The sequence below is a fragment of the Actinia tenebrosa genome, unplaced genomic scaffold (assembly GCF_029948245.1).
Source record: "Actinia tenebrosa isolate PJP-AT-01 unplaced genomic scaffold, QUT_ActTen_1.0 PGA_scaffold15__27_contigs__length_11533743, whole genome shotgun sequence".
Lineage (NCBI taxonomy): Eukaryota > Metazoa > Cnidaria > Anthozoa > Actiniaria > Actiniidae > Actinia > Actinia tenebrosa.
Genome location: NW_028292575.1, coordinates 3,407,647 through 3,694,512, shown reverse-complemented (window position 1 = coordinate 3,694,512; position 286,866 = coordinate 3,407,647). Strand labels below are relative to the sequence as shown.

General features: G+C 37.5%; 23 protein-coding genes, 4 long non-coding RNA genes and 1 pseudogene across 35 annotated transcripts in view; 18 read left to right on the top strand and 10 right to left on the bottom strand.

Moving 5' to 3' along the window:
* The first annotated feature begins 4,641 nt into the window (after positions 1-4,641).
* Positions 4,642-6,642, top strand: LOC116307071 (melanocortin receptor 5-like). The gene has a single exon (XM_031717216.2). It carries the CDS (start codon positions 4,938-4,940, stop codon positions 6,033-6,035), a length of 1,098 nt encoding a protein of 365 aa, XP_031573076.2. The 5' UTR covers positions 4,642-4,937; the 3' UTR covers positions 6,036-6,642.
* A 13,349-nt stretch (positions 6,643-19,991) lies between these two features.
* Positions 19,992-23,047, top strand: LOC116307061 (adenosine receptor A2b-like). Its single transcript, XM_031717205.2, has one exon. The coding sequence runs from the start codon at positions 20,678-20,680 to the stop codon at positions 21,713-21,715; it is 1,038 nt and encodes a 345-aa protein (XP_031573065.1). The 5' UTR covers positions 19,992-20,677; the 3' UTR covers positions 21,716-23,047.
* Positions 23,048-24,279: 1,232 nt separating this feature from the next.
* LOC116307080 (protein Hook homolog 3) lies at positions 24,280-50,974 on the top strand. 4 transcript variants are annotated; one of them, XM_089030827.1, is made up of 30 exons: positions 24,280-24,435; positions 24,557-24,645; positions 25,345-25,417; positions 28,834-28,884; positions 30,159-30,210; positions 30,597-30,677; positions 31,086-31,153; positions 31,276-31,338; positions 31,926-32,009; positions 32,579-32,682; positions 33,649-33,725; positions 34,257-34,321; positions 34,930-35,013; positions 35,355-35,397; positions 35,859-35,944; positions 36,723-36,776; positions 37,373-37,423; positions 37,820-37,879; positions 38,304-38,370; positions 38,872-38,956; positions 40,257-40,329; positions 41,372-41,439; positions 42,031-42,147; positions 42,658-42,740; positions 44,001-44,113; positions 45,925-45,972; positions 46,693-46,749; positions 47,726-47,797; positions 48,366-48,508; positions 49,583-50,974. In XM_089030827.1, exons 1-30 carry the CDS (start codon positions 24,394-24,396, stop codon positions 49,590-49,592), a joined length of 2,163 nt encoding a protein of 720 aa, XP_088886953.1. In that variant the 5' UTR covers positions 24,280-24,393; the 3' UTR covers positions 49,593-50,974. The 4 variants fall into 4 exon arrangements, with proteins under 4 accessions (XP_088886953.1, XP_088886955.1, XP_088886954.1 ...); XM_089030828.1 differs by having other exon boundaries at positions 24,281-24,435; positions 44,001-44,101; XM_089030829.1 differs by lacking the exon at positions 46,693-46,749.
* Positions 50,975-54,131: 3,157 nt separating this feature from the next.
* LOC148910862 (uncharacterized) lies at positions 54,132-66,901 on the top strand. Its single transcript, XR_016119898.1, has 3 exons — positions 54,132-54,328; positions 65,066-65,102; positions 65,554-66,901. It is a non-coding gene; the product is annotated as an uncharacterized LOC148910862 (long non-coding RNA).
* On the bottom strand, positions 54,464-58,419 carry LOC148910863 (E3 ubiquitin-protein ligase TRIM71-like). Its single transcript, XM_089030831.1, has one exon. It carries the CDS (start codon positions 58,297-58,299, stop codon positions 56,146-56,148), a length of 2,154 nt encoding a protein of 717 aa, XP_088886957.1. The 5' UTR covers positions 58,300-58,419; the 3' UTR covers positions 54,464-56,145.
* Positions 59,794-64,300, bottom strand: LOC116303874 (E3 ubiquitin-protein ligase TRIM71-like; annotated as a pseudogene).
* Positions 66,902-86,263: 19,362 nt separating the features above from the next.
* LOC116294601 (E3 ubiquitin-protein ligase TRIM71-like) lies at positions 86,264-88,870 on the bottom strand. The gene has a single exon (XM_031702233.2). The coding sequence runs from the start codon at positions 88,868-88,870 to the stop codon at positions 86,699-86,701; it is 2,172 nt and encodes a 723-aa protein (XP_031558093.2). The 3' UTR covers positions 86,264-86,698.
* A 2,398-nt stretch (positions 88,871-91,268) lies between these two features.
* On the bottom strand, positions 91,269-94,827 carry LOC116291743 (E3 ubiquitin-protein ligase TRIM71-like). Its single transcript, XM_031698949.2, has one exon. The coding sequence runs from the start codon at positions 94,502-94,504 to the stop codon at positions 92,237-92,239; it is 2,268 nt and encodes a 755-aa protein (XP_031554809.2). The 5' UTR covers positions 94,505-94,827; the 3' UTR covers positions 91,269-92,236.
* Positions 94,828-97,160: 2,333 nt separating this feature from the next.
* LOC116291751 (uncharacterized) lies at positions 97,161-99,673 on the top strand. 2 transcript variants are annotated; one of them, XR_016119895.1, is made up of 5 exons: positions 97,161-97,206; positions 97,735-97,836; positions 98,348-98,383; positions 98,972-99,115; positions 99,513-99,673. It is a non-coding gene; the product is annotated as an uncharacterized LOC116291751 (long non-coding RNA). The 2 variants fall into 2 exon arrangements; XR_016119896.1 differs by having other exon boundaries at positions 97,167-97,206; positions 97,745-97,836.
* LOC116291750 (uncharacterized) lies at positions 99,544-102,497 on the bottom strand. The gene is made up of 3 exons (XM_031698956.2): positions 102,110-102,497; positions 100,469-101,323; positions 99,544-99,889 (listed from the first exon to the last, which is right to left on the bottom strand). Exons 1-3 carry the CDS (start codon positions 102,495-102,497, stop codon positions 99,777-99,779), a joined length of 1,356 nt encoding a protein of 451 aa, XP_031554816.2. The 3' UTR covers positions 99,544-99,776.
* A 540-nt stretch (positions 102,498-103,037) lies between these two features.
* Positions 103,038-106,356, bottom strand: LOC116291749 (E3 ubiquitin-protein ligase TRIM45). Its single transcript, XM_031698955.2, has 2 exons — positions 106,106-106,356; positions 103,038-104,479 (listed from the first exon to the last, which is right to left on the bottom strand). Exon 2 carries the CDS (start codon positions 104,448-104,450, stop codon positions 103,038-103,040), a length of 1,413 nt encoding a protein of 470 aa, XP_031554815.2. The 5' UTR covers positions 104,451-104,479; positions 106,106-106,356.
* Positions 106,357-110,783: 4,427 nt separating this feature from the next.
* Positions 110,784-125,199, top strand: LOC116291747 (5'-AMP-activated protein kinase catalytic subunit alpha-2). Of its 2 annotated transcripts, none has more exons than XM_031698954.2 (16): positions 110,784-110,906; positions 112,550-112,691; positions 113,423-113,516; positions 114,346-114,428; positions 114,763-114,912; positions 115,572-115,641; positions 115,848-115,896; positions 116,213-116,318; positions 116,717-116,819; positions 117,633-117,747; positions 119,336-119,385; positions 120,524-120,572; positions 121,059-121,136; positions 121,867-121,937; positions 122,559-122,624; positions 122,978-125,199. In XM_031698954.2, exons 1-16 carry the CDS (start codon positions 110,810-110,812, stop codon positions 123,242-123,244), a joined length of 1,590 nt encoding a protein of 529 aa, XP_031554814.2. In that variant the 5' UTR covers positions 110,784-110,809; the 3' UTR covers positions 123,245-125,199. The 2 variants fall into 2 exon arrangements, with proteins under 2 accessions (XP_031554814.2, XP_031554813.2); XM_031698953.2 differs by having other exon boundaries at positions 119,297-119,385.
* A 1,068-nt stretch (positions 125,200-126,267) lies between these two features.
* On the top strand, positions 126,268-129,406 carry LOC116291742 (coiled-coil domain-containing protein 152-like). Its single transcript, XM_089030648.1, has 8 exons — positions 126,268-126,336; positions 126,637-126,742; positions 126,823-126,891; positions 127,178-127,242; positions 128,222-128,324; positions 128,445-128,572; positions 128,919-129,011; positions 129,254-129,406. Exons 1-8 carry the CDS (start codon positions 126,268-126,270, stop codon positions 129,404-129,406), a joined length of 786 nt encoding a protein of 261 aa, XP_088886774.1.
* Positions 129,407-129,713: 307 nt separating this feature from the next.
* On the top strand, positions 129,714-131,776 carry LOC116291746 (protein FAM32A-like). Its single transcript, XM_031698952.2, has 4 exons — positions 129,714-129,797; positions 129,878-130,043; positions 130,198-130,251; positions 131,234-131,776. The coding sequence occupies exons 1-4, from the start codon at positions 129,724-129,726 to the stop codon at positions 131,300-131,302; spliced, it is 363 nt and encodes a 120-aa protein (XP_031554812.2). The 5' UTR covers positions 129,714-129,723; the 3' UTR covers positions 131,303-131,776.
* Positions 131,777-134,183: 2,407 nt separating this feature from the next.
* On the top strand, positions 134,184-135,645 carry LOC116291745 (uncharacterized). The gene has a single exon (XM_031698951.2). It carries the CDS (start codon positions 134,328-134,330, stop codon positions 135,261-135,263), a length of 936 nt encoding a protein of 311 aa, XP_031554811.2. The 5' UTR covers positions 134,184-134,327; the 3' UTR covers positions 135,264-135,645.
* Positions 135,646-137,240: 1,595 nt separating this feature from the next.
* On the bottom strand, positions 137,241-149,998 carry LOC116291744 (WD repeat-containing and planar cell polarity effector protein fritz homolog). Its single transcript, XM_089030834.1, has 22 exons — positions 149,841-149,998; positions 149,481-149,522; positions 148,797-148,918; positions 148,617-148,676; positions 147,955-148,072; positions 147,351-147,478; positions 146,554-146,631; positions 145,894-145,991; positions 144,784-144,846; positions 143,688-143,787; positions 143,539-143,572; positions 143,354-143,427; positions 142,662-142,709; positions 142,099-142,170; positions 141,343-141,434; positions 140,464-140,571; positions 139,834-139,939; positions 139,427-139,665; positions 139,146-139,209; positions 138,969-139,068; positions 138,384-138,563; positions 137,241-137,911 (listed from the first exon to the last, which is right to left on the bottom strand). The coding sequence occupies exons 1-22, from the start codon at positions 149,899-149,901 to the stop codon at positions 137,793-137,795; spliced, it is 2,106 nt and encodes a 701-aa protein (XP_088886960.1). The 5' UTR covers positions 149,902-149,998; the 3' UTR covers positions 137,241-137,792.
* Positions 149,999-150,094: 96 nt separating this feature from the next.
* LOC116291764 (neurochondrin) lies at positions 150,095-154,516 on the top strand. The gene is made up of 2 exons (XM_031698972.2): positions 150,095-151,522; positions 152,935-154,516. Exons 1-2 carry the CDS (start codon positions 150,163-150,165, stop codon positions 153,639-153,641), a joined length of 2,067 nt encoding a protein of 688 aa, XP_031554832.2. The 5' UTR covers positions 150,095-150,162; the 3' UTR covers positions 153,642-154,516.
* Positions 154,517-154,959: 443 nt separating this feature from the next.
* On the bottom strand, positions 154,960-160,657 carry LOC116291762 (uncharacterized). The gene is made up of 2 exons (XR_004196611.2): positions 160,308-160,657; positions 154,960-157,067 (listed from the first exon to the last, which is right to left on the bottom strand). It is a non-coding gene; the product is annotated as an uncharacterized LOC116291762 (long non-coding RNA).
* A 12,624-nt stretch (positions 160,658-173,281) lies between these two features.
* Positions 173,282-181,821, top strand: LOC116291763 (putative very-long-chain enoyl-CoA reductase art-1). The gene is made up of 15 exons (XM_031698971.2): positions 173,282-173,396; positions 173,594-173,644; positions 174,261-174,312; positions 175,159-175,203; positions 175,453-175,536; positions 175,651-175,673; positions 176,366-176,478; positions 177,159-177,264; positions 177,999-178,015; positions 178,589-178,644; positions 179,179-179,222; positions 179,564-179,621; positions 180,337-180,425; positions 181,214-181,259; positions 181,673-181,821. Exons 1-15 carry the CDS (start codon positions 173,313-173,315, stop codon positions 181,798-181,800), a joined length of 996 nt encoding a protein of 331 aa, XP_031554831.1. The 5' UTR covers positions 173,282-173,312; the 3' UTR covers positions 181,801-181,821.
* Positions 181,822-182,574: 753 nt separating this feature from the next.
* On the top strand, positions 182,575-189,177 carry LOC148910861 (uncharacterized). Its single transcript, XR_016119897.1, has 3 exons — positions 182,575-183,402; positions 183,783-188,619; positions 188,819-189,177. It is a non-coding gene; the product is annotated as an uncharacterized LOC148910861 (long non-coding RNA).
* Positions 183,453-189,517, bottom strand: LOC116295925 (uncharacterized). The gene is made up of 11 exons (XM_089030825.1): positions 189,090-189,517; positions 188,758-188,971; positions 188,247-188,653; positions 187,652-187,846; positions 187,281-187,454; positions 187,061-187,199; positions 186,707-186,886; positions 185,982-186,090; positions 185,661-185,768; positions 185,137-185,426; positions 183,453-184,712 (listed from the first exon to the last, which is right to left on the bottom strand). The coding sequence occupies exons 1-11, from the start codon at positions 189,327-189,329 to the stop codon at positions 183,667-183,669; spliced, it is 3,102 nt and encodes a 1,033-aa protein (XP_088886951.1). The 5' UTR covers positions 189,330-189,517; the 3' UTR covers positions 183,453-183,666.
* A 298-nt stretch (positions 189,518-189,815) lies between these two features.
* LOC116291760 (phosphoethanolamine N-methyltransferase) lies at positions 189,816-198,058 on the top strand. Its single transcript, XM_031698968.2, has 7 exons — positions 189,816-189,965; positions 190,780-190,817; positions 192,053-192,165; positions 192,430-192,626; positions 194,129-194,237; positions 194,780-194,921; positions 197,832-198,058. The coding sequence occupies exons 1-7, from the start codon at positions 189,929-189,931 to the stop codon at positions 198,024-198,026; spliced, it is 831 nt and encodes a 276-aa protein (XP_031554828.2). The 5' UTR covers positions 189,816-189,928; the 3' UTR covers positions 198,027-198,058.
* Positions 195,468-196,848, bottom strand: LOC148910860 (uncharacterized). Its single transcript, XM_089030419.1, has one exon. The coding sequence runs from the start codon at positions 196,831-196,833 to the stop codon at positions 195,670-195,672; it is 1,164 nt and encodes a 387-aa protein (XP_088886545.1). The 5' UTR covers positions 196,834-196,848; the 3' UTR covers positions 195,468-195,669.
* Positions 198,059-200,595: 2,537 nt separating the features above from the next.
* LOC116291758 (pancreatic lipase-related protein 2) lies at positions 200,596-208,495 on the top strand. Of its 2 annotated transcripts, none has more exons than XM_031698966.2 (10): positions 200,596-200,755; positions 201,956-202,026; positions 202,456-202,686; positions 203,657-203,802; positions 204,384-204,534; positions 205,133-205,324; positions 206,280-206,528; positions 206,651-206,768; positions 207,459-207,617; positions 208,359-208,495. In XM_031698966.2, exons 1-10 carry the CDS (start codon positions 200,733-200,735, stop codon positions 208,435-208,437), a joined length of 1,419 nt encoding a protein of 472 aa, XP_031554826.2. In that variant the 5' UTR covers positions 200,596-200,732; the 3' UTR covers positions 208,438-208,495. The 2 variants fall into 2 exon arrangements, with proteins under 2 accessions (XP_031554826.2, XP_031554827.2); XM_031698967.2 differs by having other exon boundaries at positions 200,608-200,751.
* Positions 208,496-211,044: 2,549 nt separating this feature from the next.
* Positions 211,045-237,288, top strand: LOC116291752 (uncharacterized). Of its 2 annotated transcripts, XM_089030414.1 has the most exons (27): positions 211,045-211,147; positions 213,635-213,948; positions 214,422-214,563; positions 216,100-216,416; positions 216,802-216,952; positions 217,693-218,009; positions 222,777-222,918; positions 223,341-223,648; positions 223,745-223,886; positions 224,091-224,325; positions 224,998-225,191; positions 225,519-225,809; positions 225,925-225,995; positions 226,407-226,629; positions 227,103-227,402; positions 228,037-228,321; positions 228,802-229,119; positions 229,422-229,528; positions 230,338-230,530; positions 231,082-231,178; positions 231,910-232,177; positions 233,932-233,989; positions 234,095-234,142; positions 234,646-234,744; positions 235,201-235,222; positions 235,297-235,336; positions 235,678-237,288. In XM_089030414.1, the coding sequence occupies exons 1-27, from the start codon at positions 211,066-211,068 to the stop codon at positions 236,629-236,631; spliced, it is 5,718 nt and encodes a 1,905-aa protein (XP_088886540.1). In that variant the 5' UTR covers positions 211,045-211,065; the 3' UTR covers positions 236,632-237,288. The 2 variants fall into 2 exon arrangements, with proteins under 2 accessions (XP_088886540.1, XP_031554817.2); XM_031698957.2 differs by lacking the exons at positions 211,045-211,147; positions 213,635-213,948 and having other exon boundaries at positions 214,431-214,563; positions 216,113-216,416.
* Positions 237,289-240,135: 2,847 nt separating this feature from the next.
* Positions 240,136-261,182, top strand: LOC116291740 (protein sidekick-1). Its single transcript, XM_089030415.1, has 27 exons — positions 240,136-240,292; positions 243,179-243,498; positions 244,026-244,167; positions 244,404-244,694; positions 246,095-246,165; positions 246,516-246,738; positions 247,070-247,363; positions 247,568-247,887; positions 248,552-248,693; positions 248,822-249,115; positions 249,982-250,052; positions 250,456-250,678; positions 250,896-251,189; positions 251,387-251,706; positions 252,660-252,801; positions 253,052-253,345; positions 254,246-254,316; positions 254,685-254,907; positions 255,628-255,918; positions 256,116-256,435; positions 256,952-257,093; positions 257,221-257,517; positions 257,763-257,840; positions 257,943-258,041; positions 258,199-258,223; positions 258,748-258,781; positions 259,107-261,182. The coding sequence occupies exons 1-27, from the start codon at positions 240,208-240,210 to the stop codon at positions 259,221-259,223; spliced, it is 5,223 nt and encodes a 1,740-aa protein (XP_088886541.1). The 5' UTR covers positions 240,136-240,207; the 3' UTR covers positions 259,224-261,182.
* A 2,727-nt stretch (positions 261,183-263,909) lies between these two features.
* LOC116291754 (uncharacterized) lies at positions 263,910-271,752 on the top strand. Its single transcript, XM_089030647.1, has 12 exons — positions 263,910-264,034; positions 265,647-265,963; positions 266,113-266,254; positions 266,901-267,217; positions 267,439-267,589; positions 268,027-268,340; positions 268,621-268,762; positions 268,973-269,280; positions 269,657-269,798; positions 270,043-270,277; positions 270,526-271,222; positions 271,301-271,752. The coding sequence occupies exons 1-11, from the start codon at positions 263,947-263,949 to the stop codon at positions 270,674-270,676; spliced, it is 2,307 nt and encodes a 768-aa protein (XP_088886773.1). The 5' UTR covers positions 263,910-263,946; the 3' UTR covers positions 270,677-271,222; positions 271,301-271,752.
* A 6-nt stretch (positions 271,753-271,758) lies between these two features.
* LOC148910859 (uncharacterized) overlaps positions 271,759-286,866 on the top strand; it is a 19,300-nt gene continuing 4,192 nt past the window's right edge. Inside the window, exons 1-16 of one of the 2 annotated variants that reach the window (XM_089030416.1) lie at positions 271,759-272,109; positions 278,101-278,417; positions 278,505-278,646; positions 279,134-279,450; positions 279,763-279,913; positions 280,334-280,647; positions 280,938-281,079; positions 281,297-281,604; positions 281,979-282,120; positions 283,552-283,786; positions 284,056-284,174; positions 284,307-284,597; positions 284,708-284,778; positions 284,865-285,081; positions 285,406-285,693; positions 286,518-286,571. In XM_089030416.1, the coding sequence (XP_088886542.1) occupies positions 271,830-272,109; positions 278,101-278,417; positions 278,505-278,646; positions 279,134-279,450; positions 279,763-279,913; positions 280,334-280,647; positions 280,938-281,079; positions 281,297-281,604; positions 281,979-282,120; positions 283,552-283,786; positions 284,056-284,174; positions 284,307-284,597; positions 284,708-284,778; positions 284,865-285,081; positions 285,406-285,693; positions 286,518-286,571 (3,388 nt within the window). In that variant the 5' untranslated portion in view covers positions 271,759-271,829. Of the gene's footprint in view, positions 272,110-275,201; positions 275,366-278,100; positions 278,418-278,504; positions 278,647-279,133; positions 279,451-279,762; positions 279,914-280,333; positions 280,648-280,937; positions 281,080-281,296; positions 281,605-281,978; positions 282,121-283,551; positions 283,787-284,055; positions 284,175-284,306; positions 284,598-284,707; positions 284,779-284,864; positions 285,082-285,405; positions 285,694-286,517; positions 286,572-286,866 lie in introns of those variants that run through there. The other variant, XM_089030417.1, reaches the window with a different exon arrangement.

Genomic DNA, 286,866 nt, shown 5'->3' with positions numbered 1-286,866 from the left:
TAAACTAAACTAAACTAAACTAAACTAAACTAAACTAAACTAAACTAAACTAAATTAAACTAAGCTAAACTAAACTAAACTAAACTAAACTAAACTAAACTAAACTAAACTAAACTAAACTAAACTAAATTAAACTAAGCTAAACTAAACTAAACTAAACTAAACTAAACTAAACTAAACTAAGCTAAGCTAAGCTAAGCTAAACTAAACTAAACTAAACTAAACTAAACTAAACTAAACTAAACTAAACTAAACTAAACTAAACTAAACTAAACTAAACTAAACTTATTTGAGAGTTTGTTGTATAAGAAGAGTTTTTTTGCTGAATCTATGAAATATACAGCAGTCGGATAATACAGAATTAACACCTTATATTGCATTGTGTAGGTTTGCTATTGCAATTTTGTCTTATTATCATACGAAAGAGATGTGTAAAACAAGAAAAATAAGTTATTGAATATGTATTTCGCGATTCATGGCCAGAATTGATGATTTTTATCCTATACAGATCGCAGACAATCTTGGACAAAAAGAGTTGAGAATTTTTTATCCAATCATGAAATAGTAGAATTTCCCTTATTTAAAAAAATATTGTCCGTACCCCCTCTCCCCCAGGACAATGTTGGTCCCAGTAGGTAAAGCAGCCCTGTATCCATCGAAACAACACTGTTTAGGGGGGGGGGGGGGGGGGGGGGGGGTCGTTTTTAGGGGAATTTCCGTTATGTTTTTAATGAAAATACCATCAAAACCAAAACTTTCTCAACATTTTTGACCAAGATTGTAGCTTTCTAGTAATAATAGGCAAAGAAGAGAAGGGCTTTGCTATGTACGCTATAATTAAAGGTAAACCCATGAAAGTACCATATTGAACAAAGATGATAACAAATGACACTTGGTGACTCACCTCATTGAGGGTATTGTGATCCGAGTAAGGTGATATATTTTGTGCAAACAAACCGTTGTCTTTATCAATTAAATTATTGGTTTCTGATTGGCTGCAAGGGCGGATCCAGGGGGGGGGGGGGGTCGGGGGGTCGCGACCCCCCTGTCATTCCTGAGGTCAAATGGGCTTCCTATGGTAAAAATGCGACTGGGATTCCTTTGCCCACAAAATTTACCCCTGAGACCCCCCCCCCCTCCCCCCTTCAAAAAACCCTGGATCCGCCCTTCGGCTGCAATCCTTTCTTTTCCGATTTCTGGTTACGAAATTATTCTACGATTGAGATTATCTGGACCGAGTTAGCATCGATCCAATACATGACAAACCAGGCTGTTTTCGGATTCTTCTTCCAACGTAATGATAAATACGACAATCTCATATCTCAAGGTCCAATAAAAAGAGAATAAAGTAAACTAAGAATACTCAAAATATGCTGCTGATTACGAAGTGATCGAAAATCCAACATGGCTTCCTCTATAAACAACGTGCGTAGATTCTTCCAGTGACGTCACTTGGCGAATACAATGGATTCCATGGTTACGGGAATTACCCAAAACGATTGGCTGAGAAGCGTTATCCGAAAAATGCGAAATCTAGCAACTCCAATAGCTCTTCACGAGCTAAAAAGGAATTGCTCATTGATTGACGTACTTCCATCGATCGAGTTTTGGGTACACTTTCGGTTAGTTGCTCTGAAGCGCTCTAGAAGCTATAATTGTACTCGGCTATCAATAGTGCGACTCAAGATTTTACACACTTCTTCTTGCGCTTGGCATTCTCCCACGCGCAACCAAAACTCGATGAATGCTCGCCGAATGAATAACCAATTTCTAGTTCATAGTGTTTGCTTGAGTTGGTTGTAAATTGGTCTCTCGTACGGGAGGTCTAGCAGACAAACACCAAGGGTTTTCGTATAGCGGTGGTTAATTAAATATGTTAGAGGCAATTGTTTGGCTTCTTCAGAACTTTTAAAGTTCCGACCAATTAACCAAAGCAAGAGCTGCACACTCTACGAAGTCTCTTATGTCCATTAATCATGATTATTCTTTTGTTTATGTCTAATGAAGACCGACTACATGGGTTTTTCATTAAACTCCTAATTTTGGCCACTATCGCTCTTGGACACTACCATGGCCACTACATTCAATATTTGAAACTAACAGGTGTATATATTCCTTTTTTCTCTTCCCTTCCCTTCCCTTTTCTTCTCTTCTCTTCTCTTCTCTTCTCTTCTCTTCTCTTCTCTTCTCTTCTCTTCTCTTCTCTTCTCTTTTCTTTCTCATTCGACATTGGAAGATGTTCTTTTAAAATTAAAAATAATTTACTGAAAATTCAAAACAATCTACATTATGTATTTCTTAATCAAAGGTGAATAAACATATTCAGAAACGGCCGCCCAATTTACAATGAAATCTTGTTTTGATCTAAAACAGTCGAGCCACATTGTTATTTCAATTCTGTCCCTTTCTCATTTTGATTGCTTAGATTAAAAAGTTTTTCAATTATTCTCTTAGAGCTAATTAAAACTTTAGCCGACTCTTTTCTCGATTTTTTACATGTCTTTATTTAGAAACATTGACAATTATAGTCGTGTATAATGCGGTAAACTATTTTGCTTAATTTAACCATCGTCAAACTTTTTTTCATTTAAGGAGAAAAACCAAATAAATGCTAAAACAGATGCAACATTGCTATTTACCTAAATCCTGATATTTTCATTTCTTTTCTTTTCTTCTTTCATGCATTCTCTTTTAAAATATTTTATACTCGATTTATATTTCTAAAATATTATTAAAAATTTATATAAATAAAAAGTATATTCCACTAAAGATAGAAGTTTCAAAAGATCGATGGAGTAAATAATGTTCTCTTAGCTTTATGCCTAAAATAATTAGTCCTTAAAAAAATTGACTATAAAACGAGAAAAACCAAATAAATACTAAAATATAAGCAAAGTTTTTCTTGCTTTCTTCTCTTCAGTGGAATGTCGGAAAGGACGGCACGGTCGGCATGCAGTGACGCGCGGCAGGCCTGGACTTAAGCAATGGATAGGGAGTGGGCTTCCGTGCTTTCGGTTGCTGGGGGGTTTCTTTAGGGAGTGTTTGTCTCGCTTGTGATGTCGTCCTATCTTTGTCTCTGGCTTTCTTCCGTCTTTCGTTCTTCTTTCTTTCGTTTCTTTCTTTCTTTCTTTCTCTCTCTCTTTCTTCTTTCTTTCTTTCTTTCTTTCTTTCTTTCTTCCTTTCTTCCTTTCTTCCTACCTTCCTTCCTTCCTTTCTTTCCTTTTCGTTTTTTTTGTATTAATTAAGTTATATTTCTAAAATATTAATTTCAAAAATGTTATGAATGAAATGTAGATTCACTGAAGAAAAATGTTTTTAAAGGTGGAGTGAAAATCTGTTCTTAGCTTGCAACTGAAATAATTGTTTTAAAAAATATAAGAACAATATATCCACAAAAACGCTGTGAAAAGGAAAAAAAAGGACAGAAAACTATAGCGGAGAAAAAGTTATAAACAAAAAAACATGTGCAGGTGTTATCCTTCTGGTCAGGATTTAAAAAATTGAAATTAAAATTCAAAGTTAAAGTCCTTGAAGCTCTATAGGGAGTGAATTGATCAAATCAAATGAAATTTTTCCGCTTTACAAGTCTGATCGCCAATGGTTTTTTGTTTAATTTTATTATACATTTTTTGAACTATTGTTTTTTTATTTTTATTTTTTCAAATATAAAGACAATGGTTTATAAAGATTATGCATGTTTTATAACGATTACGGTTTATAAAGATTATGGTCCGCGTATAAATGTTCTCTGACTTCTCCCTGCTGAATGCATTTAATTCGATTCAAAATATTTTTCGGGTTTTTTAATTTAGCTATTAATTCCTGGTCCATTTTAGGCAGATCAACGTCACCGGTTTGAATTTGAAACATGCTTCCTTCTTAGCCATTAATGTTTATGCATTATAAGCTAAGTAAATAACTAGCTTCATCCACTTTTAAACAAATAGCAAGTGCCAACTTAAGTCGTACAAATATCCCGTAGTTTGAACTTGGTATCACATATGATGCTTCAAAAACAAGTTGGATGCCAGCTTCGAAATTTTATGCTTTTAAACAAGTAAATTGTCATGACAGCCGGTGCTTTTTGAAGGACTAAATGAACGTTCCATCTCGTTTCTCTTTTTGGCGCTCTTTTTTTTCCGACAACTTTTTTAATAAGTCTGGGTTGTCAGCTGAATTATTGCAGGCGTCTACGAGCACACTGTCTTGAATCAACACCTCAAAAGAGTCTGCCGTGACTAGTGCCCTACTTTTCGAGGTATTGACTGACTGATGCAATCAAATCGTTGCTGAAATTTCACAAGTCTTTCGCTGCTTGGTTATTTTTGGATTAAGACAAACATTCGTTATCTTTATAGCTTATTCTTTGTGTTTGACCACAATAAAAGCCTAACGAATTCAATACAAACGGACCAGGTTCATCTCAAGAACTCTCGAAATAAATAGAAAATTGGAAAAAATAAACTTAACCACTGTGCCATTAATTTTTCACAACATGTCAATTTACGTTCGCCCACAGCAAAAGACAAAATGATCACTTTGAATAACTCCGTATTCAGCCTATTTAATAAATTGCGTTGACTGGTTTTTGATTAGTTCATCTATAGCTTCTTCAGTGGGCACTCTCAGTGATGACCAAACACAGAGTTCACATCCTAGAGAATATCGGCTTGGAAAGCCTCGTCCACTAAATTCGAGATTCTGTAATTCATATTGACTTACAAGACATTTTTTAGAAATGAAAAACAAATAATATCATTCGTTATCAAACTAAAAGCAATATTCGTAACACCTTTCATTTCTATATTGGTGTGACTTGCAAATGGAAAAACAAATTTGAGGTTTACAAGTGAGATTCTTTATCCGGAACTATCGCGATATCGGGAGCCCCAGTCTTCAAACACCGTAACTCTTTGGTATGAGAGAAATTGCATCTCATGAATACAACCGCAAACTCTAGTTATCTAAGTCGTAACTTTTCTGGCAGCGACGAGGAGTGCTTTTTCCTTCCAGATGCAGAGTTCGAGAAGATATATTTGCGATACAAGAGTAATCTTATTACTGCCATAATAAACGCTGTCTTTGCTCCGGTTGCCGTTGCAGCTAACTTTGTAGTGGCCTTTGTGATTTTTAGATCGCCACATTTGCGACGTCCATCGACTTTTCTTCTGGGATGCCTTGCTATCTGCGATTTGTTAGTTGGTCTTCTGGAACAGCCATCTTATGTAGCGTTCAGGTTGCTAGAAAATCACATCAATTATGTTCCATGTAGCATCAGAATGCTCTATTCCACTGGGTTTTACATCTGTTATGGGGTATCTTTTATGACTCTAAGTGCTATTAGTTGTGAGAGATTCGTAGCTTTGGCCTTGCATCTTCGTTATCAGGAGCTAGTGACCACTAGACGAGTGTTTCGCATTGTTATTCTGATATGGTCAACAGACATCGTTCTAACGGCGCTTCAGTGGGCTGGTATCAATACTGTAATAAGAGCAATACACTTGGTTTTATGGTGTACTTGTCTCGTATCGTCAGGCTTCATACACTACAGAATTGCGAGGATCGTAAGGCGTCATCAGAAACTCATCAAAATGCAGCAACAAACTACATCAAGTCGGTACAAACGACAAACCAAACTAGCAATGAATATCGCCTACATCGTTGGAATATACTTTTTCTTCAACATTCCCGTCTTGTTTGTGACAATATACCATCAGATAGCAAGTGGTAGCTTAAGTACTTATGACTTCTATAGCTGGACAGAAACTATAGCTTTTTGCAACTCTGCCATCAACCCTTTCGTATGCATTTGGCGTAGTCGAGAAATACGTAAAGCAGTTGGGGTATTCTTAAAGAAAGGATTCTGCTCAGATGATTTACGTTTGGAAGATCATGACTCTACATCAGTAAACAAGGGAAAGGGGACAGGGATTGCAGTGAAATATAACTGTGACAAAAAGAAAAATGAGGAAACGCCAAATGTGCAGTGTCGGGATAATCCGGTCTGCATAGCAGAATCGACCGAACGCATCTAATACTCCAGCTTCGAGTTCTCTTTGCTCAGCCTTAGTCTTGGTTGTGCGTTATAACATTCATCTATTCAACCAAAACCTGTAGTACTTCAGTTTATAATAATCAACTCTTATTGTTCCTTAGTTTTTGCATTCCTTACTATACGATAGAACGCATTTGTACACAATCGAGGCTAAGTCGACACTGAGCAAAGGCAAACTCGAAATGGAAGCAATATACCATCAGATAGCAAGTGGTAGCTTAAGTACTTATGACTTCTATAGCAGGACAGAAACTATAGCTTTTTGCACATCTGCAACGAAAGCCAAAATTTGGTTTCTCAGGCGCCTTCCACACTATGCCGGATAAATTTGAATCCGAATTTTCACATAGAAACCGAAAAAAAAGTTTTCCGTCCACACTAATACGGCTAGCCGGCGTTTTCAAATTGTTCCACTCCAGAGACCGTATTCGAAAAAAATCGTTAAACGAATAAATAGAAATTCGGATTGAAATTTATCCGGCATAGTGTGGACGTAGCTTCAAATCCGCTTAAGCCTTGTGCTAGCTAGAAAATCTTATTTAAGGTTTCAATATTTAATTTATAGCTAAACAAAACTTTTATTTACTTTCTAACCCTAACATGTTAGTTCTTGAATCTTTTTAGTTTTTATCTTTATTTTGTGAGTATGTTTATTTGTTTCATATATCTGGTTTCTCATAATTTATTTATCTTGTATCGAAAAACTAGCCAAAAAAAAAAAAAAAAAAAAAAAAAAACCTCACTAGTTGAGATAAAATCTTTCTAAATTTATCCCATACATCAGTTATTTACTTATGTTTGTTTTAAATACATAAAAACGTGTTTCCTGTTTATTAATATAGCCCAAGTTTATTCTAATTGAATATTGTAATTGAATCCATAATGAGAAACTGAAGAAATAGGAAATTGGATTTAAGTTGAAAAACTTCATGATAAAAGATTTTTAGTTATCACACAAACATTAGTTAATATTTATTGTTATTTTTTAGCCCAATTATATTGCACTTGATTAAATCGGAGGAGCTGAAGACAATGCCATAGAAAAAATTTAGTTAACTTCATCTTTAAGGAAGAGAGTTTTTTGACACGTAGAAAGACAGCAAGACTAGCAGAGAGTTGGATACTTAGGAAGAAGTGGAAAAGAAGGAGCTAGAGCAGGAAGCTAGGAAGAAGGAGGAGGAGCTCGAGGATCGGAAAATGAATGAAAAAGGAACAAATTGTCACTCACATATAATAAAATTCTGCTAGTCATATAGCGGCTAGATGAAATCGCACAAATAATGTCCAATTTTCAAAGATAACCCATTTATATTTTCTCCTTCTGTCTGAGTAGCACTCACCTCGATATGTGGGAAAGCCATTTATCACGAATAATCAAATAGAGCGAATGATAGGCGAATGGGAAGCATGGATAAAAGCTATGTAAATATAGGTTACTTTGTATCTAAGCAGCATACTTTCATTGCATGGCCATGACTCGAGTGATTAATGTCTTGTTAAACATTGATTTTTTTAGTTAAAACTTGGGTAAAACAGCCGGCGTTGCTAGACTATCATGAGTTTCAAAACGAATAATTTCGCGATACAACCCTCATTTTTCTCTCGCAAAGCTGTGGCACACACGTTCCAACGTGTAATAAGGCATTTAACAGAGTCAATCAAAAATTTCAAAACAAGATAAGGGTGAAAGAAAGAATGTTTTCGCTATTTCGGAACAGATAGAACCAGCTAGTTTTAATTTCGTGAATATTAATCCCTTGAGTCAAGCATTTGTTCAAGTACCTATTGTATACTGCCATACAACATCTGTCGTTTAATCAACAGAGAATATTTATTGAACCTTTTATTTTTTTCTCTTTCTTTTTCTCTATTCTTATTTTCATTCTTATTTTATTATTTTAGTTTAGTTTTAATGCCTCCAAAAATAAAATTTTTGCAGTCGATATATCCATATAGAATGTTGAATATAATTGGAATTATGGTATATAAGTAGCTTTACACATTTGAAATTAATATATTTTCTTTCTGAATTTGTTTATTTTGTAACGAAATAAAAATTAAAGCAATGGATTAATTTAATATTTCTGAATTTTTATTTTAAAATATTTTTTTACATTAATATTTGCTAATACAAATTGTTTCAAGACGTGTTCGTGTTGGTGGGGAAATAGTTATGCGTCTTTAATCAAACAATCACTTCTCTAAGTATCTAATTACAACTGCGTAAGCTAATATTGTAACATCTCCCCTTTTATAATGTTTGAAATACATGGCTGGGATGATATAGAAAGATTTTAAAGATTTAAAAAATAAATGACCAAACAAAATGGCTGACTAAACTACGAAATGATTATATGGATATTAAAGTTCAACTGTAACAAAATCAATGTCCTATAAATGTTCGGTAGTCAAGTAAACCGATCAGGTTTCTTAACCACTCTCTGACTTCTTCGCAGTACAGGTGGATTGACCGTGGGTTCTGACGCAGGTAGAACTTGAGGTGTCCTTGCACTGTCTGCCTCTGGTGATGCTTGTGTGTCACTAGCTGGTTCCTTCGGTGCTTCGTCGACGGGCTTTAAAAGCTGTCTGTTTCGGCGAAGTAACTCTCCGTTCGACTCAACTAGGTATGACCTGTCTGAGAGTTTCTCTTTACAGTTCCCTACTTCCCAGGGCTTGCCTCTCTGGTTTGGCGCTACTCTTACCTCTTGGCCTATTTCTAGGTCTGGTAGGACCTTTACATGTCTGTCGTAGTGACTTTTGGCTTTCTGGCGCTTAAGGTGGATTTTGGTTGTCACACCTTCCGCTACTTTGGGATACAGAAGGTTAGTTGCTATGGGGACTAGTGTCTTTGTTCTCCTAGACATCAAGCGCTGTACTGGGCTGCTCTGCATTCCTTGAGTGGGGGTATTCCGATAATCTAGCAAGGCTAACCACGGATCTTTACGGTCTTGCATGGCTTTCTTGAGCAGGCTCTTGGCTACTTTCACTGCTGATTCCGCCTTTCCATTTGACTTTGGGTGGTATGGCGATGAGGTGACATGTTTGAACTCCCAGTCTCTTGCGAATTCAGCAAACTCGTTGCTGACGTATTGAGGCCCGTTGTCGGATACCAGCACATCGGGTATCCCATGTCGACTGAACTGTTCCTTCAGAAACTTGGTAATGGATGCTGAGGTTGTATCTTTCAGAGGACTTATTTCTATGTAGTCTGAGTAGTAATCTACCAAGACTATATAGTCTCTGTTCTGCAGCGTGAAAAGATCTGTGCCTAGTCTGCTCCAAGGTCTGTCGGGTATTTCGTGCGACTGCATTGGCATGCTGGGGTTACTTGGTTGATATTCTGAGCACACATGACAAGCCTTTACTGCATTTTCGATGTCGTGGTTCATTGCTGGCCAGTAAACGCGATCTCGTGCTTTCCTTGCACACGCCTCGATTCCTTGATGACTTGAGTGTAACCTTGCGACTACTTCAGATCTGAGGGCTCGAGGTATGATGATGCGTTGATTCTTGAATAAGATGCCGTTGTGGAGTGTCAGTTCCTCTCGGAAATGCCAGTAGTCTCTGATAGCTACTGGTACTTTGTCACGTACGTCAGGCCATCCTATTAGTATAGTATTCTTAAGTGACTGCATTGTAGGGTCTTGCTCTGTGGCTTTTTGTAGTTGCGCTAACCTTTCACTTGTGACCTTTACATTGTCGAGGGGGTTGATTCCTTCTAGTTCTAGCGCAAACACTTGGAACTCGTCTCCAGGTTCTCCTTGGTCTGCGAGGAAGGCTCGTGAGAGGTGATCTGCCACGTACATTTGTTGTCCTGGCTTGTAAGTTACGTTCAGGTTGTATCGCTGTAGGCGTAATATCATCCTCTGTAACCTGCTGGGTGCTGCTAACAAGGATTTCTTGAAGATCGCTTGCAAAGGTTTGTGGTCTGATTCTACTGTTATCAGCTCTCTCCGTGTGATGTACTGGCTGAACTTTGCACAAGCGAAGACGATTGCAAGACATTCTTTTTCGATTTGTGCGTAGCGTTGCTCAACTGGTGTGAGAGTTCGGGATGCAAACGCTACTGGTTGGCCGTTTTGAAGCAAGGTTGCTCCGAGGCCTTTCTCACTAGCATCACATTGGATAGTGACTTCTTCGCTCATGTCATAGTACTTGAGTACTGGATGCGCAATCACGAGTTGTTTAACTTCTGAGAAGGCTTTGTCGTGCTGGCGTGACCACACAAATCTTGCATTCTTTGTGGTTAGTTCACGAAGAGGCAGTGCGACTTCTGATAGTCGAGGGAGAAACTTGGAGAGATAATTTACAAAGCCTAGTAGGCTGAGTGTCTCTTGCTTGTTGGTAGGCTTTGGCATTTCGGTCACTGCTTTGACCTTATCTGGATCTGGCTTGAGTCCGGTGGATGACAAGATGTGTCCCATGAACTTCACTTCTTTTCTCCGCATGATGAGCTTCTTGCTGTTCAGCTTTAAGTTGATCTGTCTTGCTCTCTTGAGCAGACGTAGCAGATTTTCGTCATGGTTTTTGTTGGCTTCTGCTAATGTGTCACCGTAACCGACCACTAACATATCGTCGCGGAGCACTTCCACGCCTTCTAGGTCTCCCAGTCGCTCGTGTAGGGTGCTTTCGAATTCCTCTGGGGCTGAGCTGACGCCAAAAGGCATGCGTAGATATCTGTAACGGCCAAATGGGGTCCAAAAGGTTGTAAGCTTACTGCTAGCTTCGTCCAAACCGATTTGGTAGAACCCATCCTTTGCGTCTAACGTTGTGAAGACTTTGGCCTTGCCGAGTCTGGGTAGCATCTCGTCCATCGTAGGCATTTGGTATTTGGGTCGTTTGATCGCTTTGTTTAGATCTTTGGGATCCAAACAGATTCGTATCTTTCCAGGTTTGGCTACAACGACCATGCTGCTGATCCATTCGGTGGGTTCTGTCTCTTTGACGATGATTTTCCTTTTCTCGAGTTCAGCTAACTTTGTTTTGACTTCCTGGCGAAGCGTAACTGCGATTCTTCTAGGCGCGTGTTGAACTGGCGTGACATCTGGGTCAACTGCGATTGTAGCGTTACCAATGTTTCCCAATCCTTCGAAGACGTCTCGAAAATCTTTTAAGATACTTTCTTTAGTTAGGGGCAGAGTTCCGGTTTCTTGAACCGCGTGGACTTGATGATCGATGTTTAACTTGATTAGATCTAATTGTTGGCATGTCTCGGCTGATAAAATTGGTTTGTGGTTTCCGTTGACAACCTGAAATTTGAAGCAATGTTTTTCGTTGACCTTAAGTGTCACTTCACCTAATGTTTCCATGACTGATCCATCAAACAATCGTAGTTTGACATTGCTTTGCTTGAGCGTCGGATTACCGTCTTGGTTGATGATTGCTACATCCTTGTGGCTGATTACGTTACAGGTCGCTCCTGTGTCTAGTTGGCAGTCCAAATCCGTTTTATAACTGGAATTGGTGTTCATAAACTCAAGCTTTGCAAAAAGCTGCTTGCCCTTCGTTTTCACCGAACCAACTTCTTCAATCTTCAACGTGAATTCGTCGGATGAGTATTCTCCTTCTTCTGATTCTCCTGATTCAGCTGTCATCGCTTTGACATTGCTTGACCTCGATTTACACACAGACGCAAAATGGTTTTGTTTCTTGCACGTTTTGCATTCACGGCCATAGGCGGGGCAGTCTTCTAACTTGTGTTTCTGAGAACCACCACAGCGGTAGCACTTATAACTGCTCGTTCGTCGACTTGTAGTTCGTTTACTGTCCTCGCTTGGCGTTCTGTGGGAACGTCTGTTGTTGTACTTGTCACTTGGCTTGCTTGGAGATTTAGGCTTCCGTTCTCGTATTTCATTGATTTCTTCGTTATTTGTCTTATCCACTAGACTCATGGCTTTTAACTGACTGCTAGCTAATTCACTTGAGCGGCAAATGTTGAGGGCTTTGTTGAGATCTAGACTGTCCTCTTTTAAAAGACGTAGTTTTGTTGCGTGTTCTCGTATACCAAGAACGAGTCGATCCCTGATAAGCTCTTCCGTTAACGGACCAAACTGACATGATGAAGCGCATTTTCTAAGGCGATTTACGTAGCCATCTACGGTTTCTTCTGGGCCTTGAGTACAGCTGTTGAACAGATATCGTTCGTACACCACGTTGCGCTTTGGTTTGAAGTAGGCTTCTAGCGCGTTTAAGCATGTGTTTACGTCGTTCTTTTCTTCGTCACTTAACTTGAGATTAAGGAATATTTGCAGACATTCCTTCCCCATTACAGAGCGAAACGTTGGTAGTCGTATCTTTGGGTCTTGCTGGTACAGTCCGGTTGCGACTTCGTAGTCCTCCCACTGTTGTGTAAAGAAGTCCCAATTGTTTACTTGATCTCCTTTGGTATTCATCGGCGTTGGTACCGGAAAATGCGACGTGAATATTGGTCCTCGTGGACCGCTGCTGGTCGAAGCTTCCTCCTTACTTGACATATTACTTCTTCAATGCCTCGGCAGTAGGAACTTGACGGTTTTTTCAGCTACTTTGGAAGCGTTATTTCCAATTTATTTCTGACACCATGTTTCAAGACGTGTTCGTGTTGGTGGGGAAATAGTTATGCGTCTTTAATCAAACAATCACTTCTCTAAGTATCTAATTACAACTGCGTAAGCTAATATTGTAACACAAATATCAATAGAATAAATTTAGTATATATGAAATCGCACGATCTCGAGTACAAATTCGGAATTTATAGGTGACGCAAGGGCCGATCCAGACAAACTTTTGGGGGGGCTAATTGAGTTTAGAGGGGGGCTAGTTGAGTTTCTTCCGTCAACACAACGAAAAACAATATAAAAAAGCATGGTTTTTTCTGCTGAAGGGAGGGCTTCAGCCCCCCTTTGCCCCCACCCCCCCCCCCCCCCCCCCAAAGGCGGATCCAGGGTTTTTTGAAGGGGGGTCTCAGGGGTAAATTTAGTGGGCAAAGAAATCCCAGTCGCATTTTTACCACAGGAAGCCCATTTGACCTCAGGAATGACAGGGGGGTCGCGACCCCCCCGACCCTCCCCCTGGATCCGCCCTTGCCCCCCCCCCTGGATCCGCCCTTGTGACGTGTGATGTTTTGAAAGTTTTCAAAATTGGACGAGCCTTTAGGCTGGAGAACTTTCAAAACATCAGGAGTATCAATCAATTCTGAATTGTACTCGAGGCCAGCATTTTTTTGTTTATGATACACTCAACAAAGGTTGAGCAACTTAATTGGGAGTCTTTGTCCAATCAGAATCGAGTAATTTCGTGATAGTAATATTTTTAATTTCTTAATCGGTGGTAGACTAGACTGGTGTAGTCAGTGACATGAAAAGAAACTCTAATTTTTTGAATTCACCTTCTCAAAGGAGTATTCTACAGGGACGTAGCCATCGGTACGGTTGGTCCGGTTTCAAACGAACCAACTTTCGGAGGAAAAACATTATTTTTTTAATTCAAGAAAAGTAAAAAAAATAGAAAATAAAACAATGAGAAAAATCATTGAAAAAAGATTTTAAAAAATGATTAGAACGAGAACGAGTCAAGAAAAAGTACTTTCGCAACATTCAAAATCTGAGTACTTTAGGATGGGTTTGAAAAGATATTAAGTGTAGGAGGTTTTCCCTATACTTTTCCTTGCTCCTCTTCACCTCTCCCCTACCCCTCCCCCCTCCCTTGAAAACCGAACCAATCAAAAGTTGGTGGCTACGGCCCTGTTCTATGCACCAAGAGTTTAAGATTAATGCACGCTAACTTAAACTAGAAAAATAAGGCTTCAAATATTTCTGTGAGTGAACAAATGCCATGTTCGATTGATAAAGATGGCGACCTTTAATTCCCGTGGTAGATCGCCTTCACCTTGTGTTAAGTCATTTTTACTTGTCAAATTTTTACTTGAGATTTAAAATTGCTAGCGCTATAAATGATTTATTGAAAGCATAAAAAGGTTTGCTTGAGTTTTAAAGTGCTACTCTGACGAAAATCGCTCAAACTTGGATTCAGCTGAAACTTCCTAAGAATACTCTTTAAAGGTCCAATAATCACTGTATGAAGTGTTTTCTCGATATTCAGGACGAAAGTATGATATTTTTACGATTATTTTTGGAGTCTGTGACATCATACACTCAACATCAAACATTCCTATATATATTTCTTTGTATATAAACCCTTAATTTATTTTATTCCTATGAATCCCAAGGGTAGCTAATGTTCTTATTTCATTACTTGTGGCTATAATTTATATTTTGGGGTGTTTGGGTATTTCTTTCTCCCTTTACTACTGATATTTTGATCATAAACTACAAAGAAATGTTTGGTTTGTGTTATCGTGAGGATTGAGCTGGATTTTTTAAATTAAATTGAACTTCTGTCCATTAAGTGTTTTGAAATTCTTAACCGGCTGCCGGTCATTTAGACAGTCCTATATGAAAATATTAATATCTTTGTTTAATTTTTTTTTTTCCTGTGCTAGATTTCAATTTGACAGGAATAGGTTACTCAAAAATAGAAAAGTTTCACTATTCTATATTTTAATATTATTCTAAAAAACAAAAAAGGAAAAACGGGAAAAAGGAGCAAAAGCGTGAGTAGGTATAATGTTTAGGTCACCCATCCAAGTGCTAACCCTCCTCAGACGAGCTTGACTCAGTATCTTGAACGACAACGATTTATCCACTGGACCACGATTCCAGGTCAATCAGCATAACAATAGCCGTGAAAACAATGCACCGAATAGACCAGACTTTTTAACATTATTTTATCAACCGATTCCGTGCGTGGCAGAGATGCAAGGGATTAGCCGATATGGTCTGGGGGCCGGCTGGTCTCTCCCCTGATGCTTCGGCTAGAACATTTTCTTGCGTAATTCGTACACCCAAGGGCAGAATGATTTAATCGCCGTCAGGTCCGAAGTCCATACGACGCCCCAGCTCTGCGGATGTCTCGGGGGTATGGCACATTTGAATCGATTTTTTTGAATTTCTTTTGGTGAGTTCGAATCCCGGCCCATCTTATCCACATAGGATCTTTTCTTCTTCTTTTTTTTTTTTTTTTTTTTTTTGTATTATCATTAGATTTAAATGTTCAACAATAAGGCAATCTTTTTAGTGAAAAAAAAAGATTTTTTCCTAGTCGGTTGCTTATAAGCCTGTAAAAGTTCGCCAGACATTATCAGTCATATAAGCAATATCGATCCGCGAAAAGTACTTTCCTTTCCTATCTTTCCTGGCAAAGTTTGCTGACAAGAACATTTCTTGCACTAGTGGATGGTGCCGTGAAGACTTCTGGGTACTATATTGCGCAATTTCTGCATTTTATAAAAAGGAAAATAAACAGCCATCCCAGTAAATGAAATATTTACAGAAGATAGTAAAAAGATAAGAAAATTAATTCGTGATTCTGACTTATTTTGGGATATTTCATCTTGCGCCATGGTGCAAGATTACGTTTAGGTTTTTTTCCATGTCTTTTTGATTTGGAGCCGCTTCTTCTACGGTCTTTCTGTTGGTAGCTCATTTACCGATTCTTAAACGAAAAACGCAGACGCGTTTTCGGAAAGCGCGCGAAAACTACATCAACTTCGATTAGTTGAAGGAAATTAATGATTCCTAAGATTTGGAAAATTTCCCCACGCCTCCCACGAACGATAAATTAAAGTAAAAATACTGTGAAAGACGGTATTTTCTGATTGAAAATAAGCCCGCTGTCTGGAATAAAGCACTTTAACGACATAATCAGACATTCTTTTAGGCTGAAATGCCACATTAAATATAAAAAACCTGCAAATATATAAAGATAATGACAACTCGAGAGTAATACCTTCCTTAAGCCGCAGGTATACTCATGCTCTTTGTGCTCATGTGACATTTTCTTCCTAATTTTCTCTAATTTTTCTTTTCTTTCATAATACTTGTGTTAGTTTATTATCGATTAATCATTGATTTGTCAGTTTATTAATAAATGATTCATTCAGCCGTTCGTTCATTTGTCATCCTATAGAGGCTTTGCATCATCACGTGATGGCAGCCATGACAGGAGGCAGGAACAATGGAACCTGGTCTAATATGATTCACATGAGAAAGAATTCAGTCGCCCATGGGAAAAGACGCTATTGCTGTGCCTTCTGTCATGGCTGCCATCACGTAATGGTTCAAAGCCTCTATATTCAATGAATTAAGTTGGATCTCGCGATCGTTCTTTCGTTCGAATTCGCTCGTTTATTTATGTGTCGATTAATGTAATGCTTTTCTCATTTGGTCTTTGGCTCCTACGATCGATTATTCGTTCGTGTATATTTATTCTGATCTCTTTTCTCTGTCACTCTCGTTGTTTTCCCCTTCTCTGTCGAAGAAAGTCCTAGGAATCGATACTGGGAAAACAGTTATACTACTAAATATCTGCTTCAGCGAGAATTCATTCTATAGACGAAACACTGCACAATTTACGCATTCACTCCAGTTTCAAGTTCCTTTTTTTCTCAGCCTTAGTCTTGCTGGTGTGTTAAAATACTCAGCCGTTCAACCGAAACCCGTGGCATTTTAATCGTCTCGTATTGTTCAGTAGTACGAACATTTCTTATACAACGAACCTTAATAAAAGAAAAGAACGCATCTTTTTTATACAATTGCTGGCTTTCACTGAAGCTGAATCGCAAGTTTTCAATATCAATTGTTTCTGGTTGACAGCACATGGTGGTCAGTGTTTGACCACCATTTGGAGCAGATTATGAGATTCAAAAACGTTTATCAGCTGAGTGAAAGCCAGTAATCCAAGCTATAATGGCGAACTTGAAATTGGAGTATGATGTTGGAGTTACCTTCAACACTGACCCATCCATTGAATTTAAAGCTACCTGCTGGAACCAGAGTGCGCATGCTCGTAGGTCTGTATTCAAATGAGTCAAAATCGTTTCTTGTATTATCTTAAAACATACTACGAAAGTTGAAAAAATATAGGAACTAAAAACTTCAAACTTCACAAATATCAAATCGAGCAAAGCCCGTGATTATCGAAGCTATAAATTATTATTTCATTACTGAGTTTCTTGATCATTCAAAATGCTGCCGTCGTGTATGTATGATAAGCTTTGAAATTTATAGAAAGGCAAGTACGTATGCATTTTTTTTTTCTCTAATGTCACATGCGCTATAAAAGCAGGTGTAAAGGAAGCTTCAACCAACCAATCAAAGTCACACTACACTCGTTAAATCCAGGTTAGGATGGAGGCTCGTTCGCAGTGAATCATGGGTAGAAACCTAAATTTATTCAGTCGAAGTCCAAACGTCGAGAAGAGCAGAGCTCCGCTTCAGCTCATAATATATGCATTTGTGCGATGATAAGTCGGGATTTAAGAAATATGAGTGTATGAATTTATTACGTGACGAGTGTCCATCCTCTGCGTTATAATTTTAACGTCCATCCACCTTACATTTGTTATGAGCTATCTACGTGATCACTATCTAAAGCCTCCTTTGCCCCCAACAATGGCGTTACGTATTAAATCCAATAAGAGTACGGAGAAATTGCCTCATATATTTTGCTTTAAGCCAATGCTACGCTCTCACCAGAATTATCCATGCATAACTGACATCGGTCATGAGTTGTCCACGTGATCAATACCCAAAGTCCCTGTCCCGTCCAGCAATGCCACACGTGATTGAACCCAAGAAATGTTCATACAAATCGCCTGATTTCGTTTTTAGCCAATGCCAACAAAATACAAGTAATGAATAACGATAGAACAGCTAATCGAAAAGAGTGAACTTTGACTTAAATCTGAGATAAGACTAAGGGATACGTGATACTGGAAATCAGTATAAAATTGCTCGACGCGACAAGTACATGCGCTCAGAACATTGCTACTGTGGCTGACCATGCATTATATCACCCTGTAACAACACAGTTCAAGTCAAAATTTTATTGTCTAATAGAAAAATCTTGAGTTAAGCGGAAAAGATTTTTAAAACTTCAAATGCTAGACAACTTATAACTTGCTCTAAATATTGTACGTTTAACGTATTTTTTTGGCATTTCCATTTTCCTTCGTAAAAGCTCTCCGAAATTCACATGCAAGTGGAAGAGGGCAAAAGAAAGCCAAAGACGTCAACGTCGATACAAAAGAATGGAGTAACAAAACGGAAACTTTGCAATTTGAACGTATACAAAACTCAGAACATCTTCATGAAAGTTTTTCTTTTTAAGCACACAACGCACAAGATTTGTGCTGCTTGGAATCTCCGAACTGCCCAAGATTGCTTCAAGTATAACAATATTCTTAAAGTGCGAAGAGATATACCACGTGCTGTAAGATCTTCATATTTTGGACGACATAGCACTTGACGCGAATTCAAACTTTAATTACTCTTGCGGTGATTGGAGGACTATTTCTCAAGAATGGTAATGTGTATATATTTTATAATTCTATACGAAAAATTTAGCAACTTGAGTGAACCCTCAGTCTTCAAAGATTTTCGTTCCGTTGCATTCAGATGCTATCGCAGGGACACTCTTGGACACATTCAAGTTGCATTGAGATCAGTAATAATATCCGAGTGAAAACTTCAGTTTTCTATGATGAGTTTATGAGATAAACTCTATATTGTTAGAGCAAGAAGCACTATGAAGCTAGCTTTGGGAAGAAAATAAATATTTTACAATCTTACTAGGACCTTTTATTTCAAAAGACGAGTGACTTTTATTTCAAAAGAAGCCTTAATTTCTAGTATTTTAGTGCCTTAAATAGATCTATTTAGCGACTTTTCGATCAACTTCAATCTACATTTGGTTACCGACCGTATGCTGCATTACTAGGAATTGGAGTCTACAAAACTTATTGGCGCACACTGAATTTTCTTTCATTTGAGTTCTTGCTAAAGTATTTGGATGTGACCTATTTAATAACTTCTCCGAGAAAGAAATAATACTCAAGGGAAAGGCAGGCGGAATCAAACAGAAAAATGCAGTTAAAAAGTTTGAGTCTATTTTGAGGATGTCTCTAGATGCAGTTTCCTGATCACGTGTCTGCAACGTGTTTGTCACAAGCTCATCAGATGGAACAGCTTGATTGACTGACTTTTTCTCATCCTGATTATCACATAAATTAATCTTCCGTTCATGAAGCGACTTCCATTTAATATGTGACATTAATAAAGCTTCCCCTTAAAAGCAAACAATGCCGTCAGCAAGGAGCACTTTATCTTATGTCACTTCGCGACACTTTCTCTCCAACTTCCTCAATGATAACCTATTATTTGTATTATTTGTCATAAACTTCTTACCTTTTTGAATTAAACATTCTGACCTCGGAAATAAACTCGATGTTATACTGACTAAGATACATTTACATTTCAAATGTTGGATTCTTTTTCTTATTTACTTAGCGTTTCTTTATAGGAAAGTTCGGATTATTTTCAACTTTAAATTTTGTCGTCCCGAATCCAAGGGCTTGGAACAGGTGTTTCAGCTGTTGAAAAGAGCGGGAAAAACAAGTCACGTGATGACGGTGTCTTCACAACTTTTTTGATTACTTTTAGATTGTATTAATCATATTTTTCAACTGTATTTGTCTTTTAAAACTGGAAAACAAATGTTATCGAGCTTATGAATATTAAGAGATAAACCTACCAGTCGTTTAGCTACTAAATTCATTTCTATCACAATACTTTTAATTTGCTTTTTTATGATTTTTTTGAAACCGTTAATTAATTTTTCCATGTACAAAACTATTACGACTGCAAGTACAGGTAGCATTAAGCGCTATATTTAAAAGCGTAAAGAGCTACGTACCAAAGTAAAATAAAACTCACTCAAAGATATTCGGAAGTTCATTTTTTATTTTGACAAGAAAACAAATATCAATTAAAACGGTTCTTGTAATCTAAGAATGAGTGCGTTGTTTACTATATCTAGAATTCGCACTCTGAACAGCACTTTTATGCCTAGCTAATAGAAAACCCTCGTCACTTGGTAGTTTGATGTGGCCTGCAAGTCAGGATTCCATTTTAGATTTTTAAATTTCAAGAATTTAAAATTTAAAAATAAACAAGTATCAATAGGATGTATTTATTGCGAATCAAAATAGTAGTAGTCGGTTAACCAACTTAGATAGATCAAATGTTTAACGATAATTTCAGTTAACGAAATAAAATGTCGTATCTATTTAAAGTTTAAAAAAAAATCACGCCAGTTATCAGATCGCACATTTCGTTTAGCTTGAAGTATACGGTTGAAAAAAGATCGGATCTTTTCGAACTTAGTTCCTAGTGCAGCCAAGATATATTGACCCAGTTAGCAAACCGCCTAAAGGTGTCAGAAGTAAATGCTTTCTTGACATGCTAAATGACACGGTTCTAATCCTGTATTCATAATGAGAAGCTGTTATATTGACATTGCTACCCGCTTTATATGCCAACGTTTGACCGACTAAATGAAAAAAGTGGTTTACTAAAGACATTTGATCCATTCAAGGATGACGCTTTCACAAAACAGGTGCTAAAATGCTATTTTTAAGCCGTTTTTAATGGTAGAGGAGGACTTGCTCTGATCAGGTCACATTGAAAGCGCATCCAAACATCATAAAACACATTTCAGAATCAGGGCAGGACTGTCCAATTTTGGATGATGTCGACTTTAACTGAAAGTAAAAACGAAACAGGGATTCCCGACTGTTACTTTTTACCTCAACCAGAGTTTTTCCTTGTAGAAAAAGAGCGCCATACGACAAATTTGGCCACAGCCGGTATCAATCTTATTTTTGTGCCCATCGCCATCATCACCAATCTCTTGATCATTCTCGCTGTCTCTAAGAACTACCTTCTTCAAAGTCCATCCAACGTCTTGATCTCTTGCCTGGCGTTTTCTGATCTTCTGGTTGGACTGATAGTCCAGCCTTGTTTCATAACATTTAGGATAATGGAAAATATAAGTCTTTTTGTGCCGTGCAGTTTTCGGGTTGTTTACTCTGAAAGTTTCTGGGTTTGCTATGGCGTATCTTTCATGATGTTAAGTGCTATCAGCTTCGAGAGGTACATTGCTTTGAGACTTCACTTAAGGTACAAAAACGTCGTAACAACTCGCTGTATTCTCAGAGCAACTACCATTGTCTGGGCTATGGATATTGCTCTCACAGCTTTCCAGTGGCTTTGGATGGATTACAAATACGTTCGCGTCATACAAATTACATTGTTTCTGCTCTGTATTGTTGTAACTCTCTTCGCACACTTTAAGATCTTTCGCATAATGATGCGACACCAAAAACAAATCCAAGCACACGAGACGAAAGAAAGCCGTAGCTACCAGAAACAAACGAAGCTTGCTATCAACGTCACTTACATCGTTGGGTTTTATCTCCTTTGTAACATGCCCGTTTTGATCGTGCAGTTGTGTCAATACGCAATGGAAGTAGAGTTGGCCTCCTTGAACGTGTATAGCTGGGTGGAAACGATTGCTTTTTATAATTCTTCGTTGAACCCCCTGGTTTGTTGCTGGAGAAATCGCGATATCCGAAGAGGAATTATTAGAATGATCAGGCGGATGGATTGTAAGCAGGACACGCGAAAAAGATCGAAGTCAAGTGCCTATTCAATTCCCAATGGTTCAGTCAATTCGCGAGGTGATGAGCCCAGAAATGCTGCAGGAACAGAAGAGAACACTTGAAAAAGGTTCAAAAAAGATGCAGCGCTGTCAAGCGGGAAAGAAAATTAAGAAGGGCGCCGGATAGCTCCCTGAGTCGAGGAAAAGGGAAGATAGCAATGGAAGAAGTTAAAATAGAGAAGAAGAAAGGTTCTGAATGCGATCCATAAATTGAATATAGACTTTTGGACTTACTTTTGAATCCGTGAATATAATATCCAGGAAATTCGAAATCTTGAATTCAGAAACTTTTCTATGTATCTTTCATATTCGGGTAAATGTAGATACATTTTCCGTGTCGTACGCAAACAAATTCCAAACAAATTCATTAAGCCAAATGATTTAATTACTGAATTTGTGGCACTTCGGGCCAAGATGATCAAGTTTGGATAGTCTTTCGGGATGCATAGTAGGATAATTCTGCCGTAGAATGATGTAAAAAATATATAATGAATCCAAATGTATGATTGAAGGCTGGTATAATATAATATTTTTTAATTTCCTACATATCTAAAAAAAGTAACACGCAAAAAATACAAATCTTATATGATATAGGAAGCTGTTTTCCAGTGTTCTACAAAATTAAGTAAGCACGACTGAGTACAAAAAAAAAATCCACTTTAAAAAAGTGGTTTCCCGGCTTTTTTTATTTACTTATGTAATCAGTAAATATTTCTTCTGCCCATAAAGAGGGAAAAGTGGTTCTGGCGTTTTAAAAAAAAAACAAACAAAAAACTCATACTGGTAGCTTCTGCCGTAGAATAATCATGTAAAATATATATAAAGGCTGGTTTAGACGGTACGATTTTCGTCTGTCGTAGGCGAGTTGTAGGCTTGATTTACACGCTACGACTCGAGTTGTAGGATATGGCGCTAGCGTGTTGTACACGATAGTTGTAGGCGAAAATCGTACCGTCTAAACCGGCCTTAATGAATCCAAATTTATGATTGAATGCTGGTATGATATAATATTTTTTGACTGATTTCCTACATATCTAAAAAAAGATAACACGCAAAAAATATAAATCTAATATAACATAGGAAGCTGTTTTTAGTGTTCTAAAAAATTAAACAAGCAAACTGAGTACAAAAAAATAAAATCGAATTTGAAAAACTCATCCAATATGGTGGCCATGACGACGTCACACGCAAAACCATTTCCTTCATTACCATGAGATTTAATTTGTTTCTTTGCTTTGGAAAACAACGTTTTTGATCGTAAACGTTGATTCTGAAGAATCCTGCATTGCATTTACAAAGGCAAAGTGTAAACATATTATGAACCTTCATTGATAGAGTCAAAAAATACTCTCGTTTGTCGTTTCAGATTTATTGATTTTACATGTTCTAGTTATACAGCTGTTTAAGAATAAATAAAAACTTGAATCCAAAGAAAGTTATATCTTTATCTTTGTCAATAGTAGAGTTAGTTCTCGTAAGACTGAATTTCATTTGAAAAGTGCGGGTTAAAGCTGGGTGCGGGGAACGCTCTTCCAGGTGAAGTCAACATCCATTAATATTTTTTTGTTTAGTTCTTTTTTTTTTCTGGGGCAACTCCCGAAGAACCAATTCCAGCTACGTACCGACCTTAGTGCAAGTAATTTCCCTCGGCGATAAATCAAATAACTGGCCGTCAGTGACTATATGAGCGCGAAGCCTTGAAATCAGGTTCAGGAACATGAGATACCCAGGCGCTTCTTTGAAATCATGGTGAAATTAACGAGATTGCGGTTTGCGCAATACTAAAACGAAGCGAAACGAAACGAACAAACATTGATTAAATCAAGCAAGACTGACCATGCTCTTGACCCCAGAGCCTGGCTTTAGTATACACACTGGCAATAGACTACGGAGCTTTGTGGTAGAGAGTGCCCGCGCTATTTTGGACTGCGGAAGTTCAGGGGCAAGACATGCATACGCATCATATGTCAGGGACGGCGGAACCGGGGGAGGGGGGGCTGGGGGGACTTTAGCCCCCCACGTTTTGTGAAATTTTAACACATTTTCACTAAACTCGCCCCCCCCCCCCTCCAATCAAAAAACTGCTCCGCCGTCCCTGTGTGTTTGTGTCAATTTAAAACTTTACTTCTCCAATTTTTTTGAACAAAGAAATCTCTCAAGTATCGTGGGCCGCTAAAAGTGGGCGTGTTTGTGTGTCATGAATATTTCTTCCTTTACGCGGTCTGAGAAAATTTCAAAGTTTTAAAATGAAACTGGATGAAAAAAATCTGTTTTCGCGTGAATCACAGTGACGTTTGGAAGGGAAATTATATACAATAAACTAATTAACAATAATCTTGCAAAGACAAAATTGTTTCCTTCTCTTGAAGATTGAAAAATTTTTTTTTTCACAGACGAAATTTATTGCAAGAGCCGGCCAACATAGTCTTGCATAAAAGACTTGCATGAAGAATGCGAGGGAAAACGATCAAGAGTTCGAGAAATCGATTAAGAATTTTCCGAAAATTTGCCGACCTATCAACGACTTCCACGCTGCTCGCGCCCGAGACCGTTCGGGATGACCGATGACGTCAGGTCGTAACCCGGACTGGTTCCGACACTGGTTCCTAGTCCTAGACCGACAGCCAACCGTTTCAGTCCAGTCAGTTCAGTAGCCATTGTTTTAATATTGTAAATATATTTTATCGAAGCCTTTCTGCACCATTTAAAATAGTTTCCTCTATCTTACCTTATTATCAATAATGGAAGAAGACGTAACTACCTATGAATGCCTTCTAAAATGGGTAAGCTTGAAGAATTTGGATATTTTAGAGCCAAAATTGAAGTCGAACTCGAAGTGGACCGTCGAGAATTCTGAGAGTTTGAATTTTCAACGATGTTTTTTTAATGTTATTTTGTCGTTAGCTTAAAACTTTTGAGGGAATCAAGGCTCCTCATTCTAATGCAGAAGAACTGATGGATGGTGTAGCGCTGTGTGAATGCTTAGCTGAAATGTGAGTAGAGTTTTTACGTGGCTTAATCCAAATATGAAATCATTGGTTGAAACTATTTTGGGGTCTCCAACGACAGTATCAATCTCCACAAAAATTTTTCATATTTAAAAATCTTTTAATTAAGACTTAAGCTGTCTTCCTTCAAGGGAAAAAGCTTTTAAAACTCAAGAATACTTTAAATTATCTCTAACATGCTTGCACACTGTATATATTTTCGTTCTAAAATTCCAATTGATGTGTAAAGTCAATAAGCTTAACACTGAGGTGAAAATTCCAATATTGATAGAAATAATATATTGAATTACAATTTTATACATTTTGAGCTTTTTTGTTCTCAAAATGTATATATAAGTATTAGCTTTCCTAAAGCCTTTTTCCTATAGCCCAGTTAGTTTTAAAGATAACGAATTTTTTTTTGTTTCCTTAGAAAAATTAACGAAGATTTTTAGACTTATTGGTTCCATAAATGTATTTAATTGGTAATCAAATTTGAAAGATTGTATTATCAAAATCCTATAAATTCATATAGATGTCCTATAAATCGATTCCAACTATGGTAGTGTCTGAAAATATATATTACAACATTTTCACCAGTAATATTGAGAATATTCTAGGTTAGACTTAAATATAATTGCTGGAATTATATAAGTTTTGTTTTGCTTATTAGTGCATTACTAATGTGCCCTTATATTGCTTTAGTGCTCCGGACTGGTTTGATGATGAATGGATGTCAAAGATACGCAGGGACATTGGGGATAACAAGAGATTAAGGGTTTGTTATACTTTTTTAATCAAAAAAGTACACAAAATTTCTTTTTTTTTTGTTATGGGTGTTATGTTGTGCTCTGCTGTTTTCTTGTGTTGCAAGTGTGTTAGCTGATGCATTATATTTTTTGCCTTGGGGGTTTTTCCCAGGATCTAAGTACTGTTTATTCCTGCATGAGAGGACTTTCAAGAATAATATGCTGTACAGTACAGTATTTTGCGATTAAACTTAAAAAGATGAAATTTTATCTCAGTCTGTTAATTTTTCTTATAGAACTTATTTATTGCCATTCTTAAGAGTTAACTGTGCTTTGACTTTGATCAGCCTAGAAGTTGTTTCAGGGTTTGATCTGTGAGTTAACTGTGCTTTGACTTTGATCAACCTAGAAGTTGTTTCAGGGTTTGATCTGTGAGTTAGCTGTGCCCTGACTTAGATCAGCACAGAGGTTGTTTCAGGGTTTGATCTGTGAGTTAACTGTGCTTTGACTTTGATCAACCTAGAAGTTGTTTCAGGGTTTGATCTGTGAGTTAGCTGGGCCCTTACTTACAGTAGGTCAGCTCAGAGGTTGTTTTAGGGTTTGATCTGCAAGTTAGCTGGACCTTTACTACTCTTCTCAGTAGACTGAGGCAGCTGGAACTTTTTAATCACATTCATAGCGTCTGTTATATTATCCAGAAGTACATTTCAAATCGGCCACGTGGTACAACATTGGCATCACGTGGCCGATTTGAAATGTACTTCTGGATCACATAAAAGACACTACAAACGCGATAAAAAAAGCACAACTGCCTCGGTCTACTGGGAAGAGTAGTATCTTGAACAGCTCAGAGGTTATTTCAAGGTATCAACAAGATTAGGAATATGAAAAAAAATATTTACTAAGACACTTTTCAACCAATGCATTCACTGAATTCATTAAACTTTCCAAGAAATTAAGGAACACAGCTGGTTTAAATTAGTTCCTTCAATCTTCAAAAATATTCTAAGAAGGAAAAAAAATTGCTTAAAAAGTATTTATGATTTAAGTTTTCCGGGAATTGAATGATCATTGTACATAATTAATTCATAAATCTTTTTTCTAATTTAAAGCTAATGCCTCCATGTACTATATTTTGAAGTTTTGAAAACTTTTTTGAGGCTATACAATGTTTTGGAAGTCATAGTGTTTTTTTTTTTAAATTATATTTTTGATCTTGTTTATATACAAATGGAAAATACTTTGATCTGCATTAGCATTGATCTTGGACCATCATTTTAAAAAAGTTTTGAATGGTTCTGATCAAATTAGCAAGAACCTGATTTAATGTTAATTCCAATCAATAGACCACCGTCCTGTATTAGCATCATGGGGTTTGTTTTGACTTAACATTGTTTACTTTAAACAAAAGCTTAATTAACTGTATGTAGTCTACCTACCTACAGACTATAATACCATGTCTGCATTGTGGGATCATTAACAGCAATAAGATACTATACCTACAATGTACAGTAAAAACAATATCTTAAATGCGAAATTGAAGTAACCTAATAGTCGACCTGTGTTTCGAATTCCAAATAACCGCTGTGTTCCTTGATTACAGACTCATTTGCACAGGGTTAGCCTTGTATCAGTGTTTAAATATTCACAAATACCAACAGTAAAGTAAAGAATGCACAACTTCAACAATACAAACATTTTGAAACTTGGCGGATCTTGACTGGAACATGTGAATATTCTGCACAAACTCGAGGCTAATCCTGTGCAAATGAGTCTGTACTGTAATCAAGAAACACAGCGGTAATTTGGAATTCAAAACGGGTCTATTTAGAATTTTAATAAAAGGTCATCACTAATTGTCAAACATTTGAAAAACTTAATTTATCTTCATTGAATACGTTCATTGTGTACTGTATTTACATGTGTACAGGTATGTTCCTTGCTTGGACCCCTAGGGGCATATCCAGCAATGGTCAGCAAGAGTATACATTCTCTGCATTCTCAAGATACTGGGAATGCCATATTCTTAGCAACAGTAATTGTATCATCACTCTATAATCCCATAATTTAAGCAACTATTGTATTATTTTCAAATTCTCTTTCCTGTCCAAATTTAAGATTAATTTGGATTGTTTGCATTCGCATTCTTTCGATAAAAAACTATGACTTATGGAATCAATCTAGTGTAGTTTGGGATATGATATAATTAATCTCCAATAGGACTACATGTCTGTCAAATTTGGGAACAATTGAATTCAAAAATTCCTCTGACTGCCAAAGTGGACTCGGCTTATCGGCCTCTTCCAATTTTGTCAGTCCTCGGAATATTTTTCATCCAATTATTTTCAAATTGGACAGCATGTAGTCCTATATTACCTATACTAATATGTTACGTATTAATTATTATTTTATAAAACTATTGAAGTGCAAATCGATATGACAGTCTACTCTATCTGAAAATGGATGCTTAGTCTAAGAGCTTGACTTATTAACAATTTATTTACGACTCGATTTACTGTTCGGCTACTCCAACCAAAGCCACCTCGACAAATTTTCTACAAATTAGCCAATCAAAAGTAGGAATATGAACCATAGAATTGCTACGAATTGGACAAATATCCATGGTTTACACGGCTTAGAAGACTGCCAGCACCTTTGCTGTCAAATATAAACGTGCTGTCGCATAGCAACATAGTGATAAGATCTAGCAGTGTCAGCCTGATAATATCTTTGTCTGGAAGAAACAAACTGTAATCATAGACTGTGTTTTATACAGTCTCTAATTTGCTTTCCTGTCGTATAAATGAAGTCGTTTACACATTACTATTTTTCTATATCTTTGGTGACACAAATCACTAATTTGCGAAGAAAATATATTACAAGCTCTTCATCATTTAATTTTACCAACCGGAACAACAGAAGGATATTTAAATTCAAAATTTGCCGCTAATCTATTGTCTAAATACTCAAACACTATTGGATAATTTGTGGAAAATTTGTCGAGGCGGCTTTGGTCGGAGTAGTCGCACTGTACTAAGACATTCATTTACTGCAATTTTCTTAAACATGCGAACTCTATGTCTCTGAGTTGCACGCTTAAATGTCTCTTTTTGCTGCCGCCAGTCAAAAACATGAAAGGTACCAGCTGATTAGGTTTGATTGACGCCACCGTAAGACTAAATTTCAAGAGGAAGGAAAAAACAGAAAACCCAGAGGAAAAACCCTAAAATCACATGAGAAAACCAACAAACAACTCAATTTACATACGACACTGAGCCCGCCAGTGCTCAAACCTAGGTTGCATTGGTGAGAGCCAATACATCAGCAGTGCACACCACCAATACTTCCCAGTAGTATCCGCTTTACTTCCCCACACTAATCTTATGCCTGCCTGCAGTCTTGTACATTGCTTTTGACTGATTTTGATTCCTGTCTTATTCAACAGCTGAGTAACTTGAAGAAGTTGACAAAGGGCATCAAAGATTACTATTCAGAGGTAATATCATCAAATACATTGTTGTCTCAATTGTGGGAAAATGCAAATTAAAATACTTGACATGGAATAAAGAAACGTGCAAATAAATAAAAAATTATATTTATACATATATAGAATAGAAAACAATAGATTTTTAAAAATCCTTACCTGTCAAAATGGCTGGCTGGCTGCACAAGTTTCTAAGATCTCAACAATTCTGGCTGGTAATCGCACGTACTTCATGACCAGCCAACACGTATCGGTCAACAGTCACCCAACTGTTGGTCAACACATACCTGACTATCGGCCAACACACGGCCGATAGTCGGGCGACTGTTGACCAACAGTCAGGCGATAGTCGACCGACACGTGTCAGCTGGTCATGAAGTATACGATTACCATTCGGACTAATGGACAATGTCAGATAACTGGCCATTTATTTTTAGCCCGGCCTGTATTTACCAAACTTACCAACTGTAGATGAGAAGATTGTAAGACCTACATTGTACAGTGTATTTATCACTGGAAGCCTTAGTGGCCTCTTGCATTTTCAAAACTTCAAATACTCATATCTTATGGATTTATTAAAGTGTATATGACACGAAAAAATTTTAATGTTAGGAATGTGTAGCTTATTGGCATTAATAAGAATATCACGGTTAAATTTGTTCCAAAAACGCATTTCTCTAGAAATTCAAAAATTTTTAGCACAAGTTGTGACGTCATTTTGTTTACAAGTCTCCAGATTTAGTTCCAAATACATGAAATATGTTTGAATATACAATCTTAATTTCAAGTAGTACACTTTTCAATTTCCCAACATTGGAAGAGTACTACGTAAGCTATCAAATGAAGCTGACTAAAATATGTCTTTTGTTGTTAATTTATATGAATTACAATTTATATTTAGTACATTACTACTGAATCTAGAGTACGTGTCAACAAAATGACGTCACAAATTGGGATTAACTTTCTCAAATATCTCAAGAAATAAGCTTTTGAAACAAATTTCATTACGATATATTTATTATTACTAACAAACTATACATTTTAAATGATGGAATGTTTTCGTGTCATATACACTTTAAGGATTTATTAAGGATTTATTACCTTCATTAGAAACTCACAAATATTAACTAAATGAACAAGCTTGTTGATTTAAAAGGGTTTTCACTCCAAAAAACGTTGGTTTTCAATGTTTATGCAAATTAGCAGCTGCCAGTTATGAGCCGTGTACAGTGTATGTACAATCTGACAGCTTGTTGTTAACATTGTGATATCTTTTGTTATTTTAGGTTCTGAGCATGGATATAGGAGCTTTTCCTATGCCTGATATCAATATTCTATGTAAGTTGAACACTTGATAGTCCAATACATGTACATGCATGTATGTCTCAGGGGCAGATACCACATTTTACCAGGAAGGGAGGGAGGGATATTCTAATTAAAAGTTTTTTCAAGTTTTTTAAAATTTTCCATCAGAGTCAAAATTGTAATTCTTTCAGATTCTTTCTTTTATTTGATTTAAAATATTCACATAAATTATTATTATTATTATTATTATTATTATTATTATTATTATTATATTGTATGGTGGATGAATGTATTAATCATTTCTTGCTGATAAATACAAAAAGACAAAACATATGGCACATTCTAACATGCATCCATTTGCATCCCTTTCAAATGTTTATTAATATATATATATACACACATATATATTTTTTTTGTAGCTGAAACACCCAGTAAATCTGAGCTTGGCAGATTACTCCAACTAGTGCTTGGCTGTGCTGTTAATTGTGAAGATAAACAAGGTAAAATATTACTCTTCAACATGCATTTAAAATTATGCATGTTCTCTTTACACACAGATGCAGTCCATACTCAACTACAGTTCTATAATTAATAGTACATGTATGACTTTATTGTTGCTTAAAAAGATTTTAAAGATGCAAATTGTGTTTCATCAAGCAAATTTATCTCAGAAAAAAATACTCTGAGCTGACCAGGCAGGGTTCGAATATGAGTTCCATTAGCTCAGTGGGTTAGTGCTTCTGTCCAGCAGACAGAAGGTCACAGGTTTGAATTTTGCCTGGAGCTCAGATTTTTTTCCCTTCAAGAAATTATTAGTTCAAAGACAATTTCGATATTTTTATGCACATTCCCCTATTGCATGGTCATATCATTTATTTATTTTTATTTATTATTTTTTCATACTACAGAGTATATTCAAGTTATAATGTCTATGGAAGAGAGTGTTCAACATGCTGTCATGAATGCTATACAAGAGGTGAGTACCTGATTGTCTGAGAACATTTAAAATCAATAACTAGTAATAATAAGCACCACAGTCTCGCCTTTGAACTTTACAAGGATTCATTGCTAATTGTAGAATCATTAATTTTTTTCCAGTTAATATCAGCTAGAGAAATGTCTGGAATTAGTGCTGAAATTTTCAAAGAACTTGAAGCTCAGGTAAAAAACTGTCTGTCTGTCCACCCACCCTCCTTTCCATCCGTTACATTTCACCCACTTATATCCACTCATTCATCCATTCATTAATTTCAAACATCCATCCATCCATCCATTCTTCACAACCATCCATCCATCCTTCACAACCATACATTTATATACCTATTCAAATGGTCATCCATCTATTCTTACCTCTCATTTATGAATCCAGGCATCTGTCTAGATGCAGATTATCCACCCATCCATATACATCCATATATCTCAAGACTGTCGTTTTCTATCCATCCATCCATTCATTTACCCATCCATCCATCCATCCATCCATGGACACATCCACCCACCCATCCATCCATCCACCCATCCATCCAACCACATACCCACATACCCACCCACCCATCCAACCATCCATCTATCCATCCATCCATGGACACACACACCCATCCATCCATCCACACACCCATCCATCCATCCACACACCCATCCATTCATCCATTCATCCATCCATCCAATTACGTGCATCTATTCACTCACATTTCTTTCATTTGTTTTTTCATCCCTGCATAATTCTTCCATTCTTTCATTCATTCCAGCATAAAAGAACCTTAGAACAGTTAACAACAGCAATGGTAGAGAAAGAGGAGCTGTCCCAAAGATGTCATGAATTAGATGAACAGGTATTATACACCTACTAGCAACAATAGCGAACCTCACTAGATTTCCTCAATGGCATATTTTTGCTTGAAAAAAAAACTGCTTTTGTTTTACAAGGAGAAAAATTGACAATTCTTAAATAAAAATTTGAAATTTCTATTTAAGAAAAATCATGTTTTGCCTAAAAATCTTTTTGGCAGGATGCAGATATTTATTTTTCAAATTTGTAGTTTTATTTTGAATTACAGTTAACAATCATTTGCGTTCATCCATTTATCATGTACCTTTTCAATCAGTAATGAGAACTAAATACAACATACTCCAGGGCCGTAGCCACGAATTTCTGATTGGTCTGATTTTTCTTATATTTTTCCCCCCAAAAGTTGGTCTGGTTGAAACCAGACCAACCATACTGGTGGCTACAAACCTGTACTCAAGGGATTCAAGAATGTGGATTCCTCTCTCTTGACAGAGTCGGTTAAAGTGGCATTTCTCTAGTTTTGTTCAAAATTTGATGATACAAGACATGCGAGTCCGAGTGTAACTTGTTTGCACAATATTTCCATTATGAGTAATTTGGTTTTGTCTCTAGATTGCATTCCTCAGGGAATCAGAATCCAGTTTACAAGCTGAAAATGAGAGATTGAAAGATCAAGTCAGCAACACTGATGTAAGAATAGACAGAGAAGAAGAAGGGTATGTATTACATTAAGAGTCAAAGGATTAGAGCGCATGCAGTAAAACCATGAAATAAAAACAAAGTTGCTACTGACAAATAGTAGCTATTTAGTGACTAATAATTGCTATCACTCCACCAGAACATTCATCATACAAAGACAAATACACAAGAGACCATTTGTGTCTTTTGTTTAATAAATGTTCTGGTTGAGTGCTAGCAACTATTAGTCACTAAATAGCTACTATTTCAAGGGAGGATCCAGGGGGGCAAAGGGGGGCTGCAGCCCCCACCCCCTTCAGCAGAAAAAAAAATTCCTTTTTTTATATTGTTTTCCGTTGTGTTGAAGGAAGAAAATCAATTAGCCCCCCCCCCCATAAAATTTTGGCTGGATCCGTTCTTGTATTTGTCAGTATCAACTTTGTTTTTGTTTCATGGTTTTACTGTATGCGCTCTAAAATATTCTTGAAATATTTAAATATTGAAGAAAACATTATTTATTATTCCTTGTCCTCAGTATAATTTCTAGGTATGACAGTGTAAAAATGTTGCATGTTGTGACTATGATAGGACTGCAGTTGCCATAAATAACATCTACATTTTATTTTGTCAGCAAAAACTTTAAAAAGTTATCGTGCTAACCACAGTATAGTTGCTATACAATCTTGGACAAAATAGTTGAGAATTTCGGAGTTTGTAAGAATATTTTTTCTTTAAACACATTTGAATGAACTTTATTTCAAGAGGGTAACACACGACAGTATGATTTTTTTTAAAATATCATAAACTGATAATACAGTGGCCCTCAAGTCCAATTACTGTATACAACTATTCCCCAAAACAATGTTGGTTCTGGTGAGAGGGAACTGAGAATATATTTTTTAAATGTAGGATATGTGTTAAAAATTCTTTACTCTTTTTGTCCAAAATAATTAGATTGTAGAAAATGCTAGGTACATTCTATTAATAAACTTATTATTTTTCAGATATCCAACCCAGAAACTTAAGCAGCTCAAGCAAGAGATAGATGACTTGAAGGAGGAAAACTTTATGTTAGAATCTGGTAAGTGCTGGAGATTTACGAAGTTAAAAAAAAAATAGAAAAAATAGAAAAATTAGAAAATTAGACATATTTTAATATGCAGTCAATCAAGATGGTTATTATTGAAAATAATTTTAAAATCTTTGCATAATATTGCCTTGCACAGCATCAGTGTTATTAGGTTTATCATTCTGAAACCTTAATTTTCTGTTTAATGAAGTTAATATTGAATGATTGTCGTTGTTGCTATTACAAGTTAGGACGATAGGCAATATTAAATGTCATATTTTGTAGTTCCAGAAATTATCCATACCCAGTATCCGAGGAATTTTTTTAAAGACCCCCCAACCGCCCTACTCCCAGAAATTCCAATTTTCTTCCATACAGACTCTGTAATTTTTGCTATTTCTCTGAACCCTCACCCTTCGGAAATTCCAAATTCCTCTGTGGGTTTGGATAATTTCTAGAACTAAACATAATATTATTAATAAGTTTTGTGGTAATAAGAACTCTTGAAACCTTAATAATTGTGGTTGTTGTTTACCTTTACAGCAAGAGATGAGTATAAAATAAAATGTGAACAACTGGAAAGAGATATGGAAATCGTCAATGATAGGGTAAGTTAGTTATAAAGTCCATTAGACAGATCTATAAGATATCCATGTGCAACCAGCATGAGTCTTATTCAGGAAAATATTCCAAAAAGGAAATTTCTAAACACTGAAACAAAATGTCCTCACACCATCCCTTACCAGCTGAGCGGTGAATTTTGCAGTTGGGGAGTTATGATATTTTGCAGCCAATTCTCATTCACAGACTACTGTAACCCAACTTACATTGCATATTTTTTGTTTTCTTTTGACTAAAATATAGTATACATGCCTACAAGGAGCAGAAATATGGAAAGAAGGAATAAAAAAAATTCACGTTACCGCCACATTTGCTTCGTTCTTTGAAGCTCCAAAAATGCTTAAAGGGCCGGTCATTTTATCTACCCATGCTTTGCGCGCCGCGTTCACTGCTCGCCTCCATTTCCTTTGGAAATTCCAATCCCATTTTTAGGATGTTGGAAGAAATTTTCCAACATAGCTGTCTTGTTTCTTGGTATTCGCTTCAATAGAGAATGATTGCAAGTCAAGAATTATAAAAGTAACCTTCTTCATTGAGTACCATAGCATTTCTTGATTAATTTATTATTTTTATTCAACTTATCTTTCATTTTCAGAATGAGCAACTTCAAGGTTTAGCAGAGGAATCACAGCAGTTGAAGGATGAAATGGATGTGCTGCGGCACATGCAGGAGAAAGTAGTAAGTACCGTCATTTAACATGTATGTCATATGTTAGGAATAGATGTTGCTAATTATGCTAGTATAGAGTTTGTGCAACGATGTAACTCAAAATTCCTCGAGATATGAATTAGGAACATAAAACGGCGCGCGTGTCTATATACTGTGATATAAACACGATGGGAGCTGTGTAGAGCAAGACAGAAGTCGTAGAGAAACACGAGGCGTAGCTGAAACTTTGCACGAATTGGTACAATTTTGTTGTTTTACTTTTTCACGGATATATGGTATGCACTCTCCTACAGGAAAGATTACCTAAGCTGATATTGATTCCCTGATAATCTTTCCTATTTCTTTTTCAGTCTAAATATGAGTCTACTATCGATATGTACAAGAAGAAATTAGGTAAATAATAGATAACATATACAAATAGTTTTCCCATGCTCTATACTCTTAAAGACCACAGGCTGTATGATAATACCAGCAACTGATCCAAACTGGAGTGGTATGTCAAGACTGAGGGGGGAGGGGGAATAGGGAGACTGATGGGGGGGGGGGGGGGGAGACTGATGGGGGGGAGAGTGAAAGGGAGGAGTGAGAGGGAGGAGTGAGACTTGACAAAATCGCGGATATTAGAAAAAAGTTCCCATAGAAAAAGGCTTAAGCACTAATGAAATTTAGGAGTTTGCACTTGTTTCTTGTTTCAGGATCTAGCATCACTTCGCGGGCGCAGCAATGTGCTCCGTTCACTAAATGAAGCACAGTTTTCGACCAATAAGCGCGCGCGTACTATCCTAACTATAAAATCCTCCTCTCCATGGTCTATGGACTTTCTAATTTCTTCAGCATTTTCTTTCATGTTACAGAGGAATTATCAGATATGAGGAAACAAATGAAAGCATTAGAGGAAAAGAATATGACTTACATGCAGGAGACTATGAATCTAGAGGAGGTACACTATATAATATAGCCTCCCCCACAGCCGCTTTCAATGTCGTCACGCAACGCTTTCTCCCCTGAGTAGCGGCTGCTTACCCGAGCACAACATTCCTTTCCTATGAATTAACCAATCGCGGCTTAGTTCTCGAAATCCAGGAGAGAAAGCGTTGCGTGACGACACTGAAAAGGGCTGTGGGGGAGACTATATATAATATGGATACAGAACGTTACAGTGCGAATCGAAAAACCGTAGGCACCTAGAAATATTTCAAGAATGTTCAATAGCCAATCAGAAGCGTTATTATTATCTTTCCGTTATCTTGTGGCTAGAAAGTCAATTCTAATTGGCCAAAGAAGAATAGAACATTCCTAGAATATTTCTAGGTGCCACGGTTTTTCGATTCGCACTGTAAACTTTACAATATATTATAGGGAGAAGATTTTAAAATAATGGTTTAAGATTCCAGGAACTAATCGTGAGAACCTAAAATTGAGATGCGAGGCACCACTACTGAAGAATCTACGAAGGATTTAGATTAGTTTATTCATAATCATAATTATTAAGTAGTTTTCCACTGAAGAAATAGAAAACGCGCGCTCGTGTTGTGTGTAGTTATAAAGCACGTGGGGGTTGGCAGAACACGAGACAAGTGTTAGGAGGAGCACGACGCGTGGGAGAGTGCTTCTCGACACTTCTCAATTATCTGGAAAGTATCTGGAATTATATAGTTATTGAGAGGTTTTTGGTTATCATTGTATGTATGTTTCTGAACATTATTACTCTTCATCAGGATCTACGTAAAGCTAATCTACTGAAGACGCAGCTAGATACTTACAAGAAACAGGTAAGTCAGCTGTCGTGTTCACATGGGAGTATCTTACTGTGTCGCGATGTTCAATCCACTTATCCACTGTTTTCCAATTTCAGACCCTGTGTCATTCCCTAGAGTATTATTTCTCTGTTTAACGGTTGTACATGAGAAGACACATGAATATGGATACAACTCAAAAAAGAATCTTATTCTTAAGAGAATGACGCGTGGTCTGACATGGACAATGCATGACTGACTGCTATGTTACTAACACTAGAAAACTTTTACGTATGCGTGCCTTTCAGCACGTTTTCTAAGAATTTTGAAGAGTTCGAGTGAGAAAATAAATGTTTGTTTTCTCTAAGTATACAAAAAGGTTCGAGAGTATACTTTTGTCAGACCAAGATACTGTATTAATAAGCACTATTCAAAAAAATTAGCCTTAAGTTTCAAGCATGGACACTAAGTTTTGGCATTTTGTGAAGTCCAATTTACCAGACATGTTTGAAAGTCAAATTTACATATGTTTTGACTGATTTGCATACGGATTCAGAGCATGCGCAGACGTTTTTGACTCGTGTCTATGTTACTATGTTGACTTACAATATGTTACTTTTTCTTCACCTTAGGTTCATCAGTTGCAAGTACAAGTTACAGAACTACAGAGAAGAACAGACAGGGTAAAAAAGACCTTTATTCTTGGTGTGACAATGTTTCCCCAATAGACTGTTTTCTCATAGATGCGTGCGCATTCAACTTAACGGGCCACAAAACTGAAAAACGCAAATTCAGTAAAATTGAGAAGACAGTTTTTTATTTGAAGAAGAGAATAATCAATTTTATGAATTCTTATCGAAAAAAATTCGTAGCAATGCTTGATAATACTCGTGTTCTGATATCGTAGCCTGTCAAGTTATTTAAATTTGAGCCCAACCTAATGACATCAAAGAAGACCACCTCGCTATCAATTGTTTCAATTAGGTTCGGCTCATGTACAGTTCGACGCTTGACCTCAGCCTAACAACTTTTATAAACAGAGTAGAATAATATATTAACATTAATGCTGTTCTTAACAGGCTGAATTCGAAGCAAAGAAGGCAAAAGAGAAGTTAACAACCATTGAAGGGGAAAACGAGGTATGGTTCCTTGTAAATCCTCTGACTTTGTTTCTTTAAATTTTATGCCGAGTTGGTTAAAGTATTGTTCCATGCCGACAATTATTCGCTCCATGTTCACTCCACACCCGCTACACGCTCTGACTTTGTGTTTTTGAATTTTATGCCGTAATTATACGAATATTTTTAAAAACAGTTTGGTTAAAGTCTTGGAACAGACCGACAATTATTCGCTCCAGGTTCGCTACACGCGCACTACCACTACATTCACTGTTTACAACACACAGCAACCAACTAACATGTTGATGGTTTGACGGAGAGAGGAAAACCAGAAAATGGCCGGAAAAAGACCCTGTCATACATTGCAAGCTTGCGCATGCACCAAAACGTCAACCAACTATTTATGAAATAAAAATAATGGTTTTTACATTATGTTTTACCATAGCGATTTAAACACGAAAAAGTCAACTTAAAGGAGCAAATCGAAGAGCTGGAACTCTCGCAAGCAAAAGGTAGTTTATGGTATTATATTTGATAATATAGCTACATCTCTTTAGATAATACACAACTTTGTGTTTACATAAAGACATTACACATTATTCAAACATCCCTCGTGCATTCTAAGGTATTTCATGTCAGTCTTTTTCTCAATACACCGTTTTCTCAAGGTTGCGTGAGCATCCAACTTGACGGGCCACAAAACTGAAAAACGCAAATTCAGTAAATTGAAAAAACAGTTTTATATTTAAAGAGGAGAATAATCGATTTTAGGAATTCTTATCGAAAGTAATTTCATAGCAATGCATGATAATGCTCGTGTTCTGGTAGCGTGGCCCGTCAAGTCTCTTAAATTTGGATGCGCACGCAACCTTGAGAAAACGGTCTATTGTGCATTCTTTTTGTGTTTGTTTTGTTTTTGTTTTTAGTTATTTCAAATCTGGTTCATATTTTTCTAACAATAGTTTGGTTCGTTTGTTGGTCTTTATTTATCCTTGTATCAATTTCTACTACAGGTTTATTTCCCATTGCCCCGGGTTCTCCACCAGCCAACGATTCATTTACGACAATTTCGGATTTATCACTGCCTCCAGAAGCCAAGTAAGTGTTCAAGGCCGCGTCTCTACGAATGCGTTTTGAAAACGCTCCCTTTCCATCTCACTGAAAACGCATCGAAACTTTCGCGTCCACACTAGCGTTTCCATAGCGTTTTTGTCCGTCTACATAAGGCCCCGCCCACACGTATCCGGAAATTTTTGTGTCCGCAATTTTTTTTGCGGATACGAAAATGTTCGCGTCCACACGCAGCGTATTCGAATCGTTTTCCTAGTCCCTTTGACGGATAGTTTTTCTTATTGAGCATGCGCAAAATCATGTTTAAGTCATCGTATTCGAAAATTTGCGGATACGACCGTCCACACGTATCCGTATTCGGAGCGTATTCGAAAATTTTCACTCTGGAGACGGTTTTCGAAAATTTCCGGATACGGGATACAAAAATTCCCGTACACGTGTGGACGCAACCCGTATCCGAAAAAAAAATTGCGGATACAAAAATTTCCGGATACGTGTGTACAGGGCCTAAGCGTCGGCTTTTTCAAAAGCCTAAGGTTTCGTTTTTACTCATAGTAAAACGATCAAAAACCTAGATATTGTATGACCCAAAAAGATGCATTATCATCATCTGCTCCTTTGAAGAAAAGACGTGCCAGTAGTTTATTGAATGGCCATTATTTTCGCCTGTCAATACTAATACTAATACCTCTTCGGCTTGGGGTAATGTTTTCCCATTTCAGACCACGTTTCATTCCCTTGAGAATAAGATTCTTTGTTTGAGCTGTATCCATATTCATGTGTCTTCTCATGCGCAAACGAGCGCAAATCTTAAACAAAGAAATGATACTCTAGGGAATGACATGTGGTCTGCAATGGGAAAACATTACGTCAGAGCCGAAGAGGTCTATAGGCCTCCGTTTGTTTCAAATGCGTTTTTGATCGAGATGTGAACAAAAGGCTAAAACTCATACTTCAAACGACAACGCATTAATATGGAACAGAGCTTGAAAATACAGTTGTATTCTAGTAATCGGTACACACATTGTTATATGCTATATATACAAAAGGCTAAAACTCATACTTCAAACTATAAGGCGTGAATATGGAACAGAGCTTAAAACTACAGTTGTATTCTAGTAATCGGTACACACATTGTTACATCCTATATATACAAAAGGCTAAAACTCATACTTCAAACGACAACGCATTAATATGGAACAGAGCTTGAAAATACAGTTGTATTCTAGTAATCGGTACACACATTGTTATATGCAATATGGTGATAGGATTTGCGTCAACGCATATGGCAATATCTTAATCTTCAATATTTTGTTTAAAACTCTAGGGAAAGAATAATGAGATTAGAACTCGAAAACAAGAAACTGAAAGAACATAAAAAAGATGAACAGAACGAGCAGGTTTGTGTCATTCAAAACAATCAATTTTACTAGTCTCTACTTTCACATCGCCATAATCCTTTGCGTGTTTGAGGGGTAACCAGAGGGTAAAAACCCACTTATTTTGCTGAAGGCTGATCAGACAATGTTGACAATACCTTGTTTGGTATCCAAAAATAAAACGAAGAAGTAAAAAAAACAGAAACAGATAGAAGCTTGAAGACGTTTAAGGTAAATTTTAAACATTTTTTCGTAAGTCAATACATTTTCTGTAAGACCAAAACTCTTGATGATCTGTACGTGCAAAAATAACTTGGAATAAACTGATAATCAGTATTGTACAGATAAAAGCAGGTATAGTATAAATTCAATTAAGAAACCTTTCAATTTGAGACAGTATTTTGATTGGTTATCCCCCAAAGACGCAAGGCATTATGGGGATGTGAAAGTAGAGAATTACAGTTGAGCCTGTGGTAGCTGCCAAGTTGTTCAGCCTATAATTTGCTGATGTCCATTAGTCCGAGGTCAGGAATCCAAAGACATGTAAACACGTTCATATCAAAGTAAACGCTTGGAGGGTTCTTATAAATATGTACAATATTCTTTCTTATCTTTATTTTTCAATTTTTCATTTTTTCATAATTTTTCTCTAATATTATTACATTACATTATTAATATTATTAAAATCTGCGTGTATATGTATACAGAACTTTACAGTGCGAATCGAAAAACCGTGGGCATCAAGAAATATTTCAAAAATGTTCAACAGCCAATCAGAAGCGTTATATTATTATCTTTCCGTTATCTTGTGGCTAGAAAGTCAATTCTAATTGGCCAAAGAATAGAACATTCCTATAATATTTCTAGGTGCCCACAGTTTTTCGATTCACATTGTAAATTTTTTGTCGCTCGCTAAATACAAAATTTCACTCTCATTTTGCGAGTTTGCTAGCGTTTATTTCGTGCCCTGGCCGCTTCTACCAGTAATAAGATAGAGATAGGATTGTAAATTTGCTGTTTAAGTACTCACCTTTCTAAACGAATGTTTTTTTGTACGCTGAAGGTTCAATTGCTTCAAAGCCTTCTGGATGATACGAATGAAAGAAAAGATCAACTGGAGAAAGAAAATAGGTTAGTGGTAATCGATTCCAGAATCAATGATTTTTACCATGCATCATCACCATTATTAATATCATGCATTATCATCATCAATGTCTGCAACAGCACCATCCCATGCTTTATCATCGCTATCGACTTCCTCTTCAATCAATCAATCAATCTTTATTTAGTACCACATTTGCAAAATTACATATACTAAACCTTCAAAATCCATCGTCATCATCTCCAGCATCCTCAACATTGTTAGAGTAAGTTGTGCACACCTTTCAATAAACATGGCACAGAATTCATTAATGACATCGCTTGCACCAATCACAGCACGCGAAATTGGCATCCAATTAAAATGCTTGGGTAATAGGGAACCAGTGCATGTCATAGTACATCCGAACCAATCACAGCACACGAATTACTTGGCATCCAATCAAAATGCTAGGATAGTAGGGTACCACCAAGTGCATGGCATAGTACATTCGAACCAATCACAGCACGCGAGTTGCTTGGCATCCAATCAAAATTCTTGGGCACGATACCACCATGTGAATGGCACGGCACATCCGAACCAATCACAGCACACGAATTTCATCATACGTTTTCTTTTGTTAGGTCTCTGAATCAACGCATCATGGAGATGGAGAGCGAGGTGGATGATCTTCGTAATCAACAGAAAGCCAGTGCTAGCGATCAAGACTCTGAATTAGATAAGAAATACAAAGAACATTTGTAAGTAGAAAAGAACTTGTGACACAATTATTGAAGTGTGTGCCTTCTAGTTTAGCAAGAGGTCCATGAATACACCCATCCCGGCTATATTTGAGTGTCCAGCCAAACAATGGGTAGTTTCCCAATAGAATACAGAATTTCTGACCAACAAACTCGAATTCATAAGATTTTTTTTAGAAGTTATCGATAGTAGTATTGTAGAGCGGATTACTGTGCGGATACTCAAACCGGGACCATTTCGATAAAATAGTATAATTAACCAATCATGTTGCGACATTTAGTTCAATATTTTTAACCAGCCAATCAGATAGCGCATCAATATAATAAGAGTGTTAGAATCTGATTGGCCGATACTGTTATCAGTTCACACTCTGTCTAGTTTACTGTTATCTGATTGGTCAGTTTTATTCAAGTGGTCCCTGTCCGCAGAGTATTGAGTAATTACTATAGTCATCTCATAGTTGAAGGAACGGCTGCCGGACAAAGTTTAACAACATTTCCACATTTCAGGGAAAAGCTTAAGGAAGCCAATGAGCAGCTCCAGTTGAAAAAGGCGTACATCGATAGTTTAGAGCCTAAAGTATCGAGCAGTGGTAAGTGGTCTGTGGTTCGGTAATTATGAACTTCCTCTAGACCTTTCTTTCTCACGGGGTAAACAACTTCGCTGGAAAAGATATAGATTTACGTTTTTAACGTTTTTGAGAATCACTACTCAAGCAATCTCGTACCAAGAGCCTGCCTTTCTTATGGGCTGCGGCTAAGAACGAGCGCTCTGGCATAATCCATTTTTGGCGCATGCGCAAATATACGCCGGCCAGAAACAACCCTCAGGCTCTGGGTACGAGATTGCTACTAAAGAGAATCATTGAATCAATATATTGATTCAATAGAGGCTTTGCACCAACACGTGATGGCAGCCATGACAGGAGGCAGGAACAATTGAATCTGGTTTAATCTGATTTACATGAGAAAGAATTCAGTTTCCCAGGGGAGAAAGACTCTATTGATGTGCCTACTGTCATGGCTGCCAACACGTGATGGTGCAAAGCCTCTATATTGGTGGTATAGTGGCAGTGAACTCTGAGGTCACCTCTGGACTCTGGATCAATTCCTGGACGCGGCTTAACATGTGTGTAGAGATTGTTATAGGTCTCTCCCCTGATTAGAGGGTTTTCTCCAGTTATCCTTCCTCGGGCAAAAACCAAACAAGCCAAATAGTCCCCTTCACAGTTCCCTGTGCCATATTGAAAGGTAGTTGTGCCTTTGCATCGAAGCAAGAAGAACGGCGAGCTTGTAATGATAGAGACATGTGAATAACACACCAGCTTCACATTCAATGAATACCGCTGTTTTTGAAGACCACAGACTCATTTGCACAGGCGTAGCCTCGTTTATAAGTCAGCTGTTCACAGATACTATTAAAAGTCCGTGGGATTTCAAAACAGTATTGTTCAAGCTGCACATTCTTTACATTAAAATTGACATTTGCAAATGATTTGCTCTTAAGCGAGACCAAGCGTGCAGAGATGAGTCTTCAGTCTTAAAACAGCGGTATTTACGGAAAGAGACTGGGACTATTGTTCTTACATTGCACAGGGTTCCCAGGGGTCAGGGAAAGGTCAGGGAAAGTCAGGGAATTTTTATTTTCAAAATGGCTGGGAACCCTGTTGCAGGCTTACCGTTCGTCTCGCTTCGATGCAAAGCCACGGCTTCCTTTCAAGATGGCGCAGGGAACTGTGAAAGGGACTATTCCAATTCGTTGTGTGAGTTATCCGTGCCTTGACTGTGGTCAGCCTAGAGGTTGCTTTAAGATTTTGATGGATTCTGTTTGTTTTCCCCTACGATACTTTCAGCTGAGAAGGTCAAAGAAATGGAAGAGATGTTATCCCAGAAAGAACACGAGATGAAGGCGATGGAAGAGCGTTATAAACGATATCTAGAGAAAGCCAAGAGTGTGAGTAAAACGGTATATATCAACCAATGCATGACCATAAGTAACAGTTACAGAAGAGAAGATAAGCCTGGAGTAAAGCTAAGATAAGGACGACGTCCTCTATATTAAAAAACCTGGTCTCTATCACAAGCATAGGCTTATGCAACATGCATCTTAGAGCAGTTTTCGTATGACTGTGAAAAAGTCGCTGCCGAATGCGTGTCTTGAATTTTGATTGGAGGATATTTTTCTCGCGCAATTTGATTGGTCTAGCAGTGCCGTGGCATTGGCGTGACCGTGGTGTTTTCTTGAATTTTGATTGGAGAATATTTTTAACGCGCAGTGTGATTGGTCTAGCAGTACCGTGACATTGGCGTGACAGTGTCCACGTTATGTTCATGCCGTGTTTCGGGTATTTGATCGGATAAAGAATAAATTCTCGTGCAATATGATTTTATTTATTTATTTTCTCCACTATTTCAATGTTACAAATTATTTTTATATGTAGGAAACAATTCAAAGGAGAACGGGCAAAATATATAGACTAATCAAATGCGCTTATGAAATATAATTAAGATATTAGATAAATGTTGAAGGTCTAGTCATGTTGCCTATGCTAATGCTTGTGTTGCAAATTAGAACCAGGAAGTAAATCAGCGGTAAGCTAATAATACAAAAATAATCATTGAATCTTGTTGTTTTTCTAATCTAATCTAATGTATTTACCACTCCTGGGTGGACGACGTAATGCCTAACAGGTAGACAACCGCTTGACCCTATAGACATATTGAATGAATGATAATAGTCCCCTTCACAGTTCCCTGCGCCATCTTGAAAGGTAACCGTGTTTTTGCATCGATGTGAGACGAACGGTGAGCTTGCAATGATAGAGAGCTGTGAATAATTGTCCAAGGTGTTAAAAAAAGGTCTCTATCATTGCAAGCTCACCGTTCGTCTCGTTTCGATGCAAAGGCACGGCTACCTTTCAAAATGGCGCAGGGAACTGTGAAGGGTACTATTGGTAATGGACACACCGTCTACAGTTGCTTAAAGACATAAGATAAAATGTAAAGGGCTACCTTGGGTTGCAGATATTCTCTCGCTTCAATGCCTCACGCTCCAAGATTTCGTTCTCATGATAGCAAAACCGACTGCCGGGAAGCACTGGAGCAAGAGAGACCCTGGAACTCAATATAGGGGTCTCGCAGAACATCCGCCTTTAGGCTAATATGCTTTATATGCTATAGTTCTGCATTGAAAGAAGGTAGTCCATGGGTGCTTACCATTTACGCCACTCCATCCGGTTGGCAAATTCGTTCACTAATGGTAAAAAAAAAGAGGAGGGGATGCTTAGATTTCCGACAAAAATGGTACGTGCGTCTACCGAAAGAACCGAAAAGAGCGGGAAAAATGGACTACTTCAATCGGAAGACCTTTGTGCGTGACAAGCGAAGCTTATCTCGGAAGTGGGTTATTGGAATGACACCTTCCATTTGTTTTCCAACCTGAATTTCCGGTCTTTGCGGGTGGTTGATAAGCAGCCAAAAAAAAACAATTTTCAGCTTGCAGGTCGTAGACACAGTTCGCATGTTAATGAAAATTGCAGTTAAATTATTTCATATTATCTTTATTAATAGTTAGTATAAATACGCAATATCTTTTATATTAATAAATGTTCTTGGTCTCATAAAAGTATGCTGTCTAAATTCTTTGTATAATCGGATAAAAGGAATATTTATTTTCTCTTTAAAACTCTTTTAAATTTTTAGGAAAATGTTTTTCTCTTCTGCCTCAAATGATTTCTTGAAATCATTCGGTTTTAATTCAGCATTATTTTTGTTTAGGTCATCAAGACATTGGACCCCAAGCAAACTCCTTCTGCTAATGCTGAGGTAAGGACCAAAACATACATCTCTAATCAAAGCGAGCATGTAACGAGGGCCATAGACACAGTATATAAGCTATAAAGTGGTTCCTACTAAGAGGTAGGATGGAAACCTTATATCCTTGAAATAGTAATGATAAAAGGGTAAATTTTACACCGTGAAAAGATAAAAAAACTCTCTGACGTTTCGGACGCTAGTCCTTCGTCGTCCTCTTTTACTCCGACGACGCACTAGCGTCCGAAACGTCAGTAAGTTTTTTCATCTTTTCACTGTGTAAAATTTACCCTTTTATCATTACTGTTTCATTAGAAACACCGACGCAGCTCACACTAGTTTTTAGCTAGTTATCTCTTCTTATCCTTGAAATAGTACTAACTAATTAGTAAAAAAAATAGCACCAATGAAGCAATAGCACCTTTGCACGATGGCGTCATTTGACTCCCACTACCAAGATGCTTCGCGAATTTTCTTTCTTATTCAAATTTGTATTTCGTCATGAGAAAAGTAAGACAATTGGTGATAGATCCAGGAATTTTAGGAAAGGAAGGGGGGGGGGGGGGGGGTGACTATTACAAAGGTTTTACCAGGAATTCGAGAAAAAAGGGGATGATTGTTGATTGTTACTAACGATAAAATGGGAAATTCGATCAAAAGGGAATAGACCAGTCACTCCTTTTACCACCCTTGGACCCGCCCCTGGTAAGACTTGTTTTTGTTGCACTGTAGATCAGCACTCTTAGAAGCCAGGTCCAGGAAAAAGACAAGCTTATTGATTATTTAGAAGTAAGTACACCACATTAACTGAATTAAACTAGGCACAGACACTTGTGAAATATCACCCACATAAAGAAGAGACAGACATTAAATACCTGGACCTTATTTGCACTAACTGATAATTGTATTTGAAGTAGACACACAGACACTTGTGAACTATCACCCACATGAAGAAGAGACAGACATTAAATACCTGGACCTTATGTGCACTAACTGATAATTGTATGAAGAAGACACACATACACTTGTACACCAACGCCCACATGCATATGGACCTCACTTGTGAACCACTTCCCCTTTTAAGCACACAGAGACTACTGTACTTGGACCCACTCGTGTAAAATGAACACACAGACACTTGTCTACCAGGACCCTGTTGCACACACAGCCACCTAAGTGAAATTGGTCCATACACTGGTGTGACTTACCCTCACATTCGACAGACACACAGACACTGTGAACTAGACACTCACGTCTGATGCTAAAGCACGTAGACACCCTTTTGCACGTATGCACCACCTGTGTGACCTAATATTTTGTTTCTGCACACAGCTCAAAATAAATGCCAATCCATTTAACCGGTCGCATTGTCTAGTCACATTTTGATCAGTGTGATGTGACGGGTCATCATGACTGGCCATTTAGTAGCTTATATTTTTACGGTCTTGCAGCATCTATGGGTCCTCCTGAACGTACCAAAAATCTTTTTTTTTTCTTCTTTTTTTTTTTTTCCTTTTTTTTTTTTTTTTGTTTTTGTTGTTGTTGTTGTTGTTGTTGTTGTTGTTGTTGTTAGCTTTGTTCTCTCGTATATCTTGGGGTCTTTTGTTGTTTTTATTGAATTACGTAAACTGTGTCCGGTACCTAAAGAAGGAGCTACACCTATCTAATGTGCGTTAACTGTAAATACCCGCAAAAGGCACTATGGGGGGAGGTGGGGTCTCTGGGGACAATGACTTAAATAAAAATTTTGTACGATCCTCCACAGCGGGACCACGAGAAAATGAGAATAACACGAGAAAGAGAAGAAAAACTGATAGTCAGCGCCTGGTATGAAATGGTAAGTCATGTGGTGTAGAATTCAGGGTTTGTGCAATTTCAATTTTAAATTTCAAGGGCGCTTCATATTTGGATTCCTCATAGTACTGTTTCTGATACTGATCCGAAATTCCAGAAAAAATTCAACACTCTTAAAATAAAAAGCCTGCATTACTAGACTGCCAAATTCGGCCCTTCAGAATCTAGTTCTTTTCCATACCAAGAAGAAATACGCCCGAGATCCCTTAAAAACTATGTAGAGTGATCAGTGGACTGTCACGATTCCCTCTCGCTTTGGAAATGATGCTGGTCACCCAACCTACTGCAACAGGATGGAGAATTTTGACGATGTTGATGGTGGGGATGATGATGATGACGATGATGATGGTGGTGGTGTTGATCATGACGACGGTGATGGTGATGTTGATAGTGATGATGATGATGATGATGATGAAGGTGATAATAGTGACAATGCTACCTAGAATGTTAGTTTAATATCTTAGCACGAATCCCGAGAATTGCTGTATACCTGTAAGCGCATGTTTGTGATTGGCGGCCAGTGGGTTAATAGATATGTTCTTATTGTCTAGGGTATGCAGCTCCATCGTAAAGCGTCTGAAGACAGACTACTGGGAGGTTCTGCAGGAATGTCCTTCCTAGCAAGACAACGACAGGCATCAAGTAAAAGGACTTCGACCCCTGCTAGAACACAATCTAACGCTGTTACAGCAAGGTAGGCAATATAATATGCAATCCGATTTTAAGAGGGAACACCGCCACCCGGTTAGCTCAGTTGGTCAGAGCGTCGGTCTGTTGTGCGGGAGGTCGTGGTTCAAGCCTCGGCCGGACCAATACTCAGGGTCTTAAAATAACTGAGGAGAAGGTGCTGTCTTTGTAATTACATCTGCTAATGGTTAGACCTTCAAGTCTTCTCGGACAAGGACTTAAAACCGTAGGCCCTGTCTCCCAACCCTTCCTAACCTACAGTAAATGAGGGACATGAAAGAACCTTTTGAATTATTCGTGTAAAAGTAGGGGATTGTCTCCCGGTTCAACAGCCTATCCCAATTTGGAGGCAACACTAATGTACTAACAAATTACTCATGATTGTAAGCTACACGGCTGCTACTAGCGTCTAAGTACGCAGCCAGTAGAGTCCTCCACTGGTCATAAATGTAAAGCGCATTGAGACATTGTGAAATGCGCTATAGAAGAACCCCATTATTGTTATTATTATTATCAGCAGTAAACACGTTTGAATGCTAATTAGGTAAGCTAGATAGGGCGTAATTTCGTAACCTACCAGCATGACAGGATTAATAATATATACAATCACTTAAAACCAATTATTAATGTTCTTAAGATGCAGTTTAAATACTTGGAATGTTTGAAATGTCCTTAAGATGTGATTAATTTAAATGTTCTTGCAATGTTCACTGTGCAGCTTAATACCGCTTTCTGCATTCTAAGTAATACATCTTTGTATCTTGCTCCAAAGATATTCTTCATCTCAGGCTCCATCTCTTTAGACCATCCTCCAAGAGCGTCCAAAATGAGGTTCACTTGCAAGATCGTGTATCCTGGGTGTTGTTTTGTGAGCTCAAGTCTAAGTGCTCCATACTTCTTCGTCTTCTCTTTGTCTTTCTTTTCTCGGTTGTTAACCCACGGACAGGATTATTATTATTATTATTATTATTATTATTATTAATAATAATAATAATAAAACCTTCCAGCCAGAACTTCACGATGTTTCACACTCTTAGCTATTTATGCAGGTTTTCTTTATTTTACTCATTATTTTCTACAGGGACACCTAGCAGCAGCACCTAGACATGAGAAATAAATGATGACATATAACTACGTCCAATTTCAATACGTAACGCCAGAAGAAATAAAACTACAGACATTCCTTAATTCAAGTAACGCAATACCAAGAAAGGTAACGCAATACGTCGTGGACGAGAAACAAAGGTAACGGTATAGAATTCGATGAAGACCAAGGATGAAATTGGAAAAGTTAAAGCAAGCCTATTTTTCCGCCATTTTTGGTAGTCATAGACGCTCGAATACCATTTCTACACGCGTAACACTGTCCGGGAAATTCAACTATTTCTTAACTTTTATCAGGTAGAGCCGTACTAAATCAGATGGACTAAATTAAAGTAGCGCATTTTTTGTCTTGAGCTACCTGTGGTAAAAAAAGTCGAGAGGAATTGGGTTCCTAAGGTCTGGAGACGAAGTAGCTTTCTTTGTAAGATAAGAATCCTTTATTTTAAAATTTCCTTTTGTTAAATATGATATATTGAATTTCTACTTGCTTTTCTTCTTAATTTAAATAGAGTGAAGATTTGTTAAGAGTGATACTGCATTTAATCTCACACCAAAGCACAGCCAATCAGAATGCAGGAAGGCTAGTATATATTTTACGGTCTTCCCCGCCCCTTTTTTCCCATCTGCCAGTGCCGCCTAGATATTTTCAATCGTGTAGGACAAAATAGTTATACAATGGTTTCTCGTCACACCATGGAATATCCTACTTGTCACTCGTTTAAAAGATTGTGTGTAAGCTAGAAAAGTCTATAGTTTCACTATAATTTACATTGTGGGACATTCAGTGGTGTAGCATTCGAAACTATTGTAGTATAATAAGTTTATGTACGGGTAGAATGCATAATGGTCACGGCCATAGTCAGAAAAATTATGGGTAGAGTGCGTGACGGTCACGGCCAAAGTCAGTAGTACCTATTGATGAGCAGAGAAAACCATCTCTTAGCATTTTCTTAGCCCTTTTCTAACGGGCTTGTTACACTCGTACAAAATCTGCTTCATTGGTGACTGTTGTAAGTGAAGTATAAGTAAGCAAAGTATTATAAGGGGTAGTCTTTCTTTGCACAGCTGACTTTATCTTTTCTCTTCGAATTAAGAAAGCGCTGGGGAGGGAGTAGTTAAGGCATATGCATACCAAAGTAGTTAGGATCGTGTGTGGATATTAGCCTGTGAACGCTCTCTCTTTTCCCTCGTAACTCAATCGAGTCAGGTTTTTTCCCTGTTTTAGAAGCGTTGTTTTTTACAACCTCTGCGCATTCACAAGAATCCTAAAAAAGTCGAGGCTAGGAGGAAAAGCTAGCAGTCTAGTCACAATAAGCTGTTTGCATTGTGAACCTTTATGTTAGTGAGAATAAAAAGCCTTGTTCAACTACGCGTAACCTCATTCTGAAGTTCTTCAATGCGAGGCTATGCGGTGAAAAAAAATATATTTCCAGTCAATCAATCATTCAATTAACTTTATTTAAAGGGGGTGATGTATTAACCCAGTGAGTTATCTAACTTACGGCCCTCAGTCATATGGCTGCCGTAGGAAAAAGGTCCATATCGTCATACTAACACTACCACCGTGTGTCCGTAGCGGTCCGTAGCGGTCACGTGTCTGTACTGGAACGCAATTTTTTTTGTTTTTATTTTAAAGTGCTTATAATCCTTTACACAATATTTTCAGAATTGAGTCTTTAAATAGTGAATAGTTGATTGTGAAAATAATTCGTCATTTGAATGTCGGGTCTTTAAGATACGAAGGTTTATATTTCCAATATGTTAATGACTATGACGTAACATAAGGGATTTGAGTTATTTTGTGGCAACTTTTAATATTGAACGCTGGACAATTTTTGAAAACAAATTTGTAAGAATCTTTACGTGAGTCACGAGTAAAATGGTGATGCTTTTAAAATACTGTATTCCAGAACGAGTGCAGTGTTGTATATTAAATGACCCCAATATTTTCACAATCGACTTCTGAAAATATTGTACAAAGGCTTATAAGCACTTTAAATTGGTCATTCCTTTTAGCTTCTTGTAAAGAACTGAATGAAACGATGTGTAACGAGTGTGTCACAAAATGCAGTTTTATTACGATCTCTTGAAACAGGTTGTAGAAATTTTGTTTGCTCACCAGTATATTAGTTCCATATTTGTGAAACGGAATAAATTTATCTTTAAAGTAAAAAATGGGCTCGTGCATGGGTTGGAAAAATCGTATATTTTGGTTTATCATTTAATTATCCACAAAATACCTATATTTCTCCTCTTCGAAAAACTAATATTTTCACGTGAAAATATTACCATGTGTATTTAAGCTATTAGTTTATAAATAAAAACTTTTTATGATAATAAAAAGCTTGTTAAGTTGGTTTTATGGATAATTATATAATAAACAATATTACATGGGCGCTTGGAGATACGAATTTTATCTTCTCGTGTTGAAAATCTCTCACTCGTTCGCTGCGCTCACTCATGAGAGATTTTTTCAACACTCGAAGATAAATTTCGTATCTCCGCGCGCCCATGTAATATCCTCTATATATTTGATTATTGAATATTAAATGAAAATTGTGCTTGATAAGAAAACTGCGATTAAGGACGGTGCATGCTATTGTCAACGCGCACATGTACTGCGCATCTATATTCGAGGAATTTCAAAATCCATTACTCGAATTGCACGAAAGAAAGCGTTTATTTTCAATAAAAGTTAAAGCAGAAAACAAGGTTCAAGTAATATTGACAAAGAATCAAGTTTTTTGGGCACATGTTTTGAAAAAAATGGCAGACTCATAGTCCTATAAAACCAAATCCTTTCAATAATAAAGCTTAGCCAAAATATAGGTACACAGGGCGAAAGAGGTACTACTTATTGAAGGTCAGCTAAGATTTCTTTACCTTATTGTACATTTTGACGATTTTATTGAGGTTATTAATTGTCAACAGTATCAAATAAGACTTCGAAAAATAAACTGAATCTTTGAACCTTGTTTGGAACGTGTGAGCTGGTTTGACTGTAATGGTGAAAATACTATCTGGGTGATACAAATAACATACAAACTACATTCACATTTACAACGTTCGTTTAATGCAAGCTTCAAAGCAAGATGGAAATCAACTCTGTCGATGTAGGACGTTATACTTGTCGCGGCCGCGTGGCGTAACTTAGCAACGCTGTCATGGTTATGACAGCCGCTCTCGTCAAACAACGTTTGGCGCTATACTATGTGTTACGTTTGCTCATGTGCACTACATGTACTCGGTTAAAAACCGGTTTTAAGACTGGTTTCGTTCGTCCACTATCGTGGACGGCGGCGTCGTATCAAAGGAAAAGCTCTACATCGGCAGAGTCTCCCTCCTCCCCGCCTGAAAGAAGAGAGAGAAAGGGGAGAGACTCTGCTAACAGGGAAGAGCTTGTTTGACTGTAAAAGAAACGAGTAAGCGTGGAATTTTTTGTGTATTACCAAGATTAGAAGCACTTTGAATACACTAGTACCTAGGCTGGTATTTATACACTTATTTCAATAAAGTTAGTCACCTGAAAAGCTACAAACCTGAGACCTGCAAGGATTATGGGTAGATACATTTTACATGTTTCAACTGCTTTAATAACGATTGAGGGATTTTAGATCTTTTAGCAGTTACAGTCTCACCTCTTCTGAGCATCCTAAAGCTGCAAATCGTATGAAAAGCTTTACTTGTTTGATATTAAAAAATTCCCATGATCCTCAGTGATCTCGGCTTTCTAGGTTTTTTGGTGACTAACTTTATTGAAATAAGTGTATCAAGCGAGAAATTAATAGGTTTCGGCTTCATTTTAGCCTCAGCAAACTGAAATGCGTGATTCAAAACTTAACAGCGCTTTAGAGGTGAATGGTTGTTTTGGTAGCGTAAATGATATGCTATAGAGATTTTAATTAAGACCGGCTTATTTTTAAAGTGAAAGTTAGCAATACACTTCCGTCAATCAGGGAATAGTAAAGATACCGACCAATTTATTTGATTGACAGAAGTGTATCACCCAATTTCCCAGTGGTAAAAGATGCCATGCAGTTACTACGGTAGCTCTTTTGTTTCAATCATATTATACGACAGCACAAAGGAAGCCAACAAAAAAAATTTCTTCCCCGCCAATCAGCTCAGAAAAAATTTTGGCGCCAACTTTTTACTTCTGAACTTCTTTCAATGAGGTCAGCCATTTGGAAGTATGGCATTTTAATTTCTTTGAAGCGTTTTATATATATATATATATATATATATATGTTTTGCTTTTGAGTTAGAACAGTCTGGTGCTGAAACAGCTGTAAAAAATGTCGTTATCATGAATATCACTTTGAGTATTAATTTTGATTTAACCATATGTTTATGTTAGTAATGCTGTTTGTGCTGTATGCTTTTCTCAGGGAAAAAAACTAGAAATAAACGTAAAATAATTCTTCATTCTTAATGAATCCATATTTTTCGCTTTTCTCTTTGTGGGCTTTCTTTGTGCTGTCATATATTATGATTGGGGTCCCTGTGCATTCAAAATGGCGCCACAACAACACGAGTTGAACTGAGTTGAACGTAAACGTATAGTTTATAAATTTGTGGCTTTTGGTACATGGAAAGTTTACACTGCCGGTTCTTCCCACTGACATTCAAAGTAATCTCGAATTTTCTAAGACATAGAACACGAGTTTTCATTCAATTTCGTGAGTAGGCTTACAGTCAAACTCATGGGATCGCAAAGCCTCAGGTATTAATACACAATTTTTAATTTTTATCCAATTTCTTTTTCATCTATTTATATATTTTAAACTAAATTTCGCATTTTACACATCTGTGAAATGCGAAATGGCGGTTTTGCATTTTAAAGATCTGTCAGGCGAAATCCTCGTTTCGCATTTTATTGTATCGTTTCGTTTCGTGGCTTGCTTTAAGCCGCGCACACATTACATCAACTGGTAATATTTTTATTCACTAAACTAAATATTCGTTATTTACAAACCAATTACTTTTCCCTTTGCTAATAAATATTTACAACAAGATTGGCATTACTTCATCAAGTCTACAATATCAGGTATCAAAACGCATCTGATCAGTAAATCACTGAAGATAAAATAGTTTAAAGTGCCTATCACCCTTCTGACAATATTCACAGTATTGATTCTACATGGGGTAAAATGTGGAAAAGCCCGAAAAAATTTCACAGTTTGAGTGCGGCTTCTTGAAGTTATAAAGGATTTTCCATGCCATATACTAATATTGTGACGTATGAGGAGTAATCATTTAATATACAAAACCTTACTGGCACAGATAAATTAAATTTGAAATACGTCATTGTTTTGCCCATTGCTCTTATAAAAATTATTGCAAGCTATTTTTCACATAGAAGCCGGTTTTTCGAATTACAAGGAACAACAAATAACCATAAATGCCTCCTCATACGTCACCGCATTAGCATATGGCATGGAAAAACCTTCATAACTACAAGAAGCTGCACTCAAACTATGAATTTTATTCAGGTTTTTCGACATCTTACCCCATGTAGAATCAATAGCGTAAATATTGTCAGAAGGGTGATAGGCACTTTAATCTAAACTAGACCTTTTAGATGCCAATCCAAATGCTGTTACACTGTACTGTATGGGAGGGATAGAAGTGTAAAAGTGTTGAATGATTGATATCTAATATTATCAAACTCATGAATAATTCATGAGAAAAACACAACAGAAATCACGACCGTGAAGAGTGTCGTAAATCTGATACAAAACTGATTTCATTTGCATAAACTTTAAGTTGGATTTTCTTGGCCAAATTCACTTTAATTTTGAAAATTTTAGTGAAACACAAAGGAACTAACCTAGACGTTTGATAAGTAATATACAGTATTCGTGTCCGTGTTGTATCAGATATACAATGACTCGGCTACGCCTCGTGGTTGTATATCTGATACAACACGGCCACTCATACTGTATATATTACATAATAAACTCTTTATTTACTGAGGATAGCACTAAATAGCAATATGCTAACAAACCTGTGACCCTCTAGTATATAAACTATGAAGATATGTGTGTAAAAAGCTATACTGAGAATTATGACAAGATAAAAACCCCTACACTAAAAAATAAATTATAACTAGTAGTTAATAATTATCATTGAATGAAAAAAAAAAAAAGTAAATATGAAATAATATCTAAAAATAGCTTTAAAAAACAAAAATAGAATGAACTAGATTACACTATGAAATGATTGAAAGTTTTTTGCTTAATTTTTTAAAGAGCTTTTAAAGGTAGTCCAAGAATCGTTTTGACGTAAGGCTAAAGGCAAGCTATTCCAAAGCTGACATGTAGTTACACTAAAACATCTTCCTCCCTCTAACTTACACTTAAAAGAAGGACATACTAAATTATATTGGGAATATCTTGTTGTGCGAGAATGTAAGAGGGTACAATGCCCTCTAACCTCTTTAATACTAAGATTAATTTATTCATCTTTGCTTCGGCATAAAAAGGTAACCAACCTAGCGTATTGAATAAAGCTACTGAGGAAGGTTGCTGGTCAGCATTATTAACACCAAACAGAAACTCTTTTACCCCTAAATTCTACCACAAACACTCGACCATCAGCTGTAACTACTACATCAATAGGACCATTCATCTGACCAACACTTGAACCACGGCTACCAAATGACCTTATAAACTGACCTTCTTGTGTGAAAAGTTGAACACGGTGATTATAACCATCGCAGACAAGAATCATGTCTGTACCATAAACAGCCAGTCCGCCATGTACGACATTAAACTGACCGTCTCTCTCTCCCTTTCCCCCAAACTTGTATAAGAAAACTCCATTCACATCAAAAACGCTACCATAGTTTATGCTAAAATAAGATACAAAGTATTTGCCGTTACCGTAGGTGATGTACCTAGGCTGTTCATTATTATCAGGCATATCAAACTCATGAACTAAATGTCCTTGTTTACTGAACACCTTGATACTTGGTTTGATACCCAGTTCTTGTTTTCCCACACAGCACACTGCGATGTTTTTATCATCGTTAACACACATTCCACGTGGTGCAAACCATTGGTCAGGTCTGTAGATAGTTCTTACATAAGTACCGTTCAAGTCAAACTCTTGTATCCTGCCTTTACCATCTGGACCATCACTGACAATTATCCTGTCTTCATTAAACACCACTCCACATGGATAATACAGCTGGCCTTCTCCTGTTTCTTTTCTGCCAAACTCTCTTAAATAGTTTCCGTCAAGACTGAATATTTGAATACCGTGGCTTTTACGATCAGCAATGGCTATCTCTCCATTATCACCGATTGCTATTGAATATGTTTCATTCAACAGTCCTCTAAAACTTACCCATCCTCCAAATGTTTTCACGGGTTTGAACAACTCCTTCACCTCGAGTATCTCTACATTCTGAGGGGAGTTCTTGACCCTTTTTTCTCCAATATTCACCTGAATTTCGTACCTTCCCGCTTTCTCTGCTTTATAACTCACACGGTATTTTCCAGTTTGGTCTTTAGACACTTTCTTTTCCACCTCGTTGCCCTCCACATCTTTGATTCTAACATCAATAGACTCGATTCTTGTGGGACACACTTCTCCTTCTGTATTCCTGGTGATTATCTTGCACTCGTTTATATAACCACCAATAAACCCTTTCTTGACTGATTCAATTGTGGATCGAGCAGGGTCCGTCACGTTCTTCACAATCCTGCCGACGTCTAGCAGTGATTGCATGACTTGCTCTGTCACGGAGTAACGTATTGTCATGTCACGCTGGATTGGCTGACCGCACAAGATCGAAGGAGCTTCTGATAACATTTGACTTCTTTCTAGAATCATTTGCTTACTTTCTATTTCTTCATATGCTACATCTCTCTCCAACAGTGCTTGGCAGTATTGTACAAATTCATCTGAATCTTTTAATCTTGTTTGAATAGACGTTTGTTCTTCATGATTTGTAGCTGTTAGTTCTTGGAGCGTCTGCTGCAGTTCCTCCTTCATCGCTATTCCGTGTTCTTTAGCCATGTTGCAAATCATTTCAACTACTTCATCGACATCCCTCTCTGCCACGGCTATCTCTCTTTCTATTCTCTCTGTGTTTCCTTTATATTGTTGTAATTCTTGTCCGTCGATTTGTTTCCGTTGCTCGACTTGATTCATCGCTCCTATGATCAATTTCCTTGAGTCCTGTCCAGCTTCTTCTAAGCTCTGCAGTTGGTGGTTTTGATGATTCAAAATAGCGCATTTTTGGCAAACGCTAAGTTTACATGTTCTCTCTTGACAATAGTATTCAAGCTTCTTTTTCTCGTGGAACTTGCACAGCATCTGGTTTTTGATGAAACTGTTTACATTTTCCTCCTTAAATTGATCGAGCTTTATTGGTTGGTGTTCATATTGTATTTCTTTGAATAACCGGTGGGCGTTGAAGCAATGCTCGCATATTAAGCCATTACAATGCGCACAAAACCCCACCAAGACTCGCGGTTGTTCACAGCTCACACAATGAGGCAAGACTGGTTCATTAGCCTTGCTTTTCATCCCATGAAGCAAGTCCAGAAGAGAATCCAAGTAGAACGACGAAGGTAGATTTGAAGGATCGCCGTCTGGCACAACTATGGTCGTCTTGCACATCGGACATTCCATTCGATATTCGCCTTGATTCTCGCGCTTGCCTGATACCATTGAGCGATACATCTGGTACAATAACTATGAAGACAGGAGAGAGTTTTGGGCTGAGTAAATACATCTAGACAAAGGGAGCAGGTCAGTTGTTCTTCGAAGGTGTCTGTGATGTCTTTGAGCGATTTGACTACAGCCATTTTCGCAGGGATGCAGAAAAGGAATCATAAGTTGATTCAGATTTCTTGTAAGTGGAATGTGATATTCAAAGGAGTCATGTGAAGACCTTGTGGAGAATGCGTCTAGGCATGCTGCATGTGATGACAAAAATCTTGACCTCGTGGTCGTAATCGAGATTAGTAGATTAGTTAGACTCAATGTTAAAATAACCCAGTTAGCATTTCGATCGATCGTAATCAGTAAACGCTAAGCTGAGATTTTGAATATTCCACAGTTTCGTCGAGTGAATATTAATGCCTTGGATTTTAGTATTTTGATGACGTCACGTGAGGTCAGAGATTTTCCAAGATGGTGTTTATTTCGTCCTCTAAAAGGGCCACAAAATGCAATGCAATACCAACAACTCAGCCTAGTTTTTGACTCAACCTCGGAATAGCTATTACATTTTGATTGACATTTGTTTCAGGCTCCGGCATTGTTTCAAATTAAAAAATCGCTTTCAAATAATATTATCTACTAAATCTTTATTATATGACCTTCAAAACGATATATAGTTTTATGTGGTTTTGTTTAAAGTGTTGCGTAGAGACTAAGAGAGAGTCTTAAACGAAACATACCCCTGGAGGTCTCCAGTGACCTTAACAGAGCTTTACCACTTTTCACTGCAGTCGCAAAAGGAAAATAGGGCAATACAATGCCTCTAAAAAAGTACCGACCAATTTATTTGATTGATAGAAAAGTATCGCCCAATTTCCCAATGTCTATCAAGCCGGCAACAAATTGGGTAGAATATCTCAGAATTGAAAACTCTGATTGTGGAAGATTGATCATAAACTCACGTTTTCGGTGCTAGCTTGGATTGTGTTAGGTCACCAAAAAGTTCGGACATCGTTCTCGGATTTCCATATAAATTCACTGACTTTAAAGGGAAAATTTAGGTAGATTTCTTTAGTTAGCTATCTTAACAGCAGTAAGAAAAGCTTCAATCAATATAGAAAAATGATTATTTACTTGTATTTAGAAGACTAACTAAACTTTAACCATGTAAATAGTTCATTTAGAGTCAGTACATTTGTACGGAAATTCGAGAACAATGTCCGAACTTTTCTGGTGACCGTAACACAATCTAAAAAACAATTCATACCCCGTGACGGCTAGCGCCGAATCACTGAATTACTTCGATCGTTTATTGTCCTATGAAAATAAAAGACAAATGCTTTCTTAATCCTCGTAGTACTCTTTAAAGCAGATAGTTGTAGTTGTATGTGGGACAAAATTTTAATGCCGCTTGGAAAACTGCTGCAATGGTGATTGGCTCGGTATTGTATGAGTCACAACCATCAATAGACTATTTACATCAGATAATAAGAAAACACATCACACATTACATCAACTGATAATATCTTTAATCATTAAACTAAATATGGGTTATTTACAAACCAATTACTTTTCACTTTGCTAATAAATATTTACAACAAGATTGGTATTACTTCGTCAAGTCTACAATATTGAGTCTTGCTACAAATAACATGTCATTCAAAGTTATAATATATATGTAGAGATAATTCGCTGATACACAGCAGAAACACATTTAATTCATTACATTTTAACTAATCATAAGAAAAAAAAGAAATAATATTTTATATCTATTTGGGAAAAGTGCCTGCTACAAATAATATTCAAACTTCTACGTGGAGAGAATCAGCTGAAACAGAATTAAGAGACTGTCTCTGTAAGAACCTCATAACCATTTTGGGTGAAAAAACAGATTTCTTTCAACATTTGTGTGTGAGTGTGCCCTTCTAAGGTTATTTCCAAAACACATTTTGTTTTGTGTCTGACTGATTTCACAATATGCGTTAACTGTAAGTTAAAATGTTGTATACTGTCATAATTATTTGTCACATGTGGACCACAGGAAGTCCATTCTTTGTTTATTTATTTTTATCTCGAAGCCAGAACCGCACAATACTATGTCTATGTTTTGGATAAATCTACCAACCAGAGACATTATTGTAATTAACTTAAAATTTTCCTGGCCTGGCCAAGATAAGTTGATACTATGTCAAGTCTTCTCGTGAAAGATGGTACTTTAGAAGATGACCTTGAATACCATCTGTACATTGCAGTAGTTTTACAAGACTTACCTTCCCTCTAGACTCTCCAAATTTTTTATCCGCATAAAAACAAACACTCAACATATTCAAACTTTTACTCTTCCGTACTGGTTTGACAGCTGAATCTAATTTGCTGGTCAGCGGCTTTCACTACTAGATTACTAGAAAAGAGTAACTACAAGATGGACTCAGGAAAATAACGAGGCAGTTTTTTTAAACTAATATCCTCGATAAAGTTACAAGAATAATGTTTTAGTATGTTACTATATTCAAAGACTTCATTGGGGACGAAATTGAAGACTAAAAGTGGATACTTCTGGGCCTAAATGTATCAACATGACAGTTGTATCGAACTGCAGATGACTCGTTTTCAAAGGCATGTTTTATCTAGATTATTTGGATTTCTTTGTGGTTGTAATCTCGTGATTTGTTCATCGATTGATATTTGTGCATCGTGCAAATAATTTACAGTTATTTATTTCGAGTGAACTTATCGTTGTATTTTATGACAGTATACAGCAATTTACCTATCAGTCTTTCGATTCCAATACTGTTTTCTAAAACCATTTTTTACAATTTGTGTGGTTAAAATATGTTTTTAAAATATATTAGATCAGTTTAAACAGTGAATTTATATACATTTAAAGATAAATCGCATTCAAAACTATTTGCACCTTTTTGACGTACTATATTAAATCTCAAAAATACTGAAAGTTTGTCGACCTGTCCACTTCTCAAAACCTGCTGGCCGCAAAATATTATTTTAATTTCTGTAAGAACTACTTTTTATCTCTGCAGTACTCAAATACTATAGTCCTACTAAGTCTAACTTTAGAGTTTTGATTTTTTTTTCCTAAGCCATATTTTAGCCAACTGGCCAAAGTCGATTGTCGATGGTCGGTAAAATTGAAATATCTAGATATAAATAAGTTTATATTTAACCTTAGGCTACTCATCTTTGCATAAGATATGATGTCTACTATAATATGGAAGGATTTAGTGTTGTGATGATTTGTTATGGATTTACGAATTTTTAAACATCACCCAAATTTCATGAATGAGAAGTAGTCAAAATCACTAATTTGGCCCCCTAGGGGACCCTCCCCCTTAAACTTTGCAAAAAAGCGCCGAGACACAAAACAAAATGTGTTTTGGAAATAACCTTGGAAGGGCACACTCACACACAAAGTTTGAAAGAAATCTGTTTTTTCACCTAAAATGGTTATGAGGTTCTTACAGAGACAGCCTCTTAAGCCGCTTAGTTTTTTTTTTTTTTAACTCATGAAAAATAAATGATAAAAGAAACAAATTACTAAATATTTATTTGGAAAAACAAAGACAATCTACAAAACTAAGAAATACTCATTTCGAGTTTACTCATCAATAATGACGATAAAATCAATGTTTTTCTCAAAGTTTTCATGGAAATAATAATAAAAGACTTATTAGGGTTATACCGTACTGTATGAGAGGGATAGAAGTGTAGAAGTGTTAAATGGTTGATATCTATTAACACCAAACAGAAACTCTATTACCCCAAAATTCTACCACAAACACTCGACCATCAGCTGTAACTACTACATCCACAGGACCATCCATCTGACCAACACCTGAACCACGGCTACCAAATGACCTTATAAACTGACCTTCTTGTGTGAAAAGTTGAACACGGTGATTATAACTATCACAGACAAGAATCATGTCTGGACCATAAACAGCTAGTCCACGTACACCATTAAACTGACCGTCTCTTTCTCGCTCTTCTCCAAACTTGTACAAGAAAACTCCATTCACATCAAAAACACGAACATAGTTTATGTCATAATAAGATACAAAGTATTTGCCGTTACCATAGGTGATGCACTCAGGCTGTTCATTATTATCAGGCATATCAAACTCATGAACTAAATGTCCTTGTTTACTGAACACCTTGATACTTGGTTTGATACCCAGTTCTTGTTTTCCCCAACAACACACTGCGATGTTTTTATCATCGTTAACACACATTCCACGCGGTACAAACCATTGGTCAGGTCTGTAGATGGTTCTTACATAAGTACCCTTCAAGTTAAACTCTTGTATACTGCCTTCACCATCCGGAGCATCGCTGACAATTATTCTGTCTTCATTAAACACCACTCCAAATGCATAATACAGTCGACCTTGTCCTGTTCCTTCCCTGCCAAACTTTCTTAAACAGTTTCCATCAAGACTGAATATTTGAATACGGTGGTTACCCCATTCAGCAATGGCTATCTCTCCATTATCACTGACTGCTATCGAATTTGGATTATTCAACTGTCCTCTACCACTTCCCTTTTCTCCAAAGGTTTTTACAGGTTTGAACAACTCCTTCACATCGAGTATCTCTACATTCTGAGGCGAGTTCTTGATCCTTTCTCCTCCAATATTCACCTGAATTTCATGCCGTCCATATTTTTTTGGCTTAAAACTCACACGGTATTTTCCAGTTTGCTCTTCAGACACTTTCTTTTCCACCTCGTTGCCCTCCACATCTTTGATTCTAACATCAATAGACTCGATTCTTGTGGGACACACTTCTCCTTCTGTATTCCTGGTGATTATCTTGCACTCGTTTATAAAACCACGAGGAGTTTTCAATAATTCAATTGTGGATCGAGCATGGTCCATTACATTCTTCACAATCCTGCCGATGTCTTGCAGTGATTGCATGACTTGCTCTGTCACGGAGTAACGTATTGTCACGTTACGCTGGATTGGTTGACGGCACAAGATCGAAGGAGCTTCTGATAACATTTGACTTCTTTCTAGAATCATTTGCTTACTTTCTATTTCTTCATATGCTACATCTCTCTCCAACAGTGCTCGGCAGTGTTGCACAAATTCATCTGAATCTTTTAATCTTGTTTTAATAGCCGTTTGTTCTTCATGATTTGCTGTTGTTAGTTCCTGGAGCGTCTGCTGCAGTTCCTCCTTCATCGCTCTTCCGTGTTCTTTGGCCATGTTGCAAATCATTTCAACCACATTATCAACGTCCCTCTCTGCCACGGCAATCTCTCTTTCAATTCTCTCTATGTTTTCTCTAGATTGTTCTAATTTTTGTTCGTTGTTTTGTTTCCGTTGTTCGACTTGATTCATCGCTCCTATGATCAATCTCCTTGAGTCCTGTCCAGCGTCTTCTAAGCTCTGCAGTCGGTGATTTAGATGATTCAAAGTAGCGCATTTTTGGCAAACGCTGAGTTCTCTCCTGACAATAGTATTCAAGCTTCTTTTTCTTGTGGAACTTGCACAGCATCTGGTTTTTGATGAAACTGTTTACATTTTCTTCGTTAAATTGATCGAGCTTTATTGGTTGGTGTTCATCTTGTATTTCTTTGAATAACCGATGGGCGTTGAAGCAATCCTCGCATATCAAGCCATTACACTGCGCACAAAACCCCACCAAGACTCGCGGTTGTTCACAACTCACACAATGGGGCAAAACTGGTTGATTAGCTTGGCTTTTCATCCCATGAAGCAAGTCCAGGAGAGAATCCAAGTAGAACGACGAAGGTAGCTTCGAAGGATCGCCGTCTGGCACAACTACTGTCGTCTTGCACATCGGACAATCCATTCGATATTCGCCTTGATTCCCGCTTGTGTGATACCACTGTCCGATACATCTTGTACAATAATTATGAATACAAGAAAGAGTTTTGGGCTGGGTAAATACATCTAGACAAAGGGAGCAGGTCAGTTGTTCTTCGAAGATGTCTGTGATGTCTTTGAGCGATTTTAGTGCAGCCATTTTCACAGGGATGCGGAAAAGGAATGCGGTGAGTCAGATTTCTTGGAACTGGAATGTGATATTCAAAGGAGTCACGTGAAGACCCTGTGGAGAATGCGTCTAGGCACGCCGCCTGTGATGACATCAATCTTGCAGATTCTTGACCTGACCTTCACTAGAGTGAATCAAATGGCTCGACTGGGCTTTCTTCGATGTACCGAATTAGATCAACTAATCGGAATTTTTTGGCAGCCAAAATGTAAACAATCCAAAGCAATTAGTTCATGTCATCGAAACCTTTTTTTCTTTCTTGACTCGGGAAAAGATTATTTTTGGGATCATAGTTTTTGTGTCTCCATTCTACTTTACGTTTTGAGAAATGGAAGAAATATAATGAAGGAAATTGAAAAATGCGAGGATACCTGTTCATACTGTCACACTGCTGTCTATAAATGGGCACCAGGGCACCGAGAGTTCGAGTTGATATTCTACCTGTCTAAACAACAAGTGTGAATGGGGAAGAGGTAAAGGAAGGGACCTATACTACCACTCCCTGACTCATAGACCCCCCCCCCCCCCCCCTCCCTTACGTGCTATGCAGGCTAACACTCACAACACCTACAAGCTGTCAGCTTGTCAGTAATTGGATCATCATTTGTTCAATGGATCTTTTGATATGTGGAGAATGCTCATCAAAACAAAATTGGTGTTTGGTAATTTATTGATGGTCCTTGAATGGTTATTCTGAGATCAGGAATCAAAATCAACAATGACTGCAGCTCTTTTTTCTCAATAGCACCGAGGGAAATCAAACCAATTGTCGTAGTGACGAGGTAGGTCTTGGTGGATGTCAATCAGTGTTGTCATAGTGACGAGGTAGGTCTTGGTGGATGTCAATCAGTGTTGTCATGGCATTTTGTTAAAACACAAAGTTTTCAAAGTAGTGTCTTTGGTACGTACTGCAAAAGTTGTTTGATATCCATCAAAACCTACTTCGTCCTGATGATTCCATGAATGCTAGTGAGACTGTCATGTTGTACAACATATACTCGATGCGTTAACCATAACACAACTCTTGAACAATCAAAACACGCTTCAAGAGTGTCAATATTGTCCAACATTCCCCAAATGCCTTCTACATTACAAAAAAATACACTATTAAGCAATGATAATTGTTAAATTTATGCGCTGTAGTCATTGCTAATTAAATGTTACTACACAGGGCGATGGCTCTGAGGTCGTTACAAAATGTTCTTGCTAACAGTTTGTCTTTTATTGCAGCAGACAAGGAAAGAGTGGATTTTTTGCTGCCATGGAAATGAGAAAATTTTTTGTTGCCATGGAAACCAGACCAGCCGCTCTAGAGCTTAGCTTATGATGCCTCGTCAAAGCATTGTACAAGCACTGAAAATAATTCCCCCCACTGTCCAATCTTTATCTTTAGAGTAGATATGTAAAATATATATGCCTCCAAACACATATATTCTGGGGGAATCTTTGGGCAGCGGTAGGCATCACTTAATTTTCCCGGTTTTCCAACAATAGAAATCTTTGGTTTGCCAAGCCATGGGTTAACACAAGGCAAATTGGACTTAGTTGAATCCGGTTCATATCAGTTACGCGGGTTATAGTTGAGTTCATTGTAAAGGGTTATCCTTTATGCTGATTTGGAACTTTAGAGTTGTATTTTTTGAGGACAACCATGTGAGTACAATGTACCAACTTCCGGTGAATTCCGACGCAGCTCACACTAGTTTCTAGCTAGTTATATCTTTCGGTGAATTTTAATGTAGAGATGTCACAAAACTCATTTGTCAATCATGACGATCATGAATCACGTTGCAAGGTACAGGGAGTTTACAAACTTTATTCATTCTTCCCGTAAGGGCTTTTCCGAAAGGAGAGAAAAATTACGTAAGGGAGACGTGTTTCATTGATGTAGTATAAATAAGTGTAAATGTTGTAAGGCGTCTAAACCTCTAAGAAGTAAAATTTCGTTGAGAGTCTTTGTCTTAGGTCATGAAAGGTCAAACAATAATAGAAAGCTGTATTACAGTCAAAACACCTCAAGCGTGAACACGTAGAGATCATTAATGGCTTTACTTGTATTTTTGGATTCTTGATTTCATTATTCGATTTTAATTTCTGACACACGCTACTTATGTTTATTCTTTCTACACATAACACACACACACAGGCCAACGTGGTGTGTCCCAGTCGTCTCGTTACACGTAGGGTTAAGCTTCTGGCGCTAGAAGTTTTGAAACGTGTAGGTCGAATACTGACCTCTACCTTGTGTCTTAACCCCTGACGATAAATACTTGGTAGATCGAACGACTATCCCCGAGCTTTCATAGTTTTATATTGATTCCCTACCACACCGCCGCGACGCATGAGCTCATGTTTCGTAACGTTGCCTTCACTCGAAACAATTTTATTCTTAACTCAATATACATTGTACGATGTACTTTATCGTTTACTGTACCATTGCTACCTATAGCTATCTACGATACATATCAATAATACTCTCATATACCTCTCGTACGCTCAACTGTTCCAATCACCCAGTGCCTTAATATTTATTTATTTTATGCTATTTATTTATATCTTTTTCATCATTTTTCTTCAATCATTTTTCACATACGTCCCCCCCCCCCCCCCCCCCTCCCCACCACTTCCCCCTTTGCTTGAGTCCGAATACCTGTGTCGAACATAGTGTTTGTCGGGTTTTTAATACCTGATGAATCTATGTTTTTAAATTTATCATAATTTAACACGAATAGCTACAATTTGCTTGTCTTTGTATAAAGCCTACATGGTGTTCAATAACACAAGGATCAATAAAATTCAGACATTTAATAAAACTTCAGAATATTTTTATTCAGTTTTCGCGCAGGATGTGGATAACCTCTAGTGCTCAGGGTCAGTCTACTGACTCGTGTTTTGAGTTGTATAAAGCTTATGTGACAAAAAAGCGCTATTACATTTGAAACGCGGATCGAATGTAAAATATGGTTGATGACTGAAGCTGTCAATAAATCCCCCCCCCCCCCCCCCCCCCCCACACACACACGTGACCTTCGCCACCGAACCAGAGAAGAAATATTAAGAAAATTCTGTGAAATAGACTGGTGTATGGAGGTGGTGGGTACCGGCATATACCCCCACCCCCATCCATGAAAAGGTAGGTGGTGGCGGGCAATACCCCACCCCCCTAAATCGGGTCCCTACTGCGGACAATTGTTTTGACCTCTTCCCTAATTAATTATATCTGAATTGAAAATATAGTGTAATATAGAAGCAACAGAGTATTTTATGAAGTGGCTTTGATGGTTTGAACTTCTCAGTTTGTACAGGTTCGCTGTTTACTTAGGAGACTCCAATCTTTGTTAAAACTGAACAGTCTGTATCAGGAACTGTGTTATTAGTCTCTAATGCAAGGTGATACAATCACTCATTCTACCATTTTCTCTCCAGCCATCCATCTCATTCAGTTTGTCATCAGTCCATCCATATTATATGCTCTCGGTCCATCCATCGCAGTTATTTCATTATTCATGTATCAATCCCATCACTCCGTCCCATTTATTTATTCATCCATCTCATCCATCCAACCAAGTGCTCCATCTTTCTCATATGCATCCTTTCCATTTATTTATTTATCCATCTACCCCCCCCCCCCCCCTATCACCCCTCCTATTCATTTATTCATCATTACATCCCATCTGTCACCCAATCTTTCAACACTATAGATTTCCTTCACCATATGAGCTTATTTTAACATCATATCTTAAAACAATGTTGTAACTTGGTATTTCATAATATCTTTATCTTCAGGCAAAGCTATGATGTAGACTTTGAAATAGGTTTAGATGGGACAACCATCCGTTCTTCAGATACATGGGTTCAACTCCCCAGCCTCCAGCGGGTTACAACAATGAGTCACCTACTGAAGTATACTGGTCTCTAGCTAGCAACGGGGATAGTAGTCATACTGCTAATGCTGTGAATAGTAATGCAGCAGCAGTAAGGGGGACTCGCGGTCAATGTCAAAGATTTACGGGTTTTACAGGCGGTTTAAGGAAGGCGCCGGCAGCGGGAATAAGCCGCGCGATAAGTCCTTACTGCTGCTAGTTGTCGAACCGCAAACGGAGGTTAAAATATCCTTTACATATAGATGGACACCATCACAAGCATTCGAAATAAAACTGTGCGCCGACTGCGAACTCAGGTGTTGGATCGCCTGGATGCTGACTTTGCCTTCACAACATTTATGGAGGGAGATACGGACGAGACGATGACAGAAGAAAGGGCTGAAAGAATAATTAACTTAATACCCGAAGGTAACTACCGGTTGGAGCTAACGTTCATAAAGTATTTAGACGGCGAGTGGATGATAGAAAAGGGGCGCAATCCTATCAGGGCGTCTGGTAAGAAGGACCTGTTTGTCTTAAACGAAAACACACGCCCGGGAGCATTGGTAGGAATAGACATGCTGTTCTACGAGGTTGCTTACCCTGTTACCGTAGTCATTTACGGTGCGTACAAGATAAAGACGCCAGACGTTAAGAAGTTGAAACCGATGCGACATCCCGGTAATTGCGTAGGGAAGTTAGTAAGAGAGTTCTTTGAAGACTCCTCTCGGGGCGGTAAACTGACTTTAAAGAGAAGAGAAGCCATCAGGAAATGGGAAAAAAATACTAATAGGACCGGAGGGTCGATAGACAACATCAAGAAGTTAGAAACGGCGCTGGAGAGGCGAATCCATGTGAAAGATATCACCGACGGCTTTATTTACTCCGGAACACACAAATATGGGGGCCGTAGGTGCGCCTATAGTCATCTACCAGCACAATGGGCACGCCTGGCGCGAACTGCGATTCCCAAGAAAGAAGGAAACGAAGGTCTATAAGAATTCTCCATTGGCAGAGTTAATCCATGAGAATTCCATTTGGTTGATGGATTCAGAAGGAAGTCAGTTTATGACGCAAGACGGCACTTTGTATCGACCCGAAATTGAACAACAGCGCATTCAAAGCGCCTGTGAGACCTTAGGGGAAGACTTCTCTGACGAGGTCCTTAGCAGTCGCAGCTTGGACTTCTTAGCCGCAAAGAAAAGAAATGGATGGAAACCTGCCCCAAAAGAGTTCGGAGACATAGCCAAAGCCTGTGTAGAACACGGTCACGGTGGTCTGTGGAACATGGAGTACGACAAAGATGAGTATGTGTCGCTGGATATGAAACACTGTTACCCTGCAAGTTTTAAAGGTCTAGGGGATTGTAAGGAATATTACGACCGTTACGGACATCCAGACTCCCAATTCTTCCGCGTTTCGTTAGACGGTCACTACGACGCCCCAGCAACTGGATTCGTACGATTAACGTCTTGGAAGTTGGCTAAAGACTTACATCCCATAATTTACGCGTGGTACGGGAAGCATCTACAAGAGAAAGAATGGATACCCGTACCTCTATTGAAGTTCTTTGAAGAGCGCAAGCTTTTAAAATACACGGCGCATGAAGCCATACTTTGTCATGGCGCCTTTACGCAATGGCTCCCAGAACACAACCCCACAGCACGCGTTGTCATAGGAAAATTCACGCAGGGCGCTAAGGAGGGCGAGAAACACATGCAGCGACGCCTGATAACAGACGAAGGAGAGTTAAGCTTCCTTATTAAGCGCGCCCACGAACAAGGAACAATGGTGTCTGTGGAGAAATGGGACTAGCTTCATAGAAGGTCAGAAAGAACAGAAATGGAATGCACTTTGTTACTACCAAGACCACAGGCCGCAATATTACCACCTGCGTGCGAGTATGTTAGCAAATGCGCATATTAACCTACTTGCGATGCTCCTACGGTTTGACAAAGAGGACGTTCCGCGCGTAGCCACGGATTCCTTGTACGTAAAGCCTGAAGTGTTAGAGAAGATGAAAGAATTCTACACCGAAGATGAGTTGGCGGAAAGTGGTCAATGGCGCGTTAAAGATGAGGAGATAAAAGCATGGAGAGAACGTGTAGAATATCACGGAGAACATCTTTGCGGTAGCGTGGAACCAACCGGGGAGCCACTGCCTTCGGTTGCCGACCCCATTTCCTACCAACGCTTCTCTTACCTCTACGGTACAGGAGGCAGCGGTAAGACTACGCGTGTGTTAGAACTCTTTCCTAAGATAAAGGTGCTAACGCCAACGCATCGTTTGGAAAGAGAAATCTGCGAAATGGGTTACGACGCGCAGACCTACCACAGCTCTTCCGTTGGAATGGCCAAAAGTGGGTACCAGAAGCCATCCACGACATACCTCCGGTGATACTTTGGGATGAGATTTGCACCGTTCCTTTAGAAATCCTCAAAGAATTCGTAGAATTCCTCCGTGGAAAGTGTCAAGTAATATTCGCCGGAGATCCCTGCCAGCCTCCTCCAATAGCCGGAGAGATGCCCCACGAATGGCTAAAGGGGTTCGTAGACTACTCTGAAGAAATTAACGCCGACTACCGCAGCAAGGATCAAGTAAGGAACCTGAAAGCGGAATTAAGGGGCCTTAGTGACGCCGACCAATGCAAAACACTGCGCAAACGCGTACGAGCGAAGAAATACGAGGACTTCCTTTACGCATGGCATCCAAAGGATCTGGTGCTGAGCAGCAAACGCGCAGCACAGTCTCGCATACAGAAAGACTTACTCAATATACACCGAGAGCGCTTCCCTACGCATCCCGTACCTGTTTGTTATAAACCCCACGACACCCGCATGCAAAAAAGAGACGTCTGGGTACCTGGTACCGACATCCAACTGCAGAACGCGGTAACGCATGACAAAGCCTGGGTACCCATAGAAAAGGTGGAAAAAATAACCTCCCATCCAGATTGGCGCTTAGGCTATTGCATGACAGTCCACAGCGCGCAAGGGCTTACCATAAAAGAAACCTTATGGATCATAGACCAGCGGCTGTGTTGGAGCAACCTTATCTACACTGCCGTAAGCCGCGTAGAATATGCCAAGCAGTTAAAAAGAGCCTGGGGTCCGCAACTGCGCTACGACCGCACCCCAGAGGACGTAGCCAAAGAGAACATTGCTAAGAAACTCCTTCGCTACGAAAGACACGACGAAGAAAAAAATATGACGTTCGACCTATGCGCGGACGACGTCTATAAGAAAGGGGCAAGGTGTGCCAAATGTAACATACCTCTACTATGGAGGTTTGACCCAAATGACGATCAGCAGTTCTCCGTGGATCGCATAAATAATAAACGCGGCCATTGTAGAGGCAATGTAAGACTGACATGCCTAGAGTGCAATCGGGCGCGTGGTGCTGCGCTACTTTGAAGGGCAGCTAGCACTACTCTGAGTCTTTGGGGACTATGAGCAGCTCTTCCATGACAAATCCGCGACTTGGGCCATTTAGGTAATACAACACGGGTTGCCCTTCCTTGGTGACGGACTTCGAAATCTCATACGTTTCCAAAGGCCAGTTAGGATCCGTGGCTCTCTTACTGCCACCTTCGAGTTCCCCCGGCTGATAGAGGTATCTGACCACTATGTTGCGGGGGAGCTTTTTTTCTTTTAGTCCGACCGCCCTTGAACTTCTGACGTAGGACTTGTGTTCCACGTGTTTCTCTTTTATGGCATCCTTGGGTTTTATTCCCGTAGCCCTGGCCGCCTCGTTGTTCAAAGCCGCGACGACCTGGGGGAGCCTCTGAGTCCATTCCCTGTTGCGCTTGGAGGGATCTTCCAGCTCTTTCCAATACTGGTATCCAAAGAGACGCTCAGCCAGGGTTTTATTGAATCTTTCGACGATGCTCTGACCCCTGTGGTACTCAGCTTTGGCTCTTCTAATCTTGGTGTCGTGGTCTTTCAGGGTCTTGGTAACCACGCCCATGAACTCTGTCCCCGCATCCACTTGCAGCAGCTTAGGCCATTTCAAGACGCGCTTATAAATCCTACCTAGGGCTTCTGCGACTTCCCCAGAATCCTTGCTGGTTATGGGTTCGGCGTCCTTGTATCTGCTTGCGATATCAACTACGGTCAAAGCGTATCTATAGGTCTTCTTTCTCACCTTGTCATGTGGTAAGAAGAGCAAATCCGCCTGATGAACTTCATTGGGGACATTTACGGTAAAGCTGGGCCTGGGAATGTACTTAGGCACGGGAAGATAAACCTGCCAGAGGGTTTGTTTTCTTAGCCAGTTTTTAGCCGTTTCATCTGATACCCTGGCCGCGGTCGCGAGTTTCTTGATGGCCGACGCTCCTTTCCAATAGCCTTCAGGCCCATAGTAAATCCTCTTGAGTTTGTCCTCTACGCGGCCCATTATATGAATTCCAGGACGAGATTGATCTTTCGCCCGTTGAAATCCACCGTCTTTCCGTCCACTTTAATGGTGATGTTTATGCTTTCTACCAAATTAGACAAGTCATAGCTCAAAGAAATGGGGGTGTATTCTACTGGGTCAAATGGATTACCTTTGGGCAGAAACTTGGACATAAGAGAAGACTTTTCTCCATTGTTGTAACTATGGACCAAGTCGCAATAGACTTCGTAAGAGGATGCGACTTTCCATTTCACGGGTATGGCTGTGTCGGTAATTGTCTTGCCCGAGGCACATAATAAAGATCCCAATGGGTCAGACTTTCCAAAAGTTACTGAATAGTTTGGCATATTATGTTTGAAGGTCATTTCGTGCGGCAATCCTGTGGTGAGCGTATAACCGTGTTTTGCTAATTCCTTAGCAAGGGTGATTGGTGTGTAATGTCCATCGGGCAGCAATACGCCTTGATAATTGCCGCCGCCTTTATGCTCAGTGACCAAGGCATTGACTAAATTATACCAAGAATTGTACAAAGAGCAACTAACCAACCGAACTTTATGGGCTTTAATGGGGGGATTCAGATAAGTGGTAAAGTCATTCTTGTCGCTTTCCAAAAAGACGATCATATATTTCAGGAAACACAGTTCCCTTCGTTAGAGCAGATACGCCAAAGCTACGCCTCCGGCCAGCCCTGCGACTCCTACGAAGACCAACTCATTGTCTTTTTGTTTCTTAGAAGGCTGATAGTAATTCTTAAACTGAGGCCTTTTTAACCCCGTTAATGCCGCGGGGTGTGCTTGCGCATAGAGCTTAAAGGCGTAGTCCGTGTTTTCGAAGTTCTTATCCGCCTGCATCTTGTCTTGGTAGTTCTTATCCAACCAATCCCTGTAAGCTTGTCTTTTTTCATTCCAAGCTGCCACGTCTCGCTGATATTTCTCCAGCGCTAAGTCGTGTCTCTTCCTTTCGGCGGCTAAATCTCCGCTTTTGTCGCCTCTGACTAATCTATCCAAATACTGACCACCATAATTAGCTCCAGTGAATGCTAAAGCTGCAATAACTCCACCTGCGACCACGCTAGCCATTTATACATTAGGAATGTACTTTTCCTTCTGTAGGTAATTCTTTGCCATGATAGCCCCGCCTACGGCAGCGGTCATTTTAGCAAAATTAGCGAAGCTCTTGCTTGGGTCTTCAGTAAAGTCTTCTTTGAGCACTTTCTTACCTACCCAACCAATACCCGCAACGATGGAAGTAATGATAGCTGCTTCTTCAACAGTTTTCAATAACGCGGTTGACATTATATTACAGAGCGAGAAGGTTATTACTCCATTTCAGGGATCTTACTTTTTCTAACAGCCGGCTCCACAGGTGCGTGCACGGGCGCGTGATATGTTGGTGGTTCTACCTTTTTCGTAGCCCGCCATTGTAAGTAAAGGCTGCCTGCTGCTATAGCAACTCCTAACGCGCCAATGACGTACCCAGGATTAATGAAGGATTCCTCTTCTTTTTCCTCCACCTTTTCTTCTTTTTTGGCTTTGTTCTTTTTATTCATCTCCGCGAGCTTCTTCCCCGCGGCAACTCTGCCTGGAGATTTAGCCTTGGTAATCTTTTGCTCCTCTTGGGGCTGCTCTACCTTCGACTCTGGTTCACTCATTTATATCTAAGGACTTGAAGGACTTGATAAGTACTTGAGAATGACTTAAGTAAGTACTTAAGGACGACTTGACTAAGTACTTGAGGCGACTTGATCAGGTACCTCAGCAAGTGCTGCCTGGAAGACCTTTTCGACTTCTCTGTCCTTTTTGAAGTCCTTCCAAGACATCGTAAGTTCCTTCAAGTCAACGTGCTGAGCTACGTGAAGTGCCGCAGAGGCGACTGCCATTAACTTACCGCACTTCAAAGACAACCACCCGCAAGTTATCTTAAGTTCTTGGGCGATGACATAGTCATCACTAATGTCCTTCTGCAGTTGCTCCACGTCGTCTATAGGCAGCGCAAGTCCAAGCAATTTAGTCGCAAGTCGGATAGCGGAGTCTGCTACGGCGTCCGTGGTCTTGCTTGCAAGGGCAGCCTCGTACCTCTTATGGAACTTCTTGACTTCCTCTTCTGACAACTTATTAACCTGCTCATGGGTAAGTTCCTTGCCTATCATTTCTTTACACTTCCCAGAAGACACAAGAATGTTAAGTTGTTCCTTGAGGTTACTTTCATCTAACTGCGTGGGGACTTCATCTAAGAGCTGCTCAATGTCCATATACATTAGGAATCATAGATTCCAACCGTGTAGGGAAACCTCAAAGAGAAGATCATCTTGGAATGTTGGTGCGTCTTTAAATGCCGCATGTATTCATGCAACTGTTCCTTGGATATCTCACCGCCGTAGTCGCTTAAGATGGTTTCCAGGTCAGACTTGCTCGGAGTATAAAATACGACAAGTGAACCTATGTTTTCCCTAAAAGGCTTGGAGACGCTGGTAAGCTGCTGCGAGAGCAACCAAACGCTAATATTGTCGTGTCTGCCGCTAAAGGCGAGCTTCACTAATTCGGAGGTGCGTCTTTTTACGTCGTCCCCGCAGGCGATGTCATCCAGTATGAGCAAGGTTTGCGTATCTTTAGGGAATTGCTTATGCCAGAACTTAAGATGGCTGGATAACTCGTTAGGGTCTAAGATATCCACAAAGAAGTCGTCATCTTTCACTCCTATGCCCGTCCAGGTGCGGTTGTTCACGTAGGTGGGGCAAAGCAGCACGATGTAGTCGAAGCGGTATCTAAAGGGTCCTAATAGCTGCTCCACGACGAACTGGGTCTTTCCGCAGCCGGTGGGTCCTACTATCAGAGCATTGCAGGGAATATGGTTCGGATCCATTATATATACGATGGACCCAGTGGACGCAGTAAGAAGGATTGCCGGCGACGCAAAAGATAAAAGAGACACCATAGAAATGCAAAGGGAGGAGATCGATCGGTTAAAAGAGCGCGTGCAGGAATTGTACGATGAAATGTGCGGCCTGAAGCGCGCGGAAAGGTTTGGTGCGCTTTTGACGATGGCCGGTTGGGCTAAGGAGTCCGTTAAGGACTTCATGCGATATCCCCCGTAGAATGTTAACAATAACGTTAAATCTTTGTTAAGGATACCTGGAAACTATTTCAAAGAGTGTCTCAGAATGTTGACAATAAGGTTAAATCTTTGTTAAGGATGCCTGGAAACTATTCCAAAGAGTGTCTTAGCTTTACTATTTTGAATCCTGCAAGCGCCCTTAAAAGGGGGTCCTTATTTTTATTTATTATTATCGAATATCCTTAATTATTCTTAATAATAATAAATAAAAATAAGAATGGGATTTGAGACTCTTTGCGCAAACCCTACTTTACTATCTTAGGTCCTTTCTAACTTCTACGGGCTTTCCTTGCCGCCTCATTGCCGGCATGCCAGGCCTCAAAGCGATCTAAGTACTCCTTAAAGCCGCCTTGACCGTCGTAGAGGCACTGCCAAATATGCTGGTCACTTCTTTGACAGCCGCAACGCTCGCAGGTTGCCTCCCAATATTCCCTATCTTCCCACCTTACGCCTTCGACGCAGTCAAACTCCGCAAAGCGCTGGTCAATTTCCTTCTTCCGGCGCGTTAACTTCCTTTGGGTTTCCTTTGGGCAACATCGTGCAGCAACGTCGCCGTGCTCCTCGCAAGCCACGCTCAGCAGGTCGTAATTGCCGCGGCACCGATGTCGATGCCATTCGTCGTTCTTGTCCTCCTCGCAGCGCTCACATACGTTCTTTAGGCAAACGCGGTTATCCACGTGGTAATCCAACATTTGCGCGCTGCTAAAGAGTCGATTACACTCCTTACAACGCCTTTCGCGTGCCTTCTTAGCGCACACCGTCTTTTCCAGGTGGTATTTTAACATTTGCTTGCTGCTGAACTCCTTGTTACACCGCTCACACTCCATATATAATAAGGATTTAATAACCCTTATATGGGATACCGCATAAAGTCCTTAATGGACTCTTTTGCCCCGGATACTATTTCAAAGAGTGTCTCAGAATGTTGACGTTTAGGTTAAATCTTTGTTAAGGATGCCTGGAAAGCCCGTAATGGTTAGTAGGCGGCTTAAAATAGTAAAGTAGGGATTTGCGCAAAGAGTCTCAAATCCCATTCTTATTTTTATTTATTATTATTAAGAATAATTAAGGATATTTAATAATAATAAATAAAAATAAGGACCCCCTTTTAAGGGCGCTTGCAGGATTCAAAATAGTAAAGCTAAGACACTCTTTGGAATAGTTTCCAGGCATCCTTAACAAAGATTTAACCTTATTGTCAACATTCTGAGACACTCTTTGAAATAGTTTCCAGGTATCCTTAACAAAGATTTAACGTTATTGTTAACATTCTACGGGGGATATCGCATGAAGTCCTTAACGGACTCCTTAGCCCAACCGGCCATCGTCAAAAGCGCACCAAACCTTTCCGCGCGCTTCAGGCCGCACATTTCATCGTACAATTCCTGCACGCGCTCTTTTAACCGATCGATCTCCTCCCTTTGCATTTCTATGGTGTCTCTTTTATCTTTTGCGTCGCCGGCAATCCTTCTTACTGCGTCCACTGGGTCCATCGTATATATAATGGATCCGAACCATATTCCCTGCAATGCTCTGATAGTAGGACCCACCGGCTGCGGAAAGACCCAGTTCGTCGTGGAGCAGCTATTAGGACCCTTTAGATACCGCTTCGACTACATCGTGCTGCTTTGCCCCACCTACGTGAACAACCGCACCTGGACGGGCATAGGAGTGAAAGATGACGACTTCTTTGTGGATATCTTAGACCCTAACGAGTTATCCAGCCATCTTAAGTTCTGGCATAAGCAATTCCCTAAAGATACGCAAACCTTGCTCATACTGGATGACATCGCCTGCGGGGACGACGTAAAAAGACGCACCTCCGAATTAGTGAAGCTCGCCTTTAGCGGCAGACACGACAATATTAGCGTTTGGTTGCTCTCGCAGCAGCTTACCAGCGTCTCCAAGCCTTTTAGGGAAAACATAGGTTCACTTGTCGTATTTTATACTCCGAGCAAGTCTGACCTGGAAACCATCTTAAGCGACTACGGCGGTGAGATATCCAAGGAACAGTTGCATGAATACATGCGGCATTTAAAGACGCACCAACATTCCAAGATGATCTTCTCTTTGAGGTTTCCCTACACGGTTGGAATCTATGATTCCTAATGTATATGGACATTGAGCAGCTCTTAGATGAAGTCCCCACGCAGTTAGATGAAAGTAACCTCAAGGAACAACTTAACATTCTTGTGTCTTCTGGGAAGTGTAAAGAAATGATAGGCAAGGAACTTACCCATGAGCAGGTTAATAAGTTGTCAGAAGAGGAAGTCAAGAAGTTCCATAAGAGGTACGAGGCTGCCCTTGCAAGCAAGACCACGGACGCCGTAGCAGACTCCGCTATCCGACTTGCGACTAAATTGCTTGGACTTGCGCTGCCTATAGACGACGTGGAGCAACTGCAGAAGGACATTAGTGATGACTATGTCATCGCCCAAGAACTTAAGATAACTTGCGGGTGGTTGTCTTTGAAGTGCGGTAAGTTAATGGCAGTCGCCTCTGCGGCACTTCACGTAGCTCAGCACGTTGACTTGAAGGAACTTACGATGTCTTGGAAGGACTTCAAAAAGGACAGAGAAGTCGAAAAGGTCTTCCAGGCAGCACTTGCTGAGGTACCTGATCAAGTCGCCTCAAGTACTTAGTCAAGTCGTCCTTAAGTACTTACTTAAGTCATTCTCAAGTACTTATCAAGTCCTTCAAGTCCTTAGATATAAATGAGTGAACCAGAGTCGAAGGTAGAGCAGCCCCAAGAGGAGCAAAAGATTACCAAGGCTAAATCTCCAGGCAGAGTTGCCGCGGGGAAGAAGCTCGCGGAGATGAATAAAAAGAACAAAGCCAAAAAAGAAGAAAAGGTGGAGGAAAAAGAAGAGGAATCCTTCATTAATCCTGGGTACGTCATTGGCGCGTTAGGAGTTGCTATAGCAGCAGGCAGCCTTTACTTACAATGGCGGGCTACGAAAAAGGTAGAACCACCAACATATCACGCGCCCGTGCACGCACCTGTGGAGCCGGCTGTTAGAAAAAGTAAGATCCCTGAAATGGAGTAATAACCTTCTCGCTCTGTAATATAATGTCAACCGCGTTATTGAAAACTGTTGAAGAAGCAGCTATCATTACTTCCATCGTTGCGGGTATTGGTTGGGTAGGTAAGAAAGTGCTCAAAGAAGACTTTACTGAAGACCCAAGCAAGAGCTTCGCTAATTTTGCTAAAATGACCGCTGCCGTAGGCGGGGCTATCATGGCAAAGAATTACCTACAGAAGGAAAAGTACATTCCTAATGTATAAATGGCTAGCGTGGTCGCAGGTGGAGTTATTGCAGCTTTAGCATTCACTGGAGCTAATTATGGTGGTCAGTATTTGGATAGATTAGTCAGAGGCGACAAAAGCGGAGATTTAGCCGCCGAAAGGAAGAGACACGACTTAGCGCTGGAGAAATATCAGCGAGACGTGGCAGCTTGGAATGAAAAAAGACAAGCTTACAGGGATTGGTTGGATAAGAACTACCAAGACAAGATGCAGGCGGATAAGAACTTCGAAAACACGGACTACGCCTTTAAGCTCTATGCGCAAGCACACCCCGCGGCATTAACGGGGTTAAAAAGGCCTCAGTTTAAGAATTACTATCAGCCTTCTAAGAAACAAAAAGACAATGAGTTGGTCTTCGTAGGAGTCGCAGGGCTGGCCGGAGGCGTAGCTTTGGCGTATCTGCTCTAACGAAGGGAACTGTGTTTCCTGAAATATATGATCGTCTTTTTGGAAAGCGACAAGAATGACTTTACCACTTATCTGAATCCCCCCATTAAAGCCCATAAAGTTCGGTTGGTTAGTTGCTCTTTGTACAATTCTTGGTATAATTTAGTCAATGCCTTGGTCACTGAGCATAAAGGCGGCGGCAATTATCAAGGCGTATTGCTGCCCGATGGACATTACACACCAATCACCCTTGCTAAGGAATTAGCAAAACACGGTTATACGCTCACCACAGGATTGCCGCACGAAATGACCTTCAAACATAATATGCCAAACTATTCAGTAACTTTTGGAAAGTCTGACCCATTGGGATCTTTATTATGTGCCTCGGGCAAGACAATTACCGACACAGCCATACCCGTGAAATGGAAAGTCGCATCCTCTTACGAAGTCTATTGCGACTTGGTCCATAGTTACAACAATGGAGAAAAGTCTTCTCTTATGTCCAAGTTTCTGCCCAAAGGTAATCCATTTGACCCAGTAGAATACACCCCCATTTCTTTGAGCTATGACTTGTCTAATTTGGTAGAAAGCATAAACATCACCATTAAAGTGGACGGAAAGACGGTGGATTTCAACGGGCGAAAGATCAATCTCGTCCTGGAATTCATATAATGGGCCGCGTAGAGGACAAACTCAAGAGGATTTACTATGGGCCTGAAGGCTATTGGAAAGGAGCGTCGGCCATCAAGAAACTCGCGACCGCGGCCAGGGTATCAGATGAAACGGCTAAAAACTGGCTAAGAAAACAAACCCTCTGGCAGGTTTATCTTCCCGTGCCTAAGTACATTCCCAGGCCCAGCTTTACCGTAAATGTCCCCAATGAAGTTCATCAGGCGGATTTGCTCTTCTTACCACATGACAAGGTGAGAAAGAAGACCTATAGATACGCTTTGACCGTAGTTGATATCGCAAGCAGATACAAGGACGCCGAACCCATAACCAGCAAGGATTCTGGGGAAGTCGCAGAAGCCCTAGGTAGGATTTATAAGCGCGTCTTGAAATGGCCTAAGCTGCTGCAAGTGGATGCGGGGACAGAGTTCATGGGCGTGGTTACCAAGACCCTGAAAGACCACGACACCAAGATTAGAAGAGCCAAAGCTGAGTACCACAGGGGTCAGAGCATCGTCGAAAGATTCAATAAAACCCTGGCTGAGCGTCTCTTTGGATACCAGTATTGGAAAGAGCTGGAAGATCCCTCCAAGCGCAACAGGGAATGGACTCAGAGGCTCCCCCAGGTCGTCGCGGCTTTGAACAACGAGGCGGCCAGGGCTACGGGAATAAAACCCAAGGATGCCATAAAAGAGAAACACGTGGAACACAAGTCCTACGTCAGAAGTTCAAGGGCGGTCGGACTAAAAGAAAAAAAGCTCCCCCGCAACATAGTGGTCAGATACCTCTATCAGCCGGGGGAACTCGAAGGTGGCAGTAAGAGAGCCACGGATCCTAACTGGCCTTTGGAAACGTATGAGATTTCGAAGTCCGTCACCAAGGAAGGGCAACCCGTGTTGTATTACCTAAATGGCCCAAGTCGCGGATTTGTCATGGAAGAGCTGCTCATAGTCCCCAAAGACTCAGAGTAGTGCTAGCTGCCCTTCAAAGTAGCGCAGCACCACGCGCCCGATTGCACTCTAGGCATGTCAGTCTTACATTGCCTCTACAATGGCCGCGTTTATTATTTATGCGATCCACGGAGAACTGCTGATCGTCATTTGGGTCAAACCTCCATAGTAGAGGTATGTTACATTTGGCACACCTTGCCCCTTTCTTATAGACGTCGTCCGCGCATAGGTCGAACGTCATATTTTTTTCTTCGTCGTGTCTTTCGTAGCGAAGGAGTTTCTTAGCAATGTTCTCTTTGGCTACGTCCTCTGGGGTGCGGTCGTAGCGCAGTTGCGGACCCCAGGCTCTTTTTAACTGCTTGGCATATTCTACGCGGCTTACGGCAGTGTAGATAAGGTTGCTCCAACACAGCCGCTGGTCTATGATCCATAAGGTTTCTTTTATGGTAAGCCCTTGCGCGCTGTGGACTGTCATGCAATAGCCTAAGCGCCAATCTGGATGGGAGGTTATTTTTTCCACCTTTTCTATGGGTACCCAGGCTTTGTCATGCGTTACCGCGTTCTGCAGTTGGATGTCGGTACCAGGTACCCAGACGTCTCTTTTTTGCATGCGGGTGTCGTGGGGTTTATAACAAACAGGTACGGGATGCGTAGGGAAGCGCTCTCGGTGTATATTGAGTAAGTCTTTCTGTATGCGAGACTGTGCTGCGCGTTTGCTGCTCAGCACCAGATCCTTTGGATGCCATGCGTAAAGGAAGTCCTCGTATTTCTTCGCTCGTACGCGTTTGCGCAGTGTTTTGCATTGGTCGGCGTCACTAAGGCCCCTTAATTCCGCTTTCAGGTTCCTTACTTGATCCTTGCTGCGGTAGTCGGCGTTAATTTCTTCAGAGTAGTCTACGAACCCCTTTAGCCATTCGTGGGGCATCTCTCCGGCTATTGGAGGAGGCTGGCAGGGATCTCCGGCGAATATTACTTGACACTTTCCACGGAGGAATTCTACGAATTCTTTGAGGATTTCTAAAGGAACGGTGCAAATCTCATCCCAAAGTATCACCGGAGGTATGTCGTGGATGGCTTCTGGTACCCACTTTTGGCCATTCCAACGGAAGAAGCTGTGGTAGGTCTGCGCGTCGTAACCCATTTCGCAGATTTCTCTTTCCAAACGATGCGTTGGCGTTAGCACCTTTATCTTAGGAAAGAGTTCTAACACACGCGTAGTCTTACCGCTGCCTCCTGTACCGTAGAGGTAAGAGAAGCGTTGGTAGGAAATGGGGTCGGCAACCGAAGGCAGTGGCTCCCCGGTTGGTTCCACGCTACCGCAAAGATGTTCTCCGTGATATTCTACACGTTCTCTCCATGCTTTTATCTCCTCATCTTTAACGCGCCATTGACCACTTTCCGCCAACTCATCTTCGGTGTAGAATTCTTTCATCTTCTCTAACACTTCAGGCTTTACGTACAAGGAATCCGTGGCTACGCGCGGAACGTCCTCTTTGTCAAACCGTAGGAGCATCGCAAGTAGGTTAATATGCGCATTTGCTAACATACTCGCACGCAGGTGGTAATATTGCGGCCTGTGGTCTTGGTAGTAACAAAGTGCATTCCATTTCTGTTCTTTCTGACCTTCTATGAACTAGTCCCATTTCTCCACAGACACCATTGTTCCTTGTTCGTGGGCGCGCTTAATAAGGAAGCTTAACTCTCCTTCGTCTGTTATCAGGCGTCGCTGCATGTGTTTCTCGCCCTCCTTAGCGCCCTGCGTGAATTTTCCTATGACAACGCGTGCTGTGGGGTTGTGTTCTGGGAGCCATTGCGTAAAGGCGCCATGACAAAGTATGGCTTCATGCGCCGTGTATTTTAAAAGCTTGCGCTCTTCAAAGAACTTCAATAGAGGTACGGGTATCCATTCTTTCTCTTGTAGATGCTTCCCGTACCACGCGTAAATTATGGGATGTAAGTCTTTAGCCAACTTCCAAGACGTTAATCGTACGAATCCAGTTGCTGGGGCGTCGTAGTGACCGTCTAACGAAACGCGGAAGAATTGGGAGTCTGGATGTCCGTAACGGTCGTAATATTCCTTACAATCCCCTAGACCTTTAAAACTTGCAGGGTAACAGTGTTTCATATCCAGCGACACATACTCATCTTTGTCGTACTCCATGTTCCACAGACCACCGTGACCGTGTTCTACACAGGCTTTGGCTATGTCTCCGAACTCTTTTGGGGCAGGTTTCCATCCATTTCTTTTCTTTGCGGCTAAGAAGTCCAAGCTGCGACTGCTAAGGACCTCGTCAGAGAAGTCTTCCCCTAAGGTCTCACAGGCGCTTTGAATGCGCTGTTGTTCAATTTCGGGTCGATACAAAGTGCCGTCTTGCGTCATAAACTGACTTCCTTCTGAATCCATCAACCAAATGGAATTCTCATGGATTAACTCTGCCAATGGAGAATTCTTATAGACCTTCGTTTCCTTCTTTCTTGGGAATCGCAGTTCGCGCCAGGCGTGCCCATTGTGCTGGTAGATGACTATAGGCGCACTACGGCCCCCATATTTGTGTGTTCCGGAGTAAATAAAGCCGTCGGTGATATCTTTCACATGGATTCGCCTCTCCAGCGCCGTTTCTAACTTCTTGATGTTGTCTATCGACCCTCCGGTCCTATTAGTATTTTTTTCCCATTTCCTGATGGCTTCTCTTCTCTTTAAAGTCAGTTTACCGCCCCGAGAGGAGTCTTCAAAGAACTCTCTTACTAACTTCCCTACGCAATTACCGGGATGTCGCATCGGTTTCAACTTCTTAACGTCTGGCGTCTTTATCTTGTACGCACCGTAAATGACTACGGTAACAGGGTAAGCAACCTCGTAGAACAGCATGTCTATTCCTACCAATGCTCCCGGGCGTGTGTTTTCGTTTAAGACAAACAGGTCCTTCTTACCAGACGCCCTGATAGGATTGCGCCCCTTTTCTATCATCCACTCGCCGTCTAAATACTTTATGAACGTTAGCTCCAACCGGTAGTTACCTTCGGGTATTAAGTTAATTATTCTTTCAGCCCTTTCTTCTGTCATCGTCTCGTCCGTATCTCCCTCCATAAATGTTGTGAAGGCAAAGTCAGCATCCAGGCGATCCAACACCTGAGTTCGCAGTCGGCGCACAGTTTTATTTCGAATGCTTGTGATGGTGTCCATCTATATGTAAAGGATATTTTAACCTCCGTTTGCGGTTCGACAACTAGCAGCAGTAAGGACTTATCGCGCGGCTTATTCCCGCTGCCGGCGCCTTCCTTAAACCGCCTGTAAAACCCGTAAATCTTTGACATTGACCGCGAGTCCCCCTTACTGCTGCTAATGCAGTTGGTGGTAATGGTGGTGGTGGGTGTAGTCCTAGTGTTATGATGGGAGAATCAATGACCAACACTACAGGAATGCATTCAAATTCTTTGTACAATAATACAGGTATGTTAACCAGTACTTTTGCTCGTTAGAGTGCAAACAATTAATCCGTGAAACACTAATTACTAAATAGTACAAAATAGTGCTAATTAAACAATAGAAAACAATGGACCTTGCATGAAATTGTTCTATTTAGTATTACTAAAGTTTCACGGTTATATTGTTTGCACTCTATACTCATTCATTGATTTTAACTGTAAAACTTTCCTTTCTGCAGTATCAAATGTTATAAAAAAATCGTTGAAATGGATAATTCTGAAAGCACACATAATATTCTAGGAGCTGAATCAATGTCAGATTCAATGTCAATTTACGATTTTGGGCTACTTAGAAAATTTCGAGTATAATTAAAACATTGCCAAACATTTCTCACAAATACGAGGTCGAAATAAATGATATAATCAAATTTCTTGATGCATGAATCTTACTCATTATTTGCATATCGCAGCGACAGTTGCACTACTGAGGCGAATGCAACTGAATCACGCAGATCAAAAGCTTATAAAACGAAAACTAGAAAAACACTATGAAATTTCTCTTTGTATGAAGAGCCCCCAAAATAAAAAATGAGATCGTCCTTATCATCTATGACGTGATCTGTCAATCTAAACATAGAGTATTATCTCAATTATTTCAACATTTCATAAGGTGGTCACCTCGCATGGGTCTCGTGTCCCGTTCGTGACTTTCCTTTCTGGGTAACTATTAGTTTTTTCTATTCAACACATTGTAATATTAGTTTCCCAATAAAGCTGTTAAAAGAATAAAAAAATAAGAATTAAAAATGAATTAAAATAAATTTAAAAAACGCCTATGAGTCCGAAATCCAAGATCGGAAGGCAACGTATCGGAATTTCCGAAACGACCGCTGATTGGTTCTCAGTCTGATGATGACATAATATAGGCTGTGCTATAAATAGATATGACCTATCTGTAGAGAGCCGCTGATTGGCTGTCAGAAGCTATGACGTCACGATAAAGAGTGTGACATTTTATAGAAGGGGACGTCATTTCAAGGGTTGATCCAGGATCACCCTGATCCACCCGACGCAGAACCCCTATTATCCCCCTAAGGAATTCATGGTTCCGACTTCCCTAGTTACCGTTGTCTCACAAGCTCTACAAATTGGGTAGAATATCTCAGAATTGAAAACCCTGATTGTGGAAGATTGATTATAAATTGCCTCAATTGTTTACTGTCCCTTGAAAATAAAAGACAAATGCTTTCTTAATCCTCGTAGTACTCTTTAAAGCAGATAGTTGTAGTTGTATGTGGGACAAAATGTTAATGCCGCTTGGAAAACTGCTGCAATGATGATTGTCTCGCTATTGTATGAGTCACAACCATCAATAGACTATTTACATCAGATGTCCTCGTCAAATTACTCACTTCCTTTCATAATAATAAAACACATATCACACATTACATCAACTGATAATATTTTTAATCATTAAACTAAATATGGGTTATTTACAAACCAATTACTTTTCCCTTTGCTAATAAATATTTACAACAACATTGGCATTACTTCATCAAGTCTACTATATTGAGTCTTGCTACAAATAACATGTCATTCAAAGTTATGATAAGATAATGTAGAGATAAAAAGATATAACTAGCTAAAAACTAGTGTGAGCTGCGTCGGTGTTTCTAATGAAACAGTAATGATGAAAAGGTAAATTATACACCGTGAAAAGATGAAAAAACTTACTGACGTTTCGGACGCTAGTCCTTCGTCGGAGGGCAACGAGGAAGGACTAGCGTCCGAAACGTCAGTAAGTTTTTTCATCTTTTCACGGTGTATAATTTACCTTTTCATCATTAATGTAGAGATAATTCGCTGATACAAAGTTGAAACACATTTAATTCATTAAATTTTAACTCATCACTAGAAAAAAAAAAAGAATTAATATTTTATATCTATTTGGGAAAAGTGCCTGCTACAAATAATATTCAAACTTCCACGTGGAGAGAATCAGCTGATACAGAATTAAGCTTAGTTAATTTTTTATAACTCATGAAAATGATAAAAGAAACAAATTACTAAATATTTATTTGGAAAAACAAAGACAATCTACAAAACTAAGAAATACTAATTTCGAGTTTACTCATCAATAATGACGATAAAATCAATGTTTTTTGTCAAAGTTTTCATGGAAATAATAATGGAAGAGTTATTAGGGTTATACTGTACTGTATGTGAGGTACAGAAGTGTAAAGAAGTGTTGAATGGTTGATATCTATTAACACCAAACAGAAACTCTATTACCCCTAAATTCTACCACAAACACTCGACCATCAGCTGTAACTACTACATCAATAGGACCATTTATCTGACCAACACCTGAACTACGGCTACCAAATGACCTTATAAACTGACCTTCTTGTGTGAAAAGTTGAACGCGGTGATTATAACCATCACAGACAAGAATCATGTCTGCACCATAAACAGCCAGTCCACATACACTATTAAACTGACCGTCTCTTTCTCCCTTTTCACCAAACTTGTACAAGAAAACTCCATTCACATCAAAAACACGAACATAGTTTATGTTCCAATAAGATACAAAGTATTTGCCGTTACCAAAGGTGATGTAGGAAGGCTGTTCATTATTATCAGGCATATCAAACTCATGAACTAAATGTCCTTGTTTACTGAACACCTTGACACTTGGTTTGATACCCAGTTCTTGTTCTCCCCAACAGCACACTGCGATGTTTTTATCATCGTTAACACACATTCCACGCGGTACAAACCATTGGTCAGCTCTGTAGATGGTTCTTACATAAGTACCGTTCAAGTCAAACTCTTGTATCCTGCCTTTACCATCTGGACGATCACTGACAGTTATTCTGTCTTCATTAAACACCACTCCAAATGGACAATACAGTTGACCTTCTCCTGTTTCTTTTCTGCCAAACTCTCTTAAATAGTTTCCATCAAGACTGAATATTTGAATACGGTGGTTACCCCATTCAGCAATGGCTATCTCTCCATTATCACTGACTGCTATCGAATGTGGACTATTCAACTGTCCTCTACCACTTCCCTCTTCTCCAAAGGTTTTCACAGGTTTGAACAACTCCTTCACCTCAAGTATCTCTACATTCTGGGGCGAGTTCTTGATCCTTTCTCCTCCAATATTCACCTGAATTTCGTACCTTCCCGCTTTCTCTGCTTTATAACTCACACGGTATTTTCCAGTTTCGTCTTCAGCCACTTTCTTTTCCACCTCGTTGCCCTCCACATCTTTGATTCTAACATCAATAGACTCGATTCTTGTGGGACACACTTCTCCTTCTGTATTCCTGGTGATTATCTTGCACTCGTTTATAAAACCACGAGGACCTTTCTTCACTGATTCAATTGTAGATCGAGCAGGGTCCGTCACGTTCTTCACAATCCTGCCGATGTCTTGCAGTGATTGCATGACTTGCTCTGTCACGGAGTAACGTATTGTCACGTTACGCTGGATTGGTTGATGGCACAAGATCGAAGGAGCTTCTGATAACATTTGACTTCTTTCTAGAATCATTTGCTTACTTTCTATTTCCTCATATGCTTCATCTCTCTCCAACAGTGCTCGGCAGTGTTGCACAAATTCATCTGAATCTTTTAATCTTGTTTGAATAGCCGTTTGTTCTTCATGATTTGCTGTCGTTAGTTCTTGGAGCGTTAGCTGCAGTTCCTCTTTCTTTGCTCTTCCGTGTTCTTTAGCCATCTTGCAAATCATTTCAACCACTTTCTCGACATCCCTCTCTGCCACGGCTATCTCTCTTTCTATTCTCTCTATGCTTTCTTTAGATCGTTGCAATTCTTGTCCATCGATTTGTTTCCGTTGCTCTACTTCATTCATCGCTCCTATGATCAATTTCCTTGAGTCCTGTACGGACTTCATTTTCTCGTGGAACTTGCACAGCATCTGGTTTTTGATGAAACTGTTTACATTTTCCTCCTTAAATTGATCGAGCTTTATTGGTTGGTGTGTACCTTGTATTTCTTTGAATAACCGGTGGGCGTTGAAGCAATCCTCGCATATCAAGCCATCACACTGCTGACAAATCCCCACCAAGACTCGTGGTTGTTCACAGCTCACACAATGGGGCAAGACTGGTTGATTAGCTATGCTTTTCATCCCATGAAGCAAGTCCAGAAGAGAATCCAAGTAGAACGACGAAGGTAGCTTTGAAGGATCTCCGTCTGGCACAACTATGGTCGTCTTGCACATCGGACATTCCATTCGATATTCGCCTTGATTCCCGCTTGTCTGATACCATTGAGCGATGCATTTGGTACAAAAACTGTGAAGACAGGAGAGAGTTTTGGGCTGAGTGAATACATCTAGACAAAGGGAGCAGGTCAGTTGTTCTTCGAAGGTGTCTGTGATGTCTTTGAGCGATTTGAGTGCAGCCATCTTCGCAGGGACGCAGAGCGAAATGAATCTGATTTCTTGGAAGTTAAAGAGTTATATTCAAAGTAGTCACGTGACCACCCTATGAAGAGAGCGTCACTGGCTAACAGACAATGAGACTCATAGCAACGTCATCTCGCAAAAGTTTTGTTTTAAATATTCATATCGAAAAGCATCTGTAGCGCGAATCTTTATGCTATATTCTGATCAATTGTTTTTTTAATGTAAAGATTACCAGTTTTGAAATAATCAATAAAGACACAAAACTGAAAAAAATGTCAATTTACTGACTGACGTTTAAAGTAAGGGTATCGCAGGCTGGTTCAATTCAGTATATAAACCTCAACGGGGGACGCAGGGACGCAGAAAAGGAATGCAGTGAATCACAGTAGATTTCTTGGAATTAGAGAGTTATATTCAAAGGAGTCACGTGACTACTCTATGGAGAGAGAGTCATGCTAACAGACAATGAGACTCATAGCAACGCCATCTCTCGCAATGGTTTTGTTTTAAATATTCTTATTGAAAAGCATCTGTAGCGCGAATCTTTATGCTATATTCTGATCAATTGTTTTTTTAAAGTAAAGATTACCAGTTTTGAAATAATCAATAAAGACACAAAACTGAAAAAATGTCAATTTACTGACTAACGTTTAAAGTAAGGGTATCGCAGGCTGGTTCAATTCAGTATATAAACTTCAAACGGGGGACACAAAGACGCAGAAAAGGAATGCAGTGAATTACAGTAGATTTCTTGGAAGTGGAGAGTCATATTCAAGGGAGTCACGTGACCACCCTACCTATGGAGAGAGAGTTATGCTAAGAGACTACGAGACTCATAGCGACGCCATCTCTTGCTATGGTTTTGTTTTAAATATTCCTATTGAAAAGCATCTGTAGCGCGAATATTAGTGCTATATTCTGACTAATTTTTAAAAAATAGCGGTTTTGAAATAATCAATAAAGACACAAGACTGTAACTATTGTGAATTTACTGACTAAAGTTTAAAGTAAGGGTATCGCAGGCTGGTTGCATCAAGTATGTAAATCCCAAACTGTCTTGGGGGATGGATTTTTGCTTCTTACCTACCACTGAAAAATGAATCTATAGTTTGTTTGCTAAGATTACTTGTATGAGGTGGATTTTTATGGCGCAGCCAATTTTAACTGCCACGCGTCAATATAGCCTTAGTGAACTATGGCGTTGATAATAAACTTTTCAACTTCTAGATGTATATTTGAATACGAAATGAGAAGTCATTTATGGAACACAGTCGGGGTCCAAATTATTCATGGTTCAAACTCGGCTGCAGGTGTTTTCCAATAGAATTATAATTTTGTCCCACCAAAGAGTCAGCATACATTACTTTCAAGGGAACTAGTTTCAGTTTTTACAGGAAAAGTAAAATCTAAAAATTCGACAAATATCATTCCTGTGATACAAATTTCTAATTTTGATTTGAGTTAAATCTATAAGCTTGAGCTACACTGAAACTTATAGAATCTAAAGAGAAAACTCTTTCGTTCTTATTTAAGCTAAAATATGATGTGGCCCAAATTGTTTAGTTATATTCTGAATCCTTTTTTGTGGCTACTGCCCTTGCGCAGAAGTCACTATGCACTCACACTAGATCTCGCGAACACTTCGTATGAACGACAAGTCGCCGATAGCTCCCGATAATAACCGATAAGGGCATCAAGGGACATCTTGCAGCACCTCGTATATCGGTCCATATGGTGTCCAATGTCCGCAAAAATGCTAACTTGGTCAAAATACAAGAATTGTCGAGTGAGCCCACGATATCGATCGTCTATTGGATTGCGGTAGAATGTGAAATACGAAAACGCGCATGTCAAATCGTAGTATATCCAAACTGTGAAGCGGACTATTGGGAATGATTAAGATGTATTGCCCCAGTGGCAGAACAATGGAAATACATCCAGAGAGACGATGGCATAGCAACTGAGACTTTGGAGGGAAGAAAGGGTGGGGGGGCTCAGGGGGAGGTGGGAGGGAAAAGAAAAATTCGGCTGTTTATCGAAACTCCTGTCTATGGTTTCTTCCTCGATACATATTCCGATTAATAGCTGGATTGAAGTTCGCTACGCCCGCCCCACCATACCAGTTAGTTACCAGGCTCGATATTCTTCATCACGTCGGTTTGCGCAACAAACAATGGGTTAATAGCAGGTTAATTGTTGCATATACGCTTGCATATCATAAAATCATCTTCCGGATTTATGGCCAGTTCGAATAGAGATGATATCCGAAAACTGAGGGTCTGGAAGCGGGGGTCCGGATCCCGAATCAGGCGCTAATTTTTTCCACTAATCCCGCGTCCCGCGACATTTTGTAATCTTTGAATTTATTCCCGTCTTCGCTCGTATCAATGGGCGTATCTTAGACGTTTAAATTTTCATTTTATTTCATAATGATTTAATGAGAGAAACTTATCCCACATTTTATGGAGAGCTTTTTCCACTAACTGGATCTTCATGCATTTTTCGTATTCTTAGTTTGCAATCAACCCCAAGAGACCACAATAATAAAATGGATGTCCGACATGTTGGAAGATATAACAAAAAAATTCATTGAAAAATCTTTTGTCAAATTCTTCCAACATGCCGGCTATGACGTCTATTGCAAACGAAGAATATGTATTTTTGGCTCTTCTTTTGAATTCATTCACAATAAGACAAAAATCTCGATTTATTTGGTTGTTTTTTCAGAAGACATTTTGACTCTGGTCATGCATCGATGTAATCCGGTTTATAAATCCTTTATCCCATGCCTAAAAACTAGATTGTCTTTAGAAAATCTTTTCAAAGTCTCGACAAAATAAGAATGGCATCACAATAAGTAGTTTGCACTTATTTGGCTTATGACATCAAAATGAGTGATGACGTCAGTAAACAAGAAAATTCTAGTTACTACACAGGAAGCCCAATCTCATATAACAGGACGGTTCATAAGGCAATGTATGGGAAATTACTCTCTAGCTTATAACTCTGTGAAAAATAAAGAAAATAAATCCAAACCTTCATGTGGTGTTCCTTATGTTTTTATTGTTGTTTGGTGGCGATTTCAGGACGATTTGGTAGTGAGGGGAGAACTCAGCTAAAATCCACCAAATCGTCCTGAAATCGCCACCAAACAACAATAAAAACATAAGGAACACCACATGAAGGTTTGGATTTATTTTCTTTATTTTTCACAGAGTTATAAGCTAGAGAGTAATTTCCCATACATTGCCTTATGAACCGTCCTGTTATATGAGATTGGGCTTCCTGTGGTGTGATGTCAGCTTCCCTCAGGGGGGAGGGGGGCACACCCCCTGCACCCCATAGTTGGATCCTCCACTGTATCTATTAACACCAAACAGAAACTCTTTTACCCCAATATTCTAGGACAAACACTCGACCATCAGCTGTAACTACTACATCAATAGGACCATTCATCTGACCAACACTTGAACCACGGCTACCAAATGACCTTATAAACTGACCTTCTTGTGTGAAAAGATGAACACGGTGATTATAACCATCACAGAAAAGAATCATATCTGGACCATAAACAGCCAGTCCATGTACGACATTAAACTGACCGTCTCTCTCTCCCGCTCCCCTAAGCTTGTATAAGAAAACTCCATTCACATCAAAAACACGAACATAGTTTTTGCTAGAATAAGATACAAAGTATTTGCCGTTACCATAGGTAATGTACCTAGGCTGTTCATTATTATCAGGCATATCAAACTCATGAACTAAATGCCCTTGTTTACTGAACACCTTGACACTTGGTTTGATACCCAGTTCTTGTTTTCCCACACAGCACACTGCGATGTTTTTATCATCGTTAACACACATTCCACTCAACCCTCGGTCGTGTCTGTAGATAGTTCTTACATAAGTACCGTTCAAGTCAAACTCTTGTATCCTGCCTTTACCATGTGGACCATCACTGACAATTATTCTGTCTTCATTAAACACCACTCCACATGGATAATACAGCTGGCCTTCTCCTGTTTCTTTTCTGCCAAACTCTCTTAAATAGTTTCCGTCAAGACTGAATATTTGAATACCGTGGCTTTTACGATCAGCAATGGCTATCTCTCCATTATCACCGATTGCTATTGAATATGTTTCATTCAACAGTCCTCTAAAACTTACCCATCCTCCAAATGTTTTCACGGGTTTGAACAACTCCTTCACCTCGAGTATCTCTACATTCTGAGGGGAGTTCTTGACCCTTTTTTCTCCAATATTCACCTGAATTTCGTACCTTCCCGCTTTCTCTGCTTTATAACTCACACGGTATTTTCCAGTTTGGTCTTTAGACACTTTCTTTTCCACCTCGTTGCCCTCCACATCTTTGATTCTAACATCAATAGACTCGATTCTTGTGGGACACACTTCTCCTTCTGTATTCCTGGTGATTATCTTGCATTCGTTTATATAACCACCAATAAACCCTTTCTTGACTGATTCAATCGTCGATCGAGCAGGGTCCGTCACGTTCTTCACAATCCTGCCGATGTCTAGCAGTGATTGCATGACTTGCTCTGTCACGGAGTAACGTATTGTCATGTCACGCTGGATTGGCTGACCGCACAAGATCGAAGGAGCTTCTGATAACATTTGACTTCTTTCTAGAATCATTTGCTTACTTTCTATTTCTTCATATGCTACATCTCTCTCCAACAGTGCTCGGCAGTGTTGCACAAATTCATCTGAATCTTTTAATCTTGTTTTAATAGCCGTTTGTTCTTCATGATTTGTAGCTGTTAGTTCTTGGAGCGTCTGCTGCAGTTCCTCCTTCATCGCTATTCCGTGTTCTTTGGCCATGTTGCAAATCATTTCAACTACTTCATCTACATCCCTCTCTGCCACGGCTATCTCTCTTTCTTTTCTCTGTATGTTTCCTTTATATTGTTGTAATTCTTGTCCGTCGATTTGTTTCCGTTGCTCGACTTGATTCATCGCTCCTATGATCAATTTCCTTGAGTCCTGTCCAGCTTCTTCTAAGCTCTGCAGTTGGTGGTTTTGATGATTCAAAATAGCGCATTTTTGGCAAACGCTAAGTTTACATGTTCTCTCTTGACAATAGTATTCAAGCTTCTTTTTCTCGTGGAACTTGCACAGCATCTGGTTTTTGATGAAACTGTTTACATTTTCCTCCTTAAATTGATCGAGCTTTATTGGTTGGTGTTCATATTGTATTTCTTTGAATAATTGGTGGGCGTTGAAGCAATCCTCGCATATTAAGCCATTACACTGCGCACAAAACCCCACCAAGACTCGTGGTTGTTCACAGCTCAGACAATGGGGCAAAACTGGTTCATTAGCCTTGCTTTTCATCCCATGAAGCAAGTCCAGAAGAGAATCCAAGTAGAACGACGAAGGTAGCTTTGAAGGATCGCCGTCTGGCACAACTATGGTCGTCTTGCACATCGGACATTCCATTCGATATTCGCCTTGATTCTCGCTTTTCTGATACCATTGAGCGATACATCTGGTACAATAACTATGAAGACAGGAGAGAGTTTTGGGCTGAGTAAATACATCTAGACAAAGGGAGCAGGTCAGTTGTTCTTCGAAGGTGTCTGTAATGTCTTTGAGCGATTTGACTACAGCCATTTTCGTAGGGATGCAGAAAAGAAATCATACGTTGATTCAGATTTCTCGGAACTGGAATGTGATATTCAAAGGAGTCATGTGAAGACCTTGTGGAGAATGCGTCTAGGCATGCTGCCTGTGATGGCAAAAATCTTGACCTCGTGGTCCTAATCGAGATTAGTGGATTATTTAGACTCAATCGTAATCAGTATACGCCAAGCTGAAATTTTAAATACAGTGGAACCCCGTTAATAAGGACACCGTTGGGACGGACAAACTGTCCTTTTTAATGGGGTGTCCCTATTAACCGAGGTGTCAGAAAAACAGCTGAAAACACATTTTGAACCATTTATTTTTACTGTGCTGAAATGCTTGAATTCGACAATGTTCAATATAACAGCCTAAACTGGAACAAAAAGTGCATGACCCCACAAGAACGACATTACCATTTACTGCACTGCATTGTACAATTTCATTTTGAGTTGTGTTCTGGAAAATAACAATGCAATGGTATTGCGAGCTTTGTCTATTTCATTATGCTGTAATAGGAAACTATACTGCAATGATCAGTGTGTGGTCCGTTGATACGCAAAAACTGACAATATAATCCGTATTAAGCTCATTATATCAATAAACAAATACAGTAAAGACGTCTTCAAATTTCAAGTGTTCTTAATGCGGGGTTGATTTTGAAGAAAATGTATGGAGCTTTCGTTGGGACTTTGAAACTTGTCCTTAATAGCGAGGTGCCCTTATTAAGCGGGTGTCCTTAGAGCGGGGTTCCACTGTATTCCACAGTTTCGTCGAGTGAATATTAATGCCTTGGATTTTAGTATTTTGATGACGTCACGTGAGGTCAGAGATTTTCCAAGATGGTGTTGATATCGTCCCCTAAAAAGGCCACAATATGCACTGCAATAACAACAACTCGGCCTAGTTTTTGACTCAACCTCCGAAATACATTTTGATTGACATTTAAAAGCCTAATTTGAGGATTAAACCAATCGCAATCCAGCGTAACGTCACAATAAATTACAGTACTCCGTGACAGAGCAAATCAAGCCACAGGCAGCCCAAACAAGGTTCCTGTGTATGGTTTATAAGGGAATGTACGGGAGTTATGAAAATAAAATGTTTCACTCAACAATTTGCCTCAAAACTTGCTGCAGTCGTTGCTTTTACTTTGTTCAGTCTTCTGGCGAAGTTTCAGCGTGATTTGAGGCCGTTTAGTGGGTTTTTTCAAAATCCGCTCTTCTCTACCTAAATAATGGGTAATGTAAGGAAAATTATTCTAGATTGTGTATAAAGTTGAAAATATTAATTGTAGTTTCTTTAGTCATATATTTATTGACACTGATCCAAGCCTAAGATATTCAATACAACTATTTAGTGCATTTAATATTATCAACGTTGATGAACACTGAATAAAACTGTTATTTCCAATCATTATTGAGTTTTTAAGGTAATTACTTTACAGACGGAAAATCAATGCTCGTCGCGACAAGAACAGTCACATGAATTGGCTGAATATGAATTTAAATACTAATGAGTAATACTTACTGATTATCACTCTCCTTTTTATCAAACTCTTCTTTTTAGTACGATTACGAACCACTGCCGTGAAAAAGCATTACTAAGAACAATCTACCAACGATTTCAGGCATAAAAATCACATCACAGATTTTGAAAGAATGCTTTAGACGCAACCATAATTTATAGCTTGGCTTCAAAGTAGTTGAACTTACTCGATTAGAGTGAGAGCTGAATATTTCTCTAAGAGAAATGAGCAATACATTGATTGGTTAATTTGGCAAATTTTTCATTATGAAAAAAGCTAGATTGCAAGCGCCATGACACTTTTTAAGGGTGATACCGCTGATCGCTCGTCCCAGTCTGCCATTCCCCATTCCTCTCCCTGTTTTAGTAACGTCCCAGGGCTACTCGTTTTAGTAATACAAATAGCTGTAAAAGATGCTATGAGTTACTACGGTAGCTCTTTTGTCTCATAAGCATTCTAAACTGTCTTCTGCGTGTAGCCTCGTCTAATTAAAATTTATCGAGGCAATGTTTACTCACAATTATCTAGGTATTGAGAAGAAAACTATTGACCCAAATCTAAAAATATTGAGATTCTAGTGTTTCTAAATTATCATTACGCATTTAAAATTAACCAAGTAACTAGTTTTAAATGGCATAAAACTTCCCCAAGTAAATACTCATTATTGCCATATACAGGCATTGTGTCAAAAAGATCATCCTATAAAAAAAGACTTGTAGACCAAAAGAAATTTCACGTTAAGATTTGTCTCGATATTTTTTCATCTCATCTTTTACGATATACATTTTGCTTTAACTTGATAATAAGCAAAAAAAAAAAAAAAAAAAAATCAGAATGAACTATAGAATGGGTTCAAATATCATCAAGCATTTTGAGCGATTGTATTTGGTATCGTGAAGATTTCTTGACGAAAAAAATGTCTTTTTCGTTGGACAAGTTTCATGGCTTTGGCTGTGTGCATATCTAAATCTATGTTCATTCGAGAATCCGGTTTTTTTATTAAATGTCATCTAATTTTACTTTAATTGTTTGCATTTATTATATTAAACAAGGGCATAAGAGTCACAGAATCAATATTATAAGGTAAATATCGAAGTGAATATAATAATAAGTTAGGAAGATTTTGTGAAATTGGTTCACTTTCAATTGGACAAGTTTGCAGAAGGTAGGTAGTAAACGATAAGCTTCATTCTTTTAATATATTTTTTTAATTCAAAATTAATTCAGAATAGAACTGAAGTAAACTGAAATCAGATGAGGGTTTTTTTCTTCTTATAAGTCTTATGAATAATGTTTTGTTTCATACAGTGCTCGTAATTTACCTATTACGCATGTTCTTATTTGCTATAACTTTACTACTTTTATTGATAGTTTCAGTTCCAACTTAATTTTTTTAACGTACTGAAAAAAAAAAGGTTTTGTGTATGGAGCAAAATTTGATGGCTTCTAGTTTTCTAAGTTTGCATGAGTTCATGCGAATCTATAAATCTTTTTACTGAGCTCCAATCAATTATATTTATGGGCAATGGACGACTATTGTTTTAATTTTCTTTTCTTTTCTTTCCTTTTTTTTTTTTTTTTTTTTTTTTTTTTGATAGTTAAACAACGGTTGATTATACATTCTTGCTCAAAAATTCTAATAACTACCTAATAATAAATATCCTTCAATCTTTTTGTTTCATTTTTCTAATACCACGACAAAGCTATCCCATTCATCTGAAGCAAATCTGATCCAGAATTATGAAGGCAACAGCAATTCTCATTTGTAGCATCCTTCTTGTCGCAACAGCAATGGGTAAGTTTGTGCTGAATCAATGAGAATTATAGCCTTTGTAGGTCGGTATTTGACCACTTTTTTTAAAGCTCAGAGTTGTCAAAACGATGAAGAGAATTTGACTCGCAACTAAGAAGCAAAGCGCCTCGTCGTTTCCTACGCTTCTTTTGTGTCCTCTCAGCATCCCTAGTGTCCAGATCATCTTCAGGGAGTATCTAAATTGGAAAACTGTTAATATTTTTTTTTAATGTACTTACAAACTTTTTTTCTTCGTAAATGTAGCCGGTTAAGTTTGAACTTGAAAACCATTTACTTTAGTTTCTCGGTTTCCGATATTAGAGCAATAGTAAGAGCAGTCGTTACTATTAAGAATCTTATAACCTCACGCGACGCAAACGTTTTCTTCAGCCCTGTCATTGAAACAAATGTATCTTTCCCATCAGAAGCTAAGTGACACGTGGTCCGATCTGGAAAGATTTTACAGCCAAGCTAAAAGGAATTATACTTAGATATTTTTATTTCATTTCTGTAGTAAGCCAAGCAGATCCAGACCCTGCACCTGGAATGGGTAGGCATCTTGGTTTGTCTATCATTCACAACTTCCATACATTACGTCACTGGTTAAACAATGCAAACTGCATTCAAATGAGGCTAAAAAGTTCAAATTTGAAAAATCCTAACTACCTTACAGCCTCTATTGAATGCTTTGTATTTGACCTGTGAAGTGATGCATGGAAGTTGTGAATTACAGATAAACCAGGAAACGAGAGATTTCTCATTACCCCCCATTGTTAACGGTACCAAGATGGCCGCCATGTTTTTGTATATATTTTTACTTTCTTTAATTAGGAATACTTGCAACCCTAGAATACTATGCCATATTCTTCTCCAGGAGCTATCAGGGTTGATTGGCATTGGGCAAAAAGATATGATTCACACTGGGCTTTAATTTGAAGGAGAAGAGAATCCTATGTTTTGGACTGGTTCTGCTTTTGAATGCACACGCTCAAACGCTACCGCTTGAAAAAGTTGCCATGAAACAAAGGCATCCCAAAATAATATTTTTAGTAGACGTCTAGCAGGTCTAGCAATACTTGCAAGATGCACATAGGCAAACAAATATATATGTATTAATACTTATCCTATATGATTGTAGTTCCTGGAGGAACATGTGGACGAGAAGACGAAGGCAAAAAGTTGATCGAAGGCAGGCACGGATGTGGTAGCTGCTTGTGCCAGGGTGGTCTAGTGTATTGCTCTAAATGCTAGTCAACAAAACTGTCTGTCTGTCCAGAAAAAGGTATTAATTTTGAATGTCATATTTTTTTGTCGAGAGAGGGAGAAATATCATCCATTAATTTTTAGACGAAAAGCGCCTATAATTTGAACTGCCCTTTCGTACTTTATACTTAAATTTGTCGACGCCATCAATGCTTGTTTTGAGCTCACTAAGACTAATGTCAAGCGTTGAGCTTTACATGAGCCGAACTAAATTGCATAAAAGACGACAGTAGTCTCCTCCGCAGGCTACTCCATGTATTCTATATGCTCTTTTGGGATCCCTGTATTAAATTTTATGCCAGAGAAGAACTGGAACGAGAGAGGAGGAGGAGGAGGCTAAGACGACAGCAGGTCATTCAATATTTTTAAAACAATTTTAGCGGATGTTAAAGCAAAATCAATTATTTATTTTTCAGATTGTTGGAAAAGACAGATGAAAGACTGATGAAAAAAAAAAACAAATAAGACGAAGACTTAATATTATTTTGGTTTTAATTCTTAAGAATCTATCCCCTTGATTGATCATGATTGGTTATTGTTTGATTTTAAAATAATAATAAACGTAAAGCATATTGGACTTGTAAAGAATTCATAGAAAATGCTAAATGCTATTGTATCTAAACCCTTCTCAGCTTGGGAATTCGATTTTTCGCTGAGAGGATTCTTGGTACAACAATGCACTAAATGCCCCAATTATAAATTTGTTTTGTTTCTAATGATGATGTTCTAGCTTCGGAAATTCTTTCTAGCTTTCGCCTCATGTGGGAGCTTCTTCGGTTTCTTTTTCTCAGTTCTGAAGAAAGAAATATTTAAAGATTAGAAAGGCAAAGAACATGGCCACCATGTTAAACAAAATTAAAAAGGCCGCCATAACAAAAGATGTGCAGTGGTCACCATGTTGGATGATATAACAAAAGACATGGCCACCATGTTGGATGATATAACAAAAGACATGGCCACCATGTTGGATGATATAACAAAAGACATGGCCACCATGTTGGATGATGTAACAAAAGACATAAGTCTATTATGCTGAATAATATGTGCAAAGAAGTAACGCTTCTTTTCTTTCATTGCCTAACATATGAAAGAATTTGATGCATATGTCTCTCGATCTCCAAGGAAGAATTTCGAGGAAATAGAAGACCTTTTTGGTTTAGGTGTATTGCTTTCGCGTTCCAGAACACGTGTCATTTCTTCGAGCATCATTTCTTCGGTGGCGCATAAAAAGACACATGAATTCGAATGTGGATACATCTCAAGCAAAGCATCTCTTACTCAAGAGAATGGCACTAGTGTGAAATGGACAACAATATACTTCCAAGCCAAAAAGGTTTATTAATGTTTACACGGGTTATTTACGGATCCATACCTTTGTTATTGGCAGCTGAAGCAGTCCTCTGTTGATGGGATCCCTTAGTCTCGATCACTATCCAGTTTGGTGAATAGGGAGGCGTAGCCCATGTCCCACGCCCTGCTCGGCCACTCGGTCGCCGTTTGATAACATACGCTCTTAAAGAATCGAAATCGTGGACACTCACCGTCGAAGGAACCTTAAAAACAACTCTACTACTCTTCCTAGGCCTTGAAGAATCCTCTGTTTCTTCAAATTTATCTTCTATGTTCAGCTTCTTAAATAGCTCATTTGCTTCGTCTTCGTTAAGTTCTGTAACATCATGGCCCGACCTCCTCCTCGAAAGAATCTTTCTCACATACTCTTCTTCGTCTGCCGATTCTGACGCCAAACCCCAGAATTTGTCCTTTGCTTTTTGATCCGTCTTGCACTCCGAACAGATATTCAAGTCTCCTAAATTCCCCTTCCAAAACGGCTCGATAATTTCACTGTCATCATTGCTTTCATGAGTCGCGCTTCTTGCTATTTTAGATCTATAAATCGCGCTCTCGGTGTTATGAACCTCACATTCTGCTTTTTTTGCATCCAAAATTGTCCCGACTACGCTTTCTCGAGCCGCGCTCAGGCGAGTTTGCTTCTCTGCCAGAAAATCTTCCAATTTAGCAATCCTGTTGGAAAGTCGTTTGTCTAATGTTACAGAAGATGCTTTGGGTAATATTGCGGTTGTTGTTGCTTGGTTACGCTCTGTTATCTTGATAACACTCGGATGAAATGTTAAGGATTTTTGGCGTTTTTCAAATGTCTCTTCAGCGTCACTTAGAAGTTCTTGTCGTCTTTTTTTAAGTCGGTCCCAAAACATAGGGTCCAGTGGACCTATGTGAAAAATAGGAAAATCTTTGTTTGCCGCTTTCCTCATTAATATCGCATTGAAATAAAATGAATTATACTGTGGACCGCATACAACAGCCTAACCGAGACCACTGGAACAAACTTTAGAATAAAAAGCTTTAGCCAATCAGAAGAGAGCAAAACCAGTATCACAATCTCTTATTTCCACAGTTGTCGATACCATCTGCTTGCTCCTTAATGGTTCAAGTTTGACTTAAGTTGACTCGTTTTCTGTTTTCACTCTATGTCGTGAATGGATAACATATTCTTCAAGTGGTCCAAGTTTTGTTCGCACAGTAATAAAATAATGATAAAAGAACAATAACAAAATAATGCTTAAAATTTTACCGAACTCTGAAATATCCTTTGGCCTGATCAAACTCACGCCACGACTGACAAATCGAACCTAGAAACGACCTCTGGGCTCATTAAGAAGGAAGGGCATGGCTAGCAGATTAAATTATTCCTGAAACCACCTCCCGGTTGATCGAAGTTATAAGCCGTCCTGAGATTGAGGGAAAAAACTGGGTCGAGTTGATATTGCAGTGCACTGTGGGGCTGTTTTAGGGGACGAGAAAATAGACGCCATCTTGGAAATATCCCCTAAATCAGCCCCAAATCGCACTGCAATTATTGCATCTCGACTCGGTTTTTCCCTCAACCTCGGAACGACTTATACGTAGCATATTACCTCGATAAAATTCTTAATCTATTGTGACAGCGTTGAGTGATTATATTTGCACCGTTTGTGTTTTGCTCTTAAGTGCCTACCTCCGTCAGATGTTTCAGATTCTTTCTCCACAACGTACGGCCTCATTGGTAACTTTCTTCCTTCAACTTTATCAATTCTTTTCCGTAAATATTTTACGTTTTCTTTGATGTCTTTCGCATCGTGAACAAGCCGTTTTAGTGCTACAATTCCTGCGTGGGTGCTCAATCCATCAAGTAGATTCTGGAGGATTTTATTTTCGTCTTCAGTTGATCTCTTTTGTCTTTCTCTATCAGAAAGGAAGGATTTGACATCTCGTAACGTACCAAGTAAGAGGAGATTCTCCTCTTCTGAATTACTTTTCTGTAAGTCTTTGTACAAAGAGACGATAGATTGAAATTTAAAGCAAATTTGTTCAGCTCGACTACAAACCTTTTTGGTATCGTCCATCTGAGAGCAGTACTATAGCGACCGAGGGTGGCTATATTTGCCCGCAATAGTTATTCTATATTCAATTATGATGATCATGATTCTGATTAATCTACGTGAACAATGCGTATTAGTTCTGAGTCGCGCGCGCTCTGTGCTTAGCGGCGTGATTTTAAACTGATCATGCATAGAGATTGGTGCTTGTTTGGTGATTTCGAAGTTCCTGTTGTTTCATTTATTGAACGAGAGGCGACAATGATACAACCTTAGTCTGAGATTGAATATCTCATATCCCCCCTCCCCTCCCCCCTAAAACATATCAAAACAGTGTGTCCATAAATTATGATTTTACGGGGTTGGAAATTGGCCATGGTACAATAACTCGAATGGCTATTGTACACAGCACCAGAAATCCGAACAATACGCAAAAGTTGGCATGGGCTGCAGTAGCCTGGAAATGAGGCCTGGGGCACCGTCAAAACAACTAAACGCGCTGTGATTGGCGGAAACAAGTTTTACCGCTCAGTCGGTAGGCTGTCTTCTTCAGGCTTTGTTCAAAATTTAGATCCACGATTTTTTCAAGTCGCCGCTTGCTGGAACTAGAAACGGGCTTCCTTTAATTTGCTCGCCTTTGACTTTTACGGTAATCGTAAGGCTTCCCCTCTGCATTGGATTATAAGTCACCTCATATGTCCCGCCATGCTTAGCAACAATAGAATCTACATTCACTCTTCTACCATCTTGAGTCATTATGTCGACAGTTACATCCCCATCAGGTCTCTCGAGTTGTTTCCCACGTTGATCCATGAGAAAAACCGTGAATTTATTTGGTTCGGTTGCTAAGGCAGCCTTGACTCCAACTCCACGTGCTATGCATTCTTTCGGGCACGCGTAAGTCGTGTCAAGTCTGCCAAACGTTTCGATTGCCCGGTGTAGGAGTGAATCATCGCAGTGTAATTCTAAAAAACTATCTTCCACTGGCTCTAAGTATTCAGACTTTTTACTTACAAATTCCTTTAATCTTGAAGTTAGAAGGTTCTTCAAGACAAGCGCTGTGGCGTCGTTATGGTTACCACTCGTCGTCATGGTGATTTCGGTGAATTTACACGCTTGTTGTAGCTTTGTCAAAGAGGATTTTAATTTTTCCTGCTGTTCTTTCAGACCCTGTAGTTTTGATTTACGAATTTCTTGCACCTGTGAACGTAACTCTTTCTTCCTTTTCAATAAAGTAGTAATTTGGTAATCAATAATAACATCGATATCACACAAAATATTTTTCGCTTTAGAGTTCACATTGGATGCCACTAAATCAAGCTGGGGTACCATTTTTTCCATTGCTTTGAGGAATTCCTTCGCATTTTGTAGGATACATTTTATCTCTGTGTTGTATTTTTGAATGGCTTCGTCCAACGAGATGTGAATATGATTATTTTGGTTTTCTAAAGAGCAACAATGTTTACAAACTGTTTTATCGCACGTTTCACAAAAAGACCTCAGTATTTCGCCTCCATGCTCACGACAAAATAGAGGCCGCCTAAGATCCTTTAGAGGGTACTTTCTCAATTGATCCAAATCCAACATCGTATGCCCCTTAAAATTTCTCGCCGTTTTATGCGCACTGGAATGCAAAGAGCAGAAATACTGTGCGCATTCCTTGCAGCGACAAACCGCATTTGAGCGTTCACTTTCATCGCAGACGTCACAGTGTACCATTTTCCCGCCATGTAAAGTGACCATGTCCATAATGCTCAAAAGAAGACTGTCTATTGGTAGCTTATCGATGTCCGACAATGAACGAATCTCATTGGGTATCTCCTTACATACGGGACACTGGTAATGCCCGTTCAAATGTTTTTCGATGCAGGCTTTGCATATTGAATGAAGACAGGGTAAGATTCGTGGATCTTTGACAGCTTTGCTACAAGCAGGACAGAACAGACTCACGCCGACAGTTTTGTCACTACCAGTAGCCATTACATTTTAGTACAAAATATGCGGTAATTCTGGAATAAAACAAAAATAATTCAACTTACGTAGATACAGCTAGCTAGAGCAGTTTTCGTATGACTGTGAAAAGCTCAGTGCCGTAAGCGTGACGTGCCGTGACCGTGATGCTTTCTAGAATTTTAATTGGCTAATTTTTTTCACGCGCAATGTGATTGGTCTGGCATTGCCGTGACCTTGGCGTGACCGTGTCCGCGCCGTGTTTATGCCATGTTCCGGGTATTTGATTGGAGTGAGAGTAAATTCTCGTGCAATTTGATTGGTCTGGCGTATCCCTTGCCGTGTCATGACCGTGTTCGTGCCGTGAAATTTTCACAGTCATACGAAAACTGCACTATTTTAAAACATTTGAAAGATTCGGGTGAAATGCATCATTTTATGTAAATATTCTCAACACAGAAGAAATTATGCCGAAAAAGCTACGTGCAGACAAATGCAAAGAGTTTTGGGAAACTTGGGGCCATCGGTTGATAACATATGTTTTAGGTCGCAGAATGTAGTTCAATGACAAACGGACAACGGGTCAGCCATTTCCATTGTCATTTCTGATGTAACAATGTCCTTTGTACAATTCCCCGTATCCCGCCAATATTTTTTTATAAACGACAAATCCACCTAAATTAGATAAAAATGACAACAAACAGCCTCGCAAACCAAAACTAAGGAATTTCTTGAAGCATTTGAAACAATATTCACCAATGAAAGGCTTCGGCAATTAACTTCACAAACGACGTACAGACGTGCTAAGCCTCGTAATTCAAACCTTTTCAATGCTTTTTGAGCCCAAACTTCGAAAATATGAGACAACAACCTTAGAAATAACTTACAGCAATAAGCGTTTCTGGTTTTCAGATATTCGTACAAGTCTATGGATAATTATGCAAGCTAATGCAAGGAAGGAAGTAGCAAAATAACGTCATATTTCGTGACAAATGGAAGTAAACTAAATCAATAAATGGATTTTCACTCAACAAAAGAATTTAAAGCCATTTAATTACAATAGGTTTTGAAGTAATTTTCTACTCCTTTTTAAAATGAAAAAGTCATGGCTAATTTTATTGTCGACTCACATTCTTGAATTAATCAAGTAAAGTCTTCAAGAATTCGTGCAGAACATTTATACAAAGAACAAATATTTTTGACAACTTACTCAATCATTCAAACAGTAATAAACTGTGTTTCCAAAATCTTTCACCTTCAATTAACTTCTCGTTTACCAGAATTTAAGTCTGTTTTAAAATCGAACTAAACAAATTACTCAAATTTAATTGAATTCAATAAACGAAGAAAGTCACGAATTGCTACTAGGCTAGATGTAATATATTTTGGTACATATTGATTTATAGTTTTTTTGCAAATCGTCGAGACGAAGACTGTATTCTCAAATTTTTCGCAAGCGGACAAAATTTATGCAGTTTCTTATTCACAAACATGCAATTTATACATAAAGTATAACATTAATATATTTTGACTTTTAGCAACGCTTTTAGAATTAAAAAAAAAAACTGTTGTCGTGTGCTTTGTATTTGAGCTATGTTGGTTATTGAATTAGTATACACTGTAAAGCATTGAAACCGTCGTACAAAATATGGTCTAAGATTAAGAGGAATGCACTAACTTCTTACCTTAAGTTTGAATAGCTATTCCACTTTGTAAAAGTTTTGTCCGAGGTTGTTGTAATATGAAAATATCTGACTTACTATACTTTCTTTTAAGGAATCCTAGCGAAGGATATAAACGACTTTCTTTTACAACTGGCTGTTTTAACTCAGCAACATACGAACGCATGACCTTTCTTAAGTCTGATAGCATAAGTCACTAGATGTCAGAATAACAAACACATTTGAAAAGCCTTTTCACTATATTTGACAAGTTCTTTATTTTTTTCTCTCTCAGGAGATAGACAGTGAGAAATCAAAGTTACCATTAATTAATTGGATGTCAATCAAAGATAAAATTGATTTCTGAGCTGATTATTTTTAAAAAGTTGTTAATAATCAATCAATTGGGAAATACGTCACTGATCAGTAATGATACTACATTTGCTGGTCTGAAGCACACGTATCAGTGAAGGTCGCTATAGAGAAGACTTTATAGGAATGGAACAGAAAATAGAGCCGAGCTCACTAGCTGATTTGCTGGTCTGAAAACACACGTATCAGTGAAGATCGTTATAGAGAAGACTTTATAGGACTGGAACAGAAAATAGAGCCGAGCTCACTAGCTGATTTTGGACAGTTTTTATTTCCATATATGGGTGGGTTCGTGACTTGCAGCACGTATACGGTATGGTATGCTTGCGTTCATTGCATGAGTCGATCACAAACTTATTCATTGTCTCACACATTTGGGCATCAGCTGAAACTTTCGTTCTGCAATCAATTTTGAAAGGCTTGTGGATCGATAACATCACAATTTAAAGAACAACATTCATAACTCTTTTTGCAGACATGAGAACTTTTTCATAGATGCAATAGGAAGAAGACCTCCTCATCTAGTTTTCTCACCTTGTGAGTCTGCGACTGTGAGTCCTCCGTGCAGACACTTACGTACTGACAGTTGCAAGTGAAAATAAGTTTATGTATAATCATCAGAACTTGCATAGTCATTACATTGGCAGTCAATTTGAAAAACCTACAGTGCATCTTCACTCTCATCAGACTCACTCGGGTCAGACTGTGAGTTATCGCAGCCTCACTCGCCAGATGCAAGTGAAAAAAGCATCTTTGAAAATATGATGTCCTTTAAGTTTATCATCTATGGTATCATGAACATAAAATGGACTACTTGAACGATACGGCGGCCATCTTGGATCACGATGCATTATGGGGCGTCTAGAGGTCAAGTAAAGCATCGCTACAGTAATGACGTCGATTCATTAGATATAAAAAGCTTACCGCAAGAGAATACAACAAAACATAAATTAAGACGGCACATCGATCACCTTTACCAAGAGAGCAAAAATAAGAGGAAATTTCTTAATAACGCGCGCGCCATGTAAATTCCCGGTTAGGCTATTTTTAGTAACCAAATGCAGTTTAAATTTTGCCTTTCCTTACTCCCATGCGTCATCAACTTGCGCACGTCCACTCTTTCCGCAAGTTAATTACGCACGGGAGTAGGGAAAGGCAAAATTTAAACTGCACCCGGTTTCTAAAAATAACGCGTCATTAAGAAGTTTCCCTCTTTTATTAATGCTCTCTCTTGCCTTTACCCATCAAAGAAAGACAAACACACCAAACTCTATATATTTTCCGTCATCTTTGTTTTGTTTTGCCCCCTGGCAAGATAGTCGCCGTATCGTCGAAGTATTCCGGTTTGGACGCGTTAAAATCAGTTGGTGATGCCGACGACCCATTCTTCGATCTAATGCTGTAACACCTTATATTATAAAATACTATTTTACTTACGTAATCGATTTTGTATGCTGGCCCAAAGCTGTAATACGCATGCACAAATCCACAAACAAGGACACAAATACAGATACACGACACCGTGCCAGGAAAGCGCAGCTTCTTTTTTTATTAATGCTGAATGTAAGCAAAAAAAAAAAAAAAAAAAAAAAAAAATCCTATGGGCTTGAATAAATAAAAAACGTTTATAAAAAAAAAAAAAAAAATGTATAAAGAAAAAATCAAAAGCTAAAAGAAAAGAAAAAGAAAAAGTACTCTCAATACCGCATTTAAGGTTGAATGGATGCTCTTAAATCAGGTGAATGGATACTCTTAAATCAGGTGAATGGATACTCCTAAATCAGGTGAATGGAAACTCCTAAATCAGGTGAAGGGATACTCCTAAATCAGGCGAATGGATACTCCTAAATCAGGTGAATGGATACTCCTAAATCAGGTGAATGGATACTCCTAAATCAGGTGAATGAATATTCCTAAATCAGTTGAATGGATACTCCTAAATCAGGTGAATGGATACTCCTAAATCAGGTGAAGGGATATTCCTAAATCAGGTGAATGGATACAAGCTTATGTATCTTCATCAGTTTCGTATATTCACAATGATCGGCTTTCCCGTCGGAAATCTCCTCATCTCCGGGCCTTACCTGATCTTCACTCTCATCTTGCGAGTCAGACTGTAATTTATTGCAGTCTTGCTCGCTAGATGCAAGTGAAAACAAGCTTATGTATCTTCATCATTGTCGTTTATTCACAATGATCGGCTGTCCCGTTTGAAATCTCCTCTTCTCCCAGGGCCTCATCTGATCTTCACTCTCATCTTGCGAGTCAGACTGTAATTTATTGCAGTCTTGCTCGCTAGATGCAAGTGAAAACAAGCTTATTATATCTTCATCAGTGTCGTATATTCACAAGATCGACTGTCGCGTTCGAAATCTCCTGTTCTCCAGGCCTCGTCTGATCTTCACTCTCATCTTGCGAGTCAGACTGTAATTTATTGCAGTCTTGCTCGCTAGATGCAAGTGAAAACAAGCTTATGTATCTTTATCAGTTTCGTATATTCACAATGATCGGCTTTCCCGTCGGAAATCTCCTCTTCTCCTAAGGCCTCATCTGATCTTTACTCTCATCTTGCGAGTCAGACTGTAATTTATTGCAGTCTTGCTCGCTAGATGCAAGTGAAAACAAGCTTATTATATCTTCATCAGTGTTCGTATCATATTCACAAGATCGGCTGTCCTGTTGGAAATCTCCTCATCTCCGGGCCTTACCTGATCTTCACTCTCATCTTGCGAGTCAGACTGTAATTTATTGCAGTCTTGCTCGCTAGATGCAAGTGAAAACAAGCTTATGTATCTTTATCAGTTTCGTATATTCACAATGATCGGCTTTCCCGATGCAAGTGAAAACAAGCTTGTGTATCTTCATCAGTGTCGTATATCAGTTCACAAGATCGGCTGTCCCGTTGGAAATCTCCTCTTCTCCCAGGGCCTCGTCTGATCTTCACTCTCATCTTGCGAGTCAGACTGTAATTTACTGCAGTCTTGCTCGCTATAGATGCAAGTGAAAACAAGCTTATCATATCTTCATCAGTGTCGTATATTCACAAGATCGGCTGTCCCGTTCGTAATCTCCAGCTCATCTCCGGGCCTCTTCACTCTCATCTTGCGAGTCACACTGTAATTTATCGCAGTCTTGCTCGCTAGATGCAAGTGAAATGAAACTTAACTAATCTTCATCAGTGTCGCGTATATTCACAAAGATAGGCTGTCTCGTTGAAATTCTTCATCTCCGGGCTCATCTAATCTTCACCCTCATCTTCCGAGTCAGACTGTAATTTATCGCAGTCTGACTCGATAGATGCAAGTGAAAATGAGAGCTTATGTATCTTTATCAGAACTTGTATATATTCACTATCGGCTTCACATAAAAAACTCCTCTGATCTTCACTCTGATCTTTTAAATCAGAATGTGAGTTATCGCAATCTGGCTGTCTGATGCAAGTGAAAATAAACTTCTATATCTTCATCAAAACTCGTACAGTCACTTGAACTGCAAAATATGCGATCTTTGTGATGTAGCCTGCGCGCGGTAATTGGTTAGTACCCAGTCTTTACTCGGTACCCAACATGAAGGTCATCATTTGATATCTTCAAGTTATTCGAATTAAACATGGATTGACAAGGAATAAAACTAAAAAACGGCTGACATATATAACTAGCTATCTTATTAGTGAACGCAAAAAATGTCTAATTTGCCTGATGATAAGTTATCAGCTATGATCGCTTTACAGCCTTTTATTTTACTATCGTCCCGGGAATTCACATTAAAATATTTTGAAAAAAAAAGAAAAAAGAAAAAAAGAAAAAAAGAAAAAAAAAAAAAAAAAAAAAAAAGAAAGAAAAAGAAAGCGTTATAATGCATTTATGAAATTAATATGAATATATAATCAATAACTGTATCTCGCGTGGATGTTCCCACGTCTCCCGGCTAGACGACGGCTGGGCCCTGCAGGTGTGGAGGAAGTCATCATGTATTTTCGATGGGCTTCCTGTGGTGTCAAGAAGTTCAGTATATAAGATTTTTTCTTGTAAATTTTCATTTAGTTTGACTTTTAGAATTTTTGAAAGTTTTTTGTAAACGTTTTTGTTTTCAATACCTAGGTATTGTGAGCCATTTTCAATCCAGAATTGCAAACGTTTCACATGCACATCAGCTGTGAACAACAGGGTTTGCTGGTAATTGTTTTCTCCGCAAGCTAAAAAATATTTTGTTAGACCAAAAACATAAATATTATAAAAGAAATAAAATAAAATGAAATAAAAATAGAGTAATTTCGAGTGATATTTTTATGCGAATCAAACTCGAAAAGTCTTCAACGTCAACGCACCAGTCACGTGACTATTCGTCGGATCCAAGATGGCGTCTTTGAAGGACAAACTAGGCAGTAAACTTTCTATTGGGAATTACAACCTTGGAGCTACATTAGGAATAGGGACCTTTGGAAAAGTTAAATGTAAGTCATTTATTAAGCCTTAGCTGCAAGATTTTGTTAATTTGGGGCCCAATATTGGTTGCGTGTTGTAGTTTGAAGAGGCGAGTTTGCCAGTGAACCAGTGAACTCTGACTTGTGATGAAGACGAAACAAGCTTAAGATTTAGCTCCAATACATCAAGAAAAACTCAACAATTCCTTTTAAGATGATTTCTTAGCAGTTCATAACAATTATTTCATATCCTTTTGTCCATATTTTTCGTATTTGTTCTGCATTTTTGGTGTTTTCTGCAGACAAATTTGAGCTTGAATAATTAAATTCTCGAGATGTCATCGACACTATTGTGGACACAAACAAGCAGAATGGTTGTAATAATACAGTCTAAGAAATTTTAAAATTCGTATTTTACACCGTTTGATTGCTTCTTTGCTACATATGTTTTTCAAAGAATAAAAGCTTAGATTATTACTACGGAAACTGCTTTTTCTCATATTTTATTTTTCGTTCGATTGTGTTTAAAATTAGTTAAGTAAATAAAACTTAAGCTTACAAGCTTTATAAGCTAAAATAAGATAAAATAGTTCCTTCAGCTGCAAGGCCGGTATCCCAAGAAGCAGACGGTGTGCACTTTATCCCCTCTCTCCATCGATCAGTGCTCTGTTTTAAGAGTATTCAAAGCAGAATCTACACAGATTAGAGAGAAGTTAAAAACAGACCTGGAGATCCTAGGAGGGTTGAACCATGGACCTCTAGCTCTGAAGGCTGCATGCCCCTTTCACAGTTCACTGTGCCATCTTGAAAGGTAGCTGTGCCTTAGCATCGAAGCAGAGAGAAACGGTGAGCTTGCAATGATAGAGACCTTTTTCAACACCTTGGACAATTATTTAAATGTCTCTATCATTGCAAGCTCACCATTCGTCTTGCTTCAATCCAAAGTCACTCCTACCTTTCAAGATGGTGCTGAGAACTGTGATGGGGACCATTGTTTTAGCTCCAGAAATTATCCATACCCTCTCTAATATATACCTGTATGAACTCTCTTCCATACAAACTCTTTAAACTCTGTTAAGTTATGGAATAACCTCCAACATTCCTTTAAATATGCATCAACTGTTTCACAATTCAAAAGTCTACTTTTGAGCACTACAAAACTAAGCTTAGTACTTACAGTCCGCCATAGTGTGATGCTCATGTAATAGTTTATAAGTTTGTTTATATAAGTATTCTTAAGTTTTAGGCCCGGGTCAGGCACCATGCTTCACGGCAGGTTAAACCGAAAAACATTATTTTTGGGACTGTACGTTCCGCTTTGGGTTCGGCTCATGTGGGGTGCGGCGTTTTACCTGGGCCTTAAACAGACATATTTTATATTTTCTTAATTAACGTAAGGAGTTGAATTTCAATTGGGGCTATCGCCCTGTTTTCTTCTCCGGCCGCCCTTAGCTTTGTATGTTGTGTATTTTGATTGTATTATGTTTGTGGCAAATTCTAATAAACTAAACTAAACTAAACTAATTTTGTTCTTTCTCTTTAGCTTTTCTTTTCTCTTTCCCTTTAACCTTAGCACCCCTCTAAAATTCCTAATTGCTCCGTGGGATAATTTCTGGAAAGTTACAAATTACACTATTTTACAGGCTGATTATTTAGATTTGCTTTCTTAACAGTGGCTGAACACCAGCTGACAGGACACAAGGTTGCTATCAAGATATTAAACAGGAATAAGATCAAAACCTTGGATGTCGTAGGAAAAATTAGACGAGAAATTCAAAACCTGAAGTTGTTTAGACATCCTCATGTTATTAAACTGTACGTAATATTTGATTATTTTTGATTTCATAAGTTTAGAAATATAGTAGTATCTTTGTATATTGTGTGCAGTGATCGCACAGGAAGTGACGAAAGGATGCATGCTTACAGCTATTGACTCTCTTCACACTTTTTGAGGTGCTAATTTTGACACTACATAACTTTGGTGGCCAATTTGAATGACTATCTTTCTGCACTGACTATTTATCTATTTATCTATTTATCTATTTATCTTATTATCTATTTATCTATTTATCTTATTATCTATTTATCTATTTATCTATTTATCTATTTATCTATTTATCTATTTATCTATTTATCTATTTATCTATTTATCTATTTATCTATTTATCTATTTATCTATTTATCTATTTATCTATTTATCTATTTATCTATTTATCTATTTATCTATTCATTTATTTATTTATCTATTTATTTACTTATTTTATTTATTCATTCATTCATTCATTCATTTATATAATTGATGCAACAGCATGGATAGACTCGTGGTCTGTGTGGACATACCCCATACTTACATAAACATAAACAAGTTGATACGATTTACAACAGATACATAACTAACAATTAACATGACATAGATAATATTACTAGGGACTGGTTAGCCTCTCATACAATATGCTAAACCCTTTCACGTTTCCACATGAAAACCACTACACCACCCTTTGATTCCCTTGCAGTTTCCACAATGTTTGTTAATAATATGATTTCAGGTATCAAGTGATTAGCACACCAACAGACATCTTCATGGTGATGGAGTTTGTGTCTGGTGGAGAACTCTTTGAATACATCCTCAAACATGGAAAGGTTGGTTTTCTTTATGGTCTATAGCTGCTTGATATACTGCAAGGATCAGCTCAATTTGATACATCCGATTACAACCGCAGTACAAATATATATTTCATATATATTCTCATACACATGTCTATAGAGCGTTTTGACGTGACGTCACAGCGGCCATACAGTACTGGTGTAACAAAACAACATTTTCTGTCCTCCTGGAATCGAAATCTATTTTTATGCAAAAACTGTAGGGAAAGTTTCATCTATTGTTTGGTTTGGCTGCCTTATCATTTCAGTGTAAATGCTCTACTGCATGTAATTGGTTATAAATCTATTTTACCTCCAACATAGTACATGTATGCAGGGAGTGGTTTCTCTGTATCCTGAGCCAGAGGCTCATAAGAGTAAAGCTTTCAATTCCAGAATGAATTGGGAATCAAGAGTTTTTTATAGTAGGAGAAAAATCTGAGAACCGAGAGAAAAAACCATAAAGCAAAGAAGAGAACCAACAATAAATACTATTCACATACAACACTGTTCCTGGGAATTGAACCGGGGTCGCAGTAGTACTTTTATGGTGGTTTTCGATATTCTTCGAACAGACATTTCAACGGCTGGCTGTGAAATCAGTTTTTCACTGCCGCCTGTCAAGGATATAAAAGGTACTGACTTATTATTTTTGGTTGGCATGACGGCAGTGAAATATATAATTTCAGCATATACAGTAGCTCGAAAAATAATCAAGTGTGCAGAATAAAACCGCAGTAAGATGGTGGTTCATTAACAGCTTACAGAGTTATTCCCTGACTGCAGGGTAGATATGACTTTTATTATGCATTTTTATTGTTTTCAGCTTGAAGACAAGGAAGCCAGAAGATTTTTTCAGCAAATTATTTCCGGGGTAGATTATTGTCACCGGCATGCTGTGGTTCACAGGTAACTTTAACTCGCTTACTGTAAACATTATTTCTCAAAATATTACTGCGGTTATCAATATTTTGTGAATAAACCTTGAAGCATCAATTCCTTTTCTGCGGCTTTCCTTATTCTGCGAACTCAGACATTTCAACAGCTTGTCGTGAAATTGTTTTTTAATGCTGCCAGTCAACAACATAAAAGGTACTGACTGATTATCATTGATTGACAGCAACGAAAAACCAAATTTCAGCATACAGCTTGTAATTACCAAGTTTGCAGAATATCGAAAATTGCAGTAATTTGTAACCTCATTCATGTCTGGTACTTACCTCATGGTTTTTCTTCTCCACAGAGATTTAAAACCTGAGAATCTATTGCTTGACTCCAACCTTAATGTGAAGATAGCTGATTTTGGTTTGTCTAACATTATGAAAGATGGAGAATTCCTTCAGACAAGCTGTGGATCACCTAACTATGCAGCACCTGAAGTCATCTCAGGAAAGTAAGTAAAGTGTCATCTACTCTCAATAATAATTTATATTTCTGCCCTCTAAATCTGTAGTTAGTATCCAGTAACATGAAGAGTGGTTGTAATGATGAAAAGGTAAATTATACACCGTGAAAAGATGAAAAAACTTACTGACGTTTCGGATGCTAGTTCTTCGTCGGAGTAAAAGAGAAAGAAGTCAAAAGGAGGAGGAGTGGTTGTAGCGTCAAATAATTAGCAATTATTACAGCCTTTCTTTTGGTCAATAAAAAAAAACATCACTGTCCTTGTTTTTATGAGAGTAGCACTCATAAGCCAGTGGCTAACAAACCTGTGGCCCTCATTCCATGATCAAATTGGAATTCAGGAGTTGATTCTCGTGGAGGGAGGAAAACCAGAGAACCCGGAGGAAAACACTTGAGAGGACCAACAAAATTGACTGGTTACATGTATTTGTTCGACAAGATGTGAATGGTTATCATGGTTTTGTTACCGTGTGAGCAGCTAATGTTTTTAACCCTGCAATAGTCACTGAGATGCTGTCAAGCCATTGGCCATTTAACCCATAATTTGAGTAGAAAAAAGGTTTATAGATTTGTTCTTGTATGGGAATCATCGAAAAAACCAGTAAGATGAGGTTTTAAAGAGGTTGTTTATTATTTTTCTTATTACAGACTGTATGCTGGACCAGAGGTTGATATCTGGAGTTGTGGCGTAATCCTTTATGCACTTCTCTGTGGAACGGTAATAATATTATCAATTTCATTTACTCGTCTACTAGTGTAGTGAGACACTTATTGATATGTGGTCGATTTGCCCAGAGCCAGGATTGTCCAAGATAAACCAACTGTACTGTACTGTACATCCCAGTCGAAGTGAATGTCAGACAAATCATCTACAATTCCACTTTTTAGTTGCTATTTCTAAACCTCAATCCTTTCAAATTACAGCTTCCTTTTGATGATGAACACATTCCAACTCTTTTTAGGAAAATTAAAGGTAAGTTATTCAAATAAGCAAGATTCTGATATATGTAAGAAATAGTTTTACAGTACATGTACAATGATGGAAACAAATGATGGAGGGAAATAATGGTGTCTGACTGACTGCCTGCCTGCCTGACTGCCTGACTGCCTGACTGCCTGACTGCCTGACTGCCTGACTGCCTGACTGCCTGACTGCCTGACTGCCTGACTGCCTGACTGCCTGACTGCCTGACTGCCTGACTGCCTGACTGCCTGACTGCCTGACTGCCTGACTTGCCTCTTTTGGGATCAATATGATACTCATTGTGCATAATATGTTTGTATTATAGGTGGAGTGTTTCACATCCCTCCTCATCTTAATCCAAGTATCAGTAGTCTTATATCTAAAATGTTACTGGTTGATCCCATGAAGAGAGCAACTATTCAAAATATAAGGTTAGATCTTCATATTTATTGTTTTGGGATGCCTGTGGAAAACCTTAGGGTACATTAAATCAAGTGTCCATGTCTTTTTTAAGTATACACCAAATCAAAATATGGTGACCAATTTGAATATCTATTGTTCTGGACTGACTGGACTCATGCTCATGTCTAAACATAAAAGTCCTAAAACTATTAGCCAGCATAGCGGCGCTTTTAGAAGGGGTGGGGGGAGAGGAGAAGGAAGGGGAATCCCCCTCCCTTCTCCCCAAAGTGCTGGCACTATGCAGGCTAATAAAAGTATGTATAAGAGGCTAGTCAGTCCAGAACAATACAAATGCAAATTGGGTGCCATATTTTGATTCAGTGTATAGAGGGGATATTACATAATGTTTGGAATCGTTTTCTTCTAGGGAGCATGAGTGGTTCAAGAATGGATTGCCGCCATACTTATTCCCAGCAACTGATGAACATGATAATTCAATAGATGAAGAATGTCTGGCTGAAGTGTCTTCAGGTAAGGATACCATATATTTTTTATTCCTTGCCCTTTCATTAGTTTTGGTCCCAGATCCTCATGGGCCCTCGTTAGATCATAATAGAGCGATCCAAGATTAATGGATGCCATCTTGCACTGGGGTGCAAAAGCATTGGGGCGAGTGCTTGGCCAACACCTGGCAAGATGCATCATTATGCCAAAACATGCTCGCTGTTGCATTGGTCATTGTGTTAATGACAAGCGGTTTCCCAATCTTTGGACTGTAAGATTGCATGTTAAAGGCATGAGGTTCCATAAGTGACCAAGAACACCCGGCAAGATGGCGTCCATTAACCTTGGATCGGTCTATTGCTAAATCTTTATTTGGCTTAGGAGAGAATTCTTTTCGCATTCAAGCGGTGAGTGCCAAAAACTATATTCTTGAAGAAAGGCTGTTGTACAAGGCTAAAATCTTGTTATTCAGAAAGTTTAATTTGTTTGGAAGTGGAGATGACCAATGAAAGTGGAATCAAAGTGTTAACCCAAAGCAAACATTTTATTCGAAAATGAGGTTTAGGCCTTCATTTGCTTATTTCCCATATATTTTCTATAAAAAAGCCTGACAAAGCAACATTCTAACACAAATGCAACAAAAAATCTTTGTGCAATTGAAAATACCACTTTAAACAGGGATTTTATCATAGTACATCAGTTTCTAACTGTTTAAAAAAGGTGTTAACCCAAAACAGAAATTGGGACCAAAACTTATACGAAGGACGTCTACATGTAGTTTTTGCCGCTTTTGGCCATTATTACACGTTATTGAAAAAAATTTCCTCTTAACATTTTAGAAATTGCGCTGTCCAAAAAGTGACATTTTAGCAGCCATTAACTCAGGAGACCCTCATGATCAGCTGAGGATTGCATATGATCTGATACTAGACAACAAGAAAATGAGATTGTTAGGTAAGAGGAATCTTTTTTTTTTGACAAATAAAACAGCTGATTTTTTTTCCTGTCCGGCATCCTAAAAAATTGTGTGTTCTGATTGGCTGTTTGAGGGGGCGGTATTTTGTCAGTATCTGCCCACGCACGCTGTCCAGTATCCTTTGCTGCTAAACGACAACACAAAACGATTACAAAAACAAGTAAAAAATAAACGGGAAAAAATAAATAAGTTATTTACCATCCTATAGTCGGTCTGGATAGGGAAAACTGTGCCCTTAGTCTTGAAAACAGACCTCGGCCTAATGGCATCGGTCCATATATTCAAGTACCTTGGGCACAGTTTTTCCCTATCCAGACCTCCTGGCCGGTAAATAAAATATATTGCTTTTTCTTCTGCTGTGTGTTCAGTAATAAAGCACACAGAAAGTGGCATTGACACTAAAGACTTGTGAAGATTGTGTTACAGAGCATACAGTGCATGATACAGTTCATCATAACCACCATCTTGGTTGATGATAACAAAACATTATTCCTTAGCTTCTCTTGTTGGATCAACCAACATGGAGGTTGTTTCATTATTATTCATATCTCAAGGAATTTTGAATCACTTGGCTGCACACAAGTTTTTCATTGCTCCGTTTTAACTATGACAGACGATTGACAAGCTGCTATTTTTAGCCCTGAGCCCTCTGACTTCCCTGAAAGAGTATTAAGTTTTTTTCATTTTAAAGTAATAAAGCATGCAGGGAGTAACATACCATACTGGAGGCATAAAAGAAGTGTCAAAAGTAGTACAAGCTGCAAGCATGTCCTTCTCCCACTTCTTGAGTGCTTTCAGAACCTTCCTGTAAGTGTAAAACAAAACAAAAAAACAAAAAAACAAAAACAAAAAAATCAATACTTTGTTCAGGGAAGTCTCAGGGCTAAAAATAGCAGCTGGTCAATCGTCTGTCACAATTATTGGCCAAATTGGTTTATTTCTTGCACAACATAACTATGTAACTGGATAAAAACTCTTGGTTTCACTAGACAACTTTCAATTTTGGCCAGATTTTGCACAATGACTGGCTATGATTTTTAGGCCTGGAGGTGTGAGAAACAGCATTGGATTCAATCCCAATTGTACATTTTTTGTTCTTATATGTTTGAATTACTTTATCCAAAAGTATTATTATTATTATTTTTTTGTGAAAATGGTTTATAAAATTTTTTTATTTACTAATAGTTAAATTGCCCTATTTCACTATGACGTCACTGCTTGTTTATGTGGGGGATAATTCAACAAAATTTGCTCCTAATGAAACAGTTTAATCTAAAATGGCTGGTTTTCAGATATAATATGTGTTAATATGTACTAAAAAATATTCTGAGCCTTTGCTGGCTATTCTACTTCTCTTTGTGGATTGATACGGGTTTTAGAACAATTTTTAGTGAATTTGCGTTGATTTGACCCCCTCCGACGACCATGATCCTTTGCGTTTAAACAATAGATTGTTTTGGTGTGACGTCATAGTGAAATAGGGCAATTAAAGTAGAAAAATGCATCCTTAAATTTATTCTGTTCCAGCTTTAGAAACGGGTCACAATGATCATTTCTTCTCTTCAGTGTCTCCTCCAACATCATCGTTTCATGTCACAGAAGCAACCAACCCACTGGTAAGTCATTGCATACAATCCATATTCACAGTATACAAACATGGACATTTCTCTGTCCATCAAAGTCTGGCCTTGAAAAGCATAATTTTTAGATCTCGCTAAAAATTAACCCTGTGCAACATACATACATACATACATACATAGTTTATTCAAATCGCAAATAAATTATTGACAAATAGTAAAATACAAGTAAGAGCAGAGGCTAGCAAAAAGCGATACAAATAAGACAACAAAACACAATAATAGGCGACTTGAAAGGAAGTTATGAGGTTATCCCTATGTGAAAACTCCCAAGAAAAACAACAAAACATGACAAAAATGCATTATAAAGAAAGACCCTAAGCAGCGTAATTAGCGAAAAATGCTCTATAAATGAAGTATAAGTATATGAATATGTACTGAATAAAGGAGAGACAAGCTCTCCGCCACCCTGAGCCTAAATAAATAAATAAAGCAATAAACAAAGGTTGCATTACTTAGTTTAGTTTATTATAATTTGTCACAATATGATGAATTAAATTTGGGATACACACAAAGAAAAAAAAAAAAACACAAAAAAAACACAAAAAAAAACACACACAAAAAAAAACAACAACAACAAAAAGAAAAAGAAAACAAATAAATTTGCATGACCTAATACTGAAAAACAATGGGGGAAATTGAAGCAAACTTTCTGTGCTACGGTATATGTACAGTTACAGCATTTTGAAATTTTTTTTCTCCAAAATTCAAATGCTTGGAAATTTCTAATTGTGCACATTTACTAGTTTAGAAGGTACCACTCCCCTCGACAGTCATCTTTTGCTTTGCGGACCCCCCGATATTACGGACACCTCAATATTAAGGAACGAAATCCCCGGCGAAAAATACTGACAAAGACATGACCGTAATTATCTCTCGCTATTATGGACGCTTGCTACATGTACTGTATTACAGACAACAAGTGAGGGTCCCGAGGTTGTCCACTGTAGCGAGAGTTGACTATATAAAGGGGAGTGATGCCTGGGTACCACTAGCTCTATTGGTCAAGTTCCTCACAGTCATAGAGCTGGTTTAGAGCACTAGTTTGTGGCAGGTTATTGGCAAATAATTTCATCATTACGTACATGTGAATGTAAACTACAATTTCAATTTGTAGGCTATGAACCAAAATCTTCTGACCACAACTACAGGAAGACCTAGGGCAGGTTAGTAACTTTGGTGCTTAAACATTAAATTCAATTTAGTTAAAAGATTTATTGATATGATTTTTTTAAATTTTTCTTTCTTTCTTTTCTTTTCTTTTCTTTTCTTTTCTTTTTTTAATTAATTAATTTTTTTGCAAGAGAAAGGCATTGTCACTATTAAAGAAAAAAATATCTAATAAAAATGAAGGATTTTTGGCTTTTGAAAATGAAGTCAACAATTGCCATTTTTATCTTTTGGAAAATTTGAAATGTTTGTTTTTTTAGTAATTTTTTAATTATTTTTATGACAAACAGTTTTCTTATTAATGGAGATAATGGAATAATACATTTTTTAAACTGGTTCTGGGGCGATTTGATCGTAATTGAAAAAGCTTGAATTTGTCAATGAAGGTGTGTTTTTAGTAGGGCAATTTGGGACGTACTACAAGTCAAACGTTTAATATTATTATATAATTTGTGTTATCATTATTATTGTCATTTCTCCAGGTACTCTTCCCACCACACCCACCAAAAAGCAACCATACTTGAAGCTGGCACAAGGGAAGAGACCCAAATGGCACTTAGGTAGGCAATTCTTTTCGCATGTTCATGATCTTACATAACTGTTTTTTCCTCAGCTCAAAAATATGGCCGCTTAGAAGTACTTCATCAGATTTTCAGTCAGCTGAAAAAAGTCTTTGAATCTCAATTTCTGCTCCAAATGATACCCCACCCCAACCCACCCAATCCCACAAATCGTGGCCAAAAACTTGGGTTGAGGACTCAATATATGTGATTGATTGGAAAATCAATGTTATATAACAAATATTCGCCGAAGGCGAAGGGAATATCGGGGAATAATAACCGAAACGAAGCTAAGGTTATTATTCCCGATATTCGCTGAACCTGAGGTGAATAATCGTTTTAGTATAAATACACAGGTGATTCTTTCAAAAAAAAGAAAAAAAAGAAGGTAAGACACATTTAAAACAACAAAGCGGCTGGCCGCCATTTTGGATTATCGCTGGAGGTGATTATCGTGTGATAATCTGAGTTTCTCGACCAATCAGCGCGCGGGATTTTCAATAATCACCCCTGTATTTATACTAAAAAGATATATTCAATCATTTGAGGTCACTTGGAAAGAAGAAGGAAATTGAAGTAAGGTGCTTAATTATAACTTATTTGGGTTTTTTCCCGTAATACGGGCTGATATTTTACGAGTTCTCTTGACCTTATAAGGTAAAATTACGTAATAGTCGTATAATAATTATTAATTATTTTTTTGACAACCGTCTGTATTTTTTAAAAATAGGAATTCGATCTCAAAGTAAACCAAATGACATTATGTCTGAAGTGTACCGTGCTATGATTATGCTTGGATATGTAAGTACTATTGATGGCAGCGAGTCATTATACTGAGTGGTTTTTATTAACCCATGAAACAAAGTGTACTTGTTTAATTACTTTGTAATAGTCGGACAAACACAATATAAAACAAAAGAATTAGAGTGTAATAGCACTAAAAAAGGGACGGACCATTAAATAGTTGATGGTGGGGGGGGTTGCGTAAATTGAAAAAAAAAATCGAACAAGCACTTAAACCTCAAAAACAATATCGTGCAACCTCTTCTGCTAGAAAAATATATCTGACTGTACGCACAAAAATAACGTGCAAGGGTTGACCCAAAAAAAAAAAAAAAAAATCATGCAACCAAAATTCCTGTAACCCCTGGTTTGAGTAGCATATATTCACCATTTTCTATGCATCGGTACTCTAGTCAAACACGAAACATTTAACCAAGGCTACGAGGTTCAAATTTGTATAATCCTTTCAAACTTCCTTACAGCCTCTATTTAATGCTTTGTGTGTGACCCGTGAACTGATGAATAGAAGGTGTTCATCGACGGAGGTGTAATAAAGTATGGAAAGACCTCATCCGATTTGTGACTTCTTCTATCAAAGGGCTATCAGTAGATATAAGTTGGTTTCTGCTCTTTTTTAAGGAATGGAAATTGGTAAATCCTTTTCATCTTCGTGTTTTGGGCAAAAACAAAGTCTCTGGAAAGACGGTAAGTAAAAAAATGGAAAATGCAAACAGCATCTGTGACTAACACATTATACTGCGACTTCAGTTGCATCATTAGAATAAACTAGTCCACACTTATATGTTGGAGTCACAGCTGTTACATCACGCTACCACTGCAACCATTCCCTTCAATGCAACGCCATGCATTGTGGTCAAGCTTCAGTACAAACAACATCTCGTAAGGCATAAACAAAAATTGTTAGTTTGTATCGAAGTTATACCACTTTGTGTCACATTAGTTATCTCAGACAAGGTTTATAACTGTTAATAATTTGTATGAGAACTATACGACAACTCTAGAATCAACCTTTGAGTATTTCCCCTCTATACCATTAGACCAAAATTAGCCTACAGTTGTATCAAGTGGACCACAAGAGCTACTTACTGGACTTTAAAAGTCTTGCATCACCTGCAAGTAACGAGCAGTTGGCTAGTTTTGGCTCTGGAAAGTCCTCAAGAAGATCCTCTGCTAACTCCTCGTTCAGCAGTCTGAAGGATTGCGCCAACCAACCAAACGAGCAAATGGGCAATAGTTCAGGATCCCACCATACTCTGGATTTCCTGGAAATGTGTTCAAATTTAATCATCGCGTTGGCGTGCTAATACCATACAAAGATATATTAAACAATCGAGCGACGGTGCTTAGCATTTATCCAAAAAACTGAACATTCCGATCGAAAAAGTTTGAAAACTCGGTCTTCAAATTAAGGTAATCCACTTTTCCCGCTCTTTTCGGTTCTTTCGGTAGACGCGTGTACCATTTGTCGGAAGTCAAAGTTTCCCGCTCTTTTCTTACCATTAGTAACGATATTTTAACTTGCAGGATTAGGTTAAGTGGTAAGCACCCCTATTAATAGTTGCTTTTGTCATTCCCTTGAGTATTATTACTTTTCCTCAGTAACGTTTGAGAAGGTATTTTAATATGGATGGCTTCGAGTAAAGAATTTATATCTTATGGGAATGGCATGTGCTTATTTACGATATCATCAAAAAAAATTACGATTTAAATAATCTTATTATTATACATTTTGTAAACTGAGAATGTAAATTTAATTTTGCTTGAGAAACAGAAACAAACCTTGTCTCGGCATCTGTTGGGACATTCGGAGTGAACTTGACATAAGTGTATTGTAAACAATTTTTAGTGGCAATACATTTACCGTGTCAAGCTTATATTATCTAATTGGCTCTATGTATATGCGTTCTCCTCGACCAATCAGAGAACAGATAGAATATATAATACTGATTTCTATATAAATTTGTATATATAAAACGAGGAATCCGGTCGAGTATACCTGGTCGATTTTCTCCAAAGGAATGATGTGTCATATTTTTACTAACGGATTATAGGTAAATCAATTGGCCCCACATAACATTTGGGAGTTCCTCAAACTACACACAATACTACATGGTCAACCTTAGACTGTTTATGAGGTCAGTTTAGCCGGGTTTAAAAGTTTCAAGAAAATGGAACAAATTTACATAAGGCAGTTTTGGGGTTAGGTTCAGGCTTCGTAAGTAATTGATTATTGAGAGGAAGGCTGGCTCCACGGCGAAGAGAACAATAAGAATCGCAGGCTCAGCATAGTTGACGATTGATAAGAGTTTATGCTAATTAAATTAAGAATTAGGTAAATATAAAAGATGTTAAAGTATTAAACATAGGGCCTATGGCCTTGCATTGCATTTAAGATCTCAATATTTTATCCAGTCACTAGCCATGAAATGTCTAAATAGACTGGACTATATACACCGAATCCAAATATGTTTCTGGACTGACTAGCCTCGTGTTCACGTAGAAACATAACAGCGTTTTCACATGTAAGGGCAAGTCAGTCGATTCGATGTATTGAGGTTGTGAGTTAATCAAATATGGTAAAATCCCATGTAAAACGTTGATAAATTGGGTTAAGTTTCAGTAATGCAGACATCGAAATTATCCAACCTTTGATTCGTTGTTGTAGAGCCAATGCTGCTCGTATAGAGTCTTTGCATCATCACGTTATGGCAGCCATGACAGGGGGCATAACAATAGAGTCTTTCCCCTCTGGGAAACTGAATCCTTTCTAATATAAATCAGACTAGGCCAGAATCAATTGTTCCTGCCCCCTGTCATGGCTGCCATCACGTGATGGTGCAAAGCCTCTATAGGGTATTTGCAGCAAACAGTCACTTGCAGATTATATGTACCCAACTTTGATAAAAAATCACTTCTTCCAAAGGTCCATTGAAGAAGGCTCTGCTGGATGGCAAACAAAATTTTAAATGCTTCGTAACTTGAAATCGAAACAAAGTATCTTATAAGGGAAAAAATTATTTTGATAGAGGTTTTTGATATAAAGTAAGTAATAATCAAGCAAATTTTGTCGCATCCAGTAACAGCGTTGTGATTATTTCCTGCAAGTGGCTCATTGCAACATTGCCAAAATAATAAAAATAAAAAAAATCAAATTAGAACACGATTTTGTTTTCCCTATTACTGAACCCTAAACCAATATTAGATTTGAAATAAGAATTCAATTGTAATAAAAAAATGCTGATTAAAAAAGAAACTGTAAGTGTGATATGTTTTCAAGGAAGTATAATTTGAAGACTACCTTAGCCAATCCGATTACAGGATTTGGAATAGTTCGTCCCCTTGCTAGAAACTTATGATAGACTAAAGCACTTACCCCCGTGAAATACAAATGTTAGTCAACATACAATAGACACATATAGAGAGAAAAGAAAAGAATGTGATTGGGGTCTAATAATGTTGTTAGTCTGAAACTTTAGTCTTACCCCGCCGCGGGGAATGGCACTACTAGGTAATCATGCACGTATGGGCGAACTAAGGAATTTTCCAAAAAATGGGGAATAAAGGGCGACGTATAGGGCGATATGGGGCGACATAATCTAAGGCGATCTCAGGGGAATATATAAGGCGACGTAAGGGCCGTACCGAGGCAGACAAATGGGGACTAAGGCATGGCAGTCCGAAAGTGAGTTACGCGGAGTAAGAACTCCAGAGCAAGCCTTGATTACGGCTTTACATTTAATTCCCGCCCAACTCCAAACGTCCATTGCTGTAACTTCTGTTCACTGAGATATGAACGAAAACGTCAAGAAAATTGTCATTCGGCTATTTCCCCTAATTCTACCTTCGGCCTCTTTTTCTCAGTGAAACGTAGTTCTCCTTTCTCCCATTTGTTATGCCGGACTTTTTTGACTTAGTTTGTAAACTGTGTTTGGGCTACCTGTGCTAGCACCTTTTGGCGGGGAAAAAGGCGCACGCGCGACGGAAAAAATCCCGCCAAAACGTTTCGTTATTCTTTTTTCAGAGGTTCCTTCGGCGGTTCGTTCACTTTTGTCTTTTATGTTTTTAAAGGCTCTTATTTAGATATTAATATTGTTATACTGAAAAACACGTACGTTAAAAGCTGCAATAACTATTAGTTAACCGAACAACTCAAGTAATTATTTGCTAAGAAGTGATTTTGTTGTTGAAAAATTGCTCACAAGGTTAAGCAGCCTAAAACAAGCTGATTGAAAACGAAGCTTTTGTCCAAAAAACCTACGACGAATTTGCCTGGATTTTATGGTTCTTTTTAGCTAAGAGATTCATAAAAATCTGGATCAAAGATAGGATGCTTCCGAATACAGCAAAGCAAGTCCAACTCGATCAACTTATCGAAGACTTTTCAAACTGGCAAAAGGTAAGCTTAGATAGCAGTTAAACAAAACTTTGCAAAACGTTAATTTTCATTTGAAATTTAAGGTAAATGAAATTCGCTTTATTGGTTCGATTTAAGCATCAGTTTTTTAGGAGCTCTATTTATGGCTCATATGTATTTAGCATCGTTTTTTTTTTTTTTTTTTTTTTTTTAAATTATCAAAATATTTGAACTGATGTTGCTTCTGAGTTTTGTCTGTCTGTCTGTGCCTGTCTGTAGATGCCATTCAAAGTAAAGTCATTTTTAAATGTTGTTTAACAAATAAGCTTATATTCTGTATAGGCAACTACTGACTTAGCAAAGGAAAATGCCTCACTACACTCCCAAATAAGAAGCCTCACAAAGCAAATACAATCGATACAAGAGGCTGAGAAAGTAGCTCTAGAAGGCAAGTGATACCATTCAACTTAATAGACGGTGCAATTTGAAAATAAAGATTAAATCCTTTTAATTTTTATTGAAATTTAGAATGCAGAAGTTTAAGGAGCATGGCTGACAAGCTCCAAGCCACTTTGTCAAAAAGATGCGATTTTGAAGGTGAGAGATATTAAAAAGGTTGAGACGAGGAGAGACCAAGACCATTTGGGACTAAAATGTACGTGCAGCTAAAAGTTAAACTTGCACGTTACTGTAATAAATGAATCGGGGTTTGTTAATTTTTCAACTATGCCAGTATGGGATTTTCATGTCATGCGGCTATGACTGGATTTAGGATAGCGGAACTAATGGAAAATAGAATCCACAAATAAAGAGTCTAGAAGGGCGATATTTATTTTTTTTATTCGATAAAAGTTTTTGGTTTGAAACGTTTTGGCTTTTTCAGACGAAAATGGTCGACTGAAGGAACAGATACAACAAATGAAGAAATCAGCGGATGCTCTTGAACAGGTGTATATATATACAGTCGATCCCAAAAACGTCGTCCAAGTGAAAAGAGGTTTATAGGACAATAAATGTCACGTGTCTCATTAAATATTCAGTTTTACGCGCGTGTGGAACTAGGAATCTGAACGTGCTGCATCACATGCGTGGCAGAAAATGTCGACGGCGGGTAATTCAAAACAAGTTCTTTCGACTTTAGAAGTTCGGGTTTTGGACTCCAAGAAGAAGTCTAGCTACGTTGTAAGAAGTTTACCCAATTTTCCAGTGTTAGGGACCGTTTCAGAGCTACGTTCTGAGCTAGTGAAAGCCTTACCAGACTTAAAGAACGTTCTGCAAGACTGAGTAATGAGTAATGAGCAAACCAATCTGCACGTACCATACCTTCTTGCGCGTGAATCCAAGCCTGTGGACCGTTCTGCATAATGTTTGGGCACTAAAAGCAGAGCCAGTTGTATTGAATATTTTCGACGCTATTTCATTCAATTGCATTTCAGGATGTTCTAGAAGACACTCCATGACGATATACTCTTCATGCGGAAAAAGTGTTCCTGTTTGAAGAGGTCGACCGACGGGCCAAGGATTAATGTCTCCACTAGTGTACACGTCCGTTTGACCGTTTTAGGACTTACAAACAGATTAGAGGCTATCTCCTGGTATGTTTTTGCATAAAACAAATGTCGGTATACCATTCTCCAACTTAAATCATCCGAGAAAGCCCGCGGCATCTTTCAGATTCAGTTTTCAATACTGTAATTTACTTTTGCATCAGTATGCTAATTAAAAAAATCCACGCGCGTAAAACTGAATATTTAATGAACACGTGACAATTATTGTCCTATAAACCTCTTTTCACTTGGACAACGTTTTTGGGATCGACTGTATATATATATCACTTACAGATTGTGTTTCACTAATTTGCAATTATACTTGAAAGAGTGTAAATGACTGAATTTCTTTAATTTGATTCTCATTCAATTTTTTTCAGGAGCACAAAAACCAAATCACTGAAGCCATTAAGGAAATCGAGGTATCAGATCAGATGCATAAAAACGAAATATGCCGTTTGAAGGAAGAATCACAGCAGCAAGGTAAATGACATTATCAGCCAGTATATATCTTAAAATATAGACATGACGTCACATGTGTTCAGCAAAGGTCAATCATTTCAAATAAAAGTGAAGTTGAAGTTCGAACTTTTTCTTTCACAGCCAAACGAGAGATTTCTCTTCTTGAAAAAAGCCTCCAGGAAAAAGATAGCGAGTTGAGACATTTGCAGAAACAGCTAGCTGACATGGCGAGGGACAAACACACAGAAATCGTCAAACTAAGACTAGAGGTATGCAGCTTGGGCGTAATGTTATTCATATGTCTTCTTACTATTCTTATGCACAAGCGTTAAATGAAATTCACAATAAATTGGAACTCTATGGAATGGCGTGCCTTATCTGAATGGGAAAACATTATGCTCAAGCTAAAGAAGTCTATATGCATTTGCGATTGGGGCTTACTCAACTTTAAATCTAGACGTCACGTTATTGTCCAACAGCCTTCTTTTACTTCTATAATAATTATGGAAATGCATGTTGCGTCCATTTTCGGTATTTAACTCACTTACAGAATAATGTTCTAAATATATTTATGGTATTTTTGAGTCTGGATATTTCTTTGACCATCTTCTTTAGTATGATGCCAAACTGCTAAAGTTGCAAAAGTCCAATGTTGCCAAATCTTTAAATACTCCATCCTCACATTCCAACAGTGACATCTTCCGTAAGGTAAGCATGCGGACTTGCACCAATCTTTTTGTGTCATTGCTAACTGGGTTTGGCTACCTCTCAATCTCTTTGAAAGCGGCTGGAACGATTTGAAACGCATGCATTGCAAATCTTTTGAGGACAAAAAATATTTATGCCAGTGATGTCGTGAAAAGACTGTTAAGGTGGGTTAAAGGATCAGCCTGCATGGCCTGGATTTACTGGACCTGCATTCCTCAAAAACATGTTGGTATTTTTTACAGAAACTTCAAGCTGCAAAATCACAGTCTGAAAAAGATATCGCTTCTCTAAAAGAGAAGGTCACTCAGTTGGAAAGACAACTTCAGAAATATCAACAGCAAGATCAGCAATGCACAAATCGACAGCCTCTTTCTCTGAAAAGGAAGCGATTTTAGTAAAACTGCTCATCAACAATGTTAAAAAATATTTCGCGGTAATACATGTTCAATTCGAAATTTGTTTTGGAGTAATTAAAGCGGTTTTGTCTTATATCGAGGAACAGTTTTAACTGTTAAAACTACGATTACACATCCGATCACCCTCCGGATATATTTTTGTTTCATTTTATTTAGAAAAAAATGCCATCATTCTAAACTTGACGGTGAGTGATGGTCATAATGTTGCGGTGATATTTTACACAGTTTTTGGGCTACCTGTGTCATCGTGATATTTTCCCATCGCTCTTTGCGAGAAAGTCGAAGGAAAGAACAAAATGGCGGATGCGTATAAATCAGTAACGAAAGGATCTTTAAAGCTAAAAGGAGTCGAAGACGGAGGAATAAAGAAGTAAGTTATGATCTTAAAAGTAACAAAAATACTCTAAAATATATTCAACGTTTTCTTTTACCTATTCATGACTTTTATAGGAAGAAAAAGAAGAAAAATAAAAACAAAGCTATCGAAGATAAACTCAAAAGTATTGCCAAGGAAAAAGCTACAAGCTCACCAAAAGAACAATTTGACGAAGAAGAAGAGGAGAAAGATACTCGAACTGAAGCACAAAAAGCTTTCGACAAAATACAGGAGAGGAGGGTAAGAAAAAATATTGAAACTTTTTAGTATTGATTATATAATTTGTGAAAGCTTACTTCAGTTTTTAGTATAATGAAGCATTCAAAAATTGCGTAGCTTATACGTAATCTTGTGTCGTAGCCAATGAATTTTCTCTTCGTTGTTTTTCCTAAAGGCAGCCGAAAGAATTCTTAAAAAAGCCGAGAAAACACACAAACAAAGAGTAGAGGTAAATAGAATTTTTTTTGATAATAATCAATATTGCTTTGTATTATCTATATGGATATCATGATTTTGATAATAGGGGGTAATAAATTGGTCAAATTAATTTTATGAAGGCAGTTTTTTCAAGAGCATTTTTTGAATTAGTGGAAAACATGCAGCATTGATGTACATTGGTACGACATGGCATAACTTTGAAATGGCTTGCCATTGTTTTCCAATAATTCATCCATACACACCACATATATAGTCACAGCATAGCTATAGAAAGAAATTGTACAAATAAAAAAATTGTGTTATGGTAAAACAGCTGCTTGTGTATCTGTACTGTGAAGCAAACAGTTTGTGCATTTTATGTAGAAAAGCATTTAAAACACTTGATTATTCTCATTCTTCCAAGCCTTCCTTCTCTTATGCTTTACAGCTCTCATCGTATTGTTGTATTTCAATACAGAGACTTGTGTGTGTTATTTAATAAAACTTGTGTGGGCTATTTAATAAATATGGGTTTAAATAGAGGTTTCACTAAAAAAATCCCTAAACATAACTATATCAAAGGTGAGACATACGTACATAAGAAAGCCCCTTAGATTTACTAGATTTAAAATGCAAAAAAGCCAGTTTGTGTACTAAGGTGGGCCTAATGTTTATAAACATTGCTATTGTGATGTGCCCACAATTTCAACAGGCTTATCACTTTGCTTTATTATCTATTTTCCGATAGATTTCTGGTTGGCAATTTAAATGACAGAGATTAGTAGTTATAAGCATACACCCACCTATAGTGCAGCCTCCCCCCCACTTCCACTGAATATATATTGTCTAAAAGCTTTTATGCTCTTAGTCACTACATCTGAGAAATGGGCTATTAGTGCAACAGGTCTATAGACCTACATTTTTTATAGTAACTACAGAACACAAGATATTTAGATCTTTATTATTAATTATTGACCTCCAAATTACATATCTCCATTTGTTCTTATTCCTAGAAATTCAATGAATACCTGGATGAATTAACTGAACATTATGACATCCCCAAAGTCAGTTGGACCAAGTAAAAAAGTACCACTGTCGATCATCAACTTTATACTTTGTACACTATTATCAAAAACTTCAGTGTCAATCTTTGTTAAATCAGAGAAACTGTGTAGTTTTGCTTTTATCTGTTTCTTATTTTTGTAACAACTTCTATTTTAAGTTTCCAACCTTGTACATTATATCTAACACTAATACTTTTCCTGTTAGTAAGTTTATTATATATTAGTACTTGTATATAAAGCACTGTTTCGAAAGTCAATAAATAAAGAATCATAAAATTCAAGAATGGTGTATGAGGATTCAAGCCAAGCCAATTTGAGAAATTAGGTCACATGAATGTCATGTAACCCCTATATAAACTTTACAATGAAAATGCTTATTAGTTACAACAACCACAACTAGTGGATGTGTACTGTTCTGACAAAAGTACCTTTGTCTAGTGGTTGTAAATAAGTTATAAATTCAACATGTATTAAAGGAATTTAAATTATTTATCCATTTCACAAGTAGTTTACGACATGAGAAGCCACTTTGTATCAATTCAAATCTACAATCACTTGCCTTTAGCTCAGTCATTGTAAATCTGATACCGTATTCTCTCATTTAAACACTACAAACACCTATTTTTAAAACAATGGATGTACCTTGGTTACCAGGGGTTTTTTCTTTTCCTTCTCGTTTACAATCATAATTGTAACAAGAAAACCTCTCAGCAATGTGGTGGTATCCCATTGTGGCTTGTGGACTGAACCGTACTAATCCTGGGTACCAGAGGCCAGTAAGGAGTTTGGGGAGGGCTTCTGCTACCCAGAGTGGGAAACTTACGTGACTCTGAAAATCTTGACTTCTAAGCTTTTCTGAAATAGTGACGTAGAAATGACGTCACTACAAAACATACATGAAGCCTGAGAAAATTGACCAGCAAGAAATAAAAACATGCCCGCCATTGAAATGAAAATATAAAATTCAATAATTATCGTGTATCAGACGCTTATTAGCAACTTTTTTTCTCCTTCCATTTTTGGCCTGGAAACCTCAGTTTTGAAAATGTACTCGATTTTGATTGACTAACTTTTTTTCTCAGATTAAGTCGTGAGTTACTAGAAAGCCAAGCTTCAGCTAGAGTCAAGCTGAATGAGTGACCTTTATTGCTTATCCCCAATGAAAACACTTAAAATATTTGTATTTCCTTCTATACTTGAAAGACTATATAAAGCGTTTTAAGTTTTGATGCCAAAAGCACAATACTGACACGATAAGTATTAGTTTATAATTTGAAACTAAAAAAGATAGACTTTTTCTAAATTTGTTGGAGTAACCACGAAAACATTGTGTCCAAGTCGAGGTTGGACTTCATTTTTTCATTCATTTATTGTATCTTATGAAGCTCAACCTCAATATAGAGCTATCTTTTCATGATCACTTGAGTGGATTCGGGAAAGTTCTATAGACCGTTTTCTCAAGATTGCGTGCGCATCCAAATTTAAGGAACTTGACGGGCCACGATACCAGAACAGGAGCTTTATATTTTTTTTTTCCGATAAGAATTCATAGAATAGACTATCCTCCTCTTTAAACATAAAACTGTCTTTTCAATTTTACTGAATTTGCGTTTTTCAATTTTGTGGCCCGTCAAGTTGAATGCGCACGCAACCTTGAGAAAACGGTATATTGCAACCGAGAAATCGGTGACATCACAGTATGAGTGCCGACCTCTAAACAACTTCCCTCTAAACAAATAAAGAGCTCTTACCAGCTTAACCACTTTTTGTATTATTCTTCTGTTGCAATATGTAAAGGCCCTATGTAATGAATCGTCTCAGTCGTTGAACTATTTTTTTTTTTTCATCCTTCAAACTGAATAGGTCACATTCGATATATCAAGTTTCGTGGTATGAAATCACGGAAATGGGCGAATAAACTGTCACTTCAAAATTGTATTAAATCTCAAGAGAATATATGTAGATATATTTTGCTTTCAATTCTGTTGTTGAGTGGTTAACTGTCTGACCTTTCTACGAAAAATTCAAAACAGATGAAATATGTATGCATTCATTTCATGACGAGCTTCATGCGAGATTGAAAAGACGGCTTCAAACATTATAAATTAATATAATCAGTAATTATCTGACGAAGTACCAATACTTCCACACACTTCAAGGCTTTTGAATATTAACATTTTAGAATAACGATTGTCATCTATTTATCAAATTTGGTGAAAATCAAATCTCTTAGAAAAACGAAAATAAAATAAAATTCTGGATTAACGGGAATATAAACGATCCCTTTTTCTGGAATAATGGCAGCAGTGAGTGGATTTAATGGCCGCTTCAGTATTAATGATATATTTTGGTTGTCACACTGGACCATTAAATCCATCTGCAAACAAATCACAAAGCCAGCGACGTTTTTCTAATACTTTTTGCGCACACTTGACGTAAATATCAAGTCCTGAAAGAGTCGTCTTTGCCAACGATATATACGCCAACAAAATTTAATTTGCTAGAAGAATAAATAGGGAAAACTTTCATTACAAAAACTTTCATTTTTTTACAAGGTTTTATTGAAAAAGTTTTGTATGTGAGATACTTTTATTAGAAATTAACATCCTAGTTTGTTTGATTAAAATATATGATAATGTTTAGAACAGAAAAAAATACCGGTGTGAAAACGATAATGAGTTTAGTAATCCCATTAACAGAAATCCGACTCACGTACCTTCAGTATGGGATTAGTCCAAATTCATCACCTTAACATCCGTTTTGAATGAATGTAAAAATGTAATGTCTTCATATATAAAGAGTGTGCTTCACTCTTAAAAGCCCATTTTAACTGTCCTTCAGGCCAATCTCTTTCAACTTTAGTTTCAATATTTGATTACAGTGCTGTCGCTATGTTGACATGCGTTCAAGTTATCGCATCATATTAGAAAAAAACTCATTACGCTTGTGTTAGGCGTTCGACGACACAGCTGCAAAAGAAGCTCTAAAGAATATAAACTCGAAGATAAACGTATTTCTAGGCGTTTTTCTCAAGGGCTTGACTATGGAAAACTCAAGAAAAATAAGCTCTTCGATGAGAAATGCTATCACAACGAATAATTATCAAGGCCACGCACTTGGGAAAACAGTGAAGCAGCTGGAAGTTGAGAGAGACTTAAAGATGCTGTCACTACAAATAAAAAAAGACGAGGTCAAGTTTGGTTCTTCCTCGCCAAAGATGAAGGCTAGAAGGGTTATGAGCTTACCCGTTGGGGAGACAGATGCGATTGACGAATGCACAGAGAGTGATTTAACTGATAAATATGACTTTAAACTGGAGAAAAAGGAAATAGTATCCAAACAGCAGTTTCTTCCACTGATAAGAAGCCAATCTTCCAAGTCCAGGAGAACACCTTCTTTAATACACCACTCGTCACCTCCTCCTTCGCCTAGAGCTCTCCATATTCTACGAACAAACTCTCTCAGCTCAAGCACTTCGAGTTTAAGGGAGACAGATAAAGACAGACCAAGCTCTGGTGCCAAGGATTGCCAACAAAGAATCTCGCCAAGGTATAGTTTGAATAAATTAGGGCGAAGTAGTACAGCTTCGCCTGTTTTAACAGCAAAATTTCCCAAGAATCACTCACCACCGATCGCGATCGAGCGAAGGGTTACCACGGGTGCAAGCCCGCCTAAAAGTGGACCAAATTCACCCACCATCACTCATAGAGGACTAGCAATAAGACCACCGTCACGAAACACGAATATACAAAGTACAACAAAAAACAAACAAGAAAAAACAAAGGTGTTTTCGCGTTTATATCAAGTCCAACCGAAAACTAAAAAGACGGTGGAAGAACTCCTAGAAGCTCATGATAAACCAACGACCCCTAAGTTGGATCGGAGACGAAGGTCTTTATCGATGCCTGATCTGACTGACATGATGGATGGCTTACGTAATTGTAGATATTTACGTACGAACAGTACAGAAGATGATTGAATGACCTTGTCGTTATATTATGTTCTTATATTGCCACTGGTTAGAGAGGGACTTTGAATTTAAAGTATATAAAAATTGGACACACTTTAGTCGGTCCCTTGAGAGTGAATGAAATACAATATACTTTTAGGCAAAATTTTTGACCATTTGACCATTTTACATTATGTACTACCGTACTACGGCACTACGTCGTTGCTATGTTTTGGCTAGTCAGGGTCATTGAATCCAAAAAAATGGACTTGACTTAGAACGGCCCCTTGCAACGGAATTTCACGGCACGATTTCACTTTTTGAACAGAGTTGAGAGTGAATTGCTTAATCTGATTTTTAAATATTAACGAGTTTAATTTAAAGTTTAATTAAAATTTTTTATAAGGACAAATTAGTGGTTGGGTGTCAGAAGTGGGTGCCAATGATCGTTCGTTGATGAATTTTTGCTTCTTCGACCATAAATGATGCGCGGTACGTCAGTTTTCAGCCTTGTTACTTTGCAACAATACAACCTGTGGATTCTCGATTTCGTAGTAACAAAAACTGGAAAGTTTCCTGTTTTCAACTGGTTCAAGACATTTTTTTTCAATGTCCGAATGCGGACTATTCCGAAAGTACCTTTTGCGGTGAGCTACAAATTTAAAAGGCGCTGTTTTTAAGCTGAATTTGTGTCGCATTAGTTATACCGTGGGCGACCCAGATACACGAAAAATCTGTCATGTTCGACTGTTGACCGAGACTCCATCTCGGACAGGTGATCTTTCGAGTCGCGATTGCTCTTCTAAGTGAATTCCAACCCGCGTCTCTAGTTACTAGGCAACGTAACATGTACTATATAGATTGTATGAAAAAAATTTTACGTCTTTATTGATTCACTCAAGACGGGAATGTAACAAATAGCCGATCTGAAATAGTGATGTATAAATGACGTCTTTGCAAAACTGATGTGTCGGGCGTAATGTTTTGCCATTTTAGACCACGTGTCATTCCCGGAGAATATGAGAATAAGATTCTTTGTTTGAGTTGTATCAATATTCATGTGTCTTCTCATGTAAAACCGTTAAACAAATACATAAAACTCTAGGGAATGACATGTGGTCTGAATGGAAAAAACATGCCCGAGCGAAGGTCTATTGACCACCGAAAAATAGAAACTTGCCGGTCATTGCAACAAGAATATCAAAATCATCAAATAATGCGAAGCACGTGTTATCAACGTCCTGTTATTCATTTGGTGGCCCGGAAATCCCTATTCAAGAGGAAAAGTGACAGTTCAGTTTTGCAAATTTTCTCGATTCTGATTGGCTAACATTTTTTCTCAGACCAGCAGCTGGAATCCATTTAATTTGAATTGAAAATGAAGTAAATGAAGTAAAATGAAATGCGAGATGCGCATACCCGTGGACCTCGATCTCTCTTCGTTCTGCATGAATCTACGGTGCGGGTTGATTTCCACAGTCGGCCAAACTGAACTTATTTCAGCATTCCCGATCAACACGAGTGACAAACGTCTGCGCATGCTCTAGTCGGTATACAAATTAGTCGAAATGTAAAAATATGTGACTATTTGCCTTTCAAACATCCCTGATAAATGGACTTCACAAAATGCAAAAACTTAGAGGCTTAAGGCTAAATATTTCATATTTTCTTTATTAATACGGTATACTGATCTCACAAAAGTATACTGTAAATTGTTTGTATCAAGAGAGCAGTTTGTATACTCGGGCGCAAACGATTTTCTTTAGTGTCCTCCCGATCCGCAGCTACAGTACTAACGTTGGTTATCCTCGACAGTAGGTGGAATTGATCAACACATAGCGTTTGCTATGTATTGGTGGTTTGACTTTCGCCGTCCCGTTCTTGTGCTCTTTCCATGTTGGGATTGCATGCTCAATGTTTATGGCAATAAGTTTAAAACGACTTTGAAATTAAAAATTTCCACTGCGCAAAAATAAAAGAGGCCTAGACTCAAAATTAGTTCTTGACTTTGAAGAATCATTCATCTTGTCTTTATTTTCCCTATGTTACATGAACATTAATTAAAGAATATTTACACATCTTTTGCGCCTTTTCCAGAGATCTAAAAGGCAAATTTTGTATTGAAGCATATGATATTACGCTGACATTAGATCCATTATGCAAGGTTGCGACGTCACATATAGGAAGTTATTCCACAAGTAGCCCAAGCTCCAAGACAGGAGTCATGTCACAGGTGGTTCGGGCTAAAAAAAATATGATAAACCATTTACTTGAGCAAACTCATAATGGAATCTATCTCTTGCCAATTACAGGAAAACAGCACAGTTTCCAAAAATAGAAAGACATTTTGAAGGCGGCCTTAAATAGCAGACCGTTGTTTGTGGAAAATGGTTGGGATGCATGTGACGTCATAGTCGCTTGAGTCTTGATCAATGTTGACCAATATGGCGCCCATGTCTTTTACCCTTTTTATAAGGGATGCACGGCACTAACAGACCTTGCTCCATTCACGTTTTCATCAAGACGATTCCATTCCCTTTCCATTCCATTCCATTTCGTTCAAACTACTCCAAAATGAACGATTTTCAGAGTTCCACTAGCAGATGCCGAAGCAGCACCAGAAGCTTGGGACTCCTGTGGATTACTATTATTCGAGGAAGCCTGGGGTGTTGTTTCCGCTAAAACAAAAGAATACGGGTCAAAATGAAACAACTCGAGGACTGTTAAAATAAAAAAATCTTATTGGCCTCAATGAAAACTAGAAATGCTTTTGCCTTAAGAGTTTATGCCAATAATTATTACTAGGCAAGTGCTTTAGTTGAGCGTAGAAGGTAAAAATAGGCTGACTTCATAGACCGAGTTTGACTTCAAAGACCGTTTTTGAGATTGGTGCATTGTGGTCTAGATTGGATACCAAGCAGACTAAAGAACAGTCAAAATGACTAGTACCCCAATTACAATAAATGTACTGTAGATTCCACGTTCGAGAAGACAAACACTTGGATTGATTCCATTGTCATTTTCTGAAATAGCAAACCTGATGCATTGTGGTCTAGCTTGGGTAAAAGCATCTTTTGCTCATCATGCCTTATATGGTGCTATTTGTACTGAAGCTAGAAGTTAATCTGTAAAAAGCTCTAGTTAACTCACCTCTTCTAGGATTGGCTAGACCCAAGACCGTACTATCATTATCAACCCTTCCTAAAGGCTGGCCTCTTGATTGGCTGACCCGTCCCTGGTCATATGACCTTTGGTCGTTGGAGACCAGGGCCTCTACGTCTTGAGCCGAGCCTTGGTAGGAATCATCGTCCTCATATGATTCAGCGGTATCTAGGACAAAGCATGAGCAGAAGTAAAGTTGAAATACTAATAATATCAATAACCTTTATTTCTACACGGAGTCTCATCATACAATCTACTCTTCCAGAGAGCCGTGATATAACTAAAAATAAATAATAATAAATGAAATAAAATAAGCTAAAACTAAAAACCTAATATCTTATTTTTGATACTCATTCCACAGAAAGGACCCCCCCCCCCCCCCCCCCCGTAGGAAATCAATGGATTCTGAGGCTAACATAAATACAAAAGAAATGCTACGAGTCAGTTCCATCGAAAAAAATGTGATTTCTTTAGAGCTTTCATGTAAGCCTTGCACGCAAGATAATTTTGGAGAAATTCGGAGAGGAGAGGAAGGAATCGGGCAGAACCGATAGAAAATAACTTATAGCTTACCTGATGCGCTCAGCGAATCATTATCTATTTGTATAGATCTTTGCTTAGCTACATCAGCCAGAGCATAATTTCCAACATCTGTCGCAAGGTAATGAATATCCTGTGACAAATACAAATTGAAATATTTTAATTTTTGATCGATGCTTGACTTGGAGGTTTGAATGCATGGAAACTGACCATGAACAAATCTTTGGCTCCGATGTCTACGGCTAGAAGAAACGCCTTCTCGAACCTCTTGTATCTGTAAACAAATGAATGGATGAACGAATGAATGGATGGGTAGATGGACGGACGCACGGACGGACGGAAGCACGCACGGACGGACGGATGTATAAGAAAGAGTGCATCGATAAAAGATTTTTTTTAAAAAAAAAGGAAAACCTGAAAGTGGATGGATGTCTCTCCCGCTACCCTTTGTCAAAGACCAAGGTCACAAAATCACGTGGTATCCCTCCTACCTCAAAAGATGATGGAAGAACCTTCGCGACAATCTGCTAATAGGATCTCTATACTGTAAAACTGTTACATCACTAAGGGGTCTGCTTGGTGCATAGAAGCTTCCTAACGTCTCTTCCAGGAGTCCTTCTCGCTCAGAGTTGAGAGTCAGTCTCAACAGATAGTCCATGATCAGTGTCATACATGCGAAACAAGCATTGCCTTCTGTGTTCCAGTTCATGCTGTTTAGAAAATTTACCGCCTGCAAGTATAAAGAAATCAGTCCGCCTTAGATCAGTTGAAACCTGCCCGTGAAAATTTGTCTCGCAACGCTATTCCACACAAGTTTCACCTAAACGTTTCAACGTGTAACAGAGCCTTAATAAAGTTCTACTAAACAGTTGTACTAGAAATCTTTCTAAAAACTTGCCTCGTCTCCCTGGCTGTGTTTGATGTACTCCGAGACCAGTTCGACAGCACCTAGTTTACCATGACTCATAACACCCAGTTCGACCCTTAACATACACACAGGACCCCTGGAGTTATTGACGGAAAAAAAGCAAGTTAGCAATATCATTTACTAGGTGGGTAGGTGTGGGTAAAAACTGATATTGGCTTTCTAAGCATCAGGTCGGATTTTTCGTATTCCAGCCATGGATTCCAAGACCAGTGAGAATCGGGTAGGGTGGTATGACTGAACACGTGACCAAATAGAGGCTTCGTACCATCATGTGATGACAGTCACGACAGGACGTAGGACTACTTCGACGATATGGCGGCCATCTTGGATCGTAAGACATATAGGGCGTTCAAAAAAAAACAAAAAAAAATTTAAACGGCACATCGATCGCCATTACACATAAGAGAAAGACAAAATCTATACTTTTCTGTCATCTTTGTTTTGCTTCCCCCTGGCAAGATGGCCGCCGTATCGTCGAAGCATTCCATTGAATCTGGTCTAGTTTGATTTACATGCAAAATAATTGTGTAATAATGTTGTGCCTCCTGTTGTGGTTGCCATCACGTGATGGTGCAAAGCCTCTATTTGACAGATACAAACCCGTCAAAAATTATCAAGAGGTTGTCATGGCAACCAACACCGCCTTCGCTGATGTTCATGATGGGGGCCTCACATGACCATGAAACCAGATCCAGCTTAACAGGATTCCTAGAAAGATTTAAAAAGAAATATAAAAAAATTGCGAAAGAGCTCCCAGGGCTCACTCCACTATCGTGGGATAACAGGGCGTCATAGCTGTAAAACAGGTCGCGTCGCGGGTTTGATTCCTGCGGACGCCACATGAGGATGGATAGAGTTTGTTTGATGTGCTGTTTTCTTCCTTGTTACGAGCGTTTTTCTCTGGGTTCTCCGGTTTTCCTTCTTCAGTAATAATCAACATTTTAATCAAGAGAGTACGCACATCAAGTTTGAATGTAGAGGTATTACTGTGTGGGAGTTAAATACAGGGACCGCGGAGACGGGGGAGGAGGCGGGCTGGGATCTATAGCCTCCCCCCACCCCCTCCCACTTTACCTTTTCCCATACTATAGTCTCTCATAATTTTCTATCTTAGCCCACCACTTCTTTTTCTTATATTAGTCCCTCGTATTTCCCAACAATCCCCCCACTTTTTAGGGTGCTCCGCGGTCCTTGAAATGGTACCGAAGTCAGGCACAGAATCTAGTGTGTTAGGTTTGCGAACGAATGGAGGAAAACTTGAGAACCTGGAGAAAACACTTAAATCAAAGGAGAGACCTAAAGTATGCCAAATTCACCATTTCCCATACATCAGTTCACTGGTCAAACACAAAGCGAGGCGCCAAGGTACTTTCAAAGGATTATTCAACTTTGAAGCTTGCAACCTCGACGTAATGCTTCGTGTTTGACCAGTGAACCGATGTATGGAAAATGGTGAATTGAAAAGTTGACTTTACTTACTGGAAGTATCGATAGAGTGGTAATATCTTCCTTGGCTTGGGATTCTCGGCAACGAGTTGAATGGTTACTAGAGCTAAAGCCATGTCAAAGACCTACAGAAATATAACAGGCAGAATAGTTATCAGGGAGCAACCGGACTCGATGTCAGTAGAGTTGTTTGTTGGTCCTTTCCTGTGTCACAAGGTTTTTTCTTTTTCCTAGTTCAGCAGTTTTCCTCCCTTCGTAAATAGCAGCCTAAATTTCAAGTAGAATTCAGTGCAAGAAGAGCCAACCACATTTTAAAAGCACTGTTGATTAACCTCTCATTTTTCTATTTTTTAGTTGATTAATAATATAGCAGAGAGGTTTCTTAGTTCCCCTCCTTCTATATCTAGTGCTTGCTGACGTTTCAATTATTGTTGCAGCCATTCCTAAGACAGTCAAGAGACAAAGACATAGCAGCCATGTTGGTTGTACTGTTACGTCAGGCCCAAAACCATCAGTCGTACAAGCATTAATTTCTCACTTTATTTTCAATTTACATTTCTTATATAGCTTAATGGTTTAATGCAGGCCTCATTTTCACGTGAAATCTCTTTATCTAATGCTCAACAGCGTAATCCTCATTTTCACGTGCAGTTCCTTTATCTTATGCTCAACAGCGCAACAGTATTAACAAAGTCCTAATAAGAAATATTTAGTTAAATACCATCAACATGGCCGCAATGATGTAACTTAAGTAAAGAATAACATGAACAAGAGAGGGATGCACTTTACCTGGATCTCTCCTCTCTCGCTGCATACAAGAACAATGGTGTCTGCTGGGTGCCATTGGATATGAGAAGGCATCTTTATAATGAACGTAAATGGAAGAATAAATGAGATCCAGCAGAATGATTGTGGAAAAATAATATGGAATATTGGGAAAAAGAGAAGGAATGAATGGAAGACAGTAAAATAAAATAAAATAAAATACGAAAAAAACATCAAATTGAAATATTGAATGTTAAATGAATGGATGGATGGATGAATGAATGGATGGATGGATGAATAAATGGATGGATGGATAGATGGACGGATGAACGGACGGACGAATGGAGGGAGGGAGAGAGGGACTGAGAATGGATGGCTGGATGCATGCATGCATGCATAAATGCATGGATGCATGGATGCATGGATGCATGGATGGAAGGATGGATGGATGCAAGGATGGATGGATGCATGAGTGCATGAATACATGGATGCATGGATGCAAGGATGGATGGATGCAAGGATGGATGAATGCATGGATGCATGGATGCGTGCATGGAGGAATGAATAAACGAATGAATGGTACTTACAATTGCTTTCGTCATCTGAGTGATTCTTCTGTGACTGTCATAAAGCATCTGGACACAAATGATAGTATAATATAGTGTCAGATTCTAAAGCTAAGCAATAACGGCAATTATAAATGCATTTCTGCTCAAAACAGGAAGGATTGTTTAGAAAGTGTGTAGCTTTATCTGCCTCCTGACGCAGAGAGCATCTTAATGAATTAACTTAAAAGTCGAGTAAGAAATACTCCAGTTTCGAGTTCTCTGTTGCTTAGGGTCATGGCCTCGATTTTGCGTAGAATATTCATGTATTCCAGTCAAGATCCTTGGAATTTCAAAGTGTTTGTATTGTTAAAGCTGTACATTCTTTACTTTACCGTATGGTATAGACCTCCTCGGCTCTGAAGCGTTCGCGCGAAATGTTGTCCCATTTCAGACCACGTGTCATTCCCTTGAGGATAATATTCTTTGTTTGAGTCGTATTCATATTCATGTGTCTTCTCATGTGCAACCGAGCGCAACCGTTAAACAAAGAAATGATACTCTAGGGAATGACACGTGGGACTCTGAAATGGGACAACATTACGTCAGAGCCGAGGAGGTTCATTTTGTGAATATTTAGACGGTGATTCGAGGCTAACCCTGAGTAAACGAGTCTGCAATCAGATAACAGTGGTAATTTAGGAACCCGATGCATCTGATATAACAATCCTTACAAGAGTTCCATCTTGACATCCAAGAAGTAGCTTATCTTCAGCATGGTTTCTTTGGTGTACAGTAACAGGACGCTGTTGAAGAGTTAAAACCTACAGATTATTATTAAACTCTGATGAAAGTGAAGACTACACAGATTTAAGATATAGAGGGCGAAGATAAAACATGGGACTGCCACACTTACAGTTGATAGGGATTGTAGTTACTGTTACTCTCTCAATCTGTTAAAAAATGCAAGTTAACAATTGAATAAAAACTGAATACAAAAATCCGTATTAAAAGAAACCGGAAACGTGTAAACGGTAGAACAACTTTTACAAAAATCATTAAAAGTACCTTATTTTTGGTATATTCATAAATACAGCTATCAATACTTGAGATATCTCCACCTGGCAATGACTGTTCCACTGTATGGACATGATGAGGCTGGTTGTAACTGTATCAAAAACATTGTCATATTTAACAATAGTGCTCTTCGACTCTGACGTAATGTTTTCCCATTCCAGACCACATGTCATTCCCTAGAGAATCATTTATTTGTTTAAGTTTTGCGCTCGGTTGCACATGAGAAGACACAAGTGAATATGGATACAACCCCAACAAGGAATCTTATTCTCAAGGGAATGACACGTGGTCTGAAATGGGAAAAAAGTACCCCAAGCCGAAGAAGTCTTTTAGACCAGTCTGTCTCTCGTGGTCTACGAGTCAATAGCACATGAGGCCGAAGGAACTCATGGGCTTTAACTCGTAGACCACGAGGGCGACAGGTCTAATTGTTTTAGTTGCTCAAAGAAATGGATATAGACAATTTTGAAATGACGTAGAAATAGTATATTTTTTGCATTGTGTTGATTTTTAAAATTTGCACTTTTTGCTACTAGTGGTCTATCACTAACAGACCACTAGAAGCCCACAGCCAATCAAAGCGCAGGATTTGCGATATATCATTAGTAGGTTTATACTAAGAAATTGAGATAATTACATACAATCAGTATTTGTTCATTTTAATTATTGATCAATACAACACTCAGTAGCAGTCAAGCTAAGAATAAGCTAATATTATTAATATTTTATATTATTATTATTTAGATTACATTACTTCTGCAGATATAAATTTATTATATTGTTACATTATTATTATATAGACTATTATATTCCACATTGTACTTTTTGTCATTTGATATTTTTAATTTATATTGTTTATATTATATTTTTATTTTTATTATTATATTGCTCTGTTGTGTTTTCCTCACCCAAACATTTCCCTTTTTTTCCCAAGTTTTTAGTATACTTTATGTAATAGTTATTTTAGGGTGAAAGTTTATTAAATAAGCGAGGTATGGTTTATCTTTTACTCTAAAGTTCTCTTAATTTGTTTATAATTATTTTAAATAACCACTATTTTCTATTGAAGTTACTGTTTTTTAAATACCTGAATGACAAATCCAACGGATCACATTCTGTTCTGACGTAACACAGCATTTCCAACTTGTTTCTGAAGCAAAATTTCTTCGTAATTAATATATAATCTTAAAGTTTAAAGAGCAAATGGTATACGGTTTCCATATGAGTGAGAAATGATACTGCAAATTCATAAGCGTACTGTATATGCTATATTTTACCGCAGCCTTAACTACAGGTTGTGATTGCATGAATTACTCGACTCATACAATGTGAAGCCATTTCAATGTTACAGCATGCCTTTATGTTCACGTGCCGTAAGTCAGTGCTTACCGTACGTTTTCCACTCATACGATAAAGATTCTTATGGGAAGCCATTTCAATGTTACAGTATGCCTTACTGTTCACGTGTCGTAAGTCAGTGCTTACCGTACGTTTTCCACTCATACGATAAATATTCTTATGGGAAGCCATTTCAATGTTACGGCATGTCGTACCGTGTACCAGTGCTGTAAGTCAGTACCGTATGTTTCTCATGTTTCTCATGTTTCTCATTGAAGACACTTCGATGTTACGGCAAGTCGTACCGTGTACGTGCTGTAAGTCAGTACCGTACGTTTTCCACTCATGCGATGGTAACCATCCTTATGAGGAGCCATGTCAATGTTAAGGCATATTGTAACGGGTACATGCTGTAAGTCAGTACCGTATGTTTCCCACCCATCCGATAACCATTCTATTGCAGTGGGAAGCCAATTCGATGTTATGGCAAGTGGTACCATGTATGTGCATTTTCCACTCAATACGAGTAACCATTCTTATGGGAAGCCATATCAATATTAAGGCACATTGTAAAAGGGTAAATGCTGTAACTTCAGTACTAAAGGTTTCCCACTCCGGAGTACGATAACCATTCCAATGGGAAGCCTATTCGATGTTACGACAAGTTGTACTGCGTACGTGCTGTAAGTCAGCACCATATGTTTCCCACTCGTACGATAACCATTCTTATAAGAAGCCATTCCAATGTTACGACATGTCACACCATGTATGTGCTGCAAGTCAGTATCATGTTTCCCATGCCGCGCTCATACAAAAACTGCTATATACAGTGTACATTAATACTATCAAGAGAACTAACCCATTAAGTCCAAAGATAATCATGTTCGATCTATCCTTCTCTGAGTTGGGAGACCAGGGCCACGCCTCGTCACTCTGTGTTGCCCACCAAACAGCAACCTTTGCACAGACAAGATAAATTTGTAATCGTAATTGATAGAAGTGTACCAGGTATATGTATATAACACTAAGAGCAGTGTGCAGTTTAAATTAAGCATAGTGCATTTTGAAATTAGGTCGAAAACGTGAGTTTATAGCCGCCGATCGATGTTTTGGTTTTCAAAGCTTACTCTTTTCACTACTAGTGGATCAGGTATAATTAGTACTAGTCAAATCCAACTAGTCGTCTATCATCAACGCTGCATTCTGATTGGATGTACTACTGCTAGGCTATACGTTATAGCCTACTGGTAGCGAAAAGGGTGCCGCTTTGAAAACCAAAACATTGAATTTATCTTTAATTCAAAACTTGTTTGCATCTATATATTTGACTGACTAGTTGGATTTGACTAAACCAATTCGTCCTCTCGCCCTCATGGCCTATAAGTCATTAGCCCGTTCGCCCTTCGCCTATAGCTATTGACTCATAGCCCATACAATCGCAAGGACTATTGCTAACTATACCTTAAGCTGTTCAAAGTTTAGCAACTGTACAATTTTTGCAAACCCCAGATGTACTAACCATGTCTTGGCGCTGGTTGACTGACAGACGTCTTTCAATTCGCTTGTTACTCGGACCAGGGAACTCCGCATATGACATCTAAAAAGTCCAAAATGTTGGATTGAAAATAATTTACAACAACACAAAGCAGAGACTTATGCTCAATCACATGCTGCTGCAACCAGTACATGTACAAGACTGATTACAGTATAATATTTAGCAACATCAATGACTTAGATTTAAAAAGATATCATTGGAAGAAGTAATAAAGAGTGGCAAATATTCATTCATAGAAAGTTGCAAAGCCTTATAATATGTTTCTTGGCGTGTCAGAGGCAAAAATTTCACGTTTTGGCCTTCGTTGCTTTGCAACTGTATGGCCAATACTGAATATATTATCTTCCAAGGTTATCAATGTGAACCCATATTAAATTATCCATACCCCCCTCATGGTAGTCTCCCTCGCATCCGTTTTTAGTGTCGGTCGTCACACAACGCTCCCTCCCCGCGTTGCGTGATGACCGACACTAAAAACGGATGCGAGGGAGACTACCCTCATGGAGGAATTTTTTAAAGACACCCCCCCCCCCCCCCCCCCACGCCTGGAAATTCCAATTTTCTTCCATACAAACTCTGTAATTTTTGTTCTTTCTCTGACCCCCTATTCTTCGGAAATTCCAAATTCCCCTGTGGGGTGGGTATGGAAAATTTCTGGAACTACACATTAGACCGACAATACTCTGGTTTAGTGGCTCTCTCCTCATCAAAATCAGGAGAATCAGGATACTGTATGTAATATATTATTTATGCATTTATACCTTTGGTTCAAGGGATGAGATTCGTTCAGCTTTTTTCAAGTCCAGACTTGATTTTTTACCAAGGTAAACATAAAACAGTTTTGCTTTGTCCAGGAAAGAGAAGACCAGGAATCCCTCTGTTATAACAGCTAAAATTTATTTATGGAAAAAATTAGAATCCTTTTGCTGTACTTTATATAAAATCATGTATATGGCTTATAGTACATAATGGACAGGAGTAACTCAGTAATTTACAAGGGAACTTTAGAAACTTTACTTTACTTGCAAACCACATCCCCTCCCTCCCCCCCCCCCTCCCCTCTGCCCTCCCCATCATTATTTCTGGGAAATTTGCTATACAATGGATTATTTTTATGATATCGCGGTCATCTTGCAGGGGGCAAAACAAAACAAAGATGATGAAAAATGTATAGAGTTTTGTGTGTTTGTCTTTCTTTTAATTGAATTTATTTTATTCTCTTGTGGTGGTGTTAATACTGTATCAATCAATGTCATTACTGCAACCAAGCTACAGTATATTTGCCCCCTGGATGCCCCATAACACCTTGCGATCCAAGATGACTGCCATGACCGTTGTCCCTGGTGTCATTCTTGTCAGACTTACCATCGCAGACTTGATCAGGTATTTTTCCTACTAGTGATTTATCAATAAATATTGCATCCACATCACCAGAGTTACTGGCCACCAGGAATGACAGAATTGTACCATTACTTAATACCATCTAAGAAAGAGTCATGATAATAGTGATTATAAAGTTCCCAAGGGTTATTCCCCTGGGAGGGGGGGGGGGGTACTTCCCTATATTCGCTATACGGGTACGTGCCGCCAAACAGGGTATGGTTTTCAGCGATTCTACTCTGGAACAGGGTATATAAAATCACACTCGCTCTGGAACAGGGTATATGAAATCACACTCTCTCCTCTCTGGAACAGGGTTTTCAGTGATCTCGCTCTGGAACAGGGTATGAATTTCAGCAATTTTTACTCTGGAACAGGGTAAGGGTTCAAAGGGCTCAGCGGCACATCCCTACACTAAACGAGCAAGAGTACCCCCCCCCCCCCCCGGGTTATTCCAAGGCAACTATTGCACCCCATAGGTATTAGCTGAATTTGTAAAGCATGTATGAGACAATGCAACAATGGCCATACAAGAACAGCTGATATAAAATGAATATTTAAAAAAATGTTGACATTGCCTTGAAAATGTACAAAACTGTAAACCCTACGAAACCAACCCTACAATACACATATAACTTGGACAATACCTGTATATTCCTTAGAGTTCTCCATCTTGTAAAAGTAACTTTGTAGTTTTGTAGCATTTCCTATATTATAATTTTTTTTAAAATTAATACTGCACGTTCCAATAATACTGTAAAACATTGTGAAGATGCACCCAAAGAATAAATGTGAGGTTCAACCATGGATGATCATAATATACCTACCTCACACTCTCTTAGACTGTCTCTTAGTTTATCAGGCCTCTTGTTTTTTGGTGTCCATGATATTCCTCTCTGTTCTCCCCATAGTCTCTTGTACTGTGCATAACCATCATCACCTGTATTACCTTGAAATATTCAACACACTTATTTATTACATCCGTATATATCCTCAAAGTGTTAAAAAAAAGAGTCTTCAAAGCAGCCTAATCCTTTTATCTTGAATTTATTTTATTAATATCAACTATGCAAAAACTAGTTCAAAAACAGAAATTTAGTCCTATGATGAAGAAGCCAATAAAAAATTTCCTAGTATAATATTATTCTTATTTTCGTCAAGTATATAATCTGCTTTTCTGTGTGGATTCTAGAAAGGAAGTTGATCCAGTGCAAAGCAGTGGGAGCTCTCTTGCCTTTCACCAATGCTATCTAGCATCTACCAGGTTTAGCGTTTGAATCCCAGGCATGATGTATGTTGTATTGACCTGTGGGTTTTCTACATAGTTTTCTGGATTTCTTCCCTTCTCAAAACCCAACTCCTAAATTCAAATTGGAATTCAGTGGTTGTAGAGCGAGCAACTATGTGGAAAAGCCTCTACTACACCCTATTTATTTTTATTCACCCATCCATTCATTTTCAATTTAGTCTAATAAGTAAACAGCAGGTTTTTTTGTTCCTGACTACTTTACCTGATATTTTCTCATGATAGCAATTTGTACCAACATCAAGACCTACATGTACGAATATCAATGTACGATTTAGTAAAAGGAATTGTCGTATTTCACGCAAACATCTATAAATTCAACCTAAATCAACACACTACATATAGATTAACAACATACCATAACAAAAAATTTACAAAAATCACACTTCATTTCTTTATCGAGTAAAAAGATTTGGTTTTACTAAATTATAAAGCGCCTTTCAAGACCTTAGTTCGTTAAACGAACGGACGATAATTTTTTGGGGTAAATATCCAAAGACAGATTTCGATTTTACTCTTGACAACAACAAACAAATATGGCGCCCAAAAAATATTGATTTTTTACCAGTTCCTGCGGCCAGTTTTCTCATCGACCAGAAATGTAAGTGTCCCAATATACTAGCCATCCTTCTGGCTCCTTTAAATCCCCATCGTAGTTATTTGAACCGGAATAAACGCATTTTTCTCACTGACATTTTTTATAAAGGGTTTCTTGTTTTGAAGTGTTTTTGAGCCTTCATTGTTAGTGTTCGGCGGTATTCATTTAAATATGAACCAGCGGAGCTGTTTAGAATTTTATGCGTGCGCAGATAAATCCAATATGGCGGACCACGTGTAACAGTCAAGACGTTCTTTTTACGATATTTAAAAAAATATTTCAGGGTCAGATGTCTTTAAAAATGGACGAAAAAGATGCTACTGCTTCTGTAGACCAGAGTAGTGCCCTACAGAAGTGCATTTCGTTATTTAAATCAGCGAAGAACGACAACGAGAGGTTCGCTTCTCTGCTTTTGGTGACGAGATTAGTCAAGTCAAGTGAAGTCAATGGCGAAGAGAGACGAGTTTTATTCGATGCCATTGGATTCACGTTTATTAACAGGCTTTTGAATACTACGACTATCCTGAAGGATTGCAGTGGAGGGGTATATCAGTCCCTAGCTGTTGCTATCTTGGCTTGTTTTGCTACGGATGAAGTGTTAATTCTACATCCTCAAATGGTTGCCAAAATTCCGATGTTAAACCAAATCATTTCCAATCCGTCATCTGAGAAACCAATCGTAGACGATGCGTATCAGATTCTTGTTTCTCTTTCCTCGACATCCAAAGGTTCTGATGCTTTACTTAAGAAAGAAACTATCAAATATTTATGTGAAGTCATAAGTAAAGAAATCCTAGATTCAAATATGGCTTGGATTATGCTGCTAAATATGGCTATATTTGTTCCTAAAGAAATGTGGTTAAAGCATCCCAAGGATTTGATCAAGCTTTTAAGCTTCAGTGCTAATAAAATGAGAACACTACAAGACATGGATAAATTTGCAATATGCAAAAATATACTTGTTTTTCTTTCGCATGCTGAAACGGCAGCATTCAGAGAGGCATTGAAGTCTTTTGAAACAGATGAATGGATCGTTGATTTGTGTGTTGGACTGAGAGATATTTTACAAAGTAAAGTAACTACAGTTCAAAGAGACCCTGTTTTAATGCTAGTATCAGTGGTTACAGATTTAATGGGGTGTGGCCTCAAATGGGTCTTCCGTCATGACGCAGGGAGCAAAATTAACACTAGTGCATTTTTTATTCTTGTTGTTACTTCTGTGTCTGTTGAAATAAGAATTATATTGGATGACAACAGCACTGAAGAGATAATTGAAAAATCCACTCTCTTGACATCTTGCTACAACATCATGGAAAATGTCATAGCATACCTGATAACTGCTGACACAGAAGACGACAACCATAACCAATCGGCAGAAATGATACCCAGACTGGACCAGGGGATGATATCAAAGCTGTACACCCAAGTAACAGAAGCAATGATGTCTGTTCTAGCCTTTCTTCAACAGGGAGCTATGAATGATGAAGATGGAGAGATTTCTGAAGAGGAGCGGCAGTTGGTGATTGCATCAGCTAGAGTCCTGTGTGCCTGGTTAGCTGAGGAATCCATGGCATTAAGGAAAGAGGTGAATAAGGTGTTACCTTTTCTGGTAAGACTCGCTAAGGATACAATGGTTTCAGATACTGAAGGTGAGCTACAGAATTTATATATTTATAGTAAGTTACAGTTTATTGTACTGCTAGTAGTCTTGGTGTTGGAGGCAGCATGGTCGAGTGGTCATAGCGTTGGTCTGCTCTCGCCATATCTGGTGGTGCTGGGTTTCGAGTCAAGCTGTGACCAATAGCCGAGACTGTATTTGTCCCGATTCCTGATTAGTTCAAATTCAGTTTCTTGACCATGCTTGTGAATAGCCTACTGGTTTGCCTCCTTGCCAGTTGGGATCCTTAAAACACTTTATGTTTCTTTGATTATTTCTTCATTTTAAGTTTATTAATTTGTGGACTGCACTGTAAACTTAGCAGTTAGCAAGTGTACTCTCCACGTTAAATAAGGTTGTTTTTTTTAAATGTTATTAGCATTGTTTGTTGGTTTTCTCCTGGTCTTCATCTTGGGTTTTTCTCTATGTTCTTCAGTTTTCTTCCCTCCTTACAGTGTAACTACTGTAAGCAGGGCCACTAAGACAGCTAGATAAGAGAACCAATCAAAATGTACAGTGCAGAATGAAAACAATGCATCCCAACTTTGGTTAGTGGAGCCAATCAGAAACCTAGACAGCATGAGAATTGTAATTTGACCTTGATGTTAAGTGTAAATAACTAGATTACCTTCATCTTTTTCTTATGGGAACAAAAAGATAACTTTGCTGGGTTTTTTTTTGTTTGTGCTGCTTTCTGATTGGCTCCTTCATCCAAAGTTGGAATATATTGTTTTTTTTCTACAATTTGATTGGTTATTGCTGTCTAAGCAGTGGCCCCAGTTATAGCTGTGGCCTGTAAAAATCAAGTTGTAAATTCACCTTTTTCCATACATTGGTTCACTGATGAGAGTAATAGGCCTCTCACTAATGTGACCTGGCTTTGCTTCCCTGACTTGGTGTCTTAAGCGAGTAGAGTTGTTTGTGTTTGGTTCCTTTCTTTTTGTTTCAAAATGGCCAAATGATTTGCTGTAGTTTGAAAAAAAAAAACCTATAAAAAATCACAGTTTACCACTCCATGGTGGACAGAAAGCCTAACAGGTTTTGCAACCTAATTGATAAGGTAGCCGATAGATTGAATTGAAATTTGGAAGTTGATTTTTGTGGAGGGAGAAAAACGGAGAACCTGGAGCAACAACCGGAAACCCGGAAAACCCTCGAAGCACAGGAGAAAACCAACAAGCAACTCTACTCACATGACACTGAGATCAGCAGGACTCGAACCCAGGTCGCATTGGTGAGAGGTGGCACATAAGCAGCTCACACCACCCGTGCTTCACTAAATCACCATTATGGCTTCTGTTAATTAAATTTTTTATTTTTCAATTGACAAGGTAAAAAACAGGTGTTTTTGGCCTGACTTACATGATTATAGGAATTGTTAAAAAATAAAGTGTTCTCTTTTAGACAAAGGCACTAAAACCAAAGCTGCGAAGACAGTCACCTTTGAAGAACCAATGGAGACAGAAAGTGCAGAACAGAAACAGCCTATAGAAATGTTACCATTCATGTTGCCAGCGATGTGTCATTTTTCTGCCCACGACGAATCAAGAAAAATCCTTGTGGAGAACCACACACACCACATACTTGTCAAATACTACTCACTTCTCTGGAAACGCTTTCTCAAAGATTCAACCACAAGTGCTAACTCCAAGACATCGATGGTGACTTTGCTTGGTGTCTTGTTAAACTTTACTGTTACTGAACCAACGCTTGTGCAAGAGGATCAGAGTTTTCTTGAAATTCAAAGGCACATCGTACTTAATTTGCCTATGTTAGAACGATATTCAGAAAATGTTGTTCTAGTTGCTCATTTGGTGGTTCTTGGGCTTATGTTGACCAGACAACAAAAGGAATCTAATGATTTCTCTAATCCTGAGCTAAGGCAGTTTTTCGAATCAAGTATAAATTTCTTGAAAGAGGCAAATGGGTGCTTGCTTTCTGATGAGACGGCGAGTCCACTGAGGATTGCATGTCAGAAAGACTGGAAGAATATCAGTGAATTGTGGTTTTTGGGTGTCCAGGTGTTGAAGGCCTGTGCAACAGAGGTTCAAGGCCTTGATGTGTTGATGAAAGAAAATAGCTGGTTAGATGATGTTAAGCTTGGAGATTAGAAAACATGGTCATGGCGTTACAGTGCCAACATTTGAACCGTGAACTCTTCAATTTTCCCCCAGTTTATTAATGATTTTTACAGCCACCATTTTGGATGAATTTAAGAAAAGATTCGTCATCATTCTCTTTTGTTACGTCATCCAACATGGCCGCCGTCTCTTTTGCTATTTCATTCTCTTGAACTTTCTACTGTTTCAAACCCTCTAAGGCCCCGTCCACACTATGCCGGATAAATTTAAATCCGAATTTTTATTTATTCGGTTAGGCCTACCTTCCACACTAGTCCGGGCGAATCCGGAACAATTCTTCACCAAAAAACGAATTTTCGAAATGGAACTTATTAAATATATATTCGGATTCAAATTTATCTGGCATAGTGTGGACGGGGCCTAAAATGAAGCATTGAATTCAAATACACCGAGTGATCAAAACAAATCTTATTTCCAATCGACTGGCTCAAGGAATGATGTCCAGTATGCATTTAAATAAAAATAAATGTCAAAAAAAAACTTGAATCGTGCATTTGGTTCGAGTGGTCCTCACTATAAAAAAGATCGGTAATGATAAAAAGGTAAATTATACACCGTGAAAAGATGAAAAAACTTACTGACGTTTCGGACGCTAGTCCTTCGTCGGAGTAACTTACACTTTTGACGGTGTATAATTTACCCCTTTATCATTACTGTTTCATTAGAAACACCGACACAGCTCACACTAGTTTTTAGCTAGTTATATCTTCTTTATAAAAAAGATCATTCGCTGTGGCGACTTCTGCAATCGAAAATGTGGTAACGAAAAATCACATTACAAGTTGAAATATATGTATAGATTATGTATTATATATTTTTCAATAAAATTTACATTTCATGTCTAAGTGAGGTTGATGGATTTGAGAATGTTACATATTATTTGAATCAAGTTGTAAGTAGACATAACTAGATTAGAATGAAATAGAGTGATCACAGTAAATCCGTGAAACTGTAGTAATACTAAATAGCACATTTTTATGCAAATTCCATTGTTTTCTGTTGTTTATCTAGCACTATTTTGTACTATTTCGTAATTAGTGTTTCATGGATTTACTGTGGTCACTCTATTAAAGACTAATAGAGTGCTCACACTAAATCCGTGAAACAAATACTAATTTTTAGCACTAAATAGTGATAAACAATAGAAAACAAAGGATTCTGTATGAAATAGTACTAATTAGTACTATTTAATGTTCACGGTTTTAGTGCGTGCACTCTAACATTACAATATGATTTGGAAATATTGGTTGTATACTGTAGGCTAACCACATAAATTTGAAACTGAATCATTGATTGGCATGGAGTAAACCCGCCTTTTATTTGCCTTCAGTCATGCAGTATCATTTAATTGATCCGGTATCGATAATCCTAAAAAATAAAATAAATCTCTTTATCTACAGTAAGTGTCTAGTCGTCCTACTTAAATGACCTAGCTCTGCAAAGTCGATGTATTTGCAACTGGATTCTTTATTCTGCGAGCGACTTTCTTAGGCCCCGTCCACACGTATCCGTAAAAATTTGTATCCGGAATTTTTTTTTTTTTTTTTTTTTTTTGCCGGATACGGAATGCGTCCACACGTGTACGGGAATTTTTGTATCCGTATCCGGAAATTTTCGAAAACGGTCTCCAGAGTGGAAATTTTCGAATACGCTCCGAATACGGATACGTGTGGACGGTCGTATCCGCAAATTTTCGATTACGATGACGTAAACACGATTTTGCGCATTCTTAATAAGAAAAACTATCCGTTAAAGAGACTGTAGGCACTAGCGTGCATCAGGGCCGATCATGAAATTTCCGGATACTTGTAGAAAGTGAAAACGATTCGAATACGCTGCGTGTGGACGCGAACATTTTCGAATCCGCAAAAAAAACATTTGCGGATACCAAAATTTCCGGATACGTGTGGACGGGGCCTTAAGGATACTCACTACTAGACTGATTCCATTTTAGTTGTAGCAAGAGATTTTCATATTCTCTTGGTTGTAGTTTTTGCTCCTTTGTGGGTTGTGAAAAAAGAGCGAAAACACCGACATAAGGAATCAGTCTTGAAAGACTACATTCTTGTATTGTCTTTTTTCTCTCCAAAACCTTCTATACTTACTTATTCGCAACTAGAGTGACCACAGTAAATCCGTGAAACACTAATTACTAAATAGTACAAAATAGTGCTAGATAAACAATAGAAAACAATGGACCTTGCATAAAATTGTGCTAGTTAGTATTACTAAAGTTTCACGGATTTACTGTGGTCACTCTACTAATTTTCAATTACCCATCCATCCTTTCCTAAGAAGCAATATTAACTACACTCCTTTGCCAGAAACATTCGTATTAATTACCTCCCCCCTTCCCCTCAAAAATCTTCCAATACCTCTAGCTTGGAAGTAAATTGTATCGTTTTACTATAGACCCCTGCTTGCATGTGACGTCAAAGCAGCTCCATCTGGGTGACAAAATCAAAAGAATTTCAGTCTCCAGAGAATTGGAAAGCTATTGTTTTGTCCCCCAGATTGAGCTGCATTCCAGGGGTCTTTTTCAGTTTCAGACCATGTTGGAGTCGAGTATTTGTGTGTGTGTGTGTGTAACGGCTTGCACACGAGAAAGCACGTGAATATAATGATACTACTCAAACAAAGAATCGTATTCTCGAGTGAATAAACGTGGTCTGAAAAGGGAAAACATTTAACGCCCAAGGTTAGGTCTAAGAGCCGCTGCTCCCCTGTCTTACACAGACGTCTCGATCATATTCACGTCCAGATCTGTCTTTCTGTCTGTCCGTCAGTTTATCTTAACCGATCTGGTATTGACTGGCTGTGAAGATTGCATTCGATGATTCTCCCTCCCCCCCAAAAAAGCTATATTTCACAGCCCTCCTATACTGAAAAACATTTGCCGTGTGCCTCAGCTGTCACACTTCAAGTCTTCGCTTTTGAATGTCCATGCTTCTATCTATATATCTACTTCCGTCTGTCTGAAGAATCAGTTCTTCATTTTGCTATTATAGAGCTAACAGGTCGGTTTTCTCTCATGGATCGATGTCTACCTAGCGTACTAACTTTAACTCCTTTAACCGATGCAGCCTCTAGCAAAGACGCGAGATCGGGTAGTGAGCTTGTTCGTCTAAGACCGGGTTGTCTTTTTGGCCTCTCGTCGCTCGGCTCAATTATTTTGGGGGTTTTATTTCCTTTTCTTAACCCAAACTGCTCGCGGAACCATCGTTTAGTAAGAGGTCCTGCGGTTCGTGGTGATTGCGATAGGGTGTTTTCGGAGTCACCTCTTGATGATGATTCTTCTTGGATTGTTTGGTGGTCGGTAGCTTTGCGGCGTTGGCTTGGGCTCATATTTGGTGGCAGCGGAATTTCAAATTCTTCCATGATTTGTCATTGATTGATCTGAAAGAATCGATCAAAAATAAATATACCAATGATATATTAATGAAATAGAAATCACGTGCGTGCTGTGTGCAGTTATATAGCACGCGGGAACCTTAAAGGCACACGATTACACGGAGCAACTTGTCTTTGCGACACAAGTTGCATGAAGCATTGCAGCGTGTAACCTACAGCGCAATCTGAAAAAAAATGTTGCGAGACAAGTTGCAGCAATCGTTGCAAAAAGTAGAATTCGTTTCTACTTTTGGCAACGGTTGCGTCTCCGTTGCACCGTGTTAACACTTTTGCAATTTGTGTCGCAACGCTGCTGCGAGACAAGTTGCAGAGAAAATTGCTTCGTGTAATCGCGGCATAACGAAAAATACGAGAGAAGTGTTAGTTGAGGGATGACGCGTATAGCTATAGCGAGTGCTTCTCATCACTCCTCGAGTGTTCTGCAATTAATGTTCTTAATAACTGCAAAACTAGCACAGTAAGTTTTTTGTATTTCATTTATAAAATGAAAAGTTGGAGAGTGCGCAATCAGAAAGCGAGGTTTATAAAAAGGGGAGAGGGTCTATAGAGGGAAAGATCAACGTGCGTCATTATCCTATCACAGAACTTGAGAAGCCATTTGACTGTTGCTGACGTTAAATTTAAATTTGTGACGTAAGAAAATCTAATATCAGCGTTCTTCCCCAAAGAATGGTAAAAGGAAAAATATTAGAACACACATTCCATATATGATCAGTGGAAACCCCCCCCCCCCCCTCCCCCCAAATTACACGCTATAGGATGTTTTCAGTAGATTTTTGTCACGTCCGTGGTTATTGAATCGCACGGAAGATCAGTAATGGAAAACCATTTTAGTGCTGTGGTGTGTACGTGCTGTAAACCAGTTTCTAGTCGTATGTAAATTAAATATTTAAGACTTTGAAAGAGATGATTTTACTATAAAAGTCCTTCATATATTAAGGTTTTTATATAGAATTGTTCTTGTCGCAGTGGAGCTAATCGGACACAAATGGGTTGGTTTATGCTAACTATTTGTTTCACTATATATTCGAAATCGTATCTTATCGCGAAACAAATTTGATGAGAAGATGATGATGACGGTTCGAACGATGTAGAAAATGTAGTCTGAGAAAACAGACATCCTTTCTCTTCCCAACTCGAGTTGAATGCTGCTTGACAAAATATAAAACGGACAACTTGTATTGGATAGTTATACTACTGATAACTGGATATGATTGTTAAGACTCGGAATTTTTTCTGAGTCTTTCAATTTACAGCTGCACTAAGTTGCTTCACATACTGCGAGGATCAGCTCAGTTTGATGTGACAATATGACAATGATCGATGATGGTGATAATGATGGAATTGGAATAATGATGTGCTAATGTCCAAAATGTCCATATATAGTTTATTTTGGGTACTAGTGCAGGTCAAAACAGCATCGATCATAGCGAATGATCGATGTACACTGACAGCTGAGTTAGATCACGTGAAAAAATCGAAGGCAATACAGTTCACTGATCCAGCCTGATCTTGATCTGGAGTTTATGGACCAACTTCCAACAGAATAAAAAAACTTGAAAAATTCCGATATGCTCATCTTTAATTCACTCAATTTTGGCGAAACAGCTTTTTTTACTAAATGATTATTTATTAAAATTGAGAAATATTTGGTTAGTTAATAAAACAGCATCTGTTAGAGTTGGGTAAATTTAATATTTCTAAGCCTGGAAGGCATAAAGATACGACAAATTTTAGTGTTTTGAAAAGACAGTTTTTTTTTTGTTGCAAGAAGACTTGTTTTGTTTTTTGTTTTTTGTTAAAGCCCATCACATGCAGTGCGCCGGAGACATATTTAAAATTGTATCGTCTAAATATGCAGAAAAATATCAAGAGAATTATAAATAATTCACTATATTTGGTTAAATCTTACCTTCAGTGCAATATTGTTATGGAAAAGCCGTTTTATTCTGTTTGTTTTAGGATTTTTCTTATCGGATTTATAGTAACACAGTGTTGATGAGATCAAACTGTACAGTTTGAAGCACGTCAAAACACGACTCGCCAGGAAATGGAATCCTAATATCTCTAGCTCCTCGAGTAATATCCCTCAAAACAACGTTGTTTTCAATCTAAATAGTCTACTGTTACTCCAATCTATTGTAAACACAAATTTACCGAAAAACTAAGCTTTAAAATATGCCGCCTTTCTAAAAAGGTACCTATCTAAGACTAAGCGGAAATTCACAAGACATTGATTATGATGGTATTGGTCTTTAATCTATTAAGAACTCACGTAGTGGAATTTCTAGAACATTTTAAAATCTCGTTTTTAAGATGTTTCTTAAGTGCAAAAAATATGCAAATTACTTTTTTTAGGGAAAAACATTTTTGCACGCACTTTTTCGTCGAAATTTTTACAATTTTTTCAACGCGTTTCTCCTTGCAAAACCGACATTACACATTTTTAAAAATGTTTTCCCACGGTATTTTTTTTTTGTAGAGGGTACGTGCAGTAAGGCACGGTTCTACCTACATTTTCTTTTTAATTCTTAGACTGAATTAACTGAAACGTAATCTGTGAAAGATTCACTGTCTAGTTTCGAAGGGGGAACTTTGGGATTCACTCTTTCCTGTACAGACGAAGTAAAATTAGAACTTAATTAAAACATTACCAGGCGACTTACCAGGCAGCTTTCTTTAAAATTTGAACGGTATGCTGTGTCATTTTATTTCCACCTCATGGGGTTTCCAAGATTTTTTTCTAAGGTATTTCGAAAACAGTAAACAAGCCGCAGTGGTATAAAATCTAGATTAATCACACCGGTTCCTGGAAAGATATTTTCCCCCATTAAGCTGCCTTTCTGTTCCGAACGAACAGAAAATCATAAACCAGAGTTATGTTACGCTACGCACGTACACACAATAAGAGAGCTTTTCAATATTCAAGATGGAAGAACTCAAGATAAATCTTCAGAAAATGCAAAATGCCTAAGTATTGTCGACATTCTAAAATGCATTGGAAAATCTGATTTGAAATAAAACGATATTTCTGACTCCCAGAATTTAAGGTTTCAGAGCATTACTAATTACTAATTTTATCTTTAATTTTAAGAGACGTTTGGCAGATTTTTCTGCAATTTAAAACTACTGTAGGGAATCGACCTTGAATAATTTCAAAACATTGGTTTTTATGTAATCAGATAGTTCACTTACTGATCAAGAGAAGGATCTCTTAGTGTTTACCTTGTTTTTGGTAGAATTACATATATTTTTCCAGTCAGCAATCGTTATCTTTGCCAGAATAACGTTTTTTCTAGTTGGATTAAACCTTGATGGTTTGATTCAGCGAGATTTCATGGCCAGAACTGAATGTTTTTCCTTTCAAGTTACCTGATGTCTCGAAACCATTGAGTAACACCTGCCACTCAAATAACTCCCAACATGTCGTCTTCAGTGCTCGCACATAATCCAAGGCAAGTTGATTAAATAGAATAAGATTATTTTGACTCCCAGCCACTAATATAGCTACAGCAATACAATGCGTAGGTTTAAATGTGATTTTTTTCCGGATTTGTAATGGCTTTCAAAGTAAACAATCGTATCTAGTCATTCGGAATGTAGTTCTTTTTAAAATTAATTTACTCTATTAAAAAAAAACCAGCGACTCGAGGCCAACCAGAAAACCATTAGTAATTCATTAACAGTTCATTAGTACAAAACCAAAGTACTTTTGTTCTGAAAATAAGATTATAATTATTGTTAGGAAAAAATTAATAAAATTCGAAATAACGTCAACAAGATTTACTGTTAAGGAATTAGTACTTGCAGTTTTCATAGAATTCCTTATAGAACGAGGCATAAGATTGGATGAAATAATAGCAAGATTCCACTCGAAAAATCGGCGAAACAAACTTGGAAGATATATCTACATATTTTTTTTGGGATTCAATCGAGATGGGGGATGAGAGGTTAGGGCAGGGAGGGCGGAGAGGGGATGGGTGGGGTGAGGGCAAAATATCCCCCCTCCCACCCCCCAAAAAACATCGAACAAGGTCTTAAGCCACCCTAAAAAGATAATTGAGCAGCAAGCTTTTTAAAATGGAAGCTATGTTGGAAATTGGATTTTTCAAAATTTTCTGGGAAGCATGCTCCCAATCCCCTCTAGAATAAAACTGGGCTCACGGCCCATTTCTTGTCACGGTATATATACATTTCATGATTGACTAACATCAAGAGAAAATGAAATAAGAGAAGGAATCCCCGTGCCCCATCATGTGCACACTTTGATGCTATTTTTAGAATCATTGATGCTATTTTTAACTCGTTACCATACCCGCGCGATAATCATGCTTCCATTTAATGCCTCGTTTTAGGACACGAAAAGCACCATATTTCGCTACGTCCACAACAAAAACACAGGCTTTGTTTACTGCAAGACTGGAAGCCGTCTACCCTCAAGAAATCAACCAATCGGGTTCTTCTCTCAAAATATTTCCAAGCTAAAAATAGCATCAAACTGTGCACATGATAGTTACAAGCCTATATAGGTAGGATTCCTTCTCTTAGTTCATATTCTCTTGCTAACATCATTCTTTTATAAATGCCGAAAAATACAATAGTTTTGAATCATATTTGGCGTGTGGGGGTAGTTGAGTGTCATGTTTTGGTTTGTGTATATCACCCGAGGCTACCCTCGAGAGTTTTCGATTTTCCTCTGAAAACGGCGTCCAGAGAAGCCGGATTGTGATACTCATTTGGGGATTGCTTCTCGAGAATAATGGTTTTGTTAATTCTGTTAAGGTGATAGCGTGGCTTAGTTATCTCTCCAAAGTCCTGCAAAAGAAAGTTTCAACTGGAAGCATTTTTCGGCAAAATACTTGGCAAAGAGTTCGACCGTTCGACGGCCGTTTTTTCTGAGTGTCGTTTCCTACTTTGTCCTCTTTAGTGTGTGGTGGGGAAGCGTCATCTAAACCCAAACGAAATGAGCTTTAATTAAGCCATGGGGCTGTTCAATATATCAACAACACACGGTGGGAGTTTTATTTGATTTTAATTATCTTAAAGCGTAAAAATGAGGATTCAAAAATACCCATATGATACCCATATAATCTTTGTCTGTCTGTCTGTCTCTCGATCGATTCAGTTATTCAACACTAACGGTAAGCCTGGGCTACCTGTGGTTAAAAAGGGGGAAAACATTACGAGTTTTAAGGGAGAGGGGGAAGGGGGGGGGGAGTTCCGCACAGCAAAAACATTTTTTGCGTCTTGGAAGCAAAATTTGTTGCACGCAGCAATGTAATTTCGCATTTGGCTAAACTGGGGAACATTGAGGAAACATGCGCGTGGTAAACATGTTTCCTCATTTAGCCAGGGCCTAACGACGTCTGCGAAGTAGGCTTGGTTAGCCTCGATTTCATGCAGAATATTCATGTATATATGTATAAACCAACACGGCCGCCGGGTTTTGTTGTTGATGTTGTTGTTGTTGTTGTTGTTGTTGTTATTCCACTCCCTTGGGAATGATTGAAAACCAGCAATTGTTGAAATTGTTCGAATTGTTAACTTTGTCGTTGGTATTTGTGAATATTTAGACAGTGATGCGAGGCTAAGACTGAATAAATAAGTCTGTGATCAAAAAATCACAGCGGTAATTTGGAACGTGACTCGAAAATGGTCTGATCTGTTCTTTCTCATGTTCAGGTTCTTCGTTCCCATCTTTCAACTGTTGTGCAGTGCAATGCTTCATCTATGGCTTGATAATTACATAAAGCAGTTAAGCTAAATCATTTGTTTTGGTATAACATTTTCTTTGCTTGTGGATCAGGGAATGTATAACAATAGAACGTTTTCTCAAGGTTGCGTGCGCATCCGACTTGACGGGCCACAAAACTGAAAAACGCAAATTCAGTAAAATTGAGAAGACAGTTTTATATTCAAAGAGGAGACTAATTGATTTTATGAATTCTTATCGGAAAAAAAAACGTTCATAGCAATGCATGATAGTACAGTTTTCGTATGACTATGAAAAGCTCAGTGCCGTGCCGTGACCGTGATGTTTTTAGAATTTTTTTAGAATTTTAATTGGCTGATTGGTCTGGCGTATCCCTAGACGTGTCAAGAACGTGTTCGTGCCGTGAGCTTTTCACAGTCATGCGCGAAAACAGCTGTTATACCCGTCACTTGTATCGTGGCCCGTCCAGTTCCTTAAATTTGGATGCGCACGCAGCCTTGAGAAAACGGTCAACTGGTTTTCCACGTGCCCCACCATTTAACTGCTATGCGGCCCGGGGTAGAGTGCAATGCTTCCTCTATGACTTGATAATTACATAAGGTGGGTAAGATGCATCATTTGTGTTGGTATAACTTCGTCTTCCTTGTGGATCAGGGCACTTAAAACAAGAATTACTCCCCTTGCCCCACCATTCAACTGCTATGCAGTCCTTCATTTCCTATGCACAGTTGCTTACACTCTTCCTTTGTTTTCTGCGGCTGCAAAAGCACTCTTCCACTGCCACACATATAAGGTGTATGTTCTGTCCAACTGTATGCAACTGATGAGAACAAAATAAAAACAATAAGGTCATTAAAATGGCATAATAATTGCCCTGACACAATGCACCTTCATCATCTGCGGCCATATTTATTCTCATGAGAATAAAAAACCCTATTTTTCCCAAGCATAAATTAATTCTCAAGCGCTTGAATTTGAGGCGCGTGGTGGAATCTATATTGTTCAATCCAACATGGCTGCCGCGTGAATAAGGCCCATTATCGAAGGCCACCCATCCACCCACTTGACGATAATCTCTATTATGCATTTAGATTGCTAAGTCTCCAAAATCTAAGGGACTCCATCATATCCACCCCAGTATTTCAAATATTTAAAAAAAAATCTCAATGGCTTGGCGCCTGATCATCGGGTAATAAGAAATAGAGGTTTTAGTTTGTCACACGTGCAAAAACTACGAACTTTCAAGGAGGGTTTGCAGGTGGTTTAACGTCTTTAACCGTTGACTGACAACCGTCCCTTTCACAGTTCCCTGCGCCATCTTGAAAGGTAGCCGTACCTTTGCATCGAAGCGAGATGAACGTTGAGCTTGCAATGATAGAGACCTTTTTTAACACCGTTGGGCACTTATTCACGTCTCTATCATTGCAAGCTCATTCGTGTCGCTTCGATGCAAAGGCACGGCTTCCTTTCAAGATACCTTTTAAAGTTCAATGGCACACCGTAGTATAGTCTGTAAATCAAATAAAGAGCTGGACTATAAACTTATAAAAGCGCGATAACGAACATGTACAAGCGATCGATCTAATATTTTGCGGCTTTAATGTATCATAAGTCTATTTGTATAGAAAATCGCACGAATCTCGAGTACGATTCGCCGGAATTTATAGGTACGAGTGATGTTTGGAAGTTTTCAAAATTGGACTCGTCCAATTTGAGAAGAACTTTCAAAACATCAGGAGTATCTATAAATTCGGAATTGTATGAGAAGATCGTACGATTTTTTCTTTATGATACACTCAACAATATTGATCGAGCAACTTATTGAGACTCTACAGAGTACAATTTGGGATTTAATTGTCACTCCTCTTGTCCAATCAGAATCGAGTAATTTTGTTGAGTGTATTATAATATCGATAAAACAGGTTTTGCACCATCACGCGACAACAGCCATGTTAAGCCCCGTTTACACTGGCGATTTTTGCGGCAATTTTTGCTGCGATTTTTGTGGCTATTTTCGGGAATATGAAATCTTTTGTCTCATCCTTCAAAAGAGATATTCGTCTAGGGAAATCTTGGTATCCTGAAAAAACTTTACAAGTAAATTCTTTACCTTTATTTTCTATTTACGAAATCGAAAAAAAATCGCAGCAAAAATCGCCGCAAAAATTGCTAGTGTAAACGGGGCTATAGATGGCAGGAACAATACAATTGTTTTTAAATGAGAACATATTCAATTCCCGAGAGCAAAGGGATTTTATTGTCCAAGCTGCCGTCACGTAATGGTGCATAAGTTCTATGAGCACATACCAGGGCTGCAAGTACGACCATCGCCATCATATCCAATGTTGCACACACATCTGTAGGAGCCAGCGGTGTTTTCACATCTTGCGTTGCTGTGGCATCCATGAGACCCAAGGCACTCATTGATATCTGTTCATTGAAAAATAGACGTGACACGTTAAACGCGTCGACCTCCAAGGATATTTTGACACAGACAAAGTTAATTGGGACTGTGACTGGAACAGAAAAAAAAGAAGAGACAAGAAAGGGAAACAAAACTTTTAAATTAAAAATTAGTGCAACTTTTCAATTATTGATAATACTCCAAAAAAAGGTTTCGCAATGAAAACTTGGTGCTTTCCTATGCATACTTTTTTGTCACCCTTCTCATTGATCGTCTTTTTTGTCCTCTTCGAGAAAAATATATTGCCGCATAGCTTTCATACCATTTTGGCACTTTTTCCCGGTGTATCCAGGTGTACACTGACAGCGATAATCTCTTCTGTCGTATTTAACATTACATGTACCTCCATGAAGACACGGTTCCTTCTCACACGGGTTCTACGTAAAATAATACGAATGATTAATCTCCATTTTTGAGCAATTTCTTACTCAGACAGCAGTAGAAGGATTCTCAAAATTTCAGTTTTAAATCCAGGTACTTTTAGATCTTGATTTTGCCCTTTTTTCCTACTACGGAACAAGACAACCGAACTAGCTAAAATTATTATTAGAATTATTATTATTATTATTTACCACCGTAATCGTAAACATTTTCTAGCGAGATAGTAAAGAATTCTAACTAAAGGTAGGTTTCGACCGTTGCTATTGCGCATCCTTTTCGCGCATCTCGTTTATATCTTACTTTGACTACCTTTCCGTGATCCGAAAATTTTTTTGTTGTAATTTTATGCATGGGCGTCCTTCCAAATATGTTAAGAATTGCCTGACCTTAGTGGTCGGCTTTGTTTCAAAATTAACAAATACACTTATTTCAATAAAGTTAGTCACCAAAAACCTAGAAAGCTGTGATCACTGAGCGTCATGGAAAACTTTTCATATCAAAAAAGCATATATATACAAAGCTTTCTTAATACAAACTACAGCTCGATGATGCTCAGAAGAGGTGAGACTGTAACCGGTAAAAGATTCGCAAGTCCATGAACAGTTATCAAGCGGTTGAACGCGCGTAAAATGTATCTACCCATAATCCTTGATGGCCTCAGCTTTATAGCTTTTAAGGTGACTAACTTTATTGAAATAAGAGTATAAAACTTTGTAAATTTGGCTTATGGCCCGTCTATTAGTACGGTGACCCCCAATATTTTTCTCTGTGCATTCAAAGCTTTCAATATTTATCTTTTAATGTGAGAAATAAAAATACTTCTGTCCGTAATGCCTTAGGATTTCTAAGAATTTTCAAACTTCCTAGGTGATTTGGATTAATGATTCATGCTTTGATTCAACTATTCAAAGCAGTATTTTCTGTTATAAAAGATCAGATCTAAGAGATTAAACTAGTCATTTTTAAAGGTATTTTGGCAAATAAATTTGAGGTACATATAAAGTTTTTTGATTTTTGATTTTTTTTTCAAGTAATGAAACGATGAAAATAAATTTCTGAATCTCATGCATTTTGACCTTCGCTTCAGATCGATCTTGTATTACTGTATTCAACTTCTAGCTCATAAATGATAAAAAGTCATAAATGAAAATTTCATTAATTTCAAAGTATTTAACAATGCGAAAATCTGAACTCGTTTGGTCGCACTGTTAGAATTGGAGTTGATTATGACTTTGATGAAGATCATATGCATTAAACTTGTAAATGACATGTTTCGACGTCGCCAAACGCTATCCTCAGAAAGTGAAGTACAAGTGTACACAACATATAAATAGAGCAAAATAACAAAGGAGTTGAATAATTAATATAGCATTAAGTAGATTAGGTGTGAAAGAAAAATAATTAAGTGAATATTACAGCCAAAGGTGACAAAATTGGAGTTGAAAATGGTTTTTCCTATGATTATGAAATTATGGCATAAAAGTTTTTGCCCTAAAAGACTTTCATTGCACATTAGTAGCTCTATCACTGTTTTTCGAAACTTTTCATCTCATTTGCACTTGTTCTCAAAATTCTTTGAGGGCCCGTCCACACTATGCCGGATAAATTTGAATCCGCAAATAATAATAATGGGGCTCTTATATAGCGCATTTCATTGTCTTGATGTGCTTTAAGTTTATGACCAGTGGAGGACTTTACGGACTGCATATTAAGGCGCTAGTAGCAGCCGTGCAGCTTACAATCATGAGTGATTTTGTTAGTACGTTAGTGTTATGCCTCCAAATTGGGATTAGGCTGTCGAACCGGGAGACAAACCTATTTATTCGGTTATTAGGCCTACCGTCCACACTTGTCCGGGCGAATCCGTAACAATTCTTCACCGAAAACGAATTTTTTCGAATACGGTCTCCAGAGTGGAACAATTTGAAAACGCCGGCTAGCCGTATTAGTGTGGACGCGAAACATTTTATTCGTTTTCAAGCATGGACGGAAAACTTTTTTTTTCGGATTCGGTGTGAGAGTTGCGGATTCAAATTTATCCGGCATAGTGGGGACGGAGCCTAAAGACTCACAATTTATGCAACCAGCTGGGTCGCCTTATTATTGTCAATAATTATTTTTTCCTAAAAGAATTAATCAAGTAGTTCATACCTTATCTATAGTCTTCAGTAGGCCTGGAAAAGATGCCTTCCAAAACAAAAGCAAAAGCAAAACAAAAACAAAAACTAGAAAGCAATTTAGCCGACAATGCATTGTCTAATAGCATCTCTATATTTTGCTGCAATTTTTGTACAAAATAGTGGATATTCGTACTTACAAAAAGGCGCAATGAGCGACAATGACCTATACAATGAGCCACAATCAGCTACAATGAACTACCAAATGATCTTCAATGACCTATAATGGGCTACAATGAGATACAATGAACTATACAATGAGCTACAATGGGCTACAATGAGCTACCATGAGCTACCATAGGCTACCAAATGATCTTTAATGACCTACAATGAGCTAAAAAGAGAACTAAAGAGCTTAAACGAGCTACTATAAACTAGTTTGAAACAACATAAACTCAAAACTATTGATATTTAATCAGAATAAACCAATAAAGTTACCTTCCACCTAAATTGTGTACTTGCTGAATTTAAATTGTGCACTTTCTGAGTACGCGGCAGCAATTGTTTTACGAGGGGAACATTGGGGTTTGCATTGTTGCGGTGATGGATTGCTGTTCATGCGGTATATTTCAGTGATTGGAACTGTCGGATCGCGTTGTTGCGGTGATCTTAAACCTTGCGATTCACGGTGTTTATGTTATTCAGCGTTCGGTGTCCGGTGAAACGATCCGATTGATTGCAGTGGTGCATAGTTTTCTCGGATTTTTCCGTGATTCTATGTTTTAAAATCACGTGAATCCTACGCAACTCCTAAACTTTTGGGGTGTCGATGTTTCTTTGACTTTTCGTGCGTTGTTGCGGTGAATTCAGAATGTTTGTGCAGTGTTACGGTGTTCTTTTTTTTTTTTTTTTTTTTTTTTTTTTTTTTTTACAGCTTTATTGGGAAACTAATATTACAATGTATTGAATAGAATAAAAAAATAACAGTTACCCAGGAAGGAAAGTCACGAACGGGACACGAGACCAATGCGAGGGTGACCACCTCATGAATCGATGAAATAATTAAACGTAAAAGTATATGCAAAAAAATATAACATTGTACGTAAAAATAAAAATAAGAATGGAAAAATTACTTCATTAAGATAAAATTCCGAAGGTCGTGGGTTCGATTCCCAGCGAGGTCGGAAATTAATTTTTCCGAATTTAATTCCAAGGGCTTTCGCCCGGAATAACCTCGTTCCCAAGCACTATAACTTATCTATATTTCTATATCTTAAGATAAAACTAGTATACTTTATATTATAAGGTTAACCTCTATGTCCCCCTCAGCTCTTTTACCGATATATAATGGATGTGCAATCTAAACTTACCTCAATGCTTAAGTAAGCAAATTTTTCATCTTGTGTGAGTGGCTGGTCAATCTTATCTATGGACAGCAGCTCACATTCATGGACACCACTTATTTCAAAAGCAATCTTGTAGTTTATCGAACGACACCAAGACATAGCAACGCAAGCAAACACGCAATCCATTTGTTTCCGAACTTGGATTGTTTCACTTGTTAGATTCTTCGAGTTGACAGAAAACACGAGCTTCTGGTCAGCAAGTCTATTAAAAAAAAAACTCATTATAGAGATGGTCATCGTGCGTCGTACTCATGCAACTGCGAAGAATTTTTAACAGAAGCAAAATGGATAGAAATATAGAGCTCATGTTCATTCGTAGTCGTAGGAGGAGGATTGTTCTGAAAATGTTTGTTTCTGACCTCCTCGAGTTTGTTTCTTTTTACCACAAATTATTAATTTCTTACTCGCGCGCTGATTGGCTATTTTTCATCATCGATAAGAGGACAGACCAATAAGCTGACATCAACGAGCGCGCGCTCTTTCCGTTGGTTGATTTGATCACTTAACGTCTTTAGGTAATTTTGGACCTTTGCTATTGCGCATCCATTTAAATTATGACTATTGTTTCAAAGTCTTTTGAGGCTTCAATAAAGAATATCACAAGAAAGTCGCTCAAGAGAATATGAAGTAAGTACTTAATATTCTCTTGGTCGCTTTATCATAATTTTTGCCAGTCACGACTTTGTAGTTTCTTGAAATAGGTAGATATGTGTGCGTAGAGCTTGTTTATTAGTTAGAAAAAGAAAACATTCTTATATTTTATAAGCTGAATTTTATTCGATAAAATATACTTAAAGTTAGGTTAGATTTCTTGGCATTTTATTTAGGAATCTTGTGCTAAACGTATGAAAATGCGTTACAGTTGTTTCTATGACATATCCCTATATTTATTGATATAATGAAAAACGAGTGGTTACTTTTTTTTCAAATACAAAACTTAGACAAAATACTCGCCCACAGTCTCTCTCGTTTCAATATTTTCATTTTGGCGGCGAAAACGAGAGAGACTGTGGACGAATATTTTGGTTCCCAAAGCAAGGGAGCACGGCAGATATAAATTTGTTGATTATATAAATTTATATTTATCATCCGCCATATTGTTTACGTATGAGCCCGCGCGACTTTTAAGTAACCGCATGCGCGTCTATACCACAGGAGGACCAATCAATGGAATTATGTACCACAGGAAGACCAATCAACGAATTTATATCTGTCATAAGTTCATTTGTATCATCGTTTCTCCCCCTGATCTCAGTAGCTGTTTACTCGTAGTTTCAAATGTAGGTGACGTCACCTAAAATAGTAAATAACTTATCTAATTTAGTTGACGTCACCTATTCAACAGTGAGACTAAAAGCACTCTAAGTCGAAACTAGTTAATCTTTCAAAACGGAAATAAAGGATTGGTCGATATTGATTAGCAGCTTTAGCAGGTAGATTGAATTAGAATTTAGAACAGTCGATTTTTGTGGAGGGAGGCCGGACGCGGAGAACCCGAAGGAAAAACCATATATATATATATATATATATATATATATAAATAATAATAATAATAATAATAATAATAATAATAATAATAATGATGAACTTAACCAGCCTAGACTTAGTCCGCTGGTCAATGTAAACATGATATATACAGACAAATAAAACTTGCCATAATAATAATAATAATAATAATAATAATAATAATAATAATAATAATAATAATAATAATAAAACAGTGGCCCAGAGGTGGCAATAATAGTTAAGCTATTGTCAGTAAACTGTTTTACAGAAGGAACTTCAAATCAGGAAAATGCACTTGAGTTTTTCCGATCAAGATTGCTTACTCATGCAACTGTTAAGGGGGAGTAGATGGTTATACTAGATTGTTATCTAATAATTTCACAAGCGCTGATATCATAGTGTTAGAAAATAATGAAATATCAGTTAACTCTTAACTACTAATTTTAGGTTATTTGTGAGTTATTAGTAACTACTGTTCTTTAGGTTAATTCTGAAGTTATCTGTTAAATCCCATCCACTCCATCTGTTTTTATAAATTCCAAATATGTTGCCAATTTTAAGAAAATTTTATATGATAGAATGAATTTCGATCCAACGTCCCGACAGAAATTTTTACAAAAAAGAAAAAAAAAAAAAAAAAAAAAAAAAAGAGAGAGAGAGAAAAAAAATCGATTCAAATGTGCCATACCCCCGAGACATCCGCAGAGCTGGGGCGTCGTATGGACTTCGGACCTGACGGCGATTAAATCCTTCTGCCCTTGGGTGTACGAATTACGCAAGAAAATGTTCTAGCCGAAGCATCAGGGGAGAGACCAGCCGGCCCCCAGACCATATCGGCTAATCCCTTGCATCTCTGCCACGCACGGAATCGGTTGAAAGATTGATGTTAAAAAGTCTAGCCTATTCGGTGCATTGTTTTCACGGCTATTGTTATGCTGATTTATCTGTAAACGTGGTACCGTGGGGAAAAACTTGGGCTTACATCATGATACTGGTTCAAGTCCGGTTGAGAGAAGTAAGTACCTGGATGGGTGACCTAAAACTTATGCCTACTAAAAGAACTTTGCTACTTTTTTTTTGTTATAACTTTTAATCCATTAAAATCCGTTCTAGTTTACTTTTAGAAATTAGGCAGATTAAGATTCCCGTTTTTCCTTCCCGCAAACGGCAAACGTGACCACGTTTTCATCGTTTCCCTACATTTCACTTTACCTTTTGCAAACCTTCTCGACTACTTGGAGGTTTTTGGGATTCCTTTTCACTAATTTTAAAGAATTTTTCAATGGTCAACTGATGTTTTACGTTTGCCGTAAACGAGAAGCTTAACCTCTCTAATAGAGAGTTTTAGATAGATTGGCTTTTTTTCTCCCCGCAAACGGCAAACGTGACCACGTTTTCACAGTTTTCCTTTATTTTACTTTACCCGTTACAAACCTTCTCACCAAGCGCAAATACTCTTTTGTTTTTCTACTACTTGGACTTTTTTGCGATTCTTTTTTAATAATTTAAAAGAATTTTTTACTGGTCAACTGACGTTTCACGTTTGCCGTGAACGTAAATCTAAACTCTCTATTAAGTATCCCATAACCTGATTTCGGAGTATGCCTAACCTTACTTCGGAGTATCCCTTAAAGTGCCTATCACCCTTCTGACAATATTTACGGTATTGATTCTACATGGGGTAAGATGTCGAATAACCTGAATAAAATTCATAGTTTGAGTGCAGCTTCTTGTAGTTATGAAGGGTTTTCCATGCCATATGCTAATGCGGTGACGTATGAGGAGGCATTTATGGTTATTTGTTGTTCCTTGTAATTCGAAAAACCGGCTTCTATGTGAAAAATAGCTTGCAATAATTTCTATAAGAGCAATGGGCAAAACAATGACGTATTTCAAATTTAATTTATCTGTGCCAGTAAGGTTTTGTATATTAAATGATTACTCCTCATACGTCACAATATTAGCATATGGCATGGAAAATCCTTTATAACTTCAAGAAGCCGCACTCAAACTATGAAATTTTTTCGGGCTTTTCCACATTTTACCTCATGTAGAATCAATAAGCCTTTTCATGGTTTAAGAATCGACTCCACTGCGCATGCGAATTTATCCCGAATTTCTAACTTTCTTTTGTCTAAACCTTCTTTTGTTCTTAATTAAACAAAAGATGGTGAGAAATTCGGGATAAAATCGCATGCGCAGTGGAATCGATTCTTAAACTATGAAAAGGCTTCTACTGTGAATATTGTCAGAAGGTTAATAGGCACTTTAATCTGATTTCGGAGTATCCCATAACCAGAGTTTGCAGTATTCCTTTCTTGAATTTGGAGTATTCCTTCATCTGATTTAGTAAAACTATTACTTTTTTTCGTAAAAAATGGTTTTTAGTAGCGCACGCCACTTCTACACTGCATTACTCACACCTTCCCCTCCCCCAACAAGGGATTGGATGCGACAAGGGCGACAGCAGGTCATTTAGACAGTCCTATATGAAATTATATTTTTTAGCTTAATCCATGCATTGACACGAACAAAACTATCATATATCATTAACCCGTTGGTCTGGGCTGGTCCGTCACGTGGTCTCTGTTTTAACACCCGAATGCTTGGTCTACCTGTGGTTATATTGGTGACCGTAATACCATGTTTTACTCCGTGACAGCCGCCATCTTGTCAAACACTGCAGTTGTGCAACAATATTTAACCTTAAAATACTGCAAAATGAAGGTAAATACAGCTGGAATAGAAACATCAATGTTACTACCATTTTATTTTACTGTATAAAGTGAAATAGTAAATTTCGTTTAAAAAAATAATACATTTTTATACGCATTTCCCCCTAAAATTTCACGGTACGACCAAAGATAAAATTCTTTATTCTTTATTCTTTATAAAGTTATTTTATTGATTGATTATGATTTTAGCTTGATGTCTTGGAGGTAAAAAGTCTGAAGGTGATTGCTTCGTTCGAGAAGGTATGTTGACTTTTCCAGATAATAGTGCTCAAAAATAAATAAGCTTAAAGTTTATACATCTTAGCTAGTGATCAACTTGCGACATACCATAAATCATGCTTCTTAATTTATAACCTCCTATAGATAAGCATTAAAATGCATAAGTTTGTGAAAAGAAGTTTGGAGTTTTTTTGCATTTATATTATTTATAAGGGTTGCAAGTTTTACCCCTTAGATCTACCACCCCCTCCTATTTTTGAATAGCGCCCCACCCCCTCCATGTGATTTTTTTTTGGTTCAAGGGCTTTATGTTGCCTTATTTTCTTCTTTCTGCAAAAATCACCTAAACATATACTAATTTGTTATTAAAATCAAATGATTAAGCTTCCACCAGCTAATGGGCGGATCAGTATTTTATATGTGCATGACTCTGCATGACAAAATCACTTTAAATCACTTTATTTAAGTGTCTTGTTGTTCTAGCGCTTTTGTACTAATAGGGGATACTTTTTGCTCACATGCACTACCACTACATGCAATATTCTATGCAAAGGCTCAGCTCACATGTTGATTTTTATGATATGGACATGTACATGTAAGCATAAGATAAATTATTCAAATTTTTACTTTAATCTAGTTAAAGCCTGATGTTACCATTGGTGAAATAAAGGATCAAATTCATGCAATAAGTAAGCGTACAATTTTTCACCACAGTTTTTATGTCACATATATACCCCTTGCAGTCTGTCAGAATGCAGCTCAATTTGGAGGACATAACAGTAGGTGTCCAAGGTTCTCATAAGATTGTAATTCTTTTGTTTTATCCTCCAAATTGAGCTACTTTGACGTCACATGCAAGGGGTCTATTAGTATAATTTTAGACTTGAATATAGAGTTTTGCGATTGATCAAGTAACCAGTGATTCTGATACGATAATCACTGCTTGAGCAGTGATTTTGGGGTTTTCCAAAGTTTACCAGCATGAAAGAAATACTTTATTATTATTAAAATCCTGAATTATTCAATCATAAATAATTTAACAGTTATTCGCCGAAGGCGAAGTGAATGTCAGGTAATATTTACCGAGATGCCAGTCTTCGAGCGGTGAGGTAAATATTCTCTGATATTCACTGAGGCTGAGGCAAATAATTGTTTTAGTATAAATACACAGGTGATTCTTTCAAAAAAGAGGAAAAAGAAAATAAAAGGCATTTTTTTCCGGTAACAGCAACAAAGCGGCTGGCCGCCATTTTGGATTTTTGCTGAGGTGATTATAGTGTGATAGTGTGAGTTTCTTGACAAATCAGTGCGCAAGATTTTCTATAATCACCTGCGTATTTTTACTAAAAACAATTATTCCCCTCAGGCTCAGTGAATATGGGGAATATTTGCCTCACCGCTTGAAGACTCTTGACCACCTATCACTCCCTAGAGTATTATTTCTTTGTTTAATGGTTGCATATGAGTGAAAAGATACATGAATATGGATACAATTCAAACAAACCTTGCAAATGTTGCACTATTCTTTTCAACAGAACCAAAATTGTATCCAAGTAGACAATCCCTGAGAATTGAACCTCGTAAGTATATTTTGATTTCATGTCATAAGGGGTGACATTGCCAAGTATTCTTAGCCAATTTAGCTTTAAATGTTTTAGTAACTTCTATGATTAAGAGCTCTATACTTAAAGATTTGAATTATTTTCCTTCAAGCATACATGTATTTTTCTCAAAAAAAAAAAAAAGAAAAAAAAGAAAGAAAAATTCAGAGCTCCATACATTGTTCTTCTTTCTGCTTATGACCAACTTTAAATATTTTGTAAATCTAGGAGGCAAGTCATTGAAGGATGAGGACAGTTTAAAGTTTCTTGAGATTGTTGATGAGGAAGCTCAACTATACTTGAAAGATTTGGGTAAAAATGTTGATGTTGATTTTTTTCTCTTGTTATCAAGTAATTAAATCATGGCTTTAAAAATACCTGTTTTAGTGTTATAAATTTGAATATGATTATTACTTTGGTTTTCAGGTCCACAGATTGGTTGGACAACAGTGAGTTGGTTTTATTGTCGATACCTGTCATAAAATAATATAATACAATGATACAATAATGTACTCTTTAGGTTGTAGTTAGTTTATGAAGCTTTTTGTCTGTCAACAGTTTAGACACTCCAAAGTAAAAATATTACATAGAGCAATCCACATCATGCCGAATGATAAAAATAGAAATCTTATTTCCAATCGATTGGCTAAAGTGATAATTTACCGTGCGCAATTTAAAAAAGTGTTCATGCACTGTTCTAGTATCCTCATTGTAAACTGATAATAGAGCACTTTTCGTATGACTGTCAAAAGCTCATGGTTGTGACATGGCAAGGGATGCACCAGACCAATCATATTGGTCAAGAATTTACACCTCATCCAATCAAATACCCCTAACACCTAGGGCATGACACTGTCAGACCAATCACATTGTCTGAGGATAAAAAAGACCAATCACATTGAGGAAAAAAATCAGCCAATCAAAAGTCTAGAAAACATCACAGCACGGCACGCCTACGACACTGAGCTTTTCACTGTCATGTGAAAAGTGCTCTAAGATCGATTCATGCAGTTGCTTGATAACAAAAAAGTAATGCAGCTATAATTCCTGGCATTCTCTGGGTGATAGCACATGATGGGTAGGCATTCATTTGATTGATGATACCAATATTATTTTAAGCTCATTTTCCTTTGACATCCAGGTGTTTTTGGCTGAGTATGCAGGTCCTCTAGTGCTGTACCTTCTACTTTACACCAGACCTGCGTTGATATATGGACCAGAGGCTAGTGCACAACCCATAGCACAAGTAGTACAGTGAGTATTATATATTTTGTATTTTAAAATATTTGAAATATAATTAAGGGTTTGCACTGCTCCTGGAATTCCTGGGAAAGTCCTGGCTGGAACTTTGAAACTCCTTAAAAAATTTTTTTTTCACATAATTATTTGGAAAATGCCTTGACCTTTCTATTGATATTAGCTTAAATACTGGGATAATGTTTTAAAAAAATCAAAGTGTTTTCTCTATCAACACATAGTAAGTTGCTTATTCTAAGGGAAAACTGTTTCACTATTTCTGACATGGTAATTTATATTCCAAAATTGAGGGTGCTAAAATTTTGTTATACCCTGGAAAACCTCTGGAAAACTCTTGGAATTTTATTATGTCCTAGTCATTCAAACCAGGATAAGGCCAAACAAAAAAATAAGTGTGTTGAGAAAAATAATTGGGGTTGGTAGGTCGGATTTTTAAAAAACTGATACAAAAGTGGAAATGAGCTTACTGGGAACCCTGTGGTGCAATATGGAATGAAAAAAATATTAGGGTCGGCAAAAATTGGCAAGAAAATTAGGGTCGGTTGCGCAACAGGAAACACACTTTTTTTTTTGTTTGGCCTAATGTGCTCTGATCATTGACTGGATAATATGTTTGAGAAATATTTTAGTATTACTATTCTTAGTATACTCCATTCAATATGTCTGTATTACTTCAGTATTGCGGCTGCCTGTTGGGGTTTCCATTATGCCAAAAGGATTTTAGAGACTCTGTTCATCCATCGCTTCTCTAAGGGAACCATGCCCATTTCAAATCTTATCAAGGTAAATAACGACTTCCACACCAGAAGGCTGTACAGAAAATTGTAACTACTATGATTAATTACTTACTTGTAAAGTTGTACATCCATATTTTTGGGAATAGATATTTTAAAGTCACATTTTCAATAAAATCTACGTCATGGCCTGAGTGTCACAATGCATATTAGCCATTCTGAGTTTGAGGGAAAATACTGGGTCTAGTTGCTATTGCAGTGCATTGTGGGGCTATTGAGGGGACATATTTTTCAAAAATGGCATCTATTTACTCCCTAAAACAGTCCCACAATGCACTGCTATTCCAACTCTTCCCATTTTTTCCCTCGACCTCAGGATGGCTAATATCTCCTCCTTTCTGTTTAGACCTTATTAATTTTGTGTACAAGACACCATCATATACTACTATTGACAACCCTTAAGACTCCAGTGTATGTGGGCTTAGTCTCAAAACCAGGAGCTGCTTGTTTTGTTATTTGATTTCTGCTTTTGTTTAGCGACCTCAGAAGTGAGGCTAAAGCCTGCATTACACTGGATTTTAAGAGTCGTCAATACTGTCATTACCATCTGAGATCTAAAATCTAATGCGTTTATAACTCCTGGGTGTATGGCTTAATGCCTAACAGGTTTTGCAACCCAATCAATAAGGCAGCCGATAGATCACAAATAGAATCATTGATTACCAAATACATGACTGTTAGTCTAACTTTTTTCATTTTTCTTTATTCCATTTTTCAATGTAGAATTGTAGCTATTACTGGTAAGTATTCCCAGAAATAACCACACCTACACCTTGGAAGTACAGTAGCTGCTGTCCTATCATCCTTTCATACATTAATATTTTGAATTCATTAATCTAGTTTGTCTTTCAGTCTGTCTGTCCTGTCCCTCTTTTCCTTTGTCTGTTTGTCTGTCCATCCATCTAGCTGTTTATCCATCTGCCCATCCTTCAGTCTGACTGTGTGTCTTTCTGTCTGTTAGTCTTTCAGGCCATCTGTCTGTCTGTATATCCATATGTCTGTTTGTTCATCAGTCTGTCTGTCTGTCAGTCTCTCTGTTTGTCTATCAATCACATATTCATCTGTCCATCTGTCTGTCTGTCTGTGTGTCTGTTCATCAATGACATATTTATCTGTCCGTCTGTCAGTCTTTCTTTCTATCTATCCATCTGTCTGTCTGTCTGTCAGTCTTTCTTTGTCTATCCATCTGTCTGTCTGTCTGTCTTTCTTGGTCTATTTTTCTTCATGCTTCTGTCTATTCTGTTTTGCTGACCAAAATTTTAATCCATACTTTATTCATCCTTATTCAGACTGACTTCCTTTTGTTATTGTAGGGGATTTGGTTTTTTTGTAGGCTACTTCATCAACCATCCCCTGTACACTCCCCCAAGTAAGTCCATACAGTCTCTTTGTATTTGAATGTTACTAATACTATAACTCCCTAAGGATACCACGCCTATTCCCAATAATTCTTGCAGTTTCCTAGGGTAATCATGTACTTCATGATCAGCCGACACGTGTCAGTCGACTATCGCCCGACTGTTGGTCAACAGCTGCCCGACTATCAGCCGTCTATCAGCTGTGTGTTGGCTGAGCGTTGGCCGACTATCGGCCGTGTGTTAGCCGTGTATCAGCCGATTACGTGATTACCAATTCCTAGTTATAAAATCATTCAAATTCCCAATATTTTTCAAACTCAGTAGTTGCAAGTTAATCATTGATTCAAATTTGGCTTTTTACTGTCACCAGTCAAACATGTAAAAGGTACCAACTGATTGTTCTTGATTGCAACTGATTTCACAACATCAAGCCGTTGAGATGTCTTAGTATTCAGAACATTGAGAATCACAGTATAATTGTGAAGTAATTTAATTAGCAAAATTAGCTTTAAATTACTGATATTATTAATTTCAATTTTTAATAGAATTTGGTGATGCCCAGGTGTATGCTGGTCTGGCTGGATTCCTGGTAAATACGTACACACACACAACCAGGTTTTCTCGCCTTGAAGCACACAATCATAGAATTATTTGTTAAAGCAAACAGTTCCTAATACCTAGTCTCCTATTTCATAAAATCACAATAATCAAAATGACTGGACAAGAGGAGTACAATTAAATCCCAAATTGTACTCTGTACTCCCAATTAAGTTGCTCAATTATTATAATATAATAACTTTTCAAAATTATTGGACGAGCCTTTATTCCCCATTTTATTCATTTTTCTAATTTTTATTGGTGTTTAATATCTTCGTATTCTAATTTCAATATAATTAGATCTTAATAAATAGTATCTTTTCCCCTTTATAGTTCAATGAGCTTGGAAACTTTTCTATTCACTGTGCTCTGAGAGACCTCAGACCAGCAGGTACGATATGTTAGGGGCAAGGGCAGATGCGGAGGGGGGAGGGGGGGGGGGTGAAGTGGGTAACTAGTCACCCCACATTTTAAGTTAAAAAATAATAAGAATAAAAGATTGAGTTAAAGCCCTAAAGAGGACACTCACGTGATGCCTTTCCAGGCAACAGTAGCCCCCTTGAAATTGTTCTGGATCTGCCACTGGGGGGAGGGGTTGTGGCAAATTCAAATACCTGGGGTATCCTGCATTAGACTTGTATGTTAATCAAATGCTGCCACAACATACTATAAGCAAAAAAATTTAATTCCACTCTATGCAATAGTTAGATTTCAGCCCCCAGTGGTTCAGTCCTCAGTGGTTTAGCCCCCAGTGGTTTAGCCCCCAGTGGTTTAGCCCCCAGTGGTTTAGCCCCCAGTGGTTTAGCCCCCAGTGGTTTAGCCCCCAGTGGTTCAGCCCCCAGTGGTTTTAGCCCCATCTTCAAGTGGTTTTAGCCCCATCTTCAAGTGGTTTTAGCCCCATCTTCAAGTGGTTTTAGCCCCATCTTCAAGTGGTTTTAGCCCCACCCTTCAATTGGTTTAGCCCCATGTTCAAATGTGAATAAAGTTGCATGTTCAAACGTAAATGTGGCTATGCCTATTTATTAAACATTTAAAGAGTAAACCACTAAACCACTGGGGGCTAAAACCACTATGGATCTAATTACCACTGTAATTCATTTGAACAGGATCAAAGGAGCGTAGGATTCCTTACCCTAACAGCAATCCGATGACACAAATCTTCAATTTTGTGTCATGCCCAAACTACACATATGAGGTAAAGTTTTTAAATTATTGTATATTCTGACTGATACTGTTAATTCCATATATATTATCTGTGATGATCCTTCCCTTCATATATTCCATTTGTCAATCCATCTCTCTCTCTCCCAACCATCTGTATATCTGTACCTCAATGCATCCATCCATCTGCACATATTTCTATTCATCCTCACATCCATTCTCCCATCCATCTGTTTTATCCCATCATTTCATCTGTTTTATCCCATCCATCCATCTATCCCATCCATCCATCTATCCCATCCATCCATCCCATCCATCCATCCCATCCATCCATCCATCTGTTTTATCCCATCCATCCATCTATCTATCCCATCCATCCATCTATCTATCCCATCCATCCATCTATCTATCCCATTTATCCATCTATCTATCCCATCCATCCATCTGTTTTATCCCATCCATCCATCCATCTATCCCATCCATCCACCTATCCCAGGGCTTAAAATAAAGGCCAATCAGCCGGCGGTCATGATCACAGGCCAAATTAGTTTTAGCTTAGTCATATCTAATCTCTTGCTGAATGTTACTGATAAAAATGACTGGCAAGGTAAAGATTTAACAGCACAAGTCCCAGTTCTTGCTTTCTGTTTTAAAAAAAAAATTTCATATTTAGCTATTTATATCAAACTCCCCCCCTCCCCCACAAACACCATTAAAGATTATGCTCTTAGGCCCCTGATCAGGAATATTTTGCTTTTTTCTTCAGTCAGTTAACTACTTAATTTTTGTTGATTTTAAATTATATTATAATATTTGAATCAGATTGGAGCATGGATCTGCTTTACACTGATGACACAAACCTTAGGAAGTAAGTTAAATATTTAGAACTTGATAAATAAATTGAACATGAATTGAATAGAAGCAAAAACTTTGGTTTACATAATATTTTATATTCAAATACAAGATATTTTACAGTGGGATTACAATAACTGGGGCCACCTTAACAGTGAAAACCAATCAAATTGTAGAATGAAATAATACAACATTTCAACATATCTTTTCATTCCCACAAGACAATGATGATGGCTGTTTAGTTTTTTACATGTAACATCAGGGTCAAATTATAATTCTCACGTAGTCTAGGTTTCTGATTGGCTTGACTACTCAAAGTTGAAATGCATTCAATTTTCATTCTTTATTTTTATTGGTTTTCTCGTCTAGCTGGTCGTAGTGTCCCCGATTATTAATAGTAGTTGCGCATAATGTTTGTATTTTCCACAGCTGCATTCTTCACGATGGCTGGCACATACCAGATGGTCCTCTGGGCTGAAGGGAAACATCGTAACTACAAGAAAGAATTCAAAGATTACCCAAGACGTCGCCGTGCCATTTTTCCTTTTATTATCTAATAAAACACATTAGCATACATAGTACTTGTGTAACAGATGATTTTTTAAATTAACTACACAATCTCTAGCTGTGATTGACTTTGATAAGCCCAGAGGTTGTTTCAGTGTTAAAATCTTGATGATCAGTCGTGACAGCATTTTGAAGAGGCTTGCAGTACTGCGTGTTTCAAGTGACATAATAAGTACCAATGTATCAAGTGCATTTCTAGTTAATTATACTCAATATGTGCACTGGAAAAAAAAATAGTACCAGTATCCCAACAGCTGAAATTCTATATAAACAGGATCACATTCTTTCCAAGCAGTCACATTTTGACTTTGAACTAGAATATTTGAACAAGTATCCCAACAGCTTAAATTCTATATAAACAGGATCACGTTCTTTCCAAGCAGTTACATTTTGACTTTGAACTAGAATATTTGAACAATCTATATGTGAACTAAATATAAAGATGAATAAAAAGAAAACTAGTGAAATTGGAAATTCAATTTGTTTTTGCCACAAACTGTGTTTTGCAATCAAATGAAAAAGAGAGAGAGAGAGAGGATAAGAGCAAACAACATAAAAAAGGAAGAAAGAATGAATGAATGAAGGATAGAAAACCAGAATACTGTTCTGAAATAGTGACGTAGAAATGACGTCACTTCAAGACTTAGTTCTCATGAAGCCTACAAAAATTGACCAGCAAAAAATAAAAAGATGGCCGCCATTGAAATAACAATATAAAACTCGTTAATTATTGTCAATGTTATCAAGTGCTTAATAGTCTGGTCTGTGGCGAATCATGAGGGTCTGGGTACGAGCGCTCTCATTGGTCAATTTCGATCAATTTGAGATTGTTGTGTTGTTTTTGTCAGCCATGTTTTCTGTTCGTAAGGGAAGGAAGAAATTTGTGCAAAAAGAGACATGTAAATTCTAAGTTTGTATTCCATTGTACAACATGTATGTTCTCAGTGGTTTGGATACGTAGCTTACGAAGACTGAGGCGTTTTAGTGTGATTTTTGTGGATTTAGCGGATATTGAATTTTACAGAGCGTTGTTCGACATGACGAACAAACAAGATCCAAGATGACTGCCTACGATATTAAATAACGATTGTACTCGTAAACCTGTATTCCGCAGAACATAATATATAGGCTAAGCCACACAGAAATTGTTGAATGACGTACTTTACGTGGTCATATCGAGATTCGGGGTGCATGTTCAGAGAACGGCTTCTTGAAAAATTTTGATCAGTAAATGAAGGAGATGAAGAAAGAAATTATCAAAACTTCTTGATTCAAATATATTGCGGATTATAATCCCAAAAGGAGAACGAAAACTTTTCACATCACTATGAAAAGATTGTCAAGGACTTCTTTGATAATATTCGTCGAAACTGAAGCCATATCTGTGTTATGAAACAAAAATGGGATATTTTACTTCACTTGTGGCACGTGATTTATGTCATAAACCAAACATAAATTTCACAAGGCTATAATCGCAAAAAAGGACAAAAGTTTTTGTGCTTATTATGAAAACTAGAATATACCCTACCTAAGCCACGAAGGACTGACTGGTAGTACTTATTAGGACTGGATAGAAGAGTTCTGACCTTCAGGTAAGCTGGAAAATTTTGTGAAAGTTTTGAGTTTGAAAACGCATGATGTGTATACTTAACATTGCTATTTAATTACATAATTGACATACATGTGTCTAAAATCATTGATACAGGTAAAGATTGCACGAATCTTGTTGTATGATAGTGTACATATTTTCAATAATCTTACTATTTACGGTTTTAATCACTGCAATGTATTTACAATAATTTGAACTACATTGTTCATACATGAGATATAATAAATTGTTCAAAAATACAGTGGTTTCACTCTGACACTTTGTCAATTTTAAGTTTAGGAAGTGAGCCCCTTTGTTCTTTGTTGTGCTTGGTTTTTACTGCCAATTCTCCAAAATAATGCACAACCTTCTCTTGCTTTTCAGATAAACCTGGTCCAGTATCACTGTAATCTTCAGTATCTTCATCACTGTCTTGTTCATCATCTGCTGATGTACCTGATTTGGGAACATATTCTTTAGTGAATGTCAACTTGGCTTTTTCACAAACTGTAGTTGTCAATTCTCGTAACAGAGAAGTGCAAATTGTACAGCTTCCAGATTTCTTGCATAACTTGTGGACAATGTGACTGCATGGTAATCGAATGGATTCTTGATCAGGAAGTATGAAATTCTTGCAACAGTGGCAAAACATCCTTAGCGACGGTGATGTGTCTTCTCGTGTACACCCTTGACAACTTGTAATTTTCATCTGTTTCTGTGCTGGTGTCAAACTGTCATTCAAGCGCTCCAATAAAACTGCTTTTGTGCCGATAGTGTTGAGGTTGTACATGCTGCATAGAGATTTCAGCTCTTCTTTGTATAATGCTTTCAATCGTATGCTTCCAAGATTAGGGACAAGGCAAAGCTGATGAAACATGTGGCCACATTTTAATCTGATGCGGCTTTTGCACTTGATGGAACCATCTAACAGGCCTTCACAAATAGAACAAACAACAGCACAAGATGGAAGAGAACATGGCAGTGGGAATAGATTTGCTGGAACAAGCCCAAAGACTTTGGTCTGATATGACAGCAGGCCTGTGGTTTTGTCAAAAGTTGCTGCTTCTTCAAGTGGAATCTCTTCCTCTCCTAAACACTTATTGAAAAGTATTTTCAGGAATGATGTTGCATCTTCCACAAGAGCAAAGAACTTTGGTCCCGTGCTAGGCATTAGGTTATGGGTGTAGCAGTCGAGGGGACGAACTTTATACACATCATGGATTGATGCAACTTCCTCTTTCATCAAGTCAACTGTAATGGCACTGCTTTGAACTTGTTCTTCGGTATCATGTGGTTTGGTATGTGCAGATAACACTAGAATAATTTTTTATAAAAACTACATTAGGAGATGTCTAATACGATGTGTATAATATATTCCACTTGTATAAGTGAATTAACAGTAGAAAATAGTTTTTATAAAGAAAGTTCACACATGTGGATATTTTTTAAGTGTGCAGACATCCACCTGTATTCCACCCTAGAATGTCTAATAAGTTATTTATTTATCCAACTAATTTAATTCTTCACAAAAGAAGACTTTGAGTAAAATGTTTTTCTTTGTGTGACATTTTACGTGACCCAAACTAGTTTTCAAAAACTGTGTTTTTTACTGTACAAAATAACCGAGAGTGAAAATACCGTAGCATCTTTGTACTTGCTCCAGTCTTTCTTTTGTGATATTTTTACTTTACTGATTATAGCTGGATAATAAATTCTGGTACCATTGCAAATATTATACCTGAGAAAAACAATTCGCAGACAACTTCAGAAAACTCTGGCATCATCTTAAAAAACTCTGTGAGCATGGGATGATTTGTGTCTTGCCAGTATTTCAGGCGGGAAAGGAATACCATACAGGCATCTCTGTAATGGTGTTTACCCAAACGAGCAAACATTATTTCTAGCCGTAGAAGTATGAGATGCCATGAATCTTTATCATTGGCCTTGAATGCTGGGATAATATCCAGAGCTAGACCTAGATATTCCTCAAAGAAGTTGACCAACATTTGTACTGCAGGTGTCCACTTTCTTTATTTATCAGCATGTGAAAAAGATATTGAGAGTTAAAAAGTTAGAGAGTTATAAATTTAAGTCAAAGTATCCATAAAGGGAGTGTTAAGGAATCTGTACTACATTGGGATAAGAGTAGGAAATTGTCTATACCAATCAGGCTCACAATCTCTATATCATGCTTCAGTCCCTGTTTGTTTCAACGCTCAGTGTATCATGTGATCTGTATATAAGATGGTTACTACTGGTTACCTGTTTGGATTCTGTTCAATGTTGGCCAGTGTTTCATTTCTGATCAGTGCCCAGGCCTCTCGCAAAAGGTTAAGATAAAATGTCTGCCTCCCAAAGCGACAGTTTGGTCTACAGGAGTGTAAAAATAGTGTACACAATCACTAAGCGATAACACATTGCTAGAGAAACACTAAAAGCATGTACCCTTATTTAAATACTGCTTAGTGTTATCTCTACTTTTTTCTATTGCCTAATAAGCTCTTTTAATATTGATTAATGAAAATTGTCATCAATATAAGAAGTCATGTATGGAATTTAGCTATTACTATTAACAATACATACCTAATGGGGACGGATCTTGGATGAAGGTAAAGATACAAAGGTTTGATGATATAGTCATAGAAGTGTATCCAAAGACCAGAATGGGCACTTTTCCCCATGTGGAAATTAGCTTCAAAATAAATGTTTTGCACATAAAGGGTGAGCACCAAAGTGAATAAGATAAATTAATGATTATTATTACTATTATTATAACAACTATAAGGATGACTCCTATGGGAAGCTACCATTTGTATGAATAACACTTATGAAACAATACATGTTTTACAATTTAACTTACAAATTTCATGACGCTGATCGGTTGACTTTTATCATCAATAAGAGGACAGACAGATAGAGCTGTCGTCATTGAGCATGCGCTCTTTTGATCACCAGAAAAGAGAAGTTTATAATTTTTCTTGTTTTTTTTATTGTAATTAACAAATTGACATCAGATTTTTATGTGTCTGTCCTCTTATTGACAATAAATTTCGCCATCACATTGTCAAAGTTGTATGCAGATCCACTCAGGTGCGCCACCCTCGTTGATCCACACTACTTTGACAATGCGATGATGCAATTTATCGTCAATAAGAGGACACACATATAAAAATCTGATGTCAATTAAATTGTTAATTGGTACTCTATTGCCAAATTGGAGTGGGAATGTGTTAAAGGGCAGTTTCTTTTATATTTGCTTATCATTATGCAGCAGTTTTTAGTTTTTAGTTGATGTTAATTTTGATTACCTGGAAAGGGCACAAGAGTTTTTGCCAGTTCTTCATCATATCTGTAAATGATTCTCATTGTATCTCTAAAAATGGGGAAATCACCAGGAACAGGAACACATTTGTTTTCAAACAACTTTGGATATTTTGAAACCAATTCACACCAAACAGTTTTTAGGTCTGGTACTGTCTTGACAGCTCCTACAGATATGAACACATTAAAGGCATTAATGCACTTGTTGTAGAATAATTTTATAATAATAAAGCCCAAAGTAAAGTATATTCAATGCTAAAAAGTGAATTAAATCAAAATAAAAACTAAAAGTTTGTCATATTAACCATAACAAGCTCTTAATTTTTATTTCTATTTCATACCTGGTTTACAATCCAAAAGATGTACATTTTTTAGTGCTGTCCCTCCATCTACTTTTGCAAAGGGATGGACCCCATATCGATGGCAGTGGATTGGATTGTTGGCAAATTCTTGCAGCCTTTTAACATCTTTTTCAATGACCTTTAATAGACATAATAATTTTGTCTTATTGGATATCGATTGATATAGCTATTACAATAAGCATATACAAATTATTAGTACCTCAATGACCCTTTGTTCCAGATGTGCCTCCCTTTCTTCAAATGATGCAAGCTCATTTACTCTGTTTTCTAGAGCACCTCTTGATTTTGCTACCCAAATACTCATGTATGAAGCTTCTTGTGATACTATTAGGGTGTTTTGCATTAATTCCAGCATTTTTTGCTTGTTGATAACCTAAATGGTAACATCAAATATAGCTTTTATTTTTTATTTTGATTATAAATTCTGTTTTAGGTATTTAGTCCTTACATTATTCCATAGACATAACATGCACTTTGAGTTGTATAAACAACATTCACCCACCCCCATCAGCCCCCTAATTCCTCTACCTGTTCATTCCTAACCACACCTCTGAAATACAGAAAACTCACCAATGGATCATTCACTGGTGTACTAATTTGTGAGACCTCAGATGCCATTGGGGTATTTCTGATATGGATCCATGTTGCAAAATTATGCGTTTGTTTTGATGTCTCACCAGGGAGCACAGGTGTAAATATGAAGTTGCTTCGATTAAAATCGTCAGCTAAAATTACAGGTGTCTGTGGGTTTGTTTCAGTGAGATCCTACAAAGAAATAGTTAACTAAGTATGGCTATGACAAACATTTGAAACATTTAGTGAACTCTCATTTTTAGAGCTAGTGGTTGCAATAAACTTGTAAAATAGTAATTATGATACAGATACTTAGTAGACTGCAATTTTACTGATTTTAATTATTTTGTGTTTATTAAACCCATTACACACTAACATTCAATTTTCTATTTTACTGCAGGTTTATTGCAATCACTCTAGCTATAAAAGATTGTCTATTTCTTTCTTTTTCTTTTTCCTTTCTTCTTTAAATTAGTTGAGATCAATGTTTTAGTTTTGTAAAACGGTCTAAGCTTGGTTCTATAGCTAGTTTAATTTTATTGCAAAGTATGACGTAGTGTCTAGACATCCATAACAATCATACAAAATAAACCTGATAAACCGTGGCAAGCTTTTGTTGATGTAGCTGTACGTTACTTTTCTCCTGCCTTCTTGATGTTGTCTCTGACTTGCAAACACCAGCGTGGTTCAACAACTCCAGAGGCTGCCTTGTTACTCCTTCATATCGCAGATACCTGTTCATCGGCAAGTAACATTCACTGGCTTTCTGGCTGTGGAAATTTAACAACGTAGCTATGAGATGGTAGGCTCTGGTCTCGGCAAGGTTCACTCTCTTATCGGATCTTGCATTTTTAGACATCGAAAGAACCTTGCATCCAGACCAAAGCCCTTCAAGATTTGCATCTCCACAGAGTCGGCGAAGATCTTCTATCGACTTAAACTTGCGATCGTTCCTCACGGAAAAGGTGTGAAGTTTGGAAATAGAATTTCCAAGTTGCTCTTTGAATATGAAAAAGAATATCAAACCATTTTTTTTTTTTTACGATTCGGTACATCACATGCTCATTTATTTCATTATACTTATTATTATTATTTAATCTTACCAAAAGTTCTCTCACACGGGTCTTCATCTTGGGGAATGTTTTCTTTTTCTCGCTCTGCTAGATTGACCTGGCACGAACTGTCTTCATGTGTTTTTTGGGTTCTTCCCAGAAGATATGCCAAGTAAATCCTTTCTTCTGGAGCTAAAACACTGGGAATCGTATCAAGAGCTTCTATTCTAGTATTAGTCGAGGAAAGAGCCAATGCGAGTATTTGCTGCAAAACGACGAAACTTTTTTTTGTATATTTGTTGTCACTTTTACGTAGTACGTCAATCGATTAGCGTGTCGAAAACAATGGTTTTATTGGGTTCGTATTCAAATAGTATACTTACGGAAAATTCCTCAGGTGTGAGAACTTGCTTATTTTCTTTAAACCACGTAGAGAGATTGTTGAATAAAACACTTGATATTCCTTTTGGACACGGTTTCAAAGGTACAGGTGGCATATTTTTGTTTTTATCGCGATTATCGCTACTAGTATTTTTGATTTTTCTAATTTTACGTGGCTGTTCATCTTTGCTTTTTTTCTGCCAGAACTTTTTTCTTTTTCTTCCTAGGTGAGTTTTTGTCATCTTGGGTTTTTCTACATGATTTTTACTTTTTTTTTTTGAAAATGTTTGTGATAAAAACAAAAATTTAAATATCCCGCTCTTGTTCTTTAAATTCGTGGTGGCTATAGCAACCACGCGAAAATCTTCTTACCCTACCCTAGAGTTTCGATTTTGTAATATTGAAATCGAGGCGTGCAGGCGCGTCAAAATTTCAACCGAGAGAGACTAAACCCTAATCAAACATTTGCCACAGACCAGAATAGTGCTTGAACTTTTTCTTCATTGGATTGCCTAATTTCAAGCGGAAAAGTGACAGCTTTTTTCCTCCAAATTTTCTAAAACAGCTTGAATTAGGAAAGAAGAAAGGAAAAAAATATGGAATAAATGAAGAAACAAGCACGAAGAACGAAAATAAAGAAAAAAGAACGAAGCAACGAAAGAAAAACAAAAGTTTCTCGTTTCGCCAGACTCACCCCCTCTCCCATAGTATTTTATTCATTGGTCCTTATTTACTGGGCTCCCTGTGTTACCAGACCCTGTGTGAGGAACTGTGTGAGTGTTGTCTAGACAGTCGTCGGCAAGAGATATTTTCTATCTTCTTCCATTGAAGACCTTCCAAAATGGACGCAGAGAAGGAAATCAAGACTATGAAGCTATGTAAGTTGATTTTTTTGCTTTATTCTCTTTCAAATGAAAATAATAATGTATGGTCTAATTCACACTCTGCATGGATCAGATCACATCAGACCAGGCTGTAAGCTTATACATATATCTTATATCCAAGACACGTTCTCTTGCGAAATATTCTTTTCAGATCGCTTAAAAATGTTTAGATACTAAAGATAGCAGGATATGGCTTAATTTGTGTTTGAACGTTGTTACAATTTTTCCATGTCATCTTTTTAAACACATTTTTCGATAGCCGTGCAAATGAACTGAACTTTCAACAAGCTTCATAATGCATACGTAAGCTTGCTGCAAATTTTTTGGGACTTTCATTATCTTAAACTTAGTAAACAATATGCCAAATAAATGAAGGTATTTTATATATCACGGGTTTCATAATTAGTGAATGTGAATAAAGGGTTTGTTGTCTATCCTTTTATGCTTATAGAGGTTTTGCACCATCACGTGAGGGCAGCCATGTTATGGCAGGAACAATACAATCGTTTTACATAAGAAAGAATTCAATTCCCAAGAGCAAAGGTATTTTAATGTTCTGCCATCTAACCACAGGCAGTGCAAGCTGTGTTATGGGCACCGGCACATGATGGTGCAAAATCTCTATTAGGGGAGTGGGGATATTGTAGGTAGTTAAATTGCTAACATTTTAATTCCTTCCCCCCCCCCCCCCCCCCCCTTCATTTTGCAATAAGAAAAAAAAAAAAAAAACTCCACCTCCCTCCCCTCCCTCCCCTCCCTCCCCTCCCTCCTGATTCCTACTGATGGTCCTTAACTGTTTGATATATAGATTCTGATGTGGAAAGGATTTATAAACAGCTTGAGCAGGTAATAATTTATCATAATATATTACTAATATTAAATGATTGTTAAATATATTAAGAATGTGTATTTCTGGGCTTTTGAGATTATCAAGGCTCCACTGTATGTATGTTTAGATCTGATATTTAACAATTATTCTCTGAAGATGAAGTAATTGTCAGTGAAAATTCAATATTCACTGCAGATATTCTTTGAGTGGTGATGATTTAGTTGATAAATCACACCATGAGTCTTCTGTAAATAATTGTTTTACAGTGAAAATTAACGGCTCAAACTAACCCTTTTACATGTATTTTGTTCAATGCCACACCAGTAGGAATATAACCAAACAGCACTTTAATTCGTACAGTACAGTATGATATGGGACACACTTTTTCGGCAACCTACGGTTAAATTGTGGTCATTTCTAGTTTATTTTTAAAATTCGGTTTATTTGCGTTTTAACCGCGTGCACTGAATGCGTGATGGACGCGTCTTATACCTCAATAATTTCAGGCGGTACTGTAGATTCTGTTAATAGTTTAGTTATTCAAATATTTAAATCTGTTATTCTCTATCTCTGAGAACACAAAGACTCAGGATTCAAAATAATTACTGATTCAAAACTGGATTATGGTGTTCCTCATATGGAATAATCCAATCAGAATTTGAGTTTTGAGTCATTTCGAATCTTTAGTCTTTGTACTGTTTTCTCGGAAAGAATGATAAATTTCAATATTCAAATAATGAATCCATCAATGGAATCTAGGGGGTAAGCTTGATCCCCTTTGTCTGTAATATTAATTTACAGGTAGTTATTTACAGCCATTTTCAATCACACGTTCTAGCGATTGTTTCTGTCTCGATGAAGAAGCTTTCGGTGGATGTCAATCAAGGCGTTTCCATGACATTCTATAAGCACATGCCCTTACAGCTTTGTGCTTTCCCACAATGTTATGGAAATGCCTTGTGATTGACGTCCCCCAAAATCTTCGTTGTGACAGAAAAGATTGCTAGAGGGTGCGTGTGATTGAGAATGGCTGTAAATAAAAACTTTGAAAACATCATTGTCGCATTTCTAAGATTAATATTTATTTTGTATTTTGAAAGGAGCGCCATCAAAAAATACATGTGCGCAATCATATATTCACTTGTAGGTGATTATCAAGTAATTAATAGTCTGAAGCTCTTGCATGATGAACTAGTGTGTGTGATTTTCTCAATCACCTAGGTAACGAACTTCATTTATAAATGTCTTTTAGTTGGGCTATAGCAGAACAGACACCTTAAAACTAGAAGATGTAAACAAGTTTGATGAGTATCACTACCTTGGGACAGATGCCGTGATGCATTGTATTAAAGAGCTGGGAATAAAGTATGTAAAGTGTACAAATCAATTACTTTTAATGTGCGTAAACACTATAAATGGGAACATTTGAATAAAACTTACCATTCAGATGATAGTAAGCAAATACAGTAGAGGTTGAACTGGTTACAGTGCATGTTAGCACAGTGTCACAGAAGTAGCATAGTTTTTGATTCATTATAAGGAGATGTCGACCAGGATAAAATATTATTCTTAAGTCTTTTTTTTTTTTTGCATAATTATATGGTCAATCTATCAATTCATTTTTTCCAGCTCTTCACACAAGGTCCTTGACTTTGGATCGGGTTTAGGAGGTCCTGCTCGCTTTATTGTGGCCAAAACCAACTGTGAACTACTGGCAGTTGAGTTACAAGCTGATCTCAATGATACAGCAGTGGACTTAACTAAAAGATGTGGATTGGATACAAAACTGAAGCATCTTTGGGGAGATATCTTGAAGCTTGATATGGGTGAGTTGAATTTTCTTGAAATATGAAACTAGTTTTAGTTTTCCCATTTCATTACCTCATACATGTAATTCCCTGGAGTGTAATTATACCTCTCTATATACAGTGTTCTTACCAGGGATTTCTTTCAGGGGGTCAAAGGGCCCATCAATCCGAAATTTAGGGGCCATTTAGAAAACTGGATGGGCCATTTCCAAAATCTTAAAACAACGAATAATAATATTTTTTAGCCAGTAACTCTGTTGCAAATATACAACAATGTAAGACAGTTTTATTAGTAATGACAACACAATAAAATTTCGCTGGGCAGCCATAATTGGGCCATCAATAAACAGAGGCAATTAACACAGACTAATCCCAGACGTCTTGGCGATGGCGGCTATGTTCAATTCGTTCACCTTGTTTATCGACAATATAATGCAACTTTTATTATTTCAAAAGTACTCTAAATCTTTAAAACTATCAGGAAGTATTCTTTGGATAATACATGCGCCCTGGGGGCGCATAGATTTGACATTTGTGCGCCATTTCTGATTTTTATGTGTGAATCCCGTTATGTCGCGGCCTGGTAAGAACACTGTATATATAATATATCTCAATAAACCCTGTCGTTGCCAAAGGCGATATGCAATAGGCAATAGGCAAAAAGCGATAGGAGATAGGTCTTTACGACAAGCTCCAAGAATAGCTGGAATGACTTTTGTTTCTGCTTCTTATTCTCGTCAAGAACATGGACCTTAGTGTTGAGACTGATTCGTTGTTCTTTGGCTTTTGGTGATGAGAACGTTTTTTTGGAATAGCTGTAATATATCTTTGCATTCTAGTAGTGCTTAAAAAGGTACATGAATAGGGATGTAGTAGGTTTTACTCAAATGAAGAATCTTATTCTCAAGGGAGTTACGTATCACTTGGTTTGAATTATGGTTAAAATCATTTGTAAAGCTACTCAATTTTGCATATTTTTATTAGTAAAACAAAGAATGTTAATTTTCTCTCATGTTCAGCAATCCAATAAATGATAATAAATAAACTTTATTTCTATAGCGCACTTATCCTATGCTCAAGGTGCTTATAAAAAAAAACATACATTATGTCATTCTCAGCCAGGGCCCTATACATAGCTAAGGGAGTGCCCTCTGCATTTCCTCTCCCATATTTGTAACATCCTTGTTTGCTTCTTTTTTTGTTATGTTCCCTTTATTTTGGTCGACAAATGCTCCCTCCCCCCCCCCCCTTACCCATCCCCCCTCCCCCAAAGGAACTCAGGAATCAGCCTTTCTAAGTCCCTCATGTAAGCAAGAATACAGAATACAATATGATTTGCTATTATTTGGTTTGATAAAGGTACTTTTAGGTATACAATTTAGTAAGAAAACTAGTCGTAAAAGACATACAGTAGAGTTTACAGTTTTCATTAGACTTGCTGATGTTGTCGACATGACAGCGAAAGGTTGTCTTGTACAATTATTTTTTTTACTATATATTATTTTATTCCCATCTTTTAGAGTCCGGCTCCTTTGATTTCCTTGTCAGTTGGCTGGTCATTCTTCACATTGAAGACCGCAAGTCTCTCTTTAATAACTGTGCTAGACTCATCAAACCAGGAGGAAAAATGTAAGTATGCTGTATGACAACTATGTTCCTTTATTCCCCCCAGGAGATGATCTTCCCCAGGGGGGTACTCTTGCCCGTTTAGGGTAGGGATATGCCGCTGAGCCCTTTGAACCCTGACCCTGTTCCAGAGTAAAATTGCTGAAATTCATACCCAGTTCCAGAGCAAGATCGCTGAAAACCATACCCTTTTCCGATAGTGCCAAAATAGATACCCTGTTCCAGAGAGGAAAGAGCGTGATTTCATATACCCTCTCCCAGAGCGAGTGCGATTTTATATACCCTGTTCCAGAGTAAAATCGCTGAAAACCATACCCTGTTTGGCGGCACGTACCCACATAGCAAATATAGGGCAGTAACCCCCCCCTCCCCCTGCCCGGATGATCTACCTGGGATCAGATCAGAGGACCTTGGGTGCTGCAGTGTTAGCGCTCCTGGCTTTGGTGTTGAAGGTCCCGGGTACGATCCCTGGCTCATGCCAAAATTTTCCCCTCCCCTTCCCCCTTAAATTCATATCTCCTAAGGTTCGTTCCATTTATTTCTAGGTACACAGAGGATTTTTACAAACTCAGTGATTATGATGATAACTTTAGTCGAATGCTAAAGGAGGATTTGTTCATAGCGTACCTGCCTACGAAGGATGAGTACGTAAAGCAATTGGAACAAGCTGGATTCACTGATATCCAGGTACAGTATATAGCACAAAAACTAAATAGCACCAAACACATGTATTTCTTTTGTGTTCAATTGTTTCAATGCTGCTATTTTTTGTATTAATTGTATCACCACTCTATAATCCCATATAAACAACTGTTATATTATTTTCAAAGTCTCTTTCCTGTCCAAATTTTGGATCGTTTCCATTCGCATTCTTTCGAAGGAAAACTATGACTTATGGATTCAGTTTAGTATTATCTATATTTCTATAGGTTGCTCTCAATAGACGTCACTTCCGGTAATAGCTCTTTTTTGATGGCTTGTAGAATCCTGGAGGATGTTTTGATCTCTTGTTTTCTGGTTTCATGTCGAGAAAATAGTCAAATACAATAGTTTGAGGACTTATTTTGATATGTTTTGACTTGGCATCCGCTAGTTGCCCCCAAGTCAACCGCTTGTTTGCCCCCCAGTCAACTCCAAAAAGTCACGTGATTGATAGTAAGCAATAGACCCCTTGTAGATGATGGCTAGTAAACACTAGCGTGGACTGCGTCGGTGTTTCTAATAAAACAGTTATCGTAGAATGATAAGTTATACACCGTAGTGAAAATAGTAACTGACGTTTCGGACGTTAGTCCTTCGTCGGAGTCAATAGAAAGTAAGAGTAAGAGAGATGTTTATATAGTAGAGGAGAGAGAAAACAAACCAATAAGAAAAAAGCAAGCCATTTAACAAAGGAAAACAAAAGGATCGAAAACAACAATAGGTGGGAAATAACTTAATTATAAGCGAAGCGTTCGTTCATCCCGTGGGGATTAACGGTGCCAAGTGAATGAATTAAGCGCATTTCTTTTGTTTTACGATGATTGTTGCTGCAGTGGGTTAAACACAGACCAAAAACAATAGCATTAAGCTCAGAGTGATTAGCAGAGTTAAAGTGCCGAGCAACTGGTTTAGATAAATCTTTCTTGCGAATGTCGTAAAGGTGGTCTCTAAAACGATCACCTAATCGGCGGCCAGTTTCTCCAACATAGAGCATGTTACAGCGTGAACATTGAATGCAGTAGATGACGTTAGAAGAAGTACAATCAAAATGATCTGTAATATTAAAGGTGGATTTGGGACCTTTAATAGAAGTATGTGAAGCAACAAAGGGGCAAGTGTAGCAACGTTTGCGAGAACAGCGAAAAGTACCGGGTTCTTTATTAGAAGGAAGTACACCTTTAACTAAGAAAGAGCGTAAATTACGGTCCCTTTTGAACGAAAAAAGAGGGCGTTCTTTGAAAATGTTGGACGTGGTGGGATCAGAGTTGAGTAAATTGAAGTTACGATTAATGACAGGTTTGATAGAGTTGTTAATAGGATGGTAAGTGATAGTGAATGGAATGCGGTTAAGGTTAGAATTGCGTGATTTAGGGGTGAGAGCAGTGTTACGATCTATGGAAGAAGCTTTAAGCATAGCACGGTCGATGATGGTAATAGGGTAACCACGATTAAGAAAAAAGGAACGCATTTCTTGACATTTGTGAGAAAAATCAGTGTCGTCACTGCAAAGACGGCGCAAACGTAAGAATTGCGAAAAAGGAATAGAATTGAGAGTGTGTTTAGGGTGTGAGGAGGAATAAAGTAAATATGAATGAGAATCTGTGGGCTTATAATGCATAGTGGTATTGAGATGATTAGCAGAAATACTCACAGAAATGTCAAGAAATGTGACAGAAGTTTCACTAATGTCCCAAGTGAATTCAAGAGCTGGGTGAAAAGAATTGACATAGAGAATAAAATAATCTAGGTCTTGTTTTGAACAAGAAGTAGCACCAATACAATCGTCAATGTAGCGACCAAAAAGCTCAGGTTTAATGCCTGGATAGAGATCAAAAATCTGTTGCTCGATGTAGCCAAGAAATAAATTAGCATAGCTAGGTCCCATTTTGGTGCCCATAGCTACACCGTTAATCTGTCGAAAAAGGCGGTCGCCAAAGGAAAAACAATTAAGGGTGAGAACAAGTTCAGCTAAACGCAATAAAGTAGGAGTGCTAGGTTCTAATAGTACTTTACTACATCTCTCTTACTCTTACTTTCTATTGACTCCGACGAAGGACTAACGTCCGAAACGTCAGTTACTATTTTCACTACGGTGTATAACTTATCATTCTACGATAATAGACCCCTTGCATTGATTTCCTAGAGGAATTGTTCTGGGAGACAAAACAATGGATTATTTTTGGTATAAGAAAAGACGGTTTATTGTTTTGTCCCCCAGAACAATAAGCCTTTTCATAGTTTAAGAATCGACTCCACTGCGCATGCGATTTTATCCCGAATTTCTCACCTTCTTTTGTTTAATTAAGAACAAAAGAAGGTTTAGACAAAAGAAGGTGAGAAATTCGGGATAAAATCGCATGCGCAGTGGAGTCGATTCTTAAACTATGAAAAGGCTTATTCCTCTAGGATATCAATGTAAGGGGTCTATATGCGGTTTATATCTTAATGTCTGGTCCTTACTGGTATTTACAGTACTTTACTGGGTTGCAAGCATTCCAGAGAAAATCAAAAGACAGAAACATGGCGGCCAATTTGGTGCCGTTAACAATTGATTCTAATGAGAAATCTTTTGTTAAATGGTACCAGCGCTCCCACGAGAGGTAGCGTGCGTGCAGCCGGACATTTCTCTTTAGTTCGGCTGCACGCAGACTAACGAGAGGCCGCGATAACGTATCGTGTAATCGAAGAATTGGTCGATTGTGGGATTGGTATTGGGGTTTTAAAGGGTTTGAAAATTGGTGCGATACCTCGAAGGGAACCTCGTGCAGCACCAGTCTCCGGGCAAATTCTCGAAACTCTCAACAACAACAAAAATCAATAGTCGAGAATCGAGCCTGCGATCCCAGGCACGAACTACACGGCACAGCGAAATATAACCCTTTTCGTTTTCTTTAGTTTGTAGACGTCACAGAAGAATGGACTACATTTGTTAGCAAAAGGGTTGAAGATTTTCACGCCGGCAAGGAGAGTTATGTCAGTGTTTTTGGTCAAGCGACGTACGATGGCTTAAACCATTTCTATACCGCTGTTGATAAATCCTTCAAGTCTAAAGCAGTTGGCGGTTGTAGAATAATAGCCACTAAGAAATAAATGATAGATTTTTTTTTTGGTATTTTTGCTGATACTCGCTGCAGTTTTTGTTTTTCTGGTGCTGATTACGAAATTTTAGGTTTTTTGTTGCCTTGCCAACGCGATAGGAAATTGCAGTGTATGTCGTCTCCGTGGCAACAGCAGCCAATGCTGTCTCGCGACAAAAATATTGTTCCTCTCACCACAACACCTAACAGTTTGACTTCCAATTCGATCTGTGGGTTAGCCGAACCCTGACTTAGATCAGCCCATAATTTGTTTCAGGGTTAAATCTGTGAGTTAGCTATGCCCTAAATTGAATTTTGCAGAATTTTCAACTGTTTGGACTTTTCTTTGGGGAAAAATTGAAATTTGCATCTTGTGTCAATGTGCATGATTGACGCTGCAGCAGCGTGTAACCTACAGCACAATTTGAAAAATGTTGCGAGACAAGTCGCAGCAATCGTTGCAAAAAGTAGAATTCGTTTCAACTTTTGGCAAAGATTGTATCTCCTTTGCACCATGAAGACCCTCTTGCAACTTGTGTCGCAACGCTGTTGCAAGACAAGCTGCAGAGAAAATGGCTCAGTGTAATCGTGCCTTAAAGATGCCCTGTAGATTACACGCGGCAATGCTTACACGCGGCAATTTTCCATGCAACTTGTTTCAAATTGCAGAGAAAATTGCTCCATGTAATCGCGCCTTTTAGCTAGGAGATTTTACTTGAATTTTTTTGTAGGAATTTCTTTTTCTTGATTAAAAAAAGCAGTTTAATTATGCTGATAAATAGCGGTGCCCTTGGTAATATTAATGCATTTTGTCTGAAATATGCGAGTTGTGCTGCACTCGTTGACAACGATGCAACAAAATTCCGACCAAAGCTGGAAGTGAGATTTGACAAAGAAACAAAAATCCTAGATAGCAATCATATTTCTCTTGGCGAAACATCTATGGCGAAGAAGTAATACAATGTATCACAGTCATCGATAATATGGGTCACAAAGATGATTTTTCCCCTAAATTTTGTCTGCGCGTTCTGGAATTTTTTTTTCTGTTCTGACATTATTTACATATGACTGATCAATCTCGTACCCGAAGCCTACGTTTCCTCTGGCCTGCGGCGAAGAACGACGGCTCTAGCATAATCCATTTTTGAGACCAGGATTTCCTGGACTTCCGGTATAAGAGCGCATGCGTTCAAAGACTTGCCAACCAAAAAAATATGTTCCCGATTTCTAATTATTATTTTCATAAGAAGTATACACAGAACTCTGTTTTAAAGCATTATTTTCATTGATTCTATTTCACTTCGGAAAATTGCGCATGCGCCAAAAAATGGATTATGCCAGATCCGTCGTTCTTCGCCGCAGGCCAGAAAAAAACGCTGGCTCTGGGTACGAGATTGCATACATTTTAAGCTTAGTAGGCAAGATGCAGCGTACAACGAAACTTTTTTTCACCAACTTTTTTTTAAATTGCCGTGGTAGTCAAAATTCTACAAAGTCCAATTATTTTTAAGATTCTGTAGAAAGGAGTAGAACTTGTAAGATAAAAGTGAACCTGTGGACGATATAGACAGTTTTCTGTTCTTTTCACAGGACAGTAGAGCGTATAGACATATTTCCGTGAAAGAGTCGGCCAACAAAATTATACAAATTAGTGCGAAGTGTTTTGTAGGTCTAGGTCAACCGAACTTACTCATTTGTGCAATTTTCTTACAAAGTTTTTCATAAATATGTATTATATACATTCTATATATAATTGAGACTATTTAAAATTAATTGAATTTAGATTTCAACAATTAATTTTCCAACGATTTGTTTTTGACTTTTTGATTGACGGAAGCCAGAAACTTTAATTGCGTAATTGTGAAAAAATAATGAAATCTTACTATCAATTTAATTTGCGTTCAAGAAAAGATATTCCAAGTAGCTGAAAGCTGCAAAACAGGTGAGCTTTCTAACCTACAAGTGTTTGTGTGCTTTGCGTGTTAATTGTTTACAGTATTTTGATGGGTCTTGGGAAGTGGCTATTCACGTGTTTTGACAGCTTTGTATATGATTGAAACGTGCTATTTTTTTTTTACTAAATAACAGTTTAAAAAGATAAATTTAAAAAAGCACCGTTTGTTATTTGAAAGCTGAAATATCTTCTTTCTTTTTTTACTTCCTTTCTGTTTTCTTTCCTTCATCCCTTCTTCTTTCGTTGCATTTTCTGTCTTTCTTTATCTGGCTTTGTTACTTTCGTTATTTCACTTTCGTGCGTTCTTTTCTACTTTCTTTCTCTCATCAATCTTTGATTTCAGTTTTCTCTGCTTTTTGTTTCTTTATTTGTTTTTAGTTATAAGTTTTAGCTTTTTATTCTTTTAAGCTGTTTCCAAATTTCTCTTGCATTCTCTTCCTTTTACTGGTTGTATTTACTGTATTAAAATTGCCAAAACTCTATCGAATCTAGCTACTACCTATATAGCTTTATTCACACAAGCTAGCTTCAATTTTCTAGTACCTAGTTTCTGTTTTATAGTTAATCTTGGTTTGCTAATATCCTTCCCTTGCTTCCTTAGCTAGTCTCAAGTACCGAAAACTGCTGTACAAATGTGGCTTAATCTCAGAGTGTTTTCGTCAAGAATAAGCGACTAAACACTCAAAATACATCCTGTCATTTCCCACGAGCCGTAACACTATAAAATGGCAAGTCGTGCTTAATAAGCATTGCTTTTTAACTTGGATGTGGACGGCAACGCTTGGTAGGTGAGTACAATAAGCCCGTTTTGCAACAACAGATCTGATTTGACCCTACCTCTCGTAAAAAGAGACGTTGGGTCAAAATGAACATCGGAAATCGAAACAATGTTCACTATAGGAAAAATGGCATTGAAAAAAAATCGAATATCTATAAGGATTTGTATAAGAAAATGTGATGGATGGCAACCTTTGCACATTTTCCCATACCAATCCTTATACTCGATTTTGTATTCAATGCCATTTCTCCTGTGTTACATGTTATAAGCTGAAACTTTGCCTTCTTACTAATATTGAGGTGCTTTTTCCATTTCTGGTGTTCATTTTCACACAACGGGTCTTTTTAGGCTCGTGGGGGGGAAGGGGGAATAGGATCACGTGACCTATTGTTGCAAAAGGCATATTTCTTGAACACTTTGAAAAATTTCAAGGTGAAAGACACGAGGAGTCTCTTGCCAACCATGATGTAGGGCTGGAACCAGCAATGCAATATCTATTTTGTATACAAGAGATTTCATTCCACAAACAAGGAATCTTCTATCGTTTTAACTACGATATGGCTGCAGTGAAAACCCAAATGATTCTTGCAGCTATAACGAAAAAAGAAACCTCGTGAATGCAATGCTGTAACTTAACGTGAATTGTTATTCTATTGCATTTAAACATTTGTTTCATTTGTGTCAGTTTCTATACATTACGGTGTTGACCCAAACGCCTCGACTTGAAACAGTTGCTTGTGATACATTTTCGCAAAATGACAATAAAGATGCTTAAATGACGACCCCAAGATCTTTGAAAAAATTTCCTCAATAGCGGAATTTCCCTTTTTTATATTCATTTCTTTTGAAATTGCCTTGTAAACTGTTAATGTCAATCGACGCCATTACTCTAACAAGGCTTTGTATATTTGCCTTGAGACTCGAGACGACCGCCGCATCGTCGAAGAATCCATTTCCTTAAACTTGAATTTCATCATTCTTTTTTTAAGTACACTCACTTCTCAACTAGTGTCCCTGGTTCGATTCCTGGAATCAAAAACTCAAAAACTAACACGCTAAATTCAAACTCAATCTGTACTATACCAAGCCCTGACTAATCCAGGAGATCGAACCAGAGGCCCCAGAGCCGTGAGAGGCGAGTGCCCTACCGCGTGTTAAGCCGACCGCCCTTGATTCCATCAACTAACAGTCAAATATTTTTTTTCTACAGAGAACGCGTCAGCATAATGTTCACAGGGATCCTTGTGTATTTGTCAATTCTATTCGCTTCTTGCTCAGCAGGTTAGTAGGCTCCTTCGTTACTTCTAAGTTCCTGGAGGCCCTTCGACAACGTTCCGTTTAACTGCATCTTAATTAAACTATCATGTTCGATGGTTCTTTCTCTCTTTTGCTATGGGGTTTCTCTAGTTTCCATGGGTGCTTACCATTTAAACCCATCCATCTGGTTGGGAATTCACTCGCAAATGGTAAGAAAAGAGCGGGAAAATTTGACTTTCGAAAAATGGCACACGCGTCTACCGAAAGAACCAGAAAGAGCGGGAAAAATGGATTACCTTAATCGGAAGACCGGGGTTTCGGGAACTTTTCAATTGGAATGATGAAATACAAAACAGAATTTCTGGTTTTTCTGGGTACCGCATATTCTCTTCGTCCGATTTTTTTTTTTTTTTTTTTTTCCTCTCCGAAAAAAGTCCATTATTTTTATTTCAGATAGAGGCATTTGCTATCCAAAGTATGGCTGCTTCCACAACGATGCTCCATTCAAACGTCCTCTAGTTCCATTCCCAAACCCAGCAGATTTGATAGGAACAAAGTACCGCCTCTACACTCGTGCCAGTCCTCTAAAATCCTCCATCATTGATGACACCGACGACGCCAAGCTTCTTAAGTCGGGCTACGATGGACAAAAGAGAACTATTCTTATTGTTCACGGATTCGTAGGTACGTATTTCACTGAAATAAGGGAAAGTTCATTTAATTTTTGTGGAACATGAATTGGGGGGGAGGGTACGGGGGGTCTAGAAATTTGCCCATGCATACAAGGGTGGCTCTCAATTTGAAAATGTTTCACTGAAGCATTTTGGGGGGTGGGGGGGGGGGGGGGAGGCTGGTAAAAAATATTCAATACCCCCCTCCCCCGCCTATTAAATGCATGAGCTTTCCCTAAGGAGTGTATTGAGCGTTATTTGGTATTGCACTCCGCTCTCACCTCTGGGGCTCAAGCTCGATTTCTGGACTCGGCATTACGTGTCTAAAGTTTGTTAGGTCTCGCCTCTGATTCGAGGGTTTTTCGTCAGTTATTCCTTCCAACAAACTAGATATATTTTAATTCGATCTGTGAGTTAACTGCTGAAGGTGAAGGGAAGGTGAGTTAGTCCATGCCATGAACTAGATTAAAAAGGGGGAATTCTTATAAGAATTGCCCGGCAATAGTTTGTGTCATATATGTGGATCCATGTATACAAGATACAAATCTTGTTGCTTTAGAATTTATGTTTCGCTATACTAGACATGGCACGTATTTCTATATGGTTTTCAATCATTACCAAGGGAGTTAAATAACAAAAGGCACAGCGGCCATGTTGGATGATATAACAAAAGCATTTATTGACAATAGTCCCCTTCACAGTTCCTTGCGCCATCTCGAAAGGTAGCCGTGCCTTTGCATCGAAGTGAGACAAACGGTGAGCTTGCAATGTTAGAGACCTTTTTTTAACACCTTAGACAATTATTCGCATGTCTCTATCATTGCAAGCTCACTGTTCGTCTCGCTTCGATGCAATGGCACCGCTACCTTTCAAGATGGCGCAGGGAACTGTGAAGGGGACTATTCGAATTCCTTGTTAAATTCATCCAAGATGGCGGCTATGACGTCATTTTCAAACAACGAATACTCTTGTTTTCTTCATAGAACATGGACAAATTCCTTGGATGAACCGCATCAGACAAGCACTGCTCCAAAAAGAAGATGCCAACGTGATACAAGTAGATTGGTACAAGGGAGCAAAGATACCTTACGAAACCGCAACGGCCAACACTAGGATGGTAGGAGCACAGGTGAGTTATCACACCTAAGAACTCTTATTTTTCGAGCCAGAAAAATGGCAAGATTTCGCGCATGTCATTGGAAGGCTCTGTAAATACTTTCTCGAGGATGAAATTATCTACAGTATCATTTTTTAGTTGTAAATCCACCTCTGCACACTTATAGTCTCATCATCGACACGTCATCATCCTCATCATCATCATTATCATCGTCACCATCATCACCGTCATTACCATTATCATCATTATCTTCATCATCATTACCAGGATTATCATCATTATCAACGTCATCATCAGCAGCATTATCATGGTCATGGTCGTGGTCATGGTCATGGTCATGGTCATGGTCATCCTAATCGTCATCGTCATCGTCATCGTGAACGTTATCGTCGTCATCATCTTTACCATTATCATCATCACCATCATCATATCACCATAACTATCATCATCATCATTTCTCGAAACGCATTGATTCGAAAAAGGTCTCCAATATCTAATACAAATTTTTATTCGCAAACGAGATATCCGACTCTTGTTAAAATTTACCAGCTTAAACTGTTATAAATTGACGGTTTTGTTTCGCCTTATTTTAGATATTCGAGTTGATCAATTTTCTAAACAACCGCACCGACAACACCCCTTCATCCTTCTACATCGTTGGTTTCAGTTTGGGGGCTCATATCGCAGGATATGTGGGCAGAAGAATCAAAGACTCTGGTTCTATAAAACTTGGCAGGATTACAGGTAAGCAGTTGCATTAAGTATTTCGAGTTCGTTATAGCCGTGAATCCCTTAGTGTAATAGACCTCTAAAACCCAAAACAAAATTCGAGCACAGAGTGAAAAAAGAGTGAAAAAAGTCGTACATAAGAAAAATGCTAGAAAAAGATTCCAAATTATGTCCAAAAAAATTCCTGCACAGCCATGAGGCGCCTGCACAAAATAAACTGCTCAACCCCCCCCCCCCCCCCCCCTCCTCAAAAATCTAATGGTCCGTCCCTAATTTATTGGTTGCGCATGTAAAGAGTCTTCATGGGTCAGTCTTCCGCGTTTGGAATGCCATTTCGGTTGTGCGCACTGCGCGACCCATCTTAAGTAGCAATAACATTCCACGCTTTTTGGATAATTTAAGACCTTTAATTTTTAAGAGATACCCTAAAAATACCAAGATATGACGAAGTTTTAATTTTCAATTTTGACACCCTAAAATATCCCTAATTGCTATACAATTTTTAACCAGAAGTCCCCTCCCCCTCCCCCTCCTCCATCCCTCCCTCCCCCCAGGGCTTAGAATGCGTGTAGCTTTTATCATTTTCAACTTCGACTTCTACATCTCTTCCCAGGCCTAGATCCTGCTAGTGTGTTTTTCGTGGAAGAGCATCGTGATGTGAGACTGGACCCTACTGACGCTGACTTTGTGGATGTCATGCACACTGACATAGACTTTCTTGGATCATACACACAGAGCGGCCATGTTGATTTCTATCCAAATGGTGGGCTGGATCAAAGAGGATGTCCTACTGGATTGAAAAATGGTAAGAGTAAATTATATCCCAAAAGTAATAGTCTCCTTCAAAGTTCCCAGCGCCATCTTGAAGGTAGCGGTGCCTTTGGATCGAAGAGAGACAACGGCGACCTTTATCTATTTTTATTTTATTTATTTATTTGAAGATTTGCCAGAGGCAGGTAATTTACAAAAGAACACTAATTCCCCTACGTGGTATCAGCTTGCAATGATCAGCTTGCAATAAGACCTTTTTTAACACCATGAACAATAATTCACATCTCTCTATCATTGCACGCTCACCGTTCGTCTCGCTTCGATTCAACAGCACGGCTACCTTGCTAGATGGTACAGGAAACTGTGAAGGGGAATATTAGGTAGGAAGAGACAGTCACATAAGCTTCTTCCAATAGGCCATATTTAATTTTGAATCGTGGAAAATTTCTTTATCCATCGGATAGCACTGTTTATGAAATGTTTGAAATCCTTTGACATTTTGAATCTATGGAAATGTAAGTATTTGAACAGACCAAAATAACGGTGCAAATTTTTTTTTTGATAGTTCCTTGCTCCATTTTCTGCTGTACTTTGTGAGCTTTGATACACATTGCCTGTAACATGGTCCCTTTAGAAACGACCAAGAGACTGGAGCGTTTTTTGCATTTTTAATCTTGAGATACTTTCACAAATTAGAAGCTAAAATTTACAGTGCGATTCGAAAAACCGTGGGCACCTAGAAATATTATAGGAATGTTCCATTCTTCTTTGGCCAATTAGAATTGACTTTTTAGCCACAAGATAACAATAACGCTTCTGATTGGATGTTGAACATTTTTGAAATATTTCTAACGTGCCCACGGTTTTTCGATTCACACTGTAAAACTCGCAGTTTCTTGCTCGTCTCTAAAGTGGCCTACTTTTAATTGATTTTGTCATATAATTGACGTCACACTTATAAGCTTTATATTTTATATTGTATCTATCAGGTCCTATTGATTACATCATTTGTGATCACATGCGAGCCCCCGAGTACTACCACCAATCAGTGCTTGCGGTCGGTAGCAGGTGCCCCATGCGGGCTTTCCCCTGCAAGAGCATGTATGACTTTGAACGTGGTTACTGCTTCAAGTGTCAGAGTGAGGAGTGCCCCACCATGGGATACGGAGCCGAGGCAGCCCGGGGAAAAGCATTAGGGAAACATTATCTCTACACCAATGAGAAATCTCCATTTTGTTGTAAGTAAAAAGATATATCCAGTTGAACCCTAAATAATGAATTCTTAAAACTTTTTAAGGCCTTCAAAACTCGAAAATCCAAAACAGAAAAAAGTACGAAGTTCTCATTTTTCTTGCTGCAGCTCTGCACTATCAAGTGGCCTTCAAGACAGGCCATGGTTGGTTTGCTGGCATCTCGGCCGCAATCCACATTAACATATATGGTTCGAATGGCAACAGTGGCATCATCCGACTCAAAACGTAGGTCTTTATATATGTATATATATATTTATATAATGATTAAATTAGCTTACTCCCAATACGTTTGAAAAGGGATAACTTTGAGCCTAAGGCAAAATATTGTTATCATTTGTAAAGAAAGGGCTGGAAAAAAAACGAGCCAACGGTTGTGGGTAAAAATCGCGGGATTACTTGTTTGGTGTAAATTAAAAAGGACTCTTCAATTGTACATATTTTCAAACTTTTATGGCCCAAGGGCAATCAAACATGTCGACTATGAAAGAAAAAGATAATACAGCTTTTCAAGCCCCTTTTCTATAAAGATTTTTCTTACTTTTTCTTCGTGACAAGATTTTTGTCCAAAGTCCTCATTCTTTCAGTTAAACCAAATGAGAATTTTTTTTACTCTACAGCTTTTTAATCGTGACGCCTTTTCTATAAAGATTTTTCTTGCTTTTTCTTCGTGACAAGATTTTTGTCCAAAGTCCTCATTCTTTCAGTTAAACCAAATGAGAAAATTTTTTACTTTATTTTAGCGGTTTTTGTGAGCATTTGGAGGAAGGAAATACGTCACAACTTAAAAGCTCTTCATTAACAATAATTTTTTGAAGAACCTGAGTGTTGTCCTCCCGAACAACAGGCCGAAGCGCGCTCTTACCAATCGATCTAACCGGGTGGTGGTAATGTTGATTTTATGTTATTCCAATGTAGGCGCGATATTAACGATGGTACAGTAGAAAAATTCATTGCCCCGGTTAGTCAGGACCTTGGTGTTCTAACCAAAGTCGATGTTAGACATAACGGAATTCCGATCATTCAGAAGTGGTACCTGGAAAAAGTTGTTATCAAGTTCGAAGGATCGAACATTGCGTAAGTTTTATTGTCGGTCAACAAATTCTTTATAATTTTAGTTTTGGATTTTGTAATTGAGCAATTTTACTTACATATAACACAACTGGTTTAATTGTTTTGTCACAATTTTTTCTCAATTCGCATATTATTTTCAACGGAAGGAGGAAACCCGAAGAATGAAGGAAGGAAGGAAGGAAGGGAGGGACGGAGGGAGGGAGGGAGGGAGGGAGGGAGGGAGGGAGGGAGGGAGGGAGGAAGGAAGGAAGGAAGGAAGGAAGGAAGGATGGAAGGATGGACGGATGGACGGATGGACGGATGGACGGATGGACGGATGGACGGATGGACGGATGGACGGATGGACGGATGGACGGATGGACGGATGGACGGATGGACGGATGGACGGATGGACGGATGGACGGATGGACGGATGGACGGATGGACGGATGGACGGATGGACGGATGGACGGATGGAAGGAATGGAAGGAAGGGGGAAAAAGGAAAGGGAGGAAGCAAGGGAGGAAGGAAGGAAGAAGCGCAGCAAGAAAGGAAAGAAGTGAAGGAGAAAAGAAAAAAGGGAAAAAGAAAAAAAAAAAAAAAAAAAAAAAAAAAAAAAGAGCGAAAGAAAGAAAGAAAGAATAAAAGAACAAAAAAGTTAGGTAGGAAAGGAATAGGGACTGCTTTAATAGTGGTTACTATCTTATTAAGAATATTTCTGCAACTTTCTAACAACTTGCTGCGTGTTTTTTCATTCAATGTTAGATACACTGCTTGTTTCAACGCTTGGCTGAACAGTGCAGGTGGCGTAAGGAAGCTTAAGCAGGGAGAACTACCTTGCTGACGAACTACCGCTGAACATGAGTTTATAAAAAGAATTAAATAAACTACCACTAAATTACCGCTGGCCATGAATTTTTAACATCAATTAAATAACCATGCAATCCCCGACCGAAATTCCACTCACCTTAAACTAGATATAAACGGCTAAATGAAGTGCCATAGCCCTTTTCTGGGATAGTGAACATGGTGCATTTGGTCTAGCTTGGGTACAAACATCTTTTGTTCATCATGCCTTACATGGTGTTGTGAGATAGTGAACATGGTGCATTTGGTCTAGCTTGGGTACAAACATCTTTTGTTCATCATGCGTTATTTTGAATTTTGATATTATGATTATTTCTTCGTCTTTTATGCGGTAAAACGTCAACCCACGACACTGAAATGTTTCAACGTTCCAATTTTAAAATTTAATAACTTTTCAAAGAAGCAAAAAATCAAAAATCATTAAGAACGTAAAAATAATAACGTTTATTATATAATTACCAATGAAATATCTATTTTTCTCTATTTCGAAAAATTGATATCTTCACACGTGAAAATAACATGTTCGCTGCGCTCACTTGTGAGAGATCTTTTCAACACTCGAAGATAAATTTCGTATCTCCGCGCGCCCATGTAATATCCTCTATTTATTTCCCGGTCCTGTATATATCCCTGTATTCTAGCCTACGGAGAAGAACGAGGGCTACTGCTCGCAAAATGGGAACGCAATCTGCTCCCTAGCTGGATCCTTTACAAACATAGAAGTCCCAAATTCTTGAGTACATACAAAAATAGAAATACATAATTATAGCCGAGACTGAATCTGGTGGTAAATCGCGAAAAGCTGATTTTTAAGATGGGACAGTTAGGTTCGCACGTTTGTGAAATCACGCGCACGGGAGTAATAAAACACGGAACGTAACTTTTGATAGATGCACGCGAATTCAGGTGTTTTCAAGGCAATGTAACGCATGTCAAGAAGACCAAGGTTTTCGATTGGATAAGAAGTACGTGATCTTGCGCTCTGCGATTGGTTCAACAGTTGTCGTCTATTTTGTACCGTGACCATTCTTTTTTACATTATTCAACGAGAGCCCAATTTAAATAAAAATGAAATGCGGGAAAAAATTGAAAAAAAAAAAAAAATTGAAAAAAAAAATCGACTGTAATGAATTTTTATTCGAGATCAAGATAATGTACTCTATATGGAAAACCAGTAAAAATAAAAAAAATAAAAAAAAATAAATAAAGGGATTGAAAAAATTGCAAATCAACAATTATTTTCTGTTATTTCGACCTTTGACTCTCCCAGTTAGAAATTTTGTCACGTGTAAACAACCCACCAACCACCGCACAGGACTATTTAGTTGTCTAAAGTCGACTGAAATCCTTCGACAGTTTTCCATTGTCGATATTTTTACAATTTTGATTTCATTTTAAAAACAAAAGATTTAACAGATTCAACAGAATATTAAATTTAGTAAATTTGCTTTAAATTTCTTTCATTCAAATTCAAAGTTTTGAGTTTTCGGAATTTCAGGAAAAAAGAGCATTTGAAAACTTGTAAACTTATGGCGAGCAGAATAGAGTAGGTGCATGTTGCGTCATTGCCGCCATCTTGGTTGACGATAACAAAGCATTCCCCATTAGCTTTTCTTGTTAGATCAAGCAAGATACAGTAGCGGCTCTTTCGTTGTTATTCATATCTCAAGGGATTTTGAGTCAAATCATTGCTCACACTCTATACTACACTCTATAAGAGGGCGGCTCTTTCATTGTTATTCATATCTCAAGGGATTTCGACTCACATGGTTGCACACGCTTTATATAATCTTACTTCTACTATAGAACGGTAAAAAGTTGCCTGGGTTCAAGCCCTGCCGGTCTTGGTGTCGTACGTGAGTAGAGTTAGTGCTTGTTGGTTCTCTCCTGTGCTTCGAGGGTTTTTCCTCAGGGTTGTCCGGTTTTTCCTCCCTCCACAAAAATCAAATTCTAAACCTGTTAGGTATTACAGGTATTACGCCGTCCACCGAGGAGTAGTAAATGCATTAGAAAAGATTAGAACCCTGTACTGTGTTCTCGGACGGACGTCGTAGGTACGGACGGAGGGAATCCATGAAATATTAACGTAACTCGGAGGGTTTCTAATATTTCTTAACATTTTGATAATTAATAATATGGTGCTCTGCTAGCGTGGGAGCTCCGCTAATTTAACAATTAGTAAGAGATTATCGGTGCAATACATGAAAAAATTACTCAATTCTGATTGGCTTAGAGCAGTGTTGTTAAAACGTAATACAGTGCAAAAAGGCGTAATTGCCCTATTGCATATCATTAATACGCTTTTCCTCCCATAGTGGCAGTGGCAGTGGCAGTGGCAGTGGCAGTGGCAGTGGCAGTGGCAGTGGCAGTGGCAGTGGCAGTGGCAGTGGCAGTGGCAGTGGCAGTGGCAGTGGCAGTGGCAGTGGCAGTGGCAGTGGCAGTGGCAGTGGCAGTGGGTTTGTATTCTTCAAATCAAATTTTACTTAGCACAGAACAGTTAATAAGTCACCTTTTTTTTTTAGAAAAAAACATCACGTGAAAATCCTATTTCCGTGACACACCTCCAATGGAACGTCAGCATTCGTTCCATCCCGACTGCAAGGCTATGGAAACATTGGTTTTCAAATGCAAAACTCTACTGTCTTCTTTCTTTCTGCTACTGGCTTTATTCTGGCACCAAACCAGTGGTAAGTGTCTTTTATTTAAAGAGATATTGCTCTTTTATCTTCTTTATTCAATATCTCTTTAGTAAGAGCTATTATTCGTTGTTTGTTTTGTGCAAACCTATCTTTAATCTCGATAAGTGTCAGGCTTCTGCCCTTACAAGTTCGAAATCTCCCACAAAATATAATGCATGTCACAAATTAAGTTTAGTTTTGAGGAATATATATAATTTCTGAAATTAATATTCAATATAACCAAAACTAAGAATGCGAGTTTTATCAATAATTAAAAAAAAACATTTCCAATATAGTTACTTCAATGACAAATTAAAATGAACTTTGAAACCAGGATTTCAACAATCTGCACGATAAACACTAATGTGATGACCTGGGGTCACTAATCCTTAAAAATAAAAATAAAATTCTGAGAAAAAAATACATTAATTATGCATTAAATGATAAAATGAAATAAACATAGTAGATTGAGCAGATGTCAATGTACTAAATAGCTCTTCCACTTAATCAAGTTAGTCTCTTGAGATTTCTTTCTTTTTATAGAGTAAGTGTAATACGGCTCAGAACTTTATCAGGTTTTATAAAGGCTTTGCACTATCAAGTGATGACAGCCATGGCTGGAGGCAGGAACAATTGAATTCGGTCTAGTCTGATTTCACATGAGAAAGAATTCAGTTTTCGCCAGTTCAGTTTTTCAGTTTTTGGTCAATCCCAAAATTTAGTGTCTTTAAAAACTTTATGCAAAGAAAACATGAAGTAGAAAAATATGTTGCTATAAAAAAAACAAGACCTTAGAGCAATTTTATAAAAAATGGTGTTTTAATATATAAATGTTCTAATAGTAGAAAATATAATAATGGAAATGTAATGTGATGACCTGGGGTCACTTTATCCTTAAAAATAAATATATAATTCTGAGAAAAAAATACATTATCTAATACATTAAATAATAAAATAAAATAAAATAAAATAAAATAAAATAAAATAAACATAATAGATTGAGCAGATGTCAATGTACTAAATGGCTCTTCCACTTAATCAATTTAGTCTCTTGAGATTTCTTTCTTTTTATAGAGTAAGTGTAATACGGCTCAGAACTTTATCAGGTTTTATAAAGGCTTTGCACTATCAAGTGATGACAGCCATGGCTGGAGGCAGGAACAATTGAATTCGGTCTAGTCTGATTTCACATGACAAAGAATTCAGTTTCGCAGGGGGAAAATACTCTATTGTTATTCCCCCTGTCATGGCTGCCATCACGTGATTTCTTTCTTCCTTTCTTTTCCTCTTTTCCTTCCCTTCTTTCTCTTTTTTTCTTTAATTTCTTTTTATTTTCTTTTAGAATTAAGGATTGACAGTTTTAGTTTACGAACAATAGGAGGTATTCAAGAGAAGACTCTGGAATTTTAAAGCTAAATATTATTCGGCGTACATTATTGGCACTGGCTTTACATATGTCGCAATTTCACTTTCTAATCTTACTGATTCCAATGTATTAAGTAATTTGCTGCCAGTCTGTAATGTTTCTGTTTAAGGAAAACTTTGTTTACCGAAGATGGCTTACTGTGCATTGATGGATGGTGGGATAGGAGGAGGGATGGATTGATAGATGGGTGGATGGTCGTATGGATGTGTCAGGGGAAGGAGAGATAGATGAATAGCGGAATTGATCGTGGAGAAAATAAGGAAGACAGGGAGGAAGTAAGGAAAAGAGGAGCAAAGAAAAAAAGGAAAGGAGGAAGGGACGAAGGAAGAAAGGGTAGAAAAGGAGCAAGGGTAGAAAGGAGGAGGGGTAGAAGGGAAAGGGAGCAAAGGTGGAAAAGAGCAAGGGTAGAACGGAGAAAGGGTAGAAGGGAGCAAGGGAGCAAGGGAGCAAGGGAGCAAGGGAGCAAGGGAGCAAGGGAGCAAGGGAGCAAGGGAGCAAGGGAGCAAGGGAGCAAGGGAGCAAGGGAGCAAGGGAGCAAGGGAGCAAGGGAGCAAGGGAGCAAGGGAGCAAGGGAGCAAGGGAGCAAGGGAGCAAGGGAGCAAGGGAGCAAGGGAGCAAGGGAGCAAGGGAGCAAGGGAGCAAGGGAGCAAGGGAGCAAGGGAGCAAGGGAGCAAGGGAGCAAGGGAGCAAGGGAGCAAGGGAGCAAGGGAGCAAGGGAGCAAGGGAGCAAGGGAGCAAGGGAGCAAGGGAGCAAGGGAGCAAGGGAGCAAGGGAGCAAGGGAGCAAGGGAGCAAGGGAGCAAGGGAGCAAGGGAGCAAGGGAGCAAGGGAGCAAGGGAGCAAGGGAGCAAGGGAGCGAGGGAGCGAGGGAGCGAGGGAGCGAGGGAGCGAGGGAGCGAGGGAGCGAGGGAGCGAGGGAGCGAGGGAGCGAGGGAGCGAGGGAGCGAGGGAGCAAGGGAGAAAGCCGGGATAGTAGGGAGGAAGGGAGGAGGGGGTAAAAAAATTGAAAAACTTCCAAGCTGAAAGAGAATGTCAACAAATAATTTGAACTTAATTAAATTTTCGTTATAGGTTGTCAGGACAGTCCTGTTGGTATAGCAGACAGTAGTATTATACCAGATAATAGATTTACAGCATCTTCATATTATGACTATAGACATGTTCCAATGAATGCTCGTCTGAATGGAGCTGCCAGAGGATGGGCACCAAAGACAATAAGCGACCCTAATGACTATCTACAGATAGACTTGGGTCAAGTGTTTGTTATCTGTGCTGTGGCTACACAAGGTGCAAATGGATTACCTGAATGGACCACCCAATACAAGATATCAACATCTGTGGATAACAATATATGGACCACTTACAAAATTGGACAGACAGACAAGGTACACCTGAATTTTGTTTATAATTTTTGTTTTGGGAAATATATGAATGGACTAGACAATACAATATATCAACATCTGCTGTAGTTATTTATTAATTTGGTCCCCAAAAGACAAAATAGATAAAAGTAATAATTTGTAAATATACACACAGTACGCGTAAATTACGATCAACACAGCACACACACACACACACACACACACACACGCACACACACGCACACACACACACACACACACACACACACACACACACGCACACACACGCACGCACACACACACACACACAAAAGGAGGCATGTGTCAGGAGGCGGTAACAGGACAGTGTCCAAATCGACAACCGCCCACTATATGTTATCTGTTGATAACAGAATATGGACTACTTTCAGAACTGGGTGAAAGCAGAAACAGTATGTTACAACGTATATATTGCTTAAAAAATCCTAAACTTATAGAACTTGCTATTTTTCTTCTAGTTGTTTACTGGTAATACAGATAGTAATACTGTTGTCAAGAATGCTTTGGAGGTTCCAGTTCTGGTTAGGATCGTTAGGTTCATACCAACAACGTTCCATACATGGAAGGTGCTACGCGTGGAACTTTACGGACTTGTAAAAGGTGATACAATTATAGACACAGTGCAATCCTTTTCTTATAATTATTATTTCTTCATACATTACTTCACTCTATTCCCTTAATTTTTCCTTTTATTGTCTTCCACTTATGCCATTGGAAATAATTGTTGTTTTTGTTAGTCCTCTTCCTCCCTTTCTTTCGATTTCCCTTTTAATTATTCCTCATTAGTTTCGATAATCGCTATCTTCATCATTTATTTACCACCACTTCTATTTTGAAAATCCCTGTTTTGATATACTAACAAACTTATTGTATTTTACGGCACTCCTCCACCAACAAAAACTATTATCATCATTATTATGCTTCACCCTCACCAACCTCACCATCCTCACCATCCTCACCATCCTCACATCCTCACCATCCTCACCAGCCCTCACCATCCTCACCATCCTCACCATCCTCACAGCCTCACCATCCTCACCATCCTCACCATCCTCACCATCCTCACCATCCTCACCATCCTCACCATCCTCACCATCCTCACCATCCTCACCATCCTCACCATCCTCACCATCCTCACCATCCTCACCATCCTCACCATCCTCACCATCCTCACCATCCTCACCATCCTCACCATCCTCACCATCCTCACCATTCTCACCATCCTCACCATCCTCACCATCCTCACCATGCATGCTCACCATGCATGCTCACCATCCTCACCATGCATGCTCACCATGCATGCTCACCATGCATGCTCACCATGCATGCTCACCATGCATGCTCACCATGCATGCTCACCATGCATGCTCACCATGCATGCTCACCATGCATGCTCACCATGCATGCTCACCATGCATGCTCACCATCCTCACCATCCTCACCATCCTCACCATCCTCACCATCCTCACCATCCTCACCATCCTCACCATCCTCACCATCCTCACCATCCTCACCATCCTCACTATCCTCGCCATCCTTACCATGCTCACCATGCTCACCATGTTCACCATGCTCACCATACTCACCATCCTCACCATCCTCACCATCCTCACCATCCTCACCATCCTCACCATCATCACCATCCTCACCATCCTCACCATCCTCAACATTCTCACCATCATCACCATGAACATCACCACCATCTTCGTCATTGTCACGATTATCACCACCATAAGCACCACAACCACCACCACCACCATTATCTTCGTCATTTTTACTCTTGGTCTCATCACCCTATATTAGTACGTCGTTTCACAACCATCATTATCATCATCATGAACATCATCAATACCACCATCATCAGAATCATAACATCATGATCATCGCCATCTCCTTCACCACCATCACTTCTTTTTGTATTTTTAATTGTTCTTCATCTCCTCATCGTTACAATACGTGATATGTGATATTTAGAACTCTGCTGAGTCACCTTTTCTATATTCTTCTTGAAACTTAACCAAGAAAATCTATACATAATAATTCTTGGTTACAGTTTTGTATACCTATGGTGATCGTTAGCCATGCAAGAGCTATTTGTTTATCAAAATCAGTACCCATTATTTTATTTATGTATAGATTTGCCGTGTAGATCTATTCCAGTTGGTATTGGTAGTGGTAAGATACGAGACAGTGAAATGACATCATCATCAGATTACAACAGCACCACGTCACCATCCAAGGCAAGACTAAACTACACAGCAGGGTCATCGTGGTGTGCTGCTACAAGTGACACTTCTCCATATCTACAGATTAACTTAGGATCACCTTACATCATTTGTGGTATAGCAACACAGGGTGACCACATAACAGATCAGTGGGTACAGTCTTACAACATGCTCACATCAAATGATGGAACTGCTTTTAGACTATACAGCGAATACAATAAAGACAAGGTAAGCACTTTACGTGAACCTAATATAAAATGTACTTGTACATAAGAAACAAGATGTATAACACGAAACATAAACGCCTGCACGTACTAGCAGCAACTTTCTCGAATACGTTTTCGTGCTCATGTAAAAAAAAAAAAAAAAAAAAAAAAGAGGAAAAAGAACTCAATATATTTTTTAACCTGCCTCATATACTATCTTGGTTTCACAATAATTAAAGTACCTAATTATCATCGTTTTTTTAAATGGTAGAAAACTCTTGGGATATAACGATGGTTAAACTCTTGGGATATAACGAATTTTTTTTGCAAAATTCGTACACTTATAAAGATTTTCATACATGTTTAAGTAGACCATTTTACAATTTTTTTCATGGTTGTTTCTTAAGTCGTTCGCTGGTAACTTCGATTCTAATGCTACTGTCAAGAATCTCTTGTATGATGGTACTGTTAGTCAGTACATACGTGTTGCATCCACAAGTCATTATGGGAGTACAAGCTGCATGAGAACAGAACTCTATGGAATAAAACTGGGTGGAGGTAACTAAAACGATGTAAAACGGTATACATTCAATATTCATTCTTGTAAAGTATAAGTAGTGCAATGTGTATGACCACGTGATCTAGTCACATGTTCATAGTCCGTCATATTGTATGAATGTGAAAATTCAATTGCTGGTTTTAATTAATCCCCAACGGAATGAAATAACAAGAGACACGGTGGCCATATGTTTGTTGACTAATGACACCTCTTTTTATTAAAGTCAACCAAAATGGTGGCTATAAAAACCAGCAATAATTTAAACACGATGTATGGAAATGTTCAAAAATATGTCTCTTTTTATAACAAGAATTTAGTATAGGATTTTATGTCTTTTTTAGCTTTACTTAACTTGTATAATATGTGATTATATCAAGGTGTTCAGTTTCACGTAGACCATGGCGAAGTCTTGTCCATATCGCACGCAAGATACTTTGTTGATCGTGTTCTTTAATTTGCTTTTGTTAAATCATAACAAATGACGTGCATCCCTTCCCATGATAATTAAAAGGGCAACAGACATGGCCGCCATGTTGGATGACATGTCAAAAGACATCAAGACCAAATGCTTAACCAAGTCAACCAAAATGGCGGCTGAGACGTGACATTCACTCCAAGAATAGAAAGCGCCTCATTCCTGGACAGATATTTAGTTACTGGCATTAGTAAACAAACGTCTATCCAAGTCCACGAAATAATCATAAATTAGTTTTATCTAATTTGCCTTCTTTTTTTACAGCTTGCAAACTTCGACCACTTGGTTTATCAAATCCTAGCCAGATACAAAACCACAGGTTTACCGCAAGTTCATATTTTAATAACGATTACCTTCCAAGCAATGGAAGGCTCATGACGTCTAATAAAGGCTGGGGACCCAAAAAAGCGGCTAGTGGAGAATGGCTTCAAATGGACCTCGGTTCTGTAGTGTTCGTTTGTGCAGTAGCTACTCAAGGTATTGATACTGTAACCAGTGTGGAATGGGTAACAAGATACAAGATACGAGTCTCCTTGGATAATGCAAAATGGAGTTATTACCAGGAAAATAATTTTGACAAGGTAAGCGAGTAACAAGGCACTAATTTTTAATAAAAGTCTCCCTTGTAGCTAATGTAAATTGGGATTATTACGACAAAATAATGTCGAGGTAAATGCCGCGCTACTTATAAGATTTTGTCCAGTTTGATTTTTCCCTGATGATCAATTCTTTCTAAGCCGACGTATACCAGGTGATATCGGGGAACGCGCGCAAAGGATTGTTGTAGTTGATCAGGCGGTCCTAGTTTCAGTGTTTACCGACGAACAAAGAGCTATCATTTCAAGATAATTTTATAAAAGAATTAAAACCCAACGCACCATTTGACCCATGCATAGGTAGACGTTATACGTATAGGTAGAATTGGATCGCCTGATCAGATTTCTTCCTGCGCGATGATTGGCTATCTTTTTGATAGGCTGTCAAAACTACCGTAAACGCATAACGAGAATGTAACGAAGATCAGGGGTTTACAAACACGGATTTTTGTGGCCGTAAATTTGACGAAATTTCGACAAAATTTCCCCCGATTTCGGAAATCTTTAATTTCGCCCTGCGTAGCAGTCAGTACCTCGGATTCAGGATCGAGTTCGCGATGATAGATGTAAGTTAGAATGGTTAGTAATGAGTAATTTTCAACAAGTAATAATGGTCTTGACGCATCAACTTGTACTCATTTTCCATGATCAGTATCTAATATTTTCTCTTTGATAATACGCTGTGGGGAAAAAGAATGTTATTAAACCTGAAGATCCAAGCTTACATGAGAAATTAATATAGTAGATAACCAGCAACTTGAAATCACCAGATGGTTGATTTGTGGGTCAACCAGGTAGGGGGCGTCAATGCATTTCATCTCTAGCAGGCTATTTTAATCTAAGCGAGCAGATTTTTGTTTTTATAAATTCAGCCATATTTTCGTTTGATAGTTACTTGCCCAAATGTTTAGAGTATTGAGCGAGTGCTTTAGTGCGCAGTACTTTTTTGCACACGCGAGTTTTTTCGAATATATGGCCGACAATATACATTTGTGAACTCCATATCGTTCGTGAGTCATATACCTTTGAATTGAAAATTTATATTTATATTAATTTATATTAATATTATATTATTTATATTATTATTATTTATATTATATTAATTTATATTTTCGAGTTGAACTCGAGGACCAACATGTTTGCTGTTTTTTGTCAAGCACAGAACCAATCTCCATTCTATTTTCGGAAGAAGAACAAAATTGCACGATCGGTAAATGATTCTTTTACTTAACTGTCATGTTAACACCTTGGTGAACCTTTCGTGGAAGTTAGGCGGAAGCTAAGGCCGCTTGCAGCTGGTTCTCTGTAAGCTAAAATTAAACTGCAGATCGATATAAAAGATATCCGCGGTAAAGAGTTTTAAAAACTTTAATAAAAGCGTTTCGGTTTGTTTTCATAGCAACGGATTCTCTCAAACATTGAAAACTAACAAAGAAGAGGCACTACAGAGAAGGGAAAGGAAAAAGGCTACCAGACATATATGGATTTATATTATATGGCACTTTTCTTTTTGTTTCATACTCTCATTCAGCTTAGAGTTGGTCTTTTGTAACCATAAAAAAACAATCCTCGTTTCGAAAGAAATTCCAAACCAACACTCTCTTGGCAAAGGCTTCATTCGGCAGCTGTTCACAACCTTTGATTGTGAACAGTTTCAATGATTGTTCATAAAAAATAACTTGCTTTTTCTTTGTAAACTGGTGAATCGAAAAAAAATTTCCCACTGATTCATAAGAGTTAACAATAGTTGAGAAGCGACAATATCAGTAAAGCTTGGCTAAGTCTTGATTTTCATCTCCGTCGTTGATCCATTCACTGAAATTGTAATTAAAAATTCACCTGCTGTCTCTGGAAAGTTAAAAAAGAAATATTACAAACTGCAAGAACATTGTACCCCTTGGACTGATCGTGATTTTGCCGGAGGGGGGACTCCCGGGTAAAAGTGTCGGCGATATCCTTGTTAGAAAATTTCCAAAATACCCTTGAAAATATGCCGACATTTTTTTTTATTGAGCTTGGCTTTATAGATTTTTTAAATCTTAAACAAAATATGATACAATACATAAATCTTGACATATTTGCTTGTCTCTTCAGTAACATTTATTGATCGGCACCCTAAATGATACCAAAATACTTCCGTGGTTTTCAATTTCAATTTCAATGCACTAAAAGGAAGGAGATTTATAATTCTTGCCCCCTTAAAAAAGGACGAGCATCCCCAATACCTCCCACCCCTCCCCCCCCCCCCAAATTGACCCCGGGCTCCTGTCCCCGGTTGACTTTTACAAGAAAATATTAAGTTTAATCATTTAACTTTACTACTGCTTATCTCGTAGAGCATCTTGTAGCATATAGCATACTTGTTGGACTGACCATAAGTTGAGATAAATAAAATGTATATTGCATGCAAGTCATGATTTGTTTCTTTACTTTCAAAACCATCTGTTCTTTCTGAGATAAAAGGATAGCAACAATCTGGTTATGTAACTGATCGATGGAAAGGTTACTCTACGAGAGAGGAGGAGTTTTTTTGAAAACAGTCTCAGTCATATACTCAAAAGGAAAATATTTCAGCTAATCCTTAAGGCAAGCCTTTCCTCCCGTCCTTTTTGAGAATCTTAAACAGAAGTAGGATATTCTTCAAGGAGATGAGCTGCAGACTGAAGAACTTGTCCCATTACCACGAAAAAGAGCTAACATTTTGGGTTAGTCTTTAAAATATTGATGAACTCCTTAAACGTTGATTAAAGACGGCATTCTAGGATATTCAGAATGAATACGAGCTGTCAATTCGATATTTTTTACCTTAAACTACCTGATCATCGAATATCATTATGCACGATACTTGGAATGACAGCCATAACATCAACACTTATGAACTCTCTTGTTTTGTACTCGATCTGGAAGACGCCTTCTTTGCACAAGCCGTCGTTCATTCTGATAGCAAATCTTGCTCTCACAGACTTCTTAAATGGATCAGTTGTGGAGCCTTTGACAGTTCTTTTCCATTTGACTATTGTCATGGACTGGAAGGGCATGTTTTGTTACGTATGGCTTGGAAGCATGGCATTAGGATATTGGGTGGGTTTTCTTTCCGTTTATACTGTAACTGTTATGAGTGTTGATCGCTTACTGGCCATCAAGTTGAATAACAGGTATCGCAGTAATGTCACTTCAAGACGTACTACATCAGTCATAGCTTTTGGTTGGATAGGAATCGGATTGGTAGTATTTTTAACCGTATATCTGCCCAATCTTTCAGTCACTTCAAAAATCATCATTGTCGCGATTAACCTGTCGCTTTTGCTAACGATTTTAACGGTTTGTTCTTTCATGGCGTTCTATTACTTGAAGAAATTATCCTTATCAGTATCACCCAGCAATATTTCTAGTGCTTCACCCGAGTCAGCGACTCCACATCAGAACACCAACAATGTCAATAAATATCGAAGGTCCTTGAACACAATGCTACTCGTTATTTTTTGCATGCTGTCATTTTATATTCCTTTGGTTGCCAGTGGTGTTATAGCAGAAGTGACTATGAAAGATGGTCAAGAGTTCGGCGAGGACACTTCATCTATACTTGCATATAAACTAGTAACCACAGGGGAAATCATTTCACTGATTAATTCTTCAGTGAATCCATTGTTGTATTTATGGCGTATTCAAGATCTTCGTAGAGCAGTTTTCTTGAGATTACGGATACTATTTCAGAGGCAACTGCCTGATAATAAAAATCAAGAGACACAAGCGCAGTCACAGTTTACTTAAATCTGTAATATACTAGTATAGATAGTGTAGCAAGTATTTTCTTACTTTTCATAACGTTGACAGGAATTATGCTTAACGAGCAGATTGCATAAAAAGATCCACAATTAATTTAATATGAGAAATAAATAGAAATTATGTAATTTAAGACTATTCTTAAATAAAACTGTGCTCAGAATACTTAGCTTCATGGGTTAATGATTCATGGAGATATAGATAGATGATTCGAGAGTTTTTCGTATTCTCTGTTTTTTTTCCTTCCGCATGACCTAACAACAAGCTACTTTAAATTTCGAAGGTTCGATCTGTGAGTCAGCCATGCCCTGACTTAAGCCCCGTTTACACTAGCGATTTTTTTGCAATTTTTGCTGCGATTTTTTTTGCGATTTTGTCCATAATAAATAATGGTAAAGAATTTACTTGTAAAGTTTTATTCAGGATACCAATATTCTTCTAGACGAATGTCTCTTTTGAAGGATGAGACAAAAGATTTCATATTTCCGAAAATTGCCACAAAAATCGCAGCAAAAATCGCCAGTGTAAACGGTGCTTTTAGATCAGCCCAGAGCTAGGTTGTTTGAGGGCTTGATCTGTAAGTTATCCTACTTCGATCAGCCAAGAGGTTGTTTTAGGGTTCGAACCGTGAGTTAGCCATACCCTGACTTTGATCAGCGAAGAGGTTGTTCCAGGGTTTGATCTATGAGTTAAGCATGCCCTGACTTATATTAGCCCAGAGGTTATTTCAGGGTTCGATCTGCAAGTTAGCTGTGCCCTGACTTAGATCAGCCCAGAGCTTGTTTCAGGGCTCGATTTGTGAGTTAGCCATGCTCTTACTTTGATGAGCCCAACGGTTGCTTTAGGGTTTAATCCTTGGGTTAGCTCATAAGCCTTGACTTACATCAACCCAGAGGTTGTTTTGTTTAAGGGTTCGTCATGTAAGTTAGCCATGTCCATAACATATACTGATGTTTGCTTCTGCTACAGGTATTCAATGGGAATGCAGACCAATATGGTATTGTCACAAAAAGTCTAACCAACCCAATCAAGGCAAAGTTCATCAGGTTTTACCCTATTGCAGATAAAGGTTGGCCATCGATGAGAGTCGAGGCGTATGGAACACCATCAGGTAGGTATTACGATAGCATTGGAAACAACGACATCCCTTAAAGTAACATGCTTGACCGTAGTTTGTATAGGAATATTCAGTACTTATGTGTAGTACTCATGAATGCATTCAACATTAGTCCCACACCCTTTTGTGGAAATCGGCTTCAATAGGACTTCTGCATGATGGTGTCATTTGACTCCATCTATCAAGATGCATCGCGAATATTCTTTCTTATTCAAATTTGTATTCCCACATGAGAAAAATAAGACAATTAATGATAATCAACTGAACAAAAGAAAGTGTGCAAGGGATTATGGTAGTAGAGGTCAATGACGACGTAATGCAAACGTCCTATTGGCTGGACAAGCGTATATAAAAAAAGTTTTACCTTACCCTAACCCTTACCCTTACTTTACCTTACCTACCTTACTTTGCCTTAGCCTGTAGTTCTCCAATTGGTCTTGAGAACGGAGTTGTCTGGGATATTCAAAATATGACGTCATTATCTCACCTTGACAACACCCATACTGCATCACATGGTCGTCTCTATGGCAACAGTTCATGGTGTAGTAGCAGGTTATCTAACACTCAGTACATACAGATTAACCTGGGACAAGTGATGACAGTGACAGGTATAGCAACACAAGGTGACCACACCATGGATAAGTGGGTGAGGACATACACTATCAGTTACAGTATGGATGGCAATCTGTGGAACACATATAAATCTCGAGGCAAGAGTGACGAGGTAAGTTAAAGTGCCAGTAAAAAAAAAAATCATAAATAATATTGGTCCTATCAAGACTATTTTACATTTAATACGTTCTTAATTCTTTACCATCAGCTTTTTCTTGGAAATAATGACAAGGAAGGCATTGCAGTGCAATGGTTGACCAGTCCACTGACCGCCAGACATGTTAGAGTCACACCACAGACATGGAATACTGCTATATGTATGAGAATAGAACTGTATGGATGTGACTATGGTAAGTACAGACATGGAACATTGCTATATCAATGAGAATAGAACTATATTTATTTAAATATATCTTAAGCATAGGCATGGCAAATACAAGATATTTGTGACAATAGAACTGTATGGGTGAGAATTTGGTAAATATGTCATCATCAATACGCTTATTTACAGCTAGACAACTTTTAATTAACTCATCGTTTTTATTTAACTATAGCTACCAGACCAGTGATATCAGGTCTGACCAATCAAAACCTCAGAGCAGCATCCAATAGCTATGTAGATCTGGTGTGTATTGTACGAGAACCATTAATACAGTACATTAAATGGTACACTGGTAATACTGACATCACCAGTCAATCTACTGGTCTGGTGCGTGGTGCTAATGGAGTCAAGCAGTCTACATTGAGAGTGAACTACACTTCTGTGGATGACGTATTAAACAACTATGAGTACGTTTTAATAATGATTTATAAAATAATTGGGATACTACGCGCGCTATGATTGGTCAAAAACCATGTTTGATGAGAGTATCAATATAATCTATCGCGAGCGCTCATTGGTCAGTTTGAATAAGACGGCACGTAGGGAGAATTTATTTAGACTTTGCTTTTTTTCGATCTTTTAGCGCGTTTGTTATTTTATAAAACAAATCAAAAACAGTTTTCTGTGTTTGATACTCTGATCAAAACACTACGCGTCGTGGTTTCCTACGCTCCTCTCGTGTTCTCCCAACATCCCGCGTGTTTTGATCAGAGTATCAAACACGGAAAACTGTTTTTGATTTGTTAATTCGTAACTTCGAATGGAATCACGAATAATTGTTAACTGGCTGCTAAAAATCGAAATATTTTCAAAACCAGAAAATTCAATATGTTCAAAGGCACTCTCCCATGATCATCAACTGAGCATGGGCAACTTCACGTCTCGGTTCATAATTCTGTTTGCGTGGAGCTAAGAAGTAGTGAAACTGTACTTTCAGTCGATATGCATTTTTAGTTGCCTTTTGCGTGGACTTCTCTGCTACTGCATCTTAAGTGCCTTTAAATTTTTCTTAAGATTTTTATCCTTTTTGATGAATATAACGACTATATGAACATTAAAGCATTTACTTTTCCTCACAGGTGTATCAGATCAAAAAAAATGTTGTGCTTCAAGGCCTTCGTTTGCAAAGCAATGTATGAAGACGATAATAATTATCCAACAGCCATACCAAATGGAGCAGTTACAGGGAGAATGACTATAAATGCTACGACTCAAAGCTCTTTAAAAGCCAATATAGATGGTTTTAAAAGTGCCGGAGTGACAGTAAGTATAGGTAAGACAAGAGATTAAATGTGATATTTTTCTTGTGCAGCAGTCATGAAGAAGAAAAACTACTCTTTCCTCTTGGGAAAGACGCACGGTTCTAATGGGAAAAAATTGGGCCCAAGCTAAAAGTGCTAGCTATTATATTAATAGCCATTGTCAGAGGCGTAAATCAGTGTCCAAATGTCCAAGTGATTAATTTTTCCCAAAACTGATAAACCATATTTTCCTAGTTTCGTTGCTTAAGCAGAAATATTGAATGTATTGCATATCACAAAATACACTTTGAATAATCGCTTCATAATTAGTTGTTTTTCAATTTTCTATTAATAACTAGATTACCCATCAACCCTAGCGGCACCAACAGTCCAGGATATCAAGGCAACATCAGCAAGGATAAGATGGAACCCGCCTGGACTAAAAGCATCCCAGACTAGAGTGACCATCTATGTATTAAACTACGAGAACAGCAAACAGTCAATAAATATACGCATACCAGCTCCTGTATCAACCCACGTGATCACTGGTCTAGCTGTCTTTACTAATTATAGTGTTAGGATAAAAGCTTTAAGTAGAATTGGCCCTGGACAATGGAGTATGGCCAATAATTTTACAACGAACTCAACTTGTAAGAAAATAAAGCTTTTTACGAATGTTTTCAATAACTGTTGTTACGATGCGTTTTTGTAGTCGTTGTCTTCCGTCAACCTTATCTTTTAGGACAAATATTATCTTTCTTGCAGTACCTGTGGCGTCTCCATTGTCAGTTACAGTTAACGTTCTGACGTCACAGACCATGCGGGTTACCTGGAAGGTAAGTTCAGGGGAAGGGGAACAAATCTTGTGATTATGTCTTGCAATCGGCCATCACAAACCGTTAAGGGTCCGATGGATAAATCTTATTTAGTGGATAATTGTTTTGAATAGCAGCATCGACCTATCCATTGGATAAGTATTAATCCTCTGGATATTGTTTATCGAAGTATTATGACCATCCGGGTGGATGTAATCCTGAGAGGGACTGTTTGATGTGACTAACGTTTCGACAAACTGAGCCGAAGTCATTTTTAGAGTCAAGTGAAGAACAAAGTCAGATTGGTCATATTTACAACCGAGCCAGGTGGTTTACAGCTAGCTTCTCATTTCATATGAATGAAGAGAAGATAATTTAGACAAAGAATATTCTAAATTGTTCATTGATTATGTATATTTTCCTTTCTTCTAGGCTCCCACATCTCAAATCTATGGCCCTATTCTAGGATATAAAGTAATCGTTACACCAACATCATCTTCATCAGAAGAAGCATCAAGGAATCTTACCACGAAGCTAACAACATGTATCATTGGGAACCTGTTAAAGTGGACTGAGTATAATATCAGTGTGTGTGTCTTCAATGATAAAGGGAGAGGTCCTGCTGTCTACGTCATTGAACGTACTGCAGAAGATGGTAGGTAAAGACAACTATTCCTTTCTATCACGTATATTAAATGCCTTTGAGTATAAGCGTTTCTTTCCTTTGTTTTGTTTGACCCATACCCGTTGACTGAAGATATTGCTTGTTGGTTTTCTTCTGTCATTCGGATGCTTTTCCTGAATCATCCAGTTGTTGTCCCCCCCCCCCCCCTCCCCCTCTGTAAAAACGAGGTTCCATCCATTTTCGAAACACTACTTGAAAGGAAGGAGTGTGAGGGCACCCAGAGAACCTTCAAACTAGTCCGCCAAAGTTTGCGCAATAGGAAGAAGTCAGAAACCCAAAGAGAAGTAAAACCCTCAATCCATATGGCAGAACCAATAAACGACCGAACAGCGTGACCGCAGCGATGAGAGGCCCCGAATGAAATACTAACGCACACCGTCTGATTTTGCTTGATTTTCTTTATTTCTATTCCATTGTCACTTTTTACCTTTTCCCCCCTCTAGCGCCAAGTCAACCCCCACAGTACTTCAATGTTACTGTTTTCAGTTCCACTAGTGTACAATTATCTTGGGGATTACCACCAATAGATTATCGGAATGGCATTATAAGAGGATTCGAATTTTTTTATAAAAAGAATAGCCAGAATGAAAATGCAACAGTCACGAACCTTCCTGGTAATGGTACCCTACGACACGTCCTTGGCGGGCTGGAGAAATATACGAGATACACATTTAAAGTATTAGCTTATACCAACAAGAAAGGTCCATATTCAAAGAGCATTGACATGACCACGCTTCAAGATGGTATGTAGTGATGCTTTGGTTTTTCTTGGAAATAAAACTATATTTACTATAATAGACCAGTTTCGAATTCCAAATTACCGCTGTGTTCCTTGATTACAGACTCATTTGCACAGTGTTAGCCTCGTATCAGTCAAATATTCACAAATACCAACAGTAAAGTAAAGAAGGCACAACTTCAATGATACAAACATTTCGAAACTCGACGGACCTTGACTGGAACAGCGTGAACATTCTGCACAAACTCGAGGCTAACCCTGTGCAAATGAGTCTGTAATCAAGAAACACAGCGGTAATTTGGAATTCGAAACGGGTCTATTCCATAAAAAAATTTCCACAATAGGGAAGAGGAGGGGGTGGGGGTAGTCCCGATACATAGGCTAATTTTGACTTCTGGGAGACTCTGCTAATGACTTTTCATGATGAGCCGATTTTATTTTTTTATTTAATATTCGCAAGTCGTGAAATTCGTGAAATGCATTTTGTAGAACATCGAAACATTTCAATTGCATCAATGAAAAAGTGTGCATGAATTAACCTGGGAAATTTTTATGAGCTTACATAATGTGTCCTTGATCCAAACAGAACCATACTTAGCACAACAGCTTCATTCTTTTGTGTTATTCAACATGTACAGAACCTTCGGCTCCTGCAAATCTGCAGACACAAATCATTCCTCCAAGAGGTATGACAGGACCACAGATAAACATCACATGGGATGAACCTGAAGCTCCTAACGGAATCATCCAGTCGTATACTGTCTTTTGCAACAGCACCCGTGGTTCTTTTGTCATTCATTTGCATAATGAACAGACTGTTACTCTGCCTGTGATCGGAGGACTGATGTACTCGTGCCGTGTGAAAGCAAAGACTATTAAATTTGGAAATGAAAGCACGACGAGGATCATTGTCCCTATTTACGGTAACCTGAAACTACTTCCGAATAATCTAAATCAGAGCATCCTGAAACATTAACTTTGGGCAGATCTAAATCAAAACATAGCTAACTCACAGATCGAACCCTGAAACAACCTCTGGGCTGATCTAAATCAGAGCACCATAAACAAACGTTGGGCAGATCTAATTCAGAAATAAACACAGATATATCAAAAATCGAACTCTAAAACAACCTCTGGGATGAACTTAGTCAGAGCATCCTGAAACAATGGTTGGGCAGATTTAAATCAGGGTACGGCTAACTTACAATTAAATCGAACTCTGAAACAACTTATGGGCGGATCTAATTCAGGGCATGGCTAATTCAATCTAGCCTGAAACAATCTCTGTGTTGATCAAAGTCAGAACACTGCTCACTCAGGGAACGATTTTAGCGTCTTAAGTTTTCCTGAGAGAAGGAGAAGAAAAAAAAAATCTCAACAATATATTATTGTTATTTTCCTAGCACCTCCAACTGCACCTCAAAATGTAACATACTACGAGATCAATGCAACGACATTCATTGTAGAATGGCAACCTCTAAACACTACAAACGGTCCTGTGACGATGTATGAACTGATCATACAAAACTCAAAGCAGATAAAACAAATAGCTTTGAGGTCCAAGGCAGCCTCCACTGATCTGTATGAAAAGATGAATGCTACATGCTGCAGTGTAATTCTGTATGGTCGCTCTCCTTGCTCTGTGTATGTTTTATCTATACGGGCCTATTCACATGCGGGTCCTGGGCCTGCCAGTAAATCAATCAACATGATTACATCAGGTAAACTATTGTTAAACTCCTGCGTAATAAATAAATGTACATTTGAATATTCTAAGGTTGGGTATTTGAAGGAAGCAGGGAGGATTATCTTAGCATGTTTTGATTTACGACTCTTAAATTTAGGTGCAATTTTCACGATTTTGAAAAACGTCGACCAAAATAAATCAAAACGTCTACGCTTTCGACTTCCATCGATTAATTAATGTATAAGACACGCGCGGTTACGATGGTGGAGCTGTGATGGCAACTACACAAATACTGTGACAAAAAGCCATACACTCTAACATTTCTAACATTTTCAGAACCAGGTCCTCCAACGAGACTTCATGTATCAAATGTTGGAAAGAGAGAAGTTACTCTAAAATGGAATAAACCAGATGCTGTTATTGAACCAGTCATTGAGTACAAAGTAAGTCTATTCTTCGTTTGCACATTACGTCATCGCGGCCATGTTGGTACCATTTAACAAAAGATTTCTCATTAGCATCCATTGTTAACGGTACCACAATGGCCGTCATGTTTTTGTCTTTTAACTCTCTTGGGAATGCTTGCAACCCATCAATACATTTGTTATTACTATTTAAGGTAATACGGACCAATTTGATTTAGCTTGAGTAACATGACCGCTTTTCTTGAATAATTTGAAATAATTCAAATAAAATTTTTTCCTGTATTTTATTAAGCATTATTATTATTATTATTATTATTATTATTATTATTATTATTATTATTATTATTATTATTATATTTAAAAAACAACACAAATATTGAAAATTTCATCCTGGCTAAACACTGATACGTCATTGCGGGATTCCTGTGGAGGCGCGGTTTAATCAAAATTCTCGTGGCTCTTCTCAATCTCATTTGAAAATGTATTTAAAGCTTCCTTCTTTGTTCGCTAAAAAACTAACCCTTTCCTTAGTAACGGCGGTCGATTAAGGTAATAGTATTTGTAGCTATCTTATTTGTCTTTTGTTTATTATTTAATTCATATGCATTTGGCCTAGTTTGGCATAAATGTGTAGCTTTGTATATCTATATATTAGTGAACTATTTACCATTGAAACTCGCTTCTTTACTTGTTTCAGCTGTGTTTATTTGTGTAATACCAATACGATTGACTTGAAATAATCGGTCGACGTTTCTTTTGTTAGTTAGAACATGCATATGGAACGTAAATAAATATTATTTGTAACTCTAGCTGTCTTGCTTTTGCAGATTTCTTTCAATGGAACTAATTTATGGGAAAAGGACATCGAAGTGAATCGAGGTGAAGAAACCTCTACGAAGGAGACAGCCACCATCTCTGGACTTAACCCATCCACTCATTATCAGTTCCAAGTATCCGCTGAGACGGACTGTGGAGCTGGAAAGAAGAGTAAGATAACAACAGCAAATACAAGTGTTGATGGTTAGTAATATGAAAGAAACTTTTTCATGAGCAGCCATTCGCCAGAGAAAAAAAAAAAAAGAAAAAAAGAGTGGACACTAGGCTGGAATGTTGCAATTGGATGACAAAAAATATGTATACACCTATTTCAGAAATCGTTGTCGCACCAAAAGCCTTAAGCAACAAGCCAAGACTGCAAAGAACAAGCAAGGCTGCTTGAGATGACAATTAGTTTAGAGCTATAGCCACTTACATGAACCTTGAATAAATCAATTATAGTTAAAAGTACCGACGTTCTCTGGAGCCTTGGCTTGTTACTTGGGGCTTTTGGTGCGAAAACGATCTTCGAAATAGGTGTATGTAAAGGTATCATACCATTAAATAATTCACTTCGTGCAGAATCAATAATGAAAATATTGAGTTAGCGGTGAGGGTCATTCTAATGAAAGGGTGGGGGAGGGGGGGGGGGGAACTGAATGGTGGGGATTACGAAAATAACTTTGAGTCTATCTTTAAATATGTAATATTTGAATCTATATTGAAAAAAAGAAGCCTTCAAATTTGATTGACAGCTCCACCTTCACCACTTGTTGAATATATTACCAACATCAATGAAAGCATAAGCAACATTCCGTTATGGGGAGCCTCTAATGTAAGTGGTATGATAAGGTATGTCTTGATAGCAATGATAATGTACATGTATGCTAGTAAAGTACAGATATTCTCAATCACACGCGCCCCCTAGCGACTGTTTCTGTCGCGACGAAGAAGGTTTTGATGGATGTCAATCACAAGGCGTTTCCATAACATTTTCGGAAAACACAAAACTATAAGGGCACGTGCCTATAGAGTGTCATGGAAACGCCTTGATTGACGTCCACCAAAAGCGTCTTCGTCGACACGACAGAAAGAAACGCTAGAGCGGCGTGTGTGATTGAGAATGGCTGTAAACTGGTGAAATAAAATCACTCTACATAATTTATCGTAAGATATTATATTGAAAAAACAAATAAGACATTTAGTTTTAAAAGTTTTGATTATGAAATTTGTGACGACAAGTTTACAGACATTTTCTCGACTTTCGACGCCATATAACAAACACAACAAAAATTTCTAGAACAGAGTTTTTAGCTTGAAAAATCTGGAAAAAAATATTCTGTAATTGAAACTTTTGAACCCGCCTTCTTGAATACGCTAGTTTGCTTATGGAAATTTTTTCTCGTTCCAGTTTGGTCAGGGGATCGGACAAAATATCAGAAATTGAATTCGTTTAATTAATGAGACAAAATTTGGCTTCGCCACTTCATTTTGCCCCTTGAGTTCGAGATTAGGCTCCCAAGAGGTAAAGGGACGTACTTTTCTCTTATTCAATACATTATTTCTTCCTTTCTTTGTATTAGTGCATACCAAGTAATTGTACTTGAAAGGATAGACGCTTCTGACAAGACTTTTGATGCTGAAAAACTGACAAACTACTCCCAGGCGAAAGAAAATAGACTGTCTTACTACATAGCAGCACAAATAGGTACAACCCAGCCTGGTCAAACCCTTCCAAGGAGCTTTACTCTTGGGGACGAAAATATTTATAACACGTACAAAAACATGAAACTTGCGTACGGAAAAAGTTACTACGTATTTCAAAGAGCTATGACACTTGACGAGGAAAAGGTGAGGAAAAAAAACAAACAATGCAGCTAGCAATAGACCTCTTCGGCTCTGACGCAATGTTTTCCCATTTCAGACCACATGTCATTCCCTTGAGTATCATTTCTGTGTTTAAGGTTTGCGCTCGGTTGCACATGAGAAGACACATGAATATGGATACAGCTCAAACAAAGAATCTTATTCTCAAGGGAATGACACGTGGTCTGAAATGGGAAAACGTTACCCCAAGCCGAAGAGGTCTATTTAAGAATAGACCCCTTACAGTTCCCTGCGCCATCTTGAAAGATAGCCGTGCCCTTGCATCGAAGCGAGACGAACGGTGTGCTTGCAATGATAGAGACCTTTTTTTAACACCTTGGACAATTATTCACATCTCAATCATTGCAAGCTCACCGTTCGTCTCGCTTCAACGCAAAGGCGCGGCTACCTTTTAAGATGGCTCAGGGAACTGTGAAGGGGAATATTTGTAGAGCAAAAAGTGCAGAAAAAAAATAAATTTAAATTTACAATTTTTTGCTAGTTTGTTTTGAATGTTTAGATTCCTAGGCTCAGGTCAAACGTCAAACTTCATATGAGCCGAACCAAAATGGGACAATGGATAACAAGTCGGTCTTCTTTGAAGTTAAATAGTTCGGCTCATTTTAAGCTCGACGTTTGACCTGAGCCTAAGATATTATAAACGATGTTTTGATTTAACAAATAAAATACATTTACTGTGTTTGCACACGCTAATGCAAACCGAGATGTGGTTGGGAGAATTAGAGAGCAGATCACCTGCTCGAGAATTCTCCCAACCACATCGAGGTTTGCATTAGCCTGTGCAAACACAGTAAATGTATTTTATTTGTTTTATAAAATTATTTTCTTCAAAAACAAAAATAACGAAACACGATCAAATAAAACAGAAGAATTTAGTTCAAAGTTTTGAATACAAATTCTCCTTACATACTTGTGCATTTGCAATAACCAATCAGATTGCGCGAAAGAAGACCCTTAACCAATCAAATTGCGAGTTTGATACACGCCTCCAAGCATGAAATTCAAGTTGAAAATTTCTTATTTCAAAGCGAGAAGAAGCCAAACTTTAGCGACTTTCTCCCTTGAGAAAGAGGCTTTTACAAGCAAATCTTGATAAAATAATAATTCCAAATCTTAACCAATGGCTTTAGTCATTCTAGACCGAAAAGAAAACACTATTTTGAGAGCTAGAACTCGCTAAATTCAAGCTTGATTTCCGTCGGTGTTGTCGAAAGAGTTCGTCGAAATTCTCCGAGTTCAGGCTGGCAAATCTGGATTTTTCCTTTTTTATTGAAGGATCTTCTGGTGATTCTATTATTTCAGATGCTTCCTCAGGAAAGTCAAAGTCTAAGCTTGGAAAATTGCCCATATTCTTCTAATTTTACTGGAGTTATGACTATCTGTGTACAAGTACAACTTCCAAACAAAACTCAAATTTTCCCACTAGTCACAACCGTGTTTGCACAGGGAAATGCAAACACGGCTCTCGGCCAATCACAGCACGCGTACTATCTGAATTATTTTATAATACGTTATATCACATTTACAACTGCCTGCAAGTGTTTCTGTTCTGTTGAGTTAATGGACAAGTTGAATATTTTGGAACTCTTTTTGCAATAGTTTTTTTTTACTTTCGTAATTTTATAGTGTTGTTATTATTACTTTTATAACTTGTTTATTAACTATCCAAACAATGCAAAGATTAAAAATGGATTTTTTTCATGTTGCTATTGACAAAGGAATACTTGGCGGGCCGAGCCAGTTTGATAGGGAGAGGAAAAATACCCGAACACGGAGGTTTGTATAATTTTTTCTTCTCATCGGATCGAAATTGTAAAAGTTAGTGTGAACATTATTGACGGAGATGTAATAAAGTCATAATAAAATATTTTTATCGCATAGGACCTTGTGCTGTGCAAAGGCCATCGCAGAAAATCGTAAAGAGCAATGGTAGGTAAATTATTTGCATGGTAAGGAAGGCACTTTCATGGTAAGAAAGGAACTTTCATGGTAATGAAGGTACTTTCATGGTAAGCAAGGCATTTGCATGGTAAGGAAGGTACTTGCATGGTAATGAAGGTACTTTCATGGTAAGGAAGACAATTTCATGGTAAGGAAGTCAATTACATGGTTTCCATAGCCTCATTTTCATGCACTAGTCAGCCATCATGAAAGAGGTGTATGGTAAGTACGGGTAGCCTAGCGTTGAGAGCGCTCGCCTCTTATCAATTCGACACTGGCTACAGTCCCGCCAGCCTTGTTGTTGTATGCGAGTATAGTATCCCCTTATAAATCATAGTATCTCCTCATAAATCATTGTTCCATGTCATAGAAGACACTAAAATGAAATGGAAGATGATGGTAAGCAGATATTTTCGGGGTGTGCCGTTACTGTAGTGCAATACTTCTTTAGCATTGACGGCAAAATTTAATTGTTTTATTTCTTTATCCAGATTCCATGTACCTTTTTATAAGCTTGGCATTTAACGTCGCGTTTATTGTTATCTTTACAATTTTCCTTTTTTACATCAAGAGTATAAAGAACCAGTTCAGTAAGTTGGATGGTGTTTTAACTACTAGCTAAGTCTATGAAAGTAAAACAAATATCTTATACCTTAAATATACTGTTAAAACTATATTCTTGAAATGAACAGTCTTGATTGTGATAATTATGATTCAATAAAGATATGATATTAATAGGACCGCCTTTTCAAGTGGTCATCAAAACCACTTGAAAGTCTAACGATTTGTAGATGTAATTCCAAACGCAGCACTTTCTCCTCAGTTATTTTAAGACCAGGACTGTTGGTCCTGCCTGGACTCCACGACCTCTCGTACGAACATCCGATGCTCAAACATCTGAGCCATTCGGCCGGCGGTTGCATTGTTATGAACTAAAGCGAATCTATTCGTTATTGTCAATTAAATACATATACATAATTATTAATTAATTAATTATTATAATTAATTATATATATATAATTAACTTTTTTCCTCGTTTGTTCTAGAAAACAAGGGGCTTGAAAATAGGTGAGAAAACAAAGAAATATGTGTCGACTTTTAAATGACATAATAATTTTTATTATTTTCCTTTTCCTCAACAGTGAAGTAACCGCATCGACTAGCATGCAGGTTATTTATGAAGTGAGTTGCTTACCTTTCAATTAATTTCACTATGTATAACTTAATGATGTAATCTTAAGAAGGGTGCGAAAAATCAATTTCCATATTAAGAAAATGGAAGCGACTGTAGCTTAGTCATAAAGTTTGGTGATAAAGAGGGAATCGAGATGAGGCACTGTTTTGAGGCTATAAAAGTTTGGAGCATATTTAAGAAAACATTTCCATCAAAAATTGGAAATTTTTGGATTCGAAAAACATGATCTCTGTATTTATATCATAGCAAGACCCCAGCTGATAAAGAGATAAAGATTTAACCAAACATTTAAACCATATAATAACGCTTTTATTGGGATCTGTTTTAGAATACAAACGCTGAAGGCGCAGAAGAAGGACTCGCTATGACGTTTCTATCTCAGGGACCAAGCTCGGATTATGAACAAATTGATCTTATCAATTCTGAGGTTGCTGTTCGCCCTGTAGCTAGTGCTTGTAATAGCTTATACCAGTCTATCCATTTTGAAGAAGAGAGTGATACAGAACCTAACCTAAACCAAGAAAAACACACGGAAAATCCTTTGTATGACAGCAAAAAAATGAATATAAAGAAGGGTCTTCAGAAACTTAGTGATGAGCCTGTGACACGTGCTTGTGAAAGTCTGTATCAGTCCATTCACTTAGATGGAATGCGTCAATCTCACTTTAACTTTGGACAAGAGAAACTGCATCAGAAAGGCGATGAAATACCTTCGATTTTGCAACCCACTGAACATCAGGATCTGCAGAAAGAACAACTCAGACATGAATATCAAGGTCTTCATGAAGATTGTAATGGAAAGAATAAGCAAGCAACTGCATACCAGCCATTGCAGAAAGAGCAGCAGCAATATGAATATATAAATCAAAGTTATAAGGAAAATGATAAAGCAGCTGCCAAACATCTGGCTGCATATCAGAACCCCAAGAAAACTCAAGACAGACCTGTGTATCAAAGCCTACATGAGGATTTTAAGCAAACCCCGACAAAATTACCTGTCTATCAGTCCTTGGCAAAAGGGCAAGCTGAATACGTAAACCAAATTGCAAAGGGAGAAAAGTCCATTTCGCAGCCTGCTAACTATCAGGCCTTACAGCATGGGTACGGCCAAACCAAACCCAATTACCAAAGCCTTCAAGAGGATAGCAAAGAATCTACAGTAGAAGTTACCAATTATCAGGCTCTTGCAAAACCTGTATACCAAAGCCTTCACACCTATGGAAACGCAGAACCCAAACAGACTCGTAAAAGGACTGATTGTATCAACGGCATTAATCAGTAAAAAATATATATCGGTTATTACACGATTTGTTTTGCGACTGGATAGCTTTCATAAGCATGGTTTTTGTTCATTTTTTGAAGATAATATTTTTATATTGTTTCGAAGCATAACAAACGACAGTAAATTAACATTCGTCACATTTATTCCCTCTCATCCAATCAAAATCGAATAAGACCTTGATACAGCGTGAACTCACTAAATTGTGCCAATTAACCACAGCGCGAGTAAGAGCAGCGACTGTGTATGAGTCTGTTGCCACTGTCATGCAGGCAAGAGTTCCATAAGAAAACGACCTTTGTTTTTGTTTTCTATTATTATGACGCACCATGAAGGGAATGCAAAGAGATAAAGATTCCTGACTAATGACCATACTATGATGGAGGCGTACAAATGTACTGTTAAAGGACCAATTATTTACTTTGTCATAAGTACCATTTTCTTATCCCTACATGTACTGGGTAAGTTTTCGTAAGTTATATTTGAAACTAGAATGGGTACTATTATCAGTAATTATAAATTTTGTAATGTCGTTTATGTGATCATCGACATTTTGAAATTATAACATTAAATTCCTTAGGCAAGGATTAAAGTATAACGTTAGATGAAACATATATTTACCATGCCTATAGCACAATAAATTACACCTCGTTGAATGAACATTGTCAAATGAAGTTAGCAATAATATGATAATATTCTAAATAGGAATTAATTATCTTGATATGATTGAAATATAAGTTTATGTTTAAAAATACGAATGTCGTTTGGTCTTGCATGGTCGCAGATTGTTTATTTTATGGCTGAGTACAAAATGATATGTATATAAACTGCCAAAAAATAATTGTATATTGCTAACTGTTCCTAATTTGATTTTTTGTAATTTGCTATTTTATATGTTTTTGCTTGTTTATATGACAATCTTCATGCAATCAGCTATAGGTGAATGCGACTTTTAAAAAAAGAAATTGAAAACGATAACGCTAGTTTAAGGTGTTTCTATACAGTTTCGTGATCACCAAAAAGAACAATCGTCGCGTTGACAACGTTCTGTTTGCTGGATCATTTTAGAATTTATACCAGTTGTTGCTCTTGGTTTGAAGTTTGTACTAACGTATATTTTATTAAAATCAAAGTCTTCAACGCAAGAAAATCGAGAAAAATCGAAAAGTGGACAAAATAAAAGTGCGCGCGATTCAGATGTGCTGTAGAAAAACTGTTAACTCCTAAGAATCTAGCCTGCGTCACCGGAATTTTCTTCGTAAATACCGTCTGCGAAACATCGCCAGAAAGCTTGTTCTGGACCTCCCGCAAATTGCGCGATTATATATAATAGATTCTGATCGGCTGTTAGCCATTGCTCATTCTGACGTGAACTCCCATTGGATAACACTATCATACAAAATATCATACAAAAATTTCCGGATACGTGTGGACGGAGCCTAATGGGATTGCACCATATAAAATACAAAAGCCATCGAGCGAAAGCAATCACGAAGGAATTCAATGATAGTTGTCAGGAATATATTAGCATAAAGTTATGAACCGCGAAAAGAGACTGTAAAGTTCTTGCCTTGTGACTTCCCAACTTCAAGGGCCATTTTAAAAATATTAGAATGAATCGACCGACATGATCTTTTGCAGGTACAGATTATATATCCTTGAGAAGACGTAGCTAAATTTAAAAAACAATCGTTCGAGCCGTTTATGAGAAATCGTGGAAAACGCAAAACTTCGACGATTTGCTAAATCTTTACTTAAAAACGCTCTTCGAAAAAAATTCGTTCTCAAGACCAGCAAGGAACTAGTTGACCAAACTCACACAGTTTAAAAACAAGAGCAACAGCAACATTTTAGGATATTTGGGAATAGTTTTATTCAATAGTATTTTTTTAAACCGAGTGCGCAAAAGTGATAAACAAAACTGAGTATGAAATGTTCGTGCGATTTTCTCCAAATCTAACATAAAAATTTCTTTAAATCCTTGATATTTTGTTTGTCATGAATTGGGGATTCTTAGGAGTTAACATTTTTTCTACAGCACATCTGAATCGCGCTCACTTTTATTTTGTCCACTTTTCGATTTTTCTCGATTTTCTTGCGTTGAAGACTTTGATTTTAATAAAATATACATTAATACAAACTTCAAACCAAGAGCAACAACTGGTATAAATTCTAAAATGATCCAGCAAACAGAATATTGTCAACGCGACGATTGAAAAAGTTCTGTTTGGTGATCACGAAACTGTATCGAAACACCCTAAGGCCGCGTCCACACGTATCCGGAAATGTTTGCATCCGCAAATTATTTTTTGCGGATACGAAAATGTTTGCGTCCACACGCAGCGTATTCGAATCGTTTTCACCGTCCATACGTATCCGTTTTCGTATGTTTTGAAACAGTCCCAGAAGGGTTGCCAATCTGCAGGATAACCATCAAAGGTTTTCAAGGCTAATTTTGGTGTAGATTTTTTCGTGTTTTGAATCGTATCTTGACCTTGAGTTGATGTTGGTGAGTCGGAGCCAATTGTGTTTTGTAGACATGTCTCGATTTACTTTGCGAGCAGAGGTTTTTTTTCCTGACCCTCCGTTGAAGAAGAAAGTGATCCCAGAACTTCGCCTAAAGCAAGAAAAAACACTGAAAATCCTTTGAATGACAGCAAAAAAAAAAAAAACAAAAACAAAAACAAAAAAACAAAAACAAAACCAAAAATGAATACACAGAAGGGTCGGAAACTTAGTGACCAGCCAGTGACACGTGCTTGTGAAAGTCCGTATTAGTCCATCTATTTTGATAAAATGCGTCAATCTCACTTTAACTTTAACTATAACACAGTTAACTGCCTATAAGTCCTTGCGAAAGGACAATTTGAATACATTAACCAAATTGTTAAGGAATCCCATTTCACAACTGAACTCGCTAATTACCAGGCCTTGCAACAGGACCAGTTAAAACCTAATTTTCAAAGCCTTCATGAATAGTTTCTGAGAACGAATTTATTCCTTCAACCTTGTCCGCAGCTAAGCGAAATCCGCTACTACAAAGTCAACTTGAGGAGTTGTGTGACACACGTAACGTAACACCTTTTCTTTCTAGGAAAAGCACACCTTTCTACTTCTAGGAAGTGGCTTTCGTCTTTTTTTAAACAATAAACCTTAAGGAAGGTGATCTAATGAACGTTTATTAGGCATTATTATACCAACCAACGAATGTTTTCGTAAAAAAAATCAAATTTTGAAATTTAGGAAACTTTTTCCAAGTATAGTAATTATTCTTATCTCTTGGACTTTTCAAGGCACTTGCAGGTACGTGATAAAAACTCATTAAATAAGCTAAATGAAATCATTCTTTTCTGCAAAACATCCCATATTTGGCAAACATGGCAAAGTTCCAAAGTCTGAGTCTGCACATACTGACAGGTAACCAAGTGAACGCCTACAAGGACATATTGGTTTACATTGTCATTAAAATAGCCAATGAGTTTCACAAGGAAAAGTCCGACCTAGGCCTTATTGACGCACCCAGAAGTGAAACTATTACATTCCAGACAGTCATTTTCTTTATTGTCGACCCATATTAAGATGGAGACTCCTTGCGGAAGTACTGTTAGAAGACTAGTCATTTACTTTGTTGCAAATATCATTTTCTTCTCATCGGAAGCATTGGGTAAGTTACAGAGTTTTCTATATAGTAAGAGATATCTAAAGGTGGAATAAGTTGTGATTATTGACAATGAATATTCATTAGAATACCAACATCGTTAAGCAAGACCAAATGATTTGGATAGGAAAGTTTAAGCAAAACACATGCTTCTTCCTTTAGCACAATAAATATATGCAAGCAAATAATATGCATCGTTTAAAAAGAACAGGAATTGGCAACAATGAGGTTAAAACAAATAAATTAAGATCTAACAGCCCCTGCACGCAATTTTCTTTTTTGTTTGCTCGATATTTCTTTACTGAAAGGAGAGGTTACGCGATATTTTTTTTCGTACGTGTAGTGTTCGCTCGATTTTTATTAAGGGTTTACGCAACCCCCTCCTCAATTATCTAATGGTCCGTCCTAAGGCATGCAACTATTCATATTAATCAATTTTTCGTGTATAAGATTAAGCATATACTAAACGCAGAGACAATGTTCTTCGTACGTATAAATCGGCGCCAGCAACGGTATGTCGTAAACGTTTGACTGGCATTTGCATTGGATTGGTCTGGGGTAATTTTTCTTCTCCAGAAATTGTAGTTTTATTTAATTACAAATTGATGTAAAACTAACGAAATTAAACTTTCAATATTATGGTGATCCTCCTTTGCATCAAGCTTTTTATGGATTTTTTTCGACTGAAAAAACATAAAAGATATGTATCGTTATACTTCTAGACATTTCGTAATTAATGTACAACGTCTGATCTGTCACTGGCTCGGCAATATCGTAAATGCCCATCAGATGGGTTACTCAGATATACGTTGTAATAATGATGATGATGATGATGATAATAATAATAATAATAATAATAATAATAATAATAATAATAATAATAATAATAATAATGGAAAGCCATGGTACCAACAAAGTCTACCATCAGCAGTACTTCAAAATGAAAAGGCAAAAATATACTGGAATGTACCCTTTCAACTTGAGAAAGCTCCAGAAAACAGTGCCAATAAACCCGACATAGTTGTAAAAGATAAAGAAACTAATGCTTGGACACTATTTGAAGGCACAGTTTGTCAAGTTGGTAAGATTGCGGAGAGAACTGTTGAAAAACAAGAAAAAATACACGGAACTACGTGCAGGCATCAAAAAAGAGTGCAAAAGCTCAAGTGTAAATCAGATTAACATAGTGTTTGACTTTCTCGCATGACATCACGAACAGCTAAGAAAAGACCTAAGAACAATTACAAATACAGACAGGGAAGTGAACTTTCTTATAGAACGATGTCAGAAATGGATTTTAAGCCAGAACGTTAATATAGTCAAGAAGTTCTATGAATATGCATAAGCTGAAGAAAGGATTGAAAAAAAAATGATGAACTTAACCAGCCTAGACTTAGTCCGCTGGTCAATGTAAACATGATATATACAGACAAATAAAACTTGCCATAATAACTATATTTAAGTGTCAATGTATTTAGTTTCTACAACTAATTGGGGACACAACATGAAAAAACAACAACAAATAAATAAATAAATTTAAGGGAAAAAATACCATAAAATAATATAACATAAAGTTAAATATTAAAAAAATTATACCTATATCTATTTATATATATGTTAATAAAATTTAGATATATTGGGAACTTATAATATAAGATATATTCACAAACACTAGGATCAGTACTGCAAAAGATAACTTTGACAAAAATACATAAGGTCCTAAACCTTTAGAACTATACATTTCTTTTTCGTGTAGCAAATACTTTAATTTGCTATCCTTTTTGCAACTAATTTTAATGAAAAGAGCCTTTTTGACAACATGTAATTATACTTGAGAAATTGCACCGCGATAATTGATCCAATGACCTCTGTGTTAACAGTTGTCCATCAAGCTTTTTGATGTAAAAATATACAAAATTAGGAGATGTGTTTGTTTGTGGAAAACGAGTAACGTTCACAGTACAAATACGACTGAATGTGTGACCTACGCAGGGGAAAACTGGTTCGAGTTGAAATGGTATAGTACATTTTGGGGCTGTTTGGATTTAGGATCATTTGATATAGCATGATAATTCTGGATGGGCTCACTCATAATAGTTCGCTAGCAAATTGATATCTCGCAATCTCCGCGGACCGACCCTTTCCGAAAACGCTCGACATCTTTTAGTGTGGGTCTCCAGGGAACGGCGTGTGCATCAGTATTTGACCTGAGCGTATTATGCATCATAGTATTCCCAGTGACGTCGGAGATGTAGGGGGATATAGCACCCCACCTTTTCTACCTGCAAGGAGATGTGCAAGTTTAGTCTCCGAGATGCATCTCAATTAAAATACTACACGTATTTTATTTGAGATGCGTGGCGGTTGCTAAGAAACTTCCTTGTAACTCAAGCCCAATCCTAACTAATCCGTTTATAAATAGTTTCCGAGTCGACGGTATTGCTATTTGGAAATTTAGAGACTTTTCATGTCCTGTAGGTAGTGAACAAACTATTAGCTATTGATGAAGCTTTCTAAAAAATTATTTGCTGGAGAGTTGGCTTGAGCTGGTTTCTTCTACAATAGTTAAGACATGTCTTATAGCTTTTCAAAACGATCCTCAATCGATAAATCTTACAGACTCGCGGATCAAAACCTGTTTAAACAAGTATAAACCGGATATTATGCATCTCATTATCCAGATTCTTGGATAACGGCATATAAAAGAACAACCAGACTTCGCACAGTCTCCTTTTTCTCTCGCTCGGAAGAAAATAAAAGCAGACTCTGCCATCAGGGTAGTACAATACCTTTTGTTAAATTGAATTTTTCATCAAACTTTTTATGTCCTTTTATTTATTTATTATTATTTATTATATTTTGTCATGTTCTTTGTAAAATTCTACATCACAGGTTGGCAGGACGATCCTGTTGGTATAGCAGACCGTAATATTATCCCAGATAACAGATTTACAGCATCTTCATATTATGACTCTAGATATGCTCCAATGAATGCACGTCTGAATGGAGCAGCCAGAGGATGGGCACCAAGGATAGCAACCAATCCTAATGACTATCTACAGATAGACTTGGATCAAGTGTTTGTTATCTCTGCTGTGGCTACACAAGGTGCGAATGGAAGAAATGAATGGACTACGGAATATAAAATATCAACATCTATAGACAAAAATGCTATGGTATGGGCTACTTACAAAAATGGAATGGCAGACAAGGTATTTTTGATTTATGATTAACAAATGAATGCAAAATAAAATGATGACTTACCAACGCAACAATTATCAAAAATAGCCAGTTCCTAGCCTGTGAAGTCTCACTATCACTCAGAATCCTATTTTTATTCATTCACAAAATCGCTGTTTTTGATGAAAAGTAAAACCCTTTGGCGTGCTTTAAAGCCTGTACAATTACTAATCAAGCAGCACACGCTCGATCTTTAGACATGTTAAGCAACAGCTTTGCACATCAGTGCTATTTAAGAAAACCCCAGAAAGATCAAACAACAATTCTAAATGACAATTTAATTTCAAAGATGAACTTAATCGCTTTAGCATGGATTTAATAAATAACAACAAATACATTTTTTTTTTCTTATAAAAAGTAGTTTTGCTGTTGCTAAGAGTAATAATACTGTCGTCAAGAATGTATTAGATGATGCTATTTTTCTTTTAGTTGTTTACTGGTAAAACAGATATTAATACTGTTGTCAAAAATGTCTTATATGTTGCTATTTTTCTTCTAGTTGTTTCCTGGTAATACAGATAGTAATGCTGTTGTCAAGAATGTTTTGGGTGTTCCAGCTTTGGTCAGATACATCAGATTCATACCAACAGCTTACCACTCATGGAAGACGATGCGGGTAGAAACATATGGATTTATGAAAGGTAAAAATTCACAAAAAATGAGGAGCCGAATGTTGTCTGTGTTAATCGAAAATATCAATTCAGTCTCAATAGAATTATCCTTACGCGGTGAAAAGATGCAACCTTTGCCAGCAATGAACCTCGAAGCCATGTAATTAAAATTTGCTTCCTATAGTACTATTTTTTACGATAGTAAGTTTTTTTGACAAAAGTAATAAAATTGATAGGTCTTCAAAGGTTCTAACATTCTATTTTAGATCTACAGTGGACCTCACCAGCACCAACAGTGGACAATATCACGTCGACGTCAGCAATCGTAAGATGGGGGAACACAACAGGAAGCCCATTGCAAGCAAATCTAACATTCTATATTATAAAGTACCAAGACAACAACACTACCCGTACATTAAACGTATCAGGTTTTGAAACTAGTGTCAACATCACTGGTCTTTCACCAAATACAAATTACAGTGTTATAATTAAAGCTGTGAACAAAGCTGGTCATGGACCGTGGAGTTGTTCTACGAACTTCACAACGCTTCCAGACCGTAAGTATAGAAAGTTTAAAGCCCCGTCCACACGTACCCGAAAATGTTTGCATCCCAAAATTTTACGCAAATTTTACGAAAACGCATACATGTGCACGGTGAAACGATTGGAATACGCTGCGTGTGGACGCAAACATTTTCGTATCCGCAAAAAATAATTTGCATATACAAAACTTTTTGGGTACGTGTGGACGGGGCCTAAAGCTTTCTGAGTTTGCCCATTATGTAAACGTACTTGAAAGCTGAGCCAAAAATATATAATCAACTCTCGTCTTTTTTGCTACATTACGAAAACTGCTTCTCGCTATAGCGGACAAGAGAGAAACTACGGTATTTTATTTGACGTTTTAACAATAACCGGTACTTCTTTTGATTCTTTTCCCGTATACATAGCTTTTATTAAACGGGTGCGATGTCCACGTACTGTAAGTTTTAGAACGAGTTTTTTTCACTGCTTTATGGCCCAAGCGCGTAGCTTGCAAGCCTAAAAAATGGGGGGGGGGGGGGGGGGGGGAGGAACACGGTACGGACGTCGCACTTGGTTAAAAAGGCGGAAAATCAAAAAGTAATGTTAGCAGACGCATGTCAAAAGGGAACTGCATTGAAAGGGCTTCCTGTACGTGCTACAAGTTATGCATGTTTTAGTCGCTCAATAATAGAGGTTTAGATAGATTTTTAAAGGAATTTAGCCATAGTATTAAAGTTTTAAAAAAATGCTAGTTGCCAAAAGTGAAACCTTTTTCGCAAAATATTCGAATGCAAAGAAAAAAGCCAACAGCTCAAGAGCTCAACATGTGCTTCGGAAGGAAACGTACTTCAAACTTCTTCAGCTTTAGAGTTCAAGATTCACAACCGAGATGGAAAAATACTCCTTTCGTTTTTTCATCCTACATTGTAAAAATACTCAAAAACCCTTCAAAATTGAATCAGAATCTTCGTAAAAACTACGACTCACTGGACATGGATAGTTTTAAATTTCTTCACTTTTTTTATGCAAGTCGGCCTTAAACACAATCATAACCGAAGACATACTTTCAACTTCGTGAAAATTTTCCCTTCACAAATTCAGTTAAATTCAAGAGAGAATGAAATATTGTTAAGTTTGGAAATACTTCAAGAGTGGATTAGTCTAGAAAACTGCTTAAGTACGTCATCAAAGCCAGCTGCTTCTTCACCGGATCGATTCACAAAAGTTTAAATTGACGATGTAACCTTCCTGAAATAACACATTTACTTGATGGCATTGTAAACTTTTTCTTGTTATCGATCATATGACCTTAAAAAATGCTGCTATTCGATTGGCTGAGAGGAGTGTGATTTCTTCTTAATAGAGAGAATGAAATATCGTTTTATTGATCCTTGTCTTAGACGTTACGTTTAATTTTGTTTCGTCTTTATAGGACCATACGGTGATCCATTGTCAGTTACAGCATATCCCCTATCATCACAAAGTGTACGTGTTACTTGGCATGTAAGTTATTGCTCTATACATTACTCTACAATATTTGTTTTAGATAATGCAATAATATCCTAATGCATAAGTGTTTCTAATGTCTGGTAGTTTAAGGTTGTATTTATGAACAATCATGGTTCCTGGTGTGATGCCTTCACATGTCAAAGTGAACAATTCATCCTTGGTGTTGCCAACGCTCCTAAAACTCGTTTGTATTCTTGAAACTTACCAAGAGGTAACCAAAAACTGAATGTTTTTTTTCTCAAATACGATATTTATAAAAGGCTTGGTTATCTGCCTATATGATGGCTGAAAGCCTGATTTCTTTTTCATATTTGTATCAACTTTTGCATTCGTGTTTTTTGAAGGCCTCAAAGTGTGGATCCAATAGTCCTATTGGAGGGTACAAAATTATGTGTACAGCAATATCCATGAATGTTACCAAGGAATATGTTACAAGTGCTAACCAAACAAGCTACAACATTACAAGTTTAGAAAAGTGGACTGAATACCGAATCACAGTAAAGTGCTTCAATGACAATGGAGAAGGTCCTGCCAGTGCAGAGGTCACTGTACGTACAATGGAGGATGGTAGGTCATCGGAAATAATTCTCTATTAATTTGTATGCGTTTCGACCCACTCTCATCACATACCCGGCACCACTTCAAGATAATTTTTTTCCAATTTTTTTTTTGAAATGTTTCATCTTTATTCACATTTTTAAAAACTTACAATAGGAAATAGTAGGTCAACAAAAATAATTCTCTACTAATTTGTGTGTATTTCGACCAACTCCTCTCCACACCACACAGCACCGTTAAAAAAAGGAATGTTTGAAATGTTCATCATCCGCATACGCTGTGATGTAAGTAGTACGTGTATTTAAAACTCACATATTCATCAAAGTTATACGTACTTCAGCCCCAGGTAGACCAGAACATTTTGAAGTAACGGTTCTCAGTTCTTCGTGCATTCAACTGGATTGGGCTTTGCCATCTGAAGCAAATGGCATCATACGAGGATTTAGAATGCGGTATGAAAAACTTGTTAAAAGCAATGGCTTTTTAAGAAACACGACTTTGCCTGGTAATGGAACTTTAAGTTATGTACTAACTGGACTGGACAGTTGCACTACATACTCCTTCAAAATATTGGCATATACAATCAAGGATGGTCCATATACACATGAGATCCAAAAAACAACAGCTGAAAAAGGTGAGACTTTATTTAATTTTTGATTTCATTTGATTCCCATCCTATTAACTAATTTCAAATGTTTTTTGATCGCATGTCAAAACTGTTGACTAGAGAGAGTTTTGTCTATCAAAAAAGACATGGATTCCTTTCGATGACATTCACGACAGTCGATTTAGACATGTTAAAAACACTACTTACTTTCCTTGTGATTTTCAACCTTAGTTTGCCAGAGCAATGCCGTTGGTATAGCAGACCGTAATATTATCCCAGATAACAGATTTACAGCATCTTCACAGTATAACTCTAGATATGCTCCAAAGAAGGCACGTCTGAATGGAACAGCCAGAGGATGGGCACCAAAGACAATAAGCGACCCTAATGACTATCTACAGATAGACTTGGGTCAAGTGTTTGTTATCTGTGCGGTGGCTACACAAGGTGCGAATGGAATCCCTGAATGGACTACGCAATACAAAATATCAACATCTATAGACAAAAATGCTATGGTATGGGCTACTTACAAAAATGGAAGTGCAGACAAGGTATGTTTGATTATGAAGTTACAAATATAAAAGTTAATGATGCTACAATCGTACCATCGATAACGGTTTCAACGTAAGTATGATCAAAAACGTATTCTGCGGCTAAGCTGGGAAGCAGCAGATACATGTAAGCTTTTTGTTTCTTCCAAGGAATCACTGTTTTTAATTAATATTTAAACAACAAGAATGAATTCAAAAAGCTAAGCCTCATTTGAAGAGCTTAATGAGAAAACTCTAGTTTAGATCTTATTTTTACTCGACACCCCTAAGGTAAAATAGGCAGTCTTTGATCGCCAGGCAGTCATTCTGTATTGATGGTCAGGTGAATGCAGCCATTTTGCATGAGGATCAGGTGATCAAATTTTTCAATAAAGAGAGATTTTGATCACGTGATTCCAGCCAACCCTACTGTCCCTCCCCCATGCCCGCTATATTCAATTGGAGTCGGCCGAGAGGACCCTAGGGACGAGTTTGTTAATTAATGACACTCTGATGTATAGTAATAAATTTGCAACACTTGCTTTTTAAAATTCCAAATTCGTTCTTATCATCATTATGTTAATCTGGCAGACCTTATTATTAAGATTTTTTTATTTGTTCAATGATAAAAATGGTAGTGATTCTGTTGCCAAGAATGTCTTAGATGTTGTTATTTTTCTTCTAGTTGTTTCCTGGTAATACAGATACTAGTACTGTTGTCAAGAACGTCTTAAATATTCCAGTATTGGCACGATACATTAGATTCATACCAACAGCTTACAACTCTTGGAAGACATTGCGCGTAGAAGCTTACGGATATATGAGAGGTATTCACAAAATTGAACATTGAAATTTCTGTTTTACGTAGATACTTTTATGCGAACCACATTGGAACGTCTGGATGGTAACAAACTGTAGTGAAATTGGTGTAAAGCATTTTCATTTCCGATTTTAGACCTACAATGGACCTCACCAGCACCAACAGTGCACAATATCACGTCGATGTCAGCAATCGTAAGATGGAGGAACACAACAGGAAGCCCATTGCAAGCAAATCTAACATTCTATATTATAAAGTACCAAGACAACAGCACTACCCGTACATTAAACGTATCAGGTTTTGAAACTAATGTCGACATCACTGGTCTTATGCACTATACAAACTACAGTGTTATGATTAAAGCTGTGAACAAAGCTGGTCATGGACAGTGGAGTTGTTCTACGAACTTCACAACACTATTTGAAGCTCGTAAGTAACAACAGGTTGAAAACTGAGACTGGCCATTAAGTAAACGTAAAGAACAGTAGCGTCAAAATTATACATTCAAATCTCGTCTTGCAATATTATGCGGAAACTTGAGAATACTGAATGTAGTATGTCAGTGGCGCAAGGGCTTATAGAATAATAATTGACTTTTCTTTCGATTCTTTTTCTATAAACAGTGTATAACGGCTTCTTCTCTGTTTGAATTCCTTTTCAAAAACTAGAAAACAATAAAAACTACAGTAACATTAATCAAATAATTAATTTTCAATCTCCCGTTAAGAAAAAACCGCTCAGATTATGCATGTCTATTGCTGACATTGCAATACAGGGGGCTGTCCTGAGGTTGCTCAATGACGAGAGAGAAAAAAACAACAAAACAACAACAACAACAACAACAACAAAAAAACAAAAAAAAAAACAACCAACAACATCATAATCAACTGACCCAATTGGTGTTGCTCTAAAAGGAATATTCTTAAGAAACAATTGAATAACTCTTGGCTTTACCTCAATATCTGTTAACAGCTGCTAAGGTTGATTTTAAAACTGTCTGCAACTTGCCATTTCATCAACGTGACGTGAATTGATGTAGAGCCCAAAAATATAAAGAGAGAGGAAAAAAAAACGTAAACGCAAATTTACCCATGATAAATCCAGATCCTGCATAGAAAATTACATATTTTTTGGTAAAATGTAAATAATTCGTGTCTCTGTCCGTGAATTTGTTACTTAATTGATTGCTGCGATGATTCGATAAACATATATGCTGTAGCAATATGCTGCATAACGAATAAACGGCTGACTAACTAAATTTTTTATCATTTATTTGTTTTTTATATCTTTTACAGGACCATATGGTGATCCATTGTCAGTTACAACATATTCCCTATCATCAGAGAGTGTACGTGTTACTTGGAATGTAAGTTATTAGTTTACAGTATTTGTTTTAGATAATGCAATAATATCCTAATGCATAAGTGTTTCTAATGTCTGGTAGTTTAAGGTTGAATTTATGTACAATCATGGTTCCTGGTGTGATGCCTTCACGTGTCAAAGTGAACAATTCATGTTTGGTCAGGAATATATTCCTAAAACTTCTTTGTATATTTTTCAAACCTCCAAGGGTAACCAAAAACTTTGTGTTTTCTTTAAATGTTATATTAGTAAAATGGCCTCTTTCGATGATCAATAACCACTGCAAAACTGATAACTTTTTAACGTAAACAATGTTTCTCATATTCTTTTCTCAAATATTCAGTCTTTACAAATTATTGTCAACAGATTTTTATGCTCATTAATATTTACATTCGTATGTTTTGAAGGCCTCAAAGTGTGGATCCAATGGTCCTATTAGAGGGTACAAAATTATGTGTACAGCAATATCCATGAATGTTACCAAGGATTATGTTACAAGTGCTAACCAAACAAGCTACAACATTACGAGTTTAGAAAAGTGGACTGAATACCGAATCACAGTTAAGTGCTTCAATGACAATGGAGAAGGTCCTGCCAGTGCAGAAGTCATTGTACGTACAATGGAAGATGGTAAGTGATTGGAAATAATTCTCTATTAATTTGTGTATATTTCGGGCCACTCCGCTTCACACACGTCAACACTTCAAGATACGTTTCTTACCATTTTTTTTGTTTTTTTGTTTTTTGTTTGATATGATCCTTGATATTTTCATCTTTATTCACACTTTTTATGTACATGTATAAGTCTATGAAACTCATTTATTTATCAAATCTATATGTATTTCAGCCCCAGGTAAACCAAACAATTTTGAAGTAACAGTTCTCAGCTCTACCTGCGTTCAATTAGATTGGGCTTTGCCATCTGAAGCGAATGGCATCATACGAGGATTTAAGATGAGGTGCCAAAAACTTACAAAAAGCAATGGCTTTTCAAGTAACACGACTTTGCCTGGTAATGGAACTTTAAGTTATGTACTAACTGGACTGGACAGTTGCACTTCATACTCCTTCAAAATATTGGCATATACAATCAAGGATGGTCCATATACACATGAGATCCAAAGAACAACAGCTGAAAATGGTGAGCTTCTAGAATCGATTCCCATCCATTTTTTTAAACTGTTTTTTGATCAAAATATCAGAATTCGACGTAAATATTCTGGGGTTTTTTTTTTATATAATTTTTTTTAAGTAAATGACTTCCATTTTGAAACGTAAGATTTAAACATGCTAGCTAAAAAAGCAACATATCTCAATTCGAATAATTCTCAATCTTAGTTTGCCAAAGCGATGCAATTGGTATAGCAGACCCTAATATTATACCAGATGACAAGTTCACAGCAACTTCGTGGTATGGTGTTTCAAATGAACCTTGGGCTGCACGTTTGTATGGTACAGATGATGGATGGGCGCCAAATTCACAATCTGACCCCTATGACTTCCTACAGATATACTTGGGTCAAGTGTTTGTTGTCTGTGCGGTGGCTACACAAGGATGCAACGGTTGCCACAAAAGAACTACGCAATATAAAATATCAACATCTGTAGATAAAAATGCTAGAGTATGGGCCATTTACAAAAATGGAATTGCAGACAAGGTATATTTGCTTAGGAGTTATGACTAAAAAGCAAAAGCTAATGATTAATCATATGACCCGTGCAACTCTGCTTACGCACTCAAATTAAACCATTGGAAAAAGTCACGTGATGAGGGACGGGCGGGTTGACCTGATCTGGCAGAAAACCCAGTCCCCCCCCAGCTCACTGTATTGATCAATGGTTTAGCACAATTTTTTGAGCCTTTTTTACGACAAAAATTTGGTCATATGATAAAATGCTGCTATAAGCAATTTCGAAGCACTGCAAATCAGTGCAATTTTAAGAAAATGCTAGAAAGATATCATTGCTAGTTTTCTCGTAGCTGTTTACAGCGAACACAGATAATGATACTTTTGTGAAGTGTTAGATGCTGCAATTTTTTTTCTCGTCGTTTTCTGGTAATGGAAATAATAATACTGTTGTCAAAAATGTCTTATAGATGTTGCTATTTTTCTTCTAGTTGTTTCCTGGTAATACGGATGGTAATACTGTTGTCAAGAATGTCTTAGATATTGCTATTTTTCTTCTAGTTGTTTCCTGGCTATACTGATAGTAATACTGTTGTCAAGAATGTCTTATAGATGTTGCTATTTCTCTTCTAGTTGTTTCCTGGTAATACTGATAGTAATACTGTTGGCCAGAATGTCTTAGATGTTGCTATCTTTCTTCTAGTTGTTTCCTGGTAATACAGATAGTAATACTGTTGTCAAGAATGTCTTAGATGTTGCTAGTTTTCTTCTAGTTGTTTCCTGGTAATACAGATAGTAATACTGTTGTCAAGAATGTCTTAGATGTTGTTATTTTTCTTCTAGTTGTTTCCTGGTAATACAGATAGTAATACTGTTGTCAAGAATGTCTTAGATGTTGCTAGTTTTCTTCTAGTTGTTTCCTGGTAATACAGATAGTAATACTGTTGTCAAGAATGTCTTAGATGTTGTTATTTTTCTTCTAGTTGTTTCCTGGTAATACAGATAGTAATACTGTCGTCAAGAATGTTTTGGGTGTTCCAGCTTTGGTCAGATACATCAGATTCATACCAACAGCTTACCACTCATGGAAGACGATGCGGGTAGAAGCATATGGATTTATGAAAGGTACAAATGCACAAAAAATTAGGAGTCAAATGTTGTCTGTATTAATCGAGAATATAATTCATACTCAATAGGATTATCCTTACGCGGTAAAAAGATGCAACCTTAGCCAGCAATGATCCTCGAAGCCATGTAATCAAAATTTGCTTGCTATAATACTAATTTTTTTTACGATAGTAAGGTTCTTGCCGCGGGTAGAGGCACAAAGTAATAAAATCGATAGGTCTTCAAAGGTTTTAACATTCTATTTTAGATCTACAATGGACCTCACCAGCACCAACAGTGGACAATATCACGTCGACGTCAGCAATCGTAAGATGGAGGAACACGACAGGAAACCCATTGCAAGCAAATATAACATTCTATATTATAAAGTACCAAGACAACAGTACTACCCGTACATTAAACGTATCAGGTTTTGAAACTAGTGTCAACAACTCTGGTCTTACGCCCTATACAAACTACAGTGTTATGATTAAAGCTGTAAACAAAGCTGGTCATGGACAGTGGAGTTGTTCTACTAACTTCACAACACTAGTTGAAATTTGTAAGTAACGACAGGTTCAAAAATGAGACTGCCATTAAGTAAACGTAAAGAAAAGTAGCGCCAAAAATCACAGTCAACTCTCGTCTTGCGATATTACGCAACACCTTGTCTCTAGCGAAAACTTTAGAGAGAATAATACAGTATGTCAGTCGCGCAAAGGCTTAACGATAACCGTCTTCTCTTTTGATTCTTTTTCTGTGTATACAGTGTATTACTGCTTCTTTGTTTTTATTCCTTTTCAAAAAGAAGAAACATTTTTTGAGAATTACAGTTGCACGCACCCAACAGTTTATTTATCATCTTATATATTAAAAAAAAAGACTCCGCTATAACGCTAGCCTGTTATGGACATAGCAAGGAATACTCCTAAGGCTGTTACGGACAATGCAAGGGACATTCCTTTGGGTTTCCGCTGTAACTATGAAGGTACAAAGAAAACAAAAATATTACCATCAAACCATTTTATTTGCTTTCCAGTGTCAAAAAGGCATTAAACTTATAATCTATAAACAATTGAATAACTCTTTACCACAACATATTTCATGGCCGCTGCTCTCAATAAAATTGTCTGCCACTTGCCATTTCGTCAAAGTGACACTTGGCGTAGAGCAAAAAATTATAAAGTGAAAAGAGTATTTAGATCATCCCAGATGCTGGATAGAAAATTGCATATTTTTGAAGAAAATGTATGTAATTTCAAACTGTATATCCTTCCCTTTTTTCATGACCACTCACCATATCATCAACCTTAATTTTTAGAATAACGGCTAAGACTACGATTAGTCAAACGTGACCCTGAACCTTTTACTTTGCTTTGGTTTTACTTTGCATACCTTTTTCTCGTACAAGAAAACCAAAGCAAAAATATGTCAAAAGTATTTGTTTTAATACCTTTTACAGTACCATACGGAGCTCCAGTGTCAGCTTTAGCATATTCCCTATCATCACAGAGTCTACGTGTTACGTGGGATGTAAGTTATGTTCCTTTCTCTAGATTCTTTTCCAGTATTTGTTTTTGATGATGCAATAATACTCCAATGCATAAGTGTTACTAATGCCTGATAGTTTAACGTGGTCTTTATGTACAATGTTGGGGGTTCCTGTTCAATTCCTGTGTGCTCAGTTGAATAAGTTCTTAAAATCTGTTTGTATTTTTCAAACCTTTAAGGGTAACCAAAAGCTTAATGTTTTCTTTGAATGTTATAGTTTTTATAAGAGCATCTTTCGATGTTCGATAACCATTGCAAGACTGACGAGTTTTTCTCAAATACTCAGTCTTCACAAATTATTGTCTAAAGAATTTCATGCTCATTAATATTTACATTCGTATGTTTCGAAGGCCTCAAAGTGTGGATCCAATGGTCCTATTAGAGGGTACAAAATTATGTGTACAGCAATATCCATGAATGTTACCAAGGAATATGTTACAAGTGCTAACCAAACAAGCTACAACATTACGAGTTTAGAAAAGTGGACTGAATACCGAATCACAGTTAAGTGCTTCAATGACAATGGAGAAGGTCCTGCCAGTGCAGAGGTCATTGTACGTACAATGGAGGATGGTAAGTGATTGGAAATTATTCTTATCTACTGTGAACATTTAGACCCACGCCACCTCACACAACACCACATTAAAAATAAGGAATATTCTTGCCAAGCTAAGATTACCCCTGAGATTTCCATATACTTATAATATAAATATATTCCCGTTACGAGAAGTACCATGCTTTGAAAAAAGAGCGGCTGTATGAAAATATCGAGAATCGGCCGCCCACAGTCGCAAAAAATCGAATTATTTTCTTTTTCATGCACAATAAGACCGTCGTTCAAAGATTAAAAGAAGAGCTAGCATAAAATGATGAACTCGAAGGAAGGTTGAATATATTCCTCTTTCAATATTTGGGCTGATGCGGCTGAAATTGCCAACCAAAAGGGGGTCTTTTTCAAACACAAACACAGAGTGTTCTGTTGTCATATATTGAAGAGAGTTATAAGCATTTGAAATGTACCAAAACATGATAACGAGGCTAATAGTTTGTTGTTTCCAAACAAAGCTTTCTGATTTCAAACAGCCGTAGCTTTTTATCACTTTTTGTTACTATTATGGCACTGACATTTTAGAAGATCACTAATTTCGATATAATCTTTCTAATGAAAGCAATGTTGTATTATATAACCAATGAACTAAGGCACCTCAATATACACACCTTTTTTCATGAGGTCTATGTAATTATAAATGTGATTTCAAACTAACATATTAATCCAAACCATATTTACTTCAGCCCCAGGTAGACCAGAACATTTTGAAGTAACGGTTCTCAGCTCTACCTGCATGCAATTGGATTGGGCTTTACCATCTGAAGCGAATGGCATCATACGAGGATTTAAAATAAGGTTCAAAAATCTTACAAATGGCTTTTCAAGTAACACGACTTTGCCTGGTAATGGAACTTTAAGTTATGTACTAACTGGACTGGACAGTTGCACTTCATACTCCTTCAAAATATTGGCATATACAATCAAGGATGGTCCATATACACATGAGATCCAAAGAACAACCGCTGAAGAAAATGGTGAGCTTCTAGCATGGATTCCCATCGGATCCAATTTATTTATTCGTCTTTAAACCATGTTTGATCGAAATATAGAAGTTGATGAAAAACAGTCCGCTTTGAGAAGAATGATATGACTTTCATTTCAAGACAATCGATTTAGACATGCTAGCTAAAAACACTATACCACTTTTTTTTAAAATAACTATCTACTTTAGTTTGCCAGAGCAATGCCGTTGGTATAGCAGACCGTAATATTATCCCAGATAACAGATTTACAGCATCTTCACAGTATGACTCTAGATATGCTCCAATGAATGCACGCCTGAATAGTGCAGAAAGAGGATGGGGACCAAGGACAGCAACCAATCCTAATGACTATCTACAGATAGACTTGGGTCAATTGTTTGTTATCTGTGCGGTGGCTACACAAGGTGCGAATGGAATAGATGAATGGACTACGGAATATAAAATATCAACATCTATAGACAAAAATACTAGTGTATGGGCTACTTACAAAAATGGAAGGGCAGACAAGGTATGTTTGCCTATGAATTTACAAATACAAAAGTTAATGATGCTACAATCGTACCATCGATCGATAACGGTTTCAATTGGCTAAGCTGGGAAGCCTGCCATACATATAAACTTTTCGTATCTGAGGGAATTACCATGGATAACGGTTTCAACGCAAGTATTATCAAAAATCTATTCTGCGGCTTGAGCTGGAAATAAATATAGGCTTTTTATATCTGGCCAGGAATCGCTGTTTTTGTAGTACTAGTTAAACACCGAGAATGAATTTAAAAAGCCACATTTTAAGAGGTTAATAGCGCTCTTTTATTCATAGCAATCAATTTTCAACAACACACGCTTTTTGACAATAGGTTACATACAGCAAAATATATTCAAACTTACTAATTTAACATCATAATGTTAATCCTTATAATTAGAAAATGGCTAACCTTCTTATTAAGTGATTTTGTTTGTTTCCTGGTAATATAATAGTATACTTTTGTCAATAATGCCTTATATGTTGCTTTTATTCTTCTAGTTGTTCCCTGGTAATATAGATACTAGTACTGTTGTCAAGAACGTCTTAAATATTCCAGTATTGGCACGATACATTAGATTCATACCAATAGCTTACTACTCTTGGAAGACCTTGCGAGTAGAAGCTTACGGATATATAAGAGGTATTCACAAAATTGAAGATTGAAATTTCTGTTTTTAGTAAATACTTCTATACGAACCACATTGGACGTTTGGATGGTAACAAACAGTAGTGAAATTGGTGTTAAGAAGTTTCATTTCCCATTTTAGACCTACAATGGACCTCACCAGCACCAACAGTCGAGAATATCACGTCAACTTCAGCAGCTGTAAGGTGGAGGAAAATAACAGAAAGTCCATTGCAAGCGAATATAACATTTTATATTGTAAAGTACCACACGAACAACAATACTCGTATATCAAATGTATCAGGTTCTGAAGCTAGTGTCGTTGACGTCACTGGTCTTACGCCCGATACAAACTACAGTGTTAGGATTAAAGCTGTTAGCAGAAATTATCATGGACAGTGGAGTTGCCCAACGAGCTTTATAACGCCAGGTTCTGATCGTAAGTAACAAGCATACTGTTAAGTGTCGTATGGTAGTGTTTGTAAGTAACCACAATTTTGGAAAACATTATGTTTATTCTATCCGCCGGTGCACCATTGTGGCGTTTGCCATGTTTCATTATTATTCCCCGTCTAAAACAATACACAGGAAAAAGCAATGTCATCATTAAAGATAAGACATATAACATGACACGATGCAAAACCCAGGTCTGATATATGTTTTTTATGCTGTCATGTATTTTAGTGCCACCATGTATTGCAAAGCAGACACAGAAGGAGACGAACGAGGCGAGGCGGGAAAAGAAAGAGACTACCTGCATAAGTAAGTCATTCACTTTGTTTCTGATTTCAAAACGTCCATTCCATGTTTTTTCTTTCCAGCTCCTTCAAAAAAATCATTGTCATAGAAACAATCTTCTTTTAGGTTCGTCCATTGTTGCTACTAGTCTGGCATTCAATGTAGCGTTCTTGGTTTTCATCTTACTACTTGTGGTGTACATTAACCATCTTAAGAAACAACTTGGTAAGTATCAAAAAAAGCTTAATAACAATATTTCATTCTATTTTCACATGAGATTGCCTAACTAACAACCTGCAGTTATCAATATGCATTAATACTCTAGCTATCTGTTGAACCGTTATTTTGTATATTTATATATTTTTCTTTCTGATAATTCTAGAAGAAGCGAAGAAGGCAGAAAAGAGGTAACTTCTGACTTATGCATCCCAAAGGAAGTGATTATAATTGCTTATGCTATATTTCATTCTTGCGTTTTTGATGGCAGCCCCTTTCGTTAACCTTTTAAAATATTTTTTATTCAAAAACATACAAATTTTGTTTCATTTTCTTATTAAAAATCGCAAATCTCCGTTCTCTGAACTTAAGCCTAAATTCACTTAAGAATGCATTAATAACATTATAATTTATAAGATATTAAAGATAAAACTCGCGTTCTTATTGGCTGGCTACCGTGTTTATATCAGAGGACAGAGAAACGCTCAGTAGCGCTAAGTCATTGAAATATCTTATAAAATAAATATATTAAGTCTTATACTGATTCATATTATTTTGTATTTTATCGTAGTTTTTGTTTTTTTTTTCTATTTTCACACAATTCAGCGCTACCCTTTGAGTTTTTTTGTTTTTTTTTAACATTTTTTATTACTACCCTTTGAGTTGCCTAACTGAGTTAATTTTGTCCTAAAACATATATCTATTATTTAAACAGGCAAATGAATGCTTTCAATGAAGTGCTTTATTCGGTGAGTGTACTCTAGCTTGAAATTATGTAGGTTCCTTTGTTTATTTACTTTTGCGTCAAACGAACAACCCTGGCTTTTGCAAGGAGCAAGGGAATTTTCAAGCAATTAGAATTTTTTTAGGCTTTTGCCTGTCGAATACCCTTTTGGGATTACATAGGTGGTAGAGCATGGATGCCGGGGGTGCTGCAGATGCCCAATTAACAAACGATTCTGTTACCTCTGGATTAGGTATATCGTAATAGTGGAAATCTATCCATAGTTCAATACTCAATGGCATTTCTAATTATATATATGTATGTATATATTTGTATATAATGTTTTACAGAACACAAATGCAATAATCTCCGAAGGATCAGGACTTCCTATGCAACAATTGCCTTCCTATGACAATTCTACCTACGAGCCAATTGCTTCATGTGGTATCGTCACAGGTGCAAACTGAGGTCACTGGCCATCAGACTATACCATATAATATAGGACCAATCAACATTAACTCCAATGCCAGAACCATGCACAAGTCTAAACCCATACCTAAGCCCAAACCTAAGACCAAATAAAGGATATATGAAACTGCTCACCCAGGAGAGCAAGCGGAAAAACCTCAAGAAAGTTCTGCACCATCTTTGGCACAGACGTCACTCACATATCAGTCTCTGATACAAGAAAACCAGATTAAACCAGCTTACCAAAGTCTTCACTCTTATGTAAACACGAAAGGGAACGGGGACGCAGAATGTAACAATTGAACGTTCGTCTATAAAAACTGTAGCAGTAAATAGTAGTGGTAGTAAGTGATAACTGTCAGTGCTGTACGTTACTAGTCCGAATTATACTATGACAAAGAGTTCGCAAAAAATATATTTCGCTTCGATACTGCGAATACGTTGTAAAGCCTACAAAATGCATATGCTAAAGACTAGATATTTCTAAATCCACTCTCAGGGCCTTCCTTTTTAAACAATCGTTTAATCATAAGCTACGAGCCGATTGACTCATGCGGTTCTTTCGAATTACTTTGGATAAACTGGTCTTGGCATTTTATTTTTTTCGAATTCTTTTTCATATGTGTATATTATTTTTCTTGTATTTTATGCTGTACTGTATCGTAACTAAATTACATGGTATTGTAGTGCATTACAGGGTATTGTAGTGTATTACAGTGTATTACAGGGTATTGTAGGGTAGTACAGGGTATCGTAGTGTATTACAGGGTATGGAGAGTGTTGCATGGTATTGTAGTGTATACCATGGTATTGAAGTGTATTACTGGGTATTGTAGTGTATTGCATTTACATGGTATTGTAGTGTATACCATAGTATTGCAGTGTATTATAGGGTATTGCAGTGTATTACATGGTATTGACAGTGCATTACATTGTATTGTAGTGTATTACATTGTATTGTAGTGTATTACATTGTATTGTAGTGTATTACATTGTATTGTAGTGCATTACATTGTATTGCAGTGTATTACATAGTATTGTAGTGTATTACAGGGTATTGCAGTGTGTTACATGGTATTGATAGTGCATTACATTGTATTGTAGTGTATTACATTGTATTGTAGTGCATTACATTGTATTGTAGTGTATTACATTTTATTGTAGTGCATTGTATTATATTGTAGTGTATTACAGGGTATTGTAGTGTATTACGTGGTGTTGATAGTGCATTACATTGTATTGTAGTGCATGTATTACAATGTATTGTAGTGCATTACATTGTATTGTAGTGCATTACAGGGTATTGCAGTGTATTACAGGGTATTGTAGGGTGGTACAGGGTATTGAAGTGTATGACGTGTATACAGGGTATTGTAGTGTATACCATGGTAATACAGTGTATTACAAGGTATTGTAGGTTATTACAGGGTATTGCAGTGTATTACGGGGTATTGATAGTACATTAAAGGGTATTGCATTGTATTATAGGATATTGTAGTTTATCATATGACCCGTATCTGCCCGGGCGCACGCTCTTGATAAAACCTTCGGGAAAATGGCGTGAGCAGGGCCGTACGGCTTTGAGCGGCGAATCCATACGGCCCTGCTCGAAACCTGCGACCGTTTTATTTTTCTTTTCGTGAGGGTCATATGATAAAATGCTAATTGACTGAGTTAGGTCGGGCCGTACGGTAAAATATTTGGTTCTTTGTCATTTGTACGGTACAACTTGAGCCAAATATTTTTTAGTTCCGCCCTCCCATGTACTCAGTCAATAAGTACATATTATTCACAATTAAATAAAATATAACCAAACCAGTTACGAGCAAATCCTATCCATAACAGTTTAATCTTTTAGCATGTTTATTTGATAATAGTTTACTTCTATAATAATAGTTTGTCGGTTACTTTAAAAAATGTTTGGTCCCATTTGAAAAATTAAAAAAAATCTATCTTTTGACTAGATTATGGTTTAAGGTACTGCGCTCACGCTTTGGTACGCATCAATTTAATTGGCGCATGCTTTCTTGTGCGCCAGGACCGAATTTTCAATCGCACGATCTTCCAGTGCTTCGAATATTTCAATATGGCGGGCACGAGTTCACGGCTTTGAAATGCTAATAACTGATGTAGAAAATATATAGTCTGGTGCAGGCCCTATCGATTTTATTTTCGTCATCATTGTTTTTACACCTTAGCTATAATATATCAAACAAACAAACAAACAAACAAAAAAACAACAACAACAAAAGACAAAACAAAACAAAACAAAACAAAAAAAAAAAACAAAAAAACAAAAAAAACAAAAACAACAAAAACAACAAAAACAACAACAACAACAACAAAAAGTTATCGAGGAGTCTAGGCAGCGAGTAAAGTAGGGCTAATTTTACCTTTTGGATGTGAATACATAGCGAAACAGTCAATTCATGAGAAGAACATGTTTTTTTCATTGTCTGTTTACTTCAGCATTTCTTGAAAGTTTTACTTTCCTCATAGCAAAAACGTCCAGTAGAGTGCAAACAATTATTCCGTGAAACACTAATTGTTAATTAGTACAAAATAGTACTAATTAAGCAATAGAAAACAATGGAATTTGCAAGAAATTGTACAATTTAGTATTACTAAAGTTTCACGGCTATATTGTTTGCACTCTACCCCAGAGATCGCACTTTCTAATCTAAACACATCTATTGTTTTCTTTCGGAAATTCAATATTGGATAGTTTTTTTGGGCTGCTATGAAATTTAAACGAGCACCTTGACCCCTAATTTGTAATATATTTTATATATTTCTTATATACTATTCAAAAACTACTTATGTGCCGACTTTTAGGGGGAAAAAGTCATAAAAAGTTGCGCGATTGCAATATCTTTAGGTGGCTGCCTCCTACGCCATGAAACAGGCGCACAAAAACCGCTCAAAACAGCTGGAAAGCTTCCAAACCATTATTGAGGAACAATAAAAAAGTTTTATTCAAAAACCTGAAATTTTGCACGGGACTCTATATTTGTATTTTTGAATTTTCAAAAGCAAAATAGAATAATGGGTCTTATTCATAGATACATCGGTAAGCACACATTTTTTGGCACTCGATCATATTACAAATATATGTCAAGCGCAAGCTAGACGAAACAAAAATTTTGAACATGAATCTCACCATTTTCAAAATATTTTGAATTAGTATTTTTTTAAAAAAAGACGTATAAATTAGATTTCCTAAACAAATCTCACCATTTTCAAAATATTTTGAATTAGTATTTTTTCATAAAAAGACGTATAAATTAGATTTCCTAAACAAATAACGTCAAAATATTGATTACTGGTGAGCAAATATTATTCAGCAGAAAGTAGAGACTGCATGAGCAGATATAAAGAAACATTTTAACTTAATCACGATACAGTAGCCTTTGAAGATTAAATAAAGTAAACATCTACTATCTTGATACTGATTCTCATTATATGATTTTGAATATCAATATTTCCGGGTATCTTTACTTAATTACTGGTAATATAAATATTGATTAATAAGATAAATAAGATAGCTGTTTGCATCTTATCATATATGTTTTTAATATTAAATTCTTAATTTCCTTGATGACTGTTCTTGATCTGTGTTCATAAAGTTTATATTAAAATTTTTATATGCAATATGTGGTATGAAATGTAATATTTTGAAATGAAATGAAATGTAAGGAATGAAATGTATATTATTGTAGTTTTAGATAAGTTTAGTGATCAATTTAAAGAAATGTTTTTAATGAATTTGATTTAAGCTTCAAATATAAACCTTTTCAGTTTTATCCAAATTTCTTTTCTCATGATCAATATATTGTAAAGCGTTGTTGAAACCAGGCGATATTGACGCTATATAAAATACTCTTTATTATTATAATTTATATATCATCTATCAATAAAGATAAGTATCGCCTAATTATTATATATTTCACGTTATTTTCAATCATATATTATGTTTAAATAAAATAAAATTGAAGTTGAACTTGGTTACCAATCAACTACCGAGTCTCGATGTGAGTTGTTTGATGGATCTCTCTTGTGCTTCGAGGGGTTTTCTCCGGGTTTTACGGTTTTCCTCCCTCCTCATCAAAAATCAACTTCTAAATTCTAATTCGATCTCTGGGCTTTCACTTAGTTTGGAGCCTAGCTCTGTTGTGATTGTCCCACACTGTGAAACGACAGCGAAAAGCTTTGTAGATTTTATTTATTTATTATTATTATTATTATTATTATCATCATTATTATTATTATTATTATTTTATTTTTTTATTTTTTTTTATTTTTTTTATTTTTATTTTTTTTTTTGTAGATAGAGTCTAAATAATGGGAGAGCCATTGTTGTTTGACAGGTCAACACTTAGAGATCATTTATCTAAATTTCACCAATGGTCTTCTATCAAGGAGTTAAGCTTGTGGGTAAACTAATGCGTTTTAATTTCTGACAGATAGAACTTTGGGAATTTGTCACAGAAAGAGCAAAATTTAAATTGAAGGTGAATTTAACATTTTTAGTCTTCAAAGCGGCACCGTTCTCGCTACTAGTAGGCTATAACTTATAGTCTAGTATTAGTTCATCTAATCAGAACGCAGCATTGATTACCTAGACGTATGACCACTAGTTGGATTAGACTAATACTCAATATTACTTCCGTGCCAGACTTTTTCACTTTCGAGGTGGCTCGTTTAATGGAACAAGATAACTAAATGGAGGCTCGTGGTAATCAGTTGAAAGTACCAAGGACTTACTTGCTTTTAACGTCGTTATTCGCTTTACTATTGAACGATGTTATTGGTAAGTCTAATTATCCAAAGTTAGATTGCAAATTTAAAGAAAAGAAAAAAAAAAAAAGAACTATGTTTGTCTGGTTGTGGTAACGGTGGTGGTAAGTCAAGTATGTCATCGCTAAGCAATTCAATTAGATATTAGGAAAATGGATGGATAATGTCAATTTGTATAAAAGGATCTTGTAATTCTTCTTGTTCTGCTAATAAAGTTGAAAGAAGCAAGCAGAAGTGAAAAGTTAGAAACGGAACTCACTGGTACACTGATTATTCTATTCATTGGCTTTTTTTCAAGAGTCTTAAAACAAATAAAATATCTAAAAAAATAGCCTAGAATATATATTTCGTTTTAATGGCATGATGATATAAATATAACAATGTTATGTTCTCAGCTAGATTTATAGGTAAGTTATTGTACATGAAAGCATGTTAATAAATATATATTTAGGATCTTTAATAGCGACCATCAAGCCCTGACATACGATTGATGAGTAATGAATTATTATCATTATTATTGTTATTATTATTATTAGAGTACAAACACTATAAATGTGTAACATAAATACCACTAAATACTGCTAAATTATTCTAATCCTATTGTTTTCTATTGTTTAATTATACAGCTTCTCATTAATCCTATATATAAGTAACTGTCCAATTATTTTCTTAATTGGACAGGTCTTGTCGATATGGGATTAATTAGGCAGCTATATAAATAATAGGTAATGGGATTTCATGCTCCCTAATCAGGAAATAATTAGACACAAAAAATTCCTCTGACTGCCAAATTGGACTCGGCCTACGGCCTCATCCAATTTTGGAAGTCCTCGCAATTTTCCTCGTCCAATTATTTCTTAATTGGACAACATGGAGTCCTATTACATATACTAATTAGCACTATTTACTACTAAATAGTGCAAAAAATTGCACCCTTTTAATGTTTGTACTCTATTATTATTATTATTATTGTTATTATAATTATAATTATAATTATAATTATAATTATAATTATAATTATTATTATTATTATTATCATTATTATCATTATATGTTTATTTCAACTTCAGACATTTTTGCTACATGAATACAGACTATTGCGGGCATGAATAGTCTAAGCAAATATCTGCATGACTGGTTTTACAAAGATGTATACAAATTTAACAATTGTACAGACGTTTCACAATCTCAAAGTTCTGTGAAATAACCCATTTCTGACACTTTCTTACTATTCTTATACCATCAGTGATATCATCATTATTATTATTATCATTGATTACTATACTCGTGTTTTGAGCTATTAATTTATTTTACAAATATGTTTTTATAGATAAATAAGTATATATTATATAGATTTGTTATTTTATATTCATAATCTTTTCTTTTTTGTTTTATAATTATAGCTTTTATTATTATTATTATTATTATTATTATTATTATTGTCAATTTATTTCTTTTTTAGTTCAGATTTTGTGATTTAGTATTATTACACGCTTAATGTCTTATTATTATCATTGGTTACTATTATTATTATTATTACTATTATTATTAGAATGAAACACATCGCTTTAGGTAAAACACAATTAGTATTAGTTAAAATACATTAATATCACATATCACTACAGGTTGTCAGGACAGTCCTGTTGGTATTGCAGACAGTAGTATTATACCGGATGTCAGATTTACAGCATCTTCACATTACAATGCAAAATATACTCCAAAGAATGCACGTCTGAATGGAGTCAGAGGATGGGCACCAAGAACGAATGATGATGATAACGACAATCTACAGATAGACTTCGGCCAAGCTTATGTTATCTGTGCTGTGGCCACCCAGGGTTACGGTGTATCTGGAAATGATGAATGGACTGAACGATACAAGATATCAACGTCTGTAAATAATGCTGATTGGAATGTTTACAAATTTGGACATGGAGTTAAGGTAGGTGTCCTATTTTAGTTTCCTGCGGTAATACAGATAGCAATACCGTTGGCAGAATGTCTTCGCTATTTTTCTTCTAGTTGTTTACTGGTAATGCATATGATAATACTGTCGTCAAGAATGTCTTAGATGTTGCTTTTTTCTTCTAGTTATTTACTGGTAATACAGATAGTAATACTGTTGTCAAGAATGTTCTAGAATATCCAGTTCTGCTCAGATACCTCAGATTTATGCCAATAACGTATTATAATTGGAAGGCACTGCGTGTTGAAGCTTATGGTGTTCGCAGAGGTAATAAGTCTTGGCAATATTGTATTTATTCTGACTTAGTATTTAATCACACTTTCGAAAAGTTATGCTAGATTGCATACCATATATCCGTGGAAAATAATCTGGGAAATTGCACAAATTAGTAAAGTTCAGTAGAACTACAAACCTTTGCTCTGAATTGTACAATTTCGTTTGTTAACTTTTTACCGATAAATGGTGTGCACTCCATATCAAGCTTTACTCTATATGTTAGTGTCGAAGTTGAACTAGAAGCTAAGTAGTGAAAGCTCACTCCATATATGGTCGGTATGATCAATTTCATATTTGGATTGTGCGGAAAGGCGGCAAACAAAAAGGACGTCGTTTTATAACGAATTTGACATGAACATTTTCGAAGAGGAAAAGAAAAGACAAGTAAATAAAGACAAGTAAAAAAAGAAAAACTATGGAAAATCGAAGAAGGATACGGGAACGATGTTAACTCGTGGGTCTGCCTCGCAGACAACAGACACAGGGAAATACGACACTCAATGTTTGATATGTATAACCTTATTATTTTTGATTTTTGTTTAATTCGTGTATAAATAGATATATAGACCCCCGAGATGAGTTTTAGGTTTAATATGTGATTATTTTTAAGAATAATAAAAAAAAAGCTTTGTTATAGGTTTGTTGTGCAGCTCTCTACCAGTTGGTATTGGTAGTGGTAAGATACCAGAAAGTGATATGACATCATCATCAGATTACAACGGCACCACATCACCATCCAAGGGACGACTAAACTACATAGCAGAGTCATCATGGTGTGCTGCTAGAAATGACTCTTCTCCATATCTACAGATTAACTTAGGATCGCCTTACATCATTTGTGGTATAGCAACACAGGGTGACCACATGACAGACCAGTGGGTACAGTCTTATCACATGCTGACATCAAATGATGGGTCTAATTTTACTAAATACATGGAAAACAGCCAAGTTGAGGTAAAGAAACACGGAAAAAAACTTTTCTGGCAACCCCCCCCCCAAAAGAAGAAAAAACCTCGCAAAGCCCAGTGTAAAACTATAATTTTGCTATTTGAAGCAGCTAGAGTTTGGATATATGAAATATCCAAGGCAAAATTCATTCTTTTCATATGTTAAATTTAACTTGGTATTTCCTATGACTTTTTTAGTACTCAAAAAGATATTCTTTATTCCAATAGTCATTTACTGGCAACTTCGACTCTAATTGTACAGTCAAGAATATATTTTATGACGGTACTGTTAGTCAGTACATACGTGTTGCACCCACAAGTCATTATGGGAGTACAAGCTGCATGAGAACAGAACTCTATGGAATAAAACACGACGAAGGTACATATAGACCTCGAGTCTTCATATTTGGAAAATTAGTTATTCTACGTAAATGCTCTTTTATAAGTTGCGTTGCAAGAGAAATTTAACGGGGGCGTTGTGGCACCGCGCAATTTTCGTTCTGGAGCTTATTTGCGACACAAGTTCAGGGTTGCACAATTACAGCCTCGAGGAAATATTACGCGAAATTTGAGTGTTAGAGATACATTCCATTTAGCCGATAGAACATAGAACTGATCGAATAGTGAAAAGAAAAGGAAAGGAAAGGAAAGGAAAGGAAAGGAAAGGAAAGGAAAGGAAAGGAAAGGAAAGGAAAGGAAAGGAAAGGAAGGAAAGGAAAAAGAAAGGAAAGGAAAGGAAAGAAAAGAAAAGAAACAAATCAGTTTAAAAACTGAATCTGGATTTGTTGATATATTAATGTTTTTGCTATGTTACAGGTTGTACATTGATGTTCGTTGGTTTGTCATACCCTAGTATCATCCCAGACCACAGGTTTACTGCCAGTTCTTCATATAGCGGAGATTACATACCAAGCAATGCTAGGCTGAAAACATCTAATAAAGCTTGGGCACCTTTAAAATACTATATTGGAGAGCGGCTGCAGATAGACCTTGGTTCTGTGGTGTTCGTGTGTGCAGTAGCCACCCAAGGTGCTGGGGTCTTTGCTAATGAGTGGGTATATTCATACAAGATTAGAGTGTCCTTGGATAATGTAAATTGGGATTATTACCAGGAAAGTAATATTGAAAAGGTAAATACGTGACAAGATATGTGAAAAGATAAGAAGCGTAGATCTAATTATTATTAAAAACCATACAAATAGGCTTTTTAAATAGAACCTCACATGTTATGTATCTCATCAAATTGCATAGAAGGGTACGTGGCGAATATTGATCGCCGACGCATTATTACATTCAGCTCAACCCTCTAAGTTTTGCGCGAGTGTGTTATAGTGATGCATTTCTGTTTTCAGTTATTTGTTACTTAAAAAGGGAGAAGAAATACTTTTACTTAAAATGTCTTCGTCTTAGACCTTTGGAGGCAACTCAAATAAAGATCACGTCAAGATAAACAGTCTAAGTCATCCAGTAAAGGCCAAGTTTATACAATTCCATCCCACGAGATATTTTAATCGGCCGTCCATGAGAGTAGAGGTTTATGGGATATCTTCAGGTTAGTGAAAAAAATAGAAAACGCGTTCAAGTTGGTTTATAAAAAGAATATCTGAAAATGTTGATAACCGACGCGAGACGAGGGCCAGACAAAGCACTAGTTTAGGCAAATATTTTGGAATTCATTTCATTGTCTAATTAATTTATCAGTATTAAAACTGGATCCATTCTTAGACAAACTAAAGTAAGTAATAAATATCATCGATTATAGCTTGCAGCTTTCCTCTTGGACTTGAAACACCTGGTATAATTCCAAACAGCCAAATGACTTCATCATCACTCCTTGACAGTGCCCATACTGCATCACATGGTCGTCTCTATGGTAGCAGCGCATGGTGTAGTAGTACGTCACCTAACACTCAGTACTTACAGATTAACCTGGGACAAGTGATGACAGTGACAGGTATAGCAACACAGGGTGACCACACCATGGATAAGTGGGTTACTACCTACAATATCAGTTACAGTATGGATGACAATCTGTGGAACACCTACAAAGCTGGAAGCAACCATGATAAGGTAGATACTGATATAAATTATATTTGATATGAAAAAAAGCAAGGAAATATTTACATGGATCAGTCATCAATATTTCCCCCAAAACTAGTTCAGACAGTGCTATTCTCTGCATTACACTGAAAGGTTACCGTGCCTATGCATCGAAGCGAGGCGGACGGTGGTGCCCTTGCAATGCTAAAGACCTTTTTTGACACCTTGTGCAATTATTTTTGTCTTTATCGTTTCAAGGTCAAGTGTACAGCAATTCTCGCGTCGATGCAAATCACGGTTACCTTTCAAGATGGTGCAGGGACTGCTACTATTTCTGTAGCTGTCAAACTTGCTATTGGTGTTAACTATTACATTGCAGTGCTAAATAAAATATACATTTCAACAGATATTCCAAGGCAATACTGACAAGGAGAATGTAAGAGTGCAATGGCTGAGTCATCCAATGACAGCAATACATGTTCGAGTTACACCACAGACATGGAATACTGCTATATGTATGAGAATAGAACTGTATGGATGTGACTATGGTAAGTACAGACATGGAATACTGCTATATGTATGAGAATAGAACTGTATGGATGTGACTATGATAAGTACAGACATGGAATACTGCTATATGTATGAGACTAGAACTGTATGGATGTGACTATGGTAAGTACAGACATGGAATACTGCAATATGTATGAGACTAGAACTGTATGGATGTGACTATGGTAAGTACAACACGAAGCCTTTGTTTACAACATCTTATGACATCATATATGTTTTTAGTTACCATACCAGTGATATCAGGTCTGACCAATCAAAACCTTACAGCAGCATCCAATAGCTATGTAGATCTGGTGTGTATTGTGCAAGAACCATTAATACAGTACATCAAATGGTACACTGGTAACACTGACATCACCAGTCAATCTATGGGTGTGGTACGTGGTGATAATGGAGTCAAGAATTCTACGTTGAGAGTTAACTACACGTCCGACGATGATGTATTCAATGCCTATGAGTAAGTACAGCAGTAATGTATGAACATATATACCCCTGGCACTGAGTCCCTAGAGGAATTGTTCTGCGGGACAAAACAATGGATCTTTTTTGGCATAACCAAAGGCAGGCTATTGTTTACGTTTTGTTCCCAAGAACATTTCCTCTAGAAATTCCATCTCAGTTGACTATAGAAGTCTGCTTCTTTTCATACAAAATCCTTTACTGCACAACACCCATTCTACTGACTAACATATTTCTTTCGTCTAGTTGTTACAGGTTTGAATCCTCGCTGTTGTGCAATAAACCGTTCATTTGTAGAGCATTGTATGGAAATAATAAAACAGACGCTGATGGGATAAAAAGTACAGTGGTAAAAGTAAGATATGGTGAGCATTGGAAAATTCATTATATTATCTGATATGGTAAATAAATTATATCATTAGAAGAAAAAACTTTTATGAGATTTTGTAGGTGATATGTGCCTTAAGTACTGGTTTAATTCTGATCCAGTAGAAATTCTTAGTTCGAGAGAGGTTGAAATAAAATGACAAAAACTTCGATTAAATGAGTTCATGTAACCTGTGACGTCATATGAGTTAGTTAACAAAAACGGCACATATTCTAAGAAAGACACTTAGGCACTTTAAAGCCTACTGCGCTGAGTCAAGTGATCACCGACCTAGAGATCTACACCAGTTACAATATTACTATCAAAGCCGTTAGTATAGTAGGTCATGGGAAATGGAGTCAGCCAATGAACTTCACAACAGACTCAGACGGTAAGTACGACACGGTGTCTTAAAATGTATTGATCTTTTCATCGGAATATTCCAAATATTTATAATAAAAAGGATGAATCATTGCGTGTCTTGTGTGCTATGTCTTTTAGTTCCCTTGGGTTTTCCTAACTCGATTACAGGAGAAGCCTAGACTTCACAAATAAAGTAAACGTATTACTTGGCAGGTGAGGTCCATAAATCTTGAAAACCCAATAAGTATTCAGTATAAGTTCGTTGAGAGTTTGCATTCGTTTATTTTTAAGGCTCCAACATCTGGAATCAATGGTCCTTTTCTTGGATACAGAGAATTTTGAATATCAGGAAGTGATAGACATGAAAGTACAGCAACTCTTCAACAAACAAGTAACACGTTCAGTGGTCTGAGAAAGGGGACAGTGTACAACGTCACAGTGGTCATACGTAACGATAAGTGAGATGGGCCTATTAATGACCATCTAGCCCAGCGAACAATAGAAGATGGTGGGGTCTTCTGATGGATTAACATATCTTTGAATGCAATCTTATATATAACGTTGTTATTTTTGTTGTTGTTGTTGTCGTCGTTGTAATGCAAAACTAAGCTTGAGACTGAGTGTTCTAAATACTCAATAGGTACTTTCTTGCAACGGAGAAAACAGCACATCTAACAATTTGAAATGTGCTTCAACGTACACCTTAAGGCTTGCCACCAAAACAATAACGTTTTTTTAACCTTTTTTTTTTTTTTTTTTTTTGCTCTTCCAAACATTACATAAATTTTGTATCTTTTATGTATCAATTTTACTCTAACTCATGAATCAATTTATTACTTTAACCAGCTCCCGGACTGCCACAAAACTTCCAAGTCACTGTGGGCTTTGCCAAGTGAAACAGAATGGTATCATAAGAGGGTTTAAGTTGCGCTACGGAAAAAATGGTAACTCTTCAGAGAAGGATTTACCTGGTAATACGACTCTGTCTTATGTACTGAATGGACTGGACAAATGTACTCTGTACTCCTTCAAAATGTTGGCCTACACAATAAAAGATGGTCCTTTTACACCTGTGATCCTGAGAACAACAGCAGAAAATGGTAGGCATTGATATATGTACTGCTTCATAAACTCGCAAGAGTGTTTTGTCAGGATTTAACACAAGACGTCATGATTTCTGTTGTGTTTCCTTCATGAATTATTAAGGAGTGATTTTAAATAAATATATATATATATATATATATATATATATATATATATACATAACTGTTTTGTTGCATTGGTGAGACGTGAGATCTTTACATTGTCAATCCATTTATCCATGGGACTATACTGTTTCTTTTACAATAAAATGAATAATTAATTTAATCTTTGTTCGAAGCTGTTTTTGCCTTCGCAAATGAAAACTATTGTGTCTAAATACAAGTACACAGTTGTTGAAGATGGCTTCTATTTCCTTTTTTAAATTCTCCAGCTCCAAATGGTTTTACTTAATCTTGGGATTAAAAATTATTCACCCCTGCATCGCTCTTTCTGTGCCACAAGTAAATAAACGCTAACATAATGCTTTTCTGTTTAACTTCTCTAGCTCCAAATCCTCTTACTAATCTTGGAGGAAACATCATTCACTCTATCGTTTTTTCAGTGCCACAAGTAAACAAACCGCTGTCATAAATAATGCTTTTTTTAAAACTTCTCCAGCTCCAATTCCTAGTCGTTCCATGGCATAATCCACCATTCAAAACATGTACAATTATGGCATTATCGAATATAGAACACACACAGTTAAAAAATTACAATATATAACATGACATTTTGGGTCTGTCGACACCGCTAAAAAACCGCTGATTGGCTAATTGAAATATGAACTGAGAGTGCGCAATGTGGTTTACCGCTGAATTTATCGCAGGCGTTCTGACAAAATGGCGGACAAGGAAAGGACTCCTGTCGAGCATTTTTCCTTCCGAAAATCGCAGTTTTTATCTCAAAGACCTTGATTATTTGCCATAGTTTTTTTTAATCAAGAAACGACACAGATGAGAAACACGATGTCCGGTAGATGGTAAATTTTCAAGTTTTTAGTCTTATTCGGACAAAAACAAGTCATCGAGTAAGCTTACTTTTATAAAAAGACAGAGAAGAAATACAATTATTGTTTTCTTGTTCCAAGTCTATTTCAAGATTCTGAACTTGAAAAGCTCATCGATTGTCAAGATAATCAAGTAAATATAGTCATGGACGATGTAAACTTTAAAACTCGCAATAAAAGCTATAGATGAACATGCTTTACATGGGCTTCAACAAACTTTCAGTTTCAAGACGATTTGGAATACAGACTGAAGTTGCTTTTAAAAGGCTAGTTTAATCACCTCCTGGTTTACAATTAAATATTTTCATCACTATTAAAAGGAATTAAATGCAAATTAGAGTCTATATTAAAATGTCTCCAGTGATATTACTTTCATTTTAGTTCAATATTCATCATATTATTATAAATGAAAAAAATCATAATATTATAATAATACTCATTATGTCTAGTGTGGAAGTATGATCCATGCTGGACAGTTCTGTATGCGCTAATAATCTCACCTGATTACAATATCGATCAATGAATTACAAATGCGTGATAAACGAACGCCCTAAACAAACTTAAATACAATAACAACTCTGGCCATGACTTTAGCCGTACCTGCAATGTTTAACTACAAAGTTCATGAAAGCTATAAATCGATCTTGTTCATAATTCTTGTAACAGCGAATTAACATAAATTACCAAAAAAGGTAAATCAGACCCAGCCTGCGCGGCAGTTTTTTACTTTCGCGTTTTGTTTTACACGTGCAAAATCATTTGTAGTATTATTCGTTTATTTTTTCGTATCATAAATTTATGTAGGACTTTTAACCGTCAGGTATGTAAATAGTGCATTATTTTCCTTATATTCATATTAGTTTTGTAATATTTTGTTTGTTTTTGTTTAGAAACCTCAACTTACGTATACAGTAACCTTATTTCACCTTATCTCACCTTATTTGTCTCTGCATCTTATTGTATTTCGACTGATATTAAGTTACATAAATAAATCGTTTGGCAACAAACCAGCGAACGTTTCTACGTTTCAGTGCCTACAATCCTCAATGGAAATGTAACTTTAAACCGTTGGTTTGGCCCTAGCACGAACCACTATATAACCAAAACGACTAGATGCTATAAAAAAACCTAATTAATTAGACCACACACCACTTTGACAAAGAAAGATTAAACATATCAAAACTGTGGCATAACAATATTATATTCTGATTATTAATTATTTCCGAGTATCTTTACTTGAATACTAGTAATGTAAATATTAATTAAATTAATTGGAAAATAATTTTTGAACCTTTTTTTGAAATTTTGAACTTTTCTAGTTACCCAATAAATATATTTATCGCCTTATTATTATATATTTCACGTTATTTACAATCATTATATTATTTTTAAATAGAATAAAAATCGAAATTGAATTTGGTTACCAATCGGCTACCTTATAAATAATGGCAGCGTCTTTCTTGTTTGACAGGTCTATATTTAGAAATCATTTATCTAAATTCCCCAATGGTCTTTTAGAGTGGTTTTCCTTTACCCGTGAAATGCACTTTAGATAGGGTATTAAGCACTACCTCACGATAACTCTTTTGTTTTCTATTGTCTTTTTGTGACTATCACACTCTATTTAGTACACTTCCTTTCACGGAACCACTCTATCGAGGAGTTAAACTTGTAGGTAAACTAATATGCGTTTTAATTTCTGACAGATAGAACTTTGGGAATTTGTCGCAGAAAGAGCGAGAAAACTATGGAGGTCAATATTATTGTCGTTCTTGTTTCTTAGTGATCGGTCCTAGATCCTATGCAAACACAGCCGTGCCGCATAGTGATCGGTTCTGTGTAAACTATTTGAATTAGCAATTTTTAGTCTTCGAGCCCGAATAGACTCTGAGTCAATAGAAAATGAGGCCAACGTTTTAGTCAAATCCAGAATTCATCTTCAATTTAAAACTTGTTTGCATCTATCTAATATGAGGTTTTTGGTCTTCAAAACCGGACCGTTCTCGCTACTAGTAGGCTATAACTTATAGCCTAGTATTAGCTCATCCAATCAGAACGCAGCATTGATGACTAGATATATGACCACTAGTTGGATTAGACTGATACTCAATATTACTTCCGTGTCAAACTCTTTAATTTTACTTTCGAGGTGACTCGTTTGATGGAACAAGATAACTAAATGGAGGCTCGTGGTGATCAGTTGAAAGTACCAAGGACTTACTTGCTTTTAACGTCGTTATTCGCTTTACTATTGAACGATGTTATTGGTAAGTCTAATTATCCAAAGTTAGATTGCAAATTTAAAGGAAAAAAAAAAAAAAAAAAAAAGAACTATGTTTGTCTGATTGTGGTAACGGTGGTGGTAAGTCAAGTATGTCATCGCTAAGCAATTCAATTAGATATTAGAAAAATGGATGGATAATGTCAATTTGTATAAAAGGATCTTGTAATTCTTCTTGTTCTGCTAACAAAGTTGAAAGAAGCAAGCAGAAGTGGAAAGTTAGTAACGGAACGCACTGGTACGAGGATATATCTAGCTTTTGCTAACCAATAAAATATAAAATAGCCTAGAATAAATATTTCGTTTTAATGGCATGATGATATAAATATAACAATGTTATGTTTTCACCTAGATTTATGGTAAGTTATCATAAGTATGTGTTGAATAAATATGTGCTTAGGATCTTTAATAGCGAGCATCAAGCCCTTACAAAAAATCGAATAATGGTAAATAAGGTGAAAAATATGCTTCGAAATAACCAAAAAGAATTAACACTTATTTCGGAATGGCATTTATTTTATTTCGGATGTCCCCATAAAGACGTTTAAACGGCCAATCCTTATATCAATGCAAGGGCGAATATAATTTCAGTTTTAGGGGTTAATCTAGAGTTTTTTATCTAGATTTTTATTTGCAAGGTATTTTCAAACTGGTGACCACCAGGATTCAATTTTATCATCTATTTTTCGTTACTGATTTTTGTCTAAATAATCAAAAATGATTATTTACATAGACCGCTGAAACCATCAATGTTCCACCTAAAATTTGTCTTTTCTTCATTGATTTTTTTGTACATAATAATAGTTTATATATTCATTAGTAATTATAATTTATTTTTTAAACTGTACATTTTTAATCTAATACGTTTTCGGTAGTAGACTGATTCCATAAGGCTGCGGTTAGACTAGTGCTAGAACCGTGCTTACTTGATCATCTTTTCGGTTTCCTTAAAGCACATTCCTAGTGGTGTTCAGCGTGACCGGCAAAGCACGGCAGCCCAAGCTTGCTTGAAATGTGATCCAAAATGCTAGGACAAACGAACCGCAGCAAAACACTCAAGCATACTCTAGACCATGTTTGAAGCTGGCTAAGCAAACAATGTTAAGTTCCTTAAAAATATCAGCCAATGAAATGCTTTGTAACTTTGATAAAGGTAGTGATGTGACCAATATTCACCATACTCACTTCACATCACTTTGTGCAATAGCTAATTGATCAAATTGTTCATAATGTCGAATTCAAAGCAACTGGATTCCACTAGCTCAAGAAGAGACTCATATCTTGGAAGTAGCGGGAAATCAACAAAAGTGAATTCATTACATGAAAACGGGAAATAATCAATCTGTTTCTGATCAGTTGTTGGTATGAAATAACCTTCTCCTTTGCCTATGACATGCCATTGCTTGCCGTCTATCTGTATATATGGTCATTAAGATCAAAACGGCGTTAGCTTCCGATCCATGATTGTAAGTTCAAAATATACAACATGCATGACTCTGCATGTATATCTTACCAGCTTGATTGACAGGTTGTCAAAGTGAAGCAAAGACACGTTTATCAGTCTGACCACTACTAGCCTGCGTCACATCCGGAATTTTACGACGAAAATTCCGGATGTGACGCAGGCTAACCACTACAGGCTTTTTCCACATTCCTAAAGATTGCTTGAGTGATGTCTCAAGCATGTTTGCTTTCTCTCTGCTTAAGCACTATCTTGTAAAAAGGGAGGATTTGTTGCACAAAGACCGCATGACAATGTCCGTGACCTACTTGCCATACTTTTAAACAAGGTTTGCAACAACGTTCAAAAGGAGCCACAGCTTATCCCATTGGATGGCGAACAATTTAATCTAAAATCTACTAGCACAAGTCAGGATGCAAGGCTCGACATCAAAGCTGGATCGTTTTGGGCACAGGGAGTAACTGCATTTTTTGATGTAAGAGTATCGCATGTTAATTCCAAGAGCAACCAAAACAAATCCACTTCTACAATCTTCAAGGATCAAGAAAGCGAAAAAAAAGAGAAAGTACCAGCAAAGAGTAATCGATGTCGATATGGGAACTTTTACGCCCTTAGTTTTTGGTACAAATGGAGGGATGGGAGCAGAATGCCAGATTTTTCTAAAGCACCTTACTGAGAAATTAACCAAGAAGACAGGGGACACATATGCAAGTACTATAGCATGGATTAGAACTCGATTATCTTTTGAAATAATTCAGCCAGTACACATGTGTGTCAGGGGGACAAGAACCCCTTTTTTTAAGGACAATGAATTCTTGAATGACTTTAATCTTAACGCCAATGTAGCGGAAATTTAGAAATATTTAGATTTTAATAATAAATGTATAGTTTTAATATAGTATTATATCAGTGTGAAGAGCTGGACTCGTGTTTTGAGCTATTAATTTATCTTACAAATATGTTTTCATAAATAAATAAGTAAATATTATATAGATTTGTTATTTTATATTCATAATCTCTCCTTTTTTGTTTTATAATTATAGCAATATTCTTATCACGTCTCATATTATAATGAATTATTAGTTAATTATTATTGTCAATAAAGTTATTTATCATTATTATTATTATTATTATTATCATTATTATTATTATCATTGATTATTATTATTATTACTATTACTATTAGAATGAAACACATCGCTTTAGGTAAAACACAATTAGTATTAGATAAAATACATTAATATCACATATCACTACAGGTTGTCAGGACAGTCCTGTTGGTATTGCAGACAGTAGTATTATACCAGACGTCAGATTTACAGCATCTTCACATTACAATGCAAAATATACTCCAAAGAATGCACGTTTGAATGGAGCCAGAGGATGGGCACCAAGAACGAATGATGATGATAACGACAATCTACAAATAGACTTCGGCCAAGCTTATGTTATCTGTGCTGTGGCCACCCAGGGCTACGGTGTATCTGGAAATGATGAATGGACTGAACGATACAAGATATCAACGTCTGTAAATAACGCTGATTGGAATACATACAAAACAGAAAATGGAGCTAAGGTAGGTATCCTATTTTAGTTTCCTGCGGTAATAAAGATAGCAATACTGTTGACCAGAATGTGTAAGATTTTGCTATTTTTCTTCTAGTTGTTTACTGGTAATACAGATAGTAATACTGTTGTCAAGAATGTCCTAGAATATCCAGTTCTGCTCAGATACCTCAGATTTATGCCAATAACGTATTATAATTGGAAGGCACTGCGTGTTGAAGCATATGGTGTTCGCAGAGGTAATAAGTCTTGGCAATATTGTGTTTGTTCTGATTTTATATTTGGTCACATTTTCGAAAAGTTATACTAAATTGCATACCATATAGAGTGCAAACAACATAACCGTGAAACTTTAGTGATACTAAATAGCACAATAATTTCATTCAAATTCCATTGTTTTCCATTGTTTAATTAGCACTATTTTGTACTATTTGGTAATTAGTGTTTCACGGATTAATTATTTGCACTCTATCCGTAGAAAATAATTTAAGAAATTGCACAATTTAGTAAATTCAGTAGACCTAAAAAACTTTACACTAAATTGTACGATTTTGTTTGTTAACTTTTTCACCGATATATGGTGTGCACTCTAATACCTTTATTACTTGCAATTTTTTTGTTTCGTGTGTAAATAGATATATAGACCCCCGAGATGAGTTTTTTGCTCTTAGGGTTAATATGTGATTAAATATATTTTTAAGAATAATAAAAAAAGCTTTGTTATAGGTTTGTTGTGCAGCTCTCTACCAGTTGGTATTGGTAGTGGTAAGATAGCAGAAAGTGATATGGCGTCATCATCAGCTTACAACAGTACCACGTCACCATCCAAGGCAAGACTAAATTACATAGCAGGGTCATCGTGGTGTGCTGCAACAAATGACTCTTCTCCATATCTACAGATTAACTTAGGATCGCCTTACATCATTTGTGGTATAGCAACACAGGGTGACCACATGACAGATCAGTGGGTACAGTCGTACAACATGCTCACATCAAATGATGGGTCTAATTTTACTAAATACATGGAAAATATCCAAGTTAAGGTAAACAAACACGAAAAAAGACTTTTCTTGCTCCCCCCCCCCCCCCACCCCCCCCACCCCCCCCCCCCACCCTCAAATAAAAATAAATGGATAAAATAACATAGCATAACATAACATAACATAACATAACATAACATAAAATAAAATAAATAAATAAATAAAGAACTCGCAAAGCCCATTTTGCAGTTTGAGGTAGTTAGAGTATGGATTTACGAAATAGCTAAGGCAATTTCATTCTTTTCATATTTTGATTTAACTTGGCTTTCCCTATAATTTTTTCGTTACTCAAAATTATATTCTTTATTCTAATAGTCCTTTACTGGCAACTTCGACTCTAATTGTACAGTCAAGAATATCTTGTATGACGGTACTGTTAGTCAGTACATACGTGTTGCACCCACAAGTCATTTTGGGAGTACAAGCTGCATGAGAACAGAACTCTATGGAATAATACACGACGGAGGTACTTACAGACCTCGAGTCTTCATAATTGAAAAATTAGTTATTCTACGTAAATGCTCTTTTATAAGTCGAAAATTTTAGCTGAAAATAATATGTGCAACAACGTTGCAAGAGAAATTTCACGGGGGTGTTGTAGTACCGCGCAAGTTCCGTTCTGGAACTTGTTCGCGACACAAATTCAGGTTTGCACAATTAGGAGCCTCAAGGAAATAATACGCGAAATTTGAGTGTTAGAGATACATTCCATTTAGCCGATAGAACATAGAACTGAACGAATAGTGAAAAGAAAAGAAAAGAAAAGAAAAGAAAAGAAAAGAAAAGAAAAGAAAAGAAAAGAAAAGAAAAGAAAAGAAAAGAAACAAATCAGTTTAAAAACTGAATCTGGATTTGTTGATATATTAATGTTTTTGCTATGTTACAGGTTGTACATCCATGTTTGTTGGTTTGTCATACCCTAGTATCGTACCAGATCACAGGTTTACTGCCAGTTCTTCATATGGCGGAGATTACATACCAAGCAATGCTAGACTGAAAACATCTAATAAAGCCTGGGCACCTTTAAAAAACTATGTTGGTGAGCGGCTGCAGATAGACCTCGGTTCGGTGGTTTTCGTGTGTGCAGTAGCTACCCAAGGTGCTGGTGCTCTTGCTAATCAATTTTTACGTTCATACAAGATACGAGTGTCCTTGGATAATGTAAATTGGGATTATTATCAGGAAAAGGATTTCGATCAGGTAAATAAGTGACAAGATATTTGAAAAGATGAGAAGCGTTAGACGTAATAGTCAGATTATTATCAAAAACCATAAAAATAGGATTTTCTATAAAACGTCATATATAATGCATCTCAACAAATTGCATAGAGCGTTACGTGGCGAATATTGATTGCCGATGCATTATTACATTCAGCTCAGCCTTCGGGTTTCGAGCGAGTGTGTTATTGTGATAATGTATATTTATTTTCAGTTATTTGTTTCTCAGTAAGGGAGGAGAAATACTTTTACTTAGAATTTATTCGTCTTAGACCTTTAGAGGCAACACAAATAAAGATCACGTCAAGATAAACAGTCTAAGTCATCCAGTGAAGGCCAAGTTTATACAATTCCATCCCGTGAGATATTTTAATCGGCCGTCCTTGAGAGTAGAGGTTTATGGGTTACCTTCAGGTTAGTGCAAAGATAGAAAACACGTTCACTTTTTAAGTTGATTTATATAATTATCTGAAAATGTTGATAACCGGCGCGAGACGAGGGCCAGGCGAAGCACTAGTTTTAGGCAAATATTTTGGAATTCTAATGTTCATTGTCTAATTAAGTTATAAGTGTTAAAACTGGATCCATTCTTAGACAAACTAGAGTGAGTGCTAAGTATCGTCGATTATAGCTTGCAGCTTTCCTCTTGGACTTGAAGCACCTGGTATAATTCCAAACAGCCAAATGACGTCCTCATCACTCCTTGATAGTGGCCATACTGCACCACATGGTCGTCTCTATGGCAGCAGCGCATGGTGTAGTAGCACGTCATCTAACACTCAGTACATACAGATTAACCTGGGACAAGTGATGACAGTGACAGGTATAGCAACACAGGGTGACCACACCATGGACAAGTGGGTGAGGACCTACAATATCAGTTACAGTATAGATGGCAATCTGTGGAACACCTACAAAGCTGGAAGCAACAGTGATAAGGTAGATATTAATATGAAATATATTTGATATGAAAAATAACAGGGAAATATTTACATGGATCAGTCATCAATATTTCCCCCAAAACTAGTTCAGACAGTGCTATTCTCTGCGTCACCCTGAAAGGTTACCGTGCCTATGCATCGAAGCGAGGCGGACGGTGGTGCCCTTGCAATGTTTAAGACACTTTTCTGACACCTTGTGCAATTATTTTGTCTTTATCGTTTCAAAGTCAAGTGTACAGCAATTCTCGCGTCGATGCACAGGGACAGTTACCTTTCAAGATGGCGCAGGGACTGGACTGCTACTATTTTTGTTGGTGCTACTTGCTGCTAACTATTACATTGCAGTGCTAAATAAAATATGCATTTCAACAGATATTCCAAGGCAATACTGACAAGGAGAATGTAAAAGTGCAATGGCTGAGTCATCCACTGACAGCCAGGCATGTTCGAGTTACACCACAGACATGGAAAACTGCTATATGTATGAGACTAGAACTGTATGGATGTGACTATGGTAAGTACAGACATGGAATACTGCTATATGTTTAACAAATCGCACATAGATTTCCATTGTCTGTCCTCTTATTGATCATAGATGACGTCTTAAAATGTTCAAAACTAAAGTGGAACCACGAGCGCAGCGAGTGGTTTCACTGTAAAGTTTTGAACATTTTAAGACGTCATCTATGATCAATAAGAGGACAGACAATGGAAATCTATGTGCGATCTGTTTTTTACAACAAACTGCGAAATGTTTACAAAATAAAATAAGCGAAAAGTTTTTCGAAAATTTGTCATTCAAGGAAAGCAAGGCGATAGACCAAACAGCTCCGATTATTGTGAGCTTTTGAATATTTTCGCTAAGATAGTTAGTTTTCATGATCATTAGAGGACAGAGTACAGAAGTAAGACGAAGGTTTTTCGGTTATTTACTTTTGAAAACTTCAAAGGTTATTTTATGACTTACAAAAGTTTTTTCATAAAACACGTCAACATTTCACAACCAAACTTCCTACGCTGTGATTGGCTAATTTTGACAGTTCTTTGACAGCCACTGTGAAAGAATGCTTGCTATTGGTCAAAACGTTTGACATTTACTTATAAATGGCTTTTTTAGCTAAGTCGAAAAGAGTTTGAGTCAGAACTCAAAGGTTCTAAAAAACGAAGCTTACTAATAAGTTCAGCTAAGAAAAGCAATGTCAATTTCGCTTGACAACATAGACATTCACGTTCTGGATGGAGCAGCCATTGAAGATCGACTCTGGAATGGAGTTAATGGCCATCTCAGACTGTACAAGCTCATTCAAGTCTTTTTCTTCGCAAGTTGCAAAGCGAGATGAATTTTTTACGTCTTCCTCTATCTTTTCTGCCTCCAGAACTAAATATTCGTCGGCAAGACTATCAGCAAGATTAAATTCAAAGTTTGGTTCCTCTTCTGGTTCCATTGTCGACTTTTATTAGCAAAATAAATTCGCAAAATCACAGTCCTTACGATAAAATCCTACCGGCGAGTCTTGTTTTCAAAAACATTACGTCATCCATGTGTCTGTCCTCTTAGTGATCATAGCTCTCAGCCAATCAGAATGTGTTATTTACGTGAGTTGTTGTAAAAATGAGACTAGAACTGTATGGATGTGACTATGGTAAGTACAGACATGGAATACTGCTATATGTATGAGACTAGAACTGTATGGATGTGACTATGGTAAGTTATACAGACATGGAATGCTGGTATATGTATGAGGATAGAACTGTATGGTGATGGTAAGTACAAACATGGAATACTGCTATATGTTTGCGAATAGAACTTTATGGATGTGACTATGGTAAGTACAGATATGGAATACTGCCGTATGTATGAGAATAGAACTGTATGGATGTGACTATGGTAAGCACAACACAAAACCTTTGTTTACATCTTATGACATCTTATATGCATTTTCAGTTACCAGACCAGTGATAACAGGTCTGACCAATCAATACCTCACAGCATCATTCAATAGCTATGTAGATCTGGTGTGTAGTGTACAAGAACCATTAATACAGTACATCAAATGGTACACTGGTAGTACTGACATCACCAGTCAATCTACGGGTCTGGCTCATGGTGCTAATGGAGTCAAGAATTCTACGTTGAGAGTTAACTACACGTCTGACGATGATGTATTCAATGCCTATGAGTAAGTACAGCAGTAATGTATGAACATATATACCCCTGGCACTGAGTCCCTAGAAGAATTGTTCTGGAGGACAAAACAATTGATTTTTTTTTGCATAACAAAAGGCGGCTTATTGTTTACGTTTTGTTCCCAAGAACATTTCCTCTAGAAATTCCATCTCAGGTGACTATAGAAGTCTGCTTCTTTTCATACAAAGTTGACTTACAGGAATCCAAAATCATTTACTGCACAACACCCATTCTACTGACTAACATATTTCTTTCGTCCAGTTGTTACAGGTTTGAATCCTCGCTGTTGTGCAATAAACCGTTCATTTGTAGAGCATTGTACGGAAATAACAAAACAGACGCTGATGGGATAAAAAGTGCCGTGGTAAAAGTAAGATATGGTGAGCATTTGAAAATTCATTATATTAACTGATGTAGTAAATAAATTATATCATTAGAAGAAAAAATTACTATGAAATTTTTTAGGTCATATGTGTAAGAATATTCTTACTGGTTTTATTCTGATCCAATAGACTACCTGTCTAAACTTCCACAACCGACAGCTAAAGTTCTTAGTTCGAGAGAGGTTGAAATAAAGTGGCAAAAGCTTCGATTAAATGAGTTCATGAAACCTGTGACGTTATATGTGTTAGTTTACCAAAACGACAGCTATTCTAAGAGAATAACTGTGTCAGCCCCAGCGCTTAGCCACGTGATCACTGGTCTAGATATCTACACCAGTTACAATATTACAGTCAAAGCTGTTAGTATAGTAGGTCATGGGAAATGGAGTCAGCCAATGAACTTCAGGACAAACTCGGACGGTAAGTACGACACGGTGTCTCAAAATGCATTGATCTTTTCATTGAAAGATTCCAAATATTAATAATAATGCTTCTGAAAAATTGCGTGTCTTGTGTATCATACCTTGTAGTTCCCACGGGTTTTCCTACCTCGATTACAGCAGAAGCCTTGACTTCACAAAGTATACGTGTTTCTTGGCAGGTGAGGTCCATATAAAAATCTTGAAAATTCAATAATAATCAGTGTAAGTTTGTTTAAAGTCAGGTTTGTATTTGTTTCTTTTTAAGGCACCAACATCTGGAATCAATGGCCCTCTTCGTGGATACAGAGTATTTTGCAGATCAGGAAGTGATAGACATGAAAGTACTGCAACTCCTCAACAAACAAGTCACACGTTCAGTGGTCTGAGAAAGTGGACAGTGTACACTGTCACAGTGTACATACATAACGATAAGGAAGATGGACCTATCAATGGCTATGTGGCCCTGCGAACTATGGAAGATGGTGGGGTCTTCTGATGGATTAACATATCTTTGAATGCAATCTTATATATAACGTTGTAATTGTTGTTGTTGTGTTGACATCGCTGTTATGCAAAACTAAGCTTGAGACTGAGTGTTCTAAATACTCAAAAGGTACTTTCTTGCAAAGGAGAAAACAGCACATCTAAAAATTTGAAATGTACTTCGACATACGACACAAGACTTGCCACCAAAACAATAACGTTTTTTTCTCATATGTCTTGCTATTCAAAACATTACATAGATTTTGTATTTTTTATGTACCAATTTCACTCTCACTCAAGATTCAATTCATTACTTTAACCAGCTCCCGGACAGCCACAAAGCTTCAAAGTCACCGTCCTTAATTCTACTGGTGTTCAATTGGATTGGGCTTTACCGAGTGAAACAAATGGTATCATAAGAGGGTTTAAGATGCGCTACGAAAAAACTGGTAACTCTTCACAGAAGGATTTACCTGGTAATACGACTCTATCTTATTCTTATGTACTGACTGGACTGGACAAGTGTACTCTATACTCCTTTCAAATGTTGGCCTACACAATAAAAGATGGTCCTTTTACACCTGTGATCCTGAAAACAACAACAGAAGACGGTAGGCGTTGATATAAATATTTAACAAATAAAAACAGCTTTTTCCGTGCCCCGTTCAGTAATGAAGCACACAGGAAGTGGCTTAAGCACAAAAGGAGTGTAATAATTCATAGTTTTTTTGAATGGTGATCTCCATTCAAACACGTACAATTATGGCATTATCGAATTTAGAACATACAAAATTACAACATATAGAGCGTTTTCACGTGATGCCACAGCGGCGTACCAAAACAATACATGGGGTACCAAAACAATACACTTTCTATTATCCGGGAATTGAACTCTATTTTTATGCAAATACTGTGCAGAAAGTTTCTATTGTTTATTGCTGCCTTCTCACGTGAGTGAAAACGCTCTATAACATGGACCTTTATCACACGGCCGCCATGTTTATTCTCATGAGAATAAAAACCTTTGTTTCCCCAGCATAAATTAATTCTCAAGCGCTTGAATTTGTGTTCAATCCAACATGGCTGCCGCGTGAATAAGGCCCATGACTTGCTACATTTTGGGCCTGTCGAGTTCAAAACTCAGAACATATATAGGAGCTGAGGCCTAAATGTTACATGGGAGGTACGTTAATTAGATGTATCTAGTGATACAATTTGTGGAATAATCATAAGCGTTGCACTGCCAGAAGGCATGGAGGTTTTTAGTACATCTTTCATTTCAACTATGTATCTCAAATGAATACACCAGAGAATAATATTTCCATTTCCCAGAATACGTACCTTTTGGTCTCAGCTCTGACTCCTAGCGATTGAATGACTGTACATATAAACCGGGCCTGATAGAAATGTGTTTTTATGCTGCTATATATTTTAGAGTCATCATGTATTGGAAAGCAGTCGACGCGAAGAAAGGACACAACTTGCAAAAGTAAGTCATTGAAAAAAGGGTTGTGATTACCAAATGTCCATTCTGAGTCAATGACTAATGTACTCGCTCCAATAACTATGAAGTTTCATTAATGCGAGAAATAGGCATTTCGTCTTAAAAGTTCTAATTGTACGATTTGTGACGACAAGTACAGGCATAATTCTCAAGAGTGGAAAGATCAATTGAATTACAAATTCTTATAACAATGTCAGAGAATAAATTTAACTAAAGTCCTATGGGGAAAACCCTAGCTTTGAATGAGTCTGGTTGTACGTCTATGATGCCTGATGGCATC

Excerpts from the sequence above, each read along its gene's own strand:
- LOC116307071 (XM_031717216.2), top strand. The coding sequence starts at position 4,938 with ATGAATACAACCGCAAACTCTAGTTATCTAAGTCGTAACTTTTCTGGC.
- LOC116307061 (XM_031717205.2), top strand. The coding sequence starts at position 20,678 with ATGATGTCGACTTTAACTGAAAGTAAAAACGAAACAGGGATTCCCGAC.
- LOC116307080 (XM_089030827.1), top strand. The coding sequence starts at position 24,394 with ATGGAAGAAGACGTAACTACCTATGAATGCCTTCTAAAATGG. Across the intron at positions 38,957-40,256 it reads TCACTGCCTCCAGAAGCCAA|GGAAAGAATAATGAGATTAG; the intron begins GTAAGTGTTCAA and ends TTAAAACTCTAG. Across the intron at positions 40,330-41,371 it reads AAGATGAACAGAACGAGCAG|GTTCAATTGCTTCAAAGCCT; the intron begins GTTTGTGTCATT and ends TGTACGCTGAAG.
- LOC148910863 (XM_089030831.1), bottom strand. The coding sequence starts at position 58,299 with ATGTATCGCTCAATGGTATCAGGCAAGCGCGAGAATCAAGGCGAATAT.
- LOC116294601 (XM_031702233.2), bottom strand. The coding sequence starts at position 88,870 with ATGGCTGCACTCAAATCGCTCAAAGACATCACAGACACCTTCGAAGAA.
- LOC116291743 (XM_031698949.2), bottom strand. The coding sequence starts at position 94,504 with ATGGCTGTAGTCAAATCGCTCAAAGACATTACAGACACCTTCGAAGAA.
- LOC116291750 (XM_031698956.2), bottom strand. The coding sequence starts at position 102,497 with ATGGACGATACCAAAAAGGTTTGTAGTCGAGCTGAACAAATTTGCTTT. Across the intron at positions 101,324-102,109 it reads ATCTGAAACATCTGACGGAG|GTCCACTGGACCCTATGTTT; the intron begins GTAGGCACTTAA and ends TTTTTCACATAG. Across the intron at positions 99,890-100,468 it reads TTCAGCTGCCAATAACAAAG|AACTGAGAAAAAGAAACCGA; the intron begins GTATGGATCCGT and ends TTCTTTCTTCAG.
- LOC116291749 (XM_031698955.2), bottom strand. The coding sequence starts at position 104,450 with ATGGCTACTGGTAGTGACAAAACTGTCGGCGTGAGTCTGTTCTGTCCT.
- LOC116291747 (XM_031698953.2), top strand. The coding sequence starts at position 110,810 with ATGGCGTCTTTGAAGGACAAACTAGGCAGTAAACTTTCTATTGGGAAT. Across the intron at positions 119,386-120,523 it reads CAGAAGCAACCAACCCACTG|GCTATGAACCAAAATCTTCT; the intron begins GTAAGTCATTGC and ends TTCAATTTGTAG. Across the intron at positions 121,137-121,866 it reads GAGACCCAAATGGCACTTAG|GAATTCGATCTCAAAGTAAA; the intron begins GTAGGCAATTCT and ends TTTTAAAAATAG.
- LOC116291742 (XM_089030648.1), top strand. The coding sequence starts at position 126,268 with ATGCTTCCGAATACAGCAAAGCAAGTCCAACTCGATCAACTTATCGAA. Across the intron at positions 126,337-126,636 it reads ACTTTTCAAACTGGCAAAAG|GCAACTACTGACTTAGCAAA; the intron begins GTAAGCTTAGAT and ends TATTCTGTATAG. Across the intron at positions 128,325-128,444 it reads GGAAGAATCACAGCAGCAAG|CCAAACGAGAGATTTCTCTT; the intron begins GTAAATGACATT and ends TTTCTTTCACAG.
- LOC116291746 (XM_031698952.2), top strand. The coding sequence starts at position 129,724 with ATGGCGGATGCGTATAAATCAGTAACGAAAGGATCTTTAAAGCTAAAA. Across the intron at positions 130,044-130,197 it reads ACAAAATACAGGAGAGGAGG|GCAGCCGAAAGAATTCTTAA; the intron begins GTAAGAAAAAAT and ends TTTTTCCTAAAG. Across the intron at positions 130,252-131,233 it reads CACACAAACAAAGAGTAGAG|AAATTCAATGAATACCTGGA; the intron begins GTAAATAGAATT and ends TCTTATTCCTAG.
- LOC116291745 (XM_031698951.2), top strand. The coding sequence starts at position 134,328 with ATGGAAAACTCAAGAAAAATAAGCTCTTCGATGAGAAATGCTATCACA.
- LOC116291744 (XM_089030834.1), bottom strand. The coding sequence starts at position 149,901 with ATGGCTAGTATATTGGGACACTTACATTTCTGGTCGATGAGAAAACTG. Across the intron at positions 148,677-148,796 it reads ACAGTCTAAGAGAGTGTGAG|GAAATGCTACAAAACTACAA; the intron begins GTAGGTATATTA and ends ATTATAATATAG. Across the intron at positions 139,069-139,145 it reads GAGCCAAAGATTTGTTCATG|GATATTCATTACCTTGCGAC; the intron begins GTCAGTTTCCAT and ends TATTTGTCACAG.
- LOC116291764 (XM_031698972.2), top strand. The coding sequence starts at position 150,163 with ATGTCTTTAAAAATGGACGAAAAAGATGCTACTGCTTCTGTAGACCAG. Across the intron at positions 151,523-152,934 it reads AATGGTTTCAGATACTGAAG|ACAAAGGCACTAAAACCAAA; the intron begins GTGAGCTACAGA and ends GTTCTCTTTTAG.
- LOC116291763 (XM_031698971.2), top strand. The coding sequence starts at position 173,313 with ATGTTTTACTCCGTGACAGCCGCCATCTTGTCAAACACTGCAGTTGTG. Across the intron at positions 176,479-177,158 it reads CCCATAGCACAAGTAGTACA|TATTGCGGCTGCCTGTTGGG; the intron begins GTGAGTATTATA and ends GTATTACTTCAG. Across the intron at positions 179,223-179,563 it reads CTGGTCTGGCTGGATTCCTG|TTCAATGAGCTTGGAAACTT; the intron begins GTAAATACGTAC and ends TCCCCTTTATAG.
- LOC116295925 (XM_089030825.1), bottom strand. The coding sequence starts at position 189,329 with ATGACAAAAACTCACCTAGGAAGAAAAAGAAAAAAGTTCTGGCAGAAA. Across the intron at positions 187,455-187,651 it reads CACCAGTGAATGATCCATTG|GTTATCAACAAGCAAAAAAT; the intron begins GTGAGTTTTCTG and ends GTTACCATTTAG. Across the intron at positions 185,769-185,981 it reads CCAAGATCCGTCCCCATTAG|ACCAAACTGTCGCTTTGGGA; the intron begins GTATGTATTGTT and ends ACACTCCTGTAG.
- LOC116291760 (XM_031698968.2), top strand. The coding sequence starts at position 189,929 with ATGGACGCAGAGAAGGAAATCAAGACTATGAAGCTAT. Across the intron at positions 192,166-192,429 it reads ATTAAAGAGCTGGGAATAAA|CTCTTCACACAAGGTCCTTG; the intron begins GTATGTAAAGTG and ends CATTTTTTCCAG. Across the intron at positions 194,922-197,831 it reads CTGGATTCACTGATATCCAG|TTTGTAGACGTCACAGAAGA; the intron begins GTACAGTATATA and ends CGTTTTCTTTAG.
- LOC148910860 (XM_089030419.1), bottom strand. The coding sequence starts at position 196,833 with ATGGGCACCAAAATGGGACCTAGCTATGCTAATTTATTTCTTGGCTAC.
- LOC116291758 (XM_031698966.2), top strand. The coding sequence starts at position 200,733 with ATGTGGACGGCAACGCTTGGTAG. Across the intron at positions 200,756-201,955 it reads TGGACGGCAACGCTTGGTAG|AGAACGCGTCAGCATAATGT; the intron begins GTGAGTACAATA and ends TTTTTTCTACAG. Across the intron at positions 202,687-203,656 it reads TATTGTTCACGGATTCGTAG|AACATGGACAAATTCCTTGG; the intron begins GTACGTATTTCA and ends TTTTCTTCATAG.
- LOC116291752 (XM_089030414.1), top strand. The coding sequence starts at position 211,066 with ATGGAAACATTGGTTTTCAAATGCAAAACTCTACTGTCTTCTTTCTTT. Across the intron at positions 211,148-213,634 it reads ATTCTGGCACCAAACCAGTG|GTTGTCAGGACAGTCCTGTT; the intron begins GTAAGTGTCTTT and ends TTTTCGTTATAG. Across the intron at positions 222,919-223,340 it reads GGCGTATGGAACACCATCAG|CCTGTAGTTCTCCAATTGGT; the intron begins GTAGGTATTACG and ends ACTTTGCCTTAG.
- LOC116291740 (XM_089030415.1), top strand. The coding sequence starts at position 240,208 with ATGGAGACTCCTTGCGGAAGTACTGTTAGAAGACTAGTCATTTACTTT. Across the intron at positions 243,499-244,025 it reads AAAATGGAATGGCAGACAAG|TTGTTTCCTGGTAATACAGA; the intron begins GTATTTTTGATT and ends TTTTTCTTCTAG. Across the intron at positions 258,782-259,106 it reads TCAATGAAGTGCTTTATTCG|AACACAAATGCAATAATCTC; the intron begins GTGAGTGTACTC and ends AATGTTTTACAG.
- LOC116291754 (XM_089030647.1), top strand. The coding sequence starts at position 263,947 with ATGGAGGCTCGTGGTAATCAGTTGAAAGTACCAAGGACTTACTTGCTT. Across the intron at positions 267,590-268,026 it reads TGGAATAAAACACGACGAAG|GTTGTACATTGATGTTCGTT; the intron begins GTACATATAGAC and ends GCTATGTTACAG. Across the intron at positions 269,281-269,656 it reads CTGGAAGCAACCATGATAAG|ATATTCCAAGGCAATACTGA; the intron begins GTAGATACTGAT and ends ACATTTCAACAG.